The sequence below is a fragment of the Syngnathus acus genome, chromosome 3, assembly GCF_901709675.1.
Source record: "Syngnathus acus chromosome 3, fSynAcu1.2, whole genome shotgun sequence".
Taxonomy (NCBI): domain Eukaryota; kingdom Metazoa; phylum Chordata; class Actinopteri; order Syngnathiformes; family Syngnathidae; genus Syngnathus; species Syngnathus acus.
Genome location: NC_051089.1, coordinates 11,025,976 through 11,244,779, shown reverse-complemented (window position 1 = coordinate 11,244,779; position 218,804 = coordinate 11,025,976). Strand labels below are relative to the sequence as shown.

The window sequence follows — 218,804 nt, the reverse complement described above, 5'->3', positions numbered from 1 at the left end:
AAAGCTACAAAAAAAAAGTGGATTTTCAATTATATATCTCTCTGTCTATTTCATAGTATAGTTTTATAGACAGTATACCATCAAAGCTTCTTCATCATGCCAATTCATTCTCCAACAAAAGAAACTGGTAAACAACATGTCTTTGGCCACATGTCTCTTGTGATATACTGCTCCTCACCACAATAAAACAATAAGACGTGGATGCCTCGTGTAGCTAAAATACAATTTATTACAGCTTTCAGCTCTCAATCATTACAGAGATTATATGACATAGTCAGTCATAAACACAGGCTTTAGCGAAACATTTGCAGTTTGCACTATGAAATACGATGGCACTGATTTATATTTGAAGGCACTGGACAGCCACAGTATAGTTGGTTTCAGGGTAAACTTAGAAGTATGACACACAATACTGCTCACATAGGGTCAAGAGGTCACTTGAGCTACAAGATGAACAGTTCATCCGCTGTCTTTAATGCTCATTCTGATCATGTTTGCCAGTATAATTTACATATGTGGTTTTAACTATAGGCTAACAATGAACAGCAGCAATGGTCTGAGAACAGAAAACATCAGTCCATATGTTTGATGAGGAGGCATGACAACGCAGCACTTCAATCCTAGAAAAGTAAAGACAATAAAAAATGGGTTACAATTTCATTTATTGATGTAAAACGTGCTTCTCCGCCCTATTTGATAGCATGGTTGTTATGGTTTTGGAGACATGAAAGAAGCACACCATTGGGTAGTCCGACCATGTTGACGCTCGTGCGCTCACTCGGGGCTGCGTCGCCTCCGTTTGCCGAAGGCTTGCGCCCCCACGCTGGTGGGCACAAAGTTGCGGTGGCCCATCCCGCCGGAACGACTCAAGAAATCGGCCAAGCGGTGGGTGACGCAGGTAGCAGTGTTGCACGCCCTCTTCTGTGTTGGCATGTTGCTTGGAAGGCATGGCATAATATTGTTAAGATTAAAAAATGATTTCAGCACCATCCACAAAACTATTTTGGCTTCTCCCCATGAGTTGTTAGGAATAAATAATAAATGAAATAAATTCTATGTAGTGATAAGTACATTGTGGTATGCTTATGTATTTCATACAGATAGTCTGAGCAGTATTAAAATAATATTAAGCCTACATTTATAAAGGTAATAATGCTAATTTTTACTCAATAATATCAGTATTCTGATTAATACCGCCACATGACCAAAACAGCCAAAACCCAGAAAACGGCTGGACTTCATATTCCACAAATGCAATCTTAATGGGAACGCAGCATTTAGACAAGTGGGGTTGCTCAGAACAGATTTTTGTAATTGTTTTACTTGACTTCCCCCTAAAGTTATGACTAACCGCACGTGATACAGTTTGATTTCAGAGATATATTTCATATTTGTGGTTGTAGTTGTTTCTTGATAACTTGTTTATTTAAAAAAAGTAGGTTTTTAATGTATTTTCTAGTACAAGATCCCATCACACTGAGGTGGTTCCATATCGATACCAGTAAGCAGGGTAGATTGGTGCCTTGAGGTACAAGTCACTCTAATTTTTCAAGATAAAAGTTTCATTCAGCCAGTATTACGCTTTGACTTGCTAGCGCAAACAGCGGTTTGCCAAATAGTTTCATCAAAACAGAGGCTTCAAGCTGTTGAACATCGCTCCCACTTGAAATTAAAAATAGAGAGAGAATTGCAAAATGTGTATTTAAAGCTAGCAAACAACATTGCTTTAAGAATAGCCCGCTAATGCTTAATGTTAAACGTATAATGGAAAATGCTTTTGAAATGCTATGAGTCATCATCAATAAGGGCGGTTTTAGAGCCCTATATGCGATGGATATTTGAACACAAATGGTGGAGCAACACATATGAACAGACAGTAACAATACTCCCAGTAACAATATTCTTTATCTTCTTATGAACAAGTTACAAGGCACCAGTGTATTTTAACAAAAAAATACATCTGAAAGTAACAAAATGTTTATACTGTTTACTTGTTATAATATGAAGTCATGTTTTACATTCATTAAGAGCTGTAGACAAACTGAATGATCTAACCAATAATGATGCTTATTTTTTCATTATACTTAAGATCTGAAGACATTCCCCTGAAGATAGTCAAGCGCACATAGAATGGGACACATAGGATGAACAAACAAGATGACAAAGCTAGAAGAGAGATGCCCAATGGGAATATTTCAATTGTATTCATATTGCTCAGCTAGATTTCTCTTCTTTCCAGGTGTCCCTGCTCCCACATCTGTGCGGGGATAGGTCTGGAGTTTGTGAATATCCTGGGACAGTTTGCCCAGCACACAAGTGCTTAAGCCGGTGCAGCGCTTTGACATGGACCTATCTGGGCTGGTAGAGACACACACATGCAGAGACAACTCACAGTGACAATGGTATGATGTAGGGACATATAAATCAAACAACAACCAGATTGTGTTCCATTTTGGAGGCCACATTACACTACATGCATTATTTGGTTTTATTCGTATGACATGCAGTGACAGACAAATGGAAATGATGATGTCATGCACTCATGCATGATCACAATCATACTCAATTTATGGAACCCAATTTTTACCCCACATAACTAAAGAATAGGGTCTAACCGATACGGATTCCGATATTAGACAGAATAAAAGACTGATACATAGACAGACAGACAGACAGATCGACCGATTGATCGCTCTATCGATACATATAAATTTGTTCAGATTTCATTCTACCTAATATTGGCCATCCAATTAATGTGTTGGGCCCTACTAATGAAACTTGTTACTGGCTGATTTACTGTAGTCCAAATCATTAAGTAACTAAGACCAAGAGTGGATAAGATTATATGTTTTGCAAGACACACACATCATTAAAGACAATCTTTCTTATTGATTACCTGCTCCCATCAGCTGTTTGGCGCTCTTGCTCATCTGAAGCGAGCTGCATGAACTCTTTAATGGCTCTTAGTAACTTCTTAATATCATCATCAGTACTGGGGTCTTCACGACTTCTGAAATACATTCAGAGTAAGATATTCGCTATAATAAAAGCAGTCACTGTGTACTTTGAATGTCTTACCTGGATGGAGCTGCCTGTGTGATGCACATCTGACAAAAGATCAGCACACAAGCTAAAAGAAGAGTCCCGAACTTATGGGTGATCATGATTGCCTGCGAATAGAATACATGAGGTTCAAGAAATTTGCAGGTTACCTTGTACTATGCTTTACAAAAACAGCATGCACCCAATACAAGTAACTCAATCGTCAAACTGCAGCTACTACAAAATTTCATTTTCATGTTTAACCAATGATAAAGTCATCCTTATCCACTCACCATAAGCTGGTACAGTATTGGAGGAGGATGATAGAAGTGCAGCTCAGTTGACGATGAGCTGACCGCTCCCACAGAACCGGCTTTTATGCACGTTCCCGTGGGCTCTGCCAGCACTTGATCATGGTCCACTGGCAACCAATCGTATCCTGGCAATTCTGTAAAAAAAAATGCACACGGCATCCGTGCATATGTGGTCATGAAATTGTTCAATTTATAAAATAAACCAAAGAGTGGAATGTTTTCAGGCTATTTAAGATGGAGTTGACCCAAGATTAAGAACTATGCAAGTGGCCTCATCTTTAGCAGCATATTTATATTTGCTTTTATTTTTGCTTAGTTCAACTCGGTTGTCCGCTTCACAGGCACCAGATCTGCACCTGCAAAAATACGCCTTCCATTTTTTTCTGATTTGTTCACAATTATACGTCCATTTATTAATACCAGACACCCAGTAATACATTTTAAAAATATTTGTACACTCCCGTTCAAACGTTTGGGGTCAATTTTGTGTTTTCCATGAAAACAAACATAATTGCACAAGTGTTTTCTAATCATCCATTAGCCTTCGAACACAATTACCAAATACAATGGACCATTCGTGATTGTGCTACTTTCCCTAACCCTGCGAGATGAGCCACTCCTGTGCAGTTTTTGTTGTTACTTTGTTGCCACAGACGAGCCATTCCTGTGCTGTTTATTTCGCTACGTTGTTCCACTGTATTGCAGTGAGGATTTGTGTTGTGGTATTTTTGACAGTGATTATTAAACCTTGGTTCCACCTTTTCCAACTCCGCCCTGCATCTGAGTCCTCCATCACCTCAGCTTATCAATAGAGTGTATTCTTGATTAGTTTAATGTTACCCTCATTGAAAAATAGTGATTTTGTTTTTTAAATGAGGACATTTCTAAATGACCCCAAACTTCTGAACGGTGTAGTTTTTTTAGTGTAAGTACAATAAGTGCATATCAAATGTACAGTATAGTGTTGCCTGAGTTAGTTTTTAGCAACTGTGTTTGTGTAAAACAATTTCTGGCTTTGGGTACTTCGAAACACAATTAATGAGAGCTTCCTCATATCATCTAATTATAGCTCCCCTTGTGTAACATTAAGATGCATCCTGCCTCCAAGTTATTTTCTGCACCAGGCCAAAGGAACCGCAGTAACGTTTTATAGCTTCAAATTTGTAGAGAGTGTTCAAGTGAAGTGGGAAACTAAACAGTTCATGCAATTGCATGCAAAATCTGCAATTGTCAATATGCGGTGACAATCAAATGTACAATATTGGGACATACGTAGTATGGTGGTTGTGAGACTCATAGCTGGCATGTGATTGCAATGGATGTATGTTCATGTTTACTGGTTCACACTAAACTAACAATTAAAATTCATACTTTTACAGGAACTGCCGATGTCCTTACATCAGACGTACAGGTGTTCCGAAAGGGAGGTTCTGGAAAACGTGAATTTCTGGGAATGACAAGTAAAATTTCCCAGTCATCCAGATGAAAAATAATTGCGTAAAATGCAGTACGTGCGAGTGTCTCTCAGTGGAACATTGCACATGCCGCGCAGTGAGGTCAAGCAGGAACTGCGGCCTGCTAATTGTGATCAATGGTTTAACTTTGTTATATTCGGGAAAATTTAATTCGAGAAAAATGAAATTTCCACAGTGAATGGGGCGAGGTTTGTACCACAGTGCGACTGTCTGGCAATTGATCAAGTTCACTGCATTAGTTTGAGGTCATGGAAAAATGTTGAAATGGGTTTTCTGGATACAGCTTAATTCTAAATAAACCATAACATTCTATGTAAATTCAAATCCCGATATTCTTTATGATTATTTTATTATTGTTGTTGTTTTTATTCAAATAAAATGATAAATTGATTGAAAAAATATTTTGCAGGAGGAGTGGTAAAGATAAACAACTGAGATAATGTGGTTGCAAAGGTTTGCAAACCCTCTTAAATTAGAGATGTGAGTGTCTTTAGAATGATCAATCACATTCAAAATCACAATAAATGGGAGTCAGTGCACCTGCCACCATCTAAAGTGCCATTGATTAACCCTAAAAAAAGTTCAGATGTGCAAGTGGACTTCTTCAGAATTATTATTATTTTTTTAGCAGAGGCCTGAAGTCCTCAATCCAAGACTGACAAGATCATGCTTACACTTGGTACACGTTTATTTGATTACACTGGACAGATGTGTTTGCCGTTTCCCGGGTTGCTATTTTCCAGTCAGGGGATCTGGCAGGAAGCAACCACATCATTTGCAAGAAAGTTCTCATTAGGTAGCCTTAACCAAGCTGAGTCATTGGCACAGGTCTGCAGGAGGCCATGTGAGGCCAGCCAAATCCTGCCAGCTGCATCAGCGAGAAAAAACAGCTGGATAAACAGCTTTGGGAATAATGAGCAGTGAGTAATCTGGGATCAACCAAATATAAGGCGTCCTTAACAAAAGTGCACATTAGACGAGAAAAAAAGCAGAGAAGAAAAAATCCAACAGCCTTTCCAGAATTTCCATCAGGATCAATAAACTACCAATATCCTTACAATATGTATTTAATCTGTGGTGCAAAATGTGGAGACATTTGAGGGTTTTAGTTGACAAGCTTGAAGAGTTTGGAATGTCGTGCATACCTCAACCTTTGACCTAAAAATGTAGTAGTGGCTGACCTGAACTGCTCGCCTGCATTTTGACGATCAGCAGCCACTTACTTAGTGGGGCAAAGTGGATTTGCTGAACCAGCAATACTACTGGAGAAAATTTAAACAATCCTCAGTTATTGCAATGTGTCTATTAAAAAAAGGAATCCCTTATGTGTGTTATTTTACAATTTAAAAGTTAACAAAACATTTGTTGATTGCAGTAAACAAAAAAAAAAAGCCATCATTACAAGTGAAAGCTGTTTCGATTCTGATCTTAAAAAATAAACAGAAATGCTTTGGACCTTATGCGGCTGCTCCGAAAGAAAACATGACTGTGGAAACAAAGTTCATTTTGGTGTGCATCATCGCAAAATAAATAGTTTTAATTTCTCCCTATTCCTGTCATCCAATCCATCATCCATCCATCCATCCATCCATCCATCCATCCATCCATCCATCCATCCATCCATCCATCCAAAACACAATCATAACCCTGGTTTGTAACTGAGTAACTGTAATGAAGTAACAATGTACCGTATTGGCCTGAATATAAGACGAATTGATGATGACATAACTGTCCAACATTTTAACTTCAACATAGGAACCTTTCTAACAGTTTCTCCATTTTCTGTTATCTCTTCTCTTATTTTCTTCTCTTTTCTATCTTACTGCTATTTTTTATTTTTCTTCTTCGTGCTACCGCTATTTGTATTTCTATTCTTCGTGACAGGGGTTCGCTTTGGCCTGCGGAGTTAAGTTCAGCGTTCGCTTTAAAGATATCTGGGGCCATCTAGCGTTGTGAATGGGTATAATGTCTAGACCCCGAATGTAAGATGACCCCCACTTTTTCAGTCTTATTTCAATGCAAAAAACTCTGTCTTATATTCGGGCCAATACGGTAAGTAGCAATGTCGAATAAGAACAACAAAAAAGGAAGAACCTACAAGAACAGCTGAGCATTTGTGATTAATCATAGCCGCTCTACACTGGATTGCTGGTCATGAGAACCTTAAACGTCAAATTTTTGTAGATTTAATTTCTTCCCCCACAAATCTATGGGTATGTTCATAAATAATCTCAGAGCGTCTTCACTCCGACTGTTCGACTGTGCGTTTTTCAAATGGGTCATTCGGTTATCTATCGGTTATCATAACCCTGGTTATCTGTCTGTCTGTCTGTCTGTCTGTCTGTCTGTCTGTCTGTCTGTCTATCTATCTATCTATCTATCTATCTATCTATCTATCTATCTATCTATCTATCTATCTATCTATCTATCTATCTATCTATCTATCTATCTATCTATCTATCTATCTATCTATCTTCATAACTTAACTTGGTATAGCACCGTGAGTCCATTCAACCCAAGAAAAAAAGAAAAAAGATGGTTATCATTGAGCAGGAGCAGGAGCGGAGCAAAGTTCGGCGACCACGGGTGACTTTCTGGCCAATCTTCGCCCAGAAGGCGGGGGATAGAAAGTGTGCAAGATGATACATTTGTTCTCCAGAGCCTCGGCGAGCAGTCCAAGTCCGAGGGGGTCGGCGAGCTGCGCACGGAGCAGGAGTACAGCACATATTCGGCCGGGCAAATATGGTCTCAACTACCTCGCCGTCTCTGGCGCACATGTCCCGCGCGCAAGTTCTGCTGGTGGCGTGCGGCGTCAGCTTAGCCTTCCTCGCCGTGCTGCTCCTCCGTCAGCTCATCAAGCAGAGGAGACCCCCGGGATTCCCCCCCGGGCCTTCCCCCATCCCTGTCATAGGGAACATTATGTCTCTGGTCACCGAGCCGCACGTTTTCCTCAAGAAGCAGAGTGAAGTTCACGGACAGGTACGGTCATTGTCTCGCTGCACAGCGATGCACGTCGCGTTACGAAACCATGCAACCAAGAATCTTTGCACGCCTCTTGCAAATTGCAACAAAAAAAGTGCAACTTTTACCTTCCATTCACTGTTTTTAGAAAGGGGATTTGAACTAATTCCAGTTCATGCAGGCCTTTTCTGGACCTTTCAATTCAAAACAGTTGTGCTTTGGCTTATGAGTTTTAATCGTACTGTAAGCTTGCTCCTACCTTAAATCAATGCTTCCCGACTGAAATTGATTGAAAATCTGTTACAGTCAAGCCTCGGTTTTCGACCACAATCCGTTCCAGAAGGCGGTTCGAGAAGCGAATCAGTCGAATTCCGAATCTATTTTCCCATTACAAACAATAAAAATTTTTTTTAATCCTTTCCAAGACTTTTTTTAAGCATTTCTTCATTTGCGCATTTTTGTCCGATCGCGCAACTGCAGCGCACGCACCGCCGAACGGGCAACCGTAGCGCGTCGCCGACAGCGCAATTGCACTGCGCTGGTCGCATTATTGTGACAGAGCTGTCGCTGAAATTTAGAAAATATTTTTGAAGTCCTGATGTACTTTCCAAAATTTAAGTGGACCTCAGTGCGCAGGGAGCTTAATTTAGTCCGATCGCGCAACCGCAGCGAGCCGGGCGCTCACTATCGCATTGCTTTAAGAGCGTCTTTGTGTTTTAGGATGGTTTTACTGCTCCTACTTGCTTTCTTTGGAGGCATGATTAGGGTTTAATACAATCACTTAAACTAATACTAAATCTAATAATGATGATACAAAAACTAAATCTAATACCGATACGCAGACTAAAACTAAGACTACAATGAATGGTAAATCTAATACTGACACTAAAAAAGACAAAAGAAAAAAGTTAGACACTGCTGCTAATCCAAAAACCTAACACTCAATCTAATACTGATACTAAACCAAATACTTTTGATAATAAATCATCTGGCCTGGGATGTCCTTCCGAGTGCAGTCTGACCTACTTTTCAAAAACCCTCGACCCACTTCGCAAAGGCTCACTTGGTCACGTGTGTCTCAGATTTTCAGTCTGGACCTCGGAGGCATATTGACTGTGGTGCTGAATGGCTACGACTGTCTCAGGGAATGCCTTTACCATCAGAGTGAGGTCTTTGCTGACCGGCCATCCTTGCCTCTCTTCAAGAAAATGACCAAAATGGGTGGTAAGAAAAGAACGATGTTATTTATAGTTCACCAACTTACAACAGGGAGAGGATTTAATGTGCACTCTTCCAATTACACTCTCAACAATGTGTTGCAATGTATTAATTGGATTAGAACAGTGGTGTGTTGAATTCTCAGTTAATCTGTTTTACAGTCATTTTACAGTCAATTGTATTGCTCTATTCGTAAAGAATTTTAACCACATTACTGGATGTGCTGTACAAATGTTTACTCGAGGGATGATAGCAAAATAACTGAATAATGACTAAAAATGAAACATTCAACCAATGAATGGTTGTTTTTCCAAAGGTCTTCTCAATTGCAAATATGGCAAAAGCTGGATCGAACACCGCAAACTGGCGTGCAATTCGTTCAGGTACTTCGGAAGTAATCAGAGGCTCTTTGAGAGGAAGATCTCGGAGGAGTGCATGTTCTTCGTGGACGCCATCGACGAGCACAAAGGCAAAGCCTTCAATCCCAAACACCTGGTGACCAACGCCGTGTCCAACATCACCAACCTGATCATATTCGGCCAGCGCTTCACCTACGATGACAGCAACTTTCAGCACATGATCGAAATCTTTAGCGAGAACGTGGAACTGGCGGTGAGCAGCTGGGCCTTCCTCTACAACGCCTTCCCTTGGATCGAGTATGTGCCCTTCGGGAAGCACCAGAAGCTCTTCCGCAATGCCGCCGAGGTCTACGACTTCCTACAACAGGTCATTGAGAGCTTTTCCCAAGGCCGGGTGCCACATATACCTCGGCACTACGTCGACGCCTACTTGGATGAGTTGGAGCAGAATGTGGGCAACCCTGGTTCGTCATTCTCCTATGAGAACCTCATCTACTCAGTGGGGGAGCTAATCATCGCGGGCACCGAGACCACCACCAATACCCTGCGCTGGGCCATGCTTTACATGGCCCTGTACCCCAACATACAAGGTCAGCTCATAAACCCCCAAGTATTTGACACCCCCTATATAATTGCCTTAAGATGCCACAAGATGGCAGCAAATGATTATACTTGTCTAAATGAAGCTTCTAAACTCACCTCAACATAGTTCCTTTGCGAAGATGCTACGAGGTGGCGCCACACTAATACAGCGGTGCCTTGAGGTACAAGATTACCCATTGGAATGAATCAAAATGTCATTAATCCGTTCCAGTGGAGCCTAAAAAATTTTTTTTTGTTTTTAAAAAGAAAAATGAAAGTCACTTCACAAAAACATATAGAAATAACATATATACTAAAATAGAACGTAAAGAATTAAACAGTTTGCGTATCATGATTAATTTACCACGGCTCTTTCTGCTATTTTTGTCTAGGGTTGATCAATATCAGATTACGTTTGACAAAAATTAAAATGGAAAAGCAGTTTCATGACATCGCCTTTCTTGGAGAGTTTCACACATACTTTGAAGCGCAACATTGAAAGCAATGTGATCGGCAGGCTGCCAGCAGGCGTAGAGGCTCTTTTTTGTCTAACAGTGCTTTTCCACGTGAACTCCTCAATTACACCATTTTTCTTTCTCATTTTTTATTTGTCAAAAACATATAAAAACAAATTCTTTGCGGGAAACAGAATTGAGGGGTTAACGGCATTATACCGTATATGTATAAATTCACTTACAAGCTTGATCACAGAACCAATTGAATTTGCAAGCCAAAGTGTAACTTTAATTAAAAAAACATGTTGAGACAAGTGCAAATCCAGCCTATTTTTTCCAAACAGTGATTTTTTTTTGTAGCAAAAAAAAAACAATCTTGCAATCCTTTTAATGTGATGATTTTCAGCAAATATAATGTGTGCCGCGTGTGTGTGTTGTGCCATACAGAGAGGGTGCACAGGGAGATTGACAGTGTGTTGCCAAACGGGCGGGCGCCCTCTTTAGAGGACAAACAGAAGATGCCCTTTGTGGAAGCTGTCCTGCATGAGATCCTGCGTTTCTGCAACATCGTCCCCCTGGGCATTTTCCGCGCCACGTCACAGGAGGCCCACGTCAATGGCTACACCATTCCCAAAGGCACCATGGTGATCACCAACCTGTATTCCGTGCACTTTGATGAGAAGTACTGGACGGATCCGGGCGTGTTCTCACCACAGAGGTTCCTGGACAGCAATGGTAACTTCGTGAGACGTGAAGCCTTCCTGCCATTCTCGCTGGGTGAGTCATCTAATTGGATCTAATTGTCACAAATTGAATTTCTAATAACCAGTCTTGTTAGTGCTGAGCCTTTTCATCTCAACTTATATGCAACACAAAAATATTCAAACTATATCAACATTCACAGCAAAAAGCATTAAAGAGTTTGTCTTTAGGCCGCTGCACACTGATCGACACAAAATGGACAATCACAAAAAGTGCAGTCGGCACCCACACCTACAAATTGATCGTTGCACACATACTCAGTCACCACAACAGAAAAAAACGTGACCCCCGGTGTCCTTATCAGAAAGCAACGTCTAGGCACCACATATACTGTATTGTACTGTATTTATTTTTGATTACACATATTCCAATTGTCAAGCTCTGTGAGAAGAATAAAGGAGACAATCAAAATTTCAAATTGCAGGAAAACTAGGCTGCGATGCTGGGTTTTTTTTTGAGAGATGCTACAAGGTGGTGTTTTAAGGACTATTGTACTTCAGTCTAAATCAGGGTTGTTTCCTTCAAAGGGCCATTGAAATTGTCAACCCAAATAAATGTGTGAATGTCTCATATATCTCATGTAGGCTACACAACAAACTAGTGAATAACTATTTTTTAAAACAAAGACCTAGAAAAACTGTTCAAATATGTATTTTAAAAAATATGAATGGTAATAAAAATTGCTAGCAATATAGATATTTTTTAAAAGTGAAAACAATTAGTTATTTTGGTTTTGATATTTGTATTCGATGCACAATTTGTCTTCGCGGGCCACATAAAATGACGTGGAGGGCCGTATCTGGCCCCCGGGCCTTGAGTTTGATAGCTGTGGTCTAAATGAAGCTTCTCAACTCACTTTTTGTATTCATGGCACAAAGATGCCAACAGATGGTGAAAAAATGGAACATATATAGGTTTATAGGCGAATTCACAAATACTGAACTGTGAATATGCGGGTTCAGTGTAGCTACGGCCATTCACACTAGAGGTTGAATGCTATACACACATGCTATATACAAATATGTATTGCAATGTATTGTACCAACCACAAAATTTTGTCTATGTGTGCTATCTTAATGGTAAAGCCCACAGACTGGCTAATTACATATTATAACACCATCCGCAGGGTGGTGTTATAAAATGGATATTTGAGCACAAACAGCAGCCAATTTTAGCAAAGAATATTACAATACTTAGTCATATATTCTTTATCCTCTGGAAAAAAAAATACAAATATCACAGTCACTGAGCCAATCACGGTATTTGTGAATGTCTTCTTGGTTTCTTACTAAGATTTCCATTCACTTCTGCACAAACTAAAAGCTTTTTATTGTGTCGTTTAAAGTGTAAATTATGCAATCTGATACAGTGTTTTATCCTTGTAGGGAGGCGTCAATGTCTTGGTGAGCAACTGGCCAGGATGGAAATGTTTCTCTTTTTTACCACTTTGCTCCAGAGATTCCACCTTCAGTTCCCACCAGGAAGCATTCCCACAGTAGCGCCCAAACTGGGCATGACCTTGCAACCCAAGCCTTACTCCATCTGCGCCATCCGCAGGCAGCACAAAGACACTCCTTATCACAATTAGGCATCAACCACTCAAGTTCCTGTTCAACTAGATTGGATTTTCATATAGCGATCGACTCCGCAAAATATAGGTGCTTAAGAAAGCCACCCAGAATTGTAGTGGTGCATCTTTTGGGAACTCCCACTTGTGGACGCGTGATCATCCATGTAATTGGGCAATATGCGTATTTGCACAATAGGCACAAAGCTGTGCAATGCAGACTTTCGAGACAGATGTACATTATCGATCGAGTTCTGCGTAGCGAAGGACACGAAATGTCTCTGAACCTCGGCGAGCCGGGAATGTGTTAGGTATACGTCAATGATTGATACTAAGTACACTGGTGCTGGTTCACAGTCAGGTCAGACAAATGACTCCTGTCATTTGGAGCTGCGGGCACAACCGAGACTTTCCAAGAACATTCGCACGCTTAGGCTGGACATGGGCTGGCTTTACATCATCTGAACTGAGTTTGACACCACCTCCTGGGAGAGTGCTTTTGGGAAAAGCTTTCTCCTGGAAGGCCGATGCAAAAGCTGGTGGATTTCTAGAAATCACTTTTTTTTCCCCCCTTATGGTGCTTATTAGTACTTACAAAGTACTTCATTTACATGTCTTTTTTGAATACTGGTGTTTTTATGTGTTCATCAAGTACTTGCTTAACAACAAAATGCATACTTTTTTTACAAAATATATTTTACAAGTGTGTTATATTACGTTTGTAATACTTGAATCAATGATTACGGCGAGCTGCAACATCCATCCATCTATCCATCCATTTCCCGAACCGCTTAGTCCCCACGGGGGTCGCGGGCGTGCTGGAGCCTATCCCAGCCGTCATCGGGCAGTAGGCGGGGGACACCCTGAACCGGTTGCCAGCCAATCGCAGGGCACACAGAGACAAACAACCATTTGCACTCGCACTCATACCTAGGGACAATTTGGAGTCTTCAATCGGCCTACCAAGCATGTTTTTGGGACGTGGGAGGAAACCGGAGTGCCCGGAGAAAACCCACACAGGCCCGGGGAGAACATGCAAACTCCACACAGGGAGGGCCGGAGGTGGAATCGAACCCGCACCCTCCTAACTGTGAGGCGGACGTGCTACCCAGTGCCCCACCGAGCCGCCCGAGCTGCAACATAGTTAAGAGAAATTGCTATGTTGACTTAAGACTTGAATTTTTTTGGTTTATTTGAATAAAAAAAAAATCCATTAAAAGTGCACATTGTTGCCAAGTGTCAGTGTAAATGTCATGAGTGACTGGATGGATGATTGGCAATCTCTTATGAAAGTCTTTTTTTTTAATTACTTAAACTTCTGTGATCCAAGTAGATTAGTCCTCTGAATAATTATTTGAGTTGGTACTCCGTGATAAAAACCTCATCAAGTATTGAGTGACTGGGAAGTAATATATGATTTATTATTTTTGTTTTAATTAGAGCATGGACATCAGATAGTCAAAAAATACCATAGGAAGGTGCAAATTCAGATATTGCCCAACATTATCACTTCAAATAAAACAAAATATCCTTAAATCTTTATATAAAAAAGGGGAAAAAAAGAAAATTTAGCTACAAGAAACTTCTTAAATTAACATTCTTTGGTCACACTCATTAAATGGCACAGGCTCACCAGGCAAAGCCTATACATAGAAAATCGCAACTTGCTTTCTACTAGTGCTGCAGGTAATTACTTCTAAAACAATTAATCTCAATTATTTTGTTGAGTAATCATTGAATCTGATTAAAAAATGACATACCATTTGTCACACACGAGTAGTCTCCTGGACCCTAGTAGTTGAAACAACACACTTACACAAGTAATTTTGCCGCACTAGTAACATGAAGTTGTACTTCTACTCTACCAAAGTTGTCCTACAAGCGTGCAGAAAGTATTTTCTATTCTACTGAATGGACTGAATTGTTTTACTGGTAAAGGAAAAAGTACCAACACTGTACTTGTATGTCAAGATGGATGTCAAGGACTTAAAAATGCTCCAATGGCTTTTTTGGAAAGCTATTCCAACCTTTATTTTAAGATTATTTAATAGTCTGCTCTTTTTCTTCACTTGTAGGACAACTTTGACATATTATTCGAAGACCTACAGTACATGCTACTAGTGAGCCAAAACTGCACTAGTGGACAACTGTGTAGTAATAGTTGTCGACTGAAATTTTACTAATGGCATGCTTGTCAACTGATAGTTTTGCTTCACAAGTAGCATGTAGTTGTCCTACTAACAAGTAGTCCTACTAGTTCTGAGAAACGTCACCGTTGGAGTTCTACTCGTGCACTAATTTGTCTTACTAGTATTGAGTACAACTGCTTTCCTTGGCAACACAGAACTGATTGATTTGCCTATTATTGCTTCCTATTGAATTGCATTTAACCAATCAAAATTGTATCAACTCCACTATTACGGCAAATTATGTTTTCTGGAGTCTACCGTTGCACCACGAGGTTCTCAAACTATGTTTTCCGGCCAAAATATTGCATGTTACTTTACATTGTGGCAAAGTGTAATATCTTCAGTGTTGTACCATGAAAAGATAAAATAATCTCACTAATGTGAGAGGTATACTCACTTTTGTGAGACACTTTGCGGCCTGAAAAGAATGCAGTTGAAAGAGAAACAGTGGAGATTTTCCATTGATTTACTACCAAATTCCTAAAGTTGTCACCCACACACACTCAGAAAAATCAACAAGAACCGTGAGTACTTGAGGGATGGTGTTTTATGACAGCTATAAATAACAAAAATCAATTGCTCCCACAGTGCAAGTGAGGGTGAATGGTTGCATTGGGTGAGAAGAGGTACGTATACAAATGCCACACATGGGTAACTTCTATGTTTTTTTTTGTTTTGTTTTTTTATGGCACAATCATTAGAGGACATGGTGGTTTGGAATACTGAGAAAAGCCGACAACACTCGGAATTCAACTCGACAGAATCATAGCTTCTGGTCCTGGAGGACACCATAGGAAAGTATGGATATGGCTCTGACCTGAGTCCAGTCTGCTACTTTCGCTGCTCCTTTGACAATACTGGAACGCTAATGTCACGGTCGACCGAAAGTAGGTCGAGTTTGGCACTAGTGAAGGAGAGTTGATGAGATTGAAAGAAAGCAAAGAGATTGAACGCAATTGAAAAGAAAAGAAGAAAAAGATACCAAATAGCCACACCAAAATCAAGGACAGAATCCCAATGTATATCACAAGTGAGCGTGTAGAAAACTGATGCATTCAATTGATTATTCAAAAATATATATTTATGCACATATTCTTTTTGTACAGTGGCTAAACACTTGTCTGGTGTTAAAATGAGCACACCTGTGATTTTCTTTCTTTATAAATGTTAAATCGCAATTGGACTTTCTGCAGATTATGATTGGTAACATGACAAAAAGGCAACCATTTTGCCTTCCCTTTCATAAAATGGAATGCCGAGATGGATGGAAAAAAACGCCTGGTCCCTTCTTTACACTGGCCTCTAGAAGAAAAAGTAAAATACATTGGTGCCATGAGATCCGCGTGACCTGACTCCTGGGTTGTTTGAGACAAAATGAGGAGTAACGTTTTGGTTTTATTTTTATGTTTTGGTTTGACTTCCAAGCCCAAACATGATGCGCAAGCACAGCATGGCGGCAAACAATAAGAATTATGTGTTGCCTCTAAAACAACCTAAAAACTGCCTAAAGACCAACTTCTATGCTAACATACAATGGAAAACTTTCCTTATATGAAAAACAATGCATTACAAACATTTTTGTTGGGTGGCATGTCTTTTGAAGGCCGGCCGGAACGGATTAATGGCATTTCCATTCATTTCAATGGAGAAGAATGATCTAAATTAAACTCACATCTCAAGACACCAATGTAGAAGAAAAATGCTTTTGGGTTGGCTGAGAAAAAGGCACCTGGCCAAAGATTTTCTGTTTAATATTAAGCAATGAATGGACTAGAGACATCCGCTCTCACATCCCAGAGGATCTCAATTGCTTCAATTTGCAGTCAAATAGTTCACTCAACTCCTTCACTTGCCCAGGTGTATGGTATGGTGTTCCTTGTTAGAGTCTATTCAATCTTAATGGAATTAATTCCTGCAAAGTAATCATACAGCTCTGCATGAATCCTGAGTAACCTTTATAACAAATAACAACTAATAAACAGGAAATTATAAATCCATTCATTGAGACGGCATTCCTGACCTGAATGCAACACCAGAGAACATTAATGAATGCACAAAAGCATAGACACAAATCACAAACTAAAAAATAATTAAAAACGTGCTTTCTCCAAATATTCTATCACATTCTTCCCAAAAGATAATCACACATTCAAAAACACATTGTAAGCCAAGGAAACAACAAAAGGGGGTGGCACACATGAGTAACGGCATCCAAAATGATGCAGATATAATAATGCGAAACATCAGTCAACAGTTCATATAATGTCTCTGTGACTGAGTGTCATACAGTGTTTTCGTGTCACCAGCAAGGAAAGAAAACTACACAAGCCAAGGCTCTGGGCCAACATGGATTCGGTAAAGGTTCAGACAGGCACATCTGATATACTGTATGTTCGTCATGTATATATGCGAGTGTGTGTGTATGAGTGTGTGTGATATATATGTGTGTGTGTGTGTGTGTGCGTGTACACACAATATATGATGTGTTTTGACAAAAAAAGAGGTTTGAGTCTTCCTTGGTAACTATGTATTTTGACAGTAACCTGGTCATATTATGTATGGAAAGAACAGAATTTTGGGATTCTTGTCAAAGACTTTAATCTTTTTGTGACATGGATTTTATGGACTATATATGCATGGCAGCTCATCAAATATTCCCAGTAGAAAATTTTGGGGGTGTAGCTACCAGAAAGCCCCCTGGAGAAAAAAAAAAAAAAAATCTTTACAATACTGTATTTAGAAGTAAATTTTCGATCCTCCAGGATTCATATTATCTTCAAAACATATGAAAATGAGAAAAACATTGAAATTTAATCATCTGATGAAAAATCACAGTTTGCAGCCTTTGAGTTTGCTCGACATATACCTAATTTTGTGAAAACACCTCACATATGTACGTGTCCGTGTGTGTGCGCGTGTGTGTCTCGGTCTCGTCTTTCATCTTTCCACATATGAGCAGTTTACTTTGGTAAAGGGCATTAATGCGTCTCCACGTTGCTTGCTTGGTTCATCCTCAATCTCTGTTCTTTTTTTTTTTTAATAGTCACAACATGATTTGTATCTAAGGGAGGTTTAAGCGCTATGCTTTCAAGACATTGTCGCATCCAAGGTTATCCAAGGTCATCCCAGGAGTCTGACGCTCTTCTTCCACACCTGCGACAAACCTCACTTGTGGTGCGTCTTCTTTGCGCCACTCTGGTACTCTCCATGGGGGGTGAGGGTTGAAAGTGCATAGGAGCTGGACTCCCACTGTTGCAGCGAGGATCCGCTCACAGTGGTAAGGCCTTCTTTTGTTTTGTTTCTCCAGAATTGACTGCACAGTGTTCAGCGTGTGTGTGCGTGTGTGTGAGTGAGTGAAAAATGTCTATGTGCATGTCAGTGTGTGAAAGGCTATTTGGGTGTAGGACATTTTCTTCTGCAAGTCTTCCTGCCTGTTTCTCCACGTGTTGTTGTGGTGCTACTGACGCTCCTCCCCTTCCTCCTCCTCCTGGATGACCTGAATCTCCTCTGAAGGCGATGTGGGCATGCTGGCCGGCAGGCTGTCGGGCTGCTGCTGCTCGTCTTTGCTCTTTTCCTCTTCGTCAATGACTTTCTTCCACACTTTGTGGTTCTCGGTAAGGTGCTGCATAATGCTGCAGAATAACTGGCGGTGCCTTTTCCTCCTTTCTGCAGAAGAAGCAAGAAAAGAAACCAATTTGAACCGTTTTGACATTTTACAGCAATACCTTGAATATCATTCTTTCGCTGTGAAATTTGATACATTTTCTCAAAAGTCAGAAAAATTGAGTTATTTAATAAATGTCAATCTTTTGTACAGTTTAGGTGCACTGACGCTGTTTTGTGTCAAATGTTTTGTGTCCACTAAAGTGGCTTTTAGATTTACCAGAGTGTTTTCAACCAAGGAAAATAGTGGTAATGGCGGAAAAGTTTCAACTGTGTAACTGTATATGCTATAAATGTGATTATTTGTTATGAGACAGTGGTAACAGTGTTCAAGAGGAAGGTTCAAACTGTCCTGACAACCATCACATTTGCACAAGTTCCTGCTAATACATGCACCTCTGTCTTTGAAGGGTCATGAGGGAATCTTACAAAGGTCCAAGTCATGTAGACATTTATTCGTGGGGAGATGGTAAAACTAGAAATAATCGATTGTGGAAATAATAATGATCACAATTATTTTGATCAAGACTGACATCACGATTAAAAAATTATTATGAAAGGCTATCAATGTATTTGGAACAAATGTGTTGTTCATAATTGGATAATGACAATTATGAGAATGGGAGCATGAATGGTTGTTTGTCTATATGCCTTGTGACTGATTGGTGACCAATCCAGTGTATAACTTGGCCTGCACCCAAAGTCAACTAGGATAGGCTCCAGCTCCTGAACAAAATAGGAAGGAGAAAATGAACAGTTGGCTTTACAGCTGACTCACTTGGTTGTGGATCCTCCTCAAGCTCATCCATGTCCTCCTCTTCATCATCTTCATCATTGTCATCGTCGTCAGAGTCTGAGTCCACACGACCCTCATCGTCCTCGTCATCTGATCCATCGCCATTCACCCACTGGCCAGGAAGTAAACCTGCAGCATCGTACGAGTTACACAGCGGGCCAACAATATGTGTGATGAAGGACTCCTGCAGCTTTGCCAACTGTGGGGAAGAGCGGTCCATGAAGGGGCTAATGGGCAAGCCCAGGCCTGCTTCTTCATCGCCCTGCAAGTAAAAAGAAAAAAGTACAGCTAGTGACGGGTTTTCATACTTCAAATACACTGAGAGAGATGCACTTTAAATGCTTAACATTCAATTTAGACAAAAAATGGGACATTTCAATGATATGATCAAAACTCATTCACTGCCAATGACATATATTTGGCTTTTAAGAATCCAGACATTCAACACGAGGACGGTATTTATGTACACATTCCTTTGCTGTTGTTCAAGTGGTCGGGAGGGTCTGAAATTGGTTGGCAATGAATGAGTTTGAGGAGTTCCATGAGTAGTCAATGGAATAAACAATAGGATAGTCGATTCCGAAAAGATTAGTTTGTAACAGATTTACATTTTATTGACAGCACTTTGTTACAGGTGTGTTTTTTTTTTTTCCCCCATGACTCTGACCATGTAGCTCAAAGATGCTGGGTTAACAGGAAAGCATGCAGACTGTATTACCTGCTCATAAAACTCATTGACAATGCCTTCAGTCCATTTCAAATGAAGATCGCGGACTTTGGCTGGTCCGTTGATGTCTGCCAGCTTGATACACACTTGGCACACCAGCAATCTATCATTCTCATTGGTCCAGTCAATTCCTGGACTGTTCACATCATTGACCTTGAAATCAAACAGACAGGGCACTCATTAAAGCCATTTGCATCATCTATCCGTAACATTCTTAATGGTTCAATTAGGGAAACTAAATTAAATAAATATAAATTAAATTAGCAAATCTTATCAGGTACTGACCTTGGAATTGAACTCAGCTAGGAAGTCAAAGTGCTTCTTGAGGTCTGTGGCTAGAATAGCCTCAATGACGAGAAAGCGAAAGCGCTTGAATTCCACATGATCGAGGTTGACCAAGAAGTTAAACTCTGGTCGGGATAGGTACAGGTTCCAGGCGGACGCAGCGTGGTGATTCTCCAGCACGGAGCGATCGTTGTACAACACCGCCTGCATTGTACATGAGGGGAAAAGCCAAAGGTGAGAGTAGAAAACTTGTACGTAATCTGACAAAATAAAAAAATAAAGTGTAGGATTCTGTGCCTCTGAGCTTCGTTACGTCTGCTGCACCCTTCAGAAATTATTTTGATATAAATTTCCTATACAGCCCATGTCAGCACAAAACCTTCAAGCTTCTGCTTTAAAGACAAGAAATTTGTTAGGAATAGCCTACCAAAAAATTTGTAATTTATTTTCGGTTAAACAGAGTTACTTTAACAAAACAAGATAAGATAAAATGCGTTGCATTGCAACCGGTGTGTTACTGAAGCAACAAATTTCGATAGGCACTTTCCGGCACCAACGATCTTTTGCCAGACATGTTTGTCAAAATCATCAGTGATCAATAGGTTCAGGGTTCCCTCTCTTTGCTCTTAACCCACTTTTCTATTTGAACAGGGGCACATACTAGCTGACCTCATCAAGTTTTGCATCCAAGTGTTAGACAGACACTGAACATGTGGACTCTATCTCATAACAATGGAGTGTCCTTTGAGTAACACATTTCACAATTAAAGGGACACCTCTTTTTATTCGGTTAATCAGCACTGGGTGCTTCTTTAACCCACGTTCCACTCTTCCATAGCAATTTCAATATTTTTTACATGTGGTTTTCTGTGTGATCTTCCTGACAGTAGATGGTAGACTTAGTGTCAAGTTGTTTGAGGAGCAAGGAGAGATTAACAGCATCTTTACGACAACACAAAACAGCTTGACTTTGAGTCAGAGGCGCGTAAAGAAAAGCCATGTCAGGTTAATAACGACTATATAGTTAAACCGTAAACGTGAGCATCGCTGTGAGGTTTCTTTAGGACGCCAAATGCCTGACGAGAGAAACAGTGTAGTTACAGTGTATAATTACATTGATTCAAAACAGGAGAGGCAGATTATGTAACCAGTCAATGCCGTGTGGTGTAAGGTGCAATGCGCGAGTTGGCTCAAGGTTTTTTTTTTTTTTTGGTAGGGGGTTGCATCAGTGGGGAATAAAATGTTACTCTGCAGAGTATTTTTTGATATGATTTTGATCTTCAGTAATCAGAAATGACACCACCAAAATGATTTTTTGATACGATTTTGATCTTCAGCAATCAGAAATGACACCACCACCAAAACGATTCCAAGAGGACCCCCTCCAGTCGTTACTTATTCAGGTTCCCTATTTATATTTGGCTGTACAGGATTATGGGAGTATGAATTGAACAATAAAACCAACACAAACAAAATGTATGTGTGTAACCTTAACTTTTCTGAAGACATGTAAACTTGAACCAGCCCAATCGGTTTACCTGAGGAGCATTAGTGGCAACTAAAAAGGCGTTAGTGCGACCAGGATGATCATAGTCGTGCATTGCAGCTGCTACATATAGGGCCATGAGCTCCAGAGCTGGGATGTTCCAAGCCAGGCAGCCGTAGCTGTCATCTGATATGGTCGAGGACTTAGACGAGGCGTAGGATATCCTGCCAGGAGAGATCCCACTGTCTGAGTCTGGAACACAGTGTTTATAGATTTATTAAAGCCGTAATATTTATTAGAAATGTTTAAGACACGACCAAATACACATTTTTCATTTTATAATGCATTAATTCAGCTGTATTCTCCATTGATTTAGGAAATTAAATAGTCCTTTCTATTTATAACATATGATCAAAATCAAGTTTACCACTAAATATACCTAATTATAATTAGATTTGTCAAATACAACCAAAAAAAAAACAATGACAATAATGTATTCCTATTCTACATAGACATTTTCAACTTTTTTTTTATACACTTACAAATAATCTGCTCACTGAAAAAAATCAAATGTGGCCCTTGATCACAAAAAAAGTTCTGCAAAATAATTTAAAACATTGTAAAATATTAAAAGGTTATTTCCAATAAAAAAAAAAAAAAAAGTAATTCTAAATGCAGACAATGCAGAGGTCGGCCATATCGTGCATGTCAGATTACTCGAGGCTTTTTTCATAGTACCGGTATTTGCTACGGGGAATTCAGTTTAAGTTCACCTGTGTCACTTCCGGTCACATGCTCACTATGGATCTGCTGGAACCCGGGGATTGGTCGAGTGGTCAGGTACCAGACAGCGTGGAGCACATCAGTAGCATGGACTCGGTTATGATCTGCGGGCATTTAATCCAATGCTGTAAATTGACGGCATTTGGCTACGCGTGCAACTTTGCAACACAATGGGCTACTGAGCTCATACAGCAAGACATGAGCACATTCTGATGACACAAGAACAAACAGTTAACATGAATCTTGAAATTTTCTGGAGGCCTAGCGCAGTGTGAGCACATTCTGATGACATGAGAACAAACAGTTGAAATGAATCTTGAAATTTTCTGGAGGCCTAGCGCAGTGTGAACACTCACAGGGAATGTCCCTGTAGCCATTTTCCAGGGCAAAGAAGTATGTCATGAACTCTCTCACAGGGATCTTGAATATTTCAAACAGACACGTATCCTGGAAAAGGGTGTAAGTCACCTGGGGAAATACAGACGAGCTTTACTGAAACAAACATCAACGCCACCATCCGTCAATCGCTTGCACATGCAATGCATAAACATTCAAATCTGCTTTGTTTGTCAATGTGTTGGTTTCAGCTACAAATCAGCCAAGCATTAACAAATGACTTAACAGATGTGCTGATGGAAACAAACAGTATCAATATATTTATCAGGAAGGGGGACCACCACAGGGTACAACAAAAACACACAAGAGAAAATGTTTGTATCAGAGTACTAACATAGCTGAGTATTCTTCCTGTCTTTCCTCCCGTTTTGTCCACCAGGTCAAAAATCTGGAAATTCCATGTATTCATCTTCTCCATGAGGGCCTCGTGGTCTTCCAGCATCGGGTCTAGTCGAAACTCCTGATCACGCTGGAGTGGACCAATAAACCATTATTGTATTTCATTGCAGGGATTGTTATGCTTGCTGTCATTTTACTGACCCCCAATTCCTGAGTCTGCTTCTCTGTGCTGGGGCTATGTTCCTCCTCAGCTTCCCGTTGCTTCACTGTGCTCTCAGTTTCTCCAGGTAGGTCTGCTTCCATGCTCTCCTCCCTGATTAAAGGCCCCCCTAGGAACTCTGGCCCTTCGCCTGCAAGGTCCCACAAAAAGAAAAAGAAAATCTGCAATTCATTCTTCAATCGCTTTTTGATACAAAGTTTTGACAGACACAAACACGTGAACACACACTCGGGAATTCATAGAATTGCAGTTTTTTTTCAATATTCCTATATCCCTTGAGGAGCAAGGGTCCACTGCGTAGTTTTAAGTTGTAATATCACTATTCACCACCAGCAGGCAGAAATTGATTCGTTGTGCTTACACAGAATCTTATATTGTTCAAGGCTACAAGAGAAGGCCTAATTAAAAATAAAAAGGCCAGTTTTGGAATTACATGCAGGACAAACATAATATTAATATTGGGAATGAGCTGATTTTCATGAAAAGAAAAACGCAGAAAATGTCTTGCACTTAATTTTGGATTGCTCTTCAGCAGATTTTTTACGCCATCCTCAAATGGTGTAACTCTAATCCACAGCAGCCCTTTGCACTGGATTAAAAAGACCATCAAAGTGTGTAATTCTTTTGAGAGTTCAAACACTTAGTTGAAAGCAGAAGCTTTTATATATGAATTGAGAAATGTGTTACCATAAATAAAATATAATAAACTGGTTATATAGTACGTTGGTTCAAAGAAAAAATACATTCGAAACTGCATGGTTCTTGAGGCTCCTCTCGTCGCGCTGATGATCATCATCATTTAAGTTGCCCATTCCTGAGATATATACACATACACATATAGACATTAGTCTATTATCAGATGTAATTTTATATACCTGAGCGCCTGTGTTGGGCCTCGCTGAGAAGGGGCTGATGAAGATCCCCTGAATCGCTACTGGAAACTCCCTTTGACATCTGACGCCCGCAGCTGGTGTGGACAAATCAAGCCTCATGCATGACTATAATTAAACAATTATGAGCAGGAAGTTCCTAGTATTTTTTTTACCTGTTGCAAAGAGGTAAAGTGGAGCTGCGGAATGCCTGCTGGAAGTCACATGGACTGAGCGAATAGCCCAAAGGCTTGTGCAGGTTCAGGTTGACACTTGGCTTTGTCAGGAAGTCCGCTGTGTCTGGGAACTCCACAGGCGACCGTGTGACCAGGGAGGATGTTGAACCTGTGTTTACAAACGAAGGACTGTGGCTGGGAGAAGTGACGGGACTCAGACTAGGAGAGGTCCCTGATGAGGGCAAGACAAAAGGTTTCATTAGTCAAAACAAGTTGAGTGTATTTGTCAGGGACTGCATACAGGAAATATTCGATTGGAGAGTAAAGATGCTCTGCACTAGAGTATGTCATAAATGCTACCGCATTTTCCGCACTATAAGGCCCATTTAAAAACTTGAAATTTACTCAAAAAACCACAGTGTGCCTTAGAATGCAGAGCGCCTTATATATGGATCAATTGATGAATTTGTTGATCCATACTGGTTGTATACAGTGCTCTGCCAAAATGTTTCAGTACGTTTTAGTACGACTAGTAAATTACAAGGTCGCATCGCTTTCAGCATTACGGCAACCGTGGTCAGGGGCGTCACTGAAGTAAGCAACTACTGGTCGATAGCATGATATTTAAAAAAAAAAAAACATTTTCTATAGGCTAGAATCGCTTGATTGACATACATGTAAGCCTAGTGGGAGGCAGTCACAGAGAACCGCCCCCCCCCCCCCCCCCCACGCCCCTCTCACCGCAGCAAGCCCGGCATCAAAGCCAAGAAGCTAATCAACGCATTAAGCATCAACGCACGCACTCGCTTTTTTCTTTTAAACTAAAGAAAGTTTATGACCAGCAAAAATGAGTGGGATTACTGGACCAAGTAAGAAACCAAACCGTATCACTTTCATAGGAAAGGGAGCTGGACTTTACCTCATTGACTGGGTTGACATTCCCTTTAGCACAGCACCATCTAGTGGATGCATACAGCAACCCTAGTCAACCCCAGTTTGATGCAGTCGGTTCTATTCTATGCGCCTTTTAATCTGGTGCGCCCTATATATGAAATAATTTCTAAAATAAAAAATTCAATGGAGGTGCGCCTTATAATCCAGTGCGCCTTATAGTGCAGAAAATATGGCAAGTCCCTGTGGCAAGTAAGGAACTAAATGAAGAAATTAGAATATAAATTGAGTTAAAAGAGAACAAAATTATACTTGGAAACCTAGTGCCATTAATAGCTCAAAGTCTTTGCTATGAGATGTCTTTGAGCTCAGGCAAAAACAATTAACGTATTACTTTGGCGCCATCAGGTGTGACATTGGTGTCTGTTTATTTTAGTGATGGTGGCTGCTTCGTCTGCATGGGAGTTGTCGACGCTTTGTGTAGGCAGTCCTTGAATGCACCTGGTGCACAGTCTAACCTATAACTGGAAGTATGTTTCATTTTGGGCAACTGCATCCCACCTGCTCTCCTGGACCCTGCGTGGTAGGTAAGGGTGACAGAAGAAGACCTCTGCTTGGGAATGGTGAGCAGGTTTGCATTTGGCCCATTTGACAGTCCTGAGCTGGACACAACAAAATAAACACATATTGTGAACTGTCATTCTTGCACTTGAGCACAATTGCGGTATAGCTATTAAGATGGAGAAGTGCAATACTGGCATCTTGTGGAGGAAGATAGTTACTACAGTTGTATGATTTCATGTTATTTTCACTTACCTTACCTTAGGTCTCCACAGAAAACTTAAAGCCACAACTAAATCCACTGTGAAGAATGTTTAAGCACTTCCCTGCTGAGGGATGTCTTGTCAGACAGTTTCCAAATAATTAAAAAATATACCTTTATGGTGTGTTTACACTGGTATACACCAGTACTGATAAAGTTTGTGATAGCTTATGTTTGGCAAGACATACATTTAATATTCATAGAACAATATAAGAATCTCAAGAATAGAGCCGTTTGTTTTACAACATACCTGTAGACATGTTTAGTAGTGTTGTCATGTATGCTATAAGTTAACAGAATATTTGCAATGTAATTAATTAACATCAGTTTCACCCAGCGAGCAAACCAGTGACACCACAAAAGATTCAATACAAATTTACATCCCATATTTGTTCAATTGTACGGAATTTAGAGAAAGTGAAGGGAGCTGCAAAAGAGTGTTTTGTTTGGGTGTGCAGAAATATGGCTGGCAGTGTGACAAGAGAAAAGTGTTGATACCTAATCAAATTAAAGTCAGGGTGGGATCTCTTGCCGGTGTTACGTTCCCACCGTGACAAATGTGTGTCGAGAGGAGGCTGCACTGAAGAGGAGGTAGAACTCCGCCTGGGCTGAGGAGTAGGGAGGCTGTTTCTGCTGTTCAAACCCTGTAAGAGTAAATCATGTTTAGTATATATACAAATTATATTAATGCACCTATAAAACTTTCTCATGTTTAGGAGCAGTGCTTAAGTTCAAACTGCGTACCGTGACAGAAGCTCACAATAATATTGATCAGAATCTTGATCAGAACTTTTATTTGCCAAATGCATCAAGAGGAATGTGACTTGGCAAACAGCGCTTACAATGAAATATATTTAAATATACTTTTAAGGATAAAAACCCTCTATCTTATTTTTGAAGAACATTTAGATCTACTGAGCTTCTGTATTCTAATGTTGGTCATGATGGCGCTACTTGCTAAGTCTTATTTTCAGGTGGCACTTGGTAGAAAATGTTTGCAAACCACTGGGTTAGGTTATACTGTATTATATATTTACCTGCAGGAGGACTATGCAAAAAATAAATTTTGAAAAAAAACCTAAAAATTGGCAGTTTCTACAAAACTTTAGAGTGAGGCGGTGCATTAGCAAGATCGGATAAATATATTTTGAGGGATTTTTTTTGTTTAACAGTTCACCTGAACTGAGGCCAAGGGGGAAAATCCAGGAAATGATTTTGTCAAAATAAAGTATTTAGAATTGTTCTGCCACGGCTTAGATGTGCGCTCAACTGAAAGCCATTCGACTTTTGCGAATTAATTTTTCTAATGCGTATACCCACCTTAATGGTTTTGCGTTCACTCCTCTCTACTGAGTCATCCACCTCGTCACAGGGGTAAAAGCCAGGGAAAGGGGTGAAAGGGTTGACCCGGGGGCGACACGACCCTGAGAAGGTCCCCATGAGGCTGGAGACACTATGCAGGGTTGAGACAGCGTGGGGCGACAAGGACGAATCCATCAACAGTTCTGACACCAGGTTCCTGGCCTCGTTGATGACTGACAGGTCAACGCCATTGCCGCTCACCGCACCCTGACATGCATTAAGGGGGAAGAGAGTCAAGGCATCGCCAGAGATTTATGACAACGCATACGTGTTTGGAAGAAAAGCTAACACAGTTCAAGTCCCATAGTGCAATATGCATGTGACCATCACTACACTTTAATTGATCATTGTACACAAATGCCACATTTGAAAACAATGTACCGTAATTTTCGGACTATAAGTCGCACCGGAGTATAAGTCGCACCAGCCATAAAATGCCCAAAAAAGTGAAAAAAACCCATATATATGTATATAAGTCGCTCCTGAGTATAAGTCGCCCCCCCACCCAAACTATGAAAAAAAAACGCGACTTATAGTCCGAAAATGACGGTACTCTCATGGGAATCATTTAGAAAGTAAAGTCTTAACATTACAACAAAAATCCCAAGGAATATGACTTGAGCAAGGCTATAGGGGTCAATTAGCATGTTTGATACTGTATCTGCATATGCAAAGAAAGACGACACTGACCTGATACTGTGGTTTGTACCAGTGTTTTAGATCCCAGTCCCAAAGGATCATCTGAAAAGGAGAGTCACAAACATTCTTAGAAATATGTTCACAGCAGGCAGCGTAAACCTTGCAAGCTAAAATAAAGACTACATTGGAGATTTTCACAGGGAGGCCCTGCAAGGTCACTTCTGTTAGTCTATTCGCCGTGTTATCTCAATACACTGTGTAGTATGAGTTTACATGGTGGATTTGATGCACAGCATGATTCACTTCCCACAGCAGGTATGCTAATGCTTGCTGCCTTACTGAAAGCAGACTGGGGAAGAAAAGTAAACCACTGAAACCACAGCGCCACATCTACAATGAAGCAAAGAGATCTTATCTGACGGCAACTACGTCAGTCGGCCGTATTTCCATGCTATCTGCTGGTAACCAAACAGCGCTTGCGCTCCAGAACAAAATACAGTCAGAATTGCGTAACATAACACCGCAGGGCCTCAAATGACCCAATCTGCTCTGCCTCGATTATGACTTAAGACATAGAAATTTTCATGGAATGTAACACTCAAACATTGTCGTCAAAATATATGATCTTATCAGGTTTTTCTTTCTTTGAAATGCAAACTGAGGTTTCATGAGACTATGAGAAAAATATGTGGGTCATTCTAGAATTAGAGGTCATTTTATGTCCTCCACCATGGAATTTCAAATACGTAGTTAGTTGTGTAAGTGTACTAAAAGTGATTCTGGGATATTATATCAATAACCAAATAACTTTTTAACACCCCCTGAAATTCCATGTGTACCAATGCAAAATTTGGATTATCTTTTTTAATCAGATCGCCAAGTTTGTTCTTGACAAGTTAGCATAGCAGCTAAAACAGCTGGCATGTACAGTTGGATTGGACAAAAACTCTCCCATTAGCATTGATTTGTGAATTGTAACCCTGTTAATTTAATTTGAGTAACACTCAAACCAAATTTGTTTTCAATCAAATTAGACTTTAACTGCAAGGGATTTATTCAGTAAAACCTTTGAAATATGTTTCTCAGGTGCCTCACTGTCTGTAGTAGGGTTTCAACGAGCAACAGCAAAATAAGATATATGACAAATAAAATATCTGATTTAAAGTGCAGATGTGCCGGACTAATTAAATTCGATGCTGATCCATCTCCAGTTTTTCTAGAAAACGTAACAATTTATAACATCACTTTTTCAAAAACGTTGGTGCCGAATTGTCTGAAATTCCAGCAATGTTTCGCTGTCTTAACTGCAGGCCTGTATGTACGTAGTTTCAAAGTGCTCAAAACACCAGATGAAATCCAGCTTCCCTCTCCCAGCCACAAGAGGGCAAGGCACACACGTTTGCTTATCCGTTTAGTGCAGTGTTTTTTTTCCCATTCTTTATTGACATATTTTATCTGAGAATAATCTCGCAGCACCTCTCAAAACAGAAATCTCACTAAAGTATATACATAGTACTGAAATATTTATGATCTTGACCTTAATGATGAGTATTTGTTGAATGCAATGCTATTATTCTGTTGTATAAACATCCATCCATCTTGTTAACACGTAAATTCATTGGATCTCAAGCCATGGACAGCTAGTGCGTCTAAATTGCTCTGCCTGTCACTAAGAAGCTGAGATAGAGCAGCAACAAAAAATAAATAATTTTTTGTAAATAAATGTGTATTTTCAGACAAATACAACTTCTCAGGCACGGCATACTAATGTGTCAGTGTCATAGTGGTTGGGAATCACTGCCTTAATGAGATCGAACGAAATTAATACGTGAAAATGTCACGATTTGGATTTTATTCGAATTGTAAGCTAGAGTGTAAAAAAGAAAATGGAGAGGGCTCTAACTAAAATAACTCGACACAAATGTGACAAAAATGAAAACAATTAAATTAACATACAAAATCCTTTTTTCTGCTGCATGTGACAAACACAAGACCAGATTGTTCCATAGAGTGGCACAATCCCATCTCCTCTAATCAGGCGCTGCTTCATTAATCAAAGTGGCATGTTGGGTGTTTTTCATCAGAATCTGGACATTGCTGCCAAACATTTAATATGGCAAATAAGCACTGCCATGGCAACCTGACAGAGGCCAGTTAAAGGGTGGGAGGGGAAAAAAAAAACCATGACAACAAGATGGCGAAAGATGGCCACTTGGCCAGAGGACCGAGGAGGGTTGTTGTTCGCGGAGCAACATGGTGGATCTGGAATGAGCCAGTAGATGAGAAGCCAAGGACATCAATAAGGGAAGGAGTACAGTTTGTGATGAAAACACAATTTCAGAGCGCACGTACAGAAAAAGATTATATCTTAAACTAGGGTTAGGGTTAGGGTTAGTGCCATGCCATCCATCTAGATTTAGACTTAAGCGTTTTGGGTAAACTGGAGCCCATCCCAGCTGACATTGGGCAAAAGGGCACCTTAGACTGATCATGCATGTTTTATTTTTATTTGTGTCAGAGGAGTCCCTCGTAGCGTAAATGAAGTAGCTACGTTGGTATCACAATATCAAAGTCGTGAGAAACAAGAGGACAAGAAACATTTTGTTTTCATTTTCAATGTGCAGAATGTAGACAAAAGTGAGAAAGTGCTTTTCATTGATGAGCGAAGGTGCTGTACTTTTTCTCCCATTGTGGACTCTGTGCATCAGTAAATAAAACAGTGCTCCATGGTGGAGACAGAGGGAATCAAAAATGTTACAAAACCATCGATACCAAGTCAGTATCAATATCAGATCGATAACGAGAGCAACAACTCAAGGACGGTACATCTTTCAGTGGAACGATTCACTTCCTAAAGACATGGGTTGCTGGAATGGACTGGCCGGTGCCACCATTGCCACCCAGGTCAAAACACACAGCTTAATGTATGTGCTACAAGAAAAAAATTCTAAAAAAACGGACAGGGTGGGTTGTCTCTCAATGAATAGAAGATATTTTCTTCAGTGATGTTATGACAACATGACATGATGGTATAGATGAGGTGACAGTCAACTAAGCTGTTGTCACATGCCAACATGCTTGCATAACAACAATACAATACTTCTCACACCAAACACATTTTGGTGTTCAAGGACATGCTTGCATTCCGAAGTCATAAGCAAACTTGTCAACGGCTCTAATTGATGTGCTTTCCTCTCACCACATACTAAGCCCATATGTGCATTCGAGCAACACAATCAAATGTGGAGCACGTTGACAGAAGCACCCAAAAAAAATTAACAAAAACATTCTGGCCTTCGAGCATAAAAGTAGGACATTGAAAAACGAAAGCACTCAACTTGAGAGAAGTCGTAAATATCTGTTAACAGGACTCAATAAATTTGAGCAAGCTATAAGAGGGCCGGCTAGTTGCACCTGTGTGTCATATTGGCGAGGCTGTAGCACTGTGGTGTGAGAGAATGGACCTTGCGCAAACTGATAAAAACATGCTAACTAGAGCGTGTGTGAGCAGGAGCCCCCAGAGAAAAGGTATCAATGGCAGGCAGGACATTTGTATGGAGGTACCCATGCTGACGTCAGCCTGTGGCGACCCGCGCTGATAATGAGGACTGAGCTCCGGCTGCCAAGACACGCACAGTCACAGGAAGGAAAAAAAAATATATGGAAGAGAACAAAGAAACTGACGAGAGCTCTGCGGTTTGTCTCTTTGTGTTTTCTTGTTCCACAAGTTCCACAAGACTAGAGAGGCAAAATGGCTAATCGGGCCTAATTTGGACAGTTTCACTTAAGAGTGCACTCACATTTGTTGCCTGCACTTTACAGAGTGTTGAGTTAATTTGGGGGAGACAGTAAATTGACACCGTTATACAACCTGCATACTGACTACTTTACATTTTAGTGTCATTTCTCTTGTGTTGTCCAATGGAAAGACACTATGAAATATTTACAAAAACATGAGCCATGTGCTCACTTATGTGAGATGCTGTAGCTTGAACTTGCCAGTGCGAGTCATGTCATAAAGCAAAGTGCTAAAGCACTGGCTTGCTGGCCAACGGTGTTATGAAAGAAGGAAGTATCATGCCTATGCACCACATTCTCAATAAATTTGTATTCACATTGCTTACGAGTTTTCTAACATTCGGAAAACAAATCTTTACAAATAATGTTCAATTCATTTCAATAAAATGAGACCCTAAGTTTGAAAACATGTTGTTCTGAGATTCTGATCAGGTTAAAAAATGTGCCAGTTAATACTCCTAAATTGGCAATCTAGGTGTCGTTTAGTATGCAGACAGGGAATGCTTGAACATTTTCAGCAGCAGTGCACATGCAGACTAAAGTTGCTAGGGCAGTCAGGGAAGGCACTGATTACAGTGACAATATATTTAGGTTGGCAACACGAAAGAAAAGTCTCTGTTCTTGTTGGCTTGCACTGCTGACACATGCAAAATCAAATCAAAAGAAAAGCATGGCATACTTGACTAGTATACCCAGATGTGCTGTTAATCTTTATATTTACCATCATTAAAAAAAAAAAAGGGACCACACCAAAATTTTTATGTGCACACCTGCACATAAGTGTACAAGTATTACATCAACACAAACGGAAAAAAATGCTTCGTTCTTTAATGACAAATGAGGAATGCGTCATAAAAGTTAAATTGTAGATGCGCAACACTTAACTCAGTTTGTTAATGTCAGGCAATTCAAGTTTACAGCCAACCAATGTAATAAATACTCTAGCCTCAATAAAACACTCCTTTGAATACAAGTAATGACAAGGATAACTTCAGGAGCACAAGTGACTTTAAAAAATTAAAGATAAGACCTCATAAAAAGCAAAGGTGTGTCTACGTCAAGATGTTCATACACGAAATTATGATAATAAATTGAAAAGGTGTGAATCACTTGCTGTGTTCAAGGGGAGGTTAAAAAAATACATACAGTGCTACAAAAATATATAAATTGGGTATAAATATGAATATACTATGTGCAAATAATTCATTGCTATATGTGATAGTTACACTACCGTTCAAAAGTTTGGGGTCACCTGGGCAATTTAGTGTTTTCCATGAAAAGTGGCCCCAGAATGTTTGAACATTTGTACACGAGTGCAGTTTATTGATGAGATTAGCACACCTATAAGGCTTTATGTTTGTTTCAGTACATATAGCATGTGAAAGTTGGCAACTCCGCTAGGAAATGTGCAAACTGAGATTTGAAACTAAATTCTAAAGTTTGGACAATGCAATATAGAAATATCCATAAAATGTGTGGCGGTGCAAAAATTAGATTGAGTTAAGTTATCGATTATGCAATTTTTCAAAAATGATCTTTGATAATCGATTATTTAGAGAACTTTTTGGGATTAACATTCCACCAAATCTTCATAATTTCAACAGTAAATAGTCACAAATTTTGGTTGCACTCTATGAAATTTTGTTGAATCAAAATTCATGCATTTTTCTTTCTCGTCTTTTCTGTTGTGGTGTGGCACAGCGACGGTCGTATCCCACAATAAAAAAATCCACTCAAGAAACAAGAGATGCTTTGTCTCTGTTTTGAACATAGCATAAACATATAGAATGACTTCTAAAGTGAATCTGCAAAAACACAAAAGTGGAAGTGCTTCTCGATTGGATCGGTGATTAGTTATCTTTTTATTTTTTTTATAACTCGCTGATCGTATAAGTAAGTGTTCAGAGCACTCTACAGGCAGTTGTCTGGAAAGTGTGACGCCAATGAATGTTCATTAGCCCCCAAACAGGAAACAAGAACAGGAAGTGTATTTTTTCTCCAGTCATAGAGGCCTGGAAATGAACCCTAGACTTCACCCTCCAAATGACAGCATATTATGATGACTGCCATGTTAATCTGCTGTTTTTTTTCTGCGCATAGGTAATTGTTTTTGTGTACCAACCTATTTCCTAGTCCGATGACTACATGTCATGTGAGGGAACAGATTAATATACCCACAAAATTGTCAGGAAGACACAGTCGTCCATTCTTCCATCTCTACACCTTCCCACTGAAATCGATATGTAATTAACATGATTGAAGGTTTGTATAAATAAGATGTTCAGAGGCCTCCAAGTGTCTGCAGGGTAACCTGGCAGGTCCGTGAAAAATCTTTGACAAGGGAAAATAAGTAAGCAAAATGTCACCCCCAGGTCAACTTTCAGAAGCCGTCCAAAACATTACTTTGGACATGCTATTTGTCCTAGTTGGAATGGCTCCAATGAGTTTAATATACACTGCTGCTGATAATATCGGCATCCAAAGAATTCTCGCTATCAAGTTTGCAGTTCCACATCTTTGCTGCCCTTGTTCTAAAATTCCAAGTCCATCCAAGTCGCGTAAGGCCATACCCAAAAGGAATGAAGATCGTCTTTTATACTTGTCACACATTATTATTATATGTTGACAGTTTCTGTCTTTAACAAGCTTTCCAACGATAACCTCATAAAATTTATAAACGTTTTGGGGCCACGTCCTGCAACTTTAAACCTCTCAAAAACATCCAGTTGGAGACTCTTTGCTGTACAGAGTAATTCAACACCACGTATCTAGCGGCGCGAGAAAAACTGCAACCCTGTATCAGGTTATGGAGTTCCACGTACTGCATTTCTGAACCACAAAAACATGGCAGTATTGTCAAATAAGTAATGGATTGCAACAAAGACAGGAAAAGGGTGACAATAAAAGACAGAGTGTTGATATTTATGAACTTTGCACGCTGTTAAGAGAATTTTAAAAAATGACTTGCGGTATTTTTCTTAAGTCTGTGCCACTACTGCCGTGGCATTTGTACAATATTCATACCCAGCTATCTTTCCTTGGCTGCTACTAACCATTAAAAGCATGTACTGTATTGAAATCAGACACCAGACATCCAAGAGGAAACCCCCACTCCCCTTACTTTTGGGCCTGGGTTTTATCACAATGTGCAACTTTCCTGCCTCTGCTATCGGTGTCTCGGCTGCTTTTAGTTGAGATTGTGTATTTTCAGCAACACTAAACTTAACATATTTCAATTAGTGGGTTTACTTTAATCTGTTATGGACATGTAAGCTACTTTAAATGAGTGTAGACCACCACCAGTACATGCTGTCTGGATACAAGTTTAAAAAACACATGCTTTTGGAATGTGCAGCTGACGTTGATAAACTATTAGAAGTTTTTAAATAATGATGACAAGGTTTCTTTTTTTTTTTTTTAATGAAACCACCCAAAATTAAATGCAAAAAAAATCACTAGTATATTTGTCATTGCACTCAAACTTCTTACCAAGTCTGGTGTGACCTGAACTTTCTTGCGACAGTTTTCAAACTTGAAATAGATATGGCCATCCAACGGGCAGCTCAGAGCCTTTGTGACCCTTTGGAACTCAATTTGAATATTATTCAATGCGCTTCTGTCTGACAGCTGCTGGAATAACAGATCTAATCGTCAAATTCTGCATACTGTGCAGAGTACTGTACACGTAGTCAAAATTCAGATTCAGAAATTTGCAGATATGCTCAGAATAAAAATGGTACCTAACTGGAAAACCTGTAGACTTTGACAAAACAGAAATGCAAAGACATGCATTCATCAGTGGGACAAAACCTTAGAGGCTAGTTGAAATCTTTTCCAATGCGAGAAAGCGATTCAACTTCATGTCTGTAGGTGGGTTTAAGAAGTGGTCCAGCAACGTTATGCCTTTTTCAATCAAATCGTGATTTGATAAGGATAACTGTGCAGCATTGCTAGAGGCCAAAAATTCAGTTCAGCATTGACTCACACTTACCAGACACAGCGGGGCTTACAAGAACAAGCACAACACAAAGGCCGACATAAATGCCACAATCTGACTAAGGTCGGCCCTTAGACGTCAGTGATGAACTTTTTACCACAATGGTATGTTTCATGTTCAAACCGCCCATAACTTTTTGCAGGCTGCATCAAAAGTCCGCAGGCAGCTCTCAGTGTTGCCAAAACAGGCATTGTAAGCTACTTGCAGGATTATGCCAAGCGTAAATACACCGCCACGATGCATTTGAGTGGGATACGAGCGTTCATCTTTGTGTCTGTTTCTCTTCTCTGCTAATTGAATTGCGAGCTGTCTAGAAAGCTACAAATTGAAGGGAAATGGAAGAATGTAACCGCACAAACAGCTCGAGGATAGCCGAGTTAGAGAGGATTTATTTAGACGAGCTGTTTGAGGCTGTGCCTATTAAATTTACAGTGGAAGCCACACATTCAAATGTAACTGTCAAATGAAAGGTACAGCGGTTGAGTAAACATTCTCTATTTTGTTGTGTTAACATGGAAAATCTCCTATAATTTTCTGTCCCTATATATAAGTGCTGACAGTTTTTTCTGAGCTTACACTTTCTGCCACACTGGACCACAGCGATTGGCCATCCAAACCCACGATGGGAACGCATGACGCATGTGCGAATGTGCAGAGCAGTTCCAATTGTTCTTCTAAGCAAAAATGTCATTTTTACATGGAATAAAAAGTGGTGCACAAAACACTTCAGAGTTTCAACTTTTGCAGTGCACCAAACAATACATATTCACAACTGCATTGGATGGCAAGCAGGTGGACAACAGATTAACTGAACTATTTCAATTGTTTTTACGGGCAATGTCAGAAATTTTGTGGCCACTTTGTGCTGGTCTGAACTCATGAGGGTTGATGGGAAAATAGCACATACTACCAGTAGAGCTGGTTGATAAAAACGAGATTGTAGTGAGATAAAAACGTCCAACGTAGGTTATAACCCTCTTCTTTTTTTTTTTGCGCCATTGAAAATTTTATATTTTCCTTATACTCGACACTCCAAATCAAATTTTGTTTTAACCTCCCAGCTCTACATGACTATCGCGTCTGCTTGAGTTTTTAGCTGGAGGATGCAAAGCCTCTGGAAAAGGCAGCAGACATATGGGTTAAAGAAAACTGCACTATCAAAGGAAAATGTTTATTCAAAAATAATTATTACAATATTGAAACAACAGGTATTAAATATATAACAACTCACAAGGGTTTAGCTCGGCAAGCAAATGATCAACAATTATATTTCTTTTGGCTTTACTAATGACACTCCAAAAGGCTTCAACCCTGCGTGTTAAGTGAAGACCGTAACTACCAAAGTTTTTGATCTCTTAATTTTTAACATTTTTAAACTCACAAGAACATTAAAATGTGAAATGCATGATGGTCATCCCCTCACCTTGGTCATTAGACAGAATTGCTATTTCCTAATGGAATCCTCCCTTTGCACTGGACCGGTTCTACCCTGAAACAGCCTGGTTCCGCCCTGTGGTCGCTTTTCACACTTTTTCAAGGCCGTGTGGTTACAATAGAACGATTCCTCAGAAGGTCTTCAGACTTGGTGCTAGAACTCAGGCCGAGGACGGTCATGATGACTGAGATCCGATTGGTTAAGAGAGGTCAATGTTTTTTTGGTTTTTTTTAGTGATGCGGCAAGTAACAGTACTGTACACCTGGTTTTAAGCGAGCAGAAAAGAGCCGCTGACCATCAAGTCATAAAAACACCGTGTACAATACACATGTATCGTATTTATCTCTACGTTTAGAATTAGCCAAATTCCACTAATGCTTTTAAATGTAGTGTTTATCAAAGACTCCATCCATGCCAGGGGACAAAGGTGATCTCACTGCAAATGTTTTCTATTGAAACAGTGCCCAGGCCGCCTCAGACCAGACAGATTTTCTGAATCGTGCAAGTAACCCTTTCTGTGCTTCATTCCATGATGAATTTGAGTGAAAAATGGGTATACACCAATTCTGTGATGTCCACTAGGGTTGGGGGAGGGGGATTCAAGTGTAAGTAAGAATATTATCACAAAAAAACAACACTGTCAAACCTCTGCACTGACAAAAGGAAAGGTTGTGCTTTTTACAAGGTTTCTTGTTCTACGTGAGGCACTTTGGATCTCTGCAGTGGGGGGGGGGGGGGGCATTAGAGCAACAGGAAGGTTATACCTGATATGGACATGAGCGCGAGATCAGGGACTCAAAGCCTTGTAAGGGAACATCTGGTTTTATCGTGGAATCAGTGCATGCTCCTCTCATAAACACAAGCCCTGAGCCCCGAAGCTCTGGCCAATAACAAGCATGCGAACACAAACGCCATCCATCAGGGGCGAGCCTTGAGAGGAGGAGTTAACAGGGAAGTGGAAGCGAGAGATAGCACGAAAGAGAGAGAGACTGCAACAGTAATTAAGTAAATCATTTACAAGCAAGTGAACGAAGAAGCTTTTGATTTCTCATGCATGCAATGCACTTAATTTCCAAACTGGCATACATTGAAATTTGTCACTTTGAAGGTAAAAATGAGTGCAGCAGCCCTGAGAGTCACGGTAGATTTCTGACAACAACTTTATGGCTGAAAGGAATGATTTCATCCCTGTGAATCTGGTAATGTACTCCGTAGCAACAAAGGCCATGTTTCAGGCAGTCCTGTCCTCCTCTCCCAATCACAGTGAGTGGGCCTGGGTTGGCTCGCAGAGGTAAAGGTCAGAATCGCTCCCGCTTCTTAACATGCCTCGAGCACAAGCCAGTGATTCGGACTGCTGTTTATGCATTGTACAGCCACAAGCTGGAAACACTGGAGTCGGTGATACTGGACAACCAGGTTTAGAGGATTTTTGGGTGAGGAAAATATAAGTTTGTGTTTAAGAAAAGATGGAGGAGACTCAAGTGGTGTTGTATAAAGTTACGCTCACCTGCAACAATAATAAATATATAGATAGGAGATAGGTTTACTGATCAGAGTCAAGAAGAGCAAAGGTACTTTGCATACCTTCTTTACTGCCAGTTGCTACTTTTGTCAATTAAATGCCCAATTTTCACCAACAGACCTGAATTGAAGTTGTGTGAGGTAGACTGTTGTCTTCTACAACAGTGGTTCCCAACCTTTTCTGCGCCACGGACCGGTTACATGTTAGACAATATTTTCACGGACCGGCCTTTATATAAATATATAAACAAATAATACATTTATAATAAAAAACGCATAAAAAAAAAAAACTCACCATTAAGTATCTGCTCCGTAGCTTTGCGGGCTGGACTGGGGAAACGTGATACGTGACCAGGACGAGCGTCTTGACCTGAATTAATTGATCGTTGATACTTTTTTTTTTTTTTTCTGTGTGGCCCGGTACTAAATGACCCACGGACCGGTACTGGCGCACGGCCCGGTGGTTGGGGACCTCTGTTCTACAACATATTGTCTGACTTCATGTACGGCTGCAATTATTGCTCTGAGGTTTTGTATGACGTAGCATCTTGTGCGTAAGTGACTCTAACATTAGACCCTCCATATGTCCACCCTGCAAGTAATGTAATGCATCCTTTGATTCATGTGTATGCCAGGCCAACTTTTGTGGTCAGTAGCCCAGCACCCTGTGCCAAATCCTCAGTATCTGTGAAGCTGTGTCATGCTGCCTGCTGCTCATATGTGATCTCGAGCCCATGATTTATCCACTTGATCCTTGCATACAGATTCAGTGCCGATATAGGCAAGCCAAGGTCACAAAAGAGCAGTGCACTGCAAACAAGATTGAAACATTCATAGGAGAAAGGCAAAATGTTTTTAAAAAGACTGGTGGCGCACTTTTGGCAGTGAGTAGTCATGCAGTGGTACTTGACTTACTACAATCGTTTAATACGTTCTGCGACAATCGGTCATCCTCATTGCTATACTAGAGTTAATGACCCCAAAATACTGGCCTTTAATTGGTCTATTGACCTGCATTCAAGTAGAGTAATAATCACAGATGACGCGCTGTAGCCACTTGGCTAACCACCTTGCCTATGTGGCAGCCATATTGGCGGCGGCAACTTTCCCATCAAAGGCAACGCAAATGTAATGGGTTCTTTGGGTTGCTTTGACGTCAGAATTATCACTTTTACATTATCAACCACAACACAATGTACCAGCATCCATGGTCTTTTTTTTTTTTTTTGCAATCCACACACATGGAATTTGCAGACAACGTTGACCTTCTTATTTTAGCGTAACAAATGTAACTAGCATAGCGCAGTTGTTGATTTGTTGATTGGATTATCAGTGGAAAGCTGATATAATTTTCTTTGATTATGCTAAAACTTAACTTCTAAAAGATGGGTCACTATTGACTCATTCTGCTATACCGGGTCACAATTGTTGCTACCGTTTGTGTTCAAATATAGTTGTTTAAAACTTTATGAGTTTTTTTTGTTTTTTTTTGCAAGTAGTGCCACAGTAGGCAACTTGTTACCACAGCTCCCTCATGCTCATACCTCCCCTCATATATGCATATTTTGTAAGCTGTATACAGAATTCTTATTATGGATATCTGTGATTTCTTTGATGGTGTATTCTTGTTGACTTATTCTATTACTGGTCTCCTATTTTTTTCTTTTTTCCAATGCTGGGCTGCTGAAACGAGCAAATTTGCCCATCGTGGGATCAATAAAGTTCTATCTTATAATTTCTGGAACATCAATGCTAGTTTTATTAGGTTGTCTATGGCGTCTTGCATTGTGCTTTAGCATAAAGCTGCTGCTTGTTGTGACGTTTGCTGCCAACATAGCTAGTGCTAGTAACTCACATTTTTTGCTCATGACTCGACAATAAGAAATCGTCTGAGCAATGGCGTTTCACTCGTCGATGAGAGGGGAGGTTATACTTGGTGGGGGTTGGCAAAGATACAGGTGAACAACGGCGGACAGCTGGAGAGTAAACTCAGCCGGATGGGGGAGATAACTTAGCTAAGTCTTCCTTCACCACACACAAATCCAATCAAAACATTATCTATCACATTAAGTGCAGAGGCAATGTGTGCATGTGTATGCGTAAGGGGGGGGGGGGGGGGGGGCATTTGAGGTTCTGTGTGTAGTTGTGCACAGGGGGGGCGAGTGGTGCCTGAGCTGCGACAGTGATAGACTAAATTAAATGTGAAAAAAAAGGGGTGGGGACAAGCATTTTTTTCATTATCCTTTTTAAACTTTAACATTCAACTTTATTTTTACACATTACTCAAGAGTTTGAAACATTGCAGTTATGGGATATGGCGATTCTGCCGGACGAAAGTTGGGGTTTTCATAGCACTGACTAATAGCGCTTCACAGTTTTTGCCCTTTTCAGAGGGATCTGCCCTCAGCTGCTAAACACACACAAGCCCTCCTCTGTAGCTGCGGCTGACGTCAACCGTCACTTAGCAACAGCCTTTTGGTGTAAAAGCTGCGGCGCTGACACCGTTTTCAAAAGAGGCACACAGAGGAAGACAGAAAAGAAAATGAGAACCAGAGCAGGGGGGTGAAAGAAAAGTCTGGGGGGTTGTTGGTGAAAATGTGCTTTGTAACGGTTAGAATGTAAGCCAAAGTGGCACGAGAGATGGTATAGAAAATTAAAATGACAATGATCTTTCTTGTCTCTTCCTTCAAATGATCAACAGAAACCCATGTCTTATATCAGTTAGGTCATCTGGAGACTATTAAGAGGCAGTAAATTGGGAAAAAAAACATTTACTACATTCTTCCATTCAAGCATGGACTCCCACTGTCACTTAAACATTCTCTTTCCTTTTTCCCTGTCACTGGATTGAGCAAACATTCAGCACATGCAAGGTTCAACGACCTCTAAAGCTGAGCCACCGGAACAGTTTCCTTTGTAGGGAACATATTTGTGCCTTTACAAGCTTTAAAACAAAAAAAAAAAAAGAGTCATTTAATGCCTGCTTGTACTGCTCTGGGAACACAACGTCTTCACTTATCTGTCATTTGATTTTAAAATAGTGGGAACAGGCTTTCAAGACAGGCAAAAAAAACTTGAATGTTGATAGTGCTGCATTCCTCTCGCCAAGCCAACAATTAGTGTCTCGACAAAGCACAAAGTAATGCAGGAATGAGCTTTTGACATCATTAAAAAAAGAAATCAAGCACGTACAGTAGATGAGGTCAAAGGTTTTACATGGAGGACACGCTGTTCTGCAGTACCTTGAAGCTAAAAGAGCTTGAAATTGAGAGCAATTTATGAGCGTGATTAACGAGTACAAGTACATAAATGAAGTAACAACATTAACGCCTCTATGAATATGCTGTGAAAGCTGTTCTGACAGCACCTCCTCAGACACCGGGGTCATTAGGGCCGGCCTCTGCTAGACCTATCGTGAAAACTAAAGAGCTGCAAGCTAATTGCTGGTGATCATGACGCAAACCGTTACCAGGGCAACGCGAGTTTTGGAGTACCCGCTCCAGCATTTCCTCATCTGTTTGCACTCACCCCGGCAAGCTGACAATGCAGTCATTGCATCCTGTTTCGCTCCAAACATGCCACCTCACGACACTTAACACTTTCAAATGGCAGCCTCGCGTTCTCATCAAAGCATGATCAAATTTTCTGCGTAAACTCTCCAGTCAGTGCAGATTATTTTAAAATACGCACACATACTCATTAAACAGAGGCATAAGTCACAAATGTTGATTCAGCTTCTGATGTCTTATACACAGAATGTTCTACTGTTTGCAACGGTACCTGGGTCAGTGTCCATTAAGGATTGTTTAGCAATGAATTAGAACATCTTGGTCTTCATAGTCCAAGTGTTACACAAGAGCCACAACACTGCAGCTCACATGGACTCATTCACTTGGAATGCAAACCAAAATATGACCCTACATATGCTAAGGACGCTTGGACCTTTGGTATTTAAATATATTCAGTGGAACTTGGTTATGATTCAACTGAAAAACAACAAAAAAAGGACACAATAGACATAAGCATTTGTATGAAAACTGGTCAAAATTTGGGAAAACAAAGAAAACAAAACCTTCAAAAACTAGGGCATACTAAAACCGGGGTTATTTTCTCTATGGAGTCTTGTAACAAACGTTGACGTCACCTGACAAACTCTATTAAAGTAGTACCGTATTTTCCGCACTATAAGGCGCACCGGATTATAAGGCGCACCTTCAATGAATGGCCCATTTTAAAACTTTGTCCATATATAAGGCGCACCGGATTATAAGGCGCACCTTCAATGAATGGCCCATTTTAAAACTTTGTCCATATATTTGGACACGCCTACCGTAGTGGCTCAATATTGGTCCATATATAAGGCGCACCGGATTATAAGGCGCACTGTCGGCTTTTGAGAAAATTGGAGGTTTTTAGGTGCGCCTTATAGTGCGGAAAATACGGTACTTTAAGACAAACGGGGTAAGCAACATAAAATACTCCATTGAAGGAAGCTAAATACAATGAAAAGATTTTTTTAAATGATTCATTTCTTAAAGTCGCCCTGCGTCATACAACTTCCGAGAAAGATTAGACTGTCTTTCATAAGATACTTTTACTTGGAAATAAAAGCGGTGCAATGCCCCATGTACTATAAAATGGGAAAGTAAAAACAGCTCTACTTACGTGCGAGAATGTTTAGCGAACAGTGGACAGCTGATAAGATCAATAAACACATTAAAAAGCGTCATCACAGACACAAGGTTACAAGTACGATAAAGAGACCGTTGGATAATACGCATAATACCGTACTTGCACAACTATAGAGCATTTTACATAAAAAACAATCGCCACTCAAATCCATTCTAGTTTACACGTATTCCTTCTGGTTTTGGAGCTTCATAATCCTGACTGAGAAATTAAAATTATATAACTAGTAGAGAAACACTTCCCCACATAGTCAACGAGCATTTTTTTTAAACCTTCATTCTAGACAAAATGACACTCAAAAGCAAAGCAAAAGCTACAACCCTGTCTTTTTATGGTATTAGTCTGAAGATAGAGCATTGCGGGGTCTCTCCTCCCTTCTACAGGGTGCAAACTATATTCTACAGGATGATGAATACGACTCCGCATTTTTTTTCTAGTCTTCATTTTAATCAGCCGCTGGTACGTCACTGAGCCGTGACGTCAATGTTATATCATTCCGCATGGCTTTACAGCAAGTGAACGTGACAGCCGAGAGCCGCTGCGTGTTTTCAGCAATGTCCCCCCTTCTGGCGTTTCCCTCCACAGCCCAGCCAAGCTTGTTTCTTCTCGTTGGGGAGGGGGCTTGGTTAAGTGCATTACTTACCCCCGCCTGCCCTCTTGCACACAATAACGGGGCCTTCTGTGAATTCAACACTGCATCGCAAGCGGGGCCGGCCACTGACGTTGTTTGTGGTTTTTAGAGAACACCAGTGCCACTTCGTTTTCATGATAATTACACAATATTATAATTCTTGTATGTTATTATTTGAAGGAAAAACATTATATTTAATTGAAGCCAGATTCTTTTTTTACACCAGTGAGCTATGGTAAATTATTGTTTTTACCTAATTGTAATAAAAACTAGCTTGTTAAAAATAATCAAGAATAACTACAGCAGCATGAAAACAAATACAATTTGCTAAGGTTTTCATTTTTATTGTTGGAGAGCAATTGTTTTAGAGTACGTACTGTACGTAATTACAAGTGAGGGAAGCAATTCATAGCTCTGAAATAAACTGTCAATTTGTCAGTGTCCTAACTGGGGTAAAAACTACGTTGGGCAGCGTTGTGGTTATACGGTATTTCGCGGTGTCTATAATAGCACCGATGTCACTTTCAACACCGTCATAAAAGAAAACTGCAGCGCATAAGGACCTAATATGATAATTAAATATAATTTATTGACAGCACATAAATGTTTTGTTGTGTTTTCAACTTAATATTACGAAAACTGTAAAATGACTTTTTTCCTAGCTGCATGCCTGATAATTTGGACCAGACTATCTGCGTCAAAATCTCAAACAAATACGAGTTGCCTCCTCTTCCGATCAAAATCAGCAAATGCCCAATTACCAGATATCTCTAAAAGATTATCCCGACTAATTATCGGTGGTCTGCTATATGTGAATGATTTTTCTTCCCCAGTCTGCTCGGAAAACAGTTCGTGCTGTAACTGGTAAATGTTCAACATTTATGATCTATTCTTCTTGTGTGTGATACACATCTAGGTCGGCCTATCCACAGAGTCGCCAACTAGGAAGTGACCATAAGCTTATTCTGTTGCTTAACTTAAGGTGCAACTGATTGTGTTGAGCGTTTGTTTATTGTGCCTTCCAAGTCATTCACTGCAGTAAAAATGACACCACATGAGTTTGCTATTCATGCGATAGTTATTTGATATGTAGTTTATACATAGTTATATAGTTTATATATACCTATATCGGCCTGTGGAATAATTGGAACCGCAACTGACGATGAGTCTGACCTTTCGATGGATTCAATGATTTGGAGTGACACAAATGGTTTGATAAATGTGTTATTTATGTTAGTTATTTGAATAACTGTTAATCTGTTACGTCAGGCACATTCTCAGTTCCTTGTTTGTTTATGTAACGTTAGCATACCGTATCGTTTAGCCTGTTGTTGCCTATTCATGTCTGTTCTTGGTGTTGGATTTTGTCAAATAAAGTCCTGAAAAATGCGACTTGTACTCCATTGCAACTTATATATATATATATTTTTTCTTCTTTATTATGCATTTTATGGCTGGTGCAACTTGTACTCCAGAACGATTTATAGTCCGGGAAATACTGTAAGTGTTTTTTGACAGATTTAAGTGTAATTATTGCACAGTGGGAGAACAATGTACAATGTCTCGTCATTATTCACTGAATGTTTGGTAGAATGAATGAATACATGAATGAATGCATGAATGCATGACACAGTACATACCTGTGAGTATTATTTTGTTTGGCTGTGTTTCTGCATTGTTTGTGTTCAAATATCTGCTGCATCAAGGATAAAACAGAGCAACATTGATGCTATTTGTTAGCCCAAACATGGTGTTTTTAAAGTTAGCGTTAAGAAACTAGACTTTACCAAGGCAAAGTCATTTGATTGTTATAAAAATACAACTTGCCAGTCTCTTCTCTCATTTAGTTTCCAAACTGGGGCTTGTTGTGACGTGAGTTAAGTTGAAATTGCTGCCACCATCTTGTTTGGAAATTAAAGCAAAGAGAGAGCTGCAATTTCACAATCCAAGCAAAAAATTGTGACCTATTCTCCTTCCAACCACATTAACACTTCACTACGCATTTGTTGTTCAAACATGTGGTCTGCCTTCTAATCTCATCTAAACCTGTTGAGTTTTGAGCTTGCTGTCATGCAGGGTAGTGACGTTGTTTGGTTGACAAAATCTGCCCACAGACAGCTGCACACGTAATCCAAACGGCTTCTGTGGTAGTTCTCGCCTCTTTGGGTGAACTTTCACACACAGGCGCGCACACTTCAAATCGTGAAAACAATACTAGCCACATATTGGACAGCTGCTGAAGACATGAAAACACCTAGATTCATTGTTCATCATTGTGCCTTCAAGCGCAATGCTCTCTAACACTGTTAAATCCAACCTACCGTATCCAGCGCATTTAAAATCAACAAGACAAACTAACTGCAGAGTGCACAGAATCATTCACATCCACATCAGATCATTGACTATTATCCTAACTGAACAGACGCCGTTCAAATGACTTTGTAAGATAAGCACAATTCCCTCCACTCACTCGTTGGGACTGTGCATCTAGGGCACGTTCACTCCGACCATTCGGAAACTCGGTGCGTTGCTCAAATTTGATGTTGGGTTATTCAGAGTCCCCCCAAAACAGCTTGCCAGCATTGGAATGGGGGTACGTCTGTGTTCGGAAATGAAAGTGAGCAGAGCGCACTCTCAGAACACATCAGCTCACATAGTGCACCAGCGGCAGGATGATTTTCCGAACGCGACCGTAGTCACAATTGGCCAAGTAAATTATGAATGGACTACCGGTCCAGAGTATGCCGATAATGAGAAAGGAAAAAAAAAAAAAAGGAATCTAAGGGTCATGGTCAATGTCCTACTAGACACATGTTTAAAACTACATTTATTTAGATAAGCCAGTTAATTTGATTTTGTATTTTTTTTTTTTTTTTATTATATGTCATAATAAAAATCAACTTCAGCCTTTTTTCCGGGTCATTATTTTTCATCAGTTATTAAAGAAATGTTTCGACCAATATAAAATACTGATATCGTGATGTACTTTTCAGTCATATTGCCCAGCCCTAAAGTAAAGCTTTTTTCTCATTCTAAACAATCAAGCTGTGATGATCATAGCAATTTTTAGAATTAAAATCTAGGCGGGCATGAAAATCTCTGTCCACAAGAAAACGGCTGTCAAGCGCTACTCTGTAAATTAACAGCGACTGTCTTGGCCACTCATTCTGATGCCTCCAATCCTCGATAGAGTGAGAAATAACTTCTCTATTACGCATCTTCATACTCCAAATATCTTCCCAGTATCTTTGCGTAAAATCAACAGTGGTATTTCTGTCAATACATAAACTAAAAACGTCTGACGTATGGGAATAAGATCACTGTGCTGACAAATAGAGAACAATAGAAAAAACAACGATATACAGCACTTACACAATATCTTTGCATCAGCGAGATATAAAACGTTTTATTTGTACATTGTTTTTTTTCCTGTGAGTGTGTAGATTCCCAGTCATCCAGGTCTAAGTAATCAGCAAAGATTGAATTGAGTCAACTGTACTCTTCATGTTTGTTTGAAGCTTGTTTTCTGAAAGCCTTAAAAATGACAAAAGCTAAGACGCTCTTAGCCTATTGTTATCTGGAACCCAAAAAATTAAACAGACATTAGGGTGGACATGTCCTGAACCAGTCAAATCAGATGCATTTGTTTTGTTGTCTCCTCCCATTGAGGCCACAGCTCCAAGGCATATTTGCATGCTATCTGGGGATTGTCATGATACGCTATGGCGTGCTAACCAGATTAAATGCCTTAATTAATTGCTTTATTTGTCATATTTGCTCAGCCTCTGCAACTCTTGGCATTCACACTCAATGCCAGTGGTGAGAAGGAATGAAGTACAAATATTTTGATACTGTACTTAAGTACTGTTCAGGGAGAATATAAGTATTTTTTACAGCTTTTTACTTTTACCACCTACGCTTGAAAACAGATATCTGTACTTTCTACTCCTTTGTCAAGATAGGCTCATTACTTTTTCAATTTCCACGACAACACGTCATATAAAAGAAACGCAGAGAAAGAGTTAACGTTTTGGACTTCTATTTTACTATTACCCAAAAATACAGGAGTTAAAGCAGTTCTTCTATTACCAGAACGTTTATTTTTAAAACAAGTATCTCTATATAAGTGCACAGTGGAAGTGGGTGACTCTCGAATTTGAAAACAATTAAGACAGTAAATTGAAAACAAAAAAACATGACTATTTATTGATATGCATTAATGAAAATCTGGCAAGAGAACAGCATAATTTGATTGGACACACACATCCATTAAAACTGCACTTCTTATGAGAAATGTTATTTCTCCTACCATATAGTAAATTTGCTGTGTCTGGCTACTGAAAAACAGTTTAGAAATATTGCTGAATAAATTATTTGCAATTCAATGAATAAGGTTATGTAAATTGTATTTTAGTACTAATCTAATTTTAGTTGTACTTTTAACCTACTTTCTACTTTGTAGCAGTCTTTTTTACACAAAAACCTGTACTTTTGTTTCGTAGATAAATACAGCGCAAATTAATTTGCCACCTCTGCTCAATGCAGTTTTGGTACCTTTGCACTTCAAGTTCTAACTGAAATGTACTTTTGCATTATAGTTTACAAGTGAACATGTGTGCCTTGTTGTTGTTGTTGGGCCCGCGACAACAACAAACGTGGAAGTGCGTGGAGTGTCGTCCACTTTTCTTACCTGCTCCCGGGATATACACGGTAAAGACGGCCTCCGGGGCATTTTACAGCTGCCATAATAACTGCTTGAAGTTTCCCCCAGTGAGACACAACTGGAGCGTCTCCTGGCTCGGATGACGGGCACCTTGTCCTCCGCGGCGGAGCCACCGCTCGGAGCGTCCCTGGGCGGGTAACATCGGTCGAAGCCGAGCCCCAGCAAGGAGCCGCAGAGCCCGGCGACGCAGGCGAGCAACGGCCTGAGGAGCGGCGGCAGTCCGCTTAAGCTGCTGAAGGAGAGCTGCCACACCACGCTGGCGAAGAGCAGGACGAGCACGCTGTGTTTGAGCTTGAGCGTGGGGACGAGCGTGAGGAGCCCCACGCATCCCAGGACGAACAACAACCTGCCCACCATTTGCATCTGGTGCTGCTCCTCTCCCCACTGCAAGAAGCGAAGCACCACGAAGTCCCCGAGGTAGCACGACGCCGGCAGCGACAGGAGCCACCAGTGGCTGCCCTCCTCCTTCTTCCTTCTCCTCAGGTAGAAGGTCAGGAAGAAGAATGCACAGCAGATGCTGAAGAGGGGACTGGCGGACTGCGAGAAGCCCGTCAACAAAGTCCGCAAATCCCACCGCGAGTCGCTCGGCGAGCTCCGGCAGAGCAGCGCGGAAAGCGCCAAAGTCACTACGGCGCCGATGTAGACGGCGGAAACCCTGAAGACCTTGGAGCCCAGCAGATCTTCGCCGAACAAAAAGCCCCTGTGGTGGTCCTGTTTCAGGGGGGTGACGCAGCTCTTCACGTAGCCGTTCCTGAAGCCGTCCGAGCTGCTGTTGCCTCCGTCGTGGTGGTGCCTCGCTTTACCGCGTGCAGCCTCTCCTTGCTCCCGCGCGGCCATGGCTCGATGACAGCGACACGTCGTCCGTCACCCCCCGCGGCAAAGCCCCAATCGACGGTCTATTCTCGTCGCGCTAACGCTGGACTACATGACGGCGAACGCGCTCCATAGTCGTTCTGTCCCAGTAACATGCTCCAGCAGTGCAGTGGCACTGAAGAATCAAGGTGAGATGTTGTTTTTACAACCAACGGCCTCGCTGGCGCCGCCTAAGAGTAACAATTGACATTGCATGGACTCGTGGTCACTCGTTCCTCTCGCAATAACGCCAGGGGCGTAGCTTGTCAGGGGGGCGGGGGGCGGTAGGGTTAGGGACATGAATAACAATAATAGTAATAATAATAATGATGATAATAATAATAATGTTAAATATCTTATTGTTTAGTTTGAATTTTAAAAACATCTCCCTCCTTGATTGTTGTATGTTTGTTTGCTTTTTCCCCAAGTAAATTACTCAATAAACTGATTTGTTTTTTACTCTACAGCTTATCCCCTTTTTTGTGAAGATACAAAAGATACCATACACCACTATTTAAGCAGTTCATTCAATTCAGTACAAATAGAACGCTGCGGCTTTTAGTGTTGCCTTTTTTGGTCCAACACGAATTTGCTTCTACTGTATGTAGGTAGTTTAAGCAATATGCGATTAATGACTACGGTCTGTGTTTATATACATATCCAGACTACAATTATTACTGTTACACTACGTACTTCGTGTTTCACGAGCTGCTGTTTTTATTTTGCTTTATGATCTGTTCTACGTAATTGGACCTTCTTGGGATACCGTAGCAGTGATGTGGCTCTCAACATTTCCGAGTTCCACGTCACGAGGAAGTAGTGGCGACCCGAAGAAACAGCTCATCAGACGGCGCGACTGACTTTTATAAATGTAAATATTACAACTTCCATAGGAAGGACGCGTTGCAAGCAATTGGTGGCGAATCGAGGTGAATTATGCGTATACCCTTTGCTACTACTGATAACAATGTCGATGCGTTTTTATTTGGTGTCAGATAGCGAGCTAGCATTAGCATCCGTGTCCTCCATTTCAATCCGTTGGCCTAAAAAAGAGAAACTGCCGCTAGCCAATGGTTGCTAATTGATTATTGCCAACATTTCATCTATTGTTTTTATTAAATGAGGGAGTGCTTGTGTTTATTCATAAAATATCTGATCTTGCTGTCGAACTGCGCGATGTCCACGGAGCACCGGGGTCAGTCAACACGCTCCATACTACGTGTCACTTCATTCATTTGTTTACTCAAGTCGCATATGGCATGTTAATTGTTATTATTTCGAAATGTAGGTGTGCCCTTAAAGTGATGGAACGTTTTCATTGGATCTGCACCTCGTTTAGACACATGCTATCAGTTTGCAAACAATACAAGTACTACCTGTCTTATTTACCATGCATTTCTTCTTAGTTTTAGGTCCCAGAGAACATCTTTTTAAACGTGTTAAGATTATTTCGTGCTGATCTTACTGTCTGCAAGTGTTATACATCAGTATTATTTAGTACATGCCTTAATTCATTCTGTCTGCATTATTTTCTGCACTGTCAATTTGAAATGATGCCGTTTTTGGCTAAAGGGTTGCAAATTCAAACAGTTATATTCTGATTAATCAAACAATTAATTGACAGATTATTCAATTATTACAATAATAATGACTTCCAGCCATAAAATGCTATGTAAATTTCTTTACTGGTTTCGTCTGCTACCACCCACTCACTTTACAGATTTTTGTGTTCACTGCAGGTGAAAAGCTGGTCAGTGATTCTTCGGATTTTTCAAGATCAATCCAGTCCAGCAGCAAAATGACAGCTGCGGAGAATGTCTGCTACACTCTGATCAATGTCACTTCTGACTCCGAGCCCCCCTCTGAAGTCAGTCTCAAGACTGATCTGGGTAATTATTTAATAGTTATATGAGCTATAGAATTACCATTTTTTTCTTGTATGGACGTTTCTGTGATCTGTGTTAATCATTATTTTGTTAATACTACAGAAAAGGGGGAGATTAAAGCGAAAACTGAGGCACTGAAGAAAGTGATCATCATGATCCTGAATGGAGAGAAGTTGCCCGGACTTCTGATGACCATAATTCGCTTTGTGTTGCCTCTTCAAGACCACACCATTAAAAAACTCCTGCTTGTGTTTTGGGAGATTGTGCCCAAAACCACTCCGGATGGCAAGCTTCTCCAGGAGATGATCCTGGTCTGTGACGCCTACAGGAAGGTACGGCAACAAAGTCTGGAGATTTTTGATTTACATGACGTCCAAAATGCATCCACTATGAAGACGTATTCATGTCATGAAAAATATGCTATGGTATCATTAGAAAATCCATTCCTCAACTAATAGGGAGGTGTTATTTCAATTGTAGGACCTGCAACACCCCAATGAGTTTATCCGCGGCTCCACCCTTCGTTTCCTGTGCAAGTTGAAGGAGTCTGAGCTGCTTGAGCCTCTCATGCCAGCTATCCGCTCTTGCCTGGAACACCGACACAGCTATGTACGGCGGAATGCCGTCCTAGCCATTTACACCATTTACAGGTAAACATTTAGAACCATTTATAGGGGCCATGAGAATGCGCTTTTTAATTGGAGTGCCCCCAACTCCCACCCCAAGCGGTGGCTCATTTGCATGTGACAGGTTTTCCCTATCTTAGAAGAGGAAATGTCTGTAATTGATGGATTGTTATTTTGTCACTTTGGGAATGTTTTAATTTGTGGGAAAATGGCTGACCGATAATATTTTTGGTAGCCAAAAAGATACTTATTTGCTAATAATTATTTGATTCAGGAACTTTGAACATCTCATCCCGGACGCTCCAGAGCTGATCCATGACTTTCTTGTGAATGAAAAAGATGCAAGCTGCAAGAGAAACGCTTTTATGATGCTGATTCATGCAGATCAGGTCGGTTACACATCAACCTCTTAACTAATTTAACTGACAGTCGTAATGACCCAACAAATTTTGATCATTTTCTCTAGGATCGAGCTCTGGATTACCTCAGCACATGCATTGATCAAGTTCATACTTTTGGAGATATTCTTCAGCTTGTCATTGTGGAGCTTATTTACAAAGTAAGTTATGTCGTCAAACGCTTGAGAAATTGCCAGCACCCTAAAAATCTTGTTCTTTTTTCCTTATAAGGTGTGTCATGCAAACCCTTCTGAGCGTGCCCGCTTCATCCGTTGCATCTACAACCTGCTTCAATCGTCCAGCCCGGCTGTGAAGTATGAGGCAGCTGGCACGCTTGTAACGCTCTCGAGTGCACCCACAGCTATTAAGGTACACTGGCAAGATTCATGACAAGCATTGGGTTGAATAAATGAAAAAATTGAATTGAAAGAATGATTGAGGTTTCATGATTCTATTATAACTGCATATCATACACCTTTACAGGCCGCTGCCCAGTGCTACATTGATTTGATTATCAAAGAGAGTGATAACAATGTGAAACTTATCGTCCTTGATCGTCTGGTTGAGCTTAAGGAACATCCCACTCATGAGCGCGTACTCCAGGTATTTGAATCTCTGGCATCACATGTTATACAGTCTTTTCTTGTGCAGTGTTTTTCATTGACCTTTTAAATAAATCTCCTGTATTTGTCATTATTAAACAAATCATGATTTATTTGAAAATTTATTAACATGAATCCTTATAAAGATTTTAATCGCTATGCCAGTGCATGAACAATCAGCTTTCAAACACTTTATTGAACAAACAATTACAAAATAAACTTGTACAAAGCACATTCACACATGAGCTTCATCGACCACAATTGATGCCAAAGCATGCTTATTCACCGAGTCGCACATCACTCACCAGGTTAGGCGGCCACCTTTTAATATCAGATGTTTCACTTTTTTTTTTTTTCAAAAATCATAAATCAATCAAAATTTAAATGTTCTAGCCACTGGGTAATATGTAGTACGTACAGTATAAATCAATACTAAAGTTGTGATAGCTGCCGTCGTGTGATAGGAAAATGTCCAGAAGATGGCTGTGTTGTGGAAAACAATTACTGTACATTAATTGGAAAAAATGCACTAATATGTACAAGTAATTGTTTCATGTATGGTGCAAATGTGTGACACACTATTGTGATGGACGATAACCCCTGCTTCCTAAACTCAGGACCTTGTGATGGACATCCTTCGTGTTCTTGCCACTCCTGACCTGGAAGTGAGAAAGAAGACCTTGCAGCTGGCCCTGGATCTTGTGTCATCACGCAACGTGGAAGAGGTCTGTCGAGTCGTACGTGTTCCGTTTTCAACTCTGTGCTGTTTCCAATGTATGTTATTGTGTCCCTGTTCAGTTGGTGATCGTTTTGAAGAAAGAGGTGATCAAGACAAACAATGTCACTGAACATGAAGACACAGACAAGTACAGGCAGCTGTTGGTGCGCACTCTTCACTCTTGCAGTGTGCGCTTCCCTGACATGGCGGCTAATGTCATTCCTGTGGTGAGCTATTTTCTAGGATTGTCTTGAAAATGAAGGCAAGCAAAATGATCTTTCAGCGTTTAATCAGTCATATTTTCAATAACATTTGACACATTTTCAGCTGATGGAATTCTTAAGTGATACCAATGAAGCAGCCGCCGCTGATGTGCTGGAGTTTGTGCGAGAAGCCATTCAAAGATTTGACACCTTGAGACCACTCATCATTGAGAAGATGCTGGAAGTTTTTCATGCCATTAAAACTGTCAAGTAAGTCTTTACCATCAAGAGTTACTTGGGGAAAAATATTTCTTTATATAAACAAAATTTAAACAAGGATAATATTCTTGTCGCTACAGGAGCCAGTGCTTAGTGTATCATGTTCAGAAACAGTGCACACACCAACCATTGTTCAGTTTTCGACCACACACAGGAAACAAGGCACATTTTTCACACTACAATTCATTCGTCATTTTCCTTTCTAAAATCCATCATCACTGATAGCATTAACTTCATTGCGTAGATGATATTTATGAGTCTCATGGTTATGTCCCTGAATGTAATCCTTGTTTTCAGGGACAGTACTGAAGTACATGCCACCAAATTAACTAGCGATGTTCAAACTTTTTTTCTTCTTCTCTGACCCTGTCTTTTTTCCACATGAAATTCCCCGCAAACAAACGTACACGAGACATTCACGCAGTGAGATGTGATGTATCCTGTTACGTCTGACCCTCCCATTTTTTTTCTTGTCAGTGTTGCACTAAACTTGAACTGGTTGTGACAAACAACACTTGAGTAATTGTTAAGTACTGAATGTGTTTAAACGCACAAAGCCACTCTAAAAAAAAACAAAAAAAAAACTAATGGCACTAAAAGAAGCTGACATATTACTTTTGATAGTGAGGTTCTGCTGTACTTTATTAGTACCAGTACGCAGTGCGACTCTGCTAATCAGCTTGTGATCATGTGCTTTTCTACAGAATCTACAGAGGAGCGCTGTGGATCTTGGGTGAATACTGCAGCACAAAAGAAGACATCCAGAATGTGATGACAGAAGTCCGCAGATCACTGGGAGAGGTAAGCGTGTCCTATAATGTGTCGTGTAGCGCTCACAAAGTAGGTGACCAATATCTGACATGCTCTTTAATTGCACAGATTCCTATAGTGGAAAATGAGATCAAGAAAGAGACAGGGGAGTTGAAGCCAGAGGACGAAGTGAGTGCCGCTCCAGCCCAGAAGCTGGTTACAGAGATGGGCACTTATGTAACGCAGAGTGCCCTCAGCTCATCCAGGCCTTCCAAAAAAGATGAGGATAGGTAAAAAAACAAATCAATGCTCATTATTTTGTCAGCTCACTCATTATCTGTTTTTGCTGTTCAGGCCTCCACTTAGGGGCTTCCTGATGGATGGTGACTTCTACGTGGCTGCCTCTCTAGCCACAACCCTGACCAAAGTGGCTTTGCGCTACGTTGCTATTGCCCAAGACAAAAAACAACAAAATGTATGTTTGTTTTGCTGACACTCGTGAGTCAGAATACATGTCCAACTAACCTCACTCTCCTTGTCAGTCTTTTGTTGCAGAGGCCATGTTGATCATGGTCACTGTGCTGCACTTGGGCAAATCGTCGCTGCCCAAGAAACCAATTACAGACGACGATGTGGACCGAATCTCCCTGTGCCTCAAGGTGCTGTCAGAGTGCTCGCCACTCATGAATGACATTTTCAACAAGGAGTGCCGCAAATCCCTGTCACATATGCTGACTGTCAGACTGGAGGAGGAGAAGCTTTCACAGAAGGTAATAGCCCTTGAATCCAACCTAATGACAGTCAGCGCCTGTGAATATTCTCATTCATCCAGCTCATTGTAGTGTTGGGAATTGGTCTGGTTTTATCGTCTTGGAAGATGCATTGCTTCTCATCTGAGCACCATTAAGCATTCAAGCCACCAATGTGTGTATTTGTCAAATATGTTTTTTAATCGGGTAGGATTCAAAGAGCATTTCAGCTTGTGAAATTCTGGTCCGGAGACTATGGTAATGATTAACAGATGCCTATTGACGGCGACATTGCATGCTGAATTAAACACACTCAAGGGTGACGTTGCGCATGAAGGATAAGTCACAGCAAGTAAATGAATTCAGTACTCATATTGTCAAGAGAACACATTATTTTTGGGGTCTTTAAAGATATATCTAAATCAGATCTAAAATGTCTCACAATTATGGGCAACTCTGCTTTGAAAACGGCTGGCAGTGAATGAGTTAAGTTACATTTTGGAAGAATATCTTATTTTATTTCCCCTTATGAGACACCTGTTATTTGGACAATGTTAGGTGCAAATACCATTTCCTGTCTTTTCTCTCCCCAATACCAGAAAGAGTCTGAGAAGCGTAACGTAACGGTGCAGGCGGACGACCCAATCTCCTTCATGCAGCTCACAGCCAAAAACGAGACGAGCTCTAAGGAGGACCAGTTTCAACTCAGTCTGTTGGCAGCTATGGGGAACACTCAAAGGAAGGAGGCTGCTGATCCCTTGGCTTCAAAGCTCAACAAGGTACCCATTCCTTATGTCACCAAAAGTCTTCACAAGTTGAATGACAACTTAAACAATCTTTGCTCTTTCTTTTTTTGTCTGTGTCCCTTTTAGGTGACCCAGCTGACGGGTTTCTCTGACCCAGTGTACGCTGAAGCCTATGTCCATGTCAACCAGTATGACATTGTACTGGATGTGCTGGTGGTCAACCAAACCAGTGACACACTCCAGAACTGTACTCTTGAGCTTGCTACATTAGGTAAGTTCCGGTCACTGGCAAGTCATCTTTATTTCATTGCGCCGGTTCTCATACAGAAGTCCTTTTTCCACAGGTGACCTGAAGCTTGTTGAGAAGCCTTCCCCACTTACTCTGGCCCCTCATGACTTTGCCAACATCAAGGCCAATGTCAAAGTGGCTTCGACTGAAAACGGCATCATCTTTGGCAACATAGGTAAAAAATATACACATACTACATATATATATTTATATTCAGAACATTTTATTGCAACATGTCTCTTTTTTATTCTTTGTCGCCAGTGTATGATGTGTCTGGAGCTGCAAGCGACAGGAACTGCGTTGTCCTCAGCGACATCCACATTGACATCATGGATTACATCCAGCCGGCGTCCTGCACAGATGCTGAATTCAGGCAGATGTGGGCTGAGTTTGAGTGGGAAAACAAGGTGAGCTTTGGAATTTTGCTTGGCGCTTCTGTAAGGGACAGCCCTGGCATAAGTACGGTTTGTCTGTCTGAAGTTATACTGTGGCAATAGGCATTATTAATTTGTAAATCTGTAAACTTGAAGGAAACATGATGATTTATGTACAATAATTACTGACTGGTTTTACCCCCTGGTAGGTGACAGTGAACACAAACATCACTGATTTGAACCAGTACCTTCAACATATCCTCAAGTCCACAAACATGAAATGTCTGACTCCAGAGAAGGTTTGTTCTCCCCTAAACCAATGTGTTGGATGTTTTCTGTCCTCGTGTGTGTCACTTCAAAATAATCCTTATTTTATGGCAACATGGTGGACACATGCAAATGCGATTGTAAAATGTTTGTCTCTGATCAACTAGGCATTGTCCGGCTTCTGTGGTTTCATGGCCGCCAATCTTTACGCCCGTTCCATCTTTGGCGAAGATGCCCTGGCGAATGTCAGCATCGAGAAGCCCATTCACCTGGGGCCTGATGCACCTGTCAATGGACACATACGCATTAGAGCCAAAAGTCAGGTGGGTCACTGCGTTTCCACTATCAGTTGTCTTGTAAAGTATTGATATAACATTTAGTACAGTGGTTTTGTGTCGCTAAACGTGACACAAGAATTACACGTGTACATAAAACAACCACACAGCTTTGCCTGACCAAAGTCTGGCAGTTTAATGCTAACACGCAATAAAAACCGCCATTGACGCTAACAAAACTAGCATAGATGTCACAGCGTTATAATCCTTTAAGCAATGGCTATTTGAACACAAATGGTGCTGCAGCATCACAAAGATAGATCATATAAAAAATTGAATATAGTGTTTTTTATAACCATAGAGTTCTATTTTCATATTAAAAACACAATATAGATTTTTTGGGTGGTGGCTGCTGCAATAGATTAATGGCATTACGTTCCACTAAAGTGGGAGGAAATGATTTTAGATACACACGTTTTGAAGTCAGAACGCGTTGGAAGCTTAAGTCAAGGCACCATTGTAAATGCAGCTTGATGTCATTGCCAATCGAATGCAGTCTTGTTATAAATCATCCCTTGTCTGTTCTGCAGGGGATGGCCTTGAGTCTGGGCGACAAGATCAATCTCTCCCAAAAGAAGGCCACTCTCTGAAAGAACTTTGAGTGCTGCTTGACCCTTCAAACTTTGTAAAAGTCAGCCGCTCTTCTACGTATCATCCTTTCTGATCCCTTGCATCTCTGCACATTTACAACTCTGGTTGCTCGGTTGCTTCTGTGCTGTTTTTTTTTTTTTTTTTTTTTTACATCACTTGTCAATCTACTCATTCCTTGAAAAATGTCCATTAAAATATCCATATAAAATTTATTCATTTGTTGATTTTCTAAATGATTGTCACACATCGTGATGGTTATTGCTGTCATCTAGTCTAGGAGCACAATGTCTTAAGTGTCGTTTTGGGTTGTGGTATTTATTAATCACATGGATGACTAATTGGGGTATCCTGTATCGTAGAAGTAATTTGAAGAATTGCGGGATTACTTTTGGAAAGTAGTACTCCTGCATTTGTAATTTTACAACTTTTGTAACAACAGAAAGGCCTTTTATGTATTTACTGCAGATCACAGTCAAATGAAATCCACGTGACTTGCAACCACACGCATTGGATTTCAGAATGTGACATTTGGAGGGGGGTCGACTTTGACATTGGGGAATGCAGCTAATGTGCCAGTCATTCATTGTGCGGCAATCACAGTAGCTTGATTGTTTTAGGCATAAACCGTGCATAAAGTCATGCACTAACACAATGTTACATTAAATATTAAATTCAATAAGATTTGAAGGAGCCATGTTCAATCTCAAGTAGAGGGACTCCCACATGAAGCTGCAAAGCTGTGGAACAAACTCCAGGCTATAATTGGAATTCCTCACATGCCTGATATGTTGCACGGTGTGAAGCTGATGTGGAAATTCTCCTGTCAAGGTCCTGCAGTGCACAGTGACTACATAAGATATAGACCTCATATCTGAGTCACTAACCTGCAAGAAAGTTTGTCATTTCTGTTATTGCAAAATAACTAGTTTGGACTGAAATGCATTCACCTCCGGCCTGCAGTTTAGAGTATAGTGACACTAGATGGCGTCACGGTCCTCAGTAAACACTACAAGTGTGCTGAAGTGTACCAGATTTGACAAACTGGCATTGTTAACATGCCTGAGGTCACGCGTACTGCCGGTAAATGTTAGCATTAATGGAAATCCATTTCCAAGGGGCTCGCTGGAGGTGTAGGGGTACAGTCGCCTATCTTGTGTGCAGGCACCATGAGTTTGATTCCTGCAATGACGTTGTGCACGTATATGTGACGCAGATCAATTTCCAAGATGGCCACGCCCATGGAGCCGGACCTCACCTTTTACAAAAACATTCCAGAAAGTTAGGAAACTTGGACATAATAAGTACAGTTCTGCTTTAGCTTGAGTGCCAGTGCACGTTGCATGTTGTATATGGTATGCATGTTACTTTATTTACATTTTGTATTTTTATTTTTCATTAAAAAAAAACCATAACATGTAGTGTTTTAGCAGAGCTGGAATTGATGAATGGAATTTCAATTATTTTAATATTATTATTATTATTATTGTTAGAGGACAGCGTGAGCTGCGCCACCAATGCATGCAGTTGTATTTTTCGCGTGTGCGCGTGTGCAATTACATGCACGCGGGGAGCCCCCTATCGATAGACGCGGGTACTTCAGCGGCTGACGATCACTTCTCCACATCTTGGTGAGCGTCGCAGGCTGAGACAGGCAGTCAGGTAGTGTGGTCGAGCTTCAAACACGATCACACGTATGGACCGGCGCCCGTAGCGACCTGCGGGACTACTCTGTGCTCCTCCTCGCCACCGACGAGCCTGTTTCGGCATCTTTCTGTGGGAGCTGCCGCTCTCTCTCCAGACTGCGTAAGGCCTCCCCGGTTGAAGAGGAGAAAAGTGGGGCTTGGTGAGGCGAAGGCGGTGGCGGTGAAGTGTCCTCGATGGCAGGCTGGAAGGACGGCTCGGTGCAGGAGAAGTACCGGTTGGTCGTGGTCGGAGGCGGCGGGGTGGGCAAATCGGCCCTGACGATCCAATTTATTCAGGTCAGTGAGGCTGCACTCCCTTCGCTTTGGGTGCCCAAAACACGGAGTGAGGCCGGTCGGAGCCCCGTGAAGCGGGCACCGGCGGGGGTTTGTTTTCTCCGCCGCTACTTTGCAGAGGCCTGCAGCAACTTAGCGAGGGCTTGTTTGTTTGCAGAAATTCGAAAGCTTATTTTTCAAAGGCATGGCTGTCAGATCAAAATTGTCGACGCCTGGGACATCCCCGGCTACTTTGCACTTCGCTAGTTAGACGGAAAGGGGAAGTAGGTGGCAAAAGTAGTAAAGTACCCCACACGCTGGCTGTACTTATGCACAAGTCAAGATTCTTGTGCGGCAATAAGACTGGAAGAACCAGAAACTCCCTTACTGGAGTATCAAAGTATTGACTCCGAATTGCACTCAAGTAGAAGAGTAAAAGTCAATGATTGATACAACGGGAACAATAATTTAAAATAATGCGTAATGAACTTACAATTAATTGGTACCTCAGTTTACACATTTATTTAATTGCCCTCATATCAAATACATTTCCCGAGTCACATGAATAGAAATGTCATTAATTTGTTGCATTCCTTAAAAAAAACCACACAAAATGATAACTTTGGAAATTTGGCACATTGGGATTAAAAAACTGCTTATTCACACCAAGGTTAATTTGTCATCAAGAGTGTAATTTGTTCCGTGCAAACGTTTCTTCATCGAAAAGATGTCTTAATCCTTCGGAGCCACTCCCCCCAGACATTGCCATTTTTCATTCAATACCTATTTTGATCATTTGACACAATAGAGGAAAAACTCTGAACTTGCAATGAAAAGGAAAAACACGCTACTGTTGCAATACCTTGTATAACTTTGTCAACTGATTTACAAAGTATGTTAAATTAGCCCACAATAACAACAGAAACAGAATACGCCTATGTATTTTTTCAGATCAGATTGCTCTTTATTTATCAGCAAAAGCTCATGTTTTTTATTTTTTATTTTAAGACAACATATTCACAGACAACATAAAAAAAATCACTTAAATAAGGCTATGGATGAGGAGAATCTTGCTTCTCTGAATCTGTTGCTGTCCTTCTTAATCCTCCTGGGCTCACCTTCCTCCATGTCAACTTGACCTTTCTCTATTTACGTCTTTTTTTATGTGGTGTCGTGATCGTCTGAGGTTGAATAAGTGCATCTCTTATCTGTTTTCGAATGTAGAGGATAAAAGTCATCAGAAAACTTAACTCAAATCACAGATAGTGAACTTTTCTACATGCAGTTATTTATGTTTGTAATTCCTAGCACTGATTTCAAGAGTTTGTTTCATCCTCCAGTCGATTCTGATTTATATCACTGCTGCTTTCAAGCTACAGTATAGGTGAACCGACAACACTCAATGTCGGAGCAAAAGCTGACCTCTTGTTGCCTTTTGCCCACACACCATAAGAACATCATACCAGCATTCAGAGAAGAAAAAAGTCTACAGCTACATCACATGAGAAATATGCTCAAGCACACGAGGGGCAAATTTGTCTTGCTCGACTGATTGCAAGTAAGCAGGAACAGTAACACAAAGTCTCCAAGAAAAGATTAGCATTTGATTTCAGGTGACTTCCACAAAATGCAACACAGCATGGACCCCCTATTGGTCTTAGAGACCACCCACCTCTCCAATGATAATAGACAGAACTTTCCATCCAGCACTTACTAAATGTCACATTTGTGTTAAAGATGTAAGCTGTTGATTGCATTCCAACACTTTGCAGACTTAAGCGGCCTTGCTTCGACCTTCCTTGCCCTCATCGTTGCCATTTTGTTACCCCCATTTACAAAACACACAATATGACAACTTTGCCCTTTGCAGTGTGTGTGTGTGTGTGTGTGTGCATGTGTTTGTGTGTCCTATGTTAGTACTGTATAACTGAGGCCTGGCTCTTGCTTCCAAGAGACGAGACTAAAGGCAGCTGCATGTCTCCACGGTGTAAGATACAATGGTGGGCTGGCACACGTTTCAGAGTGGGGGTGAAAAGCTTGTGGTGAATGTGTGTTGGTGTGAGGGGGAGTTGTGTCTAATGAGGGTTCAAAAAGCTCATTAACTGCATACCAAGTAAAAAGGGATCAGATAGCTGTGGCCCAGATTCTTGACGTAGCCCACTGACCCTGCCGCCCCACACGTAGGGAGTTTTTAAAGAGCAATGTAGTAAAAGTTAGCACGAGCTGATTGTAACGCACCTCAAGTCAGACTGTAGTAGAGGTGTCTCTTTTTTTTGTTTTGTTTTTTCATTTTTCAAATAACGGATGATTGGGTAAAAAATATCTCATGAATATACAAGGGAGTCCCATATTTCACTTGAATTAGATACGTTGGCCAAGAATGTCTATTAAGAAAGTTTGGCTATTAAAATATTGCAAAGGCTAATAAGGGTAATAAAATGTCTTGACTTTAGTTCATGGATTTCTGTATTTATTGTTTCTTGGCTAAAGTTTGGTGCAACGTTTTAAAACTAATGTTTTCTTCTCAAACTGATTGGGGCATTTGACTTTAAGTGCTATTGTCATGGTTATCGTCACACTTATTATATCAGCATAATTAAAAAAGGCCTGTCACTATTGCTCAAAGATTTCTCCCATGATATAATTTGAGAAGTAAACAGACAACAGAGTATGACTGCCATAAGGTTTGGGATAAATTCTTCCGCCCTCGTGTTCCTCTGGTGTAAACGACGCTATAAAAGTGAGCGACAAGGAGATGTTGACAGCATGAGGAAGCGTACAACCTCTTCCGAGCTCTCGTGCCAGGGGAGAAGACCTAACAGCTGCTTGTGAAAGCGAGGCTTTCCCCAAGAACTGCGCAGAGAGTTTGGGTGGGAGGTGGGAGGGGTCTGGGCCAGTCTGGGTGGGTTGATGTTAATGGTCATGGACCATGTGGAATTTGGCCCTTTGGCAAAGGAAGTCACTCGACTGTTGCTGCACGTACACCTAGGACCTCCTCGATTTGGATGGAAACATTTGACCTGCTTCCTGAATCAATGGAACATGTATGGGTGTGGGTGGGTGTGCGTGTTGGAGTTTTGGCAGAGTGTTTGTTTTGCCAAAAATATAGAGTACGTAATACATGTTCAGGATTCATTTTTATGATTTGTTCAAAGTTGCCTATCCTGTTTTCAAAATGAATAGAACAGAGAGAGAGAGAGAGAGAGAGAGAGAAAATGACAATACTGACAATATTCAATGTAGGAAATGTATACTATTATCTTAAAATGACCTATACTAGTAGGCAAACAGCAGCGAATGAGTTATAAAAAAGCAGACGCTCACCCATCATCAGTTGTGAAATGTGTCACTTGACATTCGCCTGTTGCATGCCTCATTGGCATTGTGCTTCATACAGTTATGCAAGGTACACCAATATTCATTGTACTTATAAAACGCAGTATGATACAAGTACTTGACATTACAATATTTGCTGTACCTGTTGATACCATAGGACAAAGCTAAACATGGATGAGGATGAGATTCGACCCCGTGAATGCAAAGCACAATGGATTGGCAGTCCATCGCCTTAATCGTTCAAACGGTTACTTCGTCTCGTTCACTATACACACGGCCACTGTGCTTTCTTCTATTCTCACACTGCCACCTGCAGATACAATATGTAGACCGGAAAATTGCCACTAATGCACAATTAAATACAATGCCGAAGGAACTCCTCAATGTGCAGCGTAAGTTAATTTAATGGTGGAACAAATGTAATAAGTCTGGATCTGGATATAATATCTGAATGTGATATAAAAAGTAAATACGATTACTAATACTTTAGAGTGCTTGGATGCCACGCCCCAGCCAGTCAGAGAAAGAAAGAAAAAAACAGAGACCTAGTGCTGAGGCAGGGATTTGGGGGCGAGTTAGTGCACAAAAGAGGATGTCGCTCAAAGCTATAGAGCGGTGGCCACCCGGATGCCAAGCGGTTGTCTCAAGCTGAGATAGCAGCGGGATGACACATCACTGAGTCATCTGACAAACGTAGAGCACAATGTTGTTTAATTCGAGAGAGGAAGCCTCGAAGTACGGGAAAGTGTGACTCACATTGGAGACTGCATGTGGGGTAGTGTGTGTTGTGTGAGTCGGTGTCAGTGTCACTCGGTTGCTTTTATCCAAGAAATGTTCTCAGGAGAAATCCACACACCTCTTGCCAAAGGATAGTCTTCCACAAGAATTTTATACAACGTATATAGTCTTTTATTTATAGATGATGTTAAAGATTTTTAACATGGTATCTACTCTGCAAGTTTGTGTACGTAATTTAATTTAATTGCTGGTCTTGTTTTGCTCTGATTGTAGTGATCAGTGAGATCATTTTTTCATCTTGCTCTAAGTTCTATTGCTGGTTCTAAGGTTAATATCCCTTTTCGCCATCAGTGATACCCTTCTGGAGTTGCATTATAAAAAACACAGAAGAGAAAAAGGGAAAACACACACTGAGCTAAAGTGATGTAAGATGTTCGCAAATCTTGTGAAAGTCACATGAACTTATCTGCCTTTTGAGGCTTAATTTTCCAGGAATTGTTGATTGAACTCTTAAATTGTACCACTGGGGAATTCAAATTTCTGTTCCCTTGGCTCCAGAAAACACTGTTAAGGTCCGAGCTGTTCACTCAATAACTACAAATTATTTTCAGGGAAATGGCATACGATATATTGAAAGGGACAAATGAACCGGTCGTAAACATTAAGTTATTGCAACTCAACAATAACCATATGCATTTCACATAAAAAAGTCTACACCCTCCCGTTAAAATGCCATTTTTTGTGATGCAAAAAAATAAGCCCAAGATAAACGGTCAAACAACTGCAATCATGGTTAATGATCAATGACCTCAATTATAATTGCCCAATTCCCCATTGATTGCAGTATTCTGTTTCAGCCTCAGTTGAATACGACTGTAGAGCTGATCAGAGTTGTTTCAGCCTGATGCCATGCCTCGCGTATAAATGTGCCTTGATGCTTGCTGGATATTAAGAAGCTACATATAAGCTTACATCTTGTGATCGGAATGCACTGAGCAGATTTATCATTTGGTGTTAATGTGTGCTGGTACCAACCATGATGGATTTTAACCCAAGCTGTGAACTTCTATGAATATTTTAATACATACTCATGAATTTTGGGTGAATGGCTCTACTCAGGTTACTTTTGGAGTCCTTAAATACATTAAAAACATTCCTTTTACTGAGGTAATATACTTGAACCTGGCAAAATGCCATGCAGCATACCAAAGGAATGCACACGCTAAAAGGGAGTTCAGGATCTGTAAAGACACACCCACCCATCTGGTAACACTCAAGAGACTAGCTGGTCGCTCCTTTTACTGCGAGATAATGAGAAACTAATGAATATCTGGGGGAAAATGCCACTCTGTCCATGCTACAATACAAACAGACTTGTATTATTCAACCTATAGTCTATGAGTGCACCATGAGGTGAACTTGTACACATAATTAAAAGTGGATTGTTTTTGTAATTGCTCATTTTGCATCATTTTTTTCCATGCTAAAATTGAGTGTCTTTTTTTTACGTTTGTCATGTGAAAGAATACTGTTCATTACTGATGGGCATTACCGATGCCAGGTATCGGTATTGGGCCAACACCATCCAAATTACAATGTATCGGTTTTCTTGAAGGGGGCCGATACCAGCCACTGATACTTAGGCAAAAATAATTTGACTTTGAATAAAACCTGGCCAGTAGTTGGCGCTGTGGCCATTTGACACATTGGTGAATCATCATATGTGTCAGAAGGACTTGGTCCACAAATATTTGTCATTTACAGTACATACTACGTATTTACGTATTTAATTTTATATATCATAAGTACCAGTGGTATATATCCCTGTGTAATTGCTCTACATTGTATTGTTGGCAAAATATCATCATAATATTGTATCAACATTTAGTTCCAACAATCTCAGTCAACATTGTTTTCCACAGTATATAAACTGGTAGTGCTCAAATATGTAGTGCTACCTTGCTTTCCGGTACTGAGCCTCAGAGTCAGGCAAACAGATGAGGCGGCGAGTTGCTTTGTGTTGTTTTGGCAATTGTTCCGTGTCTCTGTTTCAGAATAACTGGCAACAGTATCAGGTCGCACATCTCACAGTCTTTGCACAGTCGCAACAACTCCGGCGATGGGAAAATGACATGTTGCTTATTTTAGCTTCTCACCCCCACCAATTACAAAATGGAACGCTCAAAGTGTATGCACAGGGCTTCTCATAACCAAAGCCTGTATGTTCATTCTCAGGCGGCTTTCACACATATATTTTTTTTCCCCTAGTCCAAATCAGTTGTTGTCATTGGTTGGTTTCTCCCAGTTCGCTTTCTTTTTAACTTAGAAAGTATCTGAGCAAACCACAATGCATCGGAACAAAGCATCAGTCAACATTTTTTTTTCAATAGGGATGCAAGTATATCTACTTATTTATACTATTATATTTTAATTTACAACTTTATTAATTTAGATAAAGGATAAACTAACTATAATATGGAATCTGTGTTGCGAGTTTTCCCCTTCAGGGTGAGCCATATTTTTTGTTTGCTTTTTTGTTGTGGCCACCATTTTTTTTTTTTCGCAGCCCCGTCATGCATTTTAATGCCCGACACTTATATACATGTATATTTTTTGCTATTAGCAGGCCAGCCAAGTCCCTATGCCCTGCCCATCTGTCACATAATACTATGCACACACAAAAAAACAGGCTTTTAGTATGGTACAGCTTTCCTCATGTGAATAAGCAACAAATAGTGATTGTCAATAACAAAATATGGCTACATTAGATAGTTGACCTACTATTTTTCTTGGTCTTGTCTTGGAATCATTTTCTTTCATTGGAATCAAAGATGAAGTGACAGAAATGTGGTAATGATGTCATTGCTTTACCAGAAGATAACACTTAGCAAGCACCCGATCTGATTGCTCTGACGTCATCCTCAATGCTGTTCACAGCCCCTATGGCCAGCATATTTCCTTAGTCATAATATAAGACCTTAGAATGGGCATAGATAAATCAATTACGAGTCAACCTTGTCTTGAAGCAAATAAGGCAATCTACAAGACAAAGTGAAACATTAAAATAACCGGTGCTTCTTGTCGATGCCTGGTGTTGGGCTGGCTGCCAGACAGCTGGTGGACATTTGGCGTTGTCTCATGCACAAAGTGTCCAAGTGGACTGTGGGACACCTGCTGTCCATCAGGGGAGGTATGGCCTGGGATCATGCAGCTCCTCAACAGGTGACGCTACAGCATGACTCATTGTCCAAATGTACCGTTAACAAAGGCCACAAGTGATCTGGATCCTTAGGGGAAGTAATCAGAAAAGTCTTCAAACATATTAGAAAACAGAAGACACGGGCGTTGCGGAAATTTTCTTTCAAGTTCAACCTACCTTGTGTTAGTTAGCCTGCTGATAGACAAAACAGTGTGTGTGGCACCACTGTAAACATTTGACTTGCTTGAGTCACTAAAACAGCTGTCTCGTGACATTCTGCAGCAACTGTACGCGCTTGTGTGTCCACAGCAACAGTCGGTGCCGGAAAACACAAGGTAAAACTGTCGATTGGCACGCGCCACTGCATGTTAACTAAACACCTGTTTAGCCTTTCGTCTGGTATGTAAAACCAAAAGCGGTCCGCTTGTAACCAGGCTGCTGGTGATACTGGTTGAAAGCCATTGGCTGCCCGACTTGCGTGCAGACAGCACAGTCATCATGCTGACATGATGATTATCAGACATCTAAACTTTGGGCAACAAAACCAACTTGTTCTCATCCTTCACTTTAGCGTTTTCCAAATTTCCATCCAGTCGCAAATCACGATAGTAACAACATGTCTAATCATTACGTCCTTGGAAAAGGATACGTCTGTTACCGCAGCCAAAAACGCAACTCGTGATTGTTCGTTCCTCATTTTGCAACGTTAACACATACTGCTCTTGTTGTGGTTCTCTAAGTGGAGAGTGATTTTGCTACTGCTCAGAACAGGGGCGGGTCTATTTTAGTGGAATCCAGGGCTGAGACTACCCGGAAATTCTGATAAATCTTTTTACATTATCACAAGCCTGCTTTACAACAAATATATCGTCGCTGTCGGGCGGAAACCCCGAACTGTCAAAATGACAACTTAACAGGAACTTTAAAAAAAAAAAATGAAATGAAAACACCACAAAGCAAATGACTGTCTCAAAGAAATGCTTTCTTGAAGGTCTTAACCCACGAGTGATGCAATACATCTGAAAAGAATGAGGCGACTAACCCTGTGTATTAAGTGGATATTAATGAAACGGCACCTTACCTCTGTCAGTACACCTCAGTGCGCTCCCTCGTTCAAACGTGTCCGACAAAGACGACTCCCCGGCCGAGGCACCGGCCTCCCAGGCTTGGCAAAACGAGGAAACGGAAGTAGTTTTGCAACAGGTCTCAAACATAAGTTGCAATCAAAGTGGCAGTGTTTATTTGTTTTCAAGTTCACCGCTTTAAATTGGCTTCTATTGTGTAAAAATCACAGACGAGGTGGAGACGGACCATTTGTATTGATTTGTGAAAAAAAAGAACTTGACCATATTTGGACTTTAAAGGCTTCCGCCGGACAACGAGGACATAAGGTCACCTATGTACATCGATGGATTGGTTTGAACATTGATTCAATTCAAGGTGCTTTTAAGCTTCCGACTTGCCAGTATTGTACATCCTTGATTTTTCCTGTATGCAGCCCTTGGAAGAAAATGTTTAGACACCCTTGTTCTGAAGCGTGCCATTAAAAGCCAAGACCACACCAGAAAAAGGCACTTGCTTGTGGCACATGTGGTTGTAAAGGCTTGCTAATGTTGGAACTTTTCAGGACTTAGGCTGCATTCTACACTTCTGGGAAGTCGGAAATATCCCGCTTGGCGCTTAAGAGGTCCAACCTCAAAGCATTCCTGGCAAACTCAAAACATGGATGACAACCGGGATCAACCAGTACATATGTTTTTGATGTCAATTTAGCCTTATTTTTACCATACCAAGTGTTGGTTCAGTTCAAAATGCTTCACATTTCATTGTTTCCACTGAAGAGTCCTACATTTCCGTGCAAGGCGGATTGAAAGACTAGTACAGTACACAGTTTATACTGTGTCAAGTTTATTTGATTTGCTAGATTACTATTTCATGGATTATAGGCTGTCTTGCAAGTATAGAATGATGTCATTCTATTTACACAGCTGATGCTGCTACTTCCTCCATGCTTTGCAGTGGAAACACAAGCCTGATCACGGGTTAATGTGATCCAAAGCATACCATGCCGAACGAAAATGAACTTTGTGGAAAGCCCAGTTTAAGACTGTCAGCAGTCTTCTCGTCCTAAACCAAACAACTTGTTATAGCTGTAACATCCACTTACAACGTTTCATCTCATGCACATACGTACATTTGGCTTCAGCTTTGGCAGATCCTTTTTTGTAGGAATTCTGACATCTGAAAGGCATCATATTGTACTTTTCTTGGTTTACTGCTTTTAAGCTTCCGACTTGCCAGTTTTGTGCAATGCAGACCTCAGCTGGCTTGCTAACTAGATACCACACCAGCCAGGAACATGCCAGCACTAGTCAGTCTCAATGGGTTTTCCTTCTTTTCTGTGTGCTGTTTGCTCCCCTTTGGCATTTTTTTCTCCATTTGGAATGTACGTTTCATTCACTTCTATGGTTCCTCAATTTGAACTTTTTAAGATTCATATAACATGATGAATCTGATTGTCATTCTACTAATCCCTGGCAATGGGATTACTTTAGTTGTAGTAGTTGTTTTATATGGTTGCATCACATATGTTGCATTTTGATTCTATTTTCTGTTTGGCAGTTTTTCATATGAACCCATCCCATTAAATCTGTTAAAATGGAATTTTCAAGCACGATATCATTACCAACATCAAATAAAAACACCTCTCAGTATGACACAACACTGCTGCAACCTGTAATCTTCATTTGATAAAGCTCTTGCATTGGATCAACATTCTCGATGTGTTGTGGCTATTGAATGTATGTTAGGGGCAACGTGCCTTTCTTTAAACCTGAGCCGTAGCACTGCTGTGTTTTCGATATGAATCCTTTGTCATGCTAGGCCATGCTTGGAATGAAAGTGTAGCAGGATGTGGGTAGAAATGAGACAGCAGCTGTGCTTGAAGGGAAACATGCATATACATCAAATACTTTACCATTCCATTGAAGAGATGCACAGAAATATTCTGCCAGCTACAGGTAATGGTTGCTTCACTTGCATTGCTCAGATTTGGATAATTTGGCCCACTTGTCAGTGAATAGCTGTTGCTTGTTAACCATTATTCATTTTCCTCCCTCTTTGAGCATTTTGTTGGAATGTTTACCTCGACACTTCCTCTGCATTATTTCCTCCATTCATATTCACATTTGTAAAACTAAAAGCCTTTGACGTAGGACCAGAGATTTATGCCTTCTTTTGAGGTTATTACAAATGACACCAGAGGCTTTTACTTGAACTGCTCTATCTGATCGTGGGTTGCTGTGTCACTGTGCAGGAAGAATTGCAGGAATATTTTGTGTAGGAACAGCTTGCTGCTCTCTCTCGCGTTACAGCTCCGATGGAACTGTTTCAAATTAAAGAGGCTATAGATTTGTATTTGGTGATTTTGTACACTGTTGCTGTTTGAAATCAGCACAATCGGTTCCCTGTGCTCACAAAGACTGCTTCTGCTGCTGCAAAAGAACCAGGCCCGTGCACATTTATGTTATTGTACACAGGCAGCACGAAGAAAACATTTTGTGTAAAGTGCATTGAGAATTGGACATGGGGTTGGGGTTACACGGAGAACTTAAGTGATTTCACATGATCAACTAGAACAATAAGGTTGTTCACATAGTTTTGAGTCTTTGTGCCCTTCTCTCTAATCAGTTTGTAACCCTCTGGTGGGTTAGTGTAGGTCTCCAATTGTTATTTCTGTAAAATACCGTCCATAAAGAAATTGTTTGCCGTGACCAATGTAAAGTGCCGCTTTGAGACCAGCGACCCGGTAGGAAAAGAGCCTTTAAATGTCACCTCTTTGATTTTGCACGTTTGTGGGGGTTCAAAAGTCTTCAGATTGCAGCACAGGCTGATATTTAGCTGCACGATTGAAGTCTTAATGCCAGAGGTCAGAGGAGAACGGGGGGTCGACAACCATCGGTTGGCTCGCTTGGTGGGACTTTTATCCTGCACTTTCTTCTCTTCTACCTCCACACTTTCCATATGCATAAGCAATATGCTCAACAAAATGGCAGAAAAAGTAAGCTTGTGTATGAATCACAGAGCGATCTTGATGCGGTCAGTAAACTTGCTTTACAAAAGTGTGTCAGCATACAATACATAACTACTATGTCCAATAATGTTACTGCTAAGTATTCAGTCATTTGCTTTAGTTTAATAGAGCCAAGTATTGACTTGCCGTCATCTAAGGACAAGGCAGTGAATAAAGCGAGTGGATATTGATCTGCACATTAGACGCACGAGAGCTTATCAGTTACGTGCTCTGGTTCATTGAGTTGCACATCACGCTAAGGTTTCCCGCTGTAAATATCCACTGACGGTTGGATGGCTAACGTGCCTTGTGATCCTTCATCCAGGTCAATCATAGCTTTATTTTCTCCAGCAGTGTGGGCTGTCCCCCCACTTATAACAAAATGTTCCCCAGTGGCTCTTTGAGCCGGCAGACACATTGTGTGCTCCCTTTCTCTCCATGTGTATTGAATAAGTGACCTTTCTATTTTGCATGAGCTCATGGGAAAAGTGGGCCTTTCCAGCGGAAGTTAAAGCCGATCCCCTCCCCTACTTGTTCTCTTGCTCTCCCTTTCTATGTCGTGCCGAGCCTCCGCAGTCCTTTCATTTTCACTCTTTGACCACCCCGGTTCCACTTCAAGTACTCGCAGTACTGCTCGCACAAATTCATCATTAAGTGGTGTGAAACTCAAAGCACATGTGAAGAACTTGTCACCATGATAATATGTTTAACCGTTATAGATGGTGTTCTACACCAAATGGCACGGTGAATTGTTTATGGATAACTTTCATTTGCAACAGGCTAAGCTTGTATTTTAAGGATGGGCATTTGATAAAATAGCCTTTACTCATGCGGGGGGATTTTTTTTTCCTTATTTTATATTTCTTGCCTTGTTAGAATCCCCATGAATGCTCTAAACTCCTGCCTCCGATCCCTTGTTGTACTAAGGTGACTAAACCTGCTGGTAAAAGCTGCGTCATATCTTCACATAGCTCATGTCATTTTCAGCTCTTGTCCAAAGTACATCAAGACACAATGACACAATTATCAATGCATTGCTTATGCCAATCAATAATCAGTTGGACAAAATTCACCAATTATTTTTTTGTTTATCTTTTAGCTTTTTTTTATTTTTTTTTATCTAGATTTTTCTTGACTGCCAGTCCCTTTTTGTTGAGGTGGCTCACAGAATCATTATATCTTGACTTGATTTTCTTCCCAGAGTACTTTGTATCCATTTTCCTCTGAGCTACTGAAAGTACATCTGAAGATCTGGAAATTACTATGTCTTCTTTCTAAATGTATAATTTTTTCTTGGTTGTTTGTCTTTCTTGGAAATTTTGTAACACTTGCTTTTTGTCGGCATCGGGCAAACCACTCTGAGTCTGAGCTCATTTCCACACCCACGGCTCCATTAAGATGGTGCTTGTGCATCTTTTTGCGTTCATGCTTATTCGCGCAGTGCACAAAACGAATGTCATGAAGGACCCACAGGCCTACGCCTGTTGAGTGATGATGAGGTACAGGACTTGCGACCTTCGCAAAGTGGCGACATCAGAGAAAATCCTTGTTAAGTGCTGACTGCTGACCTGCAGTTGCAATATGTTCTAGCATTTTCCATCTTGGGAAGAGAGACTTGTGATGTGTCTTGGGGCAGGAGGGCTGAAGAGAAACTGTGCATTTAGAACATGTTCAGAGCTTTTGCACACAATTTAAGGCTACATTGTTCTTTTCAACTTGTGATTTCAATGTCAAGTTTAGTCAGTTCGGTTGAATGTCTGACCGAACAGAAAACCCACTAACATTTTTGTGCATTCTCATTTCCTCATCGAAATAATTAGTTATCAAAGAGCCACAATTAGCTGTTGCTCATCATCGTCTCATTCTCGTCGTGAATAAAAGGGTCGTCAGCAAATTTCATAATTGGTGGACATGTCAGTTTCAAATGTGCATCTTTATTGGTTCAGTCAACCCAGCAACACCAACCAAACAAGAAGAAATTGGGATAAGGACCGAGATGGAAAAGATCTATATTTAGTGTCTGTAAAGCTGTTTTGATGGAGAGGAAGTGGGTACATAGTGCAAGCATGGTACTGATTACACGCCTACACGTATCACCCTGTCTTGCACTCCCCGAGGCTGGCAACCAACAGTTTTAACAGACAGGATTTATTGCTTCATGTTGTGACTCTGGCACTCGAGAAAAACAAACCCGACCAGTAACAAACAGATTAAAAAAAGCTGCATGATGCTGTACAGTTGTTATTTTGTGGTAATTGTCAACTTTGTAGCTCTTACTATTGTTAGTGGTGGAAACCTTAAGTCATTTTCAGGTTATTAGTTGGATCAGGAACATTTCCTGATTTCCTACTGCATCAACAACACCAAGAAATAAATGTGAAGTCAGTCTTTTTCTTTTTTTTTTTTTATTAATACTTTTGCCATTTCTATGTGTTTTAATGAGGAAACCTAGCACACTAAAAGAATGCACTTTATAAAAACACACCCTAATGACATAATATTAACAATCACACTGCATCACTTGAATAGCCACATGTGTTGTGTGTTTCTGGAGGTGGGGGGCGGGTGGGGGCGCTGGAATGCAGGACGGGAACTGAGTGACAGGTTTGGACTTCGGAAGGTAGGCGGGGTCCCAGAACATGTCGTCTGTGACATCACCCCCACTTGGCCTGCTGCAGAGGTGGAGTTTCCTTCCTGCAAAGCTGCCACCTTGAAACTAAGATTGAAACTGCTTCTTGCAGGGGCAAACCTATCCAGTATACATGTTGATCAAATGAAACATCTTGATTCTACTTCACTGCCAAATAGAGATGAATGTCCACCATGTTAACAATTCCAGTGGACCTGAGGAAAAATACCCATGTTACCATCAGCATTGGCCATTTAAATTCATTCAAAACTTCAAGACATGTTATAGAACGTTGTTGCTGTTAACTTAAGAGGCTTAGTAAAGTTTATGCAAATTGCAAAATGTCTCTTTGGTGATTCTGATGCAGTTCAATGTAAAGTGTGGAAGCATCCTTACAGGTACCAGTGTCAGTATAGTATATGCCGATAATGGACGTCTATGTACTCCTTTCACATAATGTCCCTTAGTGTTCAGACTGAGACACCACAAATAATTACATTACAATCGCTATATTGTGGTTTCCGCTAGAGGGAAGGGAAGTTGTCTATTTATATATGTATATCTATTTTCTATTTTGAACATGATTGGTCCTCATGACAGCTGTTCAGCGTTTCCACATAAATCTGAATTCTAGGAACGTGTCGGCCTCTTTGTGTCATTAAGTCATTGCTTGCTGTCATGTGTAGGGTCAATGACTGACTCATATTATTCTTGCTTACTGGTTGCTTCTGATGTCATCATCTATGAAGCTATCACAGGTGATTTTACTGGACATGACTCAGCCTTGCATTACTCAGCAGTTACTGATAGATCTTCTGAATCATGTTGCAGCCACCTTTTGTACGGCACTGTTGAAAAATGTCCAGGCCAAACTGCAGGATGAGCTAGAGGAGTGTGGTGTTCCCAACTACTGTCCGACATTGACTGAACTAGGAATAAGAGGTTGACGGCAAGCCAAGGTAGACAATGGAAGAGGAAAAACACAAGCAGCATTTTTTTTTCTCTGTCGCTTTCACTCAGTTTCGGTTTGGTCATCTGAAGGCACGTGGGAGACTGGTGCAATGAAGCATAGTGTTGGACACAGAAATACTGATGAATTATTGAACAGTGGTGAATGGATGCAACTTGGGCCTTCATACATTACTTGCATGCTGCAGAGAGTGAAAAAAGATGACGTGCTTTGTCTGCAACAAGCAGCTGTGGGTGAGCAGCAAAGACTATGCAGAATGAAAACACAACCATTGAGAATATGTACATAATAATAAATAAACACAAGCTACACAACAATAGTGTATTATAACCAGCTGTCTGGAACTTGATGGCTGGCTGAGAGAAAAACATGTGTTTACCTGCACTTTGATGATAAAGGCAGGTCACTGTTTCAAGCAACACTAAAAAGGACCATGGGGTGGTTTTCTCTCTTGGCTAATTGTTTGAAGGCAAAAAATTCTATTCCCCTGACCCAAAAGCACAGACATTTTGAATGTCTATGCAAATGTTTCATAAGATATCACCTAAAGCTTTTATTTTCCTCACCATATACTGCTGTAGTCCTATTTCTAGTCATATTATCAGACAGTATAATAGTTTTCAATAGAGTAGTTCAGATAATGGATGGATATATAGTACTAATAAAGCACTATATGAGTGCAGTCCATTTACCATTTTATCATTTTCTACTTTAACAAATATATTTGAACATTCTTTAGTTTAACCTTCATCTAAATGTATCAACTTTTTTTTCCTTTATTTTTATTAACATTTTGCGGTGTCAGGAGAGAAGTGCAACAGCCTAAACTGAGTGAAGTGAAAAAAGAAAATATTACAGTTAATAAACATTATACTTTATATTAAAAACTAGCTTCACTTCTATATTTAAGTAAAAAAGTAAATTCACCAAAATGGAATCCAGAAAAGGATTTGTTGATGGGAACTGATTTAGTTGTTTTAAACCACTGAGCTGCTAGAATGGATTAATGGCATTTCCATTGTTTTCAATGGGAAAACATAATTTGAGATACGAGTGTTTTCAGCTACCAGCATTGTCACGGAACAAGTTCAAATCACACTATCTTGAGGCACCACTGTATTCTAAAGTTGTCTGAATAACGCAAAAAAAGTCAAACGCAAAACCCTGAGCCATTTCTATAGCTCGGTGAATGGATTTTCTTTTGGTAAAAAAGCAAAGCTGCAAAAGAAGTAGTGACGATAGCATACAATCTTCATCAGCTGAGCCACTGCGTCTCATGATATGCAAACATATTACTGTTAGGAAGTAAGATGGCTATTGGCAAAATGATCTCTTGATAATAATACAGGTTCTGTCATAGCTTTCCTCTTGGGTCACTGTAGGTTCACATCAGAGCTGCTGCTTTATATTGTAGGGAAGGAGCATTGTGCTGAATGGTTATCAGTCACTGTTTGTCTTCTACCTTGTTGTGTTTTTCGCTCCACTAGCAGCTTTGTTGAATGACTTGCCTTCTAGTACAAATAAACATTACACTATTCTTCATAGACCACCATTCAAATTCTTACTGTGATTAGAAAAGGGTTGGTAACATTTTCTTGATCCAACAAATGAAAAACTTACCACCAAATTCTGCACACGTCGTGCCTAATGAAAAAAAAAAATGTTTTAAAGTTGCAATGCACAAGTACAAAAAATAGATCTGTCGGGTCATGTTTGCACCTTTGTCGTAGACGGTTAACCCAATTGATTTCAAATTTGTGCTGAAACATCTGAGCACCTGGGAAAACAACATGGGACAATATTCTATGATTTTGATGATTTTTTTTCGTGGCTTTTGATGCAAAAGTTGTCAAACTGCTCGATTAAACAATCACGATACACGTCACGAGTTGTGATTGGCCCATGCCAAATATATTGACTGTATTTTTCTTTTTCTTTTTGACTTGCAGTCCTACTTTGTCACAGACTATGACCCCACAATTGAGGACTCTTACACCAAGCAGTGTGTGATTGATGAAAGGGCAGCCAGACTGGACAGTAAGTACACCTTGTTAATCCACATCTGTATTTGCTTTGCGCACTAATCCAATGCACGTAGTAGAATCTATTGGGCTTGATATGAGTGTACTCGATATCGAAATGTCTGTCTGTGTAGTTTTAGACACGGCTGGACAGGAAGAGTTTGGAGCCATGAGAGAACAATACATGAGGACAGGGGAGGGCTTCCTTCTCGTCTTCTCGGTCACTGACAGAGGAAGGTGAGTGACAGTTCTGTTCACGCACGAGTGTGTGCTTGCCTCTTTTCTTTCTTTGTGTGTGTGCGCATGTCTGTTTGCTCTTCACAGTTACACCATTTTACTAGCTGAAGAGTACGCTTTTTTGGGGCTTGGTTCTATGCTGCTTATATTGCTACAGAACTACTGGGCCTTGAAAGATGAGTCAAAATGATATGAAACATTTTGACACATAGGGAAACTCTGCTTTGAAAACGGCCAGCAATGAATGTTAGCTAAACAAAACAGCTTGACCCACTCTCATTCTTGTACATAATGTAATTCTAATCCATAGACTGTGCATAATGATATCTCGAGCGAATTAAGCCCAGTTCACACAGCAGGATCTTCGGTTCAAAGTGTGAGGTCCTTCATAGTTCGGAAGGCGACCGACAGTTTAAAAATCTTGCCGCGTTAACCAGGCTTTAATATGATTTCCTGCGAAAAAATGACCTCAAGAGGTTGACATTTTCCCTCACCCATTTTACAGGTGTATAGGTGTGGTATGAATTGATACAAGCCAATGTCTTTGTGTTCCTACTCAGCTGAAAAGCGCCTGCCCCCAACCCACCCACAGCTCCTTCAGTATTTATGGTGTAAACAGTCGTTCCTTACTCCATTTATCCCAGTCAAGTCTTTCCAGATTTGCTAGGTGTAACTTCTCTGTGGTTTGATGTCTGGAATGCCATCCTGGGTTTACGGTCTATTTTATTCAGTTATTTGATATTATTACACCATAACCTGCCATTTATCGCAGGTGATATATTCCAGACCCACCACTTAATACAGTATGTGTGATATAGCGAGACTGTATAAAAGTGTTAAAAATGGTTTTACCGCTGTCAAATGCTTTCGACACATTCCATTAATTTAAAAACCCCATTTTTAAAAGATTGCATTGCAGATACAACTGGCAGATAACATCACTTTGAGGAAACAAAGACTCTCAGAGTTTTCCAAAAACAGTGTGCTTGCTTCAAGTGCCTTGATGCCCCTCCTAGTTTAAGCTTACTGTAAAATTGTCACATAAAACAAGACAATTCAACATTGTATATCTTATGACCACACCATGTCATTTCCTCCAACAAAAATCCGCTAGCTGTATGCTAACATATAATTGATGTAAGGCTGTGTGGGTGGATTTCCTCAGTGATGTCAAGCAGGTGCACGTGTACAGTTCATATGTTAATGGGTACATGTGTCACTGGAAAAGCACCTTGTCATCCATTTGCACTGACACAATACCACTTAACACACCATGTGTGTTTTCACAGCTTTGAAGAAATTTACAAATTCCAAAGACAAATTCTGCGGGTCAAAGACAGAGATGAATTCCCAATGATCCTCGTAGGGAATAAAGCCGATCTGGAGCTGCAGAGACAAGTAAGTTCAACACGCATATCTCTCCTGCGTAAACATCTGATGAAATAATGTGAAGCAATCAGCACCATTCACATTAATGAAGGTTTATTTTGAACATGAAGAAAGGACAAAAACAATAATAAAACAATAATAACCCAAAATTTAACAAAGCACCCCTAATGCCATGCTCAAAAGTCTAGTAAACTAATTTACTCCCAAACCATAAATCTCTATCCTTCAAGGTAAAAAATAATTCTAAAGTAGAAATAATAATAAAGATAATAATGAACTATGACATATGGATAATGTGAAATAATCAATACTCTTACCTAACACCTACTGGGTGCCTCTTGTTGCCTCTATATGCCGTGAATAGATGACGTTTATATTTAATTTTAAATTGATTTATGTTTGAACATTGTTTAAGCCCTTAGTCTGTTCTATCATTTCACCAGAATGAAATGCAGAAACTTCTTTCATTTGTATGAAAGACATTTCTATTTGAATTATATTTCCTTCTTGATTTATAACCTCTCTCTCTCGCTCTCTAAACATTTTTTGAATCTGCATATTTGACATGGAAACGAGCTTCGCAGCTGCAGCTAGCTGCTAACAGACAGGATGTCAGCATAAAAGAGCAGCTGTAATGTCAGGAGGGAAGAATAGATGGAGAGAAAAAGTGTGCTGAAATCGGAAATTTTCTGGGTGTTGGTACACAGCGATTCAGTGAGTCGACAGCTCCCTCGCATGGTGGAGAGGAGCTTTACAACCACAGCTCACTTTCAAGCAAATCTCAAATATTAGTGCAGTTAACTCAAGTGATAGTTAAGTGCAGTTAAGAAAAATGCCTATAACCTGGAAATTTTATAATTTATATACTGATAATGTCTGCAATAATTTCGAAATAATAGTAACAAACCTCTTTTGCCATTACATAACAATATAGATGTTTTGGGCCCGTTTTTTTGTTTACCTCTGTCTGTCTCCGTCAGGTAACTCAAGAAGAGGGCCAGCAGTTGGCCAGACAGTTGAAGGTCACCTACATGGAGGCTTCAGCCAAAATCCGTATGAACGTCGACCAGGCTTTCCACGAGCTGGTTAGAGTAATAAGGTAGGTGCATGATCGGGAAAGAATGGGCACATTTCATTTTATTGTTATCAGAAACAACTCAAGATGCACCAACATCAATATCGTGATCAATGCCAACATCTGTACTCTATTTTGCAAAAATGCTCCGATACTACAACACCGAAAGCACTTCACCAACCTGACACATAGTTTCCAGGTAGGAGTGATGTCAACTGTTGCACCACATGCGAATGATACATACAGTAACCCTCTTCATAAAAACGAAACTGCACCACAATTTCAAAACATTCCAGAGTTATGAGAAGAAAGCAATTGTGTGATGATTTATGACTTGAGTAGTCCTCCCACAGTTTTATTTTAGAAGACAAATGCCCAGTGTCACAGGCTAAGTGAAATTTGCGTCAAAACTGTTGGATGTTATGATATCAGTACAGTCAGGACAAGGTGTTACTATCAGAATTGCAGAATTCCATAATGACATCATTAAGTATCAGCACATGATCCCAGCGGTAACTGTGCATCCTAGGAAAAAGATCAGTAATGTATCCAAAAAATGTACTGGTTGCGAAAAAAATGATCCAAAGCCTTTGATAGAAAAACAATGTGCACGACTTCTATCGATGCTTCTAATCTTCTATTAACGTCTAATCAATGAAAGTGCATTTTCTCTGCTTTATCCAAACCTCCAGGAAGTTCCAAGAACAGGAATGTCCACCGTCGCCAGAACCGACAAGAAAAGAGAAAGACAAGAGCGGGTGCCATTGTGTGATCGTCTGAGTTAGCCTTATCACTGTAACTCACGCTGCTACTCTCAATTGCCCCGCCCACTCTGCCTGACATCACATCCCGGCGTGGATGACTGACCGCTGCCTTCTCCACCACGTTGCATGACACCAGACAGCTCCGCTCCCCATCTCTCGGATACTTGGACTCGGGGTCGCTGTGCCCAAAACGTGACTATGAACGAGTGACAATGCCAAAATTAAAACAAAACACCACTCTACCTTCAACCATAGCCCGATTGGCATGACTAAACATTGCCTTCTAAATCAGCCTGACCAATTCATGTTTTGTACTCGGAAGGACTTCTCTTGCCTTGTAGTGATTTGTACTTGCTGCCGAGAATGAATGAAACAAACAAACAAATATATATATATATATATATATATATATATATATATATATATATATATATATATATATATAAATATAAATATACGGAATGTTAACAAGTTCCTTTCAAGTGTCTGACAGAGCAAAGAGATTATTTTATGAAAGCTTTGTGGATGTTGTGCCATCTTTCTCCCATGTGCTAATCTGCTACTGTACATACGTATGTGAGATTTCTCGTGATTTTTAAAGTGTATTTCTAATGACTATTAAATCACCACAGTACAGTGTGTGAGGGTTGGTTTTGCATATATGAAAGTGACCATTTAATGATGTATATATAAATGATGCCGAGACAAGCCCTTAAAGCAACAGTTATACAACTTTTAGATTCTTTATTTTTTTTTGTGGCTTCTGCTTCCATCTCAATTGCTAAATATAGAATGTCTGAAGTCCATCCATCCATTTTCAACACTGGGTCGCGGGGGGTGCTGGAGCTTAACACAGCTGACATCGCGCAAAAGGCAGTCTACACCCTGAAGTCTTATCGGTAGTAAGATCCTGCCATCCCATTCTTCTTTCCAGGTGGTAGTTTAGTCAACATGATCAAAATGAGATGTCACATGTCCTTGACGTCAGAAGCCATATGTCTAAATTTGACCACTAACGTCAAAGCAAAAAAATGTCACCACTTTGTTGAGTTTATGAACACAACTTTTAAAGTCCCTGTAAAGTGAAAATAAATGTTTAAGTAAAATCAGAGATGTATAAAATGAGACGCTGTCGGTTTGTCCCTTGAATGCGCTGAGACAATGTCCCGCTCAACTGTCAATCAAATGCCTCTTTCAGGACCATTAAAAATGAAAGCCACCTGCCGACTTTCTTCTACCTTCCCGTAACTACATTTGAGCCACAAAAATATATCCGCTGAAAGCCTATGATGGCTGAAATATTTTCACATTGATACGACGAGGCGCTCTAAAGCGGCCAGGCTAACCCAATGTACTCACAGCTGGCAATGAAGAGCTTTCAAGCTCCTACAACAGCTGACTATCTCAAGAAAATACGGATTTTCAGGTTGGAGGCATACCTAGCTAACTGCAAGTTGCAATCGCGCTGATTAACCGCTGATGTGAGCAATGGTGCTCATGTTTATCTTCAGTGTTGAGTGTGGGGTAATGAATATGCTACACAAGGTGAATTTTTTAAAATCATCTTCAAACGTATCACGACACAAATCTCTGAATCCACTTTACAGGGTCTTTACAATTCCATCTTAATGTAACATGTCTGATCAACATTTAGTCAACAAAACCGATTAATCATTCCAGTAACACGAGGGATCTTTTGTAGCCTATCCTTAAGTAACCATGTTGATCTGTAATTGTTTTACCCCTCAGTGCATTTCTGTTGGAAGAAAAACAGCATTAATGTGCTCAGCAGTGCCACATGAACTCAATGGACCTGCCACCTGTGGCGTTATGTTCAGTACACACGCACACTAACACAAACACACACACAACAAAATTCTACTCTGCCTTCTCTACTGTTGTTGTCTTTCATATAAGCTTGTTTTTGAAGATCAAGAAAATTAGATGATGGTAGTAACGGGCTTGATTAAATGTTTATACTTTTATACATGATTTTCTTAACTACTGTAGGAGGCAATTTATTATTGTTCTGTGAATATGTGTAAAGCGGAGTATTTAATTATCCTGGTTGTTCAAAGATAACATTGCCCCAGGTTTAGCCAAATTGGATTCTTAATCAAAAATGCTTATGAGGCTTACAAATGCAGGTTGTATTTATCTTCCCGATAGAGAATGAAATGCCATGCCAGCTACGAAGGGCCCTGGCGCGCATTGGCGCTTAAATGGGCTCCAAAAATGAACATTTTCTAACTGCTGACATTTAAAGCACCCATTGTGGTAAAAATGCTTATGTACATCGCATCGTACTGATTTGTTTCCCATAGGAATGTCTTTTGACTTGTGTTGAGCTTTTTTGGTGCTGAAATAAAACCTCTCATTGAGCCAGAAGGGGTACCTTTTTTTTTTTTTTTTAATGAAATAAAACACAAACGTGTAGGCAGATTTAATACTCAAACTTGTTTCCATATGATTCATAGTTTGTGATTAAATAAGCATTAATCATCATTCCCGTTACACAATGAACTAAAACTCGACGCGTGGTTGTAGAAATGCCAAGCATAAAGCATGCACTGCATATGTAAAAATAGGAATGTTTATTAACTTAATTTTTGAACGTATTGGTAAAATGTAGGCTAAATGTTAAAAAAAATTCTTTACTCATGCATGTGCAAGTCAATTATGGGAAAAATACTACGTTTGCCGCATTTAGCCTACACGTACATTCAAACGTACTTGCGAGTACGATCGAACATATTTGCGAGTACATTCCAAGGTATTCGCGTGTATGTTCGAAAGAATTGCTGAGTATCTTTGAAATAATTTGTGAGTTCGTTCAAACGTATTTGTGACTCAAAAATGTCCACATTGGCATCTCCACACTTCCATAGAGCAGTAACCAATTAACACAATTAATTGAAAAGGCGCCACCGTGTGGCATGATCCCGCAATATCATAAATGACTTAAAAGTACTGACAGACATTATGTATGGAAAATTAACTTAATAATGAACACATACATACTGTTTGGGTCAATTTGACAAATGACTGGAAATGTCAATATTACCATGAAGTTTGATGACTTCCCAAAGTGACATAAAAATGATCATATTTGAAAATGTCATTCGTTCTCAGCAGGTGCTACAAAGTTGGTGTACACTGAGCCTGAGGGACTGTCAAATAACTCAAGACAGGTACAGAATTTCCTTTTCTCTGAAACATCATCTATTTATTGAAGCCGTGCTATTGTGCATTTTTGAAACATGTAGTATATTTAATGTTTTCATATTCTTGCACGATGTGTGCGGGTGCAAAAAAAAAAGGATGTCAGGATTAGTGACAAAGTACTTTGTTACACTTCCCACTACAGACGATCATTGAGTAGCGGTTGCTGCAGCGCTCCATCAAGTGGGTGAGCAGCTCCTAACATGAACGCGTCTCCTCCCCTTTAATCAAGAGGAAACCTTCTCAGGGGGTCGCCAAACACGCGCAAGTTGACAAATCAACATCGATCGATTATGGAATCAATGAAACGCTCGTGCATGCGGAACTGACCGCCAGATCGCGCGCCCCTCCGCCTTTCTCACTCGGTGCTTCTAAATCAACAGCAACGCCGCCGGACGCGCACCGTTTCTGCTCGCTCGAATCCTGGGGTGGAAGACACGGGAGCCTTCGACCGAGCGACCGACTAAGCTTCACACATTGTAATCCATGGAGGGGGTCGGCGGCAACAGGAGCATGTCGTACAGCCGATGGAGCTATGACAGGTAAGGCTACGTATCTATCTATCTATCTATCTATCTATCTATCTATCTATCTATCTATCTATCTATCTATCTATCTATCTATCTATCTATCTATCTATCTATCTATCTATCTATCTATCTATCTATCTATCTATCTATCTATCTATCTATCTATCTATCTATCTATCTATCTATCCTTCCTTCCTTCCTTCCTTCCTTCCTTCCTTCCTTCCTTCCTTCCTGGTACCTTGAGACACAAGTGCCAGCGCCCACCCCAAAATATTCAATAATTATTGTGTTTGTAATGTTGGCAAGTATAATATCGATTGACATTTTTCCTTTATCCAGTTAGAAATGTAAAAAATACTCAAAATGTAAACAAATCAAACTTTTTGCCCCATTTCTGTCTTCAGTTCCATGGACAGTAATGATCTTTCTGATTTGCACGCCTTGGCCACCAGGGGCAGTATAACGTATATAGAGATAGTCTCAACTGTACGTCAGTGATACTAGTCTTCATAGATAATATAGAATGCATGCCTGTAAGTATTGTTATGTTTCCCATTAACAAGTCTTACCTCACCTTCTGTGATAAAATATCAATTTCTTATACAACTTTATTTACATAGCGCATTTTACAATAGCTGCAACTATAACAAAGCGTTTCACAAATAGCAATGGGACAAAGAGACATTCTAATTGAATATAGGTTGAATAAGAGTTGCAAAACATTGTATTCTGTTTTTATTTTAGTCTTAATTCCAACTTTATTGGAATTTGTGTTTGTAAATTAACGGCCTCATAGAACTGTGGTTAACACAATTTGAATCTGTTCCTTTCAAAGACAAATTGCCTGTTGTGATGTCACCATGCAATGTGAAAGGGTCACTCGAGTGAACATCCTTCAGATGTGTGAGTTTGTTTTGAAAAACCCATTGATACTACAGAGTCTGCTTTTCATTGTGTTGTCCCCGCCATTGTCTGTTTCTTGACCTGTATGATTACACATACAAAATGAAAACAATAGCTAAGCTGTCTACCACTTCCTACTCCTGTTGGTTGTTTTAGTTTGGCGATCTGTCATCGTATGCAGCAGGAGACAGCCCTGTACATGCTGTCTCTGACTGTTTAATTGGTATTCCAAATGTGTTCTTGGACATCCCAAGAGACTGCAGCTCGAGGCGCTGATCTCTTGGAGCCCAAGATTTTTCACCATACTGCAAACTGTGCACAGTATGCAAGCTCTTGTACACTGTGTGAAGATCAATAGCAATAAAGGAGTACTGTTTGTTTTTGCTGTGCAGTGGCAACAAGACCAATAACAGAATTTGCAAAGATAGAGCGCTGTGATTCCTTTCTGAGACCAACTGATTACACAATCACAGTGACTTGGGGTATTTATGAATTAATTGTGGTAGTAGCCCATTTTGGTGTCAGAACACACCAAATATGAATCATGGATGTTAGTGTAATGACATTGGCAACAACGGCGGCATTCTTGGCACGTCTACTCTTTAAATGACTATTAGTCAGGATTACAATGGCTATGAGAAAATATAAAGCAAATTGCCGTACAGTCTTGAAATTAAGCTAATGCACCTGGGAAATTGTTGCGGCTGTTGCTAATCGTGATTTTCACGGCTTCCTTCAACAATCGACCAGCTCTTATAATCCTGGTGTTCTGTTTATTCCCTGTGGTATTCTCAGGTCTCTGTTAATCACAAAACAAGTCACGTGTGTGTTTGTTTTAGTGCGTGTGTGTGTGTGTGTGTGCCTGTGTGTGTGTGTGTGTGTGTGTGTGTGTGTGTGTGTGTGTGTGTGTGTGTGTGTGTGTGTGTGTGCCTGTGTTCAATTACTTGCAATATTTGCGGAAGTGCTTGGTCAGTGTTGCAAAAGTACCAGAAAATTACTTGAGTAAAAGTACAAATATGTATCCTAATAGAAAGCCAACATATAGCTTATAGGTATAAAAAGTACACTGCGTGTTTTAGATGTTTGGAGGACTCTCGAGGACTCTCGAGGACCAGAATTTGACACCTCTGATGTAGAATATTACTGAAAGCAAAACTACAACTAGGGCGTGACTTATTTGCGAACAATACAGAAAAACGTGGAATTTAGTGAAATGGGACCGAGTGGCAATTCTGTAGATTCGAACGTATCATTGGGCAAACACAGGAAATTGAAATTTCTAGGAGCCCCCAAATGTCATAAAAAAATGGCTAGTAACGCAATAACTTAGGGGTTAAGTCTTGCTTTGTGTGCTTTCAAAACAAACAAACAAACAAACAAACAAACAAACAAACAAACAAACAAACTGCTTATTATATCATGATTATTTCAAGTGCTCCACCTAACTAACATACAGCAGACTAGTCCATCTCACTGCACATGTGCAAACTGGATTCAGGAAAAGGTTAGCACTTAGTAAAACAAAGTTTTCGCATTGTGAGGAGAAGAGGAAAACACATTTCATTAAAGCTACCAGAGATTTCAACCTTAAGATGAAGAGTCAGATGGGTAGAGGAGCATGTGTATGACAAATTACTAGATAGGCCTTGGAAATAAATTGTTTTAATAACATTCGTAATGACAAACTGACTGTCTGGAATAAGTAAAGATGACCTGCAGCAGAGTCAAGTGATGTTACTGTGGACGTGTATGTTTGTTTTCAGGCTTCTATGGTTTCAGGCATTGTAACTCATGGTGTATCTGCCAGTGCTTGGACATACAGTATGTGCAATCTCACAATGTTCTCGCACCCACTCGGCAAACACTGTAGCCTAGAGATGGAAACGCAAGGTGGGCTAACAAGATAATATACAGATTTTGGAAAGCTCTGCCTTGCATTTTTATGCTTTAATTCAAATGGTATTGTGTACTGTGGGGTGGAGGGTGGGATTATATTCTGTTTTAAACATTCAAAATGGTCCCACCCAGACGGTTATATCGCCCTTATGCAGTATTATAAATTTGAAGCCAAGTGGTCATAAGTGTATGGTCTGTTTTAAATTAATCTTGCCGTGCAGCCTAACTAGAAAATACTGTGAATGAAATGTTGTGCAGTGGCCAAGGTTCTGCAACTAGATTTCAACAATGGCTGACCATCGGCCCTTAGTTTCCCATTAAAATATTGAACCACAGTTGAATGGTGGTAGACAATCCGTTAAATATGTGATGTTGCAAAGATGCAATAAGCTTTCACACATAAAAATGAGTTTCTGGGTCGAAGCGAGATCTTGATTTTCCTTGATTATAGTAAAATGTATTCTACTTAATTTTCTGTGTATGAACGGAAGTGGGAGAAACAGCAACGTTATATAAAATAATAAAACCTAAAACACATCTTTTTGGAATATCAGAGGAATATACCGAAAAAATAGCAATTAGATTATGCAAAGATTCAAACCCTGAACCTTCCAGTCGTGAGGCAGCCGTACCACTTGCTCACCACGCATGGCTCATCGTAGTACCCATCTGAATCACCGTGTATCAATTAATCAATTCATTCATCCATTCAGTCAATAGAAGAGCAAATTTCGATAGATGCTGTAGTGAGGCAGCTGCATGAAGACAATTACTTTATTGGCGCTAGCCCTTAAGCTGCTGCAAGAGTAAACTACTTTCTACTATCTTGACAGCAAGCCAGTATCCTTTCGTCAGTCAGTTCCAAGAAAACCATCTTTTTCATCATCTTTTTTTTAATAATGAAGCTTTGTTCAGCTTTGGCACCACCATGACATCATGTCTTAAGGAGACATTTTAACAGTCAGGAGATGCCACTTGTATGTAAATCAAAGTACTTAAGATAGATCCTTTGTAACTGTGCTCTTTCTCAGCTTGTTTTACACCCACAGAATAACTTGGTCTTTGCTACATTTTTCTACATCGCAACGTATGAGTAGCATATGTGTTTGAAGTCTCTCCACTTTGATACTGAAATGGACTAGGGCTGGTTATTGTTTTTTTTTTTGCATCAAAGTGGGCTTCTATAAAATGGCCCTTTAAGCAGCAGGTGTGCCTATCACTTCGGAGTTTACACACACATAAACCATAGTGACGGGGTGCTTTTAAAATATATATTTTAAAATAATTATGATGATTAATGATTCCAAGGGATTATCCCCCACTGATGTTATATTTATCAATGAAAAGCACTAATTTGTGTGTCTGTGCCTCGATTAAACACGCAGAAATTGCTTGCGCCTTGAATTAGACCTGCTTTTCCTCAGTCTAAAATTAAGTCTACTTTTTGTAACCAAATTTGCAGATGCGCTGGTGGGCAAGGCAGAAAGGCCCAGAGACATCCCGAACTTGACGATGCGCCCTTTTTCACGCAAAAACGCAGATTACTTTCTATTTCCAAATTAGCTTGTGCACCAATAGAATCAGATGAGCGCAACAAACCAAACAACACTGGCATTTCAATTCATTTCATTGTCAGTCATGGTCAAGTCAAGAAAGTGGCGTGTTTCAAATATTTTGGTCATCTTGTTATTGTAACATCTCTCCAGAACATCTCTAACCCACTGTAATCTCACTAATACTGTTTTTGTCCATGCTAACAGTTGTTCATGTTTTTAACTTTACTTTGTGACCCCAGTGCCTGAGGCTCCCAATGGGTATTTGTACCTTAGAGACTTTGCATTCAACATGTAATATTTGTACTACCAGTGATCTCAGGGCCTTTCCACTCTTCTTTCAATTAATTTAATTTTATTTGATGAGATAAGATGTCTTGAATCATTTAATACCTTTTAATTATTATTTTCTTTGCCTTTAGGGAGGATTTTGTCCTTCTGTCCTTGATTTGTATGTTAATACTCTTCACACTGACTATTCCTTTATTCAGCTCTCCTCCAGAGCGCTGCACCAGTACTGAATGTGAGATATGCCTCTGGAGCCGGTTGCTATGGTGAATGAGTGTGGCGTAAAACTGGGAGGTAGCACTACAGGTTATTCAGAAATAAGATTGCGAGTCTGAAGAGTGTAATTATTACAAGCACGCTGTAAATGGAGGGACAATCGACAATCTCCCTTGCTTCTAAAATACAACCAGTCAGGATAGTGTGCTGCATGTTTAATGCCTTAAGATGTCATTTTTTCACTCACTGGTCAAAATATTAGGGAGGTACAATACATCACCTATACAAAATATCAATCAACAATTCTGCATTAACGTAGATGATATTTTTTTTATTGTCGTTTAAGTAAATAATTCAAGGATGTGTTTATTATTGTGCTTGAAGATGAGGTGTACTGCACCTTAATGCCATCTTAACATACTTTCACAGACTAATGTGTTCTTTAAAAAGCTGTGGTTGCGTTTAGAGTGAGGGACATAAGCTGGCAAACAGCGCCGCCGTGTGTCCATCCGTCAAATCTGTTTTTTTTTTAACAGTCGAGCTCTCCACTGACTCAGTTTCCCAACCTTTTTTCATTCACGACACACCTTATCATTGGAAAAAATCTCGAGGCACACCACCAACAAAAATCTGTTCACCAGCTTCTATATTAAAGTCTGTTATATTACAACACAATTGTGTCTTGTAAAGTCCTATTCCTATATATGTATGGTGAGTCGAATAATTGAATAAAAATAAATACTAAATATTCTTTTAATTGTATTTCTTTGTTTAAATAAAAGTGAGTTTTTTAAAAATATTTTAGACAGTGTAAGGAATAAACTATTGAAAGTGATTGTGATTAAAATCCAAAAGAATCAACATGACTTTGTTGACTGTTTTGGACTAGCTCTATAAATATTGCGACAAAAAGAACAAAGTCAATTTTAAAGACGCTCTGCTGTTCTGACAGCAGCTTAGTGGCGATCTCAGTCGAGGTGTCTCGACTTGACTGTGTATTTTATGTTGGTGAAAAATGTTGAACTGCATGCTCTGATTTCCATCGGATGACAAACGCACCACAGGTCATAGTGTCACTGTTAGTAAAAGCACACAGCAACACACATTTAAACAGAATATGTGCCGATGCAATACAATCACGCATGCACGACCAGCAAGTGGCTGACCAGGCCTGCATGTAAAATGCATGCTGCTGCAAGAAAAGAAACAGTTCAACGTTTTAATCATACAGATGGACAATGTGTTTTTTTAGACACACACAAAGCATAGTAGCCTACCGCTGAGATTTTTTCCCCCTATCTACTAATTTGGATTCTCAGCTGTTGCCATGGTTACGGAAGCCAGTGTGTTTTCAGAGGATGCATGAGAGGGAGCTGAGTTGGGATGCAAGCAATGCACTCATTGGTGCCTCCATCTTTCTGCACGTCTTCTTGTGTTGAGATTTGAGGTGACAGCTTTTTTATCTGCAAGGGGTAAATTTGAAAAATTTGACAGCAAACGGCCTGATTGATTTACTGCTGCTGTGCTGTGCATGAATTAGAACAGAACAATCACGAGGGTCCAATTAAAGCTACAGACCTTTTAGTGTTTATTACACATCGATTATTTATTCATTATTTATAATTCAATGAGAAAACTGCCTTGGGAGTGTGAGTACATTTTGAAAGGTAGCTGTGTTTTTAGTTGCACTAGTTTTCTAATCCTTCACCGCCTAAAGAAAATTTACTGCGTAAGAATTGTTTGTACATTCTACATCAACTCAAACCAGTTTGATTACATGTTTAAACATGCCGTTTGCACCGACTAATATTCAATCAGCACATGAAACTGCATAATCAAAAGCGATTCAATACAAGAGCTGTATCAAAAATGACCGTATGTAGTTGCTGTGAGCTAACAGGTCGGTTTCATTTCTTACCAAGTAAAATAGTCAGCAACACATTAGAATGAGTGATACATTAGAGCAGGGGTGTCAAACTCTTTTTTTTTCGCGGGCCGCATTGTAGTCATAGTTTCTTTCAGAGGGCCATTATGACTGTCAACCTAAATAAATGTATGAGCACCTCATATTATATCCAGTATAAGCTACAAAACAAACTGACAAATAACTTGTTTTCAAACCAGACTAGTGAAAACTGGTCAAATATATATGAAAAAAAAAAGAGTGAAGACAATTTGCAATTCTAGTAATGACACACGAATTTGATGCACAATTTGTCTTCGCGGGCCACATAAAATGATGTGGCGGGCCGTATCTGGCCCCCGGGCCTTGAGTTTGACACCTGTGCATTAGAGTGATACAATATGCTAAAATGTTAAGTGAGTACCTCCTTGATCAATCAAACATGCCATTTTTTAAATCAACTTTTATCACATTAGATAGGACAAGAGGACCTCATACTGTGTCCAGAATGTGTATGCAGTATAAATCCTATACTGATGAGGTCCTTCCTAATCTTGATGGGATTTTATTACTGTGGTGCTTTGAATTACAAGTGACCTGATATATGTTTATGATATATGTATGATATATGTTTACAAGACATGCGCCATCATCAGGATGATTTTCATGCTTTTTAATGTGAACTCAATTTGGGGTGAACTCAGTTCAACCCAATTCACAACAAGCAGAAGTTTTAAATGCTATAGTTGAACTAAGGAGCAAACAATATTTATACACAAACTGTGGAGCAGCACATGAAGGCAGTACAAGAATACAGACAGGTATATATTCTTTATCCTACGCAAAGAATGACTAATTACTGAAATTTAATGAGGAGCTAAGACCGTCCCTATGTATCTAGTATATGTCTATTATACTGCCCCCAAGTCGCAAAGGCACAAGGCACAATGTCCACTGAACGGAAACAAAAAATTGGCAAAACTTCTTTAAATTTGATGTAATTTTCATTGCTGTGTGTTTTAATTAAATACATGATTATAGAGTTCACCTTACAAAAATGTTAATTTTGGGTGAGGCACAAGTTTATTCTTGTCAGTAACGAAAGATTATGTGAGTGTTGTGAGTTACAAGTGTGATCACCACAGATTAAAGTCATATCACAAGGCACTACTGAACATTGATTTTCCTTGCTTATGCATTTGACATTCGATTTGGTTAGCTTTGCCTCACTGCGAATGTCAATGAATCAACATACTTTATCAAGCATTACGTTAAAGTTAAAGTCCCAATGATCGTCACACACACACCTGGGTGTGGTGAAATTTGTCCTCTGCATTGAACCCATCCCCGTGTGATTTTAATCCATCCCCTGGGGAGAGGGGAGCAGTGAGCAGCAGCGGTGCCGCGCTCGGGAATCAGTTGGTGATCTAACCCCCCAATTCCAACCCTTAATGCTGAGTGCCAAGCAGGGAGGCAATGGGTCCCATTTTTATAGTCTTTGGTATGACCCGGCCGGGGTTTGAACCCATAACCTTCCAGTCTCAGGGTGGACACTCTACCACTAGGCCACTGAGCTGGTATGCGATCCAATGCACATGTACAGAAACTTCTGAAACATGATAAGAAAATGCGTGAATCCACAAGGTTAAGACGCTTGCTGATTACTCACGGACCGGTGAGGATTCTGCTGTCAGATAAGAGGAACACAACTGTATTGAGGGAGTCAATCCGGATGCTTCAGTGGGACACTGGGACATTGAAACAATGTTTCATCCAGTCTGACATTTGCTAATCCAAATGATGTTTTATGGATGCTCTCAACTGGCTCCCAGCCGGGATTTAGGTTGATACACGGCACACCAGTGTGTGGTCTTTTGTCAAAGATCGATGTGATGCTGTTGCAAAATAAGTGCTTAAGAAACATCACCGCATCTCTCCACCATGTGTTGGTAGGATCAAAGTGTATATTTCCCGCATTAGCAGGAATCAATATATGTGGGCACATTGGATTCGAATAATGCTGGACAAAAGCCAATATGCTCGGTCACTTTTCATTCATATCATGCATACGGAAAGTCACTCACGTTGGAGTCTCATCTAAAGCTTTTTATTCCCAGTGGATATAAAAAGTCGACATAGCCCTGTTCAAATGCCCTGTTTTTGTAATCTAAGAAAATGCGACTTTTTTTGAACATTAATGTGACTTATAACCTCCGGCCTCGTGTCCAATGAAAATTAATAAAACAGGCCCAATGAATGATGCTGCCACCACCATGCTGCATGTCTTGGTGAGGATCAGTAGAACTAGTGGAAACTCAACTTTGGTTTTGTCGGACAGTAATACATTTTCCTCACATATGTTTGGGAGAATTCAAGTGTGTTTCTGCGAAACATACCTGGGCTTAAATGTTTTTCTTGGTTTCTTGCCACCCCACCTTATAGCCTAAAACATTGGAAGAATACAAAATTCCAATTACAGCTCCTTCAATGTCACAGCCCACCTGATGCGATGTCTTCATGAATTTTGGAGGGACATCCAGTTCTTGGTAATTTTACTGCTGTGCCATATTTTCTTCACTCTGCTGTGTTCCATATTATGTTTAATGCCTTGGTATTACCTTTATTTCCATCTAGTAACTGATACGTTTGAACAAGGAGTTTGGTCTAATTCTGCGGAAGCTGTTTGTGCTGAAAGATGTGACTATCAACATGTCAGTAAAGGTCTACCTGAACATCTGAACCTGTGGTTATTCAGAGACCCTTAAAATAGTGACAGGTGTGTACTGACATATATTTGACAGTTTATTGATTAACTCCGAACACAGACTCCCCTATTATAAGAGTGCGAGCACACTTGTGCAACCACACTTGCAGTTATTTTCTACTTTACCGTTCTCCCCTTTTCCCCAGTAGAGTTGTACAGGTTACAATTGTGACAAAAAGTTTTGAAATCATTTTCTTGGTGTCATTTATAGGACCACAAAACACTGGCATTTGAACAGGGGTGTGTAGACTTTTTATACCCACTTACACACTTGCCTGTTTGTGTTTTGCACATTTATTTTGGATAAAGATGCCAGCATTTCTGTTGAAGGCCCCAAGTTAGCCTTGAGTTATGTCTTACCAGCACTTATTGTAGGAATATCCCATTTTTAAGGTGCCCTTCAATGAGCTATCATAAATTAAATTGCAAGTGCCACATCACTGCTGGAGAATCACAGAGGAGGACATCTTTGTTAGCTGCACAGCATCCATCATTTTGTATTTGTTGCCCGAGTTTTACTTGTTTCTCTCAGTGTACTTTGTAATTTTGCAGTTCAAGTATAGGACTCAAACAAACTTGGGTCTCCTTGGCATTAAACATGTAAGAAGTGGTCTATCTTTTGCCCAAAGTCAGGTGAAATAGGCTGCAGCTCACCTGCAGAGAACCAGAAGAGAACAACTTCCATGCAAAATGGATGGATGGATGGATGGAATACATACACTGTATTTTAATTTGTATAATTAAACAAGTTAGTATTTATACAGCTTTTAAATTCATTATCTCAAGATGATGCCAAGAGGGCTTAATTAGCTCTCATTTGCTTATTGCCTACCAGTTCTCCAAGCCCGCCTCCACTCTGCTGTGTAAGATGTGACATGTATTGGCAGTGGGACTGGAAGAATACACTTTACCTCCTGCTGTCACACACTATTTATGCTCGGAGTAGCTATCAAATACTGTGAAAGTATTTAATATTACTTTGATGATCCACAGATCAATCAAAGCTGTTTTGTTGTTAAAGCCTTTGTGTTAGATTTGCGGCCAGCAAAGATAACTCTTGTGTTCATTTGCAATCAGCAGGAAGGGGGAAAAAATCATTGCTGTTGCAATGAACTATAAACAGTTTAGTAAAATCCAGCTCACCTTTTTTTCTTTTTTCTTTTTTTTAACCTGTAGATAAAAACAGTAGAAAGTGTAGAAAGTGAAACTTTTGTTGTCTTGGATTCATCCTGGATTTTTTCAAATATATTTTAATAAATCTTTTTATTTTATTTTTATTTTAGTAAATCTTCACACCTTATCTTTTAATGTTAGAAGAACATCATACCCTTCCGATTTAGGATCATACTGGTGAGGCAGTGCAAGAGACAGATAGGTTGCAAGAGTGTCGAGATAAGCCTTTTAGTAGAGAATTAAACATGTACAGAAGCAGTCACTCATTTGTGTAAATAATTAATTCCACAGTACTGGAGCCTCACTAGAGAATGTTTCAAAACCTCCCGACTTCTTTTTAGCTCCCCCAACAATAACATTAATTACCGGTTGGAAGTCAATAATGACTGAGTAATGTCCTTCTGATCTCTGCAGTGCTTATGTTCGCTGCCAGGACAATTGAGGGCTCCTCCGGCAGCTATTCGCTTTGACTTGGACATCCACTTTTTCATTGATTTTCATATTATTTATTATTTGTGCCCTCTCTGCATCCATTGCAGCCTGGTGATCCTGAAAGGGGGATCCTTCCATCTGTGGTCCCTTCTCAAGGTTTCTCATTTTCCCCTGGCAGGGTTTTTTTGAGTTTTTCCTTGCCCTTTTGGGAGCTTAAGATCAGGGGATGCTTTGAGAATAATTGTCAATTTTTGTCTATGTGAAGCCCTTTGAGACTGATTGTGATTTAGGGCTATACAAATAAACTTGACTTGACTTGACTTGGCTGCAGCTAAATTTCAAGCCTGATTGAGGCAGGCGGACAAAAGCCAGGGATTGCGAGTGCATTAAGTGAATAGACCATATTTACAGCTACTGGTCGGTCTGTTGTTCCTAATATTACAGTGCTTATGGGCACTAAATGCAAGAATTATGGACTGGACTAATATAATTGATCATAGGAGACATTATCGTTGTATCATTAGTGAGGCCAGTGAAACAAGTACTGTACTTTGAAAATGCTGTCGAGTGGGACGGAAGCAGGAAGAATATATTCTTATCATTTCCAAAGTCCCTCATGACCAAATGCAGCCTTCAAAGTCAAACTTCAAAGTCTGCTCTCCAGCATCAAATATTCAGCGGGGTGCTTTTACTCAGGAGCGTTCCTGAGCTGAGTGGCTTGTTCCATTTAGCTCCACTTTCATCCCAGAAGCTCATACTCGATATGCAAAATCCTCTCTCTTGGATTTGTTCATTTTAGGACACTTGTAGATCAGATAAGATATCTGCCTTCAAACATTGTAGATTCTGTTTGGGATATAGGAGCTGTTTTTGTTTATCGACATCTAAACGAGTGTCTTCTGATTGAAATTAGTATTTGATAGAAGTTTTTTTTTCTCCCCCCATTTTTCACTAAGTGTGGAGCTCCCACTCTGCAACCCCTAATCGATAGAAGTACAGTTTTGCTCTACAAAATGCACCACTCATGACTTTTGAGACTGAAGTTGTATGCCTGCTGCATGGCCATAGCTTTAGGTACACTTGCAGAACCAAAAGTGATATCAAAAGTAAAAGATTCCCCATAATGTTTGAGTTCATGACCCAAATTTGCTTCATCCGTCAGACTCAAACAAAAGGGCAAATCTGACATTTCTATAACAATACTTTATTACAGCAGTCAAAAAGTCCTTTGCCTTTGTTGAGCAATAAATTACCACGCACAAGTTGGATCCTTAAATTTGGGAAAGGCTGCAAATGAATAACAAATGAAAATCCATTCATCCATTTTGTACTGCTTTTCAAGCAAAAGACAGTCATCAGTTACTCACAGGGCAGACAAAGCTAGGCAGCCATTCACACTCAATATTCAGCAGGAATGTGTGTGTAGATTCTCTCTCACTCAGGTCATTGTCAAGGTTGGATTGAGGCAGGTGGACTCTTATAGTCTATTTTCCCCTTTTAAAAACCCCCCAAACATTGCTATTTATTTGGGGGGCTGCTAGAATGGATTACAGTGATCCCTCGTTTATTACTAATAATTGGTTCCAATAGGTAGGTAGATAGGTGAAGATTTAAATACATTTTCTTGAATGTTATGAACCCAGTCATGTGACCAGTGGAGAGACTTACAGTATGACCAGACTGCAAATTACTGATGTCACGGTCAAGTTTATCCAAAAATCCTCGTGGCCATGTGTGCCAAATCCGCTCATCTTCTTCCTTCACCTCTTTGACCTTGCGCTTAAAACACCAAATTCCAATCTGTTCATCCTCCAATCCAAGAGAATTTTGTGCAACAAATTAAAACACAAATAACAAATGCTAGAAATTGGATTTTGACTGTAGAATTGGTTGTTTGAAAGACATATATGTATTTGCAAACAAAAATACTCTGACAACTGTGTATTTTTAAGCAATCATAACTTCCCCATGAAGCTGTGAGACTTGAGGTTTTTGACACGCCCTCCGCTCGAGTGTTCCATTAGTGTCTTTAGGAAGGTTGCATCAGATGTTGACTAAAATGTTTCGTCATTTATTTTATCACAAATATTTTTATTCAGACGAAAGTGAAACATAAACTAAAATAGTAGTCAGTCATTGATATGATAACGATAACTATTGTCTACTGAATACCATTGAACCATTTTTTATTATTCAATAGGATTTTATATCATTCAAAATATTTCCACATCATTCTATATTCTTCAATGTCATTGCCACACTCTTCACAATCACATCCGCATGTCACATGATTATGTTCAATATCATCCCATTCATTCCACAAAATGTTTTTTTCCATTCAGCATTGCAGAATCCACATACAACTCCAGTAATTGCATTTTCTAGTTAAATAATGAACTTCGAGTTGTTTTCCTGTCATTTAAGTTCACAACACATTGTTACTCTGGCTTGCATACATCAACATTGTGTGTGGCTCTTTCTCAGGCAAGGCAAGTCAGAATTTTGACTCTCCCTCCCAATTATTTGTATTGATTACCGATCATTTACCCCAGAACTGAGCAGGACCTCACACGTCCACGTGAGATATATGTGCCTATTGATGAGGCCGCCTTGAATCGACTCCTTGTGGAGCGGTTGTGCTCCCAAGGAAGCCGCCTGCGTTAACTGTCTATAGATGGACTCGGCACTTGGCCCAGGAACACAGTGAGTGATGTGTGACAGTGGGGGGCATCAGACGGAGGGCGGAAGCAGATGTGCGTGAGCTGTGGCCACTATCACTGGGCGCCTTTGTCTGGCTGCGGCGAGTGTGGAATTAAAGGCTGCTAACACTAGTTACCGCAGTCATATGCTAATGCCTCGTACTCTGGGAGGGCAATCAAATGATTCCAGAAAGCACATCTGAGTCGGCTGATTTGCATTCAGAGTGCAAATGAACAAAAGAGAATATGAAGGATGCTAGAAAAGACAGGGATTCTCCATAGTTGTTTCTTTTTTTTTTCCCACTGAACGCTTTGATACTACTGTTGGTGATGCTGCACAAGAGAGATGGATCGGGAGGAGAGGGAGGAAGAAGGGTGGGGGGGATTTAAAGGGCAAGAAACGGAGGGAGATTTAGATCCAGTCAAGAGCAGAGGCGGTGGATATGAGCAGAGAAGAGGAGAGGCATTGACTGCAAACACTCACACACACACACACACACATGCACAGGAGGACAAGAACACGGCTAATTTCATGTGCACATCGTACAACACTTGACGAGAGCGGCTGCCTGCGTAGATTGGTAGTCATCTGACATACCGCGGCGAGAAGACAGACGTACGAGCGAAGACTCGAGGGGATACAAGGAGCAGTGATGATCGGGCTATGTTGGTTCTCGCCGTTTGAATCCAGTCCCCAGACCACTTAGCCACTTTGCTGTGGTGCTGTTGCAGGCCGCCAGCCTCGCAGTCAGGGTGATTGAGACAAAATGAGCTCCAAGCACACCTCCGACTGGATTCCCTACAGGTACTGTAACTAAAGTAGGCTCAGGCTGCATCTTTTGGCCAGTGTGCAGTTGTGTGTGTGTGCATGTCTGTGATGTAAAGGTGTACTCTTGATTTAACAGAATGATCCAAATGAGTGTAATGATCTGCTTTGAGTCACTACAGTCGTGGTGGGACAAAAGATTCAAATAATCGACAGATTATTCGATTCAAATAATCGTGAGTTGCAGCGCTTCAGGACATCATTTTGGACATTAGCTGTAGTTGAAGTTACTTTAATGTAACATTTTTAGAAACTGGTGGTGGTGGGTGGATTGTTCACTGGGTGACATGACTTTGGGCACAGGGATTGGAGTTCAAATCCCAGTCAGGATGAAAGGTAATAGCCAGTTGGGTCTCTAGGAAATGTGTCCATGCTCAAGGCTGAATAAAAATGTCTATGATTTGTCAGGAAGGGCAAACATCATTCCAGTGACTCACTGTGGCAACCCTTGACAGGTAGTAGTTGCTCCCTGGGCTATGAAGTGTAATTTCCAGACTGATAGAAATAAGGGTGATCTGAATGGGCAGTGGCATATTCAGATGTAAATCAATGAGTAAATCCATCCCTGAGCATGCCGAATACTAAAAATCCAATTTGAATTGTCAATACATTTTTAGATAAATATTTTCTGTCAACTAGTATTATAATGCCAGTTACAAGAATAGTATTATTTTACGGCATAAAATCATCTTAAAGTTGTGTTTCCATTGTTTCTTTAAAAGATGTGACATTTCGGATTTCTCATTCTTTATGATTAACTAGCAAAATATGCAAAAAGAAAAAAGAAAGAGGGCAGGCAGTCAGTGGTAGGAGCAAATAAATGTTAAATAAATTTCCCATGTCTAAAATTTAAGGAAGACAAGTGAGAAAGCGGGGACAGAGAGGTCGTCGGTTACACAATAAACAGTTTGCCTCATTTTGTGTGGGTCTCGTTAAAAATCCATGGGCTGCCTCATCTCATTAGAAATACAGGATGCGGTGTGCTTATTTTCTGGAAATATGGGCGACATTTCACACAAACACATACTTGTACTTGCACACCTCACCGGTGTTAGACTTTTCGATTCAATCCCCCTTCCCTCTCTGCTGTGGGAATCTAACTAGGACAGCAAGAAACATCAGAGGAGTGATTTTTTTTTAAGGGGGGGGTTCTAACGTGAGGTTGCCCAATCAAGCAAATTTTGTTTTGAATCCAACAGTTTTCCTTTCTTTCGGATACGTATATTGAATAGAAATCACCGATTCAGTCATGAAATTAGTGTAACTTGTGTACAAGCAAGTGCGATTTTCAAAGCATTTTCTTGTGTGTGTTTGTGACCAGGGGCACTGCACCATTAACGCCTTGTACAGGCTGGTGGGTGTGACTGGCATATGTGTTTTTTTTTCTTCAGGCTTGGCAGCATCGGTGCGTTGAGCTCTCTGACGCAAATGTGTGGTTGACGTGATTATACACTAAAAACGATCAACATTGCTGCACCTGAATTCTCACAAATGATTTTGGTTGGGGTGATGACGCAGCAGTTCATTTGTTAGCGCGTCGGCCTGGTAGGTTTGACGGTTCGAATCCGGACTCCTGCCTTCCTGTGTGGAGTTTGGATTTTTTGCTCGTACATTCAAAAATCATTAGCCTCATTGAAGACTCGTTATTGTCCTTTGGTGTGAGTTTGAATGCTTAATTGTCTATGGTATGTGATTAGCTGGCGACAATCCAGGGTTTACCCCGCTTCTCACCGAAGGCATATAAGCACTATAAAAAAATTGATGTATTATATAATATACTACAATTGAAAGAAGCATAAAAAAGACCACCTAAGTAGTTGTTGCCCCGCTGTATTTATATCCACGGTATATGCCACCACGAAACAAGCTCTTCACCTTCAAGTTCGGTTTGAGCAGCAGTCACGTGATTCATTTCCTTCCAACTATTTTTTCACGCATTGCGCTATGAACATTAAACAAGACTCGCCGTATTTATTGATGTGTTCTTCACAGCAGCCATGTTGCTGTTGAATCACATGCATGCGGGTCTGAAGATTGCCAAGAGATAATTGTTTGTAAATAGTCCGAAAATAAAACCTCCAATGAATCATTGATTCCGGCTTCTGTGTAGTTTGCATGTTCTCCCCGTGCCTGTGTGGGTTTCCTCCGGGTCCTCTGGTTTCTGTGAGTGTGATTGTGAGCGTGAATGGTTGTTTGTCTCTGTTTGCCCTGAGATTGGCTGGCGGCAATTTCAGTTGCCAACCACCCTAAAGACTGCTGGGATAGGCTCCAGCATGCCCGCGGCCATCATAAGAATAAGCAGTTCGGATGATGAATGAATGAATGAATACAATTAAAGCACTATACCAACAAGAGAACATTTTTTACTAACAAGGCTACCTTCAAAGATCAACAAAGGCCCAGGCACTGCTCACCATCTGTGGGTTGCTGAACAAGACTCTCGAGCATAATGAATTTTTGGACCTCCATGGGAATAATTCTGTTTGATTCATTATCTTCCTGTTTCATGCCTATTCACACACTAACTGATTGCGAACGTGGAGGACTTTGTTTGTCCGTACGTTTCACACAGAGTGGGAGGCAAATACTTTTTTATTGCATCTGTGTAAGCCTCCCTTCTCACATTTGAACGAACTGCGCTATTTCCCCTCTGTCATTTTTAACATCTCAACCTCAATGCGGGTGTGATTGGAATACAATGTTTGTGACTCATGCCGAACTGGCTTTTCAGCACTGTTATTATATTAAGCATATAGAGAGTAAATCACTATTGCCCAACTTGAATAGAACTCAATAGCAGAACCCATCGCTCATACAGTAAACATTGAAAACAGCAACAACAAAAAACAATTGCATGAAACGTCACACTGGAGCCCATGAAATTAGCTGAGCACTTCCCCTCTTGAAACGTCACAATAACAGAGAAAAGTGAATGTAATTTATTGTATCCACACCTTTAAAGGGATCCTGATTTATTTATAATGAGAATTCAATGCTCTGCTGAAGAACCAAAATTCTAGTTGATTTAATTTATTGTACGATTCAAACAGGATTACAGTGGTGCCGGGAGATATGAGCCCATGCACAGTAAGTAATATTTGAGAGTGATTTCTAAATTCCTTATACAATGTTTGATGATAATTTCTGAAAACAAGTACAAAGACTGAGAACTATGTCGAAATCAGATATGGAGCTATTGTGGTAAACAGTTTTTCAGCATTTCAGTTTTTCTTGTGCGTGGTTAAAACAGCACCGCTTGACACATTTTGGAATCTGGCATGATTTGCCCCTCCCCCTCTAGATAAGAACTTGCGCCAGCAGTTGTCCAGTGCAACTGTAACGTGCAATTATCTATCTAAATATGTCAAGGTTGCTTTCGTGCGCCTCGATGTTGGCCTTGAGTGTGCACATATAACATAAAGAAAGGCAGAATAGTGGGGGGTGTTAAAATGCCCGATGTGACAGCCAGTGACAGGGCCACCTTTTTTTTTCTAGGTGATAGTATTGGTGTTTGATTGACAGTTGACAGTTGAGCGAAGCATTGTTTCACATTCAGCGGAAAATACCTACAGCAGTTGAGAGTGGAGAGAATGGCTTGATTTTTAATGATTTTGAAGGCTCATTTTATATACCCAGTGAGTTTTCTAATCATTCAAATTTGTTAACACTCAAAACAAAGTTGTCAACACTCTTTGCTGTGCTGTGTCGAATTTACAAGACATTGACTATATGCACTTTACAGGGACTTTTAATTTAGTCATCGACATTTGTCTGTTTCCCTTCGCCATGTCATAGGTTTCTATTCTTCATCTTCCTTTATAGTTCTTCTGGAGTACACCTCATTGCCTTTAATTAGGAGCCATTGATGTTTCTCTTTCAGATGTCGAGCCTTGAGAGTTGAAGGAACAATCAGTGATATTTTCAAAGCTCAGGAAATATGAAGTGGGGATTAGTACAGAAGGGTAACAAAAAACAGCCAAATGCCATACGAAGAGGCGGTTTGCTGTCTTTTGTCTCAGCAAAAAGAGCAATGGAAATAACACCACCGTATCAATTTGTCGTTTAGTCAAAAGTAAAAATTATTTAAAAACATTGGACCACATCACTGTTAAAACTGCAAGCATAAGGTACACAGATTGCTCTCTGTTGAATTTAAATTAATTTAGTTACAGTTATTCAATACCAGAAAAGGTAACACTGTCTGATTTTAGGGTTGTATCAATAATAAAATAGTGTTCCTATACAATATTGTCAAAACACTTTTCTTTCAGACTTGGTGATTATTTTTCACTTGCCTTCGTATGCTTTATAAACATAAACCTCTGCCATCTTTGAAATCATTCAGAATCTAATTTTACTCTCATTGCTTGTGCTACACTGACCTTTAAACATTTGCTCAGACCAATGACATTAAGTCAGTGTACTGAGCGCCATCAAGTCAGATAAGATTTAAGTCAATACGGCTGTTTGTAGAGACCGGGATATTACCCAGTTGTGTTTGGAAGAACACTCTGCTCAGCGAGGCAAAACTCACAAAATGCATTTAATGACGGCAAATCAGATATGCGCTTGACATTGTGCAGCCACTTGTGTGCCAAGCCAGTCGTCGTCATTGCTGCAGTGACTTGTAATCATGCTGCCGACCAGAAGTCACAGCAGCAGCAGATTCTCTGTTGCAATATCAGCGAGATTGTGTGAGTCAATATGATGTATTAGATCCAAATCCCAAAAGCACTTCACAAGCTGTTGAACCTCTTCTGACAGACGCTGTTGTCCATATGTTCCCTATAGTTCTCATTTTCAAATAACAAGTGTAGCAACACCATGTTCTCATATTAACAAACTCATAAAAAGCTTCAGTTAGAATATGAACATTACTATCATGCAGTGTACAAGCATTTTCTGTAAAGAGACTGTATAAAACAAAATCATTTTCATATTCACAACATTAGTGAGAAGGTAGTATTGTGATAGGCAGTACAGTAAACCTCCACAAATTTGCATCTCTCTCTCTCTCTCTCTCTCTCTCTCTCTCTCTCTCTCTCTCTCTCTCTCTCTCTCTCTCTCTCTCTCTCTCTCTCTCTCTCTCTCTCTCTCTCTCTCTCTCTAACTCTATACCCCCCCAAAATAAAAGCCAGTAATACGCTTTCATCATGGCACGATGATTACACTTGTTCATTTGTCTGACTGGTTAGCAGTGTCCCTATTAATAGGGTTTGATGTCATCCGCTGAAGTGAACTTATTCTGCAGCAGCACTTGTCACCATGGTGACCTGGCGCAGGTAATGAGCCAAGATTTTAGATCAGCACGGTATAAGGTAGTGTGTTTGCCAATTGATCAATTCATTAAAACTTAAAATGAAAATAAAAAAGACTCAATGATCTGCAGACAGCTATACACTATAATAAAATGCTGTTAAACGTATTAAAAAGAAATGCACATTAAAATGACTACCACAAGGATCTAACATGTCCACTCCATCAGTATATGGTTTAATATTGACCCGAATAAACTGTTAACATTTTTCTGTATGTTATCTTTGTGTTTGTATTTTTTTTGCAGCACTTTAGATGATGAGGGCACCAACCTCCGACAACAGAAGCTTGATCGGCAGGTAAATGTTACAGTTCAATATTTGACCAAACATTTTATAGAGTGTGACAAAAACATAAAACAATTTTTTGGGGTGAGCGGGACATTATTCCATTTTTTTTTTATCTAATCATGGCCCACGCAGAGTGTGGGTTTGGGCCACATACGGCCAGCCCGCAATCCGATAGTTGTTCACCCCTGGCCAAGATTGATGAACAAAAATATTTGTGTAATTCATAAATAAAGATGCTTTGACATAAGAAGTGAAACAGTATATTTTACCATGGCCCCCACTTATGAGCTCTCTCGACCCACTGGAGTGCTACGGCCGCTGGTCGGGAATCACTGCAATAGAGGAACACGTTGACATCATGCGATAAAACAGCACTTTTATCCTGACACCACTTCCTGCAGTGCCGGCGTGTGGCCTCTAAAGGTCAGCTGGTCTCTGTGGTGTTCCACTAACAGATGAAAGCTTTTTATGCCTGATCTATTTTATACTCTCAGTGCCGAACAAAGTGTATCATCACAGAGAATTGATTTAGGATCTGTTAAGAAATCAGACGTTCATAAAAGTAAGGTTACATCTGTATGTATTGCCTGGGGAGACAGAAATTAATAAGAATATATTGCCTGCATTAAAAAAGTGTGACAGTCCAAAAATATAGTAATGGCAGGAAAGGTTTTGAAATGATTTCACAAAAAAGTCATTTGAAGGGGTGTGTAGACTTTTTATACTCACCTTGTCAGTCCCCTGCTGTGTTCTGCATACCTACCCTTCTATAATCTTTGACTCATGCAAGCCACATGGGTCAGTATGCTCACTGATGATATGCTCACTTTGGTGTGTAATTCACATTGTACTCTCTACAGCAAGTAACTCTAGCCTTAAATTCAGGACACACAGCCAACCTGACAATGACGACAAGCTTGGAGCTCACGCTCTTCGCTGAATCCTCCATTAATAGAAGCCTTGAATATTTGATGAATTCTGGATGGGAAATGAACATGTGGGTGACAGTCCAGAGGAATGGCTCGATCTAAGATCACATGAAAGCGGTATGAGCCTAAAAATGTATTGCTTTCATGTACAGCGAGTGCTCCTTGAACAAAAGCAGAAGAAGAAGCGTCAAGAACCCCTGATGGTCCAGTCTAATGTGGATGGACGATCTCGCACCCGTCGCACCAAACAGAGTGAGGAGCAGGCTCCTTTGGTGGAATCCTACCTCAGCAGTAACAGCAGCACCATCTACCATGGTTAGTTGGACCCATTTCACTCTGTCTGATAAATGGGACTGGTCGGGGTCTATTTGTGACTTTTAAAGAACAATCGTTCTTAACAGACTCCACCGGGCCAACCTTTGGAACTATGGCTAACACAGTACAGTATTGCAGCCTTCATCCAGATCCTTAACAAGATGTAATTAATTATTGTGAATCGATTGTGGAACTGTTTTTGTATTTATTGATTGATTTACGTATTTATTTATTCATTCATTCATTGCTTGAGCAAGCCTTTACAAACATTAAAACAATAAACAAAGCTAGTAGGCATATGACTAAAAAGACAAAAAACACGGCATACTACTTATCTAATTAAATAGAAAGAGCTGCAGTAAAGAATTAAACCAAATGTTATGGCCAAATGACACCTGAAATGTTCTTTGGTGAGTTTCTGCAGGGCAAACTGCATGTGCCGGCACACAGAAATCAAAGCACAAATCTAATTTCCACCTCTGAGCTCAGGTTCATGAGCTGTCACTCAGCCTGGAAAAAGTACATTGGAAAAATGTCCCGCTGCAGCTTAATATTCTGCAGAGAAAGGAAATAATAGCCTTATCGGCGCGCTGCAAAATCTGAATCCTCTGACACCTAGTCATCTTTTTATTAAATCCTTCAGGTTTATATATGCTCTTCTCTTTCAATTAATTTGAAGTATGTATTTACCAAAATGCATCTCGATAGCCTTGCCATTCGGTACACCTTGACAACCTAATGAACACCATTAAGAGCTGCAGTAAAATAAGGATTGCAGCTCATTAGGTTGTGCAACTGTACCTAAGTTTAGTTAGTCTATGTATACAGTGTTCTATTTATTTTTTTAACACATATTTTGCATGCATCCTGCCTGAGAGTTGCTAGTGTGACTTTGACTACTTCTGTTTAGTGCAAGAAGCCAAGCAGGAGGAGCTGAAGATGAAAGCAGACCTGCAGCCGCCTCGCTCAGCAAAAAAAGGCAGAGCGTCAGCCAGCTCCACTCCTCAAACAGGCAGCGACAAGAAGGAGAGGAGAGGGAAGCACAAAGGTCAGCCCAATGACAACCCGTCAGTCAGACACAGACACAATTTAAGATGAACGATTCACAAGCTTCTTGGATTGACAGACAGGGCCAAAGACCAAGCAAGAGACAAATCTAACGGAACAAAAAAAAACAATACACAGTGGGAAACTTCAACTTCAGTAAATAAACTATTTGAGTTTAAAGTTGTGTCTCATGACTATCAAGTCGAGTTTTTCATTTTACAAGCAAGTCCTAAATCTGGTGATTCAACTCTGGAGTTATGCATGCTCATTTTTCTCCGAGCAATGCAACAGCTGTGTTCTGGTGCACTCTGTCATTTGTTTGTGGCTCAGCAGGCATGGACAGCCTGGCCTGCCAGTCAGAGGACGGCCAAATCCAAATTCTAACAGTGGGTCACCCCTCGGCAGAGGATGGCGAGAGCGAGCCAGTTATGAGCTGCACTCCGTCACAGAGCAAGCAGGACCTACGGGTGACCATGCTCAAAAAAGGTGCAGTTTGTTTTGGTTTCGCGTCTACATTACCAAAGCCTCATTTCCAATCAAGTTGCTGAACCAGAATGCTATTTTGAAAATTGGCATCCATTAACACTTTATTCATTTTTTTGTTGTGATCTCTGAAGGCATATCAAGCAGTATGAATTTTGATGAGGAAGAAGATGATGACGATGAAATTAGCTCAACTTCCTCACAGCTCAATAACAACACAAGACCAGGCTCGGCCACCAGTAAAAAGTCTTGCAAGGTAAAAGTATGCTTTGAAACCATAGTGTATTATCCATGGCCTTATTTGTTGTTGTTGTTACTCTTTTCTTTTACTCCCCAAAAGTCTGTTATTTTTTGGATAAATATCTCATTACAAATACAATGATTTTGTTTGGAGGATCTCACAGGCAGTTCTACTCAATATCTGGTGGACTTGTAAGCAACTCATCTTGTGATAAATTCAAATTAAAAATGTTTTGAATGACCCAATTTATGAGACATGAGCTGTCAGATGGCCAATTTTTATGTCTTAAATTGCGGGCACGAGATGGGGGCAACAAATGTCACAACAACCAGGAGTGCTTGCCTCAAGCTGTTTAATGCCAGTCTCAGTTGAAAGACATTTTTCTTAATCCAACCAAACCAACTTTCACTTTTAATTTTTTCACTTCTACAGGAGGTTGCATCAGCACCAACTCCACCGGTCAATGAACCGGCCATTGATGTGGAAGACCTTGAAGAGTTTTCATTGCGACCTGCACCGCAGGGGGTCCGAGTGAAGTGTAGAATCACCAGGGATAAGAAAGGCATGGACAGAGGCATGTATCCCACCTATTACCTGCACTTGGAACGAGAAGATGGCAAGAAGGTGAGGATGACGTAGACTGGGCAGTGTTAAAATATTATCAAAAAAAGAAATAGAATGAATTACTGTACTTTGTTTTGTCTCAGGTGTTTCTGTTAGCGGGCCGGAAGAGAAAAAAGAGTAAAACCTCCAATTACCTCATCTCCATTGATCCCACTGATCTGTCCAGAGGTGGAGAAAGCTTCATTGGTAAATTGAGGTAAATCTGGTGTGTTGTATCATGTATCTTTATATTTGTGTTTCTATGGCCTGGGCACTGGATCATTGTGAAATTGGGTTTAACGGTACCGGTACTAAAAGTCTGATCATACTGAATTTAGGTTGCGATATCAACTCCCAATTCATTTAACAATTCAAATGTGATTATTATATTATCATTTCCTCCTCCAAGAGATACTTTTTTCAATAAAGCTGTGCAGGTTATAGTCCACATGATTGGTGGAAAAAGTTTTGGAATTATTTCTTGTGGTCTCATTATTTATGTTAAAAAACAGGGGTGTGTAGATATTTTTCATCCACTGTACTGAAAATTATGGAATCCTATGAACAAGTTAAAAACCTTAAAACATTGTGTGATCCCAGCTGTGTGGCATCTAAGCAACACCACGATGTCACAGGAAGTGTTATGATGTATTAAAGCCTTGTTCTGTACATAGTCTGTAAGGTCCTCCAAAGGTCAAGACAAACACATTGTCCACATCGACTGTCAGTCCTAGCCCAACCCTTTGTCGTATACATATTAGTGCTACAAAGTCTGGCCTCTTTGGATCTGAACAGTGTTGGGAATGTTTATTTTCTACATGAAATACTTCAAAGTTCAGTTCACAAATTGTAATATGACCTTGTTTAGTTCATAATTGCATTTTTTTTTTAAACTAAGTTCTATTGTTCCAAAAATGAAAAGTTCATAATTCTTTTCTTCCCCCTAATGGCATATTGGCATTTTCTCATTGTTTTCACCCATTCCATTCCCACTAGTATCCAGGTGCTGCGATCACCTCACAATCTCAAATACAAGACAAAATTGCTTGAACTGTCCTTTTCTTTTAATGAATTGAACAAAAACATGACTGTGGTCCAGAATGTGTAAACACAATCTGCTGTGGGTGCCTGACTGAGGTAGGAAACAAAGGATGTACAAATGAAGTATTCAATGTGCAAAACATTTAAAGTAACATTGTATTTGCTTTAACTAACTTTTCATTTTTTGTGAATGTATTATTTCTTAACCTGCTTGCTTGTCGTGCGACATATGAGTTTGCATCAACCGAAGCGTTATCATGCTTTGTTCGCTCCTCCATGCACACGTCACATTTAATATTTGGCTGGGTTGCCAAATCGCCTATTTGAGCCTTGTTTACAGTGTGTTTAGCGGGGTTTTATTTTGAAGTCTTAGAATAGAAAACCTGGCACCCTTGAACACAAAAGAACTGCCGTTCAAAACTGTTCATTGACCCAAGAATGAGCGCGTTCACAAAAACGTTCAAGAAGCAAAAATGTGCTATGTTCATTTCACGTTCATCCAAAATATGAACAAGTTCAAGCTTTCGTTCATTGAACGCATTCAGGGACAACAGTGGATCTGAAATGATTTGCGTCACAGTTTGAACCTCTTCTCTGTGCTACATGGCAAAACGTCTTTAACTCAGCCTCTCAAGGCCTGCTCCCATTTAAGCAATGACTCAGGTAGCAACTTGAGCATGCTGTTGACTGTCGTGAAGTAGTGAAACTCCTTGTCTTCTTTTTGTCTCCCTTAGCCGTTGTTTTCTGTCCACTTCTCTGTCGGCAGCAGGTCATTCATTGCTTCAAGCTCACCCAAACCTGTGCCTTGGGTGGAAGCTCTTCCCTCGGACATGATGATTTTCCCAGAGCTGCGAGCAAGATGGCTACTTAGTAGTCATTTGCATTTTTTTAATCTTCGGAATTCCCCGAGCTTTTCTAAGATCCATCAAGATCCATCCACCCTCTGGTAGTAATGAAAAAATCAAAATCAGTGCTTGTGTCAGAACAGTTATCATCAAAGCCTTCTTACAAATTCATGTCAAACCTCACCTCGTCCTTTGATCCGGTTCCGGATGCTCCTCTGCCTCTTGTGCACTACAACGTACGTCTTCCACGGAAGCTTGCCCCCCCTCAGTCATATCAGTCTCCGTAATGCTTTGTGCCAGCCGATGGACACAATTAGGCATTGATGAGACGTTGTCCTGCAAATCATTCTCTCCCTTTTCCTCTACCGATTCATCTCTTGACTTAGTTTCCGAAGGACAGGGAAGAGAATTTTCTTCGACATCCAAGTCAGTGCCGCTGTCCGAGCTGTTATCTTCAACTCCATGCCACCACTGGAAATATTTTTCTCCTTTTGTTTCAGACAGGTGTCCAGCCTTTTCTGTCAGACACAGCCTCGAAGTTCCAGGCACAGCGGTTTTCTTTGCTTCCTGCTCACTGAGGTCTTGGCTCTCTTTGGTCCCTTCTCCTTCCTCAGCCAGATCAGCACAGCTTGCAAGTTCATGGACACTTTCAAGCGATTCGATATCTTCTGAATCTATTTCATCTCTTAACCTTTCCTTGGATCTACCAAGTAGAAGTTCTTCATCATTATCTAGATCCAAACTGCTGTCAGACGTATATTCAAACTCGTGCCACCACCAGGAACGTTTCCTAATTCTTGTTTCCTCTTCCTGTTCAGCATCATCCCTTGAATAATTTCTCGATGGTCCTGGCTGAGGTTCTTCTTCGTCTTCTTCTTCTTCTTCTTCCTGGTTGACTTCTATCTGAACCTCATCTGCAAAATCATCATCATCTTCATTTTCTTCATTCTCTTCAATTATATGATTAAAATGATCAGCGTGATTTTCAATGTGGACATTAACAATGTTGTCATTGACAAAGCCAATTTGGTTTTGTCTGAAGACCCTCATATGATGATTTATGATAAAATGCAAGAGGAAGATAAATTCCATGTCATTATTGTCTCCATTCGGTGGTTGATCTTCTGTAGGAATGTGAATATGGTGGCCTGTAAGACAACGAAAGCTTGTCGGTGACAACGTATACCAAATGGAAATAGAAATCATGTTTATCGGGTACTTACGATTCGGACCATTATGGTCTCCATCTCCTTGTCCATCCATTTGGCTAAAATAACCAAAAATTGGAAGCATTTATTGAGTAATACATTTACATTAAGCTTTTGATGGTCTCTTAACAGATTTGAAGACTAATTACAAATATGTATGACGCCTTTGAACACTTAAAATACATGTTTTCATTGTGTTTTAAATAGTTCCCTATTGTGGAGGATAAGCTACAACAAAATGTTTGAATTTTAAATACGAGGTAGTTTTTGCAGTGAAGCAGTGACAAGCTTTAGCTCCGCCCCAAAAACAATGTGATATCACACAGTGTCATTCCCTTGTCATATAATCCATCTGACAGTTCATGTGAAGATGATTCCCATACTGTCGCAGAACTGCCTTTCATATTTTATGCACTTGCACAGCGTAATCACAAACTTACCTCAAGCTGGAGGAACTTGTCTTTGTAAAGGTTTCTAGTTACAAAGCCATCGGAAGTTGTAGGTGCAAGTCCTTCTGCTGATCAGGCATTATTCTAGTTACAATCATGCTTATCCAGATCATCTGGGTTAAAGGTCAATCCATTTTGCATTTCCACATTCTGCTCTCTTAAAACCCCAAAGCATCAGTCATGGCAACAGGCGCTTCACCCCAACAGTGCATATTCATTAAATTGAAATGCTTTGAATAAAACACTTTATGGCATCACTCATAATGTCATCATTATGATGATACATGTAGTTCTTGTGAAGATGTTTGTCATTGCACTGCTCTGTACATACGATACAAGGAAGATAAAAACATGAATGCAATTGATGGGGCAAGTATTGAATGACATGAAAAGCGGAAAAGGGAATCTTCGGCCTCTAGTTGACGGAGTGCAGAGGTCAAGTCTTCTGATGAAATTCATTTCCCTTACTATAAAGAAGCAAGTAGGAGCTTACTTGTTTAATGCCATCACAGGTCAAATCTCATGGGGACCAAGTTCACTGTATATGACAGTGGTGTCAACCCTATGAAGACCACCACCAGCCTTGAGGACAGCAACATGCGCCAAGAGCTCGCAGCCATCTGCTATGTGAGTTCCTGTAGTCTTATTTTTTCGAGACTAGAATTATTTTACAGGTCAAAGACATTTTGTATGCTAGCTCAAAACAAAAACACCTGAAAACTTGCATGCATCGTTTAATGACTGCATGGAAACATAGTCACTATAGTGATATTTTCGCCATATGTTTTGGATTAAAACTACATGTCGATCTTTTAAATCTAGGAAACCAATGTCTTGGGATTCAAGGGACCTCGTAAAATGAGCGTTATTATCCCAGGAATGAACATGGACCATGAGAGAGTGTCAATTCGCCCACGGAATGTATGTTTCTCCAATTCATCCTCTAAAACATCCACATTGGGATATTGAACTGAGCTTTTTGACTGACTCTGTTGTGTTGTTTCCTTTTTAGGAACATGAGTCATTGCTGGCAAGGTGGCAGAACAAGAACACAGAGAGTGTTATTGAACTTCATAACAAAACTCCAGTGTGGAATGATGACACACAATCGTATGTGCTCAACTTCCACGGCAGAGTCACTCAGGCCTCTGTCAAAAATTTCCAAATCATTCACGACAACGACCGTGAGTTCCATGAACCTGAGTAGTTAAAGAGTGATCAGCCATCTTCATTTTTATGTTATGAGTATAGAAGCATGGTAATTTGCAAACATTTCAAGCTCTTATTTCCTGTCTGTCTTTTCAGCTGACTACATCGTGATGCAGTTTGGGCGTGTAGCAGAGGACGTCTTCACCATGGACTATAACTACCCAATGTGCGCCCTTCAAGCCTTTGCCATTGCTCTTTCCAGCTTCGACAGCAAGTTAGCCTGCGAATAGACAGCAGCCTAAAGGCCATCTGGTCTATGTGTGGTCTCATCAAGGGCTGTTTGTGTAACACTCGGGCTGCAAACTCCAAAACAGAGTACCACGGGCACCCTGCACATCACAAAATGCTTTGTTGGCCTCAACTTCTGCATGGATGCGTGTGGTGGGGTGGTGTGGGCAGCAAAGATGCTCAGTAAAGGGCATCAAGCACAAAGTGTACTCCACTTTAAAAAAACAAAAAATCAATTTGTTTTGTAAAAATGTTGGAGTATCTGTTTATTCTAAAGAACCACTGTTCCTTTTAAGTACCAGCTAGAGCGGTTTAACATTGCGACTAATGTGACTAATAATTAATTGCAAACTGTACATTTTTTAAGTTCGCTACATCTTATGTACCTGTCATGAAAATAACCCAAGGTGAAACAAAAACAAAAAGCCCACATCCTCAAGCATGAATACTTATACGATTTCCTAGATTCAAAATAACACGCATGTCAAAAGCTATTTATTTTGTTATTTATGTATTTATTCTATGATTTGTTCTTTGGACAGTATTGGCTCTGTGGAGCTACAAGCACATCAAAGACAAAACATCCACACAAAACGATTGGACCTGAGCAGGGCAAAAGCATGTTAACCTGTGCTGTGTACCGTACAATATCGTCGTCACTGGGTCACACATATGTGAATGTATAGAATAATGGTGCACTTTAATTTAAAGCCGGTAGTGGATGAGATAGTTGTAAATCCTTTCGTGTGCCTTTGATTACTGCAGTGTGGTGCTTTGGCTGTTAAGTAAGCGCTTTCTGTTCTTGCTAAGCTTACATGCACTTGGTAGGTTGCAGTCACTAAACAGTAGACAGGCACTGGCGGAGCAAGGATTTTTTTCATTCGGCACCCTATGGAGGTGCCAGGGATGTATCTGAGGGTCTGTAAAACAAACAAGCACAAGCTTACAAACCCAAAGGATTCCCAAAAAAATCTTATGAAAACTCCTTATTTGTTCTCATCGAGTGACAGGTGTAAAAGTGGGGGGAAAAAATCCTGGAAAAATCTGAAAATTCCCCAAAGTAAATGATCTAGCCTGGCATCTGGGGGGGTCTAATCATATTCCTGGGCCAGTGCCCCCCTCCCTCCCTCGTTCCGCCAGTGTAGAAAGGCATAGAGTTGCTTTAAATGATTCAAACATTATTGATTAGAAGCCCAAATAGAAGAATCTGTTGAATCAGTTCCATTATGACTTGCTTCGAGATTATATTCTTGAAGTCTCATTACATTTCACTCCGATGTGAAATTCTGCTTTTGTCTGATGTCTCTTGAAAATGTAACAAAGGACATGGATTTGTCACAGCCTCAACACTTGCATATTGCATCGATTTGCGTCTTCGGAATATTTTTATACTCCTCTGATGTGACAGTTGAGTACGTTCCTCATCTAAAAAGCAGTAGCCTAAGTTTCTATAGAGAAATTTAGGCGCTGGGTGACTTCCTTTCTCAACATTTTGTACTTTACCATTATTAAAAAAAACAAAAAACGAATGAAGGCAAAGAACAATCTCTGATTCCACAAATGTGGAATACTGTGGATCACGAGGAAATCTCTATCAGATGTGCTATTCTTGTACTTAATTGTGTTCTAACTATTCTGGATTTCTATTGCAAAATTGTTGATACTTTGCTGTGAAGTCTGCTTTTCGGTCCGTGTTCATAATCCCCTGCTTCTCTCACTTTGTTTTCAGTGCTTGTGATGATGTACAGTGAATGCCGTATGTATGAATTATGTGACGGTATAAACACTCTTTGATTATGACAACAAAGATGAGCAAATAAAACTTCTTTATGTTTACGGTTGCCCTCGTAAAACATGCAAAAGTTACTCAAAGCATATCATAAAGTGATGTTGTAATATAATTGAGAATTTACTTTGAGTTCTACGCATCATAAAACACGTTCAGGTTTTACTATATAACAACCCCAAAGTGACATAGTAAAAAAACATTTATGAGAGCTTTCAAACTTTTACATTCCCTCACAAAAATGACCAAAACGACATTCAATAACATATGCGCAAGGACAAAATTGTTGATCCCCCTCCGTTAATGAAATAATTCAGAAATAAAATTAATCTGACAAAAGTACACTACCTGAGAGTATAAAATGATCATTTCAAGTGGTCAATAGAGTAAAACCATAGTCGTTTAACCATTTACAAATGGATAACAGCGGAGAAGCTCAGACTTAGGAAAGGAAACACTTCATATCTCCCTCCTGTTTCGCATCCTCAGCCCACTGACCTCTTTGGGAATGTCTCTGTGGACATTACTGTCACACTCTGCAAAAGCTATCATTGGCAAAGACTCTGCTTCTTCCTGCTCTGCCTCTTCCTCAGGGTTGGGACATCCTGCACTACTAAACTCAAGTCTCTCCGCCTCTGTCACTGGATCTTCCTCATCAGCTTCCTCCTCGTCCTCTTCTACCTCTGTCCCATCATCTTCATCCACATCAGCATCCTCATCTTCTTCCTCCTTCTCCATCTCCTCCTCATAGGTATCTTCTTTTGGGTAGTGAAATACATTTCTGCTGTCATTAAAACTAATATGCTTCCTCCCTCCTTTGTGACGTTGCAGCTCATTCTGTACTTGCAGACCTAATCTCTCATGCTGTGTATTTGTAGCAGTTTGGGAGGCAAGTGGAACCAGCAAAAGTCTTTTCTCAGCTTCTGCTTCCTCCTCCTCCTCTTCCTCCTCCTCTTCTTCTGCTATCTGCTCCTCACCCTCTTCTTCCTCCTCTTCTTCCTCTACCTCCTCCTCTTCATCTTTCTCCTCCTGTTCCTCCACATCCTCACCTTCCTCCTCTTCTTCATCCTCCTCTTGTACTATGGATAGTTTCCTTGCTACAACTTCTTCTTCCTCTTGCTCCATTCGCTCTGCCAGGGCCTCCGCAGTGGGCTGGTTGACAAACTCATCTGGGGCCAATCGGTCAAGTTCACATTTGTAATCGGGTCCTTCATACTCAGGGTAAATCTCCTCGGGGTAACCTATAAAAAAAAGAAAAACGTTTTTTCTTTTCAGAGAATATTAGAATTGTTTTTTTGTAAAATGAGCATCTTCATTCCTGGAATAAACATGGCCTTTGCCCCTGTCCTTATGGAGATTCACTAGGGTCGACAACCCGCGGCTCCAGAGCCGCGTGCGGCTCTTTAGCACGCCCCTAGTGGCTCCCTGGAGTTTTTGCAATAATGCGTGTAAATGGAAAAATGTTTGGTTTTTTAAATATTGTTTTTAGATGGTAATCATGACACAAACATTCTTATGCTGTAAAAATGCATGTAGTTGTAAATATATTAAAAATACCGAATTTCAGAATGGTGAAAAATATCAAAATTGCGTAATATCCTGCGACACAGCACAGGTGAGCTGTAAATAGGTGTGTGAGTAATGTGCCATGGATTCAAAAGGCAAAAAGAGAACCATTGCTGATGAGAACAGAGGCTTTAATAAAGAATGGACTGAACGATTTGCTTTCATTGCCAATGCTGAAGGATTGCCTGCATGTTTGCTTTGCAATGAGAAGTTGTCAAATAACAAGAAGAGCAATTTGGAGCGACATTTTCGGCTAAGGCATGCTAAATTTGCTGCCGATCACCCAGTTGGAACTGAGCGCAAAGGTGCAATTGCAGTGCTGGTGGAGAAATTTGGGAACCGAAAAAACTGTTTCAAGAAGTGGATTGCATCTGCAAACTCTACTACTGCTGCAAGTTTTGTTGCAGCCCAGGAGATAATAAAGCGCGGAAAACCATTCACCGATGGCGAGTCCATGAAGGATTCATTCATTAAAAATATCAGAGTGCCTATTTTCGGACTGCAAAACCAAAACCGAGATCATTCAGCAAATTAAAGCCATGCCTCTCTCCGCAAAAAGAGTGAAGGCAAACTATCACCGATCAGCAAATCAAGGACATCAATTCAGCTCCAACTTTCCAATGGCCTGTGATGAGTCGTGTGACGTGACCGATATTGAACAGACAGCTCTGCTATGCAGGTACGTGAACTCTAACACATTAATATTGTATTGGAAATTCGGCTAAACTCAGTAGTCATGTGGTGCGTAATTCTCCCCAGCATGCGCTGCAGCGGAAATAAGCTATTAATAATGAATGTTCGTTTTGTATTTGTAGCCTATTTAGTTATTTTAATAGTAGGCATACAACTTATGTATTGACAATCTATGTTGCCTTATAAAAGGCTTTTAGATTTTTGCAGGTATGGTTTTTGGTTTATTTGGGCCAATATGGCTCTTTGAACATTTTGTGTTGCCGAGCCCTGCCCTAGACGCACACCTATAGGATTTAGTTGCTTGATGTGCAGTCTGTCTTTTAATTGTTTTACTTAGCCCTTATGATACTGTATCTTCCTTGTATGTGATGATGATGATATAACTTTATTCATCCCACAGCGGGGAAATTTACTTGTCACAGCAGCGCATAAGAGTGCAAGAATACAAGTGCCAAATTCAAAAAAGGATAAATAACAGACAGGTTATTGTCATTTGCACGCAATTCATTTTAAATTTGTTTGGCACGACAGAGCTATTCCCACTGCTGCCTGGCTCACTACTTCTTTCTTTCTGGCCCTGTCACATCTTTTCTTATTTGCTACTTGTTGCATTAGTGCCTTCCCAGACCATATATAAATAAGATATAACTCCTGTGTAAGGTTCTCGCTTCTGTCATACATCTGATACCAGGAATTGGTTTTGGGCTGATGCTCGGTTTATTTTAAGGTCCAACATAATCTTATATGCACAAGTACTTAGGAGGCAGTAGGGCAGAAAAGACAAAACCACTTTCAATTGTTAAGAAAGGAAAGTTTGTGGCAAGTTGTAAGAAAGAGGCAGAGGACATGTACCTTCCCAGTCTGCACTGTAAGGGACTTGCTCTGCCTCCATCTCTGGAGAGGCAGCCTCCACACGGCCTTCTTGCATCAGTTGTGCGATCTGCCTTAGCTGCCTGAGAAGTTTCTCTTCTTTCTTTGTTGGAGTCGATTTACTTCGCCTGCGTCTTCCACTACGGGGCAGAAAAGTGACAAAGCGGAATCATGACCCTGAGTCTCTGAGTTGATATTCAATGGTGGCAGTAAGGTGTGCATGCTGCAAAACAGCTGCTTTTTGGTTTCAAAAATTCATTTAATTCCCAGGAATCAAGTGATTTATTTCACCATGATTGCATTTCTGTGTTATATGTGCGCCGTATCATCAAACTAACCTCCCAGACGCACAAGTATTTCCTGAGACAATCCTTGCCATGATCCTTTCTGAGTCAAGTAGTCGCTCCTGTAGCTCATCGTCAGTTGCTAAAAGAAACACGTATGGAAATAAAATGACAATCACGGAAACTCCCAGTTACTAATAGTGGTTTTTAGTGTACACAGTACACATCCCAGACGTATCATGAAGAATCCACATTTTTTTCATTTATATTCATTTTATTGTGCACTTGAAGTCTCCAAGATTGTAGAAAAGCGTAATCTGTCCCTCCAGGTGTTGCAGAGATACTTTTATGATCTGTTTGGGGGCTATTTTTTACTCCGTTCAGTTTTCTCCTTTTTCTACTACGTATTTTTATCTATCACGTCACATCTTTTGGGGACTACCATACAAGGTAATGCGTGTGGCCAAACGGTTTCGCAAATCCGCCATCTTTATTACTTGGAGAGAAGTTTGTAGTCCAAACAACTCAAGTATGCTGATTTGGAGAGATCAAAGTGTTCAATTGTTAGATGCATTAATCCACACGACTCATTATACCGTCCCCCAGAATCAGTAGTGCCTGGTTAAATTTCTTTTTTCAGGATAAAGTTTCCACATCTGCTTGTCTTTGCAAAGCACTTCAAGGATGAGTGTTTCATAAATCTATTGTCAGTATACAGAAGGATTTGCTGAAATACTTTGTTTCATTGAGGGCTCAGTTCCTTAAATCTATGGAAATGACGGACACAGTAAAGCGGTAATTAAGATCACACAAAAATAGTAAACTGTATTTCACTTTCATATTATTGCGTCCTATATTATAGTGACTATGATGCCCTCATTCTCATAGCATTAGCGTCAGTCTTTCTGCTGATTTTAGAGCTGTGCGCTCTGTTTTCATTTCTTGTGGGTGTATTTTGAGTAGTTGTATCAGATGAATTGCATCGATTTATATTTACACTAATAATTAGAGTACTGCACTCACCTATATTCTTCTCCATGCTCATAGTTGTTCTGTAATGTCCTGGTTTTGCATTCTTGTCTTTGTAAGTCAACTGTCAACAGGAATGGGATGGTTAAGGTATTGTTGTATTATAATAATAATAATGAACCATAATAATAATAACAACCTTGTAGATTATATAGAGGATGTAAAGAAGAATCCCAAACCCATATATGGGTATGACTTGAGCCATCAAGTTGTGTTTTTTACTATTTTGTCCAATGCTTCTGACTTTAGCAGTGACCTCAGCGATGTATGTCATGGAGTGAACCTGGTCAGCACCCCACTGCTCTGGGTCATTAGACACCTGATATATCCCTGGGGGATGGAACCCAGGACCAGCTAAACAAGACAACAACAATATTACACTTTAATCATGCAAATATTGTGATCTACAGCTTACAAAATGGCAATACAAAATGTAATGAAACGTTAAAATACAAAGTAAAAGTATCACATATGCTAATGCTTATATCGTATGATTTTTCCATAACAATACATGTTTAGGCAACAACATGACCAGACCAAACACACTCTTGTCTAATGCAACAGCTGGCAGCAGCAAAAATAAGACCAAAGGTGGATGGATGATGATATGATGAATCTCCTCACCCTGCAGCTGTTCCATCTCCTTTTTGGCTCTGGGTAAAAGCATCCTGGGTAAGAAGAGAGATACACAGAGGACCGAGCATGATATCAAAGTAACTTTCTGACAGGTAGTGATGGACATGTTGTCTGACTCGACGACAGCCACACGTTGATTTCTCTTGAACAGCAAATCCAGTACTCTCGGTTGTCGTTGCTCATCTGGTGATGTCCTGCTTAGATTAGAGCAGATTATATGAGCGGCCTTCAAAGGCTGTATGAAATAGTATCACCTAATCCCCAGCGAGGGATGCGACTGGCCATGTTCAACAGGATGCCGCTTGTATGGAGTCTGTTGGATAAAAAACAGATTATATTTTAATATTACACAATGGGGTTGGGGAGCGGGGTGCTACATGAGTGTCAAATAGAATTTTTAAAATAACTTTTAAACACATATATATATATATATATATATATATATATATATATATATATATATATATATATGTGTGTGTGTGTATAGATTAAATGGCTGGTAATTGTGAAATATGAATACATTTTTCATTTTATTTCTATTTTCTTGGTATCAAATTTTATCATCATATAGTTAATTTTGGGGCGTGAGAATTCAGCGCACGACCTACCTGTAAAAGCATCCAAATATTGCAGTTCCTAGAGTGTGCGTCTCCCTTTTTACCAGCAGATAGCAGTGCAGGCTCATGTACATCCCCGCACAGATTCGTTTTGCCAGTGTTTCAAGATTGACTCCTAGAACATTGTTTTCAGTTGAGTGCGGGGCCAGGCAAGAAGCCTCCCCCACAAAACAAACACCTGGGCAATGGCTAAGCAGAGAAGCTTATATTAAATCACTGACATACATAATGAATAACAATTAATCAAATACACGGTAAAATGGTCAAATGTTGTATGAATAACCTATTTTTTTCCCCTCTTCCAAGTGATATAACTTTGCTTAATTTTATTCTGGGAATGTTTGACAACGAGCCTGATAGAAGGGGCCCCATTAAGGAAATTCCCAAAATTCGGACACATAATTGCAGTGTCTACGAAGTTTCTCAGTACTTGTTAAAATACGGCATCAGCGAGTTAGGAGGCCTTTTGTGGGGACTCAAGGTTGTCAATGTAGTGTCCAAAGCAGTTTTGCCATTGATTGTATGGGCCAATGTCAGCTCTCTCCCAGAGTCCCTTCGGATCGAGATCAAGGACAAATGCATGGGTTGCCTGCCTTGTGCAATGGCTTTACACAGAAATGTCAGTATAAAATTGAAACATTGAATGTTTTAGCAAATTTATAGCACAATACAACTCACTGGAAATTATTTTTCGATCCTTTGTTTAACCCTAATTCAAAACCCTAATGCTAATTTAACCCTTACCCTACTTTAAAACCTATTTTGAAACCTTAACCCTAATTTGAGCCTAGTTTCAAAACCTTACTTTGAAATCCTAACCTTAGTTTGAAACCTTACTTTGAAATCTTAATGTAAAACAATGATTTGAAACCCTAACCCTAGTTTTAAAATTCTTTGAAACTCTAAACGTGTTTCAAAACCCTACTTTGAAACCCTAACCCTAGTTGGAAAACCTGCTATGAAAGCTTAACTCCAATTTTAAAACCCTAATTTGAAAATTTAACCAAGGCAACCTATATCAGTTTCTCAATAGTGTCAATAACGACAAGAGAGTAATGAACCGTTTAACATTAACAAGGTGACTGACATGATAATACGCATTGTTGCTTTGTCCTCTGTTGTGGATTGCCAGCTTTGATTGCACCAGAGCACATAACTTTAGATTTGAAAAATCTACCAAAAATGACACAAAAATAGGTACAAGCACACTGAAATAATGATCCCATCTCAGTTTAGTCAAAAATGGACTTAGTGTGAAATCTGGCCCTATCCAGTTGAAACACAGTTGAAAACAAAGCTAATACTCTACTGTATGAGCGACAACAAGTTCATTGTAAATCCTGCCATCGCATGGATGAGCATTTCACTGTTCTGTCTGTCACAATAAATCGCTGGTATTGAGATATGAACAAACACACATTATATGTAGCGGCAAATGATCGTTTTTAAGTGAGATTGAATCATGGAACAGCAGATGATCTCTCTTAACACAGACACTTAGATTATGCGTAATTTACACGAATGGACTTTGCAATATTGCGTGTATGCTTGTCCAGGTAAATTGTGCTACTGCATTTGACCAATTTCACTAGCATGGTGACATTTGTCAAGCATTTTTTTTTTTTTTTTTCCAGTGATGGATATTTGAAAGCCTTGTCAGCTCTGGTTAGTCCTTTTATTTAAGGCCAAAGGCACAAAGGTCAAGTAGGTCGGACCTTGGGGACCTATTAGCAAAAACCAAGGTGGAGAGGATAACTCCCACATGCATATTTCAAAGAATACTTATCAAGAACCTAAAGCTGTTCGGAATACTGATGAAGAAGAAAAAAACCTTAAGAAATATTTTTACTGATACAGAACTGTCATTGTGATAATTTCTCCCAAGTCAATACATTTGTTATTTTTGTTATGTTTCATACTTTGTGAAAAGGATCTTTGTTGAGTTATGCTCTCAATTACTGTGTCAACAGAGCTCATCGCTATCCTCAGCCTTCTTTATTTTATCGTTATCCACCGAGTTCGGTGCAATTGCACTGCACAAGTACCGGCTATTCTGCCAAATATCTTAATACAAATAGAGTATAATGTCAGATTTGAGAAGGGAATGACATGATGGCATATTAGTCGGCTATCGCTACATAGATCAACATTCTAACATAAACACAAGTGCCCCCAAAATTGTTATGATGCTATTGTGTTGCAACCTAACTACGTATGTGACAGAGACTTCAACATTACACCATTTTGGTGGTAAAAAAAAAAAAAAATGCTGTGTTGAATGGTTAAAAAAAAAGTACCAAAGGAAATCAAGGCCAGCTCACTTAAATGCTTCACCACTGCATGAACATCAGCTCGTCAGGAAAACAGAATCAGGCACGTTAACGGACTGTTGCAGAGTGGACATTTGGAAACAAAAAAAACAACAACAACCCACTTATCTAGTATATCTTTAATGGTAACTGGTAACACCAATTCTCTGGTATGATCATTTTATTTTTTCACAAACTCCATATCAAGATCAATACTGTACTACTCTAGGTGGCTATATGGTTGGTTGTGACATAGCCAGCCCATTATAGTCAAGTGGCCGTACAAGGAGGACACTCAACTCTATTGGCGTCTTATTTCTGCAGCGAGGCGGGATTTCATTTCACTCAAGCAATGCTTGCTGACCGTTTTAATCTTGGACCATGAACTGGTGACCTTCATGTGACAGCTTCATTTGCTGACCACAAGGCAGACGGGCAGACCAGGGTTCTACGGTCAGTGATTTATAATCTACTAAAATAACAAAGCAACTATTAGAAGTTATCAACCATAAAAAAAAAATAGTTTTGTGCTGAAGCATTAAGAAATTGAAGTACAAAAATGAAATGAAAATGAAGTGGGCAATCGGCATGGGCAATAAAAATCAAGTCAAGTCGATCCATATACAGTATCTCACAAAAGTGAGTCCATCTTTCACCTTCTTGGGTAAATGTTAGTCAAGATAAACAACACTTTGCTAAAATGGAAAGTGGTCAATGTGCAGCTTGTGTAACCTCAAACAGAACACAGCTGTTATTGTCTGAACCACTGGCAACAAAAGTGAGTACAGCCTAAATTAAAATGTCCAAATTATGGCAAAAGTGTCAATATTTTGTGTTGCCACCATTATTTTCTAGCACTGCCTTAACCCTCTTGTTGGGGTGTTCACCAGAGCACTGAATTTAACATCCCTTTCACACCTGAGACCTTGTAATGCTGACTCACATAAAACCAGGAAGGAAAAATGCCTAATTGGGCCCAATTTGGACACTTTCACTCACTTTTGTTTGCAGCGATTTAAGCAATAATGGCTGTATATTTTTTGGGGAGGCGATAGTATAAAAGCTGTGCACTGACTATTTACATTGTAGCAAATATCATTGTGTCAGTGTTTGAAATGTTTTCATAAAAAAATTTTAATTCTGTGCACACATTTGTGGAATAGGCCCACTGCACGTGAAATTAATGTGAATAAAATGTCTGTTTTATAACATTAAGTATTGAAATAAACATTGTACCGCAGAGTTTACAACAACTACTGCTCGCTCCAACTACATTTTTATGTCCTGGCTGATTCACTTATTTTTAGTCGACTGTTTAACCTTATCACAAGACGACAATGGCAATATGATTTATTTAGTTACCAGGTAAATTGACAATCTATACAGCAGTTGCGTTAAGACACAAGTCAGGGTATGAAAAATCAGCAATAGTAATGAAATTCAATCATAGCTGGCATGGAAGAATTATTATTGGCCATGCCATACTGCCACTATAAGCTTTTAATCCAACGAAACAAATATGCATTTGTGTGCCCTCTCTGGGTGAATGGATTATAGATTATCGCTGCCTGGCAGCATATGATGCCAACAGCGATTATTGCTGTATGTTGAATAAAGCAGATATCACTGTTTGGGAACATTTGGCACCAGGAACAGGTCCAAAGTTGGTTATGCTTCAGTGTTTGACACACACATTTTCTTTTGTTCTGTTTAATGGTAAAGTGTCAGTATGGTAATTTCACTGTTGTAACAGTAAACTCAATCATTAACTGGCTCAAAACGTACTTTGACTTGGCTCCTCCTCTGATTGGACTTTTGTTGAATTAAGATGTTAGTCATACTCTTGGAAAGACTTGCATACACATCAAGATGTGCCATTACGGAAAAAAAAATCACCCAATTTGTGTTACGTTTGACCCAGCAGTTTTACTTTACAGAATTACTTTACATTTGAATGAAATTCAATATTTGACTTTTTTTTTTAAATTTTGTTCTGTTCTTGTTCCCAAACGGAATATTGGCATTTCCATTCATTCCAATGGGGAAAGATGACTTGAGATCCAAATGTTTTGAGTTATGAACTTGACCATGCAAGGGATTAAACTCATATTTCAAGGAACAAGGTATCATAATTATGCTCACTTTTGAATGTGACCACATGCATAGTCACAGGAATATTTATTTTGGCGCTTTTAATGTTTTGTCTCAATTGTGTCACTCTGCAGGTACACTCAATGCATCCAGCACCCTGTGTTCCATATTGTTAATACAAGCTCTCGCCCTCTAGCTATTTACCAGGGCTCTCTCCTATCAAGCCTTTAATTACTTAATTATTCTTCATTGGGCTCAATTAAAACACATTAGACTCTGCTGCTTCAAAAAAATCAACTATTGCTGCGACTGAACAAAACACAGGAGAGTCAATTGCGGCCAGCGCTGTGTTGTCTGTTAGCAATAAATGAGATTGTGTTATTCTCAGGATCAAAGTCTGATTATTATGCTAAGAGCAAAATATAAGATTGACTTTTTGAAAGCGCTCAAGCACCTCCAGTTGGGAAATGGATTCACATATGCAGCAATCACCGCAGTGAGCACACCATCCCCGAACAAAATGACATTTTAGAAAAAAGAAATGGTTTTCTTTCCATCTTCATGCAAGTGATTTGTTGTGCAATGTCACCTTACTCAACAACAGCGGATCAGGTTTACATCATTTCACACAGCCCCTCCTCTCCATGCCTCTATCTAAATCAGCCAATTTATTTCCAAATTGCATGTCGAGTGTAGGTGCAAGGGCTTATGGAACTATATTAAATCAATATACTCCTCAGACATATTTATTTTGAGGAGGCTTTAATTTTGTTCCTCTTTTTGATGATACTGAGAGTCATGAAGGACACTGTCACAAATAGGAACCCTGTATATTGATGGGAAATAGATGGTTTCAAAAAGGGAATGAGGTGGATTAATGGGCTAAAGAAATGCTTTATGGTATCCAGACCTTGACTTTTTTTTTTACTTTAATACTTGCCTGTCAGCACTTTGCGCTGTCTGTAATTTATGAGTATCAGCAGCATACAACTTGTCACCAAGGGATGCCATTTAAATGTGTCCTTGTTTTGTGGACAATCAAGAATAAAACTCAAAAGCCAAAGTCTTATTTGGTATGTATTTTTATTGGTAACTTAAATGGGAGTTCAAAGAAAGTAAAACCAGAACACCCTATATGCACAACCTTAAGAACACCTGCATAATCTAATAAGGTGTGACAAATTCAAACTTTACAAAGATGTCCCCTTGGTCATTTCACATAAACGCACGATAGGGGTTAGAAAGCCAAGTCAAGTCAAGTTTATTTGTATAGCCCTAAATCACAAGCAGTCTCCAGGTGCCCTATTGGTCAGGAAACAAGCTAGCTGTGTTCGCTCCCATAACGGCGCAAACACCCAATTCTACCTGAAGAAAGAAGAAATGTCCGCCCATGTGAACAGTTAGACTGTGCTTTGCGCGAGACATGAAAATAGGGCCCATTGTGTTAAAGAAGCAACATAGTTTTGTCTTCATAGTCGACTAGCCAAATGCTAACAAACAAAAATAAATGTCAATGGAGTAATTATTGGCAACTGCTGTAAAGTGTTTTAATTTGAACACAAATGAAGCAGCAACACATGTAGACAGGCAATATAACCACATATACAGGCATCATTTTTCATCCTCTAGCGATATACTACTATGACTCGAGGCCAAGTCATTTATAGTAGTGGTGAAACTTCTCTTTGTTTGTGTCTGCCAATCCATACACATCAGAAGAAGCCACAAACTGTTGAATTTTGTACATTGTGTGTGATGATGTTATTACCATATTCTGCATTTTTTTTTGATAAAGCACACCATTTTACAGTTTTCTTCTTATTAAAAAACATGTTGGAAGACTTTTTATTTTTTTAAGGCTGGTACAGAGTGTTTGTAGTCACAGAATGAATTAAGGCAACTGTATTGTGCCTCATTTTCATAAAAGTCTATAATAGGGTTTTATGTGAGTGTTATAATTCAGTGCGCTCCAGCGCTCCTGGTTACAATTCATAGTTGGGACTATAGGCAGTGAATGAGTTTTTAAAGCACTGTTATGGCTCTTTGCACAAAATCTTTTAACACAGCATTAACATCACTCGAGAGAATTCCAAGTTAAATCGTCAAGTGAATTCCAAATTTTATGACTGCAAATGTATAATAATGGCAGGTTTGTATACCTTTTCCAATCTTGTTTGCCATTTGACAAAAGAGACATTGTTTTACAACAATGTTGTCGTTATTGTTACCATGGCAACTGAGCGAACCAATGAGGAAATGGTGTGGTGGAACGCTGTGCTGTGAGTGTATATGAGTGTGTGTGTTGTGTCTATGGAATGTTGTGTAAAAACCAAAATATGATTAAGTCCATTTTTACCACAGCTCCCTTTTTAATATGCTCTTGCATGTCTTTGACCCTTCTGAATTTGCCAAAACATGCAACACAAAGGACTTGGATTAATTTGTTATTTTTGCTAAAGTCATTGTGTTCCATCTTAAAAGCGCAGCATGTTTCCCCTGTGTGTTTGTGGCACCTTGAATGTCCTTAACCAGCACTAACACAGGATAATGATGGTGCTCAACAAAAAGGAGAGATTGGTTTTGAATTATTAACAAGTTAACTTTGTAGTGGCGGCACTTTATCCCAGAGGACCAACATCCCCAAATGTTTGCAAAATATAATTAAGCCGAGGCATCTTTAAATGTCATTGCCGCCTGTGCCATGTTTCAAATTGTTCTGCATCAACAGAATTTAACGAGATGGCGAAGGAATCCATTTCCTGCAAGCATGTGATAAGCCGCACATACAGTGGAGTACTTTCATTGATTGCCAAAATAAAGCATTTTGTATGCAAATGGGGGAATGGAGTGGCTAAGCTGATTCAGCCTCATGGACACCAAATAATGGTCTTTACAATTAATACTTTTACATGCTATCCATTGAAGAATTCATCTTTCATTTAATGGCTCGAAAACATTTACACGTGCCCAAGAAAGAAGGGGAAAATAGAAAGGAGAGGAAAATGCATTGCGTTCCAATGGATTAATAAGGGAGCCAACAACCAAATAAAGCCATGCATCTCTCCCTCCCCCGGAGTGCGGTCCCTTCGTTGTCATCTCATGCTCCTGCACATTTTGGATTAACAGATAATCTTTGAACATGAAGGAAGGTCTGCTAACCCTGAGGGGGTGCTGTGTAGTGAGTGAAAGGGAGCACAGGATTGGAGGCAGCCATGCTTTGTTTGGGCGTAATGTGCTTGTCTTTTACTTGTAAACATGCCGCGCTTTTTGTTGAGCCGATACGACCTTAAATAGCCCCGCTCCAGGTTGTGTTGCCGGAATGAATAGATAAAGGACAGAGGGTCAGGGATGGGCTCTATTAGCTGCTTCCATTTGGGATCCAGGAAATAGCCTGATTCATTAAGCACTGGTGCTAATGAATCTTTTCTCTTTTTGAGTCCCCCCCCCTTTTATAAAACCCCAACACAGATTATGATAATGCACATATTTAAAACACACCTTTGCATTTGCGGAAAGTAGCAGTTGAACTGACAAGCAATTCGATTAGTGAAACTATTCCATGGGACAGAAAACGTTAGGGGCTTTACTGTGCTGATAAAATATCAATGACCTCATTGATCAATCGACTTACATACAACATAGGTTCATGATATTTAAGAAAAAGTTCTATGGTCAAAACAACTCAGCATTATTTGGAGCGCCCTTTAAAGTAAAAAAAAAACAACAGTAAATAAAAATTGAACATACCCTAGTTTTCAAACTACAAGTGGCAATCAAACCGGCTCCCCTCATTTCCTTTAAATTCAATGTAGGTGAGGTGCAGTCTACAAGGCGGAAGCATAACAGATTCTGGAGTCCATGCAGGAGATTGACGCATGCATAGTACATTTATTCACAAGGAACTGCAGATATCTTCATTAGTGGATGATGTAAAGTTGGTATTTGGAAACCTTTTTAGATAGGTCTCACTTACGTTACTCTGATGTTGTGGCTTTGAGCACATGACATAACCAAAATTACACTGACAGAGGCAGACATGCTGACCACTAGGCCATTAAGCTCCACACATGTTTGTATTATCATCCCATGACTGACAGATATGCAAGAAAATTACTCCGGGTTGCAGGATTGGTAGTGGTTGGTATGACTGTGATAGTTAATAGACAGGAGCGATTTTATTTGTCATTAGCTCTATGATCTCCATGCGTGCGCTTTGTTTGTTTAACATACTTTTCTTGTCCCTTTGATATGGTGGATGTTTCCTTCAAAGGCGTGCTGAACACCCCTCTGGCTGCTTCTCTCTGAAAGTTTGTTCTTCCAAAAATTGGATAATATTTCTCCAGGCAGCGCAGACAGCGGAAGCATCATAATGGAAGCTTGTCGGACTTACTAACAGTGACTAAAAATTCTTTAGTTCCAATTTCAAAACTTCAAATTGTACAGCCAGCCTCTGTATATTAGATTCTCAAACTTGTTTCCAGGAACTCCTTACAGGGGCGAAAGAAACTTACCGCTTCAACGAACTGATGATGATGATTGTGAGGATTGGGCTGAGGACAAAATCCCCAGTCTGCTGCCCAGGCTGGAAATTTTGTGCTTGAGAAGTGTTTAACTTTGTCAAATCCCAGTCGGCCCTCGGTGGGGAGTCTGGTCCGTTCCCATCGCCCACAGTTTTATAGACTGGGCCGATGGAGGGAGGGTTGGGTGTTTGTGTCTTGAGGAGTATGTAGGGGATCAATAGGATAGCAGCTGGCCTGTTAGACAGAGGTAAAGCTAAGCTAGCAGAGAGCGAGTCAGGTGAGATAGTGAGCGCTGCAGCTATCTGAGCAGGAATTATCCATGACACCTGGGCTCTCAAGCAGCAACCCTTAAGCACATGATTTGGGATCAGCTCTTTTGCAGGAAGGCGCATTCAGCACATTCAATTGCTGGCATTTTGCTCTGTTTGCTGTCCCCTCCGAAAAAAACTTCCCTCCATTATTTGTTTAGAAGGGCTGTTAAATTTGTACGCTCACGTTGTTCCAGCTAGGTGAATTCAATTCTGTTTTGTTCCATCTTAAGTTTCACTTAGTTGTCAAAAAGACGTAGGAAATAAATCTCCTCGCAGTCGTTGAGTCGGGCCCATGTGTTTTTCTGCACCACTGAGTTGAAAAATGTTCTTCCTTTCAGGTGATAACATATAATATCAACTAATCTCCTTTTGCAGGTGGAGGGGTGTCAATAAAATAAATACAGCTAAGAACAAATGTGCCATCTCTTATCTCTTTCCAATCGGCTGCTTCAAACAGACAAGCAGCCTCCATTTTGCTTGTGAAACCCAGGGTTGAGATGAACATGTTGGCTTACAAAAGGGTAGCAATTATTTATTGTAGATCTAATGATCGATACCGAAGTTGCAGCATGTTGTTGGGGAATAACGATACCACGGTTTATCTTGTAAATGGAGGCCCATTAATCCAGTGTTATGGAAAAATGCTGATAAAAACGTACTGAATATCTTGTAACAAGTGCCATCCATTTGCAATTTGTCAGTCAGGGAATATACATTCTTTTATAGATTGCTTTATTCACCTCAAATCCCTTTTCCGGTAGATGTCAATTATTGGTGGATTTGAGCTAAACTGTCCAAATTGGGCCTGAAGTCCCACAATTTTGTGTGGCCTCCATCATTTTCCCGCATTGCTTTCATCGACACCAAAGCTTCACAGATTGCCATGATAGATTATTTTTCTGGTCCTCTGGATGTTAGAGATCTTGTTCTGTGTTTGTATGTACAATAAGTAGTATATACACGCACTATATTTCATGTTGTTATTTTGGATGAGACATAAATTTAAAATAAATGTTAGCATAGGAGCATCATGCTGGATTTTTCTACCTTTTGTTTAAACATAGCAAAGGCAAACAAGACCAGTATGGTTTGAGACGAACACCGTCTTCTATTTGTTTTTGTACAAGGAAGCCGACAGAGCAGAGACTCAAAAAGGCTTTGCTTGGACATCCCTCCATCGCACATACTTGTTGAATAAAACATCTGTCTCACAGCACAAGCTAAGAGCAACAAGAGGTTCATTTGCAGAGATGAAACTGACCCCCCACCCGCCCCCACCGACGCCAGGGAGAGTTTAGCCTTGATGCATTTAACACCGTCCCCCAAAACCTGCGTTGACAAGTTATCTGTGACCTGTGGTGAGAGCCGAAATAGCTGCGGTGAAAATCAATCTCTGCCTCTCCTCTTGCCTTGAATACCAGCAGAGCAAACAAACCGGCCTAAACAATACAATATATAGCACATATCAATTACACTAAATGCCTCAGTATCTATACTTCACTGTCCCAGGCACACAGCGGCTACAAGGCACACACGCTGCTGTAAGACGATAATGGTGCTGCATTGTTCCTCACCATCTGGTGCGCTGATAAGGCCTGCCTGTGCATACTTGATAATGAGAACAGGCAAAGGAGAAACTGAGTGTTAAACATTTCCTTGGCCCATGAAAAAGGTTCCATTAAGTCCACTGACCCCAATTGAATATTAATGAGCTAATTAACGGATTTATTGTTGTGCACAATTCCTGGAGGGGCAATTTTTTTTTCAAGTGCTATTATTTTTTTTCTAATTATTTTTTGTACTTTTTTATAATTGAATCTTTGTAGCTGCCAGCATCCTGTTTGTGCCTTGGTGACGAGGAAAAAAAATTGAAATGCCTAATTTCTTCCTTTAGTTTGATGTGACTTCGAAATAGACAGTCTGTTGGATACCGGAGTGCACAAATTATAAAATATAATGACACAAGTGGACAATATTGCTCGTCTCCGTAATGGAAATGCAAGCAAATAAAGCTGCGGTGTTGGATTACAAATGTGCAATTACGCGGGTTAGTGCAGGCTGCATTGCATTCGGGGTTTGACAAAGGTTTAACTGGACGCAGACAGCTGGTGTTGATAGATTGCATAATCAGCTGATTTAAAGGATGCACTGAAGCAGTCCTCAGTGGACAGCTGGAAAGCACAGCCAGCCACCGCCAACCTTGGTGTGATACTTTCGTACTCAGTACTTAGGATTTGCGCTGCAGAAGACAACACTCCAAAGTGTCATTGTCGCCAGTCTCACATTCTGCTACTACGTAGAAAACCATTTCTCGCTCATTTGCACGTACTTCCTTGATTTTCCTCACTTTTCTTTCTTTTTAAAAATCATACATTCAATAACATGTTACACAGTGAGAATGAGGGGTTGATTCGGTGACACTCGAGCAGGGATCGGCAACCTTGATGAGTCACATTTTTTTTCCATTTCCCTGAAGGCCAGACTGCAAACATACACCCCCGTAATGACCCCTGTGTCAAAGGAGAGTTATTGTTATCAAGCCAAATTTATAATGACAACATCCATTCAATATTCAGTTTGAATTTACTTTTCAAGGTCTTAATGATTGTTTCCATGACTGAACAGGCTCGCATTAAAGAGTCAACCTTATTGCAGAACAACACGTGTACAGATTTTTAATACTACCGTAGTTTTCGGACTATAAGTCGCACCGGAGTATAAGTCGCACCAGCCATAAAATGCCCAAAAAAGTGAAAAAAACCCATATATATGTATATAAATCGCTCCTGAGTATAAGTCGCCCCCCCCACCCAAACTATGAAAAAAACCCGCGACTTATAGTCCGAAAATTACGGTACTTACAAAGCTGCAACTAGCAATTATTTTGACAGCAGCAAAATTGAATCTGAACTGGTTATATGTGTCCCTAAGTGTATTTTTGGTTTCTGGTTTAGAAAATGTCTTGAGTTTTTTATGATCATGGTCCTATTGATTTACATCACTAAAGCCTGATATTTAAATAAGGGTGTGAAGACTTTTTTATAATCCACTGTTGACAAAGGAAAAAATCAAAGGAAAATGAATCATTTAATTATTATCCGTGTATTATTACCATGAATCAAAAGGTGTTCTGTGACCATTCAGCAGGAATGGGCTAAAGCTCCCCATGGCCATAAACTGGATAATCAGTGTAGAAAAGGGATAGAAGGATAAATCAAAAAGGCATTTACCAAGAAAATACGTTTGTATGTTTGGCAATCAGTAAAAGCTCACCGTACATTCAAATAAACGTTTGCCTTATTTTGACTTACAATACAAAATGTTCTATGTAGTCTTTAGCATGTCATTTTGTTCGCAGCAGTAGCCCTTTTTATTCTATTTTTCACGATACCACTGGCTCTTCTTTTACTCTTCACCACATGAAACCAAAAGCAATCTTATAAGCATCAATCCCTTGTGATGAATTCACCAGTATAACTTGGAGTAATGAACCCATTTCTCCGTTGTATGGAAATTTGGTCTCATTACAATAATTTCGCCTGATCCACTCGCCAGCCAATATTAAGAGGAAGGCCCTACAGACATAGGTTAGGTTATTGTGCCATACATCACAAAGTGCGTTAGGCTAATAAAAGCTGTCAACTATGAGGCCAGAAAGTTTGTTCGCTTGGTCCGCTCGGTTCATACATCTCTTCCCAAAGACTGACGACACAAATCTCAGCAATACAACCAATGTTCTCCTTTTCCAACGCCTACACACAGAGGATTGATATTAAACCTTGGATATTTGTAATCGACACTGATGCCGTAGAAGGGTTTAGTAGTCAATTCTGTCATAATGCACCCACAGTTGAACTATTCATGAAGTGGAGCGACACATCTTGATCCACTGAGCAATTAGACAAATCCTACAAGCTGAAGCGACCGGTAATTGAAGCTGGTAACATAAATATACAGAAAGGGAGTGAAATCAAATCAGCTCCAGACTCGGCAGTCTGACGACAATCTGAAACAATGACGACAATTTGAAAGGATGATGTTCACTCTTTCCCCCCCAAATAAACTTCCTGTATTATTCCAATCTAAACCAACCATTATACATTTTGCGAGCCAAACCTTTCAAAAACACAGCTTTTAACGACATCATTTTTTTATTACCGCATTTAGACGTGGGGAATATGGATCTCATTTTCCTGTAACTGACATGCCTTGATGGAGACAAAGAGCATACCCATATGGCCGGCAAATGGAGTGTCCTCCCCGTTATGAAGAACAAATGCAGAACAGAGCTCAAAGATTGTAAGGCAATCGTTGAGCAAACTGCATGTCCAAGTGAAGGTGTGCCACTTAGAGCCTTCTTTTCACGGAGCTTCAAGGCGCCAAATGGAGTTCTGGAGATGGCCTGATGGCTCCTGCAACAATCAATTACAATACATTCCCCACCCTGTCTTGGCATTAATAGCTCCTGTCTGCACACATGGCGAAACATGCCCTGTAAATATACACTGTTTTCCTTTTAAATGTCTTATAATATGCATGGGGAACACAGAGACACACTAACATGGAGAGGTTGAACATCAATGCCCGAGAAGCAATTCAGGCGAGTTTCTCAGTCAAAGAAATGAGAATGGAGCCGTTTGTGGCTTTCCTCCCATTAGCCAGATTGAATTACTGTGTTTTACTTTTAAGAGCCATCTGTTCTGCTTTAAGTCATATTTCTAAATCTGTCATGTTGTGTGTAAAGAGCTTCTCTGATGGGTGGCAAGTGCGTAGGCTTGATATAAAAAGGGGATGTTGGGTGGGTGGGGGGTGCAGTCTAATTGTTTGTGACGCGCAAATGTTCTTGGTCTAGTCATATGTGTGTAGGTAAAGTCCCGCTTGAGGAGCTGAATGGCACACTTTGATTTCATTTATTCATCAAAGTGAAAGCAAAATTGCAACCGGGCCATTTGTATTTGTTTTTCTGTATGTTAGAAGGAATACACTTCTGGAGGATGACGCATATCATTAAAGATTAAAGATTAAAGTCCCAATGATCGTCACACACACACCTGGGTGTGGTGAAATTTGTCCTCTGCATTTAACCCATCCCCATGTGATTTTAATCCATCCCCTGGGGGAGAGGGGAGCAGTGAGCAGCAGCGGTGCCGCGCTCGGGAATCAGTTGGTGATCTAGCCCCCCAATTCCAACCCTTAATGCTGAGTGCCAAGCAGGGAGGCAATGGGTCCCATTTTTATAGTCTTTGGTATGACCCGGCCGGGGTTTGAACCCACAACCTTCCAGTCTCAGGGCGGACACTCTACCACTAGGCCACTGAGCTGGCTGAGCATGACGTAACTGGTGACTTACACTGTGATGCGGGAATGAGATTTAAACTGCAAATTTGTCAAATAAATCCGCATTCTGACAAAGGTGAAAAGCTTTAGCATTGTAGGTAGTGATGTGCAAAAACCTCAGATGTCACATATTTATGCTCTAAATTTTGTTCCCAAATAAAAATATCAATACTTTGGTATTTGAGTATTCTTACCAGGAACAGTGGAATGTAACTAAAACGATTAACACACATTCTCTGCCTTTGGCAGCTTGAAAAGTCAAACATCCATTTTAACAGGGTGGGCTGGCAGTAAATGAGTTTTTAAGATCTTGTCTCAATAATATGTGGTTGGTACTTAGGTAAGTGAATAATGCATAAGTGCAGTCAGTCTCTCAGTTAGACCCTGCACAATGGCATCACACGGATTGTGATGTTTGAAGAAAGACGGTAAGGAGTTGAGAAACACAATATTGCACTACAATTGATGGAAAAGCAAAAAGTGGTATACATGCCATCATTGTAGTTTATGTTCACTGCTACATTTTAAAATGTAGGTATTGACAAATTTGTGCAGTTGTTGTGGTTTTTCATTTATTTAATCAAATATTTGCCACTAATTTCAATTTGAATTATCCAGCAACTGTCTGATTGCCACCACAATATACTTCAGAATATATTTTAATGAATAACCGTGAATAAATAAAATTACTTTGTCTCATATACATCTTGTTAGATTTATTGAACAAACAAACAATGTCTCTTCTTGTGTTGACCTATGTATATGTTAGCAGACTACATACCTCCTGGTTCTTGGATGATGACCAAGACACAACCGTTGTTTTCTATTTTGTGTCGGGGGAACCAGTGAATTGTAAGTCTGCAATCAAAGTAAAAAATGTTTGAGCTCGTTGTTTGTGTTGGGTTATCAGTTGATGTTTGCAGGATACTTCCCGCTTCACAGGGGATGATGTAAGATGATGGGAACTCATCCTTTTTCGGTCCGGGGCCCAGTGAACGTTATATCATGACTATCATGACAAAACGAGGCAATACATTCCGTGAACAAAAGTGGAAAAGATCATGGCGTGACGGCAGGACACTTCCTGCTTGTTGTGAATGGGCGCAAAAGAAATACAAGTGGCCTTGACTCTATTTAAAACCTGAGAGGGATAATTTCATCTTCTTGGCTTTATCACCGATGGAGTGATTATATGAAGCTGCTCATCCCGGTGATACGCATTCTGATGGGAGATTGCTCTTTTGTGTTCAAATAAGGAAGAATACATTGATGTGTAGATAGGAGAGAGAACAAGAGACGCTAAAGTTGGCGAGAGAGATAAAAGAAGGATGTGGTTGTCTCAAAGGATGAAGTACATACGTGTAAGATGAGGTCTCACAGAAATGCAATATGAAGAGATTATATTTCAAATGCTCAGCAGAATTAATTACTTTGTTTCATCGTGTATTAGTGCTGGATCTAAAAGACCTTTTCCGTATTAATTAGACAACTGTCAGCTTCTCGAAGTAGGATATGTGAAGCCATTGCGAAGTCTTTTAGGATTGTACAAATATAGACTGCCCCTCCCAAAAAATGTCAGATGTAGTATTTTGCTGGAGAGCATTTGCAGATACTGGATGTTAGTCAACATTAAAAACCATCAGTGCTATTATTTTTACAGTCAATTTTCACCATTCTATTTCTTCCAAATTTCTCCAATCATTCAAATCCATTCCGACACAACACATTCACTTCGTTTAAGATATGATATGCAACACAACGGCGCATATGATGGCAAGGACTATGAATGCAGAAGCCAGAACCTTTTTTGCCACTCAACCGTCTCCTTCCTGTTAGACTCGGATATAAATCCTTGATGGCCTCCAAGTCAGGACTACAAGTTAATCTAAAATACCAAGAAGGCTTTTAATTTAATCACTGCTTTCAGGCATCCATTTCTGTCATGTCGTGTTCTTTCCACTTTCCAATTTGAGATGTGGACACTATGTGATGGAGGCCAGAAGAGTGTCTGGTCTGCCGCGCCGTTGCAAAGTTGGAGGCACGTGCTTTTGCGAAACAAACCATTTTCCCTCCGGCACAAAAAATCCCGAACAACCTCTTTGAGCCCAGCAGGCCTTGCGCTGTCACAGAGTCACACCAATGAAATGAATGGTCCACAGACTACTCCATTATTTCTATATACCAGCCTTCCATGGCAGACTAAAGGCCTATTATTTGAAGGACCGCGGCCATAGGAACTTATTACACGTGTGACCTTTTAAAGCCTTTCACTGTGATGGATCTCAGGTGAGAAATTACTGGAATCAATTTTTATCTGAAAGCTTGATGCTTGCTTACTGGCCCAGCCTTGTGTGAAAGAGAAAAGAATGAGTGAGTGAGAGAGAGAGGAAGAGAGAGAAGAAGAGGGGGGGAGAGAGAGAGAGAGACATCCCCTTGACTACTGGAAATGGGCAACATTTGAAGGTAACCCAAATGCCTTTGTATCCTTTGGTCCCAAATTAAAAGAGACTTTGAAATGGATGGCTGGAGGGCGTGCTGTATAGTATTGTGCTTCATCAAGGTAGAAATATAAAGACAAAGGTTCACATCAAACAGAGCATCCCACTTTGTGAGCTATTGAATTTGCTAAAACACAGATGGCAAGCTGCCGCAATTAATTCATCATATATGAGGCAACCTTCACTTGCAAGCAAAAAGTATAACACTGCAACAGAGATAATTTGCCACCAGAATAATTGCTTGCTGTGACTAGTCCCAGCTTTGGACCCACTTTAATGTAACTGATTTGAACTATGCTTTTCTTGTGTTTTCTTTTAAACTTTATATTAGATTGACTCAGCATACATACAGTACGAATGAGCACATACATCCTCATTAATGCCGGAGACACATCAGTTTGTTTCAATCAAAAGCCCCCAAAAATGGGGGAAAAAAAGTGGAACAAGACACAGTTAAAACAGACCACCGCCCAAAAGTGCCCAGTTTTTGTCAATCTGTTTGTTTGCTGGCAACGCAGCGTAAATTGATGAATACCATATGTTTTGTCCCAAAAAGATAAAATACATTTCTTTAACCAGAGTGCTGTATTTGTATTTGTTGTTTCATTGTGTTGCTAATAAACAAGAGAAGTGTTCTTAGACTTTTTAAGTAATAATAACAAAAACACCAACAAAACATAATGCATACTTGGATTGCTGCATAAAGTCTTTTCCACTGCCTATTGTTTTGGCTTAAGAGCAGAATCTTGAACTCTGGCACAAGACCTTTCCTTCTTTGGTTCCGCTGGTCCTTGACAAATGTCAAAGTCGTCCAGGAAGCCGCTTTATCCTGCCTGTGCCCACATTTTCAACTGCTTTTGTGGGATTTTGCTAGCCTGTACCATTTTAGTTGAGGGGGAAAGGGATTCCAAGATTTTGGGTCATCCAGTATAATGTGCCAACTCTTGTAGTGCTTATGGTACCCACCAGCGGATATAAGGCAAGATGCTTTTAACCGTACTGATTCACTACTTGGCCAATTTTACAAAATTTGAAACAGAATTGGACTCAGGTGACCACACAACCCTCCCAGCAGCCCAATTCAGTCAATAAACCTCCTGTAGTTAATCCTAATTATACCGGCCCCATGACAAAACTTTTAAATCCGTTGGATCTGAATAACTAAATTTGGATGTTTCACCTGCACAATCCAATTATAAAATGAATTCCAATACCTTTAGCCACATATTGTCGTATCACTACGAAAACGGACCATTATCGTCTCTGTAATGGCAGACTTGTTTTCCAATTCGTCACCGATTTCTTATCGTTCAGGGCAGAAGTGGATTTGCTAGAATTAAAAAGACTGCTATGATTTTGTTTCATTGTTGGTATGACCTCAATACACAGTCTATAAAATCACAAGATGCCATGAGCGACAAAGTGGCAGCAAGGAAAGAGAGAAAAAAAATCTGCTATAACTACGTGTCCTTTTGAGATCGTCAGCACATAAGAATAATGTGCTCACCTATTTGCACCAAAGGATGAAAATTAATGAAGTTCAATTTTATATTTCATCGGTGACTGCAATAAACACAAAATAAGCTGTAAATAAGCTTTTGAAAAAAGCTGATTACCAAAGCAATTTATTGCCAAGCCGAGCAGGACTGTGCTAAAGCGTCGAAGTGAAGGGGCCCACATTTCAAATCTCTTCTCCCCAGAGCTTTTCTCTTACGGTGTTATTAGCTGGCCTGCTTGCAGAGGGGCCAATCAGATCAATTTAACTGTGTGAATGTTGCTGCGCTAACAATATCAACCATTATACAGATAATAATAACCACCCAAACAAACACATCCCACGATACACTGCATCTCTTTTTAGAAACCGAGTCCAAGCAGATATACGCGCAGCCTGAATTTCTTCCGAACAAAAGGGACTTTTCCCTCACAAAGGGCCTGATTTCTTAAAGATTTACACCTACAAAAATGAGGGCAAACCTGACTAACCTGAGAATAGGTGGGAGCTGATTGACAAACTCTGCAACCCTCATGAGAAACGGAATTGAGCATCATAGAGTAAAAACATGATTTTGGAAATCAGCTGTGCCTCTATACACATGTCAAACTGCTCGTCTCAGTAATAATATAAAAAATGTAATGTAAGAAAAAAAATTTAAGCCCCCAAGCAAAAAATATAAACATCTTTAGAGTGCTACTTTGTGATACGGTAAAACGCCAGATGATGCGACGGAAGAGCCACCAACTTCCAAGAAAAAGAAAACTGCATTTAAAGGAGAAGTTCAAGTGTCCTGCTTAAAATTCAGGCTTATCGCTCCAGGTGGTTCTCACACACCAAATTCGCTCTGTGTAATGTGGGGCGACAGGTTCTCAAATGAGCCAATGAAGCCTTCTAATTTAGCCCAAACCACTGAACACCTTGCTTCTGCTTCTAGCATCCTACTTTTCTCCAATGACAGCAACCAAAACAAAATTACCCAGTAGGCTGGACACAAGTAACACACTTCCAGTGTCCTCTTATTCCAAGTTGTGACTGGCTCATTGTGTTAACAGTTTCGCATCTTAATATTTACTTGATCGCAAATACAGATTTTTGATGGTGGTAGTTTTCCATCGAAAAAATAAACACACCATGGAAATGATTGAACTCCAAGACCTCCTCCTGTCTGCTGTTTGTCCAATAGAGCTCAAATGGCAGTCACAGACAGTTTAATGAGTAATCTGACCTGATGCAATGGAATCATTTGGGGTCTGCGGCAGTTATATGTGATCAATATGTCTACGCTTTGAACGTCACCATGTAACTTGCTGCCTGAATACTGTCAGCATCTGGAGCAATATTAGACATAACAATGCCTTTGTCATCTAAAAGATGTTTCAACCTAACATTGTAACATTTTTGTTCCCAAACTGATGGAACACAGCAGTGCTTTCAATTGCATTTTTGTATGCACCAAAATTGGCCCCAACAAGGGAGGCATTGAGGGATGAGCGAGTTAAAAAGTCTGCATACCATTTTGGAATATGAAATCAGGCGGTGATGGCACAGGGGAAAATGCTATGTGGGGAATTTTCACAGTTATATAATGTCAGAGAAGAAAACCATGCGCTTCTCATTTTGGTCACTTATCCCTCATTGTAAAGGTCTGTATATTTCATTGCTGGTGCAGCAGCTTAGGGGATACATTTCAAAGCAGCAAATAAAAATTGGCTAAACTTCCAAAATTAGCACTTCAAAGTCAAACATGATTTGAAGGGTTGGAAGCAGTGTGACTGTGAAAGTGAGTGTGTGTGAGGGCGTGCGTGCGTGTGTGCGTGTGTGTGTGTGGTTGAGCTGGTGTACAGAGTTCAGCATTAGGCCTTAGAACCAATTTCTAGGCAAATTGGTTTCATTTAAGAATGAGATCACAGAGTAAGCAACCCTCTTTCAGGGCAAGTTCATGCATCCATCGCCGGTGATTTCCGCTTCATATGCCTTGCCCAGCACTGGCTTTTGGACGCACAATATGCATGAGGCGTGTACAGCCCTGCTCTAAATTCATGATGTTTACCTGTGAGACAAAACACGGTCAGCAACAATTCAGGATGTTGCTCTGTAAATTCCTTACACTTGTGTGGTGAAAACAATGTTGATCACAGCCACATACAACTAATTGCCCTCCACTCTTGCTTGCGCATCAAGCTGGCCCATTTGGTATCACTGTAACATCAATTGGACTCTTAGAATGAAGATGTGAGCATTTCAAAAATAATTTGGTACTGAGTGCTCAGTGTTTTGTCTCCATGAGACACCAGGTAGCCCATGATATTCAACGACCTCTTGCAAACAAAGGGATGAGTGATTTATATTCATTTATTTATCTCATGCTGCAGGAAGGTTGGATTTTAAGCATATGTTATGTTGACGAGATTATTTTTCGGCTCCCATGTCACACTTTTGGACCACACTTCTCGAGAGCCACCCATATGTGTCCCGAGTACATTACAACAACGGCCGAATGTCGACATTAAGGAAAAAAAGGATCAGCGCCGGCTGACTGTTTTCCTGACCTGTAAGAAACATTTCGACATGCAGATGGCAATTGGAGTTGAAGCGCCGATCACAAACAATACAGTCATAATAATAGGTTGTGAGTTACATTTTTTTTGTATTTGATCGTGTCCCCATGTGGATTACGTTGCTTGGCAACTTGATCAACTTTATTTTGCTTTGTATTGTCTTCTAAGCGTTCAGTTATGAGCACGGTATTCAGATTGAATTACTTGTATTGGATTTAGCAAAAAACATGCTCCCTCAATCGTGACCTGTCGAAGAGCACACCAGTTACTGGCAAGGATCAGTATAATTTTCAAATCCACTGGATGATTTCACATTTTAAGTGGGACATATTTTCATAATTGATGGGATGATTTATATTCAATAGATTTGTTATCCAAAACAGACTATGTTGGAGGAAAATAACAAAATAAATTTCAGTCAATAAGAGATGACAAAAGATTAAATATATGATGAACGAGGACTCTTTAAGATGCAAACTGCCTTTCTTCAACAACAACAAAACCTTACAAAAAAATCTTAACTATTAATTCAGTTTGTCTATAACCTCAAAGGCACAGGAAGATTCCTTCTTATTATTGGTGCATCTAGTATGAGCGCACACACCTGACATCTGTCCCCATGTCACCAGGAATGTCTGTCAAGAGAGATTAAACGTCACGTGAATCGAGGCCGATAATGAGCAACAGGGATGGGCTTATTTTTTTTTTTTTATAACCCCCCTTGTGTGCAACATATGACACAAGCCCGGCTCATTAAGCTGCTGCCATAATGCAATCATCAAGAACACAGAAGTTTGCTTTTAAAACAAACTTTAAAAGTGCAACATGTCACGCTTAAGAACATCTGCACCATAAGAAACAATAAAAAAAAAAAAAAAGAATTTTTTAGCCTGAGTCTCACTCGCAAAGTCCATATCGGATCGCTTTCTTTTAATCCTCATTCAAATGTGTAATTTTATGCATTTCTGTGAATGCAACATTTCACATGGATTGAGCATAAATATGGAATTACAACAGCAAGACCAGCAGTAACATGAACATCACTGGGCTTGCGCATGCTTTGTCTGCATGTACAAACCCCAGCAGCGATGCACTCAAAAAAAAAAAAAAAAAAATGGTGGTCATACTGAGCTGAAAATGTCACAAAAACACTCTATTTTGCCATAATGTCAAATCTTCAAAGGAGTATTGAGGCCACGCCAAAAATAAATAAATTAATTAATTAATAAAAATAAAAATGCTGTTATATTACGAGATAAAAGTCGATGAGTCAAGGAAATGTGTTTTTTTAGGATAAAAAGGTGTACTTAAGGAGAATAAAACCACACTTTTCTTATTCAAATAAAAAGTTAATATTTTCAAAGATAATAAAGTGCCACGATCTCGTGAAGTTATACTTGAGTTTAATTTTCACAAATAATAAAAAAAATCACTTATTTTGTGAGCTGTCAGACTTTATACTTGTGGTTTTTACAGCATTTTTCTCAAAATTTTATCTTTTTACTGTAGCCCTTATGCACTGGTTTTTTTGTTGTTAAAAAAATACACATAAAATGAGTGTGAATTCATTGCTGGAAACAGAGTTGCGCTGTTTCCTCATTATTTTTTTCTCCCTCCAGAAAATGTGCAATTAGCCTCATTGCGTGGCTCTTGATTGTTTTCCCCCTGTAAATCAATCCACAGATTGCAATTAAAATGTTCTCTTATGTGGGATAATGGATGTCTTCCTAATCCTTTATTTTAACACCTGCTGGTGGGTCTGAATTTTTAATGCATTTCTAATTAATGTTCTTTACACCTTTGATTTATGTGTGAGCAAATTATATTGCTGTTTTGCGGCATGCTGGCAGATAAGTCCCACTTGGGTGAAATGTGACATTTACAAGACAGTGCCTTTAAAATGACACAAATATCGATCAAATAATCTGTATGTTTTAGAAATACTGAATTGTAATGAATAAGCTCATCAAAAAATTCTCATATTTTTAGCACATGCAGTATTGCTGTCCCACTTCACACATAAATGATGATACTTGCCATAATAGTTCTGTTTTATGTTTATGAATGACCTCAGTTTGGTCCTAGATAATTTGTCATTTGGACAGCTCACCAGTCAATCGCAGCAAATGGATGTCAGTAAATCAATACGTTTTTGACATTATCTGATCATCCATGCGTCATGGAAGTGAACATACATGGACTCTCATTATAATGAGTGCAAAGTCCTATCACACTGTATCATGATTTTTTTTTGTGATTGTTATTTAACTCACAAAAATATTTCCAATATAAAGGTAAACATGGTTGCCAAAATTTGATTAGTCGACTGCAATTTATAAGCTGCAAAATGGAGGAACTCTGCTTGTGCAGCAAGGGAGGTTGTCACCCTGTGAGTTGTGGTGTTGGATCATTTGGCAAGCACCAAGTTTCTTGGACGCCATCTCCGGTCGCACTCCGCACCGTTTGGCCCTGTCACGCCACTTTTGCTACAAAGCTGCTGTAGCCGTTTCCCATTTCCATTCTTCTTCTATTATTTCTTCTTTGTCTGTCTACTGCTTGTCCATCTTTCTCATAGTGGCCTCTTGGGTTCACAGTGAGACACCACATAACTGAAATACATTTTGTTACAGGCTGCATATAAGTGGCTAGACGGTTAGAAAGGTTGTTACTCTCAAATGCTCAAAGTCAGATACAGCCCATTTTTGACCCTTATGAAAACAAGCAAGAAAATCGATGGATGGGTAAATGGGAGTGTGTCGACTTCATTGTACTGTTTTACTGGTATCAGCATTATCTCATAAATTGAATGAAATACAAAAAAGTTTTAATTTTAAACTTTTTTTCCTGTGTCGAATACATTTCTTTTGGTATTTTATTTCCAGGCCGAGTCATCTTCATTATCGGGTGGCATTTAGTAATGCATGAATCACTGAGAGCAGCTCAGTTACCCTTTTCAACAAAACAACACGGTTTGGAGAAGCATTCTTTTATTCCAAATAAAATATTTGTTCATTTTCAACAGTTTATCTAATTCCATCAGAGCTCTGTAAAATGTAACAAAACACCTTTTGTTGCATCATGATTTCAAGAAGTACTTCAAATATAATTTCTCTTGCAAGGCCTTTTTACACCATTGCCGTTTTGGAGACACGATTACATTTTTTTTTTTTTTTAATCAAGTGATGGGCTCCCTCTCCAACAACTTTGGTTTTAGTACAAGAGGAAAAAAACTCACTATGAACATTTAAGAATCTTTAATTCACACTAGTAATAAAATTGCATTACATTTCATAAAATAAATGTTCCAGTTTATATATACAGAAAAAACAGACTGTACATACCCTCCAGTTAACCATTTCTAAAAGAAAACAAACCAGAAACCGATTTCACAAAACATACAAGCAATGAAGTGCTCAGCTTAGCAGGCACAACTGTACATCAACATTTGTAACTGCTCAGTGTTGGGGTGAGGGAAGGGCCAAAAGTTTAACATTTACAATAGAGTCCTCAGGAACTAATAAAGGGGTCTTAAAAAGTATTGCAGGCAAGCAGACAGACGCTTGTCTTTTTCCAAGTGCAGCAGAACATCCATGGTGTTGTGGAACGCGTGGAGCTGATTGTCGCTGCCACGATACAAGGCTCCCACTATTGGACCTGCGACTCGAAGCTCCCGTTCAGCTGACCCTCTTCATAGTCCATTTGACACAAAATCATGTTATTTTTAAGGAAAAACTTGTCGCCCACGCAAAACCTGTTGAAAGAGATAAACACGAGATGATTAGTGCCCACGCTGTGACAAAGTGATGTGTGTGTGTGTGTTTGTATCGCTGACTCTGAAGCAACTTGTGTGTGGAAATGTTCCCATCAAATAATAATCTTACAATCATTGTGGCTGCCTTGCAATAAGATCATTGACATTATTTCTAATCAAGACGGGATGTAATAATCGCGGGCCAGACAGCGTTCCAAGTGCTGGAACAAACATAAACAACCAGTCGGTCTAATTGTTGGTATTTCATTACAATCATTATTGATTGTCAAAGACCCAACCTGGCTGTATGTTCACAATTGTCCTATTCCACTTACAATAAGACCCGTGAAGAACAGTCTCGCATGTTTAAAGGTGTTGCCAAACCAAATTAAGAAACACACTCATCAGTCTGTAGATTTGGGAAATTAATGCTGAATTCAACCGTAACAGCAAAGCAATCATTTGTACTTTGAAAAAAAGGTGCAAAGAGACGTGAACCGACGCCTTGTTCATCCACTTTGCACAGACACATTTGGGAAAAAGGACGACCAAAGTTCTGACATGCCAGAAACTCATTTGATGGTCACCATGTGAGTGGGACTCTCAGAATCAGACTTTAAACAGACTTATTTGTGTTTGCCTAGTTTATGCAAAAACTGGAAGGCTGTCATATATTGTTTTAAAGCTGTATCTTAAAATTTTAGTGATTCTCAAACTTGTCATCATTATATCAATGATCTGAGCAACACATACCATCCTACGATGGAATTCCTCATTGATTATAAAATTCTACGAAAATGCACTACCTTTGTAACTCAGGTGTCAGATTCACATTAATTTAGTTGTAGATGATGAGAAACGACACTTGCCAGCATACGGCGCTTGCATCTCACATTTCAAAAGCAAAGAATCGTCCGAATGACGGTCGTACCTTGAAAAACACGTAAGTCGGGTCACCGTTGTATCTGTTTATGTTAGTTCAATCGACAGATGTCAAGGGTAGCGAAGCTATAGCAGAACACAGGTTGGCTTTCGTTACATGCCATGCTGTTGAAACGGTCATTACTGTGCCAGGTGACACTGCGTCCGCCAAGTGAGGGGAAAGAGAGTGCGGTCATAATTCCCTTACAGCAGGTGTTCACTATGGTAACTGAACGTGGCCCGCACAAGGTTAATGGGCTTGTGCTGTGCAGAAGAACAGGGTCACAGCACCCCTGACAAGCATGCAAAGGACATTCTGCTCTCAGACTGGAGCCATTACCAACAGTATTCTAATGGGGGAAAACTATTTGGATATGTCATATTCTGTGTATAGGCTTTGTGTTGACCCCAATTGGATGCGTAATTCATGACTAAGAAAAGAGCCTTTCACACCTGTGCCCATGCAGGCGGCGACACGGCTGCCTCTAAAGACCGACTGTTGCTGCGCCCTTGCAATTAGATTTACAGATCTAGCTGCAAACTGCTGCCAGTGTGTGACAAGAAAAATAATTAGCGGGCCATTACAAACACAATGCGGTAACCTTTTATTTTTTACAACAGAATTTCACTCTGGCTTCGGCGAGTGTGGCCCGCACTAATCAAACCAGACAGTCGACTGTGTTGCACATGAAGAGAGAAGCTATTTCCGCACCTTATGATGTTTAAAAGCTATCGGCCGTCTTAACGCTCGTTTTTTTTTAGATGTCTATTGCTTACCTCTGGTTACAAAGCTGACAGGCAAAACAGTCCAAATGGTAAACATTATCTCTGGCTCTCATCACCATCTCAAAGGCTGGGATCAGTTTACTGCAGGCTGCGCAGTTTCCCGTAGTACCAAAGAGCCTGCAAGACAGAGAGCACACACATACACACGCACACACACACACACACACACACACACACACACACACACACACACACACACACACACACACACACACACACACACACACACACAGATTAAGCCACCTTCCCTTTACATTGATGCAATATAAGAGCAGACAGAATAGACGAGCATAAAAAACCAAAGTGGAAAAATGGGGCAGAATAGCAATATATTGCATGAAATTCACAAATATTCTTGCTCTGTGTTGGAGTTAATGAGAGAAATAAACATAGATCTTAATTCTTGCCTAATGATCTAATTAAAATGATCACATGGCTTTAATCGCCTTCAAAGCATACTGTATATCCCGTGCAAAATGCAAAAACAACAAAAACAAGTCAGAGGTAAATCATGTGGGTTGCTCAAATTATTTTTATTCTCCCAAATGAAAAAGAACTATTAATGTGTAAATCAGCTGGGTTTTGCGCAAATGGGTTTGTTCTACAATGAAGCTGCATGTTAAAAAGATTTCTCGTGCATGAATACCCTTTTCTCACTTTTGAGTATTTTTTTTCTTAGCCATAAATATGTTCCCTATACATGGATGACTAAAAAAGAGCAGATTCTAATTAGTGTTTATATGACTGACTTCAAGAATGTTACTTTCATCGTCTCGTTTACTTGTGACCGAATGCAATGCATTGCGTGCCTTTTAAATATTTTTTTTTACTGCATTTATTTCTCTGACCAGAAAAAACAAACAGCATCTTCCTTTAAAATGTTGAGTACTTTAAAATAAAAAGTTTATAAAAACTTTACAGAACATATTGCTTAATGTTATTGCAAATAAATATAGATACAAGAGCCACTGTGCTGCCTGTTTTCGAAGTTTCCCTCCTACAATGATCAGGATCATTATCAGGGTTCGACAGAGACCTCTGAAAAGCTGATCATTTGAATCCGGTGTGTTGTTTTCCTAGATAAATTACTGCAATTATGTGCAAACGAAGTAAGATAAAGTTTGTTTTAGGCACACAAAGAAATAAGGCCGCAAGTACCTTTTATCTGTCTGTATTCACACTTAATGTGGATTTTTATAAGTACTGATAGATTTATAAAGTATAACCTGTTGGGAAAATGCCTGCTTTATAGCTTTTCAGGCGGTAATATTAAGTCCACATAAAAGCTTTCTCCCTAAATTTGTAGGGGCACAGATTGAGGAGTCACCGTGTTAATGTTTTTGCTTGTCTAAGTTGCTCTCATTCAGCTGCTATCACCTTGTTAAAGAAAACATCCGTCCAGCAGCCCTGCTTCTAATTAGGGGCCATTGGCCCAGAGGAGTTGCAGGGAAGAAACAGGAGAGAAAGTGCCGTTATGTTCACGTAGAGGGATTCATAGGGTGTAAAGCAAAAACATTGTGACAACAACTTGATGTTACAGTCAAATGTTTGCTACACCGTGCACATCTGCGATCCGTAGGAGAGTCGGGAAGGGATTTACCACTTCCTGTTACAAGATTTTTGAACACACTAGTGTGCTGCTTCACAGTTTCTCTTATAACACCACGATTAGCAATGCTATTTCTTAGCCCATTATTGCTGTTTTGCATTGTATCTTTTTCATTTATTGCAGTTAGGTCTGAAGTGTTCCCCATGTTATATAAAGTTTAGTGTATAGAAACATCTATGATGGGCGAAATCCTGTGCCAGATGGTAAATGGACTGCACTTATATAGCGCTTTCATCTACACCACATGGTGCCCAAAGCACTTTACAATGCGCCACATCCACCCATTCACACACACATTCATACACGAATGGGAGGCTGCTTCCATGCAAGGTACTGCCGGGTCCACACTGGGAGCAAATTGGGGTTCAGTGTCTTAGAAAAGTTCATGTCTCTCCATTGTTCAAATCGATTATCTAGTGTTATATGGCCACACACTAACACCAATCCAAAACAAATCTCCATAAACATGATGCATATGTTAAACTGTCTTTGCCACAAATCTGCTATGTTTTGGGATTATATTGGGTGGAGGGTGTCGTAGTTTTCAGGAAAAAAGCTTTGGAAATAACCCATTTGTATTTTACCATTTGGCTTAGTTCCAATAATACTTAAACAATACCATGTGGTTGCAGAGTGCCTGCCTGGTAAACACAGTTTGAGTTTTCTCATGAAATGTAAACTACACACTGAACCAGTGGATCAAAAAGTGCAGTGATCTTATTTAAATTATTATTATTATTATTCTGTGACATACACCACGTTCACTGATGGTACCGTACATAAGCATGGCATGTCCCTTGATGTAACCTGACTGGTTCTGAATCTTGTAGAATCTACTTTATTCCCGCTAAGCTGATCTGCCTCTCAATTTTATTTGCTACGCGCAGGCAAATACTCTGCTTATTTTCTTCTCTCTCCACCAACAAATTGGGTGGCAAAACATATGAAATTGTGCTGATGCGAGTGTGTGTGCAGTATTTCCACCAGTAAATGATGAGTCTGCGTTGTAACATCAGCAGAGGTTCACGGCCCAATTGGGCTTTTTTTTTTCCTGCTAAGAGGAGATAAGAGCTGGAAAGATATATTCAAACACATTTACATTCGGGTGAAGCTAAAAAGCCACTGGAGTTGAACCGAAAAACCCCACTCTGCTCTCTTGAGTGGAACCTGATGGGAAACTACAGAACACAGTCACGTTGCACAAAGCACAACAGCCCATCAATGTAACACTCCAAGGTGTGGATATTAGCTGAGACACGAACTGACAATAAATAAGAATTGATCTTTAAAGTGGCTGAATGAACAAATCTTTATCTTCATGAATGCTTGGATATTACTCTGATTAAAAATCCATGACTGACAAATGAGGAATTAGCTTGTCAAGATCATTCTTAACATGCTGAGTGCAGCGACGAGAATTCATGCAATGCAGAAATAAGTATTCTTTTCAGATCTTTTGTGAGTGTATCATTCAAACATCGTGTTTAATGCTTTAATGGCAGGAGTCAACTAGCACATGTAAATTAATCCCTCTTCTTATATGGATTGAATGAATCAATGTTCTCCAAAGAGAAGTTACTATTTCCACCTAATGTGCAAGGTGCTATGCAAAATACATCTAATGACATCCCAGGACACTTAAATTTGTCAATCAATCATCTGCACTATATTGAGGTTTGAAGCATAAAAAACTCATTAAATGTACACACCGGGATTAATTTATATGGATTGACTTGACCAGATGTGACAATAAGATTGCTTTCTTCAGTTTGTCACTGATTATGAACACACTTGCATATTTAAACTGGGAAAATGCAATTTTAGCAACACCACAGAGTGCAGTACACGACACCGGTGCAGACTACTAACCAGATTAATAAACTAATTTTCAGTGAACATTAATTGTGTTAGCGTTATAATGTCTGAGTTTGATCTTGTACGGGATGTCATTCGATTGGTATACCTAATGTGATGGTAATATGTGTATATGGGCCGGATTGTAGTGTGTAAAAAGGTGATCTATGAGTCTTATAAATTATGAGCATGGTCACAGAACAATTAAACTCATATCTGTAGTCACCACTGCGCTATTGCATTTTGTATCGCCTTCAGGTACTTTTAAAGAAGCCTGCCATCAGGACATGACAGATTTGCCAAGAAAAACTCCTTGATGGAGCTATCGTCATCATCACCAGTTTGTGGATAAATTCTAATGTTCATTATCTTGGAAGCATTTTCCTCTTTCAGTTAATTATGCTGTCAGTTTGATGAGTGGATGACTATTATGTCCTCTCTTATATATGAAACAGGAGATTAAATTAATTCAGAGCAGATGATCAAATCACAACTAGATTGTCAAGCCTCTGGTGGAGTCATATGATACGGAGCCCTTGACATAAATGAAACACCTAATTAATATGTTATTATCCTTTTGTGATAACAGTAGGCTCGCAAAGAGGAAAAAAGGTATTGTATTTGTGAACTTTTTGTAGTGCAATCACTTGGAGGGCAGTGGGGGACAGTGGCACAGATGTATGTATGTGTGTGTTGAAGATTCAGGAACGCGTGAGTACATTCAATAAGCTGCTAATGCCACTGAAGGACAATCACAGATGGAGCTCCTATAATAATTAATGGGAGCATGGCAGGCTTCCAAACCCTGGGAAATAACCAAAGTGTGTTTGATCCACCCGCTTGTTTTTAATGTAGTGCAGAAGGCTAATTCAGTGCACAGATTTAGCTTCATTACTGCAGGTGAGGGACGCCTTCATCTTAGTTCACAGAGGAGGGAGCAAAGAGAAAGAGAATGACGGGATGGAGACTCACGACATGAACACAATCGGCACTACACACAAAGCAAGGTTTTTAATAGCAGTTAGTCAAGCGGCTTTGGCCATTAAATGTTGTTTCATTCTGAAGCGCAGGCACTCCTGACCAATACCAGAGCATGAAACCCACTTTCTTTTCAAAAATCCATAATTTGCTATTAAGAATTCTTGATTTTATTCGTCGGTCTCCATTTTACGCCCCAGCTGTGACCTCAACATCTTGCCTGTCTAATGCTCGCAAAAGCGTTTCATATTTCCTTCACCGTGCCGGCGAGGTACTAACGAATATATTTTTACACACAGTCTACACACCCCTGTCCAAATTTGTTCCAAAAAATGTGAAGTAAATAAATAATTTAAAACGTTTTTCCACTATTGATGTGAAGTCTAACCTGTATAACGTAACTGAATTCATTAAAATATCATTTTGAGAAGGTTAGTAAAAATAAAGTCAATGAAATCAAAGGTTTAGTTGTTGTAGTAGGCTTTTCATGACACCTTTCCTAGAAGAAGCCCAAAGATTTTGTGCAGAATTCAACCATTATTTCACCTCACCGTAAAACATTTTGCCGTGTGTTTTGAGATGTTTATCTTGGGTCATTAAGATATTTTCTTATATAGTATATATAAACATGGCATCTGGACAGGGATGTGACTTTCTTCACACCCTTTGTATGTGGGATGAACAGTTGACAAAGGTTCTATAAACTAGAATATTTGTGGTGATTTAGAATGACGAGCGCTGTTGGAGTATGTGGCGGTAAATCAGAATAATGAACTAATTAAAACCTGTATTAAGAAGCCTGAGAGTATCAATGAGGGATTGGACAGACACGTGGGCAGAAGGGGAATTGGTGAATGGGGGAGGACAGTGCAGGGGAGGGGGTTTTAAGAAGGAAGGGGTGGGTAGCAAGGGCACCGGCATCTCTAAGGCAGCCTCTGGGGGATTCCCTCTCGGATAAGTGCTCCGATCTCATTGGGAATGTGACTTAACGCTCAGGAAATGGTCATGTTTAATTTAACTAGCAGATGGTAGGGGCATCTGAAGACTGTGCGTGTGTGTGTGCGTGTGTGTGTCAGGGGAGACAAAGACACTGGTGAAGCAACAAGGCCACCTTGAGGTTTCTCTCAGTTCACTTGATATGACATTCGTTGCACACCCCTTCATGTAAACAGAAACAAAAACAACAACTAACAAAAGAACCTGGGACAATAACAAGACAGTAAACATTCATTTGAGTTGTCATCTGTTTGCTGCAATCACATCAACAAAAGCAAATTGGTAAGGCCTTTGCTAACGAGACCGATAAGTATGAATCTTACCTTTTTTGAAAACATTGTGATTGTGTACAGTACTTGGATAATATACACTCTAACCCTAGACTGCTTCTGGATGATATTGGTGGCCTGGACACCTTATGTTGTGTTTAGCACTAACACTGCTGCAGGTTAGACGAGCGTTTCCTTGACGGACTCGCCACACTTTGATTTTTTTAACCACAGGTCCATATGAAATAATCAATACAGTCAAGTATTAGTATTACACAATATTGATGGCAGCAGGTTGGATCTTGCTTCGTGCTTGGAAACATATTTTCTGCTGCATAACGTAATGTGATAGGAGATGGTGTTTTTGTTTGCCCGATATAGTTGCCGTTTTGTGATGCCATTCGTCTACGAGTCAAATTTCAAATTGCAGCAAAACCGCAGTCATGCTCATGTCCATTTTCAGCATTTAGACACTAACAGTAATGTCTGTTTTGAGTTTTGTGGCTTTGAAACAGGCAGAATAAAATGCTTTGAATGTTTTTTTTCCCCATTTCGGAGAAATGTACCTGTAAAAATGTGTACAAGAAAAAAGTGCTAGAGACTAAAAGACTACCGTGGCAGGTTGTGGCATTATGAAATAAAACTAATTTGCTGAAATTCTTGTTTGGCTTTGACCTTGATCTGTTTTGAGTGATTGCTTTAGAAAAAGGCAAGACAAATGTTAGAATTTGAAAAAACATCCATTTGCTTGAGCAATTGTTTTGGAACCTGTTGTTATTGCTTTTCCAAACAGGTAATGTGTTTCACAGGAGATGGAATACCATTGTCAAAGAAGTTCAGATGTAGCTTAAAGTATTAAAAAGCCAGTTCCGCATTTAAACTACTCTGCTGAGTTTTGTTTTTGTCTGGATGGATTCCACAATATCAAAAACGTCCAGAAGTTGCCCCGAATGTAGCCTGTGGTAAAATATCCACCTGCTATCCTCTACTAAAAGGCAAATAAAACTTTTGTGATCCTTTGACTTGACGTGTACTGCGTCGTAATGCTGCCTTTTGTGTTTGTGTCGACTGTGGTGAAGCGATTGAGTGTCTTTCTTGCCTCAGGTAGTCCCGACGACACAGGATAAGGTTGGCTTTCGTATAAAGGGTGGAGCCCACCTCCCCAAGGCGGCAGTCACAGCAGGCACATTTGAGACAGTCCTCATGCCAGTATTTGTCCAGGGCCTTGAGTAGGTAGCGGTCTTTAATCTTGCGATTGCAGCCAGCGCACCCCTTCTGTTTCCCTTTGGGCTGGACGGAGAGCATCGGCACACCTGGAGTGATAAGGAGACAAACAGCCACGCGTGATTTACGGCCGCGGGAACCCGAGTGACTTTTCATGTTCTCTTTTTGATAAGCCGGCTGCTTCCGCGGGCATCTAAGCATGCCCTCACGTGCAGCCGCGGCACACCGCCGACCTGCTTCATATGCATTAAAGAAAAACACTCTTCCATGTACAGTAGATAAACACACGGGTCGCATTGGACTACAAAGCCCTCACTCGTTCATTCAACGAAGAACACGCTGTAACACTCGTGCTACATGATCACTTGCGGCAGCCAAGAAGCGCAATCCATAATACATCAAATCTGGGATCTGTTTTGCTTATTGTGGTACTTACAGCAGACCGTGTAGTGCATTAGTTACCATTTCATCAAGCCCATTTCACTCAACTGTCCAGAGCTGTAAAAGCTCCTCATGGGCTTTGTTTGGTATAGATTAACATTAACCTTTTAAAAAGCCTCTGACCGCAAAACACGCTGCTACCAGACCCCAGTGAGATATGTTATGGCCTAAGTGCCTTTTAGCATACACTCACTCTACTTCATACACACACACAGACACACACGCACGCACACATGGAGCGCGACAGCCTTTACACTTATCTATGCTCATGTGTCTGCAATGAGTGAGCGCAAAGTTACCCAACTCGCAAATTGCCCCGGTGTCACGCAGGCCCCCTTTAAGTGAGCCTTTTAGCCTCCGAAAGGACAAATAAAGTCCATTTAATAACTGCACTAAACACTAATAGTCTATGTGTGGCTGACATTTGTGTTCGTACTAAAAGCCCCCCTTAGGCCACTGCTGGTACCGAGGCAGGGGCGCGCAGCTCCCCTCTGCAGCACTAACAGGTCTGCCACAGCTGAGAGCGCCACACAACAGCTCTTAAGACACTCTCTCACACACTGAGCTATTGATCCATCTAAAAGAACACACAGTGGACGCCACTTGCCACTCTCTTTCAAAATACCCCCCCCCCCAAAAAATAAAAGTAAAAATTGAACACCCAGAGATGGGAGAGTCGGGTGGGTGAACGTGGGGGTGCTGTCAGAAATTGGCCTGTGTGGCGATCCACCTATAAAGGCCGAGACGTGTGACATCGACTTCTGTGTGCCTCTGTTTTTATGCTTCAGAGATAAGTGAAGGAGAGCAAATGTCTCGTGTTGGACGATTACGCGGCTGGTGTGTTTGATTTTGTCCACGTGCTGTTTGTGCTTGATGCCCAATTGTAAACTCAGCTTCACTTTGCGCAGTGTTTCTCTCTGCTTGTCATGTTTGCCCTTCAAAGAACTGTTTTTGGGGGGATTGTGTGTGTTAAACAACATTGATTTCTGGAGGCTATGTCTTCTTTGTAAACATAAAAACATGATCCTGTACAGCAAGGATGGGACGTTTGAAAGAACATCCTTGGAAAATTCAAGCGTTATTGTCAATTTGTTCATTCTTCATAACATTTTTGTTCAAAATTGTTTTTGAGGAATTCTCTGACATTTGTTGAACTAAAGAAATGCTGTGAAAAGTAAGAGCAGTGCAAGAAAACGCCTAGAGAAAGGCAAATTATTCTGCAGCTCCGAGCTAAGACTTCACAGTGAAATACACAAGCCAACTAAAACAAACTGTAATCTGCAGACTTTGGTTGACAAAAATTAACTTGTTGGCATGTAAAAGTTGAGCATGTGTAGTAGCACACTAACTTACTCTGTCTGGGGGATTCTAATTCACATTCAGTTTGTTATGGAGGATTACAAATATTCTTTTTAATTTCAGGAAAAAAGTATTTACCAAATTTTGCTCACTCACGGTTTAATTAGTGTAGTCAAAAGTATTGATACATTATCACATTTATTTGCACAAAGTGAAAAGTGGTTGTCTTAATTTTTCATTTTATTTATTTATGTACTTACACTTTTTGATTATTTGACAATTATATTTAAATGATTATTTATCAGCTATTCTGTTTTCATGTCCTACTGTTTATTTATTTTTCTGCAGCAACTTTCTGCTTATTGCTAAAAAATAGTGAGTGACTTTCCCTCAATACACCAAGAAGTAGCGTTTCGTGTTTATAACCTTCAAGATATGAAATCTGAGCAATACGCCGACTGACGAATAAAATGAAGCTAGTATTTTACAGCCAGCCACTTACAAAAGTCAAAGAACTCTATAAATTGCAGTCATCTGTATCAAAGGTGAAATAAATAATCGTATTAATCACTAGGCTTTCAATATAAGTATGTGGTCTGGTAGTGTTAAGTCATCTCATTTGTTTATCAGATGTGAAAAGTATTGTATCTAATTGGTTTGGTTCTACAATAGAATCCATCAATTAGTTTGGCCTTTCCTCCATCCCACTGTCCTCTAAATAGACCTCTTGAAGTTGCCTCATTATGATCACAAAAACTTGTTATAAATACCAGTGTTAGGTGCAAATAAAGCTAAAAAGCTTCAAATTCAAGCCGCAGTGGCTGAGGGCAGACTCTTCTACCTGCATTTCATGGCTTGTTAGGGGAGCTTTCTGCAGGTATGCCAACCATCCTCTTCTGACAGGCTTCCACAGAACTACAGAGCAGTCATAATGAGGGGAGAGAAAATGACTGTGCGTGTGTATGTGTGCGCACGTGTTTCAGTCTTTTGAAAAAGAAAACATTTAAGTCCCTTGGGGATGACAAAACTCTTTTAATTTGCCTTTCATGACAACTAATTAGGAATTCCATTCAAAATCTTTGCTTTAAATAAGATAACTAATTATACAAAAAGGTCGTTCCTCCACCTCTTGAGAACTACTCCTAATTGGTTGAAACCGCCACATTCTTCTTAAACATATCACGTGTGTGTTTTACATCCTGCTTGAAAAGGCCAATGCTTCCAAAGATTAACCTATCCTGGAATGACTGGATTCTGGCTCCGCTGGATGTCTGCTTGCTTTAAAGCCCTGCTGAACTCATCAATGTAAAACACCAACAGTGTCTTTAATGTTTGCAGTCAGTTACACATTCATTTTGTCTTGCACATGGCCCAGTTGTTTGAGAGATGAGCCAGCATCAACTTTCAAGAATTTAACAGGAAATCAGACTATGGATATACGGTGGACCGTTGCTATAGTGAATTTACTCGACGGTTGCTTATAATTACGGCTGAAAGATTTTTAGTCTAAATAGCATTTCAAATCATCTACAAACATTGTTGTATCCAAAAAATATTTTGAAATTTTCTTCAGAAAGACATTTCCTTACCGCTCAACACACTTGGGGTGTCAGTTGAGGTAGAACTGATAGTCGGGCAACCGGTTCACAGACGGAGTTACAGTGAGTAAAATAACCTTTCATTTGACTGTAGTCACGAAAGGTACAAGGTGTGTCAGAAAAGTTTCAGGACGTAAAACTTTAACTCCAAACTCCAAGTTTTCCTGGAGTTTTTTTCTGCCACGCCTTCATGCAAGGATTCTTCTAGGATCTCTGCATCTCCGTCATCTTGATCTCGAGAAAGAGGGACAAAAACAATCACATGCAGCCAAGTTGGGAGAATAGGGCGGTTGCTGACTTTGTATCCAAGGAACTGTCAGATGCTCAAAATAATGTGAGCAGGTGAATTTTCATTTGACATACTGGTTGATTATCTTGCTTGCACTGAAGGGGCAATATGTAGTTTGTATTTTACTTATTTATAGGTGGTGGTGGTGGGGGTACACTCACACGCCAGTCTAGGAACGTTTCTGTTACCTCGTATGCATCGCCACATCTCTTTTCATTTCACAGGATACATTTTATCCGTCTAAGCAGAGCGACACAACTTATCCGCCCTCAGAAGGAATTAAAATGCCATTAGTAGCGTTTGCCAAGGTCTGTCATGGCTCTCTTCTCCCATCCATTCACTTGCTTTAAGATCATATCTTTCAACAATATGTTCTATAACTTTTTCTTTTCCAAGCAGTTTGCCAGAGCACGTATTTTCCATTATGGCGATAGCATCCGATTTTCTGCGTTACCCTATTTAGAATTTACAGCTAGCACTGATCATCACGGAACAGTTTTGATGTATTGACGGATTTAAAAGAAAATGCGTTCCACCGAGCACTCAATGGAAAAAGCTCGCAAGTGGAGAAGTAAAACGATCACACGTGTGACAAGACCCGCATGAGCCACTTTAACAACTATTGATGAAATACATTTCTGAGTTAGTCTTAGGATTTAATTGCTGGTATTTCACTCAAACACTCTTGGCCAATACATTGATGTGTCATGTTCTTTGTTTAGTTTTGATTTGAACTTTGGTTTATTTTTCCATTCGTCAGTGTTATGTTTTCCTGGTGTTCTTTGTATGTGTGGTGAGATCATTGTTTCCACCTGTTCTTCTTCGCCCCATTCCTTGTGTCTTCCAATCAGGTCCCTCAGACACTTGTGTCTTGTCCAGTTGTTCCTCATTGTTTGATAAGTTGGTTTGTATTTAGTTCCCTCCTTTCTGTTCAGTCTTTGTTGGGTCACTATCATTGGTCATATGCATTGTGCTGTCCATATCATCCCTTATATTTTGTTCTCCTGGTTCTTGAGTTTTGCCATGACCAGAAGTGCCTTTGTTTTTTGTTGTTGTTTAAACCCTTTTTGATTGAACCCCTGTCCCCTCTCCCTCCCTGCACTTGGGACTTCCATTCCCCGATACCTGACATGATGCATTTCAGAATTTAATTTGCATTACTTTTTGTGGCATGGCCTTCCAATAAAGAGACAAAGCAACACTTAATATGCTGAAGTATGCAAATATTTCGCATCTTAATGATGACCAAACTGATAAGTAAAATGGTACTGTAATTGCTGAATAATTTACGGTTAATTAGCTTTTTTTGATGACCTAATCAATCATTTGCAGCTCTCTTTTGCATGCCTCATTGTGCACAGAGTAAGATTGAAAGGAAATGGATGCATACTCTCAACATCCTCCTACACTTGCTCCCAGCGGAACATCTGTTCTTTATGTCACTCAGCCTTAATAGCAGAGGGGACACTTGCCTCGCCTTGCGTGTTTTGTTAAAGGCCATTTTTGATCAATTAAAAGTTACGATGCAATGTGCCCTGTGCCAGTTCACGGGGAGTTAAAAGATCTTGATGAGACTAGTTCAGCCTTCCTGACACATGGCAAGGGCGGTGGTCTTTCAAGGAGGTGGAAGCTGGCCCCGGGTGGGCTTTCTCCCAGGGGCCCCCCAATAATTCCTCGCCGCAGCTGCAGCAAATATGAGCCACACGCCATGGCAAATTACATGCCGCACGTTCCAAAATGGGCCCATACAGCCGAAACAAAGTGCATTTGTCGTCATTATCTTTCAAATGTCCGACCTCAACGTACTCGTAAATAAGACGTCAAGCGCACATTGATTACCCAATCACCCCTCAAAACCTATTTGATATGTTAAGAGTAAACAGATTGCAAAATCATAATGCTGATATTGCGACTGCCACTCTAGAAGGAGTAAAGGCTAATTTGAGCCTTTTAAGTTTTTGTCCTCGCTGCCAAAGGTACACAACGATGGGAGTACACAATCAAATTCATCCGAGGACCCGAGTGTCTGCTCCAAGCGTTAATGGGGAGCTCATGCAGATGTCTTGCCATTGTGCTCATGAATCAGCCCTTTTCATTGGGCTTCTGTCATTGCTGTAATTGAGCCCATGGACACGTTTCTCCACTGCCAAGACAAAAACACGAGACATCTGTTAATAATATCTGCTGCAAAACACATGGCAGTTGAAAGCAGCCTGATGAGTGCATTTGCAATGATAAGTCAAATAAAGAGTACTGATTCACTGCGTGATTCATGTTCCCATCCTTGGTTGGGGCGCGTGTGAGCTCCGAGTCAAAGAACAGAAATGCGTGAACACACGGAGGCAATCACACTGACACACACTATTAAATTAGGCACTTTCTCACTGAGCCCAAGTCAATATTACATTTCATACTTAGCGTGTTTTTTCTCTCTTTTTTTTTTTTCTTTTTTCAAACTCAACCCTGTGAGAGCCCTCTATGTTACTGTACGGCACAGCTACATTTCCAGATGGTGCCGTATGAATGCCGAGGTCTGTGAGGTGATTTCTGGGACTGTATGCATGCTATGATTACAACATAATTAACACCCACAGCAAGTGGGAGCGAGCAGACAGGGCTTGTGCGGATGAGGAGGGGACTGTTCATTAACAAGATGCACTCTCTCAAACTTTGCAGCTTGCTGCGGCTAATAAGGCCCGGTGAAACGGAGCCCAGCCGTCCCTCGCATTGACCCTGGCACTGCCTGGGATAAGGGAAGGTTTTGTCTCCCGGAATAATTGCTCTTTTCACATGTTACAAGTGTCCTGACCCCCACTGTCTGCAGCCACTTTTCCTACCATAATTACTCCTGATCCGCTCCAAATGAGTCAGCCGCATTAGGGCTGCAATAACACTGGCCCGGCTTCAAGCGCGGCATGGGGAGTCTCAGCAGAGCAGCCTGGAACAGGACTGCCTTTTCTCCCGGCCCACGGTCATTTCCATCACGTCAGAGGTGCATTTCTTACACTTGAAGTCAGCACGAAGGGCCTGGGCCCTTTTTCTAAGGCGTACAGGCGGCATTGTTAGCTCCCGGTGTTCACGACACACTGTGGTTTGGCTGCAAACTCCATCCCAATTAACGGGAAAAACTTCATTAGGGTGTTTTTTTCCACACTTTTCAGCCCCCTATTATTTTTAATTTATTCACATGGGGTTAATTAAAAGAAATGTATCACAGGGATATGCAACAGCTTTCTAATTAAATTCATTGCTGGGTTTTTTTTAACACGTGAAACTGGCAGTTTCCAAATTATAACAGAAGGGGACTTGTTCCTTGCTTAGAAGAAGGGGAAGATTATGGCTCAGCAAGGTAAGCTGTCAGGAAATAAGAGTGAAAGAGTGTGAGATGGCATGAAAAGGACGAAAGGATGGCAAACATTTACTCGACACATCTCTCAACAGATAAATCACAAACTCTTGAAAGATGGATGAATTTACTGGTCCAAATGCCAGCTGAAAATTGAGTGTTGCATCTTGTAAATCAAATGTGGTGATTTTGGCCATGACCTGAGCTTTTTCTGCCACTTTTGCCTGAAGCTGATGAGGTCATCACGACTATTATCTACAGTACTACTACGATGCAACACAATTATACATATATTGTGACAATACACATCTTCGACTCATCCTCTGTGACGACCGACTAAAATTACTGCAGCTGACTGAGTATTTTTGACTGACCTCATTCATGTCCATGTGCACTATACTGCCCCCGGGTGGTCAAGACGCATACATCGGAAGTCGATTAAAGCAAAGCGAAAAATGTAGTAAAACAGGTTTAAGATTTTATGAATTACAATATTATATTTATTAAAAAAATGATTACAGCGTGTTTTAGGGCGAGGCTGGAAATTAATTTCCATGCATTTCAATGGTGAAATTGAACGGGTGTTTTGAATTTGACTCATAACTGTATTTCAAATCCAAACTTCAAGTTTTCCCCATTGGAGTAATCACCCTGGGGTGTAACATAGTTTCCAACCCTTCTTTGCCCCACCTTCACAAACTCCTTGAAGGATTCATCTGGGAACCTCCGCAGCTGTGTTATCACGGCCATCTTGATATTGTCAATGTCTGACCGCCTTGAATGTTGAAATGAGAGGGAAAAATGATTCCGGGAACTTTTCTGACACCACCACAACCATGTACGCAACTCTGCCAAAACATTTTGAAAGTTTAGACTGGTCGAAATGCGTTTTAGTCCACATCAAAAATTCATTTGAGGAGGGAATTAGATGGATCCCTCAAAAGTTTGTGTCGGGAAGTAGCGTTCAAAATCCCCCCCACTTCCCGGCAATTACTGCACACTTATTATTGCTAAGGAAATGCTAGGAGACAGGTGTGTCATTCAGGGTCCTCAATGTGTCAAAAATGGTCTTGGGGGGGAGCAGGAACACTACAGTGCACCCAGGGAGGCACTTTAATCCTGAATAATGCAGATTCCCCACAGGGGGCAGTTATTTAACTGCACGGGCTTCTAATGTCATTCGAACACGTACTTGCACACCTGATGGGGTAAATAATGAGAGACCTCGCTTAGGCGAACATTCAAGAAGATGTTCGTGAAGTCAGTCAGTCTTCTAAATGAGGAACTTGATGAGATTTGTACTCGCCAAGCATAACAGAAGGCACTATGAGATCCAATATAAAACTACTGCTTTGGCGCTGATAATGCTTACATGTGAGGTTGTATTTGTCTAACAGACATGTCAATTATTTTCTGCAATGGTCAAGGTGTGCATGGAAGTAGGGGGGGAGATTTGCCGATTTATAATCACAAATCACTAGCTTCATTTGTCATGTAAATACGGTTCTCAGATCAAAGGCTTGCGAGGCAACTGTCTGCATCAAATCAAAAACAATTTAACCAAATAAAACGTGTTCACAAAGAGATCCTAATTTAGAGTAGTGTCATTTGCATAGAAATTTGTTGTCGCAAATATAATGTGTTTAGCATTGATTAAATCAGTAACTGCAATATCCGAACTCTGATAAATTAGTTTTAACAGGGTCGAAACTTACTCCTTAATCAGCATTTTTAATTCAATGTTTGAGACTTGATTTAGTGAAGGTCATCCTGTGAGAGATTACTTCTCAGCATGTTTTCTTTTAGATGAGCCAAGGCACCCAAGAGTGGTGTATTTACCAGGAAGATGGCTGTATGATTTCATAAAAGGAGAACCCCACAGTGCTCTTATCACTTTAATTCTCATTAGAAATAAATTCTCAAAGAAAAATTTGAATAAATGAACATGACATTTTGCTTGTCTAAAAACGGAGCTGTAAAGGTCATTTTAAGTTGGAATTAAACTATAAGGATTTCAAGGGTGTCGTAGTGATACGTTGGCAACACAAGATTCATCTAAGGACGCTGCATTTAATGAATACAGTATTCAGTCAAATCTGTTTAGATTTAAATTGTTGACATGTCATACAAAAATGACACATTGCCTTTCTCCATTAGGAATAGCCTTTTACCAGGTTGACAACATGGTTGTCCCGTATTCTCTATGAAATGATTTGATGCTTCTCTAGACTTTTTTAAAGACAACAACTTGCGGCAAGAATAATCATCATGACGTGTAATTTGTCGCCAGGGTGGAAAAAAATCTCACAACTGAAACAAGCGACTTACTCAAGTGTGTGTTTGTACTTTGGATCCATCACTACAGTACTAATTATTTCCCATACTAAAAGCAAGTGGCAGACACGATCTAAATTAGAGCAAGCAATCCATTCTGCTGGCCTACCTGATATTGATAAACACTTTTTTTGGAATCACTAACTAACAATGGATGACTCACACATTTTTAGTAGGGGATTTTCTGCTTACACAACATCGACATTCCTTCTGAGCGTGTCTGTTTGTTTCACTTCAAGCTGTAATACATCAAGCACCTACAACGTCCTTTAATTGTGCTTTAAAAGTATTGAGTCGTCTCCCCGTGTCAGCAACCTCCACCAAGCGCTCATAGAAGGAAATATGATGTTTGTTTGGGTGAGACAATAGGCAAACACAACTCGGCACATTTTAATTGAACTTGAAGGGGGGCATCTGGTGGCAAACCGAAACAGAAACCATTACAGGGGTGGCTTAGAATAAAAACTTCTTCTTCTTCACTCGTATCTCAAATATTTTTGGATCGATCCAGATTTTGTCTTCTTTGTGATCTCCAGCTGACAACCACTAATGTAAATTATTGCCACCTACAGGACTGCCGTGAAAGTTTTATGACTATGTCAGTGTAGCGTATTGGTTCTCCTGCGTACAATTAGCGACACTTGCTGGTATGTGCGACACTGTATGTGCGACCACACAGGGTGTCGTTTCTAGGAGAGGGGGATGGAGGAAGTGAATGAGATTGGGTTGATGGTTGGGGCCCGCCCCCCCTTCAAGCTGCATACAAGAGCCGGAAGACCGCAAACCTGCCCCTACCTGGCACTATAGTCTAGTGCACTGAGTGCACTTATTCACTCCTGGGGTTGTCAAACCTCTGAATCGTCCTGATGAAAATGTCACGATTTTCCATCAAAGTGTCAGTGTAATAAAAACCGTGGAGAGTGACAACATTAATTACAATGGTTGGACGAAACAGAAGGTTGGACAATGGCTGCCGAAGGCCTCCCGGAGATCATGGGTCCCCCGCTACGCACAGATGACAGCAAGCCTTACATCCAGCCTGAGGCAATAATAAACTGGATGCTCTTACGGCTCAAGAGTGCATAATTGAGTTTTTGCATCTTGCTGATGAGTGTAGCCGTTTGCATCTGAGGCGAGCGGGCGGACGGGCTTACTCGCTAACACGTGTCTCAATTCAGTCTCTTTAAATTCATCCAAGATTGTGGGAAATGAATGATACACTTATTGCACACTTGAAAACGTGGAACAATCACACATGATGGGGATCAAGAGGTTTAATGGTGACAGAGGAAATTACCTCTAGTGAGAATTCCGCCGAATTCAACACATATTGCTCACAAAAGGGTACACGTGTGACTTCCTGACTACAGCTTTAGGATATTCGCGGCAGTCAAAACACTGAGAGCACAACTCACTTGCAATGGAGCGGAGAAAATGCTATTATGACATGGCTGTAGATCAGTCCATGTATATAATTAAATAAATGAGAAAGCTCATTTTCATGAATAATTGCAAATGGAACACAAAGCTGTTACCCCAAAATATGATGGACTTGGTTGCAAGAAAAAAAAAAAACACTCCTGCTGACTTGTGGGTTTGTAATATCGTTCAGGCCCCAGAGCTCACAAACCTGATGTACTGTAATTTCAATATTTGAAATGGGCAAGTTTAATTTTGAAGTAAGCGCAAACCAATAAGCTGAGAAAATAGCAAACACCAGCGAGCAAATTACATTCCTGTGGAAAAGTGAAAAGACTTAAGCAACATATAAAAGTAATCTCCAACTGGAAATTAGAAATCAACCCCGAGAAACCAAATAACAGAAAAGAAATATTACTGTCCACTTTCTGAATCAATATAACATCGCTACAAGACAGTATTACCATGGTAACACCGGTAAAGAATGAAGCAATTCTTATTATTTCAAAATAAAAATGTGAGCCTGGAGCCCAAGGTTTATTACAGCAGCTGACAGATCACCAGTCTGTGTTCATCTGAAGGATTGCTTTTCAATCACACGCTTTATGAGTGTACACATTTTCCAGGACAGTGTGATAAGGGAGCCGTAAATTAACCAGCGCGAGGGAACCAGAAACTTATCAGTCGCTGGAGGATTTGGCTTCTGCTTAAGGTCAGCGTACACTTAATGTGCAGCGGTGACAGAACGGCTGAATATTCCGCCACGCGCGTACATTAAGTCATTCTAGAGAGGTAAACATGAGCATGTTTTACTGTAACTTGATGCCTTGCTCAAAGGCACCTCGGTTCCAACTCTGACCAGACCAATTGAAACTTTTCACTGGCGTGCCAAACTTGCAAAACTCCACTTCGCCCTGTGTCTACACTTTTACACGTGCGTCAACTCTCAGAATACACTCATTGCTTCAGATTGACTTAGGAAATTGTGGACAAGATGGGCATCATGAGCAGGTGCGAATGTTGAAATGCCATTATTTGTGGTTTGATCCTGGGAAGCTCGGGAAGCAGCCGATCGTAACTGCTGGCACACGAACATGTAATAAAAAAGGAATTTTCGCATTACGTCGAACTTAAGGCGGCATTTGAACAGCCCCTCACATACCGCAAGATACCACAAACGGTTGCGGTTGTACTTCTTCGCCGCCTTTTCCTATACCGAAGACAAACTATTGTTGCACGTTCCAAAAAAAGAGAAGATCAGTGCCAAGATACAAATAAAATTATGTGGCTGCATGTTGTGGCTTTCTGCGATATTTTTTTTTGGTCAATTCACTTGTCAAGTCAATTTCGGGTTTCTCAAATAAGAAACTATGAAAAGGCTACTTTTGAATAATTATTTTTCTTTATTATTCTTAACTTCTCTAAAAGTTAGTGACGATAGAAAAATGGTTCCGGGGTGACACTTGAGAACCAGCGCACAGTGTTGACACATTGGGAGGGACTTTTATCAAAGTCAAAGTCAGTTGACATCTGTCAAACAAGCACCCTGCGCCTCTTTATCCGCCACATAAAGAATATGAAGCTTCATGCAGAAAAGCACGCTTGTAATTAAGAAACCATTAAAGGCTGTCATTATGTGGCCACCCAAAATTGCCCCCTTCCTCGAGCAAGCGCCGAGCGGATGCATTAGGCGAGAAGGTTGAATTGACAAGCCTATAACTTTACAGCCAATAAACGTTAAGAGGCACCGTAATGAGCCAGACCAGATCGGAGCAGCTCTGTTGCCAAGCGGGCCGAACTGCGGGAGGCGCTGGCCGTGTCCGGCAAATAAAGGGTGAAGCTTTTAGGCAATGAGCAGCAGGTGATCTCAGCTTTTCTGCAAGTCCTAATGCTCCTAAAAGCCACTCTCCCTGGTTCTGTAATTGGGCATCAGTAGTTAATGTAGTATTGACTGCATTACATGCTCTTGTGCATCCTTTCCCACTAATGCCATTTGCATCACCTTGTACATTTACCATATTGCTTAGCCAATAACTGTTAAAAGCAATCCGGGTCATGAATCATATAGGGAACTTTTAGCCGGACAGACATCCAAAGCAGACTATTTACAGTTCAGTTAATTTGGATACATTAGCCGCACAGCATGGATGTCGCCGGAGAGGCCAATTTATGTCTTTGCCACAAAATCTAATGGTTTTGTGATGCCTAAGTGAAAGGATGCACTACTAAGAGATGAGAAATATCCATTTTCAAACATAAATAATGGGCTCCAAATGCATCCATTACTCACAGAGAAAGAGCCCTAAAATGTGCAGTCGCGTTATATGCCGCAGTTGGTGAAATAAGACAAATTGTTGTATATTTATGGCGCATCTCAGCGGCGTGGTCAGCAAAGCAAGCTTGGGGAGACTCTTTAAAAGTGTCACAAGAAAGAAAACTTGCTCTCAGACCTCAAAGTGCTCTTTGCCATGTACATCTATGATGTCTGCTTGAATATTAAAAGCGTAACACATTAATGGTTTTAATGCATTCACAGTACACTGAGCATCATTTAGACCTGTGGACCAGCATGTGATAAATGCACTGCATGTCTCCGCGTCAGCTTGAATCCAAAATGGAACATCATTAGAGAGGCGAGTTTGAGTTAAATTAAAATTAATTAGATTGCCTCGCCCATTAACCCAAATACATTGAAATAGATAAGTAATGCAAGTGGGCCTATTTGGATGGGAAAAGTGAGTCAAGGCAGCGCGGCGTTATCCATAATTTGCAATCAAGTTAAAAGCACTCTGCTGTCATGTGCCATCCCGGGGAGGTTGTCAGAGGCTGACTGCCTCTTAACAACTTCACCCAGGCAAAAAGCACTTAGCAGGAGACTTGAAGCTCTGCACATCAAGTGTAAATAAACATTCCATTCTCTTTGTGCATTTGGAAGAGGAACTCTGCGTGGGTACATCTCAACTTCGGGATGCAGCGGTGTTATACACAAGCACAAAATTGATGGAAGGGGGGGGGAACATGAAATTTAGGAGACTTGGTGTGGTTCGAGGCTCGGGGAAGCTCTAAATGTGTTGCGAAAATGTCATCCAGTGTCCTGGATGTAACATCCAAGAGGCGGGGATGTTACTCACCCTCTTCCTTGTCCAGCACCATCGTCCTAAGGAACGAGGAGTCCTTCCCCGGCCGATCCGTCCTTGGCTCCAGGAGGCTGCGCGGCTCGCTCCGCTTGGAGCTTCTCACCGGGATTGTCTTGATGTCGCGGTGCACAGCGCGGGCTGTGCGGCGAAAGCTTGACTTAACCAAGCACCTTTTCTCTCAAATTAAAAACGACAGTAACGCTGACTGCCGTGGCCGGATGCGCGTCTCGCCACTTGAGCTGCAGCCCAAATAAATAAGCCCAAAGCGCTTTGAATGACTTCCATGCGAATAGAAAAGGCGAATAGGCGGCGTGAAGCTCGACTAAATGTGCCGTGCGGTGCGCGCTAGAAGGCGGATAAAGCGCACGCCGAGCTGGGCTGAGCTCGCTCTTCTCCGGGATGTTAATATGCTTCCCCTCTCGCTCTCATTTGCTCCGAGACGACAACTACATTCAAACAAATCCAATTGCAAATGTGACAAAGTGCTCCCACCGCCTCTGTGCCCGCGTCTGTGCGCGACCCGCTCCGCTCTGAGCAATAAATGCGCCGCGCACGCTTCTTTGCTGCGACCCAAGGATTCCCCTGTTAATTAAATCAATTCATTATGCTCAGATCTGATTAGCAGCCCTTCCCCCCTCTTTGAATCAATTATTCAATACACAAACATAATTGCTTGTGCCAGAGGTGTCTAAGTATTAGCTTATTTAACTCCAAGGACACTAATTACCCCTAGGGCAAGGGAACTTTTCTCATTAATTCTGACAAAACACAAAAGCACAGCTAAGGGAAAGAGAAAGTGCGTGCGCGCGCGCGTGATAGAGAGCACGCACACGCACGTAAGGTTGTATTGATGCGCGGGTGGACGCGCGCACGTCAAGGAGAGAGAAAAAAAAGGGGGGGGGGGGAGAGCGAGAGAGAGAGAGAGACAGAAAGAAAGATGTTGCTCCATGCTATACAATGAAATGCTTTCATTATGCTCCTCTTCTTATTTTTCTTGCAGGAGTAGAATTAAAGTGTCTAATTGCGGTCTGCTTAGCAGTTAATTAGCGTCGGACACACTTTTATCATACATGCTGCACAGATAGGCGCAGCAGATGGGCTGACTTTTTGATTAGTGCCGAGATAGGAGGTTCACTTTCAAATCTGCTAATATAATTGTTGCCTGTCATTGCCAAGATGAAAGTGTTGATGTTGCATGTCGGTGCCTTAAATAGCACCACTTTCCTTTGCCCTGCAGAGACTGTTAACCAATTAATGGTGAGATCCAAGAAAGATTAGCCATTTAGGAGAGCTGGGAGGAATAGAAGGACAAGAATGTTGGTTTGTCAGCAGCCAGCAGGCCGTCTATGGTGTGAGCTTGCTCAGTCTGTCCATGCCTTCTGTTACATTTTGCACCGCATATTTTATGTTCTCAAGAGCTACTCTGTGCACACAAAAAAACATTTCCAGGAAAGTACTGTCAACTTTTCAGATTGTTGTGAGGGCACTGTGGGATGCTCCTTGCCATTTAAAATAAAGAAACCATATTTGGTCATTTAAAAGGGGAAACGTTATGGGAAATTGACTTTTTAATTGCTTGTATTGTGTCTGGAGCGCCTGGCCACACGTTAAGTGTGAAACTACACAACCCAAGTAAATCTTTACTGAGCTGCTTATTTTGGAATATGTGTCTGTGAGTGAGCCATTTTGAATTTTGGACAAATTTGCATAATAACCCAACCGCTCCGAGTTTCTCCGCCCATAACTTAGCAGCTAGGCTGTTCAAAGTTCTGCCATTTTTAAGCAACGTCATTATCACGTAGTATAAACCAAAAAGTAAGCGGGCTGCATTTTGGGATGCATAGATTAGCGTTAGTGTAACAGTGTTAGCCTCCGATGAAGGGCACATTCAGTCAAACCTTGCTTTACAAAATTAGTTCATTCAGACACTCAGTTCATGAACTGACATAATATTGCCCATTTAAGTTAATAGAAATAGAATGAATATGTTGCTGCCAAAATACATTCCCCATATTGATATGTGTTTAGTTAAAAGAATATAACGAAACAAATCCTTTATTGCCTCTTTGTTCTTACAAATAGTACAGATGGTAGATTTATCAAACCAAACTGTGAGCTCATAAACAGGAACACCATGCTCAAGATTTCCAACAGTTTGACTGCACTTGGCTCAAAGGTGGAGGCCATTATAGTTGTGTTTGGCAAAGTTTTTGGAGCCGCTTCACTAATTGTCAAGTGTGATTCCACAGCTTAGTGATGAAGTCCTGACTCCACCAATGAAAATATTATTGATGCTGAGACTAGTATGGACTTTGTGGTTCACATTCGCTTGTTTGGACTCAAGGTTCTGCAAGTATGGCTCCCCAGCTCCATTCGTCTTCGTGGTAATGAAAGCTGACGTTTGAGAGGCTGGCTTGAGCAATGGCTCATTTGCATGAGGCAGGACTGTGAGGTGATGGTGAAGTCCAAACACTGAAGACTAAATGCTGTACAGTGAATGTTGCATATTCATAGAAAATTTGCAGATATTTTTTTAACCTACCTTGTCAGGCTAAGAAAAATATTCCTTTGGCGACATTAGCAAGAACCTTGGTGTTATTTTGGAATTACTTAATACCGTGTTTTTTTCAGGTTGGTTTTTAATGTCATGTTTTGTCCTTGAATGCAACTCATGCTGTGAAAAGTAAAACTGCAAGTATGTTTCTGCTTCCCTCCCACTGTAGCTTCAAATACTAATATCCAGGAAGCGTACTTTGCTGCTACTATTTGCCTAGTCTTGTGCGTAACTGCACTCGCCACTGCTTCGACTCTCCAGCAGCTCCAGAGAAACAAAACAAGCATAGGCCGCTCAAGTAGTGAAGCACCGCACATTCCCAAGGTCATTTAACTCTTGATACCCCTGAACGTGACTTTGGAAAAGTGCGTACGCCATGTTTTTGTGCGTACACACCCTTTACATAGAATCTTTGAAATTGATTTAGCTGTCTAAACAGCTCTGTGGTCGGACAGCATTCGGGATTGTTTTCTCAACTCAACTTTATTGATAGACCATTCTGAAGCTGATGCTAAATGCTGTAGTATACATAATTAAGATCGCACAATGATTAAACACAATGATTAAAAAAATCATAATAAATAAAATATCCATCCAACCAACCCATCCATCCATCCATCCATCCATCCATCCATCCATCCATCCATCCATCCATCCATCCATCCATCCATCCATCCATCCATCCATCCATCCATCCGTCCATCCGTCCATTCACCCATTATCTGAACAGCTTATCCAATATATTATTCAGAGTGTTTCTGTCTTTTGTTGGTCTTTTAAGTGAAAGTTGGTTAATCCTACAGTATTTCATGTAATCACATACAAAAAAAGAAACTACTATCGTGTTCCAGATTTAACGGTAATCCTAATGACGTCTCCTTGCCTTTTTCTCGTTTATAAGGTCCCCTTCTATACAACATTTGGAGTGGTCAACCCATACAGGGATCATTGGGGCTCTCGGGTCATTGTGTGATTGGGCTGGCCCTGAAATCAATGCGCTGATCTGTCCAGCTTCGTGGCTGACATGCTTGACTTTTCATCTCCACGGTCACATACGTAGATTGATGACTTATGACCAAGAGTGTATGTTTGCTGACCTCTAGCAAAGTGAGTGACATGCAATTAATCCAATCACACAGGAAAAAAAAAATGGAAAAGAACGGCAGGATCAACTTCAAATCGCCGTCAGACAAGTAGTGGGAAAAGGCACTCTATTAGGTCCATTCATAAAGAGGAATGAAAATAAAACGTGTGAGAAATGATGGTTCACAGCGCAGGCGTGAGATGTGAATTTACCACAATTACCTGACAAGTGCGGCAAATGTTGGAGTCAATAGCGTCAGGGGCTATAAATTATGTCACAGAAGATGCTTAATGTATATTTGAATCTCAGTGACATTTGAGGGGAGAGACATTTAGAGTGATGGCGCCGCTCACACCATGTATCTTGATCCCCATCCTATTTTAGTAGCACACTTCATGATGTGGAGACATGGACGTGGTTGCATCGTGGCTCTCAATCAAGGCGCTTGTCACGATTGTAAATTGGCCGTGTTACCTTTGCACCAAGACATAACATCCTCGATGATCCATGGCTTATGTCTTGGCCACAAACTCTTTCCCACTCCACATTCAAAAGCGGGGGTCAGCTCACAGTAGAAACGGGCCCCTGTGTATGCGTTTCTGATACACAGTTAATTAACATTCATTTCTGAGCATGCATTCATTCGCCATGGCCGTCTATTTATGGGTGGCTCTCAAATGCAGCCACTACAAAACAGTGCACTGCAATTAACCCCACATAATCAGATAGCGGGCTCGTCTTGTGTTCCTGTTCGTCCTCCGGCGCACGGCCATTGGTTTCATTGGGTTTCAGAGAGAGGATGAGCCCATTCTATAGTTCAGAATGGCTAAGCAGATTAAAACCTCATATCAAACATGATATTTACAGGCAAAGCTCGGAGGAGAGTGCCCCTTTTATGTAGAATGGGGGAGCGGCTCCGGGCTGGGCTTTTAAAGCCTTGTCCCTTAATTGTATTCTGGCTAAGTGGGATGAATGGCGCTTTTTAATCAGACCACTGACGAGCCTGTGTGTTGTAAAAGTAAAGCGATGGTGTCTGATAGTTAAGACGCTGAATGGTATTATTTTAGTCCTAATATTCTGATGTATTGTGTACAGTAGTGTGAATTGCTCTGATGTTGCAATGTTGTGCTAATGCTTTAAAAAAATCATAGCTTAGAAATGCCTTACGACTATTCATGCTTTAAAGTGTAATTGGGAAAACCTCTTAAATAATGCTGCATTAAAAAGTCTGCCTTTATTTACTAAAAGAGTCAAGGTTCAGCTCCTCCTAGTGGCTAATCTTTGCTGTGTTTCTCCATAGCTGGGTTTGGCAGCAGAGGTTTTAGCACATCCCCTAATAAATTGTGGCCACTTTTTTTTTTTTTTTTTTATTCCGTTGCTGGCAGCGCTACTCCTGAGGTGGTGGGTGGCAAAAAAGAATAAGGGAACTCTCTCTGATGTAACCCGACACGCTCACCATATACAAAGTAATCCAGACCCTATAAGCCTTACCCTTCAAGTCATTCGAGTCCATTTGAATTTCATGTCCATCAATGGAGACAAGGTGTCATTCGGTGGGCAGGGAAGAGGGGAAGAGTGAATCCCTTTTCCCAAACAGTTAATCCAACTTTAATCCCAGTCATTAGGAATTAGACATGCAGAGCTGTCCGGCCGTGCCTCTAAATTACAATCAAATGGTTAGCAATTACACAAATTATTGATGGGAGATCCTTTTTTCTAACTTGCAAATTAGGCTATTAAGGAGGCTCCTTTTTAATGCAAAAGTGACTAATTAACCAGCGGACGGGAAATCTGCTGCCCGGATATCAAAAAAAGTTCTCAGCACACATTGCGGAAACACAAGGGAACCAATTAGTTTAATTATCAAAACAGCTAATTAAAATTGCACAGTTCCTAATTAGTTCTTTGCTTTTGCCTCTAATTGACAGCATGGAGATAAAATGGGCTGCCGATGGAAATGGGAGAGAAGAAAAACAGCAGAAACTTCGGCGGAATATTTATGCTGACTTTATCTCCGTCTGTGTGGCAGCCCTTGAAAGTGGAAAATTAATGACCTTAATTCCCAAACTGTTTTTCCTCTAACGGTGCTCCCTTCTGCGCTCCTGGTGCACGCTCCTTTGTATGGGCCTGCCACCCTGCCAACTGCTGGAATGGGGAAAAGGGGGTACTTGGGGGCGGGTAAGAGCCACGATTCTCCTCCTAATGTGACAGCTCCTCTTGAACAATGAAGGGAGATGAAAGAATAGAGCAGATGTAACCACTGGGAGCGTTGCATCATGGGGACTGCAACTCTGTTTGGACTTTTTTTTTTTAAGCACTTCTGTCATCAATGAGAACACTAATTTGTCCCCTGAATTGCGCCAGAGGAAAGATAAAAGACATTTGATGTCCCAGAAGTACTTTCATTTGAATTTCAAATTAATTAAAGTGTTGACCCAAAGCACCTGCAACTTCCCACAAGCCTTTTTTTTTGGTTTGTTGATAACAACATTGCAAACACATTCTATTGTGTTGATATATTGTCAGGCAGAACTTGTTTTTGCAGCTTGTACGAGTAGCAAATATACAGTTTGCCTTACATGAATAAAAAGAAGTTTGAAGTTTATTTCTAATTACATTATTCATATTTAAAGTAATTTCTGAAAACACTTGCGAAGGTGGAGACTATGGAGGACCAAACTGAGGGAGATAAAGCGTAACATTGTTTTTTTTTCTCTATAGTAAGTTTTCCAGATTTTTCGGGGGTGGTTCTTCGACACAATTGCGACATGCATCTTCCCTTCACGACATTAGAGCGCCTCGTTGTCAGCTATGAGTGTGCACACATTGTGGTGAGAAAGTCAAAAACGTGACGGGGGGGATGGCAAAAAAAAAAAGCTTTAATTTGATAGCCAGCTGAATCTGGATCAGGACTTTGTGGTGGTCCAGCCACTTTTGAGCGCCTCGTTGTTGGCCATGAGTGTGTGGAGGAAGGCAGATGATTACGGAGAGTGGAAAACACTGCTTTGGAGTGCCTTGTCGTCTTGCTTCGGGAAACCCACTGGAGGCTTTACAAGGATTGTCATGGACTTGATTGGAGCGTAATTTCAGCACATAAGGCGTACGATTTGAGTTTCATAATTCTGAAGCCTCATTTCAAATGATTTACAAGACATTTATTTTCACATTACAGGGACTTTACCTATATTCGACCCATGCTGCATATTATCATTTGCCTTCAGCCAGCATGCATGTGACATAAGGGCCTTCTCATGGCACATTAATTGATAGCGATCAACTAATCAGTTTACATTGGAACTGCGTTAAAATGTAAATGACATTAATGCTCAAATTATGCATCAAAGCAGGCCAGGCAGGCCAGAGCAGAGGCCGCATAATGTCAAGATCATTTAGTTAGGTCCTTGTACATGCAGTGTTAATGGAGTCTGATTTCCCCCTACTCTGGTTCCGATGCAGCGTCATACGTCAGGAAGGCGGCGTAAGTGCAAGAGCCAAAAGCCTTTTTGCAAAGCTCCATTAAAGCCAGTGAGGTAATAGCGCCCTTTTGCATGTCTTTTGTCTCATCTAGTGGAAAGGGCATCTGACGCCATGTGCATTTTAACATTTGGCTGAACTCCTGGTTGAAAATGACTAGATATTAACCTTCCCTCCATCTACACAGGCAGAAATTGGTTGCCTGAAGAGATTTCCGAGTTGAAAATGTGACGTGAATCCACATCCTGTCCATTTTGAAATTACACCCCGCAGTGGCAGAGGCTCCAAGCTGCTGCCAATGACCTAACAAACACACATTTCCCACTAATTGATTGTCTCGTGTTTTATTTATGGCGCCGTAGTAATTAGCGGACAGTATAATGTAAGCCATTCATTAGCACCTGGCTACCGCTATGGATTTCATTGCTTTGTCTCCGTTGCACACATCATTAGGGAGAAACAAAGGCTGTAATTTATTAGCATGGCTTCTGATAAACATTCTTAAAGTCAGTGTGCCTTTAAGGAAGAACACAAGCCTGTAAAACTTTTGTCAGCATTTGCCGCAGAATATGTTAAGGAAGCGCTGTATAAATTTAATTTTAATTGTTTTGTACACACGCCAGTGAAAGGAACTGATTGGATACAGTTCACAGACAGTATATTAATACGTTATTTTCATATGTTAATTGGTTTGCATAATCTCCACCCTTGCTTGCTTTGGAAGTACCTGGCAATGAGAAGGTGGCTGAGGAGAATAGGGGACTCCAATTTACATAAAATCGGCTCCTCTGAACATTAAATAATAATGCATCGGCAAGCCGAAGGTGTGTTCACTTAGCAGAAAGCACATTTATATAATTTATAGTCCAGCTGTTTCAGTCCTTTCGAGTCCATTTTCCTCTCTGCCTGCTTTTAATGAAATCTTGTTACCGGAGAATTGACTGAGTGAATTGAGATTTTAATCCCATTGACGTTCTCGCATGAAAATGCACACTGGTGGCAACTTTTAATGGTGGCTCGTGTAATCAGACGACACTTGTATTCAGCTCCCCCGCAATAATGAATCTCATCAAATGTTAAAGCCGAGGCCGCAAGTGAAGGGCTCAAATTTCAAGGTTTTTTGACCATCCCCATTTGAGAAATTCCTCAGGGAGTGTGCGATTACTCAAGTTTAACAGTTTATTGCCTCATCTTTCAATAGCCACTGAAGCACAAAATTCTCATCTAGGTTGCTCTTTTTTTCCCTCCACTTGAAGAACAGGCCATATAGACTGCGGAACAGCTGCTCAGATCCCGAGGAACTGCTGTTGGCACTGCAATGCTATTAGCTGCCACCATCATTGTCCACTCACTGTGTCATTTAAAAAATGAAAGGAAATTACGTGACTCAAATCACTGGACTGGTTTTTAATTGTCTACACTTTACAGTTTTTCTTTTAACGGCAATGTTTGACTCTGGCTTCACTTTGACACTGCAGCAGCACAATGCGGATTTGTGCTAAAGCCTGCAAACTGAGGGATATTGACAACTATACAAATGCTTTTTTAAATATTTGAATATTCTTTGTTAACACGGTTTAGAAGTTGATCTACATTTGCAGAAGTGTCAAAGTACACTGTCAAAAACATTCAAGGCAAGCAAGGCAATCTCAATGAGATATTTTTCCCCCATTCTGCAAAATGTAATGTAAATGGATTGATTTGTATTCGTATCGTGACTTTGACAATGATTTTGAATATACGCTCAACTTGTGTGCAGGGTAAGAACTTTTGAACACCTTAATTAGTGAATGACATCCCTTCATCTTTCTTGCTAATTCAATAGCCAAACCACAAACCTTGCCTATTTGTTGTAGTTTGTTGACTTTTGGTTGAATTTAGTTTCCCTTAAGGTAGATAGATATCTTTAATGACTTTCAACATCAACTTTTTAAAAAATGGAAATGCAACAGCAATTTTGAATACTTTATAATGTGAATAAGCGATTCATTTAGTAGTTTCACAGCCATAACTTTAGGTGGAACCACAATGACACCAGTGACAGGGGTTTTAATGTTTGAAGGCTACAAACCACATTTGTGACGTAAGTACAAAGCCATAAAGACCTAGATCTATATACATAAACCTAAACAAAATATCATCAGTCATTGTACTAAAAAAAATTGACTGACATCAAGAATCCATGCCAGTTTTTGTTGGATAGTCAAGTCCCCTGCAGGTCATCTGTGTAATGTGATGCTGTTTTGTATTTGAAAGACAAAATGTGACCTTTGAGATTAGAGGGGGCGGTGCTTCTCGGGGAGCTGAAGAGAAACCCTGCTGTTGTGCACCTCTTGTCTCTTTGATTGCTCTGTAATGAGACGTTGTGGTCACTGAGCACATTGACACGCCGCTGGAGAGCCGGCAGCTCTTACTGCCTGCTACCGGAGGCAGTCGTGTGCATGTGTGTCTCCTAAGTACAATTGACAGCTATCTGTGAAACATCATGACAGAGGTGTGCGCGGAAACACAAGGGCAGAAAGCAGCGCTTGTTGCCGCGTATCTAAAAGTAAAGCTACATGGCAGCGATGACATTGAGTTGTGACGCAGTAAACTGCCACCTCTTTTTATACGACGGTACCTTGACTCACGAGTGGTTCCGTTTAATCTGAGGCTAGTGACTAGCAGCCTTTAGGCCGCTTCAATCAAACCATAGTTCATTTTCCTCCTTGGTGCGGTTTATTTGGTAAGCTGTGAACGCAGTAACTGGTGTAATGCAAACTAAGTTGGCAAGACTATCAGATAAGGTCTAAAGTATAATAGCCACGTGCAATTGAATAACTGCTGACCAAGTGATTGTGTCTTCAGTTGGCGTGTGTCCGTTTCACTATGTACAGGGAAATATTAGCTTAAGATCTATTGTGATTTATTATACGCAATGTGGTCACTATTCAAAGAAAAAAAAATGAATCTGCCATATTTCCGTTTGTTGTAAAAATAACAAGATCAAAAGATCAAATTTAGTTCCCTGAAATATTTCCTTTAAAAGACCAAATTTGAAGACAATAAAGACCCTATTCCACTAAGTTGCCAACAATTGCAAGTGTTTTCAAAGGTAACGAACGTTGAATTTGCGACCTTGAACAAACCGTGAAAGTAACACGCATTTATCATTAACATGCATTTTGCTGCCTTTTCCAAGAATTGGAAATGTTTGGCCCTCAGCGGCATAGGGGCTTAAGAACAATGTCTAACACTGTTTTAATTTGTATCAAATATTCAAAACACCCATTTAAATACTTTTAGAGTGAAATTATCATGCCGTATCGCTGTAAGACTCAGTTGATGGCTGTGGAAAAATATGACAGTATCAGTAAAACACGTTTGCTTGCATATTTGGGGCTGAGCAAACTTTTCACTTGAGGTGACGAGACAAGGTCGAGGCCATTCGCCGCGACTTGAACAGGACTCTGGTGAGACCTTGTTCCCAGAGACATCTTTAGAGATCCGCTGAAGATCAATCATAAGCAGGCCCGTCCCCACGAGACCCTTAGTAACAGCCGCTGATTGCTTTCTGCCGTGCAGGCCGTTAAGTGGAGTCTGGCAATGGGCTCCAGGACAACACTTAACAATCAATCAGAGGACACAACCACTTCTCATAGCACGCCACTTCTTCCCCTGCATTACACACAAACAAAAATTCAGGTGGACACAAGTGACACTTAAGAATCACTGGTGGGGTGTGACCCGCTATTTGGCAGCTGGGCAACTTTGGTCACGGGAAACAATGGATCTCAAGGTTGAGTGGTAACTTCAGTCATTACCAATTTATACCAATGAGTTCTTAGGAGTTCTGTTTTCAAGAATATGAGCTACTCTGAATGCTACTGTATGCACATGTAGTGACACTCAAAAAACACTTCAAAAAGGTGACTTCTGCAAATGGAAATTTTATTTGTTCAACATTGCAGACATGTTGCAAAAACGCCCTTTATTTTCCAATTATTTCAAACCATTTAAGGTTACAAAGTTATGGCGTTGTAGTTTGCTGAAATTCATTCAAATGAAAAAGGTTATCCGAATAAATACACTGCACTCCAAATGTTGCTTTTTTCCCCTCTAAATAGTCAAAGTAACTGACAGTCTATTAACTATCATTTTTTGTCATGTTTTTGGTCATTAACAATGAAATTAGCTTTTATTTAAAAAAAAAAAATAAAGGCACATCTTTCTTTTATTGCAAAATTACACAAAATACAGTGTCCCAATTTTTCACGCACAACAGGTTAGGTTGCATCAAAAAAAGCTGTAGGATATGTTGTCAGGTAATAAAAAAATACAATAACAACCAGCTTTGTAAACCAGAAAACAACTTTTGATTCAACTTTGCCTGCGTATAGTTTTTGCCTGAATCTTATTTGAGGATGCAAACATTGCCCCCAAGGGTTGTTGTTTGGAGCTATACTGCTGTCCACCCTCATAGATATTCCTTTTAAGGATGCTCCACGGGTTCTCAATAGGGTCAATGTCAGGGAATGATGGTGTCCACACAATGAGCGTTTCTCCCTTTATAGCTGAAACCTTAATGGCAATTTCTGTAGCATGGGATCCTGGGTTGTCTTGCATGAGAATTACTTCACTGTGGAAGGCCCAGTTTTATACCATGACAGGAAATGGTCAGTTCGACACTCCACATACGGTGTTCTGCAGAGGTCATTTTTGACACTGAAAAGGGCAGAGCATGTCACGCTCCATTATTGCAGGCAAAAACACCAGTGCACCACCTTCTTGTTGATGTCACAGCCTCTTTGTGACACAGTGGCCATCCATGAACCATACCGACCTTCATCCATCTGGACAATCAAAAATAGGCAAAATCTTAATCAGTGAATACTGGGGGGGCGGGCAGTTTGAGGGTTTGACTTTATTGTATTTTTTTGCCCACTGTGAACCTTTCTACTTTTTAACAGCTGTTCTCTTAATACAGTGCAACAAAAAAGCTGGTCATTAGGGAAGAATTTCATATGAACACATCACAAATGCGTTATTAGGCAGCTTTAGCACTAGAAACGTAAATCTATCTTTTCACAGCCATCATTACTGTTGGATATCTAATGTTTTGGAGTGGATACACATTCATGTCTGAATGAGGGCATAGTGTTTCTTAAAAACGTATTTACCCATTCCATGATTTTTTATATTTTATATTTTTTTATATTCATATTTATCACAATGCCCTACAGTAAAACACCCTCCGTTGCAGGGTCATGGTTTGGTAATTTGGTATTTTGCTTTTTTTTTCTGTTATGAATTCAGTATTTTCATTGTTTGCCGTGTACCGTCCAGGGGAAACAAATCTACGTATTGCCTACAAATTACTTGTCAGAAACATGATCATCGCATACCAAGAACATTTGGAAACAAATACAACTATCGAAAATATGACGGTGCTTTGTGTCTCGGTTCTTGTAACTAGATATGCAAAGTTTGCCGATTGATTAAGGCTTCCATTGACTTAATGACCTTCAACCCCGCCATGGATGACTCGCCAATATATGTACTAATCTCTAAAACGGATGTCTGGCCGTGGTTCCTTTTAAATGAATTGATCCACTCAGCTCTGCCCAAATGGGGAAATGGGCAAGTATTGATATGATTCTTGACTCGGTGATGGATGTGTGTGATGGTAAAACACGAGCCGCACGGGCTTTGGGATTAGCCGACATTTAGAGAGAGCAGCTTTAGTGATGCTACTCAAAGACAAAGCAATATCATTTGTGGCAGTGCCTATACTCAGCCCTCTTATTTGTTGCCTCGTTGTTTTCTAAAAGAACATTAAAAAGGAAAAGTCCTTTCCCCATTGTTTTGGTCCTGAAGTGTAACGTTTTTCATGTCAAGAATGATTACACATGAAGGGCCATTTTGAATGCGAGTCACTTTAAGGTTAAATCCATCTCTGCAGAGGAGAAGCGCAATCCCATCAAGCTTCACAAGAGCATCACAGTGGGTTTTATGTGATGTTCAGACTGCATGGCAACTATGTATTGAAGTCAGATTACAGCCAGTAGAGACAGACATGTCTGCATTCCTGCATCTCTCTGCAGACTAAATGCTTTGGTTGATTGTTTTTGTAGTTTCACTGAATCTTCACGTTCAATAACAGGACAATTTTTAATTTAGTTTTAAGCAACTATGATTGCCACGTGTGAGTCCTGCTGTGCCGCTAATTGCATCGCAGGCCGATGAAATATAGATGGTATCACATCGGTCTGGGTTCATAATGTCAAAAGATTTCATTTGTTTTTCTGTTTATCTTTCTTTGATGTAAATGCTTGTCATGTTTGTGACCAATCAAACTAAGCGGAGGCATTAATTGTTGTTTTTTTCAATGAAAGTTGTGCAATTTGTGAATACATTCACTCAGAGATATAGTTGCAGCAGCTTGCCACCATCATCGCCGGTAACTAAGTATTGGATGATTATTAAAGCATTACATGTAAAAAAGATGATTCATTGAAAGGAATCTTCAACGTGCAATTGTTTGGGATGGGAAGAAGGATGATAGTTGGATCATGGCCATTGTGTGCCGTTATGTTGATTTAATGTCTTGTTCGTGTGTACGTGCATGTGTGCATGTGCTTGTATAATGGCCCCACTCGCAGTGATGTCACGCAACCCCTCCTTAGACGGAGATGAGTAAGAGGAGCAACAGAATTTCAGCTGAAGAGATCAATTATAGATAGAAGAAAACGAATAGGAAAAGTAATTAAATAAATTTCTGACTTGATGTCTTATATCATGTACAAAAGAAAATGAAAAATTAGATTATGCAGCAGGCGGTTGAAGTTGGGTTTAAAGAGCTTCACAATTATTATTAATTAGACAAAGAAAAAAAAGTGTCATGGGGCGTATGAAATTCACTGGGAGAATTAATGATCACATTTGTGGCTATAGCAAATAATATGGCAACTAAGGGTGCAGCTGTCTGTATTGTTGTGCTCCGCAAGGAGATTTGAGAGTCAACAGATTTTATCCAGTAAATGGACATGTTAGAGCTTGCTCTGTTCTTTGAGCTAACAGCGTTTCTTTTTATGACAACAATGCCAAAATAACAGCTTTGAATATAATAATCTTAAAGTCATTTTAATAGTCCCCAAGTGGTCTTGTGCAGGGAATATTTTCGAACCATTTCTTGACAAAACTTTCTGTCCTATTTACAAGAGTGGTGTGAAACCTGTAGATTTGCGCAGTAGGGGCCGCTTGTTTTCACACATTAGCCAAACACAGTTTTCATTTCATCTCTTTTCTTCTTCTGGGATAATGGTTGGTTGGTGAAACCAATCACTAACAACTGGGCAGATGTTTTGTCAGCAGCAAATTTGAATATTACTTTTTTTTTAAAGGCAGAAATTATAGACTTTTTGTGGAATAAATGCAAGCAGCAAGGCTGGAGCCATGCAGTGGATAGCAAAAACCTCTGCAAACACAACATTACTCATCACTGAAAAAACACCATCTATAGTGAAGCATGCTGGTTTGCTTTGTGGCAGTTTTTCTACAACTGCAACTCATGCCTTTGTCAAGGAATTATGAACAGCTTTCAGTTTATTTGGACTCACCTTCTCAAAAGAATAAAATCAAATTTGTGCAGGTTACAGGTCACATCGATGGTGGAAAACTTTTTGGGGAATTATTCATCTTGGTCTTTATAAATGCCTGGCGTTTTAACAGGGGAGTGTAACTTTTATATTCAGGGGTTGTTGTTCGAGAGTTCACACATAACGCTCAGGAAAGTAAACATTGGTCCAATTGTGTAGTTCCGAATTCCCCTTCTCTCCTTTTCATGAACTGTGCTGCGATGAAGCCCTGGGACAAACAAGGGGAAGAGTGGAGCAGCCAGTTGGGAATGAAAACTAATTTATGCGTGAGGTTCCGGTAGCATCTCTGGGACACTCCATTCCCCCTTCGGATTGTGTTTGGAGAAGCGCAATGCAAACGGAGCAGCTTTCGAGGTGAGACGGGGCTCAACTGCGGGTCTGTGTTGGGACCCATTGAACAAGTGTTCTTTGTCATGTGGTGCTCGGGGCCGAGCCAAACACGTCCTATCATCTACAGTGGTTGCGACTTCAACAATAATCCTCAGTTTGCAGCCGCTATTTATAAGATGAAAGATTTTCTTTGGGGGATGTCAGAATTAGCTGTTGTTCCTGAATTAATTTGGTATGTGCAGTTACTGTCCCTGCGTGGAATTCCCAGAGGAACAGCTCATGTGGTTTGTATTTACTTGATGTTCATTGTGTTGTATTCTGAGAAAAAGACTTTTGCCTTTGTTTTGTTTTTCTTGCTGCTATGAACCCAGTTCAGAATGATGTCTTCAGCTGAATGTTATTTTTTTTGTTTTTACATGCACGATACTGTAAGGGCCCAAGTCCTTGGTGAGCTGAGGAAAAACTTTGTTAACTAATTGAGAAAATCATTGGCAAGCAAAGATAAAATCCTCACTGTAATTAAATGTGAAGCATCATTTATCTATAGATTTGTACCAGACTAGTTTATTGGATTGCTTTCTCATGCCTGAAATATGCTTTAGAAATTGACCTAAATTCTCACAGGGAGCATAAAAATCAGTTTACATTACATTTCAGCCTCTCACTTCTACAATGTGTGCATTATAGAGCATCAGGCAAGAGAATTGAAAGTTCTCGATTGAAATATAATAAGCCAAAAACACCCGATTAGTGATAGATCAGTCAGCCTCAACCTCGAAACATTGATGTGAGGTAGTAAAGTGTACTAGTCCACAGGTCTGTTCATACTCTACCACACCCTATAAATGCAGGAAGGGATGCAGAAACTCATTTGTTTATATCCTGTGTGAGTCTGACAAATGTTCAAAAAGTCAGGTAAGACATGCACATCATCTTATACTAGAAACCAAAATATTACAAAATATAACGCCTCTCAGAAGTAAATACTATTCCACTATAATTCTAACTGTCATGACCTCATGTTGGTCAATAAATATCTCTCCAAAGGTCAGCAACAATTTATTGTATTGTAGTATGTATAAAACTTCTATTTTTCTAGATGTGTGTCTGCAAGGTCTTGAAAATAGTTTTGATTGTAAAAGATGGAAACAAGTTCCAATATATAAATAGAGCTCTGGTGTGCAATAAAATAAACCAAGACACAGCCTTTTGGGGTCAACTTTGACTATTTTCATATAGTGAATCAGAATCCAGATCAAAGACTGATGAGGCTGAGGTCTGATTGGCAGTCAGTCTCTTGAGAAGTAAGAAATGAGCAAAGTAAGTAATGACAGGGCTCCTTGTCTGAGCTACGTTAGTGTAGAGATAAAAAACTGGAAGTATTCCAGGATTTATTTCAAGCCTCTTTGCTCTAAAATAGCCCCTCTTTGACAAGCCACATCAAAGTAAGTCATTATGGCTGCATATGATCCATCCATTAGCCGCACACTCAACTTAATTGCACTTTGCGCCCGTGCGCAAGTGCGAGTGTGAGCAAGCGAGCGAGCGAGCGAGCGAGTGGTGTGTTTGTGTGTGCCCACACACTCGCAGAGGCTATTCGGACAAGTGGAGATGTAAAATTAAATCCCTCAGTGCGGATACATGCAGATGATGTGCTTCAGTGGCCCGGCCGCTCTTTGTACCATTGTAATTGAATAACCTACAGAAAAGTCATCACATTCTCACTTTTTCGGTGGCGCTCTCAATGTAACATGTAAAAAGTCCTGTTAGAACTACCTGGGAGAGCGAGCCATCAACAGCTGTTAGAGCTGACTTGAAGGTTAAATATTAGGAAGGAATCCAATTTCTCTTGTCTATTCAGCTCAGCGGTGTGTTAGATTGCAGCTGGACTGTGCTTACCAAGTGTGGGATATGAAGTGGGCTAATCAATCCCCTCTGCTTCATTCTCAAATTCCTCTCATATCAGGTCCCTGCCCCCCCAGGGCAGGCCTTCTGCTTTCCGAAAGCCAATTCCACACGAAATAAGAACTGTGACCTGCAGCTAGAGGGTGAAGTTGAGTTTTCCCTTCATGATTAATCTCTTCTTGGGTGGTTTTCAGGAAAAAAAAGGAGAGGGGGAGGATAGAGCGAAGAGGTTGGAAAAAAATAAAGAAACATGCAAGTCGCTGCCTTGTGACCTGCAAGTTTTTTCCTGTGAATGAGCCCGGTGCACTGGAGCCTGCTTATCTCCCGAGAGAAAGAGCGAATTCATTTTTTGACAAGGTTTCATGTTGACACTGAGAAAATGAACTACCCCATTCTATGATTAAACCTGTGCTGTCATAATTGTCATCTGAACTGCGACAATGTTGGAAATTTGAGTGGTTTTGTCGTCATTGCTTCTTTCCGGAGATGGACAAGAAACTTAGGGGGGGATAACGATAAGGATGAATCGATGTTGCTAATAAGGTTGAGCAAAAAAGAAAAAAAAAACACTTCAAAAGGCCCACAGGTGATGAGATTTGAGGTAATTCCTCAATATTACTCTTTTGTAGAAACTCAAAGTAATGGAACGTATTGGCACCCTAACGTAAAGTAGCATGCCCTTGCTTTTGTGCAGCTGGCTGCACGAGCTGAAGGGTAAAATGATCTAACCTTAAAGTGCCAGTACAACATTTTACAGGTTAAAATGACATCTGTCACTGAGAGTGGACCTGTCAGACACTACTTTCATGCTCTTAATGGCTGTTTCTCAAGCTTCTGTCCCACTTTTAGAGGAAAGGTGAGATCTGGACCATTGACATTAAAAGCATTGAGCCAGAATGAGATGGACCATCTCTGCTCTGCATTTTTGCCTTGTTCAATGTTTTTGACCTAGCTTATCCTCTATGTGAGAGGAAAATTCCCCAGGGGTATGATTTCACTGTTAAATGGTTAACACATAAAGCATCAATGTAAAAGAAAATGCATTCACACAGGGATTCTAAAAGGCATCTTGAAACGTTTACCTTTTTAATGTCATAATGATGATCCCAGATTCAACGTACATGTTATACTCATCCGTCTTGTGAATTTTTTACGTGCGTAAACCATTGCATTTGGGGAAACACGCCCATTTGCCCACCACCACCTACCAAACAAATCGGAGGAGAACAACCAAGTTCAATCTATGTCAAGATATTTCTTTGTTTGTGTCTTTTCCCTTTACAGCAAGGCACTTATGAAAGCTGCGATAAAACGTGTGGGTCCACTGGGAAGCCAGTTAAAGTGGGTTTTACACTAATGTGGGACACAAAGTTCTTACTGATAGGAGTACCTCAGAGCCGGGCTAAACAGTGGGCACAATCCTTGACACACACTGTAATGGAAGAGCAAAGTAGGATACAGTGTTGTGCAGGTTTGCAGCAAAGCAACCAAGTCTCTACCCACCACTGGTTCAAGGGCCTGTAAGTTATTCATTAAAGATATGTTTACAAAAGCCTTTCCGCACATTCCTTTAGAAGCCAATCCAGGAAGAAAACGAGAGTCTTTGTTAATCCCAAACTGAGTATTGCAAACATCGCTTGGAATGTTAACCAGCCACTCCACCGAATAATCAGAAATTAAAACAAAATTATGGGGACAAAAAGTTTCATTGTATGTGAAACGTTTTGTTTAGATAACGTTTTTCAATGCAGAATCCTTTTGTAATTCAAATTCAAGAACCCCCAAACCATCCCTACCAATAAGCAGGGGCATCAAATTTATAGGCAGTGGGTGCACAAACACACACCCTGCTTGACTGTAGTTTTCATTTTGTTCATCTAACCTACTCCAAAAAATAATGATTACATTTTGAATAATTATTATTATATTTTTTAAACTGTCACCCCCCCCCCCCCCCCCCCCCCCACGCCTCACCTGTTATTATATTAGGTGTAATTTGATTAATAAAGCTCTACATTACAAAATTAGTACATGAAACTGTAAACAAAGCTAAGTATATTACATTCCTTTGGACTATTCTAAAGCAAAATGACTGATGCCCTGCGATTGGCTGGCATCCAGTACAGGTTGTCCCCCGTCAACTGCCCTGCTGGGATAGGCTCCAGCACGCCCACGACTCCCGCGAGGTCAAGCGGTATGGATGGATGGATGGATGGATGGACGGACGGACGGACGGACGGACGGACGGATGGATGGATGGACGGATGGATGGATGGATGGTCTGATGCACCATCTGCAACAAGACATTAGTGGTTGTTGTGAATGAATATTCTTATGTTTTTCTGCATTTATTTATTTACTTATCTATTTTGTAAAAATATATTTTGTAGGAGTCATCCAAAACGTGTTTTTAATTATGTATTGTGCATTTGATTTTGTGAGTCTGCAACTATAATTTCGTGGCAACAGACTGAGTTGATAATACGCAACATCAAATACAATGATGACTTCATGTTTGTGAAATAAGTGTGATTACAATTGATCTCATCTTTTCTACCCATGGGCATTACATGGTCAGCACAAGGACACTTTCATCAGCAAGCATCAATTTGATGATTGCACATTCAGGTTTAGGTGTATTTAATTCAATATTCAATAGAAAAACAACCCTAGTCAAAAGCCTATAAAATCACGAATAAGCACCTCAGAGTGTGTGTGTGTGTGTGTGTGTTGGGGGGCATGTGTGTATGCACACACATTCCTATATACTGTAGGTTTTAGATCACCAATTTTCTTTAGGACTTTTTCCTCATACAGGTGAGCTGGGGCCCATCTCAGCTGACCGAGTGGTGGGGTACTTGCCGGACTGGCCACCGGACAATCACGGGGCACACACACACATTTGTACCATTGTAAAAAATTATACAAAAAAAATAATATACAAAACCTTTTTTATTTACTTGCATATCTGGATAAACTCAACATAAAATGTGATCTGATCTTCATCTAAGTCACTACCCTAGACAACCAGAGTCTGCTTGAACTAATACCACACAAACAGTTATGTTTTTATTGGACACACTATGTAAACATTCAAAGTGTACAGTGGAAAAAGTATGTGAACCCCAAGGCTAATGACTTCTCCAAGAAATAATCAGAGTTAGCCAACCTAGAGTCCAATCAATGAGATGATATTGGAGGTGTTTGTTAAAGTGGCAGTGCCCTAGAAATACACACTTCCACGCACAACTTTAGAGTTTTCCATTCCCAAGAAGAAGCGTTTAATGCTAAAGAGTATGCTGAACAGCCTGCCAACAATTAAGACTCAGTCCATTTATAGATAATCTGTCATGCCATGAACATTAAGACTTTTACACAAATTTATGCAAAGTAACATGTCTTAACTGTTGGTAGGCAGATTTTCAGCACAGTTGCCAATGCCAGCCAACCTTGCTAGTATTGGGCATCCTGTAAGGATAGGTGTAAATGCCAAGATCATTGGTCAATGAGGTGAAAAAAAATCCTTGTGTTGGTTTAAGAAGAAACTCAAGTTCATTGTTTGAAGTGAGCACAAAAAAAGTGTGTAGAGAAAACGGTCTTTTTTTTTTTAACAATGGTTTGGGATTGCTTTGCTGCCTCAGGCTCTGGACGCAATGCAACGATCAACAGAAAAATAATTCTGAAGTTTATTTAGCAGGGGAACTTAACAGCATTTGTGTGTGAGTTGAAGCTTAAGTGGAAACGGGTTATGCAAAAGGCAAAAACCTCTAAGGACACAAGTAAATCAACAACGTAATGGCTTCAATGGAAGAAAATACGCCTTCTGGCCCAGACCCTTATCGCAATCCTATTGTGATGCATGTCCTCGAGAATTATTCGTACAAGACATTCCAAGAAAGTTGCAGAAATTAAACAGATTTGTCCAAAAAGAGGAACTGTCCAAATTTACTCTTGAACATTGCATAGGTTTGTTCTACATTTTAAGCAAACGTTTGGTAGCGGTTATTGCTGACGAAGAGGCTCAAACAGTTCTTGAATCCAAAAGGTTTTTTCATGCTTTTTCTACTCTGCAGTGAGATTTTATAGTTTGTGTTCAGGGAAAATATTAGTTTAGGAAAACTGTCTATTGCTATGATTTCATTGATGCGAAAATCCAGGCTTTTCTAAAGAGCTCACAGAATTTTTCTCGCAACTACACTTTCACAGTAGCTAGAATTTATAGTATAGGTCTCTGACAGCATTATGCTGCCGAACTGACTACCAAATGGATCTTTTAAATATGTAAGGGGTTAAAGGTCAGTGAAGGGGGCGGCTTACAGCATGTGGAGAGTGACACGTCAGGCCTGACTGCTTGACTGCGGATAGAATGGATTAAATCTCAGGCATGATTTGTTGAAGGCCTTCTCTAAATTGTATGCTGTTTACATTTTAACACATTCTTGACCATATATATTACATACGTATAATCAACCCGATACTGAGTGGTGTCTAAAAGCACTGAAGGGTACGCATTATACCTGTCCACTCTGTTACCTTGTGTTGGTTTTTACAGCCCATAATAATACACATTTATACAGTGTTTATGGAGAATGCATTCCTATAATAGGTGTAGATAAACTGAGACCATATCACATAATATATAGAATTGCATTTATTTTTAGATCTATAGTTGTACCCCGGCCCCCCACTTTGTTACTGCCAGACGAATTATAATACAAATAGAAATGATAAAAAAGAGAATTCAACATTGTACAATTTTTTATTTTTCTTTCATAGTGATATCCGTTGGATTGTAGAAAGTACAATGAATCCTTGTAACCACCTGCTGCCATTCATGCAAAAGTATAATTGCATTGTGTTTGAAAAACTGGTCAATTTGTGAGTATTCTTAATTGTTTTGACATTTTTGTTTCATGATTTATTGTGAGATGCTGGGTGCCATGACTCAATAAAAGGTTGGGAAACACTTCAATGACAACTACAATCACAATAAACATTGTTAAATACACATTAGTATACATATATAATTTTGAACAATATTCAGTAATATTGTCAGTGTTAGTGTGCTTTTCGCCCAAATTGATGACCTTTCTGCACCAGCAGCATAAAAGTGAAGTCCTGCTACTTAATGATGCAAATGATGATGTGGAAGACTGACATTTTGTCACATGCTTTTACCGTAAGGTTGGGATTGCAAGGCATGAACCGCTGCCAGAGTCCTCCTCACCTCATTGTCCAATAGCAGCATGGCGGCTCGAGTGTCTATGCACCAGCAACAACTGTCATCTCGCAGCGCCGCAGCACTTAGGCCCCATTTGCTTTTAAGGATGTCTGACAGGACAGCAGCTCGGAATGATCAAACTTTCCTTTCACTGTGCACTTGTGACAGTTCAATGAGAGAAGCTTTAATGTGCTGTCAGCAGCACACTCCACTCAGCAGCCTTGATTTACCTTCCACATCTGTCTCGGTCAAACAGCACTAAGTTCATGATGAGGCGCAGAAAGGTGGCATGTTAATTCCGGATTCTTCTATCTAATGTTAAAATCTATGTGGCTATGATAACATGATAACAATAACACATTATTATTATTATTATTATTAAGAAGAAAAAGAAAAATAACAAAATGCACAGTTATCACTCATGTGAAGCATTTCTAGCACAATCAGCCTGCGGTATAAAATAGCCACTCAAATTATGAAGTTGAATTTGCGACACAAGCTACACAAAATAATGGCGCACCCAAATATACCTTGAGGAAGAACAACAAATGAATGCTAATGCAGATCCATATTAAATAAATATGGAGGCAGGAAGCTGTTTTCCAACTAGATTATTACATCAACTCACAACCTCATCAATTATTCATCATACAAACAATGTTAAAGGGGAAGTATCCAACTTCCTATTGGAAATAAGTTCTAGGAAAGCATCGACCTAAAATCATATGTATCATTCGTGAGTGTATGTCGTTAGCGTGAAATGTAAGAACACCATCAAGCTCAGATCATAGCACTCATTCCAAAGTTTGATATGCTACTTGTGTCATACTTCTGAATTAATTTGCACGCTACACGGAGGCATGATATAGTTCAGCCATTTTGGATCATAAAACGAGAATAGATCAAGTCCTTGACACCCATTATGTTCCTGAATACTATCACTAAACCATTCAAAGTGCAACATTGACACTGAAAGTGAGTATGTCTCTCACAGTGTGATTCATAGTACAAGATGAACTGAATGCAACACACGAGTCAAGATATGTGTCACGTGGAATATAGTGACATAAAGGATAGACATTCTAAGGTGTCATTCTTATTTATTTAATTATTAACGCTTATGCTTTATATATTCTGATATATACGTATCTGTTTGGCTTTTGCTGTTTTGAGATTCCTCCATTCGTGTAACAGAAAGTTCTCAACACTGCTTCAAGCCCTCATTGAGGCCATTTCCACAATTTCCAGATTCCCTCCATTGTGCTTGCTTCAACACACACTGAGAAATCTAAAATCCATTTTGGCAGACATTGGTCAAATTTGCCGTTGTGCAAACCAACCTTGTAGCACTTATACAAAACAATGACAACATATTTTCATTTTTGTTTGACAAGTCCTCATGTTTTACAGAGAAAGAATAGGAAGGTATTTTTATTGCTGTCAAATAGGACCTGAATGGCTTAAGATTTGGACTGACAATCAATAAACATATTACTAAAACGGAATTTCTTTCTTTCTTATTGGCCTTAGGCCGCAATCACAAATCTTATGACATATCAGTGTCGCTTCTTTGGCTCCTCCGGGAGTGAACCGGGCCTAATTGGTGCTATGAGAAATAAATCAAAGCACAAAAGAGCGCTCACAATGGACTGAGAATGTGTCTTGTTTTCTGTGACTGTCCAGTGAGTTTATGTGTCACCTCATGCGCCATTTTCCAAACCGCTGTTCCCGCTGATCTCAGGCTGTTCAACATCACCTGTGCTGCTCTCTTGGTCTTTATTCTAATCTTATTTAACAGTCTCTGCCTGACACACAATCCTATGCAGGCTCCCAGGTTGGAGAGTTTCCAAACAATCCTGAGCTCACCCAAGCTTGGAATTGGTTTTCTGTGGAACATCTCCCTCCTCCCTTTGGGCACTTTACCAATTTGACCAAATTTGTTCCATCACTGGTTCTAAGTACCAGAAGTGTTTTCTGCCCACACTTGGACTGGTTTCTGTAATTTGCACAGTGTTTGCAGAACATTAACAGCTTTGTCAGAGGATGTGTGGGGTGGGTCCTTGACTCGAGGGACGCTTCTCTGAACAATACTGCAACTGTTAAATTGCATTTCATGTTGGATCTCTACTTCAATAAAACTCAGATGTACATAAACTGTAGGTTGATTGTTTGTCTTGACCTTATGCAAGCCGGCATTGAAAACAATAACATTGTAAATTACATTTCAAATATGTTTACTGTTCAGGCTTGAAATAGGGGGAGGCGTTGTCAGACTAAAACGGGATCACTATTGTTACTGTAGTCTAAATTGAAGAGCCAAGATAGTCTGCTTGCATTATTGTTGTGTGCAGTGCTTGCACAAGATTTGGAAACGTATTCACTGTTTATGGTAAAAAAGTTTAGGATAAAACATTACGTAAGCGTTTAGCATGGTTATGTTTGCCCTTGCTTCTTTAGCTTCTCACCATTTTTCTAAAATATTACACTTTACAACTCTAGCACGAAACCTATGAGAAAAGAAAAAACACAATTTCTGCGTCATTATTGTTTCTTTGTTACTTTACTGTCAAAGTCACTGTTATGGGAACATACATGTGTTCTAAATTTGGCACACCACAGAAAAGAGAGTTAAGAAACCTGTCAAATTTAATTGGTTAAAAAAATAGCACGTTTTTCTCTTCATGAGGTGTTTATCAGCAGTTTATAAATATGTGCATGTATAAGGAAAGCAACACTCATTGCCCTAAATCCAGTATCTAATAATATGAACATAAAAAGCATTTTGTCTCATTTTTCTCTATTTTTACTAATACTGCATATTCAGGTTCACTGTAATCATAGTGACTCCAAAGAATAGCACGAGTCCATGTGAAAAGTACTGTGCCATGTTCTTGAACTCTGTGAATTACTATGTGCATCCCCTATACAACAAATATATATCCAACATCATCATCGGTTTAAAGTCCGCTATCCAGGCGCCGCTGGGTTGGACTGGGTTATCGATATGGCTTTCTTCCACCGGGAACGGTCCATGGCCATCTCGTGGTTGATGCAGAGTTTTAATTTGAGATAATTGTTATCTGTCATAAAAGCATTTGTCCAGCTCAGCTGATGCACATTGGAAATACAGTGAACCACTAAAAGTTGATATACTGTAATCAGCAAAGATAATTAAGGTCATAAAACCCTCCATAAATGCCCTGTTGTGATCAGGAGAATGAAATTATGCTCACAAAAATGCACACCCACAGCTTTTTTTAATTTCAGCAATGAGCGTTAACAGAAATATCATTTAGCCATGTGATCACATTGGAGGTGTATGTATAGATAAGGCCGGAGATGCTTCATAAAGCATCGCTTTATACTCGAGTGATAAGTCCTTAAATTAGAAGTAGCTAATGGCAACGAGTGGCCGTAAACTTTCTTCTGAGGCCCGTGCTGGTGCAGCAAACTGCTTCAGGGTCCAAAAGTAATTAATAGAAACTTGAAATTATTTCAAGTGATTCTTCACTTTTTTATGTATTGTTCTATATTGATTATGAGTGGAAAGAATGCTTTTATCTGCAAAGTGAATACCCCCCTTCCAATTATGACTGTGATTATGTGGTGTGACTTCACTCTGCTGCAAAGAAACACTAAGTCCTGATGGTGAATCATTCATCTGCTATGTGTTTCCTAAATTGATTTACATTCAATGCTATCTATTCATCCATCTATCCAGGCATCCACCATCCTTTTATCCGTCCATCCATCTATCGATTCGTTTGTGTCCGTCCATCCATCTATCGATTCTTTTGTGTCCGTCCATCCATCCATCCATCCGTCCGTCCGCCCGCCCGCCCGTCTGTCCATCCATCCATCCATCCATCCATCCATCCATCCATCCATCCATCCATCCATCCATCCATCCATCCAGCCAGCCATTCATCCAATCCATCCATCCACCATTCATCCCGAGGGTACCGCAGCTGTCTTTGTGTCATCATATTTTGTCAAATTATTTTGAAATAATTACTTGGGTAATGACAGCACAATTTACATCTTACATTCATCCGGTGAGTGGCTGTGTTAATTTGTTAAGCTCCACAGTCAGCATGGTGCATATATAATGAGTGAGCTACTTTACTGTATCCTGCAGGAGAGCTGGACACCATCCACTCACAATAATGTTCAGAAATGAATCTTATTTTCATTATCTCTAATTAAGTTGGCAAAGGTCCCCACAAATAGTTATTCAGATTTGAAACTGCATGTGAATGTTGAGGGAGTTGCAGTTGATGAGCTCAGATGCCAAGGCCTGTAAATGCTGCTTAGTTAATAAGTCAGAGCATTTCATAGCAAGCTTCTGACACCCCACATGCTACAAATACTATACTAGATTTTTAAGCAAATTTCAAAAATGTCCGACAGAATATATAACAATTGCACTCATGTAGGTTATACAGCCATTCCATAAATGTTTACCGTCACTAATCCATCTATTATAGAAAAATGTGCAAATGCCCATTAGAGTGTCTAAACAGGTACGACGCAAGAGACATTGTGGGTAAATTAAAGATATCGCTTAACATTACAAGAATTGTAGGCGGTGGTTGAGTGTGTGATACAGGGGAATAAATATACTTCCCGTCCCGCCACGGCCCACCTCCAAGTTATGTTACACCCAATTATGTACTGTCAGGTTTAGTTGCATGTACTCCATTTTACTACGGCTGACTAGGTTTCTCATCGTGACTGGCGTGGCAAATGCTTTGACAATTTAAAGATTTTGCCAGGCAATCACGGCCTGTCACGGTGGGCCTTCCCGTCGACACCATGGTGGCCTGAATCGAGACGATCATGGCCGCCATGAACATTAGGATTAGAATTAGAATTCCTTTATTGTCATTTCACATGTCTCTGAAGTATAGCTTTATCCGCTGTGGCAAAAACGAAGTCAAATATATCACAACAAATATGAGTTTAGGCTGAGATGAGACACTAAGCAACACATTTTCACTCTTGGATTGCACCATCTGTTGAGCAATGGTGCTGCCATAAGCAAAAGCATTGACATACAACATTATTAAATGAATAGTGCTAATATTTTATTCTCAGCATGAACACAAGAAGCACCACATTTTTTGTCTCGCAGCATCTGCTCAACTAGAAGGCATAATGAAACTGACCAAAATCATATTTGTTGTGGAGAGAGACTTCAATCACATTAACCCTATAGCCGAGCTCGTTCGAAATAAAATTCCTTATACGTAATCAATTGCTGATGCAGTCACGGTCCTGATGAAATTGTTCATCTTTTTTTATCTTCCAAGTTGACATTATCTAAACAATGTTATTGAGCTTCATATCGGGACGGACCGACAAGACACTCAAGACATATTGCGAAATTGAGGTACTCTGGATTTCCATAATTTGAACAGGCTTCAGTGCTCTTCTCTCTAATGCAGCATTGTGTCCAGGAGGGGGAGGAGGTGGCGGCGGTGGGCTGCTGTGTAAACGCAATCCATATGCAGGTATCTCCCATCCCAGCGCCCCAGCAGCCTTTTAGTGGGGATGTTATGTTTGCTTCCCAGGGATACGGATGCCAAACTCAACACAGCAAACGCTACTTAAAATCTGAGCATATTCAGGCCAGCGGAAGATAACAGGATGAGACCTGTGCTAATGTCTTCTGAAGGGCATTGGGATAAACAGGCAGAGGAGGGAGGAGGGAAAGTGGGGATGGGAGATCGCCAAGCTCTTTCAAGCAGATGGCCTTGCCAGCCCTAACACAGCTGAACACATCCCCGCCCTTCTTTTTCCCACCCACTTTTTTAGGCCTCAGTCCTTCTCACATGGTTCTTTATGAAGGCCACTGTCCTTATTTACGATTTCTCTCTCTTCAATATGTGTACTTAGAGGCTCCCATGGTGGGGAAGTTGCCAGGACTTTCATTAGAGCCGAGGCCAAATGAAATATGGATGCGCAAGGAGGGAATTTGTGGGATGGACTTGGCCGAATTTCGCTTTCCTGGTGTCTTGGCAATTGTCTATTGAGGGGATACACACTCAGACGTGAGGAATGTAAACGCAACCCCTACAAGTTCACTGCATTCATGGGCACACCAGAGGAGTTTGTTGAATGTGCAGGCTGCTGTGTAGGGAAAGGGTGGAATCGTTGGAAAATTCCATAACCTTTACCTGTGATGAGGGTTTGACCTTAAATGGAAGATTCGAACAACTTTAATGTTTCCGCAACAAATCTATTATGCTGCTGACATTCAAATACCAGCGATGCCCACACGTATTTTGCTTTTAATGATTTAATGAGTCTGAAAAATGTGCAACGTGTCATTGGCTCTTTTTTGTTTTTAATCTTTTGATCTTATTACCAGTCAAGTAAAATGATAGCTAATATATAATGAGAACAAAGGTGAATCATACTGCAAATGACTGAAATCACCTAATGTTAAAGACAAAACTGAAAAGATGTCGGACATTCTCAACAGCATGACCCAATCATATCTGTTGGTCTCTCAGTCATACTCGTAAGCCTTAATAGTTTTCATCCCACAACTGTGGTCAGTGCCAAAAGATTTCTCGTGGCCAACAGGCAGCCTCCACCTCTACCGCTGCTGATAAATTCAGTCATTCTACAAGCACTTTAAAGTTTGCACCTCTTAATGTCAGATCTCTCGTAATTGATTTTATAACTTCAAACAAGTTTGATTGTGTTCTTCACAAAGAAACTTAAGCTTGATGAAGCTGTTAACAAAGAATGAACCAAAGCATCTCCTCCAAATTGTACATCATTACATCGCTCAAGAGCAGACGGAAAATGCGGCGTTGTAGCTGCCATTTCCTTAGATACGTTTCAAAGTCAGAACATGGTAATTGGAAGCTACTCCACTTTTGAGTGTTTAGTTGTAGCCAGGAAATTTGCCTATCCTTGACGTATACTTTATCATCCAAAACCTTGGCCAAACATGATTGTTTTGCCGTTTGGAAACATAGAATTATGAAACAAAAAAGAAATAAGATTTCTACATTCTTTTGTAAGACTGCTCACTGTTTGCCTTTTTCTTTGTCTAAATATAAACAGACCAAAAAAGATCTACCTTAGAAGTCAAGGGCCTCCACCTTTGGCACAGTACACATGGAAAGTCATCTTAAGTGAATTAACTTTTCACACTTTACAAAAATATGTGCTCTCCTGTGGGGATGTGGGAAGTGGGGAAAGAAAGCTTAATTGAACAAACTAATGAGTACTTCCTATTTCCTTTGGGGACGTGCCAGTGAGATTGTTTGACAGTTTATCTGTGATAAATAAATGCTTTCGCAGCTAATTAGCTTCCAAGACTCTCAAGGGAGGTGGAGTGGGGGGTGTCCGAGCATGTGTGTGTCTCTGTGTGTGCGTGTATGTATGTGTGTGTTGTAAATTTCGATATTTTCAAGTCTGTAGCAGTTCACTTCCCATTCTTTGTCTCACATATGCATGCACACACACACACACACACACACATATACACACTGAAAAATGTGCCATGGTGCAATTCTAACAACAGACTTTTCAAGTCCCATAAAAGCACAATATGTTGTTTTGTTGTTGTGTAAGGTTGCAAATTCTATGATGTCTTATTGTTGAAGCCTTAAATAAATCCCTGCAAACTCTGATCACAAAAGTGACAAAACAGGAACGGGGATATTTATTCCTTATGACGTGTAAACTGGAGTCTACCACAGCTGACTGTTTTTGGTCAGTTGCTGTGCATGTATAAACCATTCAAACTTAACACTTATTAATTATTAGAGTCTTCCACTAAACTGATGTGCGTGTTGTGCGATTTTGGGAAAAACCCGTGTATGGTAAGCATGGGGAGAATTCCAGCCTCATCGTGTTCAGGGTCTACATCCTGAACTGGTCACCAGTCAAATCATAGGGCACAGATACAGACAGACAACCTTTCATCCTCACATTCATTCTGTCACTAAGTGGGAATTGAACCCCCGATTCCTGCATGCTAAAATACTCTACTGTCAGTGATTTAGGATTAATTAATGCAAGTAGTTATAGTGACTTAATTATCCAAGAGACCAAGATTTGATCTCAGTGCAACTTCTTATAAAGTACTGCCTAACACTTGATGTTAGTTGGTCATTAAGAACAATCATGAGTGCCAAGAAGTCACCTCTGACACAACGTAGGGCTACTTTATCTGTTTTGGTTCTGCAGTAGTGCAGCCTGCCTCGATAAGAGCATATCTGCCAATGGGCCGATGCTGAAGGCCCACAGGCCGGTCGTATCTCAGCCAGTGGCATGGTGTTGCATCTGTAGGGGATCAAAGATCTCTGGGGTGCTCCACAATGCCATTTGCAATCATACCATCGCTTTTGGGGGACGATTGTTGCCTTTCACAACACTTGATTTCCAGAGTTCTTGGAAAGATGACCTGTCTGTGACTTATTGGGAAATGAGGTTGTGTAAATCATAAAATACTCAAAATAATTAAGCGAACAGTTAACATATATTTCCGGCCCGTTTAAATACACACAAAATGTAAACATGCAGTATATATTCATGTATATACAGCACATATAGTGGTGCTTTGAGATGCAAGTGTACTTAGTTTTTCAAAGGACAAACCATTTTTATGCCATTTTTGATTTGGTGACAGGGAGCTCAACATGCCACAGATAGTATCCATTTGTATTGAAAACAGCCACATATGACACATACAGATGATGAAAAATGATGCTTGAACAAAAGATGGACTCATTTGAGAAAAAAAAGTGTACTCTGTTATAATAGGTTCATAGGTTCACAAGGTCTTTAATGCGCAGCTTGCAAAGAATGTGTCGACCTCAATTCATTTGAATTATTATGATATGCTACCTCAAGGCTGACGAGACAAAAATGTCTTGAATACCTTTCACTGTTAATGACTAATATAATCTACATGCTTTACATGAGAGAAAATAAAGGCAAAAATGTGATATTATGAGATTTTTCTCATTGAAATATTTACGTATAAGAGAGGTAACATTTCTAAAGTTAATTAGAGTAGTCCTACAGAACTACGTAAGCATCTATTCACATGAGTATTTATAATATGTTCGCAATATGCACTGAACTGCAAAGGTATGAGGCATAGAGAAAGTTTGAAAGGCTCAAACAAAGATCCAGCAAATCAAAACTTTTTGCCTGTAATGAAGAAATTATTTTTACTGTCACAAAAAACTGCTTTTGTTAATCCATTAAGTAAAGGCCTTCGTTTATGTGCCAAGGGGGTGGAACAATGTCTTTCTGCACAATCCAAGCAAGTCAAGTAAGAATTTGAAGAATAGAAGGTAAAATAAAGTATGTGCCAGTAGAATAGAACTAAGAAGATAATTATGCAAAATATGGAGTGATTCTGACATCTGTCACTCCAGAGTGTCTTTCAACAAATGAGGTGAAATAAACACAGAACATCGCTCTGTTGTGAAGAGTGTAATCCTCTCGCCTCCCCGTGCTCCTTTTTTTTCTCCTGACAATGATAATTACAGTTTTTGTTGAAAAGCTTTCAAGGATTTATCGCCGCTTTATATTAATGGGTTTCTGAGGCACTTAAATCCCCCAACTTTAATTTGTGGGTTGAGTGTGGCCATTGTGACTTTTCAATTTACCATAGTTTTTGTTCTTGAAACATATTTTAAGTTACGAGCGCACAACTACTAATCGGTACATTCAAGCTTTGTCCACTGAATGCGTTTGTGGAAGTCGACCAAAACTAAGCAGATCTATAAAGTCATCTGTCCAATTCGTCTGTTCTTTCCATTCATTGACCATTTGAGTCTACTCCCTCACCTGAAAGAACATTGTGACAAGATTACATTTTGGGAAAATGTACCCTTTCAAGAGTACGTGTCAGATCTTGACAGGGTTATGACTCACCCATCCATATCAGACTTATAGAATGTTTTTTTAACCTCAATTAGGCTTCAAGCAGAAATATAGATGTAACATTTGAGTAATTAATAGACAGTCAGCCAATGAAGTTGTTTGAACCCAAATGACCTTTTCCAAACAGCTCATTTGACCTATGACCTTACAAAACAAATTATATCGTGCCTGGTGTGTCAAATTTATGAGGTCTCCGTCATCAAACATACAAATTATCGAAAATATAAGAAGAGCTAGAGCTCTTGAACCTCACAGATAAATGAAAGCAAATGCTGGACTTGGATTTAAAGCCCAAGTAAATTCCCCTAGCAGCAAACCCATGTCAGGCTAGCTTCACAAAATGTCCATCATATTGCAATTTCGAGACAAAGAATGACAGGCTGGAGATTCAAAGCCCGTTTTTTACAACCAAGCTGGGTTTTAATCAGACCGTGCCACCTGTGAGGCTCCTCAGAACTTGAGCCCGCGGGGGCAGTGCTAGGCTTCATTACTGACTGGCGGGTTCGGGCCCAGTTCTCCCTTTGCTCTATCTCCCAGCCTCTGTTCTTCAGTACCTCGCAGGCACAGTGCAGAAATGAGAGCCGGCCGCCTGGCCGTCCACATCACTCTACGGCCGCAATTTGTCATTTTTCACACGAGATGAAGTCTTTTATGAAACGAAATGAGTTTGCCCAAAATGAAGCGCCACAAAAGCTCCGTGATTAATTTGCTTGTTAGGCTATTGCAGCTGTCACCTGTGGGAGACATCTGGACAGCAGACGGACTAATGCCAGCAGTGGGGCTGGAACATTTCTCTCTCTCTCTCTCTCTCTCTCTCTCTCTCTCTCTCTCTCTCTCTCTCTCTCTCTCTCTCTCTCTCTCTCTCTCTCTCTCTCTCTCTCTCTCTCTCTCTCTCGCTCGCTCTCGCTCTCTTAGCCTTTCAGTGGGCTTTTAAAGGCACTACTTACTGTTTGAAATTGTCCTTTTTTTCTAGGGGCCAATTAATAACCATTACTTCTGACTGACATGGTAATTAGTTGCATTAATGTAGTCATAAGAGGCTTTGTAGGGTGGTGGGGGTGCCGTGAACTGGCGAGGGGTCGGCAGCAGAGGCGAAGAATAAGCACTTAAAAACTAATTGTCCATTTGATCGCAGACACTTTTTTTCGACAGTGATTTTGTCCAAATGGCTGCGGATGAAATAACAGTGTCATTTTGTTTTTCAGATTAGGTTTAGAATTTTCATTCAAGTAGTAGGAATTTTCTTGCGTAGTGAGGATGTGAGGTGTATTAAAAGCGAGTCATCAATATACTGCAAGGCATTCTGTCCAGAATGCATATATGCTATTGGGAACAATTTACAGGACGTATTGGCGCTTAAATCAAAAGCACAACAAGGATGTGATGGACAAAAAAAATAAACACCCTGATCCCAACAGATCCAAATTGGAATACGGAGGAACGTGTTTTGTTTGACCATTTGGGTATAAAATGGTATCCAATGCCATTTTAAGGCTAGCTTTTGTAAATCTTTCAACCGTGATGAAATTTGACACCGATGTTTGGTCAACGTACACGAGGTCCCAGTGACAAACAACACACACTACGTCATGTTACCGGTCTTTACATCATCCCAAAGAGTGACCTGCAAGGGGAATAAAGGACATTGTTCAAAGGTAAATGCATTTACCTCATCACCCTAACTTCCGATGGATCCTTCGAGCTTTTGCTTCAAAGTCAATTAGCCAGAGCCAACAAAGTAATGTCGCTCCTCCCAGGCACTCAGCAAAATGATGTTTCCTACTCAGACCTGAGACTTACCCTTTGTGTCCTCATGCCTCACGCTCTCATTGCAACACAAACACACTGTGGCAGTGTTATAACCATTCGGAACACACTCGCCAATATTGTGTAACCTCATGCGCAGCCTCACAGAGAAACTCTCTCCCTCTCACACACAGACACACATGCGCGATACAAATACAATGGCTGCCACAGGACCGTTTCAATAATCCCCTGCATGTATGTTTAATGGAGAGGGCCCAACAGGAAATGATCGGCAAATGAAACGAAGCAGTGGGTTATTACGAAGCAGTCTAGTGTCAGCGTGGGCCTCCCCGCCATTAATTTTATTGTAACTCATTTCTACGGCCACAGTGGAGCACAATTTAATGTTTCCATTCCCCGCTACTGTTCTGCATGACAAATTGTTTTAATAAACATATACTGGCTCATAATAAAGTAATAATAATCCTACCAGTCGTCTTACTGTATATCATTGCAGTTAAATTTTCCCATAAGCCAACACTGGTTACAATGACAATTACATGGTAGCCAATCCTAAGCAAAGCAAACACAATGGGAAAACGTAATATAGTTTGTAAATATGATTAGTGTGCTGTCACGTTATTGCAGTCTTGTATTTACATTTCTCTTCAGTCGTTTTCAGAGTGCATGTTGCCCATGTTATTTGCTGTGCTTTCGCTTCTTACGGAACGCCTCCCATCGCTCCTCTCCCAACTTCATGAAAAACATTGTTGACCGTCAATCCCATCATCCGATCAATCACCCGATTTTAATTTTGCAGATTTATGTCAAATTGTAAAAGCCTCAGAGGCCTTCTCCACTTTTGTGCTTGTGCATGGTTGTGTATGCACATGTTTCTTGTGTGTGTATGTGCGTGTGTGTGTGGCGTGTGTGTGTGTGCATATGTTGTGCATGTCCAATTTGGCTCCTTAGAAAAAGCAGGCAGAATGTGTTCTCATAATGGCTCATGATTATTTGCAAGGGCAATTTTATGCTGCATTTCAATTATTGCATAAATGTCTTTTTTGCTCCTGAAGTCATTGCTATGAACATTTACATTTCACACACATTATCGGAATGCCTTTTTGTTTTCTTTTAAATACAGAAGGAACATTGTCCCTTCTTGAACTTGTACAGAAACGGGAAACAAATATGAGCCAATTTGCAGCTGATAGAAACAATTTTGATTAAAATGGATCCTGATACTGTGACGGACTTGACAACGGTACTTCAAAAGGTGGGTGTTGCCTATTTATTGTACAGTTATTTGTAATACAAGTCAATTGCTCGACACTTGCCTTTGTTGATGTAACTATACTAGACGTGTGGTTATTCAGGCAGAATTTATATTTCTTTTTTTCAGGTACACGTGTATGGTATATATAACTGCCACAAATCAAAAATGCAAAGTTAGCGCAGAATTCTCTTTCAAAACGGTTTTGATCATTTTCTTATTGCAGCCAACATTCTTCTTTTGTAGCACTTGAAATCTTTCACCTATTCCTTCATCTCTGCCTCTTAAATCATAGCACTCCTTGTCAGCATACCTTATGGTGTGAATCCCTGAGCTGTCTTTGATTGGTACATGTCCATCATGACTTCCAGTAAGATTATCCTAATAACCTTGAACTTCAAGGTTCGAATGTGAGATAAGCATAACTTGTTCAAACCAATCCAAAACTCTTCCCAGGACTCGGTGGAATGGCCAATCAAGTAATAATCATGGGCAGAATGTTAAGGTTTGATATTGACATTTAAGTAGTGAGTGACCCGACTTGTTAACTAATAGCATCAGTGTTGTGGTGTTCTAACTTTAAGCAGTGGATATTTAAACACAAATGGTGAAACAACACATGTAGTACGATAATCACAGGTATATTAGTACGATAACCACAGGTATATTTTCTTTGTGCTTTGCAAAGAACAATTAATACAACTCCTTTGAAAATCTCTATGTTTAGAATAATTTCTACATTATATTTCACACAGGTAGCCAAGGCGTACACATCTGAACGAGCTACACAATATCTGTCACGTCAACTAACAGAGGCAGAGACCATTCAGACAAATCCACTAACCCCCCTCCAGAACTGTAGGGGGCAGAGAAAAAACAGCCACATCATAATTCACCAAACTTCTTGGCAGATGCCATATTGCCTACAGACCAGCATAAGACCTGGGGAACAAAGAAGGGAAAGCCTGTTAGTGAAATAAAGAAAAACTAAACAGCAAAAGCAAAGAAAAGAAACCCAAAGAGACTCCTCAGTTCCTGGTCACACGCAACAGGTAGGAAATGGACTTGCATTCTTTGGTTCTAAGTTTGGTTAATGCTTAGTTTGTTTGAAATGTTTGGCTTGTTTGAAATGTTTGGTTTGAGCTACAAACTGTGTTTATCTTATCCTGGTCACACGCAACTGGTAGGAAATGGACTTGCATGCTTTGGTTCTTAGTTTGGTTAACACTTAGTTTGTTTGAAATGTTTGGTTTGTTTGAAATGTTTGGTTTGAGCTACAAACCTTGTTTATCTTATTTTTGAGTGGTTCAATCAATTTGTAGTTACTTATGCTTTAGATTTTCCTAGTACATGTATGCAATTACTGAATTTAGTTCCACTTAGAATAATGCAATGCTTTCTTTGTTTAAGGTTATCAAACTAATCACCCTCTTATCTAGCTATCTCATTTTTTACAGTATTATGTAGATTGTGTTGCATTCAGGATGCTTAGTGAATTAAATTAGATTTTGGTCGATACTCATAAATAGTACAGATAGAAGAGCAATGTATTTTCTTTAGTCATCTTATAATCTGCGTAACTGTCAGCAACTGTATAACAAGGAATCTCTGGTGGAGATCTTTGCTCTATTGAGTGCTGGCTCGATGATTTTTTTTCACATTAGTCTACAGATCACTTTTTTCTGGTTTTTGACTTGAACAGAATGCAATGACTCGTTATCGCTGCAGTCTGGGTGTCTTGATCAGTGTAGATTTAATCTGTTGAAATGCTGGGGGGGGAACTGCCTTTGTCATAAAGAAATGCCTGACACAGCTCAAAGAAGGCCTGCTAAACAAACATCACTCCAAACCTGATGGACACTCCCAGTGATCAAATCAGTAAAAACAGTAGTCCTACTTTTTAGCCATCTTTCAAACATAACGTTTACTCCCTCACACTCCTGCTTGGTAGCCATTAGTCGCTTCTATTTTTCAACTGAGCCAGCGTCACATGAAAGGACTGTCTTCCAGCACATTGACTGTTGAATAAAATATTTATTTATGAAAACTAAAAACATGTATTCACCCTTGACTGCAGATTCAGGGAACATTGATTTCTGAAGGACTTCGGTGCCACCAGAGCCCAGCCCTCCAGTGAGTCAATTATGATGGCTTAAAGATGTGTCTGACTTCTCTTTTCAACAGTCTTCTTAGGTCTAATATTTCATCTCGGACACTTTTCATCTCCTGGTGTGCTGGAGACATCAAGAAAAAACCACTCTGGGCCAGTTCTTTTTAACCTGAGTGCCAAACTGTGGTCAAGATTGACACATGAGGATTTCTGAAAAAGTCACATTAGACTCAATCTGTCTGTAATATACAGGTGGTTGCCTATATTAAAACTCAATTAGGCCCTTCTTCCAGCTCTCCTTAAGATTTTCTTTTTGACACTTACACACTAGATGTGTTTCATGGCCTTGAAACTCTGTCCTTTCTATTTTTGTATCTTAATCAAAGGGACTCAAAACTTAAACACTTAAAATGTCCAATCCCATTTATTGCACATTTTCTACAAGATATCCTGTTCAGGTCAAGCCCGACTATGAATTGAGCAATTCTGCAATTGTTACCACCCAAACCTCACAGGATGATGACAAAAGAAGCTTCTCAATTCACTCAAACATATTGTCCTAGCTCCAGGATGCCACAAGATGAGCACAAAATGAGTTAATGTATTCACTGAGTAATATAGCATACAAAAAAACCTGCCTATATTGCAGGCATTCACAGTACTAATTCAACATTGTGAGTTCAGAGTCCTAGATCGCCCATGGTCATCCAGAAAGTCACAAGCTAGGTTGCCGCTATCAAAAATACTCAGGAAGTTAGAATATATTGTGACATTCAAATCATTGGCATGAAATGAGTTAGTTCTCTTATTAGGGGCCTTATAACTTGACACTTCCCTTTAAATCTGCTGGACCCTCAACTCAGCATCTTGACATTCACAAAAAGAACTAGAGCAGCGAACCTTTGGAGACCTCCTTGAAGGGCAGGCATGAGGCAAGGCAACCAGAGATGATAATGTAGCTGAGTGCAGAGGTACTTGAAGCAGTCAAGAACTAATTTCAGACCCAATCCTAACCCCTCTCAATCACTCAGTCATCTCTCCTTACAGCTTATGACTAACGCCAGCATGTCTGCGTGCGTGCGTGTGTGTGTATGTGTGTGTCTACGCTCTGTCTACACTCTTCATTATCTGCTCTCAACCCAGTCACCCTCCTTCCTCGCACTCTACCCCAAAGTGGTGGAGCACTGAGGGCCCTTTTTGTCAGCCCAATGTCACACAAGCTGCCCCCGCCCTGCGCTTTCCAACATGATCACGATGTTTTCCTGTTAGTTTAATTCTCATCCCAGCTAATTATTATTTTTTGCTTATAGCCTACTAGAGCTCCCATGGGAGGCTCTTTAATTAATCATTTATAAATCTACACAGCCTCCAAGTTTATTAGTCTCTGCCTTTGGCGCTGGCTGGCTGCATTGGGAAACCGCAAATTATTAGTTACAGGAATGAGAGTCCCCCCTACCCCCCCGCCTCCTCCGTCCTTGTTTGCAACTGATTAGGGCCTCACACAGAGGTTTTTCCACGGCCCTGCCTGGCACTTTAATTCATTCAGAGCACCTGACACATTATTCACCCTCCCACCTCTTTTATTGCTTGGACCAATGTTTTTCTTCAGCTTGGCCACCAGCAGGCAAGTGAAAACAAAAGCTACAGCACCAAACATGGAAGGAAGGAGGAAGTTATTTCACTGAATGAGATCACTCAGCCACAGGCCAAGCTTTGGATAGAAGCTGATTTCCGCTCATTCATTTGGGATCAGGTAGTGGCAAAAGCACAGTGACACGCACTAGTCACAACTTTAGATACCCAAGATTAATTTAATGTGATCCAATACAACCGCTGAATTAGAAATTGTGCTTTTGGCAACAACAAGGGCACTCAGCAGAGCAGAAAGACCTCCCACAGGCTGAACAATATTCATTTGGATCGTCACCAAACATTACACTCTCAAGATGTTAGGTTTTTATCATTAAGATTTATGCGTGTTTTATGAAATAAGATGAGTAAAACTTTACTGTGCAGAGAATGAAAAGACACAATCTTGATTCAATGTTTTGGAAGGTGTGCAGCCGGTTACATCTGGTGTAGAAATAATGACAATTTGATCAAGGAAAAAAAAAAAAACTTCATGCCAGGGTTTGAAAATTGTGGTAGTATCGTGTAGGGCTGCTTTGTTCCATCAGGACCTGGACAACTCTGTGATTTAAAAGCACACTGAATTCTGCTGTTTACCAGAAAAATAAGTATAACTCATTTGGGCGCTTTATGTGACAAGGAAGTGTGCACTTACAGTTGAAGTTGTTATGGGATTATTCAGGAAAAAGACTGACATGAAGGTCCTTTCCCTTACTCATTCAGTCATACACACCAAACGGGGAAGTCGTGTAAAAATCGGCATCATCCTGACATGAACGGCAAATCAATCACATACCAAGCATTTGCCAGGCTCCACGTGGCAGCTTTGCACTGCCCCCTCAGTGTCGCCTTGTGGTCGCAATACCGTGGCCGGATGTTTGACAGCCCGTAACAAATAAAACACGTAGTAAATATATACAAATTCAATGTTCCAAACAACATTACCCCCTGTCATATAGTAATGTAACATAAATAAAAGTGTTTTTAGGATTTTCTTAAGAGCCAGCTTTTTTGCTAAAAATCAAAAATCCAATATACCAAAGCAGAGTCTAGTTATTCCTACTGAGTGGTATGATTTTGCGAAGGCTGTCGGACTTTGATTGGAACGGAGGCAATATTTCCATCAGTTTAACTGGAAAAATAGATTATTTGAATCAAGTGAAAACAGCGTGGGAGGTTTTACCAATGTCTTTGCACTATAAGGGATGAATACCTCATACTACAGGGTTCCTTCATCCAATTAGACCTCCACTAGCAGGCTCAACATTCCACCTTATCACTGCCTTTTTATCCCTTTTATCATCAAAGTGACTGCACTTTACTTAGGCATATAAGTAAAGCTTGGAAATTCATCCTGGAGAGATGAACTAATTACATTTTTAAGAGTCACACTGTGCATCTCTGGACAACCTGCCACACATGGAGCTGTGGCGGTTGATTCTGACATTGAACTAATGTGAGAGGATATTCATGCTGCATAGGCTGTAGAAATAATGGAATCTCATCCTCTCTGTGCCAAATTGGCATCACTGGAGTCTCCTCAATTCCCATAAGGCCTCAGATCTTTGTCCAAACACGGTGTAGTTTAGCACCTAACTGGACATTGTTATGGCTCATCATTGAGTTATTTGTTAATCAGCACAGGAGCGTGATTTTCTCGCAGATAACGCAGGCAACAAAAACGTAATCACGGGAAGGCGGCAAACGGGGAGAGGGAGCAGGCTGCACAGTCAAGGTAATTACATTGGCATCTGTATACATAGTGATGGCAATATGTGCCGGCTTTTGTCTGCATGAGTACCAATTACTTTTACTGAAATGTGTTACAATTTCCCTTGCTCCCCCTAACAGAGACGTGCCTATTAGGGATGCATGGAAAACTAACAAGATCATACTCCAGCTGCAATGCCTTGAGCTGCTGTTATTGCTCTTCTTGATGATTAGAGTGACATCATCATCATGCGCCTAGTCAGAAATAATAAGCATCTTTATGTTTAAACCACTAATCGTAGAAAAGGCTTCGGAAGCAAATGCAAGTAGTTATGAGAAAACCAGAAAATCGATGTTCAATTAGCCATTTTTGTTCATCAGTATGAATACTGTGTTACTGTATTTAAGTAGATTTTTTTAAGTCAAGTCAAGTTTATTTGTATAGCCCTAAATCACAAGCAGTCTCAAAGGGCTTCACATAGACAAAATTATTCTCAAAGCATCCCCTGATCTTAAGCTCCCAAAAGGGCAAGGAAAAACTCAAAAACCCCTGCCAGGGGAAAATGAGAAACCTTGAGAAAGGACCACAGATGGAAGGATCCCCCTTTCAGGATCACCAGGTTGAAATGGATGCAGAGTGTTACTTTAGTATTAGTTTTCTGATGATTATATATTATAGTAGATATCAGTGGAGATGCTGGTTTTAATTTTTCAAATATTGTTCTTTTTAGTTTCCTCGATACACATTCCACTCTCTGCGGTAGTGTTGTTCTCTAAAGAAAAAAAAAAACATTACCATAAACGCACATTCCACTTGGTATATCACTCGTTTGGAGGGAACTTCAGAATGTGTAAACGTTCCTATGGTTTGAAAGTCTTCGGATCTTAACCTGCATTTATAGTTAGATTTCCACTTTTTTAGGATAGATTATAATTGAAGTAAACAACATTTAAAAAACAATACCAAGGTAAAGATTTATTTATTTTTGTGCTTCTGCAGAGCAATGGCTAATTGTTAGGTTTAACTAGCAGGGTGGAAATTAGTAGTATCGAGTACTAGACATTTGTGAAAGTTAACCATTGCATAAAATACAGTGGTTCTTAACCTGGGTTCGATCGAACCCAAGGGGTTTGGTGAGTCGGTCTCAGGGGTCTCAGAGCCTCCACTGCGGAGGTCCGAACACACCTGATTTATCATGTATGTAAATTCGTGATGACGCATATCTGAACTGGTCTTGCAAAGGCAATAGCAGAAGTCGCACTGATTTGCAGGTATGTAATTTGTTGTGAGTTCATGCATTGTGATGGTTTTGTTCTTTGAACAAGGTGATGTTCATCACAACAGCTATGTCTTGAATTTGAATTTTTTTTTTTTTTTTTTCACCAAAGAGGGGTTCGGTGAATGCGCATATGAAACTGGTAGGGTTCAGTACCCCCAACAAGGTCAACAACCACTGATCTTATACAATGTTAAAAACTTCAAAAATGTTTTGTTTTTTTTCTTCAAGAAGTTACCATACTGAAAAGTAAGCAACAGCCAAGAATGACTCATTTATGCCATTATTTTTGACAATATACCTTACTACAACTGAAACGGGCTTTTGACCTTGACTCTATGAAACATTCAACGAATCAATCTCAGGAGACTTATGTATCCTTGAATGATTTCTGAGCAGAAGACAACAGAAACAAAGGAAGAGGCGATGACAAGTTTCTCAGAAAGTACATCACAAAGCATCACTTTCACAATTACTACACTATGTCAAAGAATAAAAGCTCAAATTCTATCACTTTTCTAAGAAGTCAATAGGGTGTGTATACTGCATCTTTGTCAGTGCACAGCTATCAAACAATATGCCATCTGTTTTTCTTAACAGCTTCATATTCTATAGATTTCCTTGCTTTGCTTCACGCACTACACAGACACCATGGCTGTGTCTGAATGTCCGTCATTATTCCCTAACCCCTCATTGACTATATTGTCCTGCATTATATGGAGACTATATAGTGGTTCCCTCATTCGGTTTGTCAATTCAGTTTACTACTTGTATATGTTGTGTTTTTTGCTTATTTGGACTTTTTTTTTTTCTTTTTCTAAACTTCGTCAATTAGGCGTTTAAATCTTTTGGTCGATAGCTACTATTTGTGACTCAAACATTTGTGGAAGGAACACAACACAAGAAATGCTAGTAAGTAGGGGTGTAACGATTCATCGATACACCGATTAATCGATATAATGCTCTACGATTTGTTGGCATCGATGCTAAACGTAAACATCGATCTATATCGCCCGTTTTTGACCTCGGACATTAGACACGACTTTATTTTGAAATCCAGTTCATTGTTGCTTGCTTCCTCTTTCCGGGAGCAGTGCGCGGCGTGTTGTGTTGTGAGCAGAGCAGGCACGTGAAAGGGGAGGCGACATCTACGCGGCTCCTGGGCTGGTGCTATGGCTAGTGTCCAAGAAGACGAGGAAATTCGCTCCCCTTTGGGCTTCAAGTCATTCGTTTGGAAGCACTTTGTAATTTCCTAAATAAAGAGTTTGCAGTACCTTGTTGATTTTGCGTATGAATTGTTATAAATCAGGATATCGTTCTATATCGATCGTAGAGCACTATATCGTGATGTATCGTGAATGAATCACAGCAGGCTTTAAGATATCGGCGAATATCGTATCGTGGTTCTTTGTATCGATATGATATCGTATCGTTACAAAACCCGCGATTTACACCCCTAGTTTGTAACCCTAACCTTGATTTAAAACCCTAGTCGGAAACCCTAACCCTAGCTTGAAACCCTAATTAGCAATGGCAAAACTCCTTGGAAACCCTGGTCGGAAACCCTAACCCTAGTTTTGAAAGCCTAGTTAGAAACCCTAATCTTAGAAACCCTAAAAGTAGTTTGAAACCCTCGTTGGAAACCCTAACAGCTTTAAAACCTAGTTTGTAACCCTAAGCTTGGTTTAAAACCCTAGTCGGAAACCCTACCCCTTGTTTGAAACTTTAATTAGCGATGGCAAAACTCCTTGGAAACCCTGGTCGGAAACCCTAACCCTAGTTTTGAAAGCCTAGTTAGAAACCCTGATCTTAGAAACCATAAAAGTAGTTTGAAAGCCTCGTTGGAAACCCTAACCCTAGCATTAAAACCTAGTTTGTAACACTAACCTTTGTTTAAAACCCTAGTCGGAAACCCTAACCCTAGTTTGAAACCCTAAATAGCAATGGCAAAACTCCTTGGAAACCCTGGTCGGAAACCCTAACCCTCGTTTTGAAAGCCTAGTTAGAAATCCTAATCTTAGAAACCCTAAAAGTAGTTTGAAACCCTCGTTGGAAACCCTAACCCTAGCTTTAAAACCTAGTTTGAAACCCTAACTTTGGTTTAAAACCCTAGTCGGAAACCCTGAGCCTAGTTTGAAACCCTAATTAGCGATGGCAAAACTCCTTGGAAACCCTAGTCGGAAACCCTAACCCTAGTTTTGAAAGCCTAGTTAGAAACCCTAACCCTAACCCTAACTCTAGTTTTGAAAGCCTAGTTAGTAACCCTAACCCTAACTCTAACCCTAACCCTAGTTTGAAAGCCTAGTTAGAAACCCTAACCCCAACCCTAATCCTAACCCTAACCCTAACTTTGGAAACCCTAGTTGAAAACCCTAACCCTAGTTTTGAAAGCCTAGTTAGAAACCCCAATCTTAGAAACCCTAAAAGTAGTTTGAAACCCTCGTTGGAAACCCTAACCCTAGCTTTAAAACCTAGTTTGAAACCCTAACTTTGGTTTAAAACCCTAGTCGGAAACCCTGAGCCTAGTTTGAAACCCTAATTAGCGATGGCAAAACTCCTTGGAAACCCTAGTCGGAAACCCTAACCCTAGTTTTGAAAGCCTAGTTAGAAACCCTAACCCTAACTCTAGTTTGAAAGCCTAGTTAGTAACCCTAACCCTAACCCTAACCCTAACCCTAACCCTAACCCTAACCCTAACTCTAACTCTAACCCTAACTCTAACCCTAACCCTAGTTTTGAAAGCCTAGTTAGAAACCCTAACCCCAACCCTAATCCTAACCCTAAACCTAATTTTGGAAACCCTTGTCGAAAACCCGAACCCTAGTTTTGAAAGCCTAGTTAGAAACCCTAATCTTAGAAACCCTAAAAGTAGTTTGAAAGCCTCGTTGGAAACCTTAAGCCTAGCTTTAAACCTAGTTTGTAACCCTAACCTTGGTTTAAAACCCTAGTCGGAAACCCTAACCCTAGTTTGAAACCCTAATTAGCAATGGCAAAACTCCTTGGAAACCCTAGTCGGAAATCCTAACCCTAGTTTTGAAAGCCTAGTTAGAAACCCTAACCCTAACCCTAACTCTAGTTTTGAAAGCCTAGTTAGTAACCCTAACCCTAACTCTAACCCTAACCCTAGTTTTGAAAGCCTAGTTAGAAACCCTAACCCCAACCCTAATCCTAACCCTAACCCTAACTTTGGAAACCCTAGTCGAAAACCCTAACCCTAGTTTTGAAAGCCTAGTTAGAAACCCCAATCTTAGAAACCCTAAAAAGTAGTTTGAAACCCTCATTGGAAACCCTAACCCTAGCTTTAAAACCTAGTTTGAAACCCTAACTTTGGTTTAAAACCCTAGTCGGAAACCCTGAGCCTAGTTTGAAACCCTAATTAGCGATGGCAAAACTCCTTGGAAACCCTAGTCGGAAACCCTAACCCTAGTTTTGAAAGCCTAGTTAGAAACCCTAACTCTAGTTTGAAAGCCTAGTTAGTAACCCTAACCCTAACTCTAACCCTAACCCTAGTTTTGAAAGCCTAGTTAGAAACCCTAACCCCAACCCTAATCCTAACCCTAACCCTAACTTTGGAAACCCTAGTCGAAAACCCTAACCCTAGTTTTGAAAGCCTAGTTAGAAACCCCAATCTTAGAAACCCTAAAAGTAGTTTGAAACCCTCATTGGAAACCCTAACCCTAGCTTTAAAACCTAGTTTGAAACCCTAACTTTGGTTTAAAACCCTAGTCGGAAACCCTGAGCCTAGTTTGAAACCCTAATTAGCGATGGCAAAAACTCCTTGGAAACCCTAGTCGGAAACCCTAACCCTAGTTTTGAAAGCCTAGTTAGAAACCCTAACCCTAACTCTAGTTTTGAAAGCCTAGTTAGTAACCCTAACCCTAACTCTAACCCTAACCCTAGTTTTGAAAGCCTAGTTAGAAACCCTAACCCCAACCCTAATCCTAACCCTAACCCTAACTTTGGAAACCCTAGTTGAAAACCCTAACCCTAGTTTTGAAAGCCTAGTTAGAAACCCCAATCTTAGAAACCCTAAAAGTAGTTTGAAACCCTCGTTGGAAACCCTAACCCTAGCTTTAAAACCTAGTTTGAAACCCTAACTTTGGTTTAAAACCCTAGTCGGAAACCCTGAGCCTAGTTTGAAACCCTAATTAGCGATGGCAAAACTCCTTGGAAACCCTAGTCGGAAACCCTAACCCTAGTTTTGAAAGCCTAGTTAGAAACCCTAACCCTAACTCTAGTTTTGAAAGCCTAGTTAGTAACCCTAACCCTAACCCTAACCCTAACCCTAACCCTAACCCTAACTCTAACCCTAACCCTAACCCTAACCTTAACCCTAACCCTAACCTTAACTCTAACTCTAACTCTAACTCTAACTCTAACCCTAACTCTAACCCTAACCCTAGTTTTGAAAGCCTAGTTAGAAACCCTAACCCCAACCCTAATCCTAACCCTAAACCTAATTTTGGAAACCCTTGTCGAAAACCCGAACCCTAGTTTTGAAAGCCTAGTTAGAAACCCTAATCTTAGAAACCCTAAAAGTAGTTTGAAAGCCTCGTTGGAAACCTTAAGCCTAGCTTTAAAACCTAGTTTGTAACCCTAACCTTGGTTTAAAACCCTAGTCGGAAACCCTAACCCTAGTTTGAAACCCTAATTAGCAATGGCAAAACTCCTTGGAAACCCTAGTCGGAAATCCTAACCCTAGTTTTGAAAGCCTAGTTAGAAACCCTAACCCTAACCCTAACTCTAGTTTTGAAAGCCTAGTTAGTAACCCTAACCCTAACTCTAACCCTAACCCTAGTTTTGAAAGCCTAGTTAGAAACCCTAACCCCAACCCTAATCCTAACCCTAACCCTAACTTTGGAAACCCTAGTCGAAAACCCTAACCCTAGTTTTGAAAGCCTAGTTAGAAACCCCAATCTTAGAAACCCTAAAAGTAGTTTGAAACCCTCATTGGAAACCCTAACCCTAGCTTTAAAACCTAGTTTGAAACCCTAACTTTGGTTTAAAACCCTAGTCGGAAACCCTGAGCCTAGTTTGAAACCCTAATTAGCGATGGCAAAACTCCTTGGAAACCCTAGTCGGAAACCCTAACCCTAGTTTTGAAAGCCTAGTTAGAAACCCTAACCCTAACTCTAGTTTTGAAAGCCTAGTTAGTAACCCTAACCCTAACTCTAACCCTAACCCTAGTTTTGAAAGCCTAGTTAGAAACCCTAACCCCAACCCTAATCCTAACCCTAACCCTAACTTTGGAAACCCTAGTCGAAAACCCTAACCCTAGTTTTGAAAGCCTAGTTAGAAACCCCAATCTTAGAAACCCTAAAAGTAGTTTGAAACCCTCATTGGAAACCCTAACCCTAGCTTTAAAACCTAGTTTGAAACCCTAACTTTGGTTTAAAACCCTAGTCGGAAACCCTGAGCCTAGTTTGAAACCCTAATTAGCGATGGCAAAACTCCTTGGAAACCCTAGTCGGAAACCCTAACCCTAGTTTTGAAAGCCTAGTTAGAAACCCTAACCCTAACTCTAGTTTTGAAAGCCTAGTTAGTAACCCTAACCCTAACCCTAACTCTAACTCTAACCCTAACTCTAAGTCTAACCCTAACCCTAGTTTTGAAAGCCTAGTTAGAAACCCTAACCCCAACCCTAATCCTAACCCTAAACCTAACTTTGGAAACCCTAGTCGAAAACCCGAACCCTAGTTTTGAAAGCCTAGTTAGAAACCCTAATCTTAGAAACCCTAAAAGTAGTTTGAAAGCCTCGTTGGAAACCTTAAGCCTAGCTTTAAAACCTAGTTTGTAACCCTAACCTTGGTTTAAAACCCTAGTCGGAAACCCTGACCCTAGTTTGAAACCCTAATTAGCAATGGCAAAACTCCTTGGAAACCCTGGTCGAAAACCCTAACCCTAGTTTTGAAAGCCTAGTTAGAAACCCTATTCTTAGAAACCCTAAAAGTAGTTTGAAACTAGGGGTGTAACGATTCATCGATACACATCGATTAATCGATATAATGCTCTACGATTTGTTGGCATCGATGCTAAACGTAAACATCGATCTATATCGCCCGTTTTTGACCTCGGACATTAGCCGCGACTTTATTTTGAAATCCAGTTCATTGTTGCTTGCTTCCTCTTTCCGGGAGCAGTGCGCGGCGTGTTGTGTTGTGAGCAGAGCAGGCACGTGAAAGGGGAGCCGATAACTACGCGGCTCCTGGGCTGGTGCTATGGCTAGTGTCTGTCCAAGAAGACGAGGAAATTCGCTCCCCTTTGGGCTTCAAGTCATTCGTTTGGAAGCACTTTGTAATTTCCTAAATAAAGAGTTTGCAGTACCTTGTTGATTTTGCGTATGAATTGTTATAAATCAGGATATTGTTCTATATCGATCGTAGAGCTCTATATCGTGATGTATCGTGAATGAATCACAGCAGGCTTTATGATATCGGCACATATCGTATCGTGGTTCTTTGTATCGATATGATATCGTATCGTTACAAAACCCGCGATTTACACCCCTACTAGTAAGTAATCAAGGATGCATTGTAAGATGGCATTGCAATCATGAGGCTCAAGCATTCACGTAAAATATCAACATAACTCCTAATGTAAAAATAAAATTACATTCTAACACTATGACCTCGAGTCTACTGAAAATATTATGGGAAAATACAGAGGGTGTTGCTTTTGTGTCCATCCTATGATGCGTTTGATTTCTGGTCAACTAATCAAAGCCAATTTGATTGTGTCCAGTGATTTTATATATGACAGTTTTTTTTTTTTTTTTCTAACCGCAAGATGAAATAATCTATTATTTTCTTGTTTTCAAAGTCACTGCGTTTGGCTTTAAAGATAAATAAATAAATAAATAAAACTGATCATTATTTTGTTTTCAGCTGGAGTCCAAGTTCATTGTTTTATTCTGCTGTTGTTTTGATTAGATTTTATTTTGTAAAATTGCCCTGCTTCTGAATGCAGACTAAGGGTGCACAACCAGAATAACTAAAAGCAATATCCTTTGGGCTGCTGCTTTCTTTGAGCGTGTGCACTGTACACACCCCCTCCATTATTTCTTGCTCTGTCTTCCATCTCTCCGTTGCTTTGTTGAACAGCTCATTACGAACAGGTGGAATATTGAAATCTGTTTTATGAATGATGCTGCTTGGTGCCTTTGATTTGTTCTGAAAATAATGAAACTCTTATCATCCGTGCAAGCTATTTGGTTGTTGGAAATGGCTGAACCACAAACCGAACACATTACAAGCCACAATGTGTTTCGCAGGAGATAGACTACATGTGCAAATGTGTTATTCTCAGACGGCTTCTTTGAACACCGATAGACACAACCTTCAGCATAGTTTCATGAAGTGAGTTCAAATGAGAGTTGAGGACGAGCCTGGTAATTATCATGCAGTTAACTGGATGTAACATCATTGGTAAGGTAGAATGACATTTTAAAAAACAGCAGTGTGTGAACAATTTAAGAACTAACTTTAATTAAGAATACACGAGGAATCAAAAGTTGGGATGAGCATGGGAAAGTTGGTTCAAACTACAAGTGTACTTGTATACTCTTGTATACTCCAGATCCCTCCAACATTCCAAAAACTTACATTAATTGAAAATTCAAAATTCTACATAGAATGGAAAGTGAATGGCTGTTTGTCTATATGTGCCCTGGAATTGCTGATGGCTATTTCATAGTATAGCGTAGTCAGAGCGCTGTGATTGGTCAGTCTGTATTTATAAGGTCAATTATTCAATGAGCATAGCAAAGCTGCTCCAGTATGTCACCAATGGTGTGGGCTCTCAATTTTTTATTCTCGTGTTAGGTTAATTGTAGAGGTCAAATGTGAAAGACTTACAGCAATGAAGAGTAGGAAGGGCATTATCGAAAAACAATAGGAAACCAGTGTGGATGTAAACTGGTAACTTGGTGTGAGTTGGCTTTATACGTCCATCGCACGGGCAGGTATTGAGTCCACAATAACAAGCATCTTGGCAGATTTGTTTTTTAAGTAGAAAAGAAGAAAAGCGTGAGCATTGAGTGATTGGTTCCTCATGGCTGATGGTGACTGGGAGAAGAAGACAGAGAAACTTTAAAGCTTAGGATTTGTGACATGATGTCCAGCGCATTGGTCCTAATCTGCTCTAATGGAATCATGATTTCTTTCACTTAGAGATGAAAGTCACAGTGATGTAGGGCTCAGACATCATCCGAGGGTCGTGGCCATCTTAAAAAAAAAAAAAAAAAAAAAA

General features: G+C 40.2%; 8 protein-coding genes and 2 long non-coding RNA genes across 15 annotated transcripts; 5 read left to right on the top strand and 5 right to left on the bottom strand.

Annotated features, from left to right (window-relative positions):
• Window positions 1–202: 202 nt before the first annotated feature.
• calca (calcitonin/calcitonin-related polypeptide, alpha) lies at window positions 203–3,469 on the bottom strand. 3 transcript variants are annotated; one of them, XM_037247492.1, is made up of 5 exons: window positions 3,336–3,469; window positions 3,079–3,170; window positions 2,897–3,007; window positions 740–937; window positions 203–620 (listed from the first exon to the last, which is right to left on the bottom strand). In XM_037247492.1, the coding sequence occupies exons 1-4, from the start codon at window positions 3,336–3,338 to the stop codon at window positions 775–777; spliced, it is 369 nt and encodes a 122-aa protein (XP_037103387.1). In that variant the 5' UTR covers window positions 3,339–3,469; the 3' UTR covers window positions 203–620; window positions 740–774. The 3 variants fall into 3 exon arrangements, with proteins under 3 accessions (XP_037103387.1, XP_037103385.1, XP_037103386.1); XM_037247490.1 differs by having other exon boundaries at window positions 2,897–3,010; window positions 3,336–3,417; XM_037247491.1 differs by lacking the exons at window positions 203–620; window positions 740–937 and adding an exon at window positions 1,909–2,358 and having other exon boundaries at window positions 2,897–3,010.
• Window positions 3,470–7,469: 4,000 nt separating this feature from the next.
• Window positions 7,470–13,255, top strand: LOC119120609 (vitamin D 25-hydroxylase). Its single transcript, XM_037247654.1, has 5 exons — window positions 7,470–7,810; window positions 8,875–9,016; window positions 9,327–9,959; window positions 10,854–11,183; window positions 12,554–13,255. The coding sequence occupies exons 1-5, from the start codon at window positions 7,574–7,576 to the stop codon at window positions 12,754–12,756; spliced, it is 1,545 nt and encodes a 514-aa protein (XP_037103549.1). The 5' UTR covers window positions 7,470–7,573; the 3' UTR covers window positions 12,757–13,255.
• A 2,198-nt stretch (window positions 13,256–15,453) lies between these two features.
• On the bottom strand, window positions 15,454–50,222 carry pde3b (phosphodiesterase 3B). The gene is made up of 16 exons (XM_037247651.1): window positions 49,141–50,222; window positions 28,431–28,481; window positions 27,699–27,947; window positions 26,877–27,022; window positions 26,117–26,217; window positions 24,665–24,896; window positions 24,495–24,586; window positions 23,601–23,749; window positions 23,395–23,529; window positions 23,021–23,132; window positions 22,655–22,768; window positions 21,934–22,133; window positions 20,396–20,599; window positions 20,102–20,263; window positions 19,366–19,645; window positions 15,454–18,590 (listed from the first exon to the last, which is right to left on the bottom strand). The coding sequence occupies exons 1-16, from the start codon at window positions 50,008–50,010 to the stop codon at window positions 18,382–18,384; spliced, it is 3,306 nt and encodes a 1,101-aa protein (XP_037103546.1). The 5' UTR covers window positions 50,011–50,222; the 3' UTR covers window positions 15,454–18,381.
• LOC119120614 lies at window positions 38,547–39,974 on the top strand. The gene is made up of 2 exons (XR_005097549.1): window positions 38,547–38,906; window positions 38,983–39,974. It is a non-coding gene; the product is annotated as an uncharacterized LOC119120614 (long non-coding RNA).
• A 574-nt stretch (window positions 50,223–50,796) lies between the features above and the next one.
• copb1 (COPI coat complex subunit beta 1) lies at window positions 50,797–59,050 on the top strand. 2 transcript variants are annotated; one of them, XM_037247652.1, is made up of 22 exons: window positions 50,797–50,954; window positions 51,765–51,914; window positions 52,014–52,243; window positions 52,392–52,561; window positions 52,812–52,926; window positions 53,004–53,096; window positions 53,167–53,304; window positions 53,419–53,538; window positions 54,155–54,262; window positions 54,336–54,482; window positions 54,583–54,728; window positions 55,442–55,538; window positions 55,617–55,777; window positions 55,842–55,962; window positions 56,030–56,257; window positions 56,836–57,015; window positions 57,109–57,253; window positions 57,327–57,446; window positions 57,533–57,678; window positions 57,855–57,944; window positions 58,080–58,235; window positions 58,778–59,050. In XM_037247652.1, the coding sequence occupies exons 2-22, from the start codon at window positions 51,824–51,826 to the stop codon at window positions 58,835–58,837; spliced, it is 2,862 nt and encodes a 953-aa protein (XP_037103547.1). In that variant the 5' UTR covers window positions 50,797–50,954; window positions 51,765–51,823; the 3' UTR covers window positions 58,838–59,050. The 2 variants fall into 2 exon arrangements, with proteins under 2 accessions (XP_037103547.1, XP_037103548.1); XM_037247653.1 differs by having other exon boundaries at window positions 50,814–50,896.
• Window positions 59,051–60,427: 1,377 nt separating this feature from the next.
• On the top strand, window positions 60,428–83,611 carry rras2 (RAS related 2). The gene is made up of 6 exons (XM_037247658.1): window positions 60,428–60,817; window positions 77,687–77,774; window positions 77,893–77,995; window positions 79,285–79,393; window positions 80,365–80,483; window positions 81,152–83,611. The coding sequence occupies exons 1-6, from the start codon at window positions 60,716–60,718 to the stop codon at window positions 81,237–81,239; spliced, it is 609 nt and encodes a 202-aa protein (XP_037103553.1). The 5' UTR covers window positions 60,428–60,715; the 3' UTR covers window positions 81,240–83,611.
• LOC119120613 lies at window positions 66,622–69,625 on the bottom strand. The gene is made up of 2 exons (XR_005097548.1): window positions 69,148–69,625; window positions 66,622–68,154 (listed from the first exon to the last, which is right to left on the bottom strand). It is a non-coding gene; the product is annotated as an uncharacterized LOC119120613 (long non-coding RNA).
• A 1,006-nt stretch (window positions 83,612–84,617) lies between the features above and the next one.
• tub (TUB bipartite transcription factor) lies at window positions 84,618–115,673 on the top strand. 3 transcript variants are annotated; one of them, XM_037247656.1, is made up of 12 exons: window positions 84,618–84,987; window positions 105,192–105,243; window positions 106,316–106,478; window positions 107,389–107,526; window positions 107,859–108,011; window positions 108,143–108,264; window positions 108,682–108,873; window positions 108,957–109,069; window positions 112,908–113,022; window positions 113,218–113,316; window positions 113,408–113,579; window positions 113,701–115,673. In XM_037247656.1, exons 1-12 carry the CDS (start codon window positions 84,932–84,934, stop codon window positions 113,832–113,834), a joined length of 1,509 nt encoding a protein of 502 aa, XP_037103551.1. In that variant the 5' UTR covers window positions 84,618–84,931; the 3' UTR covers window positions 113,835–115,673. The 3 variants fall into 3 exon arrangements, with proteins under 3 accessions (XP_037103551.1, XP_037103550.1, XP_037103552.1); XM_037247655.1 differs by having other exon boundaries at window positions 107,856–108,011; XM_037247657.1 differs by lacking the exon at window positions 84,618–84,987 and adding an exon at window positions 99,205–99,607 and having other exon boundaries at window positions 107,856–108,011.
• Window positions 115,674–116,077: 404 nt separating this feature from the next.
• Window positions 116,078–121,006, bottom strand: ric3a (RIC3 acetylcholine receptor chaperone a). Its single transcript, XM_037248051.1, has 7 exons — window positions 120,685–121,006; window positions 120,200–120,414; window positions 119,898–120,124; window positions 119,529–119,565; window positions 119,086–119,222; window positions 118,730–118,887; window positions 116,078–116,859 (listed from the first exon to the last, which is right to left on the bottom strand). The coding sequence occupies exons 1-7, from the start codon at window positions 120,800–120,802 to the stop codon at window positions 116,078–116,080; spliced, it is 1,674 nt and encodes a 557-aa protein (XP_037103946.1). The 5' UTR covers window positions 120,803–121,006.
• A 24,399-nt stretch (window positions 121,007–145,405) lies between these two features.
• On the bottom strand, window positions 145,406–169,472 carry lmo1 (LIM domain only 1). Its single transcript, XM_037247737.1, has 4 exons — window positions 168,681–169,472; window positions 154,699–154,912; window positions 147,885–148,010; window positions 145,406–146,186 (listed from the first exon to the last, which is right to left on the bottom strand). The coding sequence occupies exons 1-4, from the start codon at window positions 168,700–168,702 to the stop codon at window positions 146,081–146,083; spliced, it is 468 nt and encodes a 155-aa protein (XP_037103632.1). The 5' UTR covers window positions 168,703–169,472; the 3' UTR covers window positions 145,406–146,080.
• Window positions 169,473–218,804: the final 49,332 nt, after the last annotated feature.

Excerpts from the sequence above, each read along its gene's own strand:
- rras2 (XM_037247658.1), top strand. The coding sequence starts at position 60,716 with ATGGCAGGCTGGAAGGACGGCTCGGTGCAGGAGAAGTACCGGTTGGTC. Across the intron at positions 60,818-77,686 it reads TGACGATCCAATTTATTCAG|TCCTACTTTGTCACAGACTA; the intron begins GTCAGTGAGGCT and ends TTTGACTTGCAG. Across the intron at positions 80,484-81,151 it reads GAGCTGGTTAGAGTAATAAG|GAAGTTCCAAGAACAGGAAT; the intron begins GTAGGTGCATGA and ends CCAAACCTCCAG.
- calca (XM_037247491.1), bottom strand. Across the intron at positions 3,011-3,078 it reads ACACAGGCAGCTCCATCCAG|AAGTCGTGAAGACCCCAGTA; the intron begins GTAAGACATTCA and ends AATGTATTTCAG. Across the intron at positions 2,359-2,896 it reads CAAACAGCTGATGGGAGCAG|CCCAGATAGGTCCATGTCAA; the intron begins GTAATCAATAAG and ends TGTCTCTACCAG.
- lmo1 (XM_037247737.1), bottom strand. The coding sequence starts at position 168,702 with ATGGTGCTGGACAAGGAAGAGG. Across the intron at positions 154,913-168,680 it reads GGTGCTGGACAAGGAAGAGG|GTGTGCCGATGCTCTCCGTC; the intron begins GTGAGTAACATC and ends TTATCACTCCAG. Across the intron at positions 148,011-154,698 it reads TGTCGTCGGGACTACCTGAG|GCTCTTTGGTACTACGGGAA; the intron begins GCAAGAAAGACA and ends TCTGTCTTGCAG.
- ric3a (XM_037248051.1), bottom strand. The coding sequence starts at position 120,802 with ATGTCCATCACTACCTGTCAGAAAGTTACTTTGATATCATGCTCGGTC. Across the intron at positions 119,223-119,528 it reads GACTACAAACTTCTCTCCAA|CTGGGAGTTTCCGTGATTGT; the intron begins GTAATAAAGATG and ends CACTATTAGTAA. Across the intron at positions 116,860-118,729 it reads TTACAGTGCAGACTGGGAAG|GTTACCCCGAGGAGATTTAC; the intron begins GTACATGTCCTC and ends TTTTTTTTATAG.
- tub (XM_037247655.1), top strand. The coding sequence starts at position 84,932 with ATGGAGGGGGTCGGCGGCAACAGGAGCATGTCGTACAGCCGATGGAGC. Across the intron at positions 105,244-106,315 it reads AACAGAAGCTTGATCGGCAG|CGAGTGCTCCTTGAACAAAA; the intron begins GTAAATGTTACA and ends TTTCATGTACAG. Across the intron at positions 113,580-113,700 it reads AATCATTCACGACAACGACC|CTGACTACATCGTGATGCAG; the intron begins GTGAGTTCCATG and ends CTGTCTTTTCAG.
- copb1 (XM_037247652.1), top strand. The coding sequence starts at position 51,824 with ATGACAGCTGCGGAGAATGTCTGCTACACTCTGATCAATGTCACTTCT. Across the intron at positions 54,729-55,441 it reads CATGCCATTAAAACTGTCAA|AATCTACAGAGGAGCGCTGT; the intron begins GTAAGTCTTTAC and ends GCTTTTCTACAG. Across the intron at positions 57,679-57,854 it reads AGTTTGAGTGGGAAAACAAG|GTGACAGTGAACACAAACAT; the intron begins GTGAGCTTTGGA and ends ACCCCCTGGTAG.
- pde3b (XM_037247651.1), bottom strand. The coding sequence starts at position 50,010 with ATGGCCGCGCGGGAGCAAGGAGAGGCTGCACGCGGTAAAGCGAGGCAC. Across the intron at positions 27,948-28,430 it reads GGTACAAACCACAGTATCAG|GGTGCGGTGAGCGGCAATGG; the intron begins GTCAGTGTCGTC and ends AATGCATGTCAG. Across the intron at positions 18,591-19,365 it reads TGAGGAGGATCCACAACCAA|AAAGGAGGAAAAGGCACCGC; the intron begins GTGAGTCAGCTG and ends CTTCTTCTGCAG.
- LOC119120609 (XM_037247654.1), top strand. The coding sequence starts at position 7,574 with ATGGTCTCAACTACCTCGCCGTCTCTGGCGCACATGTCCCGCGCGCAA. Across the intron at positions 9,017-9,326 it reads GAAAATGACCAAAATGGGTG|GTCTTCTCAATTGCAAATAT; the intron begins GTAAGAAAAGAA and ends GTTTTTCCAAAG. Across the intron at positions 9,960-10,853 it reads CCTGTACCCCAACATACAAG|AGAGGGTGCACAGGGAGATT; the intron begins GTCAGCTCATAA and ends TGTGCCATACAG.